The sequence below is a fragment of the Acinonyx jubatus genome, chromosome A2 (assembly GCF_027475565.1).
Source record: "Acinonyx jubatus isolate Ajub_Pintada_27869175 chromosome A2, VMU_Ajub_asm_v1.0, whole genome shotgun sequence".
Lineage (NCBI taxonomy): Eukaryota > Metazoa > Chordata > Mammalia > Carnivora > Felidae > Acinonyx > Acinonyx jubatus.
The window spans coordinates 147,737,375-148,018,500 of NC_069383.1; the positions used below are offsets into that span (position 1 = coordinate 147,737,375).

A 281,126-nucleotide genomic window follows, 5' to 3' on the forward strand; every position below is an offset into this window, starting at 1 on the left:
AGTAACTCAGACTACCTGAATGATCCCAGTTTGACCCAAGAATCTCCTGACCTTGAGGGACCAGGGACCCCACTGAGTGCCTACTGACCTCGAGTAACCCCCATGTGACTCCATGATATCCTCCAGTGATCTGTCCTTGAGAAACCAGAGATCACGTAAAACTCACAGAGGCCATCAAGTGCTTTTGACACTGATAGATCCTTTTCTGAGTGATCTAAAATTGAGTCACCTCTAATATCCCTAGCCCCTCAGGTTGATTACATGACCCTCAGGGTAACTGGAGACCACTACTTCAGAAAACTGGAGTAACCTCCTGAGACCCTGTAAGTCCATCAGATTGACTGCCCCCATGCTCAGACTCTCCTTGAGAAGCCTGGTGATGCCCGTGAAGAACCTGCAGCTTTCCCCCGCCCAGTTCCACAGCTCTGGGTACTCTCCACTTGGCCCCAGACAGAGTGGGCACAGTTGTGGCAGCTCAGAGCCACAGGGGCCTGGCCTTATAGACCTGCGGAGTCCACAAGGTCCGCCTGTGGTCCCAGGGGCCTGGGTGGGGCACTCGCCGGCAGCTCGCATTCCAAGCCCGGGCTCTGGCCTCCTGGCAGGCCAGAAAGTACGGAACGGATGAATAGCCATAAGATCTGGATTCACTCCCTGCCTCTGTTGTCAGCGGCCCAGCACCCATTTTCACACCGGGAAACTGAGACACCACTTCTTGTGCATACTTGCAGTAGTGACTAAGGGAGGTGGAGCCTCCTGGAACAGTGACTTGGGCAAGGGGATGGCTTTTCTCCATCTCTCGTCCTACCTCCATCTTGTCCTGTGGCTCTGGCCAGGCCAGCCTAAAGCTTCCCACATCCCTAAAGAGAGGAGCTTGATGCCTCCGTGTGTGCTCTCTCACTTACCTGCTGATGCTGGAACCCTGGAACTGAACAGCCTAGTTGATGGTGACTTCCACAGCACTCACAATGCTGGGGAGAAAGGCTGGGTTTTGTGGGCCGTTTGAAGTCTCAGAAGATCAGACTCCTTTTCTTTGCTCATGCCATGCCCCCTACTTGGTGCGCTCCCTAACTGTGGCGGCCTAAAACCAAACCCCCTGCCCCTTGGTCTGAACCAGACCAAGGGAGCACAATAAAGTTTTGCAGGTGAGCTGGACTATGTCTGGTTTCTAGAATGAGGATCATTACTGGAGAGGTGGGAGAGGAAATTCTGCACAGTGTTGCACTCCTGCCCAAGATCCGTTCCACGCTTTCTTTCTTGCCGTACTTCTCAACTTTGCTCAAAGTCGCAGGACTGTGCTAGTGGAGGGACTGCCGGAGGGAGGATTGAGTGGGGACTCAGCCAGGGACTTACGAGGGCAGGGTCTGCACAGGACCCCAAGGGAGGGGTAGGGTGGGCCTGGGCTACAGACCTCTCATCCCCCCTCATCTGGATTCCCCTCTTCTTCAGGATGGAGCGGGCCTCAGGGGTATCAGGGAGGGACCTGCGGGGACTGCCTGGGCCCTGGGAGCTTCGACTGGGCCTGCTGCTGAGTGGTGAGAGGGCCTAGTGAAGGCCTGGGGTTTGTGGGATGAGATGGTGGGTCCGGGGGGGAGCTAGCCCTGGGGCTGCGGGGTGGGAGCGCAGCAGAACTGGCTGACCCACTGTTCCCAGCGCTGGCCACCGCCCTGGCCCAGGCCCTGGCCCCAGATGTGCCAGGCTGTTCGAGGGGAAGCTGCTACCCCGCCACAGGTGACCTGCTAGTGGGCCGTGCTGACAGACTGACTGCCTCATCCACCTGTGGCTTGCATGGCCCCCAGCCCTACTGCATCGTTAGTCACCTTCAGGTGAGGCTGGGGGTGGCTAGGCCAGGAGAGGGGATGCTGGCACTGGCTGAAGCACTGACCCTGACCTTGACTCTGACCCAACCCAGGATGAGAAGAAGTGCTTCCTGTGTGATTCCCGGCGCCCCTTCTCTGCTAGAGACAACCCAAACAGTCATCGCATCCAGAATGTAGTTACCAGCTTTGCACCACAGCGCCGGACAGCCTGGTGGCAGTCAGAGAATGGTGAGGCCGTGGGTAGGGCATGGGGTGAGTGGGGTTGCCCACCAGTAGTCTCAAGTCCCTGACTTCCGACTCCTGCCTCAGGTGTCCCCGTGGTCACCATCCAGCTGGACTTGGAGGCTGAGTTTCATTTCACACACCTCATTATGACCTTCAAGGTGCCCGCATGTCTGGGAGCCTGCTTGAATCACCCTGCTTGGCTCCCCATTACCCCTGAACAGATTCCCAGCAACTTAGCCCAGCCTCCCTGAGGTCACATGCTGTACTCTGGCTGCATGGGAGGCTCCTTCATGGCCCACACCTTCTGTTGCCTTCTGCCTCCAGGCCTTTGCACGTGCTGCCTCCCTGGGCCCCATGACCCCTGAGCCTCCCCATTAGAAGGGGCTACCCTCCCTGACTATTGCTTGGCTTCCAGCAGTCACCCCCCACCTGTCCATGAACTGCTTGAGGGCAAGCCCCAGCTGGGCAGGGCTCTTGATAGGCCTGGGCCTGAGGCCCACTGATCAGCCATGCCCCCCACCCAGACATTTCGTCCTGCTGCCATGCTGGTGGAGCGCTCAGCAGACTTTGGACGCACCTGGCATGTGTACCGATATTTTTCCTATGACTGTGGGGCTGACTTTCCAGGAGTCCCACTGGCCCCCCCACGGCACTGGGATGACGTAGTCTGTGAGTCCCGCTACTCAGAGATTGAGCCATCCACTGAAGGCGAGGTGAGGGGTGGGATCTGACTTGGGGCAGGAAGAGGGGAGATGATGGGCCTGAGGCAGGGTCCAGTGCCTCTAATGACCCAATGTTCCTCCAGGTCATCTATCGTGTGCTGGATCCTGCCATCCCTATCCCAGACCCCTACAGCCCACGGATCCAGAGTGAGTGTTCTTCCCTTTGAGCCTGGCACAGTCTCAGCGTCCGGCCGGTGACTATTTGGGGCCTCAGTAGCTATTTTGGGTGCTTCTTAGGGCAGGTGCCAAGTCCAGTTTAGCTCACATAGCAATAGACAGGAGGTCTCCCAAGGTGACCTTAGCAGCTGCAGCCCCTGAGTGGGCATGGAGTAGCAAGAGCCTGCCTGGCCAGCTGGCTCCCAATTCTTTCACCCAACTTAGACCTGCTGAAGATCACTAACCTACGGGTGAACCTGACACGGCTGCATACACTGGGGGACAACCTGCTTGACCCACGGCGGGAGATCCGTGAGAAATACTATTATGCCCTCTACGAGCTGGTTGTGCGTGGCAACTGCTTCTGTTACGGACACGCCTCACAGTGTGCACCCGCCCCAGGGGCACCAGTGCATGCTGAGGGCATGGTGAGGGGCTTTAACTGGTTGGAATAGGGCTGGGGGCAGGGGCGGGCATGGCTGGACAGTGCTGACCACCTGCTTGCCCACCTTCTAGGTTCATGGGGCCTGCATCTGCAAACATAACACTCGTGGCCTCAACTGTGAGCGGTGTCAAGATTTCTATCATGACCTGCCCTGGCGTCCGGCTGAAGATGGCCACAGTCATGCCTGCAGGAGTGAGTGAGATCCTGGCCCACATAGCCCCAGAACTCTGTTGTCTGGCTGTGCCATGAGTAAAACCTAGAGCTGGTTGGTCAAGCCCCTAACACCCAGACTGTATCCAAAGAGTATGCAGGCCTTCATGCCCTTAGGGATTCCTTTAACTCTCCTTCACAATCTGCTCTGGGCAGGGGGTCCTGAGACCTTAAAGTACCTGAGCCCACAGCCACAAATTCTGGCCTGTGGCAGGGACCTGCTGTGTCACTGGGACCCTTACACCCCTTATCTTCAGGACATCGGCCCTCAAGTGACCTTTGTCCTGCCTTCCCCTCCCCCAAGAGTGTGAGTGCCATGGGCATGCCCACAGCTGCCACTTCGACATGGCCATATATCTGGCATCTGGCAACGTAAGTGGAGGTGTGTGTGATGGATGTCAGCACAACACAGCTGGGCGCCACTGTGAGCTCTGCCGACCCTTCTTCTACCGTGACCCAACCAAGGACCTGCGGGACCCTGCTGTGTGCCGCTGTGAGGCTGGGATTGGGCATGGGAGAGGGAAGGCTGAGTCTGGGGTAGGAACTGGGAAGCCAGACTGCTGTCCAGGTTGCAGGGGTTTGGGGGTGGGTGGGAGGGGGCGTGGGGTGAAACCAGGCTGGGAATCCAGGGTAAAGAGGCTTGGGAGATAAGTGGTGCTGGGCTAGTTGGAATAGGGTGACCCTGCACCTCTTTTTGCCCTCAGCCTGTGATTGTGACCCCATGGGTTCTCAAGATGGTGGTCGCTGTGATCCCCATGATGATCCTGCTCTGGGGCTGGTCTCGGGCCAGTGTCGCTGCAAAGAACATGTGGTGGGCTCTCGCTGCCAGCAATGCCGTGATGGCTTCTTTGGGCTCAGTGCCAGCGACCCTGCAGGCTGTCGGCGTATGTGCTTCCTGCCCTACCTCCTGTGCTAACCTTAACCCTTGACTTCTTACTTTTTACCCAATGAACACCAGCACTACCATGTTCCCCAGAGTGCTGATGGGTTTCCTTCCCCACAGGATGTCAGTGTGATGCACGGGGCACAGTGCCTGGGATCACCTCTTGTGATCCCAACAGTGGAACCTGTTTCTGCAAGCGTCTAGTGACTGGACGTGGCTGCAACCGCTGCTTGGTGCGACTGCAGGGGGCTGGGGTTCTGGGGTCCTGCACTTATTCTCAGAGCACAGGGTGAGGGGGTGGTGTCTATACTCCACTGGGGAGAGCTTAGGGTCTATTCCTAGCTGGGAGGCCAAGGGTGGGAGCCATGGTCTAGGGACCATGTTTTCTCCAAGGGGTGGTAGAGGCTGAGAGCTGTCATTGGATTCCCTGATGGGTGGTGGGGGGGGGTCTGTTTCTGGCCCCCAGCAACTTCCTCTCCCCTAGCCTGGCCATTGGGGCCTGAGCCACGACCTGCTTGGCTGCCGTCCATGTGATTGCGACGTGGGTGGTGCCTTGGATCCCCAGTGAGTGCCGTATAAGGGGTCTGGGGTGGGGGGAGATCCTGGGCAGGGTAAGGGATCCTTCTTGAGTAAACATGGGCTTCCCAGGTGCAATGAGGCCACAGGTCAGTGCCGCTGTCGCCAGCACATGGTGGGGCGACGCTGTGAGCAGGTGCAGCCTGGCTACTTCCGGCCTTTCCTTGACCACCTAACTTGGGAGGCTGAGGACACCCGAGGACAGGTAGGGAGCAATGTTGGAGGGCAGGGCTTGTGCAGAGTTATGGGTGGTACTTTGTCTGGGGAGGGTGTCCAGCCTTGGACAGGGCCTCAGCTGAAGAGCTGGGGTTTGGGGACAGGTTGTGGTAGAAGAAATGGTGCCTTACCTAGGCACCCACCCTGAGCTGCATCCCTCACAGGTGCTGGATGTGGTGGAGCGCCTGGTGACCCCTGGTGGGACTGTATCCTGGACAGGCCGGGGCTTTGTTAGACTGCAGGAAGGTCAGGCACTGGAGTTCCTGGTGACATCTGTGCCAAGAGCCATGGATTATGATCTGCTGCTGCGCTTGGAGCCCCAGGTCAGACTCTGTGAAACCTGACCCAGAGCTGAACCTCCAGGTGTGGTAGCATTTCCTTCATCATCCCGTTCCACCAGGTCCCTGAGCAATGGGCAGAGATGGAAGTGGCCGTGCAGCGCCCAGGGCCTGTGTCTGCCCATGGCCCGTGTGGGCACATGCTGCCCAAGGATGACCACATTCCAGGGACTCTGCAACCAGAAACTAGGTGAGGGCACTAATGTAGCATCTATAACAGTGGAGGGGTGTAGGCCAGCCCTAATTCTCTGAAGGGCACTTGGAAGCCCACGCTGCTCATTCATCTGTCCCTTGCTTCAAGTGCCTCCTCCTGAGAGCTGTTTGCCAGGTGCTGTTAGGCGTGGCAGAGGTCAGAGGAAGGAAGTAGAATAGGCCTGCTCTCTTAGGGGTCTAAATTCCAGAGGTCTGTGGCAAGAATTAATGGGAACTCATTTAGTGTCTCTATAAGGAATGCCCACAGTGGGAAGGGATGGCATCAGAGCATTCTGAGCAGGGATGTGCCTGGTCTGATTATTGTTTTATTACATTCTGGGTAATATTTGTTTCATGTATCTGTTTTGTCACCTTCTTTTTTGATGCTTTTATTATGTAAATATTCAAACATACACAGAAGTAGAGAGAGCAGCATAAAAGGGGTCATACCCATTATAGACATTTTTACCGACTGCAACTTGTGTTTAACAAAGATCCCTCTACTTTCTGAGTGGAGAACAGACTGAAAGGGACCAAAGGGGAAGCTGGAAGATCTGCTGGAGACTATTGAGTTAGCTGAGTGACAGTGGTTTGGACAGAGGTTTAGCGGTTGATGTGGTGAGATGATGAAGGTTCCAGAGGGTTCTAGTGGCAGAGATGATGGGTTAGAAGTGTAGGAAAGGGAAAGTGGAAAGATGAGTCTAGAGTTTTGAGTTTGTTCACCTGGGTGGGTGTTGGGCTCTTTACTGAGATAGAGACATAGGGAGGAGCTGTTCTGAGTTGCTTAGACATGTGAGAGAAGGCCAGTGGATGGTTGGATTTCTATGTCTGCAATTACTGAGAGGCCTCAAGTTGGAAATATAAGTTTGGGACTTGTCACTAAAGAGATAGCTCTAGATGAAATCACCAGAGAAAGGAAGGAGGACCAGAAGAAAGCTCTGGGTGTTAGAGGCCAGTAGAGAAGGAAGAGTTGGCAGTGGGGGGAAATCAGGAGTGTGGACAGGGTTCCAGAAGTGGAGAGAAGAGTGTCTCAGGAAGGAGGGTGCACTGCTCTCATTGCATGCTGCTGAATGCTGGAGCAGACGGGAACAGAGAAGAGGCTGCTGGGTTTGGCTACATGGAGGTTTATGGTGAGCTTGATACAGGCCATCTTGATGGCACGTTGGCATAAAAACTCCATTGGAGTGCGAGGCTGGAGTAGAGGCAGTGACCACAGTTCAATTTATTGGGGAGGAGAGCAAAGATAAAGCAACAGCTACAGGAGACTCAGGGATTAAGAGAAGATGTTTTCAAGGGGGAATAAAAGATGTTTGTAGGCTAATGGGAATGACCTAGGAAAGGCAGAGCCAGGTTGGAGGGAATGACATAGTCTTGGTGAAGAGGAGCAGAGGTTGGAGGTCAAGGTTGGAGGAAATGTGAGGAGGCCATTGAAGAAAAATTGTCAAGTATTTGTGCCAGGGAAATGCCATGGGGTTGCAAGACTGTAGGGAGCATTTTCAGAGATTGGTCTGCACAGGTATAGGAGTCCAGTGAGGCATGCTTGTGGAAATCTGTATACCAGCCCTAGCATCTTTCTTGGCCAATGGTTGGGTTGCTGTGTGCGGGGTGAGGAGGCCTAGGACGGTGGGTACAGGGACCCTGGGTGAACCCCATACCTGTCCTTGTCTCCCCCCAGGTATATGGTATTTCCAAGACCTGTCTGCCTTGAGCCTGGCATCTCCTATAAGCTGCATCTGAAGCTGGTGCGGACAGGGGGGAGTGCCCAGCCTGAGGCCCCCTACTCTAGACCCAGCCTGCTCATTGACTCGGTGAATAGTCCTCTCTCCCCACACTGACTAGGAAGGCAAGGTCTATGGGATGGGACCTGTAGTGGTGGTGGCTGGATAGGCGGGGCCTATGACAGAAGAGGCAGGCCCATGGTGGTGCTAAGTGCTCTGGCAGTGTCAATATGGTCTTGGGTCTGGACCTCATTCTTCCTTGCTCATCTTTTCAGTTGGTGCTGCTTCCCCGTGTCCTCGTGCTGGAGATGTTTAGTGGGGGTGATGCTGCTGCCCTGGAGCGCCGTGCCACCTTTGAACACTACCGTTGTCACGAGGAGGGTCTGGTGCCCAGTAAGACCCTTCCCTCTGAGGCCTGTGTCCCCCTCCTCATCAGCCTGTCTGCCCTACTCTACAATGGTGCCTTGCGTAAGTGTCTGTGATGTGGGTTGGTGGGGCAGAGGTGTGGGGCCCCAGCCTGACTTGGCCCTATCCACCTGCCCCACAGCCTGTCAGTGTGACCCCCAGGGCTCACTGAGTTCTGAGTGTAATCCCCATGGCGGTCAGTGCCTGTGTAAACCTGCAGTGGTTGGGCGCCGCTGTGATCGCTGTGCCCCTGGTTTCTACGGCTTTGGCCCCACAGGTTGTCAAGGTACTTGCGCTCCTTTCTTTCCTCCTTTCCTTCTCTCTCCTCCCCACTACTATTCTCCCTCCTCCCTCCGACTCTGCTTCTTCCTTCCTCTAACTCTGCATTGGACCCCATGCTCTCAGCACCAGGACACTGGAAGTTCTCTTCCATTCCCTGACTTTCCCACCCTGACCCCACCTAGATTCCCTCAAATCCCCTCCCTGGCTCAGCCTCTGCCTTGCCCCCAGCCTGCCAGTGCAGTCCCGAGGGGGCACTCAGTGGCCTATGTGAAGGGACCAGTGGGCAATGCCCCTGCCGAACTGGTGCCTTTGGGCTTCGCTGCGATCGCTGCCAGCGTGGCCAGTGGGGATTCCCTAACTGCCAGCCATGTGTCTGCAATGGGCATGCAGATGAATGCGACACCCACACAGGCACTTGCCTGGGCTGCCGTGATCACACAGGGGGTGAGCACTGTGAAAGGTGAGCCTGGAGCAGCTGGGAGTGGGTTGGTGGGTGGGAATGCTGCTCAGGGATCACATATCTCTTCCTGACCCTCCCTGAAGGTGCATTGCTGGCTTCCACGGGGACCCACGGCTACCACATGGGGGCCAGTGCAGGCCCTGTCCCTGCCCTGAAGGCCCTGGGAGCCGGCGGCACTTTGCTACTTCTTGCCATCGGGATGGGTACTCCCAGCAGATCATGTGCCACTGTAAGGCAGGCTACACAGGTAAGTAAGGTGCAGGCATGGGATCAGGGTGGGGAAGCTGAACCGAACACTCATGCCTTTCCCAACCGTGGGCAGGGCTGCGGTGCGAAGCTTGTGCCCCTGGGCACTTTGGGGACCCATCAAGGCCAGGTGGCCAGTGCCAACCCTGTGAGTGCAGTGGGAACATTGACCCCACGGACCCTGATGCCTGTGACCCCCGCACGGGGCAATGCCTGCGCTGCTTATACCACACGGAGGGGCCACACTGTGCCCACTGCAAGCCTGGCTTCCATGGACAGGCCACCCGACAGAGCTGTCACCGTGAGTGTGGGATTGGGATGGCTGGGGCAGGGCTCTGCTGCTCAGGCTCTCCTTGATTAATGTGTTTGACTGGCACAGGCTGCACCTGCAACTTGCTGGGCACAGATCCCCAGCAGTGCCCGTCCACTGACCGGTGCCACTGTGACCCAAGCAGTGGGCAGTGCCCATGCCTCCCCAATGTCCAGGGCCCTAGCTGTGACCGCTGTGCCCCCAACTTCTGGAACCTTACCAGTGGCCATGGATGTCAGCCCTGTGCCTGCCACCCAAGCCGAGCCAGAGGCCCTACCTGCAATGAGGTATGGGATTCTCCTGTGGATCCCTGGGTGGATGGTGCCAGCTTTCTGTCTTAACTCTCAAGGGCTTAGCCTCTGATTGAGGCTCTGACCTCTGCCCTGTTCCCACTGTAGTTCACAGGGCAGTGCCACTGCCGTGCTGGCTTTGGTGGGCGAACCTGTTCTGAGTGCCAAGAGCTCCACTGGGGAGACCCTGGTTTGCAGTGCCGCGGTGAGAGCTGGCAGGGCTAGGGTAGATGGGGGACTTCTCAGGATGTCCCACTGCCACCCTAACTTCATGGTCTGCCCTTTTCTGCAGCCTGTGATTGTGACCCTCGTGGAATAGACACGCCTCAGTGTCACCGCTCCACGGGCCACTGTAGCTGCCGCCCAGGCGTGTCTGGTGTGCGCTGTGACCAGTGTGCCCGTGGCTTCTCAGGGGTCTTTCCTGCTTGCCACCCATGCCACACATGCTTCGGGGACTGGGACCGTGTGGTACAGGACTTGGCTGCCCGTACGCGGCGCCTGGAGCAGCGGGCACAGGAGCTGCAGCAGACGGGTGTGCTGGGTGCCTTTGAGAGCCGCTTCTGGCACATGCAGGAGAAGCTGGGGACTGTGCAGGGGATTGTGGGTACCCGCAACACCTCAGCTGCCTCCACTGCGCAACTTGTGGAGGCCACAGAGGAGCTACGGTGCGGATGGGCCTGAGGATATGTGGTGGGATGGGGCAGAGGCCCAGTGGCCTGAAGCTTCTCTAAACACCACTACCTACTGGCACAGGCGTGAAATTGGGGAGGCCACTGAGCACCTGACCCAGCTGGAGGCAGAACTGACTGATGTGCAGGATGAGAACTTCAATGCCAACCATGCACTGAGCAGTCTGGAGCGAGATGGGCTTGCACTTAATCTCACACTGCGGCAGCTGGACCAGCATTTGGACCTGCTAAAGCATTCAAACTTCCTGGGTGGGTTGTTGGCCAACTAGGCAGGTGGACCAGGGTTGAGTGATCTTTAGCTGACTGCCAGCCTTTGCCCAATATAGGTGCCTATGACAGCATCCGCCACGCCCACAGTCTGTCTGCAGAGGCGGAACGTCATGCCAACACATCAGCCCTGACAGTGCCCAGTCCTGTGAGCAACTCAGCAGATACCCGGCACAGGACAGAGGTGCTAATAGGTGCCAAGAAGGAGGACTTCAACCGCAAGCACATGGCCAACCAGCAGGCACTAGGCGAGCTCTCAGCCCGTACCCAGTCCCTGAGCCTGACAGGCATCAATGAACTGGTGAGGCACAAGTGTGGGGTGGGACATGTGGGTGTGGCTGTTCCTTCTACAGGTCCCTGACTTGTTCTGTGCCTGGCAGGTGTGTGGGCCCCCAGGGGATGCACCCTGTGCAACAAGCCCTTGCGGGGGTGCTGGCTGCCTGGACGAGGATGGGCAACCCCGCTGTGGGGGTCTCAGCTGCAATGGGGCAGTAGCCATGGCGGACCTGGCACTGGGTCGGGCCCGGCACACGCAGGCAGAGCTGCAGCGGGCACTGGCAGAAGGTGGCGGCATCCTCAGCCAGGTGGCTGAGACCCGTCGGCAGGCAGGAGAGGCACAGCAGCGGGCCCAGGCAGCCCTGGACAAGGCTAATGCTTCCAGGGGACAGGTGGAGAAGGCCAACCAAGAACTTCGGGAACTTATCCAGAGTGTGAAGGACTTCCTCAGCCGTGAGCCTCCCGTGTGGCCCAGGCCATGTGGTTCTGTCACCTGTGTCTATGTTCATACTTGTGTCCCTGGGTCCGTACTTGGGTCAGAGCCTGCACTGGACCTGTGCTTATGACCCCATGTCTAGCCCCTCAACCCTTGCCTATATGTGGTCCCCAAGTCCATGACCCCAAGTCTGTGCCCACTTACAGTTCCTGTCCTTGTAGTTAATCACTATGCCTAGTAGCAAACCCATATTCTGTGTGGGGTCCCTGAGTCCATACCCCAAAATTGTGTTCGATGCCAATACTGGAGAATCTGTGTCCCTAAGCCCTTGCCTGTGTCCCCATAGAGGAGGGGGCTGATCCTGATAGCATTGAGATGGTGGCCACACGAGTGCTAGAGCTCTCCATCCCAGCATCACCTGAGCAAATCCAGCACCTGGCAGGCGCAATTGCAGAGAGGGTCCAGAGCCTGGCGGATGTGGACACAATCCTGGCACGCACCGTGGGAGATGTACGTCGGGCAGAACAGCTATTGCAAGATGCACGGCGGGCAAGGTCTGACTGTGACCCTGGCCCCAATCCTTGACACCTGGTCCTGATACTTGCAGGCTCTGATTCCCTCTCTTCTTCAGGAGCCGGGCTGAGGGTGAGAAACAGAAGGCAGAAACAGTACAAGCAGCACTGGAGGAAGCCCAGAGGGCACAGGGAGCTGCTCAGGGTGCCATCCAAGGGGCGGTAGTTGACACACAGGACACTGAGCGGACACTGCATCAGGTGTGGTTTCTCTGGGACATCAGTGGGGCAAGATTATGGGCATGCACCATAGACCTGTTTAACCCTGGGTCCACCCACGACAGGTTCAGGAGAAGATGGCAGGTGCAGAGCAGACACTGAGCTCTGCAGGTGAGCGGGCTCAGCAATTGGATGGTCTTCTGGAGGCTCTGAAATTGAAACGAGCAGGGAATAGCCTGGCAGCCTCTAGTGCGGAAGAAACAGCGGGCAGTGCCCAGGGTCGTGCCCGAGAGGCTGAGCAGGTGGGTTGAGGCAGAGCCAGCTGGTGGGGGTTGAAGTAGAGTCTGGGCCTCCACTGAGACACCCAGCTGACTTTGCCTTCTATATCCCCAGCTGCTGCAGGGCCCACTAGGCGACCAGTACCAAACAGTGAAGGCCTTGGCTGAGCGCAAGGCCCAGGGTGTGTTGGCTGCACAGGCACGGGCAGAGCAACTTCGGGATGAAGCTCGAGGCTTGTTGCAGGCTGCTCAGGACAAGCTGCAACGGCTACAAGGTGATGATTGGGGTGGGTGGGCGCCAGAGGTGTGGGACTGTGGGAGTAGGACCCTTCAGCTGAGACCTTCCCCTCCTAGAGCTGGAGGGCACCTATGAAGAGAATGAGCGGGCACTGGAAGGCAAAGCAGCCCAGCTGGATGGGCTGGAGGCCAGGATGCGTAGCGTGCTTCAAGCCATCAACTTGCAGGTTCAGATCTACAACACCTGCCAGTGACCCCTGCGCGACGCCTACTCCAGTCCCCAACCCCGCCCGTTACTGCATCTGCTTGAAACAGTTCCCAGCCCGACCAGGCCCCCAATAAACCGCTGTGATTACCCACTGTGTAGTCTGGACTCTGATTTGGGGAGGGCGGGGTCTCTGGGCGGAACCTCAGGATGGCACCCGCAGGGCCAGGGCGAGGCCAAAGCACCGGAGCCCCGCCTCCTCCGTTCGGGCCCACCCCGGAGCTGCCCGTCGCCGCATGCCCACTCCCACCGGAAGTGCGTCACCAGCTAGGCTCTCAGCCACCCGCGGCCGTAACTAGAAGTCGAAACAAAACAAGCGGCTGAGGCGGCGGCGACGGGACGGGGGAGGGGCGCGCCGGAACCGGAACCGACCAGACGCCGGAACCGGAACCGAGAGCGGGTTGCCAGGGCCCTAAGAGGGCTGGCGGCGGCGGCCTCGCTCGGTGAGTGGGACGGGCCGCAACTCGCCTGTCTGGCAGGAGCCAGGGAGGCCGCGACGTGGGCCCCGGGCTGCCTGTTCAAGGTCATGTGCCGTGCCAGTCTCGACTCCTCGAACCCCGCGGCGTACCGGGCCCACCGATGCGGGCGGGGCCGTTACTCTACGCCCATGGTCGGCTTCCTGCCTCCAAGAGGGCTGGCGGCGAGCGAGGGTGGCTTCCTGGAGGAGGTGGTGGAGGGCGCAGGATTTGGAGGCTGGAGCTGAGTCGCAGCCCGGCCAGGGCGCTGGTCTGTAGTCTTTAACCCCGCGCAGCCGTGTAGGCCGACATGGTCTCTAGACAGACTCTTGTCTCGGTGTCGCCGCGAGAATGGGGAGGGACGGGACCTTAAGCTGGGGCCTGGTGCAAAGAGGTGGAGGGTGTCCACCCCTCGGCTCTGGATCTGTCGTCATTGAAGATCCAGCCCACCAGCCCCCCATAGAAGAACGTTCCTCTACCCCCGCCACACATACACGCTGGGGAACACAGAGTAGTCACTGTTTGCTCTGTTCCCGTCTCAGGCCAGGCTTGAAGCTGCCAGGGGTCCTGGATTCATTGTTCATCCCTACCCTTATCTCAATTTTGAGAACTTTATTTTGGATGGAAAAACCGCCCAGAATCTACTGGCGGGTTTGTGGGAAACTGGGTAGGAGGTCGCTAGCCCACTTCTCATGAGTGAGTGGATCTAGGAAGGAAGGGGATGCTGTCTGTTTCCGTCTCAAACTGGATACCCAGCCGGCTTTGGCTCTGGGGCAGGATTGCTGCTGAAAGGGTAGTGTGACAGCTGGATACCCTTTTCACCCCAGCTTTTGCAGTCCCCTCTCTGCTTGGGACAGCAGCTGGAGAGAAAAATCTCTTGGGATGTAGGAAGAAAACCCAAACAGCACATGGAAATAGTTTCAGAGGAAGGTGGGAGTTGGCAGGCAGCAGGTGGAGCCCCTTAACCCCAGGACCTTGCCTGTGCAGTGGTAGCACCTGAATTGGGCCTGTCGTTAGCCACAGAGCCTGGTCCCTTTGCTGCTTGGTTGTCTTCTTTCTGCCTTCCTCCTTCACCTCCTACTTCTCGGGTGGTGACTAAGCAGCCAGCGAGAGTGAGGAAAAGTGAGCACCCTGCTCAGAGTGCCAGCCCTGTGGGCTGGAGCCATGGCTCCTTTCCAGATTGGTGGAGGAGCCTGGTTCTAGGCCATGGCTGCCTTGACCTGGCACCTTCTCAGTGAGGCTCCCATCTTTGTGGGTCTGTATGGCAGTCAACTAGGAGTCTCTGCCAGAAGTTGTTGTTGCCACTTGTATTGTTTATTTCCTTTTCAGAATAGTTCAAGAGTGTCCAGGGCCACATTAGGTGGTGAGATATTGCTCTGTAGGGTTAGTTGTATCCTGGGTTGCTGAGCTCTGGTTGTAACCAAGGAGCAAATTGTTGGGCCTTGGTAGTGATCACTGCTTCCTTCTCATTAGGCTGTCAGTTCCTTGTTGGAGAATTTGGCCACAAAGAGTTGCCAAGATAGCTGGGCCAGGAAGAAAGCGCCGTAGCCCTGACCCAGACGCCGTTGCCGACCCCGGGGCACTCTGGCTGTCGACCAAGCGGCTCAAGATGTCTGGTGGGGCCAGCACCACGGGCCCAAGGAGAGGTCCCCCAGGACTGGAGGAGGCCACCAGTAAGAAGAAGCAGAAGGATCGAGCAAACCAGGAGAGCAAGGATGGAGATCCTAGGAGAGGTGAAAGTGGCATTCCCAGAATGTTTGTGGTCTCCTCCTCCTGCCTTTTGAGCATACAGATTGGGGGTTGGGAGATGACAGTTCTTTCTGTGTTGGTCTGATACCAAGAGAAGAACCCACAGCAGGCTGGGTAGAGCCTCAACTTTGAGGTCTGCATACTTGGCTGAGATACTGAAGATGGTGCTTGGTGGAGTGGTGGGGTCTTGGAGGCTGCCTCCCCATCATCATTTCCCTGTTCTTTTCTTTGTTGTCAGGGTCAGTGTCCTCTCGGGAGGAGCAGGCCAAAGAGGGTGAGTAATGAATTGGCCTTTTGGATGCTAGAGTGCTATGGGTGAGGAGGGCGCACTGGGGCTATAGCCTTCATCTGGAGCAGTCCTGTTAGGGCTGGGTCTGTGACACCTGCTTGTCCCCATTGGGAGTTTATGGAGACCCTCACAGTCTTGTTGGTACTCCTCCTACAGAGTTGTTGCTTGATTGGAGGCAGAGTGCAGATGAGGTGATTGTCAAGCTGCGTGTGGGAGCGGGTCCCCTGCGGCTGGAGGAGGTGGATGCTGCTTTCACAGACACAGACTGCGTGGTGCGGCTTCCAGGTGTGCCCATCTGCCCTGAGCCCAGCAGTGTATTTGAATCCTCTGATATTCCCCACCATAGTTCACTGCCCTTATTCTATTTCCAGGTGGTCGGCAGTGGGGTGGTGTTTTCTATGCTGAGATAGAAAGTTCTTGCACCAAAGTACAAGCCCGCAAGGGTGGCCTCCTGCAGCTGGCACTGCCCAAGAAGGTGCCTCTGCTCACATGGCCCTCTCTTCTGGTAAGTTCCACAGCAGAGTAGGGTAGGGATACCCAGTGTGGTTGACAGGGCCTGACTGCTGTATCTTTGGTAGAAGAAACCTCTAGGGACCCAGGAGGCGTTGCCAGGGCTGCGGTGTCAGGAGAATGGGCAGGAGCCATCTCCCATTGCCCTGGAGCCAGGCCCTGAGCCCCGGCGGGGTAAACAGGAGGCCCGGAACCAGAAGAGGGCCCAGGGCCGTGGTGAGGTAGGCGCAGGGGCTGGCCCCGGGGCCCAGGCAGGGCCCAGCGCCAAGAGGGCTGTGCATCTCCGCAGAGGGCCAGATGGGGAAGGGTCCAGAGATGGGCCTGGACCCCGGGGCGATGCCCCCCCCTTCTTGGCTGAGACAGCCACCCAGGTGAGAGTGGGGTACCTGTGGGAGATGGGAGGGTAGGGAGATGGACTGCAGTGGGGGGCCACCTGCCAGACCTAGGGCTGATCCTGCCCACAATCTTGCCACAAATAGGCTGAGGCTGAGGAACAGCTCCGGGTACCACCGCTGAACCCCCAGACCTGCCTTTTGGGTTCAGAGGAGAATCTAGCACTCTTGGCAGGAGAGAAGACCGTGTCCCCCAGGAATGATCCAGTCTCCCCAGCCATGGCTCGGAGCAGAGATCCTGAGAAAGGTGACCGTTCCAAAGAGGAGATGGCAGAGGCAGCAGATGCTCTAACCTTGGTGGATGGTAAAGGTGGGGCTGGGGGTGGTAAGCAGAGCCCTAGGTTGGGTTGCAAGGTTGGTGGATGGATAGGGAATAGAACAGCCACGGGCTGGAACCTGTCCTGGGTGGTGCTGAGCTGTGGTTTCAATGTAGAGCCGGAGTCCATGGTGAACCTGGCATTTGTCAAGAATGATTCATATGAGAAGGGCCCGGATTCAGTGGTGGTGCATGTGTACGTGAAAGAAATCTGCAGGGACACTTCTCGAGTGCTTTTCCGCGAGCAAGATTTCACGCTTATCTTCCAGACCAGGTGGGTGGGGTGGCAGGAGACGGGGCAGACAGTGCACTTCAGGCAGGACATTGTATCTCATGCTTTTCTTCCCACCCTTCCTCCTGCCCTGCCCCTGCTCTGCTTCTGCAGGGATGGAAACTTCCTGAGACTACACCCAGGCTGTGGGCCCCATACCATCTTCCGTTGGCAGGTGAAGCTCAGGTGGGTGGTTCCTGGCCCCAGCACTATGCCTGTCCCACCCTGGGCTCCGTCTCCCTGGCCCATTTAGCCCAATATCCACTCCACCTAAGTCCCTGAGCTCAGCCTTTCCCCACAGGAACCTGATTGAGCCTGAGCAGTGCACCTTTTGCTTCACGGCCTCTCGAATTGACATCTGCCTCCGAAAGCGGCAAAGTCAGCGCTGGGGGGGCCTGGAGGCCCCAGCTGCACGAGGTCTGCACACGAGCTCCCTTCATCGTCCAGCCCACATAACTCGGACCCTCATCCCCACCACATGCTGCTAACCACCAGCCCCCTCATTCCCCCTTTTTAAGGTGCAGTGGGTGGTGCAAAGGTTGCCGTGCCGACAGGTCCAACCCCTCTGGATTCAACCCCACCGGGAGGTGCCCCCCACCCTCTCACAGGCCAGGAGGAAGCTCGGGCTGTGGAGAAGGAAAAACCCAAGGCTCGATCTGAGGACACGGGGCTGGATGGTGTGGTGGCCCGCACCCCCATGGAGCATGTAGCCCCAAAGCCAGAGCCACACCTAGCCTCGGTGAGAATCCTGGGTGGAGAGGGCCAAGGTTAGAGGCTGGAGAACCTCAGGGCTGCTCACTCATGCCCCTCCTTGCTTCCACAGCCCAAGCCCACATGTATGGTGCCTCCAATGCCCCACAGCCCTGTGAGCGGAGATAGTGTGGAGGAAGAGGAGGAGGAAGAGAAGAAGGTGTGTTTGCCTGGCTTCACTGGCCTTGTCAACCTAGGCAACACCTGCTTCATGAACAGTGTCATTCAGTCTCTGTCCAATACTCGGGAGCTCCGGGACTTCTTCCACGGTGAGAGCAGGGCCTGGAGCCCAGGGCTGTGGCAGAGGGGAATCTTTTCCCTGCTCACACCTGTACTTGGCTGCTGTCCCTAGACCGCTCCTTTGAGGCCGAGATCAACTACAACAACCCACTGGGGACTGGTGGGCGTCTGGCCATTGGCTTTGCTGTGTTGCTCCGGGCACTGTGGAAGGGCACCCACCATGCCTTCCAGCCTTCCAAGTTGAAGGTGATCTGTGGCCATTCCTACCCCTGGCTAGAGTGGGTGGGGAAGGCTGACCAGCTGGGTACGGGGTGGGTGCTGGGTCTCCGTGTTCACACTTGGCCCCTGCATCCAGGCCATTGTGGCGAGCAAGGCCAGCCAGTTCACAGGCTATGCGCAGCATGATGCCCAGGAGTTCATGGCTTTCTTGCTGGATGGGCTGCATGAAGACTTGAATCGCATTCAGAACAAGCCCTACACAGAAACTGTGGATTCAGATGGGCGGCCCGATGAGGTCAGTCAGGGTTGGGGGCAGAGGTGGGCATATCTCATGCACATCCCAGTCCCCAGGGCTCCTTGATCCTCACCACTCTGCTCCTCAGGTGGTGGCTGAAGAAGCATGGCAGCGGCATAAGATGAGGAATGACTCTTTCATCGTAGACCTGTTTCAGGGCCAGTATAAGTCGAAGCTGGTGTGCCCTGTGTGTGCCAAGGTGTGAAGGGCTCCCCTGGAAAGAGGCTCCTAGCTTGGTCTAGCTAGCTTGGTCAAACTGGGGTTGGAGGCATGTGCATCTTTAGATGCTGTTTGGGCAAAGAAGCTGACGGAGGCCTTCGGCTGCTTTGTGGGCTGCAGAAATCAGGCTGGGTAGGTTTCCTGACTGAGGTTAAAGGGGTGTTTGGGCGCCAAGACAGCGATAAGGTGGGGCAGGGGTATGGGTAGTATTGGGAAGATGTGGGGCACAAGTGAAGGGCAAATTGATAAGTGGTGAGGCTGAGCAGGGCCTCGATTGCCAGAAAGACCCTTCTAGTCTGTCTGGTGTTCTCAAACCTGAGAGTTTGCTGGTTGGCTCTGAGGCCCTGAGAGCCATCCGAGTGCCTGGATTGGGCTCCCTGGGTGTGAGCATCCTGTTCCCGACTCCCGGTGCAGCCACCTAGTGCCACTTGTGCGTCCGCAGGTCTCCATCACTTTTGACCCATTCCTCTACCTGCCAGTACCTTTGCCACAGAAGCAGAAGGTTCTCCCCGTCTTCTATTTTGCCCGGGAGCCGCACAGCAAACCCATCAAGGTGAGAAGTAAGCTCCTATTTCTGGGCAATCCCGAAGACCCCGGTCCACCTCCCCCAGGGTCTCTACTCTTGTCACCACAGTTTCTGGTGAGCATCAGCAAGGAGAACTCCAGTGCAAGTGAAGTGTTGGAATCCCTCTCTCAGAGTGTCCACGTGAAGCCTGAGAACCTGCGTCTAGCTGAGGTATATCTGTCTTTCCTCAAGCTCTTACACACATGGATCTGTGTATGTACTTAGGGTATGCAGTCACATGTGGATGGTTGTTGGCATCCGTGTACATACACACAAATGTGCATGTGGCTGCACAGTGGTGCGCTAGGGGGTGAGGCTAGGGGGTGAGGCTTTTGGGCTGTGTAACAGAAGTCTGTAAGTTCCCAAGGTTCCCATCATCAGTGTTTACTCCCCCTTTGGGTGAGGGCCCTCAACTGCTTTTCTGTCTTCCAACAAGAAGCTGGAGCTGGAGGGCTACCTTTCCCCCCAGCTGTTGTTCTCCCTCCATCCTGCTACTCCCTCGTATTATCCAAGATTTGTGTGCTAGTCTTCCCCTAAGTTTCCTAGCTTCCAGCCTGGAAGTGCTCTTTTCTTTGGGGATAGAAGTGGGAAGGAGCCTCCTCAAATGTGACCCCTCCACTGTAACAGCCATGTTGCAGTCTCAGCAGGACCCCACTAATTGATAGCAGGGTAGAGGCCTTCAGTGTGGTGAAGTGCTGGTTTCACCAGAGTACTGGGTGGGTTGATACTTTCCCTAGTCCTGACTTTCAGGCTCTCTGAAGCACCCGACTGCTTATTTTCTTAGGCACTGAGGCTGGTATCAGCAGAGGCATATGCTGCTTTGGGGCCACAATCCCCACTCTGCTGCCTAGACCCAGGTTCAGGTCCAAGCTTTCTTGTGCCCTGGGGCAGGGCTATAGAAAGGGCTTGTCCTCATATAGGATCTGTGTGTCCTCTGTCCCCAGGTGATTAAGAATCGTTTCCACCGTGTATTCCTGCCCTCCCACTCATTGGACACTGTGACCCCATCTGACACGCTCCTCTGCTTTGAGCTGCTATCCCCAGAGTTGGCTAAGGAGCGAGTGGTGGTGCTAGAGGTGCAGCAGGTGAGTGAGGACCAACCTGATGGCACAAGGCCCTGTGGGAGGGGGCATTCTCAACCAGGCTGGCCTTGCTGAACCAGACAACCCACCCTAGCGCCCCCAGGTGCCCAGCATCCCCATCTCCAAGTGTGCAGCCTGCCAGCGGAAGCAGCAGTCAGAGGACGAGAAGCTGAAGCGCTGTACCCGGTGCTACCGCGTGGGCTACTGCAACCAGTGAGGACCCCCACGGTCCCCCCGCTTTCCCTCCTCTTCACATTTCATTTGCCACCCTATCTCCTCTCCTCTCATAGAGGCACATGTTTTAAGCCCTCCACCGATCACTCTACTCTGCCAGACTCTGGGGGAGGCGGGGCTGGCATACCCAGTTCCCAAGGCCAGAGGCTAGCCCCCGGTGGAGAGTTAAAAGAGGTGGGGCTAAGGCCCTATTCTTACTTCCTCCTTCTCTCCAGGCTCTGCCAGAAAACCCACTGGCCTGACCACAAGGGTCTCTGCCGCCCTGAGAACATTGGCTACCCATTTCTGGTCAGTGTACCTGCCTCACGTCTCACTTATGCTCGTCTTGCTCAGCTGCTAGAGGGCTATGCCCGGTAAGTGTCTAGTGGTTGGATGAGGGTGTGGTAGTTGGGGGAATAGAGACGCCAGGTAGGCTTGTCAGGATTCTTACTTGCCTTGCTGCCTGTTGCCAGGTATTCTGTGAGTGTATTCCAACCACCCTTCCAGCCTGGCCGCATGGCCTTGGAATCCCAGGGCACTGGCTGTACTACGTTGCTCTCTACTAGCTCCCTGGAGGCTGGGGACAGTGAGAGGGACCCGATTCAGCCGCCTGAGCTCCAGTTGGTGACCCCCGTGGCTGAGGGGGACACAGGGGTCCCTAGGACATGGGCGGCTCCTGATCGGGGCCCTGTGCCCAGCACCAGTGGAGTTTCTTCTGAGGTGCTGGCCAGTGGGCCTGTTGAAGTTGGCTCCTTGCCTGCTGGTGAGAGGATGTCTCGGCCCGAAGGTAAGAGTCTGGTGAAAGGCTCTGCAGCTGGGTAGGGGAGTTTAGTGGGAGCTTGTTTAGGTCCTGGTAGGTAGGGGAGCTCTGATTATATGTTTTTTCACAGCTGCTGTGCCTGGATATCAGCACCCAAGTGAAGCCATAAATGCCCACACCCCTCAGTTCTTCATCTATAAAATTGACACATCTAACCGAGAGCAGCGGCTGGAGGACAAAGGTGTCTGAGGCTATGGGTGGAAGCCATGGGTAGGCTGGGCTGGCCGTTCTCTACAGCTACATGACGCCTCTCCCTGCCCATCTCTAGGAGACACCCCCCTGGAGCTGGGTGAGGACTGCAGCCTGGCTCTAGTGTGGCGGAACAATGAGCGCCTGCAGGAATTTGTGTTGGTAGCCTCCAAAGAGCTGGAGTGTGCTGAGGATCCAGGCTCTGCTGGTGAGGCTGCCCGTGCTGGGCACTTTACTCTGGACCAGTGCCTGAACCTCTTCACTCGGCCTGAGGTGCTGGCGCCTGAGGAGGCTTGGTGAGGATGGGGTGGCAGGCAGGTGGTTGGGCAGGGTGGGGTGGAGATCTGCTGGTCTTAACCTCACCTGTGTCTGCTGTCAGGTACTGCCCACAGTGTAAACAACACAGAGAGGCCTCCAAGCAGCTGCTGCTGTGGCGCTTGCCCAACGTACTCATTGTGCAGCTCAAGCGCTTCTCCTTTCGGAGTTTCATTTGGCGTGACAAGATCAACGACCTGGTGGAGTTCCCTGTTCGGTAAGTGATGAGCCCTGGTGATGGTAGTCAGGTTATAGGGGGTACCATCCTGGGCACCTGTTGACTCTTTGACCTTTCTCTGGCTGGGACCACAGGAACCTGGACCTGAGCAAGTTTTGCATTGGTCAGAAAGAGGAACAGCTGCCTAGCTACGACCTATACGCTGTCATCAACCACTACGGAGGCATGATTGGCGGCCACTACACTGCCTGTGCCCGCCTGCCCAATGACCGCAGCAGCCAGCGCAGCGACGTGGGTGAGGGCACATGCAGCCAGCAGGATAGGTGGTAGGCGTGGGGGTGCAGGTTATGTTCACACTCTTCCCACTTCACTGTAGGGTGGCGCTTATTTGATGACAGCACGGTGACAACAGTAGACGAGAGCCAGGTCGTGACGCGTTATGCCTATGTACTCTTCTACCGCCGGCGGAACTCTCCTGTGGAGAGGCCCCCCAGGGCAGGTCACTCTGAGCACCACCCAGACCTAGGCCCTGCAGCCGAGGCTGCTGCCAGCCAGGTGAGACGCTGGGGAGGCTTCATAGGCTAGTGAGCCCGATTCATAGACGGGAGGGGGTGGGGCACAGCCTCCTCTCTTCCAGCCATAGGACCCTGGAGCTTTGGGATTTGTGATCTTCTTACAGCAGAGTCCTAGTTAGAGGAATCCCCATGCTGTAGTGACACTTGTAAAAGGTGCATGCACAGCAGCACGTTGCTGTTGGCATGCATACAGGCACCCTCTTGGCACAGGCCTACGTAGCTGCTCTGAACCTCACTGGGTAGGATGCCATAAACAGACTGTACCTGACACTCACCCAGCTTTCCTCTGCACCCTCCTCACATGCCAGCCAGCCCACAGACTCTCATTTGTCATCACTCCCTTGTTCTGATGTGCACTCAGGACAGGGCCTGTCCAGATTGGCCATGGGCTAGGGTGGCCGCCACCCTCTGAGGTGAGCGTCAGTTCCTGCTGAACCCTAGGGGTCTTCCGTCCCTTATTGACATGGGATGCCATAGGTCTGGTTGGTGGGCACTGCTGCATCTCTCTTTGGACTTGTTTCCTCCTTGCTGCCCTCTTCTCCCTTGAGCCCTCTCTGCTCAGATGCAGAGGAATCCCAGTAGAGGACAGTGGTCACAGTCTATCGGGACATGGGTGGGAGGGAGCCAGATTACTCAGGTTGACAGCTCTATCCTCCATGAGCTTCTCTGTGGGAACCCTGGGCTGAAAAACTGACTAGCTAACCATCCCCCTCCAATCTCCACGAGAAGCTGCATGTCAACTGGGAAGTTTTTTGAGGGAGCCAAAATGCTGTCAAGATTCGCCTGCCCTGGTGCTCTGTCTAGACAACTCTGCAAATGGCCCATTTGGCTCCCACCTGCCCACCTCCCTGCTGCTTGACTTGGGATGTGTAAGGAGTTAGTGCCAGTAGTCTTGGGTGGGAGCATCATGGCCAGGGGACACTGGGTCCCTCCCTACCCTCCTGCCCCAGGTGCTGATGGCCGTTTCCACACACTGTAGGCTTCCCGGATTTGGCAGGAGCTGGAGGCCGAGGAGGAACCGGTACCTGAGGGGCCTGTGCCCCTGGGTCCCTGGGGGCCCCAAGACTGGGTGGGCCCCCCACCACGTGGCCCTACCACACCAGATGAGGGCTGTCTCCGGTACTTTGTTCTGGGTACCGTGGCAGCTTTGGTGGCCCTCGTGCTCAACATGTTCTATCCTCTGGTATCCCAGAGTCGCTGGAGATGAGCTCGACTGCAGGCAGCAGCTGTGAGCTGGCCCACCTGCCTGCCCATCAGGCAATGCCTGCCTCTGTGGTGGGGACCAACTCTGGGCTTGGGCCTCAGTGTGTGCGTCTGGTGGGTGAGGGTGGGGATTGTGGCTCCTGCCGGGACAGAGCATCTAGGGTGGGTATCCGTCCAGCTGTTTGTCCATTCATCCTGCTGCTCTGACCTGTGGCATGGGGCTTAGTCCTGCCCAAGCAGCTTCCTGTATTTCAAGTGTTAATAAAGCGAGACTGTTCAGGCCCGATCTCGTCTCTCTGTCTCAACGCCGCTGCTGTCTGCGCCTGCCTTGGGGCCCTCCCTTGGGTGCCGGGGCTCTGAGCCAGCACCCCCGGGATGCCAGGCAGCATACTGGGCAGCCCCCAACCCCTGTCCTCATATTCTGTTGCAGGGACTAGGCCCTGGCCAGGCCCCCGAGGTGGCCCCCACGCGGACAGCCCCTGAACGCTTCGCCCCCCCTGTGGACCGCCCAGCCCCCACCTACAGCAACATGGAGGAGGTCGATTAGCAGGTCCCTGGCTGGTGGGGGAGGTGGGGACTGGGTTTGGGGAATCTCCCACAGAGGGCCAGCTCTTTGCCGCTTCTCCTTCGCTAACCCAGAGGACACTGGCTTCATCAGTGGGGGTTGGGGGTGTGATTGAGGTGGGAACCTCATAGGTTGGGCCCTTTTGTCAGTTTGACCCTCCCAACCAGTGGACCTTGGCTTCTCCAGCCACTCCCAGTGCCGCGTGATTTCTCAGTTGTACCTTCAATTCTTTCTGACTCGCACCATAAACGTTATATAATTTTATTCTAAAAATTGTAATTTTTTTTTTTTTTTGCATTTTGGAAGTGATTGCTGCTGTTTAAATATATTTTAAAAATAAATGATAAATAAGCAGACTTAGTGACTATGATGCACCAGGTGCTGTGGCCACCTCTCCCCATCGAGAGGGGAGGTGTGTGTGTGTGTGTGTGTGTGTGTGTGTGTGTGTGTGTACACACATGTATGTATATAGGTAGGTGTATTAAAGACCCTGAAAGTGCTCTGGTCTGAGTAGAGATGGTGGGGTCCCACTGTAGCCTCTGTGGGTCATGAAGCCCCGAGTGCCATCAGCTTTCTGGGGCCTACCTGCTGCCCTTTGATCCCACCAGTTCTGGGTCTCATATGGAGGCAGCTATAGTGGACATCACTGTCAATATCTTCTACCTAAAGGATGGGTGAATACCCCATGAGGCTCCAGAAGTTGAGGTAAAAGGTGCAGGCACTGGAGTAGCCTGGAGCTGACTGCCAGACACGTCAGGGAGGACTTGTTAGGGAACAGGAAGCACTGGGAGTATTGCCTTCCTCCTTTCCTAGTATCAGGTTTTTCTTTGCTGTAGCCTGAGCACCATCTGGATCTCTTAGTGGAGAACAGAGCAGGGGAAAAATGCTGTGGTGAGAGAGACGCTGCTCCACAAGGAGGATAGGCAGAGAGACCAGAGCTCATCTTGGCTGCTTTCATATGGAGGGAGGTTGCAGGGTCCTGGCGGGCCATTTCTTCCCTGGAGTCCCTGAGACCTTGGCTCCTGGCCATTGCCCCAGGCTGTTCACCCATAGTGGGTCTGCAGTCTTGTCCTAGTTTCAGAGCCCCTGTGACCTTGTGAGAAGCTTCCTTGACTCTCTTCATGGATAGTGTTGCTTCTTCCTCTGTCCAATTGCTTGGAGGTAAGGATGGGTGTCTCCAGCTGGAGGAGATGGGGACCAGAGGTACTCATGAGGCGAGTGTTAAGATAAAGCCAGAAAGAGTATAAGGCAGGCAGCGGTGGTACAGGATCCTGGCAGCCCTGTAAGTCCATCCCTGTCCCAAGCCTCTGGGGCCAGTCATACAAGAAGGTTAGCATGTGGGCCTTGCTACTACCCTTTAGCCTTGGCTGGAGTTAGGGGGGGCAGTGAGCAGAGGGAGCTCTTGGAGAAAGCTACCCCCGTGACCAGTGTTGGCTTTTCTCTATGGGAACAACAGCACAAGGGCCGTAGTGGGGTTGCTGGCTGGGGGGTGGGGCTGGGGTTGGGAGCCTGGAGAGCTGGGTGTGAGAACCTGCAGAAATGGTGGAATTGCAAGATGACTGCCATTGGCTGGCATACTGTGGGAGGGCCTGCTAGGTATGGGGTACAACAGGATTGTGCTGGGTCTTTACTGTGTGCAGCTCCAAGTGTCTAGCCACTGGGGGTCTGCCTGTACTGGATGCACTGATCAAGGGGCTCCGTCCATCCCTGACCTGCTGCTGTTGTGTCTGCCATATAACCTTTCTGTGGCATCTGCACTGTGGCTCTACTACCTGTGTGCTGTCAGTTTATGCCCTGGGACCCTGCTTCTTCCCATGCCACAGCTGGGCCTTGCAGACTGTTGTCTGGCTTTTCTCCTTGTCATCTTTTCCTTGATTTTCTTTGAAGTGGTGCCAAGGGCTCATGCAAACTAGCCAGCCCCTGGGCTGGGCCATAAAATTTCATGATTCTGTCCTAAGTCCTAGGGCTCCAGAGGACTGGCTAGCCTGCCACTGCCTCTGGTGGCATTCTCGGTAGCACTGGTGGGGCTACCACTTCATCCTGTGACATGGAGCCACAAGGTCCACAGCGTAGGCACCATGAGAGAACCAGAAAAGGGGTTAGTCCCTGACTCCATTGAGGGGGCCATCACCAGACCTGCAGGACTCAGTGATGGTGGTGATGGTGCTGTAATAAATCCTTTGGTGGCATCAGGTACAGAGGGGACAGTGGATGTGGCAGGCACTCTTCAGCATAGGCACCTTTGTAGTGGGCTAGGCACCTGTAGCTGTAGACTCAGCATAGGGCTGGTGTGGCTGAGGCTCCCCTTCTTGGTGCCTGTCTATGGCACCACTGTACTGCATCCCCTGCTCAATCCCCTACACCTAGTTGGCCTTGCCTGGGCTGAGCATCAAGCTGGTGTCATGGGGAGCCAAGACACAGGACGAGACTTAGATATTGATAGAGTGTGTGGCACTGGGAAGAACCTGGATGTGGTCATCATGTGGGACCCAGATGTAGGCCCAGAAATGAAACTTGTCATTAGTGGGATATAGCCACAAAGCAGGACACAGAATATGGATAGATTGCAGTCAGGATCCTGCCCAGTTCTTGAAGGTACACGAGTATTAGTGACACCAAAGCCTCAAAGAGCCTGAGTTCCAATTTGGGGATCTCTTCACCATGCTAGCAGCTCCAGTTCCACAAAGAAAACAGACTGTTCTGTTTTAGCCCCATTCTCAGCAGGTCCTAGAAGTCCAGTGAGAGACGGTGGCGAGACCCTCCCAAGCACAATAGGTATCCTCAAGACAGTATTTCATCTGCCCCACCCTATCCCAACTTCAGTAAAATGCCTTGTCAAACACTTGCAGATGGTTTTCAAGGTCTAACTTGCTGGTGGTTTTCGTGACATTTGCATGCTTTGATAGGGGAGGGTAATTGTGACAGAAGATTTTAAAACCAAATCATTACAGAACATCTACGAGGTGCTTCCTGGCCCAAACCCCTCTCTCTCCTGACCAGATGTTTCTAGGTGGGCGCCTGAAAAGTGCCAGACTTACAGAGCCCGCGCTTTATCTTGACTGGATTTCCCGGGCTTCATTTAGCTCAACTGTTTCCATGACAACTCCAAAGCTGTTAAGTCAGAAATGTGATAGGGACTCGCAATTGCTCCCAACAACGGAACTAGGATGGTCCCAAGGTTCCCAGGGCTGAAGGAAAAAAATGGAAAAGCAAAGGGCCATGTCTGCTTCTACCTCCTGCTTCTGTGCTGAGCACCTTCCCTCCAGGTCGGCGGCAAATCTCCCTTAAAGTCCTATCGCCCTCTACCCCTTAACCTCCGCAAGAGACCGCGAGCGCAAAGACGGAAGTGAAGCGCCCGGAAAGGCGGGTTTGGGCCGGCTCTGCCTTTTAAAGGGCGCTGAAGACCCTGGCGAGCCCGCCCCCTCCCTTCAGGAAGGCTACCATTGGCTTTCCTTGGCGGCTTCGCTCTCTTATTGGTCAGTGGGCTAATGCCAACGTGCAGATTGGCCCCAAAGTTTTCTTTCGGTTTCCGGTGTGCCAGCGATGGCGGCCCTGGACTCCCTGTCGCTCTTCACCGGCCTTGGCCTGAGCGAGCACAAGGCCCGGGAGACGCTCAAGAACACGGCTCTGAGCGCGCAGCTGCGCGAGGCGGCGACCCAGGTGCGAGTCCCTCTGTCCTTGGCCCGGGCTGCCGACTGTGCCCCAAAGCTGGGCTGGGTCCCGATCCCGATCCTGACCTACCAAACTTGTCTAACTCAGGCTTTTCTTACTGGGCGTGGGGCTTCTCTCCTGAATCTCCTCGGACTCCCAGGCGCAGCAGACTCTGGGCTCCACCATCGACAAAGCCACCGGGACCCTGCTCTATGGCTTGGCATCCCGACTCAGGGATCCCCGGCGTCTCTCTTTTCTTGTGAGCTATGTAGCCAATAAGAAGATCCACACCGAGCTCCAGCTGAGCGGTGAGACCCCTGCCTGTCCTCCCACTTCCACTTCCAACTCCTCCCTTTAGCCAAGACCGCTGTCTGCCCTTTCTATCATGTGCCCCAGCATTCTCTAGATGCTTCATACTGCACTCCTCTCTAAACCCAGGCCCTGGCACTGAAGGATGGAGAGGGCCACCCCTGGTGAGACTGACTGGGGAATAGTGTAGGTCTGAGGGAAAGCCTCTTAACTGTGGTCTCAGGGCTTCTCTAGGGTGGTGGTGCAAGGCTTAACCCCTGAGGAGGCAAAACTGTGATTGGGGTTTCATCGGGGTAGGTAAGGCCTTGTCTACCTACTTCTTGGAGCTGTGATGTCACTCACTGATTCTTCTTTCTCAGCTGCCCTTGAGTATGTGCGAAGTCATCCCCTGGACCCCATCAACACCCAGGACTTTGAGCAGGAATGCGGTGTGGGTGTCATGGTGACCCCAGAGCAGATTGAGGAGGCTGTGAGTCTTTCCTTAGGCATTGGGTACCTCCTTAGTGCTGATCCTGGAAAGGAGTGGCTCATCTTCTTCACCCAGGCAGACCCAGGGTGAGATTGTGGGTGCCTAGTGCATTTCTGAAGAACGCTTTTCTGAACCACATTGGTTTGGCTTTCTTGCAGGTGGAGGCCGCCATAAATCGCCACCGGCCCCAACTCTTGGAGGAACGTTATCGTTTCAACATGGGACTGCTGATGGGTGAGTAGGGCCTGTGTCAGGGGACTATATTGTTCTCTCTGGTCATGCCTTCTTTTCTGGGTGTAAGTGAGAGAGAAGAGGGAGGAATAGAGCATCTTAAAAGTGGTCTGGTTGGGGGGGTGGTGGTGTGCCTGGGTGGCTTAGTCAGTTGAGTGTCTGACTCTTGATTCCGGCTCTGGTCATGATGTCACAGTTTGTGAGCACAGAGCCTGCTTGGGATTCTCTCTCTCCTCTCTCTCTGCCCCTCTCCCCTCTCAAATAAACAAACATTAAAAACAAAACAAAAAACAGTGGTCTGGCTGGTCCCAGGCTCTGGTTCTTGAGGTCAACCAGGACCTTTTCAAGGAAGGAGGGTGGGAAGTGTCCTTCTTGGCCTTTCTGCAGCTCTTTGTGCCCATGTTTCTAGGAGAGGCTCGGGCTGTGCTCAAGTGGGCAGATGGCAAAATGATCAAGCACGAAGTAGACATGCAGGTGGGCAACTCCTTGAGCTGAAGCAGGCAAAGACCCTGCCATGGACAGTGCCTAAAGTCCACTGAGGGGTAATTGGGAGTGGGAGGGGAAGAGACCCTGTCCATATTTTGATGGTGGATAGTAGAGCCTGGTGTGGAGGGGCAGCATCTTGGTGGGCAGTGAGAGTCTTGGGCCTCTGGATTGTGCCTAATTTGGGGTGAGTTTCTTTTCTCTGGACTTAAGTTGCCTTATATTGTAAATAGGGGTGATAAATTGCCTTATATTGTAATGGGGTGCCTTCATCTCAGGATGATGACATAGAATCACAAGAGGCTGATGGCTGAGGTAGATTGTTATCTTGATGCTGAGCCCACAGTTACTCTCTGTAAATGGCAGTTTTTGTTACCTGTTTTGCTACCAGTTTTTGGACTCTCAGGGGGGACAGCATTTGAGGCCAGCAAAACCATGTGAGGAGCAGAAGTGGGATGGGCTAGGTAGGTTTTTCAAGGCAGTGCTTGTAGGCAGGCCAGGAAGCCCTTAGGTGTGTGGGCAGGTTCCATCAGGTGCTTCTTGAAAGAGAACACTCCTGTTTCAGCCCTGACTCTGGTTTTTGCTCAGGTCCTTCACCTTCTGGGGCCCAAGACGGAGAATGATCTAGAGAAGAAGCCCAAGGTGGGGCTGAGTATGGTCCTGGGTCCCTGGGGATGAGGTGGGGTGGGCTGAGACTTTAGGCTGGGGAAGGGAGTACGTGACTCCAGTGATCCCAAGACCAGGAGAGACCCTGACCCAATTTCTGGGCTTCTTTCAGGTGTCAAAAGCTCGGCCAGAAGAAAAAGACCGGAGGACAGCAAAGGATGTGGTAGAGAATGGTGAGAGGCTTGAGATTCCTGTCTGATTCAGCTCCCTGACTTCTGGGCTTTCACCTGATGGGTCCTTACAGCCCAGTCTCCTCAGGCCATTAGCATACTCATCACCCTGCCTTCTGCTGCCAGACTGGAATTCCTGGTGTTTCCTTTGTTCCCATTACCCAGAGACTAGTATGAGGAGAACTGAGAAGTCTGGCTCTGTATCTCTTATCTCTGTGGTTAGGGAAAGAGGGGCCCGCTTGGTTCTATTCTGGTTGCAGGATGTAGGTAGTACTGAGAGGCAACACCCTGAGCTGAATGGGATAGTTAGCTGTGTTTAGAGGATCAGAGGATTAAGTTTTCCTTGTTCTATTCTTCACAGGTGAGGCTGCTGGTCAGACCCTGTCTCTGATGGAGCAGCTCCGAGGGGAGGCACTTAAGTTCCACAAGCCTGGTGAGCAGGCAAATCAAAACCCTGGGGAGGATGAGCAACTCTTACATCCAGAGTATGGAGCATTGGGCTGCAGCCCAGTCCTCAGGCTTATTCTGGCCCTGGCAGGTGAGAACTACAAAACCCCAGGCTATGTGACCACTCCACATACCATGGATCTACTGAAGCAGCACCTGGAGATCACTGGAGGACAGGTGTGTGGAAGTACTGCAGGAAAGTTAGTGCCATCAACACTTGCCAGAGGGCCTGGGCTGCTTTCATGCTGCCCCATCCAACCTATCACCAGAGCCTCCCTGGCAAGGGGCATCTGTTGCTTTATAGTAGTCTTGAGTTCTGGTTTAATTTCTCTGTTCCCATTTTCTTTATCTCAGGTACGTACCCGGTTCCCACCAGAACCTAATGGAATCCTGCACATAGGACATGCCAAAGCCATCAATTTCAACTTTGGCTATGCCAAGGTGAGTGTGTGGGAATCTGGCAATCAGGGTGACCACTTGCTGCTCCCTTGATTGGATACCAGAAAAGTGTCCTTGCCTTTCCTTCTGCTCCTATAATGTTCCCAAAGCAGACAAAGGCCATGGAGGAGAATCACATATGTGATAGGTAGCTAGGAATCCATTGGGCTTATTGGGAAAAAGTTCTGGGTGAGACAGTGAGTTCAGCTTTGGGGAAATGCCCAGTGCAACCCCTCAGGCTTAGAAAGAGGCTGTTTGGAGTTGATGTAAGATTCCTTGTTTAAGGTATTTCGATACAGAGGATGAATGAAACTCCTGAAGGCATTTCAATTCTGACCTGGGAGAGCTCAGTTCAATGAGTTGGATTTTGGGAGCTGATGATGTGAGAATTCACATATTCTGTGACTCTCCTAGGCCAACAATGGGATCTGTTTTCTGCGCTTTGATGACACCAATCCTGAGAAGGAGGAAGCAAAGTTCTTCACTGCCATCTGCGACATGGTGGCCTGGCTGGGTATGGGCTGGGCAAGGCCTGGGAAGAAAGACCTGGTGGTCTTTCTTGGGCTATGGCTTGCCATTGGGTATCCCTGGTTGGATGTTCACATTGTGTCTTTTTCTGCCCCAGGTTATACACCTTACAAGGTGACATATGCCTCTGACTATTTTGACCAGCTGTATGCCTGGGCTGTGGAGCTCATCCATAGGTGAGGCCATGTCCATGATGTAGAGCCAGGCAGGCTGCCCAGGACATAGCTATCTTGGGTGCTTACACCTTTTCCCCATAGGGGCCAGGCATATGTGTGCCACCAGAGAGGAGAGGAGCTCAAAGGCCACAACTCCCTGCCCTCACCCTGGAGGGACCGTTCTATAGAGGAGTCACTGCTGCTCTTTGAGGTGGGATTTGGGGGGTGGGGGAAGCAGCTGGATCTTTGTGGGTCAGGATGCTGAGAAAGAGATGCCTCTGTGCTGAGAGGCAGCCTGAGGCCTTGCTCCTGTCAGGCAATGCGCAAGGGCAAGTTTGCAGAGGGTGAGGCCACACTGCGGATGAAGCTGGTGATGGAGGATGGCAAGATGGACCCTGTGGCCTATCGAGTCAAGTACACACCACACCATCGCACGGGGGATACCTGGTGGGTGTGAGCATGGGGTGGGGCTGTGGAGTTGTAGAGTGGGGTGGTGGGCCATGGGTAGGGCAGAGTGGGGTTGGATGGTGGGGCCCATTGCCTATGCCCTGCAGGTGCATCTATCCCACCTATGACTACACACACTGCCTCTGTGACTCCATCGAGCACATCACCCACTCACTCTGCACCAAGGAATTCCAGGCCCGGTGAGGGAGCTGGGCCCATGGGTGGGTAGGGCCAATGGGATTCTAGTAGCCCTTCCTGTGGTCTCTGTCTGGTCTGAGGTGGCCAGACCTGATTCTACCTTCCCACCCCAGACGCTCTTCCTACTTCTGGCTGTGCAATGCATTGGATGTGTATTGCCCTGTTCAGTGGGAGTATGGCCGTCTCAACCTTCACTATGCTATTGTGTCTAAGAGGAAGATTCTCCAGCTTGTGGCAGCTGGTGCTGTGCGGTAGGTGTAATCGTTTGCCTCATTATACGTTGGCGGTACTAGTGGCATGTACTGCCAAAGGGCTTTTCACCACCTCCTTGCCCACAGGGATTGGGACGACCCACGGCTCTTCACGCTCACAGCTTTACGTCGGCGGGGCTTCCCGCCTGAGGCCATCAACAACTTTTGTGCTCGGGTATAGCCCAGTGGGTTTGGTGGGCAGGTAGGGATCGAGGACAGCATTTGCGGTGTTGCTGACTGATGCTGATCTTTCCTGCTAGGTGGGGGTGACAGTGGCACAGACCACAATGGAACCCCATCTGCTAGAAGCCTGCGTGCGTGATGTGTTGAATGACACAGCCCCACGGGCCATGGCTGTGCTGGAACCATTACAGGTCATCATTACCAACTTTCCTGCTGCCAAGGTAGGTATGCCTCAATGTGTGCATGCGTGCGTGCGTGTGTGTGTGTATGTGTGTTGGGGGTGGTGCACCTGGGTCTGGGCATGGGGGGGTCTCAGTGCCTAGTGTGACTCAGACACCTATCTCCTGCTATAGTCCTTAGACATCCAGGTGCCCAACTTCCCGGCTGATGAGACCAAGGGCTTCCATCAGGTTCCCTTTGGACCCATAGTTTTCATTGAAAGGACTGACTTCAAGGAGGTAAGTGGGTGTGGAGGGTACTGTTTGCTGCTAAGCCCCGTCCTGAGGTCCCTTTATCCTCTTCTGTCAGCCCACCTACTTCTTACTTCGGATGAGTCAGTCCCTGCCAGACATAGAGATGGGGGAGAAGCCTCTTGTACCTATTTGACCCATTCAGTCTCTTGTGTCTGCATCACTTCCTACCTCTAGGAGCCAGAACCAGGCTATAAGCGCCTGGCGTGGGGCCAACCTGTGGGCCTGAGGCATACAGGCTACGTCATCGAGCTGCAGCATGTTGTCAAGGTGAGAGCTGGCTGCAGTCTTCCTACCTCAGTGCTTGCTGCAGGGAGGATCTGGGTACGTGCAGCTTCCAGTCCTTTTAGTGGTTCCCAGGTCTAATTGCAGGCCCCTTGACTTCCAGGGTCCCAGTGGCTGTGTAGAGAGCCTGGAGGTAACCTGTAGACGGGCAGATGCTGGAGAAAAGCCCAAGGCCTTTATTCACTGGGTGTCACAGCCTCTGACTTGTGAAATTCGCCTCTATGAGCGACTGTGAGTGAACAGAGCTGGGGTGCAGGCAGATACAAGATGGGCATTGCCTGCTGTGGCTACCCAGCTGGAGTCTGACCTTCATTCTGGCTGCAGATTTCAGCACAAGAACCCTGAAGATCCTGCTGAAGTGCCTGGTGGATTCTTAAGTGACCTGAACCCGGTAGGCTCCTGGGGTGTAAGGTGAGGGTGGTGGGTCTCCCTGGCTGGATGGCCACCTGAGTTCCCTGCCCACAGGCATCGCTACAAGTGGTGGAGGCAGCGTTAGTGGACTACTCTGTGGCCCTGGCAAAGCCCTTTGACAAGTTCCAGTTTGAGCGGCTTGGCTACTTCTCCGTGGATCCAGACAGCTGCCAGGGACAGGTGCTTTTTACCTGCTTGCCCTTTCTACAACAATGCACTTGTGGCAGCCATTTACTGTGGCATTTACTTTGCCAACATTCCCTTAGTTAACTGAGTTGGGGTTCATGTTTTACTGATGAGGAAATGGGTTCAGAGGTCCATGCACAAAATTTTGTATGGACCCTGGCTTTCTTACTCCTCAAGGTGTAGGGGTCAGCCATAGTGGTGGTTATAATCCTTATAAAATGGAGGCCCAGAGCCATCAGTCCCCTACTCACAATCATAAAGTTATTGAGAACCTGAGTGTTCTGACCCTCAGCTCCTCAGGGACGAGGTGAGGGTAGGGTCCAGTGAGGTCTGGGCCTTCTAGTCTGGTTCTGGCTTGGTTGTCATTCTTCCCCCTCTGCCATCCAGCTTGTCTTCAACCGGACTGTCACACTGAAGGAGGACCCAGGAAAGGTGTGAGCTGTAAGGAAGCCTCATGGACCTACCTCATCCTTCTGGAAGCTAGGGGTACCCAGACTCCATGTCAATAAAGAACAGCTAAATTCCCTGGAGTCTGTGTGTTATCTGTCTGCACTTCCAATCTCTGAGGACCTTAGAGATTTGCTGGGGGTAGGGAGGAGGTGCAATGCACACTGAGCAATATGGACAGCTCTGAAACCACTGTTGCATTTCTAGCGCTCAAGGACAGGCGCCTGGGCCTGCCTGATTTGAAATCCTCTGCATCTGGTCTGAGGCACTGGCAGGATCTGGGTGTTGTTCCACCGTTAGGAACCTTGTGCTAGAGGGATCTGGAAGGTTTGTGTCTGCCTGTGTGCCTAGGCAGATGAAAACAGACTTGCTTCTCCATCCAGTCATTCAGCAAATAATTATCGAGTACCTACTATGTGCCAGGCACAATGAGATGAGGAAGACTTCTGTGGTTTGCCTTCTAAGATGACCACCTAGTTGGGGAGACAGAGGGTGGCTAGGCACTGTGCAAGAGAGATCTCCCTGGGGACTGCAAGGCTGGAGGAAATTCCTGACCCAAGTCTGTGCCTCAGACTACTCTCAAGAAGTGACTCCTTAGGGAACCCCTAAGGACCAAGATGTTTGCCAGGGCAGGAGAAACAAGTGCAAGGGCCCTGAGGCCCTTTAAAGGAAGTCTACAGGAGAATGGTTGCCCTCTGGGGCAGTGTGGGCTACAAGTGAGGCCCACGTGTGCCTGCAGCTTTAACACCCTCCACATTTTCCCTGTATACAAACACAAGCCTACCCAAGGCCTGCTTTAAGGTGGACTGGGTTGCGGAAGGCTGGATTAGGATGACAGCAGATTGAAGAGGGGGTTCCCAAATGTTAAGGACTCCTGCTGGAGAGTGACTAAGGCCTTACCAGGTAGCATTATGGTATGGGGGCGCAGGACCTAGATCTGGGGCTATGGGCGCTACCTTAAGCAAGAGACCGGGCCCCGCCCCACGTGGGGCTGCGCAACTGAAGGAGGCCTGGGATGGCTGCTGAAGGTTGGTCCAGAGAGCAAGCTTCGAGCCCCAACCAGCCCAGGCTCCAACTCCAGGCCAATCTCCGGCCCTGGCTCCGCCCAGCACGGAGGGGCGTCCGAGGGCGGGGCGCTCCGCCCTACACTCCAGGCTCTTCTTGCGGTTTCTGGGGCCCGAGGCCAGGCCTCTAGCCTCGGCAGAAGCGTTCCCTTTAAGTTTGGCCAGGAGGCAGCCTCAACTCTCGCGGGATCCGACGCTTCGGTTATCGCGAGAGGGGCATTCGGCACCCATTGGCTGTGAGGGTTGAATGTAAGATGGCGCCCAGGGAGCTGTGAGGGGAAAATCCTGTCGATCTTGGAGCGGCGACGGCGGAACCGGGGCCCCCAGCGGTGCGGTGGGGCCGGCGGGTAGAGCGGCGGCGACGACGACGTCGCCGGGTGAGGGCTGCAGTGGGGGCAGGGATGCGGCGAACCTGCGGGCCTGAGACAGCGGGCCCACCCCACACAACGGCGGGCGGGGGCGGGCGGGGGCGGGCGGGCCGCTGCCTCTGGGCCCAAGAGACCTCGGGGCGGCTCCGGAGTGGAGAATGTCCCTGGGCTCGCGCGCCCCCGCCCCTTGTGGGGTGTAAGAGAGGCAGGTCGGGGACTCGGGTGGGCGCGGCGCGCGAACGCGCACTGGTGCTCGGGCGCGCTCGGCCCTGTTTATACACGGGCGCGCGCGCGCGCTGTGCGGCCCTCCCGGTGCGCGTGGCCGCCGACGTGCGCGTTCCCGGTCCGGATATCTCGGCTCCTGGAGCTGCGGCCCTTGGGCAAGAGCGGCTTTCTGTGGCGCGCGCCCGCCCGCGACCCCCGGCTTCGGGGCGCGCGCCCCGCTGTTGGGTGGCGGCTGCGCCGCCGCCGCGAGGACGCGCGGGACACCTCTGCTGCGTGGAGCGGCGGCGAGCTGGCGGGCGGCTCGCAGTGTGAGGAAGGTTGTGGGTTGGGCCCTTCCTGCTCTGGTGACGTCCCCGGACCGCCATGGCCTAGGCCTGGGGAGAAACCAACCGGCTTTGCAGTCTTGCGGTTCCGCTCCTCTAAGAGGCGGGCGAGATTGCTCGTTCTTCTGGAAGAATGCAGTGACTTGAGGCCAATGTGCGGGAAAGGTGCTGCCCTGTTTCTGAAACAGAGCCCTGTAGGTTTGTGAGGGCAGCGAGCCCCTTCGAGTTTCCTCACCTTGTTCTGGTGCTTTGTGCTGGAGAGGGAAGGTTAATCCTTTAAGGCCTTTCGGCGGTACTTGCTTTCTTGTCATTGGAAAGTAATTCTTCATAAGCGCAATTCCTACACGTCACCTCTGTGCGCTCCGGAAGGGGATCCTCTTCTGTGGACGTGAAACTACCCGAGCTCTAAATGCCACTTTAAATCCTTAAATGCAACCTTTTCTTCTGTGTAGGTGGGAGGGGCTTACTTGTACTCTGTTAGACTAAGGGAGGGCCCCGCATTCGCGCAGCCAAAAAGTTGCCCAGGACAAAATTGGAACGACCTGAGAATCTGCTTTGCCTTCTTTTGTTATTACACAGTTCCCCAACAGAAATTTCTAAAATCTGTTCATGTATTACTACAAAAGTCACTTTTGATGTAGAATTTCAGTCCTTTTCAGCTTTTTGTTTTGTTTTAGTTCCAGTGCTAGGGGAGTTCTAGGTTTGTTCTAGAGAAAAATGCACTTCTTTTTTCTAAAACAAGACATCAGTTTTACAGTCTTGCCTAATGAAGTTTAAGGAAAACGGAGCTAAGGGCAAGTAAAATTAGGAAAACTGATAATGATGGGGGTAGTTCTTTTTAATATACTGTATTTTAAGAACAAAGTTAAAATTTAAAAAGAGGCTGAGGATGGAAAGAACTTCTTTGTTCTATCTTCTTCAGAATGTTACAAGTCTTAAGAACTCAGGACAAGCAGCAGAAATAGATGCAACATGGTGACTGGTGAGTTAAAATCATTCATATGCTGAAAATATGTGTGCAGTCTTTTTCCTAGTAATATTGAAACATTACAAGTCCTGCCAATCATTCTGGGTGCTGTCTGACAGAAACTGCTAAGTGCTGGAAAATTGAAGATGGGGGAGAACTGCATCTTTGAATCCAGTAACAGTTTACTGCTTGAACAGTTTTCTTCTCTTGAAGTGTAAGCCAGCGCAACTTTCAGGTTTTAGCATGAGGACACACCAGCTTTTCTAAGGAACTTCAATGAAATAAAAGCAGTGAAGTTTAAGATGCACTTAAAATTTAAATATACCTTTTAGGCCTGCTTGTTCCGGAACATCTTTGTTTTTAACTATTAAATTTGAGATCTGTCTTTTAAGTTGGTATTTGTAGATAATATTTTTTTGTAAGCTCATTAACTTCAATTTGCCTATTAGGAGATGTCCTACTTCCAGCCTTCTGTGGTGACTAGTTTGTGTACCTCTCAGGAACCTTTTGCCTTTCCACCTCCCCTTTCCAATTTTATGTTGCCATTTCACAGAAAAGATCAAATAATGGTTCATGTTTTTTGTGGATTTGAATTGCTCCAAAAAGGTAACCAAATGTCAGGGGCTCTAGGTGTCTATCATGACAGCTTCAGAATCAAGGATCTCTTCCCTCAAGCTTGCATGGTTTTAATTTAATCAATTGTGTTTTGTCCTCCGTGTGCCATGCTTGCTTGTCTACTTTTTAAATGGCGACCCTTTATTGGCAGAGGTCTTTTATTTCTCAACCTTAGAATGAGATGTTACACAAACACCTGTTCTTTTGTGTTACTTTGTACTTAGTTGGCCTGATTTTGTTACAGATGTTTTAAGTCTTCTCCAGGCTTTGCTTAAATGCTTCATTTGTCACACTGGATTGTGATTTCTGATTGTGGCTGCATGAAGAAATGATAGATTAACTTCTTGCTTTGCTGAAAAGGGGAAAAGAATGAACATTTGATGTCACACTTGAGGCTAGAGCAAAATTGTAGGTAGAGCTTGTGGGCTGTATCAGAAAGCTTTTTTTGCTTTTTGAAATATCTATCAGTAAATTCAGATGATCTGTATAAAATTTAGTGAAAAGTTATAAGGTGAACCACTGTGTAACTATCACCTCTTCAAGAAATAGAACAGTGCCAGCCCCCTGCACCCTTCATGGGTCCCTTCCTGGTCATAGCTTCTCAACCACTAGAGATAATTACAATTCTGACTTCTGTGATAATCACATTCTTTATTTTTATTTACCACCTTCATAGCCCTCAATGTAGTTTTATTTGCTTTTGAATTTTTGTAAGTGGAATCATGCTGTATTTTATGGTTTCCTTCTTTTAGCATTGTGAAATTCATCCATGTTGTGTGCAGCTGTAGTTCGTTTATTCCTGTTTCTTTATAGTATTCAGCTGTGTGACTATACCATAATTTATCTATCGATTCTACTATTGATAGACATCTAGATTCCTTCCAGTTTGCAACTGTTATAAACAATGAACATTCTTGTATAAGTACCTTTGTATATGTGTGTATCATATACCTAGGGGTAGATTGCTGAGTTATGTGGAAAGGATATTGTCAGCTTTATTAGTTAATGCAAATGGTTGTGCCAGTTTACAGCCCATTGATCTTTGGTGGGAATGTAAATTTATGTTTCTGGTTGAAAGTGTGTTGTCCAAAAATAGAACCATGGCAAAAATGCCCCTAAGTCAGGGTCTCCTCTGGTAAAAGTATGGAACAGGTGAATGACCCAATGAGATAATAGCTATCACAAACCCTGTATTGGGTTAGTATCTTTAAGAATAGAGGTGTATCTCCCAATTTGCTTCTTTGAAATGACTCTTTATGCTAATTAGAACAAATGTGACTGTAATTCCTTAAAGTAGAAATGGATTTCTTTTTTAATGTGAATGTGTTCTTCAAACCAGATTTAAAAAGCTATGAGGAGCTATTGCTAGAGTAGATGCGAACGAACCATAAGAGGGGCCTGAGAACCTGACTGGGTAAACAGGAAGAGGCAGGGCTCTGAGGCAGCTCAGAGTTTCTTCTCTTAGTCCATCTCATATTCAAGACCCACTTTGTGGAGCTGCATGGGGAGCTGGGAAGAGGTATCAGAAATTTGAGGAGACCCAAGAAAGGATGATTCTGGTGAGTACTTAGGCCTTCCCTTAGAACATAAATTGAAAAAAATTCGCGAAGAGACCTATGAAAATGTAATAGATTGTTGCTTTGGAATAACCTTTGTTCATCATATCTTCTTGTGTTCTAGTGATAAAATAATAAAAGTAATGATCACTTTGATACATTGAGGGCCTAAATCTGTGTCAGGCACTGTACTAAGCTCCTACTAGAAGGTGGTGTAGGGGAACTACTAGTGATTAATGGGTGCATACAAGTGAAAATTTCCTAGGCCTGTTGGTATGGGATTTGCATATTGTTTTGCAAAGCAGCTATTCTTAAAAGTATTCAGAAGCAAATGCTTGTTTACAGACTCCCCTACACCAATGAGGTCCCAAGTGTTTTCCTCTCTTCCCTTTTCTAATGCCCAGAAATTGGGAGTACTCAACTCTCCCTCCAGCTTCGTGTTTTTCTGAAGTATTTTAATTATTCTGTTTATTTACTGCTCCCACCAAGCCTTTGACTTGGAGCTAATTAAGAATCTTGCTTCTTTGAAAGGAGTTTCATTAAGTTTATCCATTTCTGTATTACCAAGGCTCACCCTTGTGTTTCTTGTGAGCAGCATCTTGAAGAAGTTAACAATTTTCATTATTATGCAAACTTATGGTGCTTGATGATTTTGTTTTTTAAGAGTTTCAGATTTTGAGGGGAAAAGCACGCTATGATCAGCCAGAATTGTTGTGTGTGTTACTGTTATTGTGGTAAATCACTGTGTAAAAATATTACTTTTTAATTTTCTTTTGGTTTAATATAAATTGTGGAAAATACAGGAGAGTATTCAACAGGAAGAAATTTAAGTCCTCTGATTCTACCACCAAGGCATAACTACTGTTAGCATTTAGATGCAGTTTTTTTGTTTTTTTTTTCCTCTCATATGGGTAAATAATACTGGTATATGTAAATAAAATTGTGTTCCTTTTTCACACATAATGTGCTTCTGTGTTGTTAAATTTAAACAAGCAAACATGTTCAGGGGGCAAGGAATCTTCCAGGTATTAACATCCTTTTTTTTTTTTTTTTTTAAGCTACCATGTTAAAGAAAGATCTGTAGAATTACACTAAATCCTTAGGAGACTTTATATGAAATTTGGCATATAATAACAGTGGCATAGCAAGTCAGTGGGCAAAGGAATTTCAATAATTCAATAAATGATACAGGAGGGACAAGTTGTTTTTGGAAAAACTATAGTTAGACTTTTACCTATACAAAATAAATTTTAAATGGATCAAAGCATTTTATTAAAAAATTACACTGGAAATTAAAAAATTGTAGGTGAATAATGACCTGATTTTAATGGTAGGGAGGACTTTTTTGGAGCATAAAAAAAGAAACCATCACCACTATTGAAAATGTGTTTAATTTCTCTCTCTCTCTCTCTTTTTTTTTTTTTTTTTTTAACTCACTGATTAACCTAAAATATTTAAATATATTTCTGAAGCTTTCCCTCCACCGCGCCTTGTAAGCATCACTTTTGTGTCTGGTCAAATGCTGACTAAGTGTACTTTCATTATTGGGGTGTGTCAGTCTGGTGGATAGTGCCAAGTGAGCAGGTTAAAAGGACAAGAAATGAAGCCATGTGTGTTGTAGTCTGTATGAATGGGCAGATTGGAATGTTCAAATTGACCTTTTCTATTAAATTTTTAAGTTCTCCAGGGTGTTCCTGGATGGCTCAAGTCAGTAAATCGTGCAACTCTTGATCTCTGGGTTGTTTGTTGAGTTCAAGCCCCACATTGGGTGTAGAGATTACTGAAAATAAAATCTTAAAAAAATTTTTTTTAAGTTCTCCATTGAATCCGTTATTGGTTAATATTTTTTAGCTACCTCTGATTTCAGTGGCTCTCAAGTGATTATGTGGATTTGTACAGAGTTGGTGAAGAACCTTCTAGGGGCTTAGTGAAAGAAAAAAGCAATGGGAATTGGGAAGCAATGGCTGCTTCTGCTTGAAGCTCCACTGACAGGCTCTAAGCTTGGAACGCTGCAGAGTGTGTTATACTTTGTAGTTTAAACTGCTTAAGATACAGAAGGTGTTTTTATCATAAATTATTTCAAATATTTTCACAAGGATACAGAATAGAATGAATACCTGTTAATGAGCTTTTATCAACAGTTTCTAAGTTTTATAGAATTTTACCTACTTCAGGCTGTTGGTGTTCTGTGTGTGTGTGTGTGTGTGTGTGTGTTTAATGAAAGCTTAAAGAATGAACTTTGAGGCTTTATAGAAGATACATTTCCAAGCTTTTATTCCATTTCTGGGAGCTGACTATTCATCTATTCGTCTATCTTACTTGTCGTTACTGGAATAAATTTATAGCTGGATTAGATTTTCTTATAGTGACTTTTTTTTAAGGTAGTATTCTGGAAATACGGGATTTGTTTGGAGGAGAATGGTTTTATCATCTTTGGAACCTGGATTTTTTAAACAAATGTGTCCTGAGTTTAATTTGGTATGAAATGATGTGTTCTAAAAGATTGATTAATTACAAGCTGTATTCAACTTTGCTAAATGTTTGTCGAAAATAGAGGATGTGGTATGGGGGCGCCTGGGTGGCTCAGTCCGTTGAGCATTTGACTCTTGATTTTGGCTCAGGTTATGATCCCAGGGTTATGGAATCAAGCCCCGGGTCTGGCTGAGCATGAAACCTGCTTTGGAGTCTCTCTCCCTTGCCCCTCTCCCCCGCTCGTGCTTGCTCTCTCAAATAAAAAAATTTTTCTTTAATTAAAAAATAGAGGACATGGCACTTTAATTTCTTAATCTTAGTGGGAGGTCTAGAGATACTCTAAAATTAGTAAGTCTACATATAAATAAAGGTTTAAAGGTATGAAAGTGAACATTGGCAAAAATAACAATGAGATTGGCAGGGGTTGGTGAGAGGAGGGTGATTTAAAAGCCCTAAACTTACCTTTCCTGAAGGACAGGTCAGTGTTTCAAATTGGTAGATCAACAAAGCATACTTAGGTGTTTTGTTTTTGGTTTTTTTTGTCTATACTGTTTGATGAATATTTTTTTCCTTAGAAAATGGATGTGTTACTTTTACTGCCCGCTCCCCCCCCCAAAGAAACAAAAATAGAAAAACTAGTTGTAATTCTACCCTGAAAACTGAAGAAAATTTGTTTCTAGGAAAAGAGTTAGTGTAGTCCTCCTTTATATTTAATATTAGACTTCAGATAAAGCTTAAGCATCCTCATTAGTGAAACTTGAAAGAGTGAAGGAAAATAAGTCACTAGGAAGTTTCTAGGGACTGCCTTTACCAAGCAATATTTGTGTGAAGGTTTTCTGATTCTATTAACTTATTTTGCAATTTTTTTGGTTCTTAATTGTGTGTATTTCTTTTCTCCCAGATTTGAGACAAAAAAATGTTTTGCCCCATGGTTACCCATATTTTTTTAAAAAATTGCTTTGACACAGTAGCGATGATTCCAGTGCAGACAGTCTTCAGAATTCGGTGTATTTTATGGGAATGTAATTGTTGAAAATAAATTTGGGGAAGTGTAAATTTCAATTGACCTTTGCCATTCTTCTGTAATGGAGGTAGAAAATTGAAATATGTACCAGCATGGTACAGAATCAGTTAATTGGTATTCATATAGCTCTTCTTTGTCCCTTTTTGAGCAGAAGGGTAGATGTGATGAGGTATTTAGAGTCACATGTGAATTTTGTGATGTTATTGGGTCTATATTATGAGAGATGCCTTCTTCAGAAGGAAATTCTAGTCATGATGCTCTTATCAGAAGGGAGATTTGACACATTCTGTGCCAGTGTGGTGAGTGATTGTGGGTCACCTACAGTGGAATGGCCTGCTCTGAATAGGTAACAGAAGGATGGGGTGTTTGGCCTTGGTGATGTTCTTATTCACTTGTATCATGGCCATTGTTGAGAGCTTAATTTTGAAGTCTTACAGCAGACCTCCTAATTTTCAACTCCCCTGCAGCAGAGAGAAAGAAGGGAGAACTGAGCAAGGCAAGTGGTCAAGAAGAGAAGTGGGAAAGGGACAAACGAGTTGTATTTCAGGAGATTAGAGGTCTTCAACAAAGATTTTAACTTTGCAGTCACCTGGCCTGTGCTTGCTTTTCTTTGCACTCTATTGCGTTTGGGGTGTTCTGAGATGTAGAGGCTCTCCTCAGAGTAGTGGGTTAAGGTTTGATTTTAGGCCGGATAAGGTATATGTGCTGTTCTTTATTTATGGAGAAATACATTTGCAATGTATTATATGCATCGTTATAAAAGATTTACTGTTGTGTCAACTATGTAGGGAAAGCACCCAAATATAAGTTGTATACTATACTTAGAGTGTCCCACAGAAATGTTGCCAGTGTTAGTAACTTAATAGCAGTAAGGATCATATGTTTTCTCTGGTCTCACGCTTGTCTTGGATATATAGGCCGTTTTCCCAGGGTGTATACTGACCATTTACCAGGAGAAGGCTTAACATTTATAATTGTAACTTACAGATGTTACAGGAACAGCTTAACATTTATAATTGTAAGTTACAGATGTTACAGGAACAAAGAGCCATAATCCTTCTTGTTCTACATTGAATTACAAATGTAACATATACATATACACGTACATATACATATGAAGCACCTACCATGTGTCAGCCATCTGAGAGGATCAGGACACAGTCTTGTGTGCCAGGAGTTTAGAGCCAGGTGGAAGAGATAAGATGATTACCCATATACCTTATATCTGTAACATAAGGCAGAACATCTGGGCAGTGAAAGAGAGACTGCTATTTCTAGTGTTGATGCCTTTCTAGTCTTCTAGCCTTTCTTTGATGGTTCAGGGAAACAAATAACTTTTCCATTTGCGATTGATAAGAGTCCTTTCTGGCAAAAACGTTCACTTGGTTTGTGTGACACTCATATCCTGCTGCTGTTTTGTTCTGGAGGTGGTTCTGATTCAGAGGGGAGGGAATAATATGAAATCAGCAGTGGCAGGCAACTAATAGTCCGTAGATAGATTGCATGGTTGTCCCCCAGGTAGTTGAGAATTACTATCCACCCCTGCAGATTAATTCTTAGGGTAAATACCCTGATGAAAAATTTGCAGAATTGATTTCTGAGTTTTAGGAGTGACCTAGTTATTTAAAGCACTATTCAACTTTACCCACTAATTTTAATATTAGTTAGCACTTATATAGTACTGTCTGTGTCAGGTACTTTTCTCAGAGTTTTATATTTAATCTTCATGTCAACTCTGTAAGGTAAATACTATTTTATTTATCCCCATTTTATACACAAAACCAAGGTTAACTAACTTGTCTAGTGTTTCAAAGCTAAAGAGAGATTGAGCTGAGATTTGAACCCAGGCAAGCTAGCTCCAAAATCCATGCTTCTGACAAGTAAGCTATGCTACAAAACAATGTGAGCAATATATGGCAAACTGGGATTTTTGGTGTTTCTGGTGGGAGATGAAGTATATATCCCCTTTTTCTCAGGTCTTGCTATAGCTAAGTGGCATACATGTTTTTACTATAGGACATAGTTGGCGGTGGAAATTGAACATGTCACTAGGAATCCCTGCTCCTGGCTTCCTTGGTTGTCCTCTCTGTGATGATCACAATAGTTTTGCATGTGACTTTTATTGTCCAGTGCTTGGCTCTGCAGAGAAGATGGCATTGGCCTAGTGCTGGGTGGAGAGTGTGTTTTCAGCCTGTTTCATCCAGTACTGTGACGCATGCCTTTGTTTTTTGTTTTCAGTGTGATAGTTTAAGAAATGTTTATAGAAGCAATTTTTAAACATGGGTAACTTAAAAAAAATAATAAGGTGGTATAATACATTATTTTGGATTCCTGTATACAGCTGCCCTGAATATTCTACTCTGATGCAAAAGTGATTGATTGCTGTGTGCATTTCAAAATACGAAAACAATAGCATAATTTTGACTTCTGACCATTTATTTTTATTTCTAGGAACCCTAAGGACTCTGCAATATGAATAATTCTCTGGAGAACACCATTTCCTTTGAAGAATACATCCGAGTAAAGGCGCGGTCTGTTCCGCAGCACAGGATGAAGGAATTTCTGGACTCACTAGCCTCTAAGGGGCCAGAAGCCCTTCAGGAGTTCCAGCAGACAGCTACCACTACCATGGTGTACCAACAGGGTGGGAACTGCATTTATACAGACAGCACCGAAGTGGCTGGGTCTTTACTTGAACTTGCCTGTCCAGTCACCACCAGTGTTCAGCCACAAACTCAACAAGAACAGCAGATTCAGGTTCAACAGCCACAGCAGGTTCAGGTAAAAGGGAGATGTTGAGGTGCATCCTATTTAGTAGATTTTATTTGCCATCAGGGTTTTGGTTAGTAGGAACATCACATCTATATACAGATATCTGAGGTTATTTTCACTAAGGGAATATTCTGTGTTTTTTTGAAACATTTTGTTTAACACAATGGCTTTCATATATAGTACAGACTAAAAATATTTGCAGCTACCATAAACTGAAACGATCACAGATACTTGCCATTTGCTTTGGAGAATTAAACAGTACAGAAATTAGAGGTCTTCTGGGACTGGACTCGGATGTGACATAGCTGTGTGTAACTGAAGCTTCCCTTTTGTCTGTGTCACCCTGGGTAGATCAAGAACATAGGAGGGGCTTATCTTTTCTCATTACTTACAAGCATGACATTTGGAACTTATTTTAAAATGGGTGTGATCTGTTTTAGTGATCTTCCTTTAGTTGTATGGTTCCATGACTCAGGTCACTTGTAGATTTCCAGGTCTTCATTTACTGTTTATAATCCTCAGGAAATAATGCTAATTGATAATGAGCTTACAGAAAGAGGAGGAACTAATAAATTTGCCAAGATTTTAAAAGTGCCTCTTTAGGGGTTCCTCATATGAAACTAACAGTATGCTCCATTTACAAATGCTCCTTTCTTGCTATTGTCTCTTGTGGTTCTATTTCATTTTGCCCTCGATGCTTTTTCCACTAAGAATTGGAAAGGGAGTAGAATGTGACTGAGGGGCAAGAGGGTGGAGAGGTGTATCTGGTGAGATAGAAGGCGCCTTTACTCCTTAGGGATGCAGACAGGTATATTGGAAGAACATGGATCTGGAGTTGTATTCTTGGGTTTAGATCTGGCTTGACATGATGTAAGTTTTTTCAGCCCTAGGTTTTTCATCTGTTAAATAGGGATAATACTGTTTAGTGAGACTGAATGAGATAATAGACCAGAAAACATCTGGCACACAGAGGAATGCAGTCATTGTTTATTCCATTCTTTGTAAGGAAGGAGGGCAGGGTACAGGAAAGGTAGATAAGAGAAGGCTGGCTTTTTGGTTTAAGAAATTATTCTGCTGTTATTTACAGCTTGGACTTCTTTTTTCATAAGATGAAATGGTTTGGGATGGGGCATCTGGCAGGTTCAGTTGGTAGAGCATGCGGAGCATGTGACTCTTGATCTTGGGATCATGAGTTCAAGCTCCACATGGATGTAGAACTTACTTTAAAAAAAAAAAAAAAAAGGAAGGGGGTACCTGGATGGCTCAGTTGGTTTAGTGTCTAACTCGATTTCAGCTCAAGTCACAATCTCACAGTTTGTGGGATCGAGCCCCAAATCAGGCTCTGCACTGACATCATGGAGCCTGCTTGGGATTCTCCCTTGCCTTCACTTTCTCTGCCCCTCCCCTGCTCGCACTTACTCTTTCTCTCTCTCTCTCTCTCTCTCTCTCTCTCTGTCACTCACTCACTCTCAAAATAAGTAAACATTTAAATACATTTAAATAAAAAAAGGAGGGGGATAAAAATGGTTTGGGATTTGAGTTTAAAGTGTTTGAGACTTTGTTTTCAAGATGGCTGATTGAAGTCACCTGTTAACTTCATTGTCGTTCTCCAAAACCCCTGTAAATAAAAGAAGTGTAAATAATAATAAATCCATGAGATAGGTTCAATATGTTGGACTCATAAGAACACATATTTTCTTCATTCTAAGTAACTTAAAAAATACTTTCAAAAAAGTAGTGCTGGAAAAAACAAGTGCCATCAAAAAACCACTAAATCCGGGGTACCCGGGTGGCTCAGTTGGTTGAACATCCAGCTCTTTTTTTTTTTAATATGAAATTTATTGTCAAATTGATTTCCATACAACACCCAGTGCTCATCCCAACAGGTGCCCTCCTCCCATCCAAGTACTAACCAGGCCCGACCCTGCTTAGCTTCCGAGATCAGACGAGATCGGGCGCGTTCAGGGTGGTATGGCCGTAGACCCAACAGGTGCCCTCCTCAATGCCCATCACCCACTTTCCCCTCCCTCCCACCCCCCAGCGTCCGACTCTTGATTTCAGCTCATAATCCCAGGGTTGTGGGATCAAGCCCTGTGTCAGCATAGAGTCTGCTTAAGATTATCTCTCTCCTCCTCTGCCTGTCTCCCCCGCTCGCACAAGCGCTGGCTCTCTCTCAAAAAAAAAAAATCACTAAATCTGAGAAATTGCTAAGAGAGAAAGCAAACAGAATCAGGCAACAGAAGAATTAATGTAAAAGAGAACTTTTAGGGAAGGTGGAATAGTTCTCAGGGTGCTCTAAGCCAAGAAGTTAAGGATACAAAGCAAAATTCTCCCCTGGGGCAACCTCAGTCTTCCACCAGTTGGGACTTGACCAAGGGTGTAGAACACACATTTACATCTGTATGTCTGCATATATTATGCGTATAGTTGACCCTTGAACAACATAGGTTTGAACTACACAGATCCGCTTCTATACAAATTTTTTTGAGAAATACAGTACAGTACTGAAAATTATGATATTCTTAATGACATCTTTTTGTGTACTTTATTATAAGAATATATAATAGAAATAACATACAAAATATATGTTGACAGTTTTAGTTATCAGTAAGGTTTCTAATCAACAGGTTTTTAATAGTTAAGTTTCACAGGAGTCAAAAGTTTTATATGTTGATTTCTGATTGCAAAGGAGTTGGTGCCCCTAGCCCCTGCCATGTTCTTCAAGGGTCAGCTGTGATAGATACCAGGTATAGGATGAAGGTGGCTCTTCTAATAGGTGGGGAAAGGATATATTCCATTAGTGGAGTAAGGCAGTCTACTACTCTTCTTGGAAATAAAGTCAGATACCTCTCCTAATACAGACCAGATAGGTGAAAGGGTCAGATAAAAACAAAACAATAAGACCATTAAAAGACAGTATAGAAAGTCTTTGGAATTCTAGATTGTGGAAAGCCTTCCTAAGGAAGAAAGTAAACTCTGAGATAGCTTTACCCAATCTTTTTTACCCTGAAGGAGTACTTGAAATAATTTTCAGGTCTCAGGGAACCCCTGCATAAATATAACTGTATTTGTGGGCACCTGTGTGGCTGAGTCATTAAGCATCTGATTTTGGCTCAAGTCGTGAGCTTATTGGTGAGTTTGAGTCCCCCATGGAGTGAGCTCACCCCCCTTCTCTGTTTCTGTCTCCGCCCGCCCCCCCCGCCCCTCACTCACTCTCCTCAAAAAAAAATTGCTGTATTTATATATCTCACAGAATATTAGCTTGATCAGCAAGTTAGAGGCATAATAATTTTAATAATAACTATCAATGTTCTTTTGATAAATTTTTTTTGTGGATTTACATTTCGGCCAACTTATTAGGCTGTCTTTTCTTGGTGTGGTTCTCTTCCCCACATAGGTTATCAGATTTTTTTTATTATTATTATTATTATTTTAATTTTATTTTTTATTTTTTAAAATTTACATCCAAAATAGTTAGCATATAGTGAAACAATGATTTCAGGAGTAGATTCCTTAATGTCCCTTATCCATTTAGCCCATCCCCCCTCCCATTTAAAAAATTTTTTTTAATGTTTATTTATCTTTGAGAGAGAGACAGAGTGTGCGTGGGGTAGGGGCAGAGAGAGAGGGAGACACAGAATCTGAAACAGGCTGCAAGCTGTCAGCACAGAGCCCAACGTGGGGCTCAAACTCACAAACTGTGTGAGATCATGACTAAGCTGAAGTTGGACACCCAACCAACTGAGCCACTCAGGTGCCCCTAGGTTATCAGATTTAATTCAAGTTATTAGCGTGTATGTCTTTTTAAAAAAGTTTCCTCCTTGAACATTTTTTTGCCTTTTTCAAGTAGTCCATTTCTACCATCTAAGTTGCTGAGATAAGGATTGTGGTATATAGTATGTATGTGCAAGAGTAGTTTTTTTCCCCTCTTTAAAATTAAAAATGACCTTTGAGCCAAGCATTCTTGGACCAAAGGGTAGTTAATCCTAGCTTACCTTTCTTGAGACTGATCTTTCTTTCCTTTTCATAAGTTTTAAATTAAAAACTCTTAAGGCAGTGGCATCTGGGTGGCTCAGTCGGTTAAGCAACCGACTTAGGCTCAGGTCATAATCTCACGGTTTGAGTTCAGGCCCCACATAGGGCTCCATGCTGACAGCTCAGAGCCTGGAGCCTGCTTCAGATTCTGTGTCTCCCTCTCTCTGTCCCTCCCCCACCTCTCCAAAATAAATAAACGTGAAAAAAAATTGTTTAAAAATAATATATTTTCATTAATAACTGGTTTAAGCCAAATGGGGTTTAGTTTTTCTAAAAGTTGGCTTTGTAGATTAAATAAAATTAAATTGTATTACCTAATGTTACTTACATGAAAATTGACATGTTATTCTAAAGCTGCCAAAATCATAAGCCAGATAATATTAATAAAAATATGAATGGGGCGCCTGGGTGGCTCGGTTGGTTAAGCATCCGACTTCGGTTCAGGTCATGATCTCACGGTCCGTGAGTTCGAGCCCCGCGTCGGGCTCTGTGCTGACCGCTCAGAGCCTGGAGCCTGTTTCAGATTCTGTGTCTCCCTCTCTCTCTGCCCCTCCCCTGTTCATGCTCTGTCTCTCTCTGTCTCAAAAATAAATGTTAAAATTAAAAAAATATATATGACTGACAATACAACTTTATATAAAATTTTGTAAAAACATTTTTTTCTGAGTTATATCAGAATCAAATATACCTTGCAGTTACAAAATTATTATACACACGTTGGTTTTTTGATGTCTTATAGGTCTGTACTTAGTTTAAAAGCATAATTTTTGAAACTAAAAATAGCACATGAGGCATAAGGAGGTTAAGTCCTATTTCAGTAGCTAGTATTTGCACCCAAGCTGTTTTAACTTGAGACTGTGCTTCTTTCTAGTGTTTCTAACACACAAAGAACTCTTAGAAAGTAGAAAAAAATAATTAGTAAAAAAAATGAACAAAGGATATAAGACAATTCATAGAAGAAGAATACAAGTAGTGCTAATAAGCATATCAGAAGATGTTTCTTTAACGTTTATTTTTTTGAGAGAGAAGGAGTGTGAGCCAGGGAGGGGCAGAGAGAGGGAGACACAAAATCCAAAGCAGGCTTCGGGCTCTGAACTGTCAGCACAGAATCCGACGTGGGGCCTAAACTCCTGAACCGAGAGATCATGACCTAAGCTAAAGTCAGCCACTCAACCGACTGAGCCACCCAGGTGCTCCAGGAAGTACACATTTTAAAAGTGAAATACCAGGGGTGCCTGGGTGGCTCAGTCAGTTGAGTGTCCAACTCTTGATTTCGATGTAGGTCATGACCTCGTGGTTCATGAGATGGAGCCCTGCCTTGGGCTCTGCGCTGACAGTGCAGAGCCTGCTTGGGATTCTCTGCTCCTTCCCTGCTCATGGTCTCTCTCTCTCAAAATAAAGCAGTAAACATTTTAAATAAATAATAAATGTGAAATGCCATATTTCATTTATTAGGTAGGGTAACATTTATAAAGATTTCACCCAGGGTGGCAAGGGTATGAGAGGATAAATTAGTGTAATTTCCTTGAAAGTGATTTTGGCAATACTTATAAAATTTTTTTTTAAGTATGCATACCATTGGCTTTGCATTTGTGTTCACAGATACATGTGTATACAAGGATATTCACTGCTGCACTGCTTATAATAGTAGTAACACTAGAAACAAGTCACTAAATAAGGGAAATGGTGAATAATGGTACAATTGTAGTGTGTCCTGTGCAGTCAGAAGAATGAGGTAGATCTTTGCCTATTGACAGGGTAGGATGTATAACAGATTGCTGAGTGTCAAAACCGGTTTAGTATCACTGATTTTTAACATGTAGAATGTCATGGTCCTTGAATAATAGTAGTAAAGTTCAAAACAGTAACTGGGCTGGGGAGTGGGTTGCTAAGGAGGATAACTTGAATTTTTTATTTTTTGTTTTTATTTTTTAGTTTATTTTTGAGAGAGAGAATGTGCTCATGTGTGCAGCTGAGGGGCAGAGAGAGAGAGAGAGAATCCCAAGCCGCCCTGCACTGTCCGCACATAGCCCAATGTAGGGCTCGAACCTGCGAACTGTGAGATCATTACCTGGGCCGAAATCAAGAATCGGATGCTTAACTGACTAAGCCACCCAAATGCCCTGAGAGCTTGAATTTTTCATTAAACATGAACTGCTTTTCTAATGAAAGAAAGGTGTTGTTTGAGAATATTTTGCTTTGAACTTGTATGTACAGAGCAATAGTTCTTAACCTTTTCTTCCCTATCCCAAACATCTTAATGTCTTTTTATTTGTAAAGCCCTTTACTCTAGATGCTTGGGTACAGTAGTGAGCCGACAGAAAGCTCCCTGTATACAGGAGCATACATTATAGCTGGAAGGAGATAGATGGTACGTAAGATAAGAAAAATCTTGTTATATAGTGATAATGCAGAGGAGTGAAAAAAAAGCAGATGGAGGTAACCAGGGTAAGCCCCAAAGTGCTCTTGACATTTGAGTTAAGACCAAGGAGAGTTGGCAGATGAGCCACGTGATTATCTGAGGAAAGAGCATTCCAAATCCGAAAGCCCGAAGCCTGCTTATTTAAAAAATGGCAAAAAAGCTGGTGTAACTATAGTGCACTGAAAGAATGGATGAGGCTAGAGAGGTGACATGTGTATGTACTGAACAGACCTGCCTTTCTCAATTCACGGGTGAAAAGGCTCTTTGCCTCATAGTACAGTTGACTCATGAACAACATGGAGTTAGGCATGTTGATCCCTTGCACAGTTGAAAATCTTATAATTTTTGACTCCCTCAAAACTTAATTGTTTACTGTGGACCCAGAAGCCTTACCGATAACCTTAGTAGTCAATTAATATGTATTTTATATGGTGTATGTATTATATACTGTATTCTTAAAATAAGCTAGAGAAAGTGTTATAAAGAAAACCATAAGGAAGAAAAAAATACATTTTCAGTACTATAGTGCATTTATTGAAAAAAAATCTGCATATAAGTGGACCCATGCTGTTCAAACCCAAGTTGTTCAAGGGTCAACTATATTGTGTCTCAACCTAATCCTTTTGATAATAAAAAATTATGTCAGGTGCCTGGGTGGTTCAGTCAGTTAAGTATCCAACTCTTGATTTCAGCTCAGGTCATGATCTCACAGTTGTGAGATCGAGCCTCACCGAAAGGCTCCATGCTTGGCATTCTTACTTGAGATTCTCTCTCCCTCTCTGTCCCTGCTCCACTCTCTCAAAATAAACAGTAAGAAAAATTAAAAATTAAGTATATATTAATGATATTTAAAACAATTTACTGTCTTGAGAGCTCAGGCTGTTTTCTAGATTGCTTTTTTTTAAATTATGGCAAAATTAGATTGCCTTTTAAAAAACATCTGTCATCACCTCAGAGAGTTGCCTTTATCCTCTCTGACTTAATCTGTGCAACACATACCTTGTTGTATGTATACAAAGTAATTACATTCTTAAAACAGTTTTAGTGAATTGGTGGGAGACAGAGGTACATGTTAATTAGAAGAGTAGCTATCTGAATAAGTCTCACTGTGTTCCCTTACTACTAACACATTCACACTTCAGACTACCAAAAGTGTGGTTTTTCCCACATTTACCAATTCTCTGACACCAGCTGGCTGGCCTGTAATTCAGTCTGACGCTGTCTACTTGGAATTAGCATCAGGTCCCACAAGTTAAGGGATCAATTCCACAAGACTTCCCCCCAGCTCAGACACCAATCACATGTCCCAGGTTACTGTACTTCTGATTGATCATCTATCAGTTGGGGTTCTCCCTACCCCTCCTTAGGTTTCATAATTTGTTAAAACAACTGGCAGAACTCAGGGAAACATGTTTCCTGGAATATTATATAATAAATGATACAATAGAGGATACAAATGAACAGAATAAAGACATAGAGGGGCCTCTGTCCCTTTGGAGTTTGGGTGTATTCATTGACACACAGTTCCCTGAACCCCCCATACTTTTGGGATTTTTATGGAGCCTACAGCACATGGGTATGATCCATTAGTAAATCAATTTCTAGCCCCTCTTCTTTACAGAGTGGAGCATGGGCTGAAATACCAAGCTCTGTTTTTATTTATTTAAAAAAGTTTTTTGAGGGGGGGCACCTGGGTGGCTCAGGTCAAGATCTCACGGTCTGTGAGTTCGAGCCCTGCATCGGGCTCTGTGCTGACAAGCTCAGAGCCTGGAGCCTGTTTCAGATTCTGTGTCTCCCTCTCTCTCTGCCCCTCCTCCCTAGCTATTGCTCTGTCTCTCTCTCTCTGTCAAAAATAAACATAAAAATAATTTAAAAAAAATTTTTTTTCTTTAATGTTTTTATTTATTTTTGAGACAGAGGGAGACACAGAATCCAAAGCAGGCTCCAGGCTCTGAGCTGTCAGCACAGCTCTGAGCTGAAGTTGGACGCTTAACCGACTGAGCCACCCAGGCGCCCCAACCAAACTGGTTTTTTTTGTTGTTTTTTTTTTAAATTTTTTTTAACGTTTTATTTATTTTTGAGAGAGAGACAGACCATGAGTGGGCGAGAGGCAGAGAGAGGGAGACACAGAATCGAAAGTAGGCTCCAGGCTTTGAGCTGTCAGCACAGAGCCCAACATGGGGCTTGAACCATGAACCGCGGTATCATGACCTGAGCTGAAGTCCGCCACTTAACCAACTGAGCCACCCAGGCGCCCCTGAAGGTATCAAACTTTAATTATGGTTTGGTCTTCCCAGTGACCAGCCTCCATCCAGGAGCCCTCTAAGAGTTGAATGCATGAATACATCATTAGAATACATGATGCTCCTGGCACTTTTATTATCACTTAGGAAATTAACGAAGGTTTTAGGAGCTCCAGCCAGGAACCAGAGAGACCAAAATATGTATTTCTTATTACATAACAGTACCCTACATCTATTTAAGTTAAGGAAGTACTTTCTGAAGGCAAAAACAAGAGCTCCCATGTAAGAGCCTTGACAGTGTGTACAATACTAGAAAAGACCCCAATTTTCCTGTTCCTGGTAGGTTGCCCTGAGCTAGGTGACGGGGATTCATTTGGATCTTCCCTTTCAAGAGCCCTCTTGAGTTGGGTGCTTCCTAAAGCATCCACTTGAAGTTAAATGCATGTGCCAGAGAGAAGGCCTTCTGATGGTGAATCGCAGGTGTTGGGTTTCACTTAGCACCCATAGAATTGCTTGTTTCTTCTCTGCCCTTCTCAGTTCCTACAGGGCAGGAACTGAGGCTTAATACAAGTCTGGTTGGTCAAACTGGCCTCACAAGTGAAGGATACTCTGGGGAAGGAGACCTCTCATCACTTGCTTCTTCTGGTGCTAGAAGTCAGGATCTCAAGGCTTCAGTGGCTCAAAGTGCAACTCTTCCCCGTTTGTCATTTCAACTTTTGTCCCTCTTCCTCTTTTTCCTCTTGTTGCACATTTCCTCCATGCTGGATGGTCCCTAACCCCTCATCGTAGTGTGAGCTACTGAGAATGAGGAAAGTTAATTAAGAGCCAGACTTGACTCTGAGACAGAAGAATCTGGTCTGCCTCTGCTACTTTAGATGTGTGTCATCTTAGGCAAGTGATTTAACCACATAGAGTCCATTTCCTTATCTAGATCATGAAAATAAAAAGAATTCATATTGTAGTTACTTTGAGGATTACATAAAATACTAGGTTATAAGCACATAGGCACATAGTAATCCTTGATAAATAAATAATAGTTGCTTTTGTTTTCTTCTTCCACTTCTCATTAATGCCATTCCTACCTGTGGCCCCCGTTGCCTTTTAGAGTTTTGAAAAGTATCCAAACATTTATAAATAAGATTCCCACGCTGTTGGTAATATGTCATTTTTATCCCTTTTTTCTTTTAATACATAAACTGTTACAAATGCAGTTCAAATCTCTGATACCCTTCTAAACAACCCCCTTTCCCAAGGTAAAAATACTATTTTAAAGTTTTCAACTTGATGTGATATTTTCTGTATCCATCTGGGTATTGGTTTTTAGTTACAAATATCAAACAGCATTCCCCCTCATCCCCCTCATTTATTCAGAAAAAATTGATTAAAGGATAGCTGTTAACTCAGGGAATTTACGGGAGGGCCAGAGAATGGGTCTTGGAGGCTGTGCATCCAGGAATAGGACTCAGGTCACATTGCAGGCCTGTTCTGGCAGAGACCTTCTGCCATACCCCTGGGCCCAGCTCCTTGCCCTACCACAGTCTCTCATTGGGATCTATGCCATCCTGCTCCATTTCTGCCATATTCCTCCACTCTTACCAGAAAATGGAGGTTGTGGTTCCTGCTTCCTCATGTTGTTCCCCTCTGAGTCCAAATTTCATACAGTGTGTCTAATTTGGGAAGCTTTGGTCATATGCCTGCATTCTAGCTGCAGAAGAGGATGTTGGGACAGTGATTCTGGCTTCTGCCTTGAGAGGCAGTGCTCATAATATGATGTGTTCTCCAAACATGGTTTTGCAGCCAAAAACAAGACTACCGTCAGCTATTCTCTCACAGGCACTTTGTGGGCTGATTGGGATCCTGATTGGATTGGTGACCCATTTATTGCTGCCTTTTCTGCCCCTTCATATCCAGCCTTTTGCCCACAGTTAAATTTCTTCCCTACCATATTTCTAAGTTCATTTATATCATAGGAGTTTGGCAGGAGCACCTGGGTGGCCCAGTTGGTTAAGTGTCCGACTTCGGCTCGGGTCCTGATCTCACAGTTTGTGAGTTCAAGCCCTGCCTCGGATTCTGTGTCTCCCTCTCTCTGCCCCTCCCTTGCTCATACTCTGTCTGTCTCTGTCTCTCTCTCCCTCTCTCTCAAAAATAAACATTAAAAACTTTAAAACATTAAAAAACATTAAAAAAAACAGAGTTTAGCAAATGTTTAATACTTGGGTAAAGACTACTAGTTTTCAGAAGAGTGTTATTTGAACAGTGAAATTCTATCAAGGTCCCTAAAGTTTTGCTAGACTAGTTGTTAAAAGGTTTGGTCCTAGGTGTACGATTCCTCACCTAGTCTGGTCGTCTGCCAGCACACTGAGCACTGTCCTTAACCATCCCTCCTCAGTAAGACTCAGAACATGAAATGGAATGTGAGCCACATGCGTTGTTGTAAGTTTTCTAGTAGCCTCTCTCTTGTTTTTTTTTTTTTTTTTTAAGTAATCCCTACACCCAGTGTGGGGTTTGAACTCGTAACCCTGAGATCAAGAGTAGCATGGTCTTCTGACTGCCAGGCACCCCTAGTAGCCTCTTTTCTAAAGGGAATACAAGAGGTGAAATTGATTTTTTTAAATCACATTTTATTTAATCTAATATAGTTTTTCAACATGTGATCAGTATAATATTACTGATAAACTGTTTTGCCCTTCTTTGATACAAATCCTTGAAATCTGGTTATGTTTTGTACTTGTAGCACCTGATTTGTAGCACATCATAGTTTGAATATCTCAAGTGATTGGCAACTACATGTAACTAATGGGTATTGGACCAGTGAAGCTTCAGAGAAATGTAAGAGAAGAATTATTCTTTCTTGTGGAAATAAAATTGTTCATGAGGGGACACCTGGGGGGCTCAGTCAGTTAAGCGATGGGCTCTGTGCTGCCAATCTGCTGACAGTGCAGAGCCTCCTTGGGTTTGTCTTCCTCTCTCTGCCCCTTCCCTGCTTGCTCTCTCAAAAATAAGTAAACTTAAAAAAAAAAAGTTTAAAATCGTTTATAAGGTGGAATTTGGAAATTGACCTGACACACTCACTGAGTTTATTCTCCTTTAAATATTTTTTTAATGTTTATTTTTTAGAGAGCAAGAGCATGTGCATGTGAGTGGGGTAGGGGCAAAGGGGGGGGGTGGGGTTGGGCAGAGGACCTGAAGTGTGCTCTGTGCTGACAGCAGAGAGCCCCAGGTGGGGCTGGAACTCATGAACTGCAAGATCATGACCTGAGCTGAAGTTGGATGCTTAACTGACTGAGCTACACAGGTGCCCCAGTTTATTCTTCTTTTTTTTTCTTTTTTAAAGTATTTATTTTGAGAGAGCAAGCATGAGTGGGGGAGGAGCAGACAGAGAGGAAGAGAGAGAGAATCCTAAATATGTTCTGTGCTGTCAGCACAGAGCCTCATGCAGGGCTTGAACTCACAAACCTGAGATCATGACCTGACCTGAAACCAAGACATGGACACTCAACCAATTTAGCCACCCAGGACCCCGATTCTCCTTTAAATGAAATCTTGGTTTTACATTTTAGCTGTAAAGAAAACAAAAAAAATCAAGAAATGGTATTAGATGTTTGTTTGTTTAGTTTCAGTGATTGGAAGAAAAGATTCCTAATTGAGGTAATACATGCATTACTTCATGGTCTCTCATTGTTTCTTGGTTGGAATACTTAGTCTTAATGTTGGGTTGAGCTCTGGATTACTTAGGTTCTGAACACTGAGGAAAAGGAAGATTAACCATCTACAAACTAATAACATTGACAAATGAGGTCCAATAAAATTTCTAGACTAGTGGTTATCAAACTTCAGGGTGCATTAGAATCACCTGAAAAGTTTCTTAAAATGGAAATGGCTGTTTCCCCCACCCCTCCCAACCCCTGAATTCTGCTTGAGTGTAGGACTGGAGTCAGTTCTGAGAATTTGCACTTTCCCCCCAATTTTATTGAGATATATTTGACATACAGCACTATATAAGTTTAAGTCTACAGCTTAATGATTTGACTTAAGTATATCACGAAATAAGTTTAGTTAACATCCATCATCTGATATAGATGAAAAGATAAATTTTTTTCTTTGTGATGAGAACTCTTAGGATTTACTCTACTAACTTTCCTCTGTATCATACAGCATTGTTAGCTACAGTCATCCATCCAATTGTTTATTATATCCCTAGCATATCTTATAACTTGGAGTTTGTACCTTTTGACCACATTCATCCTGTTCTTCCTCCTTTCCCCACTCACTGCTTTTGGTAACCACAAATCTGATCTCTTTTTTTTCCCCCATGGGTTTGTTCCTTTTTTGTTTGGATTTTGAGATGGTGTAGTATTTGCCTTTCTCTGACTTATTTCACTTAGCATAAAGCCCTAGAAAGTCCATCTATGTTGTCACATGGCAGAATTTCCTCCTTTCTTATGGCTGAGTAAAATCCCATTTTTTATATATTCCATAACTTTTTCATCCATCTGTTCAGACACTTCATTTATTTTCATGTCTTTGTTTATTGTAAATAATGCTCTAAACATGGGAGTGCAGATATCTCTTTGGCATAATGTTTTCATTTCCAGAGAATTTTCATTTCTAACAAATTTCCAGGTTGATGTTGAATGTGCTGCTCTGCAGACCACATTTAGACATACTTTCTGAAGAACTTAATTGATAGTATACTCAATGAAATAAAGAATCTAAGAAAAGTCACGAAAATAAAAGAAATGGTAGAACCAACTCAGAATTGAGATCTGATTGCAGTGTGGTAGCCATACAGAAGAGCCAGAAAGCAGTCTGTCCAGGTTGAAATAGAAAGTCAGAATGCTCAAGAAGAAAGTAGTAGTGCGGTACATATTATGTGGTCAAGAGCTCAGAAGTATAGTTATTTTAAGTGTCTCTTCTGATCAACTGGAAAAAAAAAAGGCAATTAGAAACTCTGGAGAAGGTAGGGAGCCAAATGAGAAGGTTGAATAATTTTTAAAAAAATTTAGGTTTGTTTATTTTTGAGAGAGAGAGAAAGAGAGAAGGAACATGAGAGGGGGAGCACCAGAAAGAGGGGAGGCAGAGGATCTGAAGCAGGCTCCATACTGATACCAGAGAGCCCAATGTGGGGCTTGAACTCACACACCTTGAGTTCGTGACCTGAGCAGAGGATGGATGCTTAACCAACTGAGCCACCTAGGTGCCCCAATAAGGTTGAATAATTTAAATGTGAAGGGAACTAAAACATGGTGTGATTCATGAGGGATTGAGAGGTGAGAAACAGTGGTTTTTGAAACAATAAAACCAAATTCATGCCCCTAGTAATGTCCCCCTCTCCTATTTGATATGTAACTTTTCTAGGATATGCTAGGCTTAGAGATGATAGTTTTCCTTTTTGTACCTCTTGAGAATCATCTTAAATCTAGGCTTAAGTTTAAAAATGCCTTTTTATTATATATATATATTTTTTTCTGTAGTTATCTGTAATTTTTTCGAGATAATTGATCTAAATATAATCTTGAAAATTATAGGTAAACCTGTTAAGAAACATAGAGCAACTAGTGAATCACAATACCAACTTCTGAATGTCTTCCTTAGGTTTTTTTTCTTTTTCTCCTCCTCCTTCACGTCAGTTCTGTTAACTCTTCTTTGAGTAAAATTTCATTTTTTTTATTAAAAAAATAAAGTTATGTTTTTATATGAATAAAAATTGGAAGGGAGGTAATAAAAATAACATTTAATTCTTATTGACCTTTGATAGTTATGATTGAAGGTTATAAACAAAATGTATGGTTTCTTACTCAATATGTTGACATTGGTAAAGAAATGTCACAAAGTGCTATAACTCTTAGCTCTTACTCCTCTAATTTTAAATTCTAGCTACTTTGTATCTAAAATGGCATCAGATTACTTGCGCTGGTTTATTCTGGAGTGAGGAGTAGATCCTCCCCCCACCCCAGTTCTGATTCCATAGTATTTCCATAGTAATTGTGATAACTTGTTTCTGATTCTGTTGGAAGTTTGAATGTTGATAAATGGTTTCTTAAAAAAATCCATTAAAAGAGATACAGTAAAATTATGAAGCATATGAGCTATAATTTAGTGATAACCAGATTAAAAATTTTTCATTTTTAAGGAGGTAATAACAATTATAAAGTGTACTATGTAATTAACTCTATAGTAGTGGGGTGTTTTTTTTTGTTTGTTTTTGAGAGAGAGGGTGCAAGTGAGTGAGAGGCAGAGAGAATCAGAAGCAGGGCTCACCCACCAAAGTGGGCTCGAGCTCACCCGATGTGAGACTCGAACTCACAAACCATAGATCATGACTTGAGTGAAAGTCAAATGCTTAACATCTGAATCATGCAGGCACCCTTATAGTAGTTTTTTTTGTTTTTGTTTTTTAATGTTCATTTTTGAAAGAGCACTAGCAGGGAGGGGCGGTGGGGGGGTGTGGAGACACAGAATCTGAAGCAGGCTCCAGGCTCTGAGCTGTCCACACAGAGCCCAACAATAGGGCTCAAACCCACTAACTGTGAGATCATGACCTGAGCTGAAGTCAGACACTTAACCCACTGAGCCTCCCAGGCACCCCTGTAGTAGTGGTTCTTAAAGGGTGGTTCAAGATTGGTCATCCCCAGTACCCTTGCAGGACTTCTTAAAATCAAAGCTGTTTTTATTAGAATACTGAGATGTTACCTGCCTTTTTCATTCTCATTTTCTTATGAATGTACAGTGGAGTTTTTTAGATGCCACATGTGATGTATACACAACAGATGGAATGCAGAAGCAAATAGAATCCAGCTGTCTTCAATTAAGGCAGCCATTAAAGCAAGTTGCAAAAAATGTAAAAAATGCAACTCTTATAAAAAAATTTTTTGGCAAATACGTGCATACTTCAAAGATACTGCAAATTCAGTTCTAGGCTACTGCAATAGAGTGAATATCGCACTAAAGTGAGTCAAATGACTTGGTTTCTCAGTGCATATAGAAGTTGTTCAGACTAAACTGTAGTCTGTTAAGTATGTAACAGCATTATGTCTTAAAAAAAAGAGTATACATATCTTAATTTAAAAATACTTTATTGCTGGGGCACCTGAATGGCTCAGTCAGTTAAGCATCCAACTCTTGGTTTCGACTCAGCTCGTGATCTCATGGTCTGAGTTTGAGCCCTATGTCGGGCTCTGTGCTGACAGCTAGGAGCCTGGAGCCTGCTTTGGATTCTGTGTCTCCCTCTCTCTCTGCCCCTCCCCTGCTCCTGCTCTGTCTCTCTGTCTCTCTCTCTCTCTCTCTCTCTCTCTGTCAAAAATAATAAACATTTTTTTAAAAAAATTTAAGAACTATTGAATGACCACCTGCATTGTCAGTGAGCAGTAATATTTTGAAAAGAACCTTTTTTTTTGTGAGCAGTAGGTCTCAACACTGGGCTTAGAATTCTTCAGTAAGCCACGTTAAACAGATGTGCTATCATCCAGGCTTTGTTTTTCTATGTATAGAGTACAAACAAAGTAAACTTAGCATAAATCCTAAGGGCCTTAGCCCTAGGACCTTTGGAATAATAAGTGAACTTCAGTTTCACCATAAAGTTACCCAGCTGCATAAGCCCCTAACACAATGTCAGCCTATTCTTTGAGGCTTTGAAGCCAGGCATTGATTTCTCCTCTGCAGCTATGAAAGTCCTAGATGGCATCTTCAAATATAAGACTGTTTTATCTACATTGAAAATCTGTTGTTTCGTATAGCCACTTTCATTAATTACCTTAACTAGATCTTCTGTATAATTTGCTGTAGCTTCTACATCAGCACTTGCTGTTTCACCTTACACTTTTACATTATGGAGACAGCTTAAACCTCATGAGCCAACCTCCGCTAGCTTCAGACTTTTCTTCTGCAGGTTCCTCCCCTCTCTCTCAGCCTTTGTAGAATTGAAGAGAGTTGGGGTCTTGCTCTGAATTAGTCTTTGGCTGACTTAAACTTTCTCCTTTTAGCAATAAAGTTGGTGTTCTCATCATTCATGTGTTCACTGGAGTAACACTTAATTTCCTTCAAGAAGTTTTCCTTTGCATTCACAGCTTCACTAACTGTTTGGCACAAGAGGCCTAGCTTTTGGCCTGCCTTGGCTTTTGACATACCTTTCTCACTAAGTTTAGTCATTTCTAGCTTTTGGAAATGACTCTTATTTTCACTTAAACACTTAGAAGCTGTTGTTTTTAATTGGCCTAATTTCAATATTTTGTCTCTGGAAATAAGGAGGCCTGTTGGTGGAGCTGTTAGAACATGCACATTTATCAATTAAGTTTGCCGTGGTCTTATATGGGCAAGGTTCATTGGTCCCCAATTATAACAAGTAACTTAGTAACATCAAAGATCTCAACAGATCACTATAAAAAATATAATGATAAAAGGGGCACCTGGGTGGCTCAGTTGGTTAAGTATCCAACTCTTGATTTCAGTCTGGGTCATGATCTCATAGTTTGAGTTCAAACCCCAGGTCAGGGCTTCGATTCTTTCCCTCTCTCTCTGCCCCTTCCCTGCTGGTGCTCTCTCTGTCTCAAATAAATAAACATTAAAAAAATAAAAACCTATATTGTGTGGGGGGAGCACAATAAACCTAGGTATGCCTTTTCATAGGCATGTGTTATTTATGTTAACAAGATTGGTTTGTGTGATATCCTAGTTGTTTTTTTTTTTTTAGTTGTTTTTTTTAAATGAGGTTTGCCACATCAAGGGACTTTTTTTTTAAGGTTTACTTATTAATTTTTGAGAGAGAGAGTGAGCCAGAGAGAGACAGACAGAATTCCAGGCAGGCTCCGCACTGTCAGCACAGAGCCCGATGTGGCACTCAAACCCATGAACCACAAGATCATGACCTCAGCCAAAACCAAGAGCCAGATGCTTAAGCACCTAAGCCACCCAGGTGCCCTAGTTTTAATTTCTAATACAGTAGATATCAACATCTATATCCATGTAATCAAAAGCTAGTGGGGGTCCTCAATAATTTTTTGAGAGGATCCCAGGACCAAAAAAGCTTCTATAGTAATTGGTTTCATAGTTTCCTTTATGTCCTTGATGTAAAGCACTGGTTCTAAACATGGGCCTTCATCAGTCAACTGGAAAACTTGTTAAGATAGATTGCTAGGCTTGTTCCCCAGAGTTTCTGATTTAGTAGTTCTGAGGTGGGACCTGAGAATTTGTATTTCTAAAAGTGCCTGGGTACTGATGCTGTTGGCCTGGAAGCTATATTTTGAGACTCACTGGTGTAAAGAAATAATGCTTATCAGACTGTTGATTTCACGGTTGTGGGATCAAGCCCCACATTGGGCTCCATGCTGATAGCATGGAGCCTGCTTGGGATTCTAACTCTCCCTCTCCTCTGCTCACACCCTCTCTCTCGAAACAAAGTCTACAAAGAAGAAATAATGCTTATAAGGAAGGAAACCTCCTTTTTGAGCACCTGCTGTATATTGGTAAATATTATTTTATGCTCATTACAACTCTAGGGAGTTAGGTGTTCTCCCCCTTTATATTACATCTAAGGGGAATCACAGCTAGGAAAGTATACCAGCAATTCAAGTTCAAGTCTGACTTCAAGGTCTATTATGCCCTTTACATAACCTCCTTGCTTATCTTTTTAATTAGTAATGGCTTTACGGAGATCTAATTCTCATATAATTCACCTATTTAAAGTATATAATTCAGGGGCGTCTGGGTGGCTCAGTCAGTTGACCTTCCGACTTTGGCTCAGGTCATGATCTCACGGTTCGTGAGTTCGAGCCCCGCGTCAGGCTCTGTGCTGACAGCTCAGAGCCTGGGGCCTGCTTCAGATTGTGTGTCCCCCTCTGTCTCCGCCCCACCCCTGCTTGTGCTCTGTCTCTCTCTGTCTTTCAAAAATGAATAAACATAAAAATAATTAATTTAAAAAAATAAAGTATATAATTCAGCAGTTTTTAAATCTACCCACAGAGTTCTGCAACCAATTTTAGAACATTTTTATCAACCCAAAAAAGAAACCCTGTACCCATTACCCCTTTATATTTTCTGCAATCCTGTGCTCTTAGATAATCATTAGTCTTTGTGACTGACTTCCCTTAACATATTTTTTTTTAATGTTTATTTGAGAGAGAGCAGGGGAGGGGCAGAGAGAGAGGGGGGTTGGGGAATCCCAAGCAGGCTTCACACTGTCCGCACAGAGCCTTACTCAGGTCTTGATTTCATGAACCATGAGATCATGACCTGAGCCAAAATCAAGAGTCGAATGCCTAACTGAGCCACCCAGGTGCCGCTAGCATAGTGTTTTCACTAGGTTTATCTAAGTTGTACCAAAGTTTCATTCATTCCTTTTTGTTGCTAAATAATACCCTGTTCTATGGAAATACCAAATATATTTTTAATTGATCAATTTATGAACATTTGGGTTGTTTCTGCTTTTTAGCTATTAGGAATAAGGCTACTATAAACATTTGTATTTACATTTTTATGTGGACATAGTTTTCATTCCTCTTAGGTATATACCTAGGAGTGGAATTGCTGGGTCCTGTGGGTTTTTCATATCTTTGTCATAGGTATGTTTAACTTTTTGAGAAACTGCTAGACTGTTTTCCAAAGCAGCTGTACCAATTTTACACTCCTCCTGGCAGTATATGAGGATTCCAATTTTTTTACATCCCTGTCAACCCTTGTTATTGTCAGTCTTTTTTTTTTTAATCAAATATTTATTTATTGAGAATAAAAACTCTGTATTATTTTCTTTTTTTATTATTTTTTAACTTTATCTTTTATTTTTTAAAATTTACATCCAAATTAGCATATAGTGCAACAATGATTGCAGGAGTAGATTCCTTAGTGCCCCTTACCCATTTAGCCCATTCCCCCTCCCACAACCCTTCCCATAACCCTCAGTTCTCCATATTTATGAGTCTCTTCTGTTTTGTCCCCCTCCCTGTTTTTATATTATTTTTGTTTCCCTTCCCTTATGTTCATCTGTTTTGTCTCTTAAAGTCCTCATATGAGTGAAGTCATGATTTTTGTCTTTCTGTGACTAATTTCACTCAGCACAGTACCCTCCAGTTCCATCCACGTAGTTGCAAATGGCAAGATTTCATTCTTTTTGATTGCTGAGTAATACTCCATTGTATATATATACCACATCTTCTTTATCCATTCATCCATCGATGGCCATTTGGGCTCCATACTTTGGCTGTTGTTGATTGTGCTGCTATAAACATGAGGGTGCATGTGTCCCTTCAAAACAGCACACCTGTATCCCTTGGATAAAAACCTAGTAGTGCAATTGCTGGGTCGTAGGGTAGTTCTGTTTTTAGTTTTTTGAGGAACCTCCATACTGTTTTCCAGAGTGGCTGCGCCAGCTTGCATTCCCACCAACAATGCAAAAGAGATCCTCTTTCTCCGCATCCTCGCCAACATCTGTTGTTGCCTGAGCTGTTAATGTTAGCCATTCTGACAGGTGTAGGTGGTATCTCATTGTGGTTTTGATTTGTATTTCCCTGATGATAAATGATGTTGAGCATTTTTTCATGTGCCATTTCCATGGCCATCTGGATGTCTTCTTTGGAGAAGTGTCTATTCATGTTTTTTGCCCATTTCTTCACTGGATTATTTGTTTTTTGGGTGTTGAGTTTGAGAAGTTCTTTATAGATTTTAGATACTAACCCTTTATCTGATATGTCATTTGCAAATATCTTCTCTCATTCTGTCGGTTGCCTTTTAGTTTTGCTGATTGTTTCCTAAGCTGTGCAGAAGCTTTTTATTTTGATGAGGTCCCAGTAGTTCGGTCTTTTTTTAATTATAGCCATCTTAATGGCTTTCAAGTGGCATCTTATTGTGGTTCTGATTTGCATTTCCTTATAACTAATGATGTTGACCAACTTTTCATTGGCTTATTGTCCATTTGCATTTCTCTGGAGAAATGTTTGTTCAGATCCTTTTTAATTTTTTTGTGTATGAAATAATTAAGAGATGCAACTTCATTGTTTTCATATGGATAGCCAGTTGTCCTAGCACCATGCTTGATTATTTTTGTGATGTGTCTCCTTTAAAAAAATTTTTTTTTAACGTTTTATTTATTTTTGAGACAGGGAGGGATAGAGCATGAACAGGGGAGGGTCAGAGAGAGGGGGAGACACAGAATCTGAAACAGGCTCCAGGCTCTGAGCTGTCAGCACAGAGCCTGACGCGGGGCTTGAACTCACAAACCGCGAGATCATGACCTGAGCCGAAGTCTGCTGCTTAACCAACTGAGCCACCCAGGCACCCCGATGTGTCTCCTTCTTTTATTAGATAGATAAAATCTCTCATCTGCCTTCCTTTCTACCTTCCTACCAGTGTTTAAAGTTTAGATATGTGTGTCTGAAGGAAATATCTCTTTCTTTCTTTCTTTCTTTCTTTCTTTCTTTCTTTCTTTCTTTCTTTCTTTCTTTCTTTCTTTTTTAACTACAGGCTATACAAGGCATCTTTTCATGCTGCTTTGTATGCTGAGGTAACAGCAATAAGAAATGAACTGCATTATCATCAGAAATCAGAAGGAGGATATAGTAACCTTCCTTAGATTAAATTGTCAGGAATCTTGTGGGTTTGTTTAATGCTTCTTTTTTGAAGATACCTTACTTAACGGGTGCCTGGTTGGCTCAGCCGCTTAAGCGTCCAACTTAGGCTCAGGTCATGATCTCGCAGTTCGTGAGTTCAAACTCTGCATCAGGCTCTATGTGGACAGCTCAGAGCCTGGAGCCTACTTCGGATTCTGTGTCTCCCTCTCTCTCTGCCCCTTCACCACTTGCACTCTCTCACTCTCTCTCTCTTTCTCAGAAGTAAATAAACATTAAAAAAAAAAAGATATCTTAAGAAATTATTTATCAGTGCCTACATTTTAATAGCAATATTGGGAGATCTCTCCAAATTCAAGAGTTTTGTCTCTACTGTGTTTTCCACTAGTCTGTGGTGGGAGTAGTTTTGATCCTGGGTTGAGAATTGCATGCCTGTAAAATGAACTTGTCTTGCTGACCCTTTAGAACATTGGTCCCCACCAGACTGTTTTTTTAGTATATATTTTTTTGTTGTTTACTTATTTTTGAGAGAGTGCTAGTGAGGGAAGGGCAGAGAGAGAAGGAGACACAGAATCCGAAGCAGGCTCCAGGCTCTGAGCTGTCAGCAAAGACTCCAATGCAGGGCTTGAACCCATGAACCACGAGGTCATGATCTGAGCCAAAGCCCAATGCTTAACTGACTGAGCCACCCAGGTGCCCCTGTCCCCACACTTTTTATTACTCACCCCATGGATAAACTGTTTTTGATCATACACCAAAATATATTTTTATAAACTATCTACTTGTACTATACCAATCTGCAAAAACAAAGGGGTGGGGTCACACCTTAAAACAATAATTAAAACATAAGCAGAAGTTCTGATATTTTCTTCAGAGATCCGAGTTGATAGTCTTACTTGCTCTGGTAGCTAATTGTTGCTCTGAATGCTGTGTGATGCTGGAGAATTATGCACATAGTTTTGGGGGTTATGGTCTCCAAAGAAGCCTTGGGTCTTCCAAAGAAGCCCCTTCTCCTCACATTACCTAGGGCCTCTCCCTGAGATCTCTTCCTTTTGGGGCTGAATTCTTAATGTTGCCTGGTTCACTCACTGGTGAATCTTGTCGCTGCAGGTACAGGTGCAGGTACAGCAGTCTCCGCAGCAGGTCTCGGCTCAGCAGCTCTCCCCGCAGCTCACCGTTCACCAGCCTGCTGAGCAGCCCATCCAGGTCCAGGTGCAGATCCAAGGCCAAGCACCACAGCCGGCAGCCCCCTCCATCCAGACCCCGTCTCTGCAGAGCCCCAGCCCCTCGCAGCTGCAGGCAGCCCAGATCCAGGTGCAGCACGTGCAGGCGGCCCAGCAGATCCAGGCTGCAGAGATCCCAGAGGAGCACATCCCACATCAGCAGATCCAGGCTCAGCTGGTGGCCGGCCAGTCTCTTGCTGGGGGTCAGCAGATCCAAATCCAGACCGTGGGTGCCCTTTCCCCACCACCGTCTCAGCAGGGCTCACCCCGGGAAGGGGAGCGACGGGTTGGCACAGCCAGTGTCCTCCAGCCAGTGAAGAAACGCAAAGTGGACATGCCCATCACTGTGTCCTATGCCATCTCAGGGCAGCCGGTGGCTACTGTGCTGGCCATTCCACAGGGCCAGCAGCAGAGTTATGTGTCTTTGAGGCCAGACTTACTGACAGTAGACAGTGCCCACCTGTATAGTGCCACTGGGACCATTACTAGCCCTACAGGAGAAACCTGGACCATCCCTGTTTACTCTGCCCAGCCCCGTGGGGATCCTCAACAGCAGAGCATTACCCACATTGCCATTCCCCAGGAAGCCTACAATGCAGTTCACGTCAGTGGCTCACCCACGGCCCTGGCAGCTGTAAAGCTGGAGGATGACAAGGAGAAGATGGTGGGCACCACGTCTGTAGTGAAAAACTCACATGAAGAGGTAGTGCAGACCCTTGCAAACTCTCTCTTTCCAGCACAGTTCATGAATGGCAACATCCACATTCCAGTGGCTGTGCAGGCTGTGGCAGGCACATACCAGAATACAGCTCAGACTGTCCACATATGGGACCCCCAGCAGCAGCCACAACAACAAACCCCCCAGGAACAGACACCACCGCCACCACCGCAGCAGCAGCAGCAGCAGCTCCAGGTTACTTGTTCAGTAAGTGAGACTTCTCTGTAGGGCAGCCTGCTCCCCTGGGGCCCAGGGCAACAAAGAACTTTCCTGGTAACCTCCAGCACCTCTGGCTTATTTACTGCAACGATGTTGGTCTTGCAGTAATATATAATATTTATATTTTGGTTGAAGTTGGGGAGGGGGAATAGAAGCAGCAGGTGAAGCTATGCAATGAGCAGGAGTTCTGTCCTGGTAACTGGAGGTAGATGAAATGATCAATAACTGTTTTGTTGGGGGGGTAGATGCTTCAGGTGCTTCTTTATAATCTCTTAAGAGTAAAGTTCAAGGTAAAGACTAACGGGACACACTAAGTGTTAATCTGCATTTAATAAGCTACTTTCTGCATTACAAACGAATGGATCTAGACTTTCATCCACTAGATGAAAACTAGTTTTCACTAGACTGTATGCACTAGACTGTAAACTCATCACAGCAGAGAGGCTGTGAAATTACTCCTTTTTAGTTATCATCTGTGGACACAATGTAGGTGAATTAGATGATCAAAAACACTTTCTAGAGGGCCTGTTAAAAGTGATAACCTTTGGGAGTGTCAGATGAGCCACCACTGCAATGTGATTTCCCAAAGGTATTTAACAGTAGTCAAGCTTTGGTTAATTTTGTTATGGAAACTATATTGAAAAAAAATTTTAACTTTTATTTTGAAATAATTTTAGACTTACAGAAAAGTTACAATAATAGAACCCTGTTGAAATTTCTACTTTAAAATTGCTTGATTCTTTTATGTTTTCTAATTGTTAAATTTTTTTAAGGATACCACAGAGGTATGGATAAATTTATTCCTTAAGACTGTTAGTAAACTTTAGGGACTCTCGTCTCATGGGACTGCTGAAGGCAGTGTGTTTCAGAGACTCCTGGGAATGTATGCAAGGGAGCTGGAACAAACAGCACCCATACTCAGAAACTCAGGCCATATGTAATTGGTTAAGCAAAGGCTGACCAAGTAGTTTCATAGATAATATATTAACTTAGGTGACTTTGCTAAGGACCTATTAAATATCCAGCTGTCAGGCCTAGAAGTTGAGCAAGACAGAGTCATTGCTTCAGGTAGCTTCCAGTCCAGTTTTGGAGTAAGAATGTATGATTTCAATTTTTTGAATATAAGGCAGCATAATCAAGTGTGCTGTGTGCTCGACACACAAAAATAAACTTGGTATTCAGAAACTATCCTAGGTTAAAAAGTCAGCAGAGGCATCTTTGTGGAAAAAAGTGGTATTTGATCTCTAGTTTATAGGTTCAACTGACCAGAGTGAAGCAGCATGAATACAGAACCAGGGATGGACAGAAGGGACATGGCCTAGTGCAACATGAGAGGGGAACTATGGGAGAGGAGTTGGCATGGGAGGCAAAGGATTTATCTTCCCAAAGTGAAGAGTTGAGTTTGATCTGATCTTTGGTAGGAAATTTTTCCAGAATCCTAAAAGTTGTGATAACAAGAAGAGTCAAGTACAGATGTGTAGAATTAATTGCACGTAGAAGAGACCAGCCTGGAGTATGATGTAGCTCTGCACTCAGCTATTGCTCACCAGTATGGAGGACATCAGGGCTCTCAGCTTTCTTGGGCCTCATGGTCCAGTTCGCAAGCCAATCCTCTTTAATTTAAAAGTGCTCTTTTACTTTGTACTTCTGGACCCTGTATCAGAAGATCTTTTCTGGAGTTCATTTTAGTAGGCCTGTATTCTTCAGGGGCAATGTTTCCTTTGGGAAAGTCTTAACAGGAATGTATATCAGGTATTACCGGAAAAGGAAAAATTAAGAAGAATACCCATCATGCAGGAAAGATGAGTTCATCCATTTATACCGCAGACATCCCTCTGCCTTCCTTATTAGGCTTAGTGCTATGTGCTGGGGAACAAATATGAATAGAGAGTCTCTGCCCTTGGAGTACTCACAGCCTGTGGGGAAGATACTGTGATGTGAGTTGAACCCTAAGGAGAGCTGATGACAAAGTGTTGTGGTCCTTCACCTGCCATACCCTTTATGTAAGTTCTCTTATCACCCACTTTAAAACCAGATTTATGGTGAAACCGCCCTCCCTTGAGCTCATATGCACCTCCATCTATTGCCCTGTTTCTCCACTGTGCTTTATTCCCAGAGTTCTCAAAAGCATTATCTGCGCAAGCCGACTCTCCCTTCTAAAAGGTTTTCTCTTCAGTTTTTGAGTCTGCTCTTGTTAAGGTTGTTAGTGACCTCTTTTTGGCCAGATTTAAGAGGCATGTCTGTTTTTATCTCACAGCAACATATTAAACAACAGATCATACCTGTCTTCCTGGAATTCTCTTCTGGTGTGGTTTTTCCTCTTACCCCTACTGGTTCTTTTTCCTTCTCAGAAGAGTTTGCTGGTGACTCTGTCTAAACCTTACATGTAGATGTTCCTCAGAGCTCAGTACTGGCCTTCTTTTCTCCCTAAGGGATTTCTGTCCATGGCCATGGTTTTCAGCACCTTCTAGATGGCTGGTGCCATGAAGAGGATAGTCACTGACACTGTCTGCCAGGCACTATTTCAGTGTTACACATATTGACTCATTTAATTCTCACATCAACTTCATGAGGTGTGTACCACTATTTTACAGAGGACGAAACTGAGACACAGATTAAACCAGTAAGACCAGAGCCAGGATTAGTATTTAGCAGAGTTGGGCTTTAGCCCTGGAAAGACTGGCTCTGGAGCCCAGAGCCTGTGCTGCATTGACGCAGATCTTTATCTCTAGACCATGCTTTTCCCCTTAGAACCTTTCGCACACATCCAGCAGCCTATTTTTCATTTCCTTGGATTTACTGAGGATATCTCAGCTTTTCATTAGCATCACCTCTACCACTGTCAAAACTTCTCCTCTGGGCACCTGGCTGGCTCAGTCAGTAGGGCATGCAACTCTTGATCTTGGGGTTGAGTTTGAGCCCCACACTGGGTATAGAGTTTACTTAAAGATAGATAGATACATACATACATACATACGTACATACATACATACATACATATATACATGTACTGTTAAAAAAAAAAAAAACTTTCCCTCTCAGAAAGTGGTACCATCCTCCACCCATTTGTTTAAACCAGAAACCCAAGAATCATCCTTGAGTCTCCTTTCTCTTACTCTCACAGCCAGTTTCTCAAGAAGCCACTTTGGTTCTGCCGCCACACTTTTCAGAATTTCTTAAATTCTCTCCACTGTCACCATCCTAGTCCAGGCCACCAGTACCTTCGCTCTTCAATCCATTCTCCATAAATCAGCAAGAATAATTTTCTTAAAATGTAAGATTGTGTCACTTCTCAGCTTAAAACTCTCCAAGGACTCCATTATAAATAGGAAAACTCTACACCACAGTATATAAGGCCCCACTTACATCAGTAGTTTTCATCCTGGTTGGGATCACTACCACCCCTACCCACTGACATTTAGACAGATGTAGAAGTTTACTGTCAAGATGCTTGGGAATGTTACATTAGTGGGTGAAGGGCACCTGTCTAAAAACCAGAAGCAAAGTACTGCCCCACATGCCCTGGCACCCACCTACTTACCTATTCAGACTCTTACTAGATTTTGCAGCTTGGGTAGATGGTGTTGCCGTTGAACAAGGTAGGGAGGGAACTCTGAGGAGAATAGTTTTGGATGGGGAAGATGCTGAGTTCTCTCTGTAGATATTAGTTTGAGGTGGTTGGTTGTAAGATGTTCACTTGGAAACATGTACCCCCTGGGTATATTAAGGGGATGTTTAGCTTGGAGGTGCATAGTTAGCAATCATTTCCACAAACATGGAAATCCAAACTGGAAAAGTGGTTAAGACTCACCAAGGAAATTGGTAGTTGAACTGGGAAGCGTGTACAGTGGAGTTCCTGGGTTGACAAACATTTAAGAACCTTGCACTGATACTGTTTTATCTCCTTGTTTAATTGAGCAGAGATAGGAAGGAGAGTTTTTATTTTTATTCATTGACAAGCAGATTAATGTGTCGTATATAAATTATTTTGCCTTCAGTTTGAATAATTTGACATTGCTTAGCCCTTTGGGTAGGCCCTGGCATGATGAATGGCTCAAAGGAATTTGTTTAGAATATAGACAAGTGAGTGAGACTCAAGAATCTATGCTTGGTATCTATGATGCTATCTATCCTGCCCAAAATGAGGATTGTGATTGAGGCTCATGGACATTTCTCTGCTCCTTTGTGTGCATGGCTTGGCTGTTAGACCATTGAGGATGGGATGGGATGACTTCCTTTGGAGGCAGGAAGGTAGAGTAGTGCCTCTTGTCTTCAAAAATGTCCTTAGGAAATAGAGCAGTATCATTGAGAAGGAATATGGTGGGGAGAAAACCAACCTTATATATAGCTAGAGAAGCCATATAGATCCTTCAGTGTTAACCCTCTCATCTTACAGTTGCAGGGGAGAGAACATAACTTGTTTGTTGTACTTTCCTTTTTCTTTTAAAAAGGATGATTTTCACCCATGACTGGATATGAGAATCACCTGGGAGCTTTTAAAAGTACTGGTGGCAGACCCCCCCTCAGACCAATTAAATCATAATCTGCAAGGATAAGGCCCAGTCATGGGTATTTTCTAAAAGCAGCCCAGAAGTTTTTAAAGTGCACCCAAAAGTTTAATGGTCACTACTCTGGACACTTGGTATTCAAAGTGTGTTCTGCAAACCAGCTCCTTCACTTGGGAACTTGTTAGAAATGCAGAATCTCAGGTCCCACCTGAGACCTTTCAAATCAGAATCTGCACTTTAATAAAATCCTTAAGTGATTTGTTTGCACTTTATAGTTTGACAAGCTGTGCTTTGGGCCAGTAGTTCTGAGAAATGACTGAACTTTAGAATGGCCTTTTTATGTGAGAAGGTTTTTGAAAGACTAATCTGTTTAAAAAGATTCTGGGGCTTCAAGGCTTGTATGCCTTGTCAACTGGTGCAGACCTATGGAAAAGCAGTTCGAGTGCCTTTACATTGGATTGGCTTTGGCAACGCAGCACTTGTTGCTTCTGGTAGGATCATTGGCTGTGCAAAAGCAGGTAGTGTCCCGTCACTGGCTGCTGGTCTTCTTTTCAGTAGTTTTGCAGGCCTGGGTGCTTATCATCTGTCTCAGGATCCAGGGAACATTTGGGTTTTCCTAGCCACCTCTGGAACCTTAGCTGACATTATGGGAATAAGATTCTGCCACTCTGGAAGACGTCCGTGGGCTTAATTGCAGGTCATTTTGCTGATGGTTGCCAAACTTGGAATTAGTGTGTTGAATAGACCCCAGAAGTATCCCCAGAAGTAGTAGTCATGACCCAGCTTGGACTCATGAAGAACTTAAAAACTTCCACCATTTTTAGCGTATTAAGAGAAGCAAGTGCAACATTTTCACATATTGTGACATTTTACTTAAAAAACAAAACAAAACAAAACAAAAAATGACATTGAACTTTCCAGAAGAAGAAATCCTTCATTATCATGACAGCCTTAAAAAGGTGGGTGGTATGTAACCCAAGAGGTTCTTATTACAGTTTAATTCTTGTGTATTGATGTTCTCTTTTCTTTCTGTATCTATTGGTAAAATCTCAAGAGGTAAAATGTTAGGTATCAATCTACTCCTGAAATCATTGTTGCACTATTGCTAACTAACTTGGATATAAATTTAAAAAATAAATAAATTCTTTAAAAAAATAATAAAAAATTTTTAAATGTTAAGTATCAACATTGGGGACCCCAAAACCTCATGTCCTACTCAGAACAGTGTGAAAAAAATCTCTTAGGAGCTTTAGGGTTTCTGTTGTTTGGCTCATCTTACAGCACAGATCTTCTTTGAAATTATGTTAAATGAAATATCAATGAAAACAAAGGTTACTGTAAATTTAAAAAAAAAAAGATTCTGGGTGGAGCCCAGATACTGGTTTTTGTAATTCAGAGATTCAAAAGTCCAGCCAGAGCTGAGAGGCACTGCAGTAGCCTTAGCTGTCCCTGGGGTAAGGAGTAGAACTCCACAAAATTTTTTGGAAGTAGGACAAGTAGAAGAAAGTTGTTTTTTGGTTTTTTTGTTGTTGTTTTTAATAAAAAAAAAAAACCCACAGGTAACATTTTTCTAACAGTATTGTGGAAGGGCCTGATGGAAAACAATATTGACACATTTTGATGGTTTCTCTCTCATAGGCTCAGACTGTCCAGGTTGCTGAAGTTGAACCACAGTCACAGCCACAGCCTTCTCCAGAACTTCTGCTTCCAAATTCTCTGAAACCAGAAGAAGGGCTTGAAGTATGGAAAAACTGGGCCCAGACCAAGAATGCTGAGTTAGAGAAGGATGCTCAGAACAGACTGGCACCCATTGGGAGTGAGTGTTTGTGAAGGAGAGAGGAGGGTGGACTCTGTCTAAAATGCAGTGGTATGAAAGCAGCTGGAGGACAAAATAGCAGAAAAGTGGTGTCGCTTGGCTCTGGGGGTTAGGGATCACCATCTGAAATAGTATGCTAAATTCAAGACCAGCAACAAGCTGGTAATGAGCAGGATTTATGGTGTTTGCCCAAAACCAGACATTTTTGTACACATGGATTTCTGGAGTCAACCTAGCAGATCTGGGCAGAGTAAATTCTGGAAGGAGATAGGACCAGTGAGTATGCTCAAGGGCCTTCTTCCTTAGCAATATGTTCGTATTCTTCCTCTTAAAGTGTGGATTTTGGGGGGTTTTGTTTTTGCTTTCATGTCTTGGCCCTAATAACTTTGGGGGTATGTGTGGTGGGAAGGATTGTGGGAAGGAAAGCCTTGGTGTAAACAGGGCATACAGGATTACTATCTTAGTGGGCCAATTCTGACCTTAGATACAGGTGACCATTTCCGTCTTAGCACCCCGATGATCAGTGTCTTCTCTGAGCCCTCCTTCTGGGGATCTGAGCAACCTGTGAAGAGATTACTGTTATCAAGATCCCCTCCCATTCACCTTTGGGGGTTACCTTTGGCTTGTGTTGCAGGGCGCCAACTGCTTCGATTCCAGGAAGATCTCATCTCTTCTGCTGTGGCTGAGTTGAATTATGGGCTCTGTCTAATGACAAGAGAAGCTCGAAATGGAGAAGGTGAACCCTATGATCCAGATGTGCTCTACTATATTTTCCTGTGTATTCAAAAGGTAGGAAACAACTTCGTAGGAACATGTTTGAGCTGTTCCCATTGGGTATTTGCTGGTTACTCAAATTAGTAAAATGATAAGCAAGTGATTATAGGGAAGTTTTCTTTCAACTATATAATAAGTTTTTAAATGTGCATCTTTTAAAATTGCAAAAGACCTAACATGTTCACTTCAAAAAAATAAAATAGACAGCATATGTAATTCTGTCATCTAGAGAAATTTTTGTTAAAATGTTTGGTATATTAAAACTTTTTAATCACAAAGGATTTGTATATAACACTTTTCATTAAAAGTAAACACATGGTTTGCATAAAAGTAATTTATCCAAAATAAAATCTGGTGCTAACATTCAGCCCATTTTCTCATTGTTCCCTGCATTAACACAGAATAATTATTCGAGAGTCTAGCTAGAATATCCAGCTGTAGTTGGGCTTTCAGGACATCTAACATGAAACATAACAGGGAAACTTGTCTTAGAACTGGCAGTTTAAGAGAACAAAGGCGGATTTCTTAGTGTGTGAATGCTCTTGTGGAGAAACCCACGGTATGATGCAAGCACTTGCTGGTTGGGACCACCCTGTTGCCTGGGCCTGAGAAAAGTCTGCCCCCCAGTTTGTTCCTCTTTCTTCCCAGTCACCCAGGGCACTGAGTGGATTGCTTTACATGCTCTGTTTCATTCCATGCTCTCCCTAGTCCTAGAAGGCTGGCACAGTCCTTTCCATTTACAAAGAAACTGAGCCCCAATAGTTGAAATACTCAGATGAGTTATTTAACTTACACTATAGCTAATAAGAGGCTGGCCCCAGAACCTGTATTGTTTTTTTGCTACCACAAGACAGTGCCTTATCTGGGAGAAATAGTATTCACAAAATCTGCCCCTTTGACCCTACTCTCTAGAGTGTTGTGAGGGTCATTTCACATGATTTGAAGTGTGCTGTGGAAGCGTCACATGCTGGACATTTTTGACCTGTTGTGTTGGTTTGTTAAGGAAGCAGAAACAGGTATGGAGAGGTAGTGATACAGTGTTTATTTACCCTGAAAGTTTTATTCAGGAGACTACCAACAACTTTTACTGTTTTTCTTTTAGTATCTTTTTGAAAATGGAAGGGTTGATGACATTTTCTCCGATCTTTATTATGTTCGATTCACGGAGTGGCTACATGAAGTTCTGAAAGATGTTCAGCCCCGAGTCACTCCACTTGGTAAGAGTCTTCCTAGTCCTTGGATGTCTTTCCCACCTGGGTTTATAAAAGATCAGCTGTTTTTGTGGCTGGCTATGACAGCATGTGGGTGAGGAGGCTATAAATCCTTGGCACCAGCATGAACTTCTGTACTGCTTGGCCAGATACTGAAGGGGCACTGCACATCAGACAGAGAAACCCCTGGTCCCAGTGTGGCCAGGACATGGGGGCATGCAGAGCCTTGGGTTGTTACTCTTCTCTTTGTTTTAATTAAAATTTATTGGGGTGCCTGGGTGGCTCAGTCAGTTAAGTGTCTGATTTCGGCTCAGGTCATGATCTCATGGTTCATGAGTTCGAGCCCTGTGGTGGGCTCAGTGCTAACAGCTCAGCCTGGAGCCTGCTTTGGATTCTGTGTCTCCCTCTCTCTCTGCCCTTCCCCTTCTCACGCATGCACTCACTCTCTCAAAAATAAATAAAACATTTAAAAAATTTTTATTGATTAAAATTAGAATCATTGCAAAACTTAAGAATTACGAACTCTTTCATATAGGTTGCTCATGTTACATACTAGAGATTTTTTTCCCATATGTTTGAACATATGTTCTACATATATAGAGCATAATTTTTGCTTTACTCATAAAACTCCTGAAAGAACAAGAGTCTTAGAGTAGAATGTCTGAGGTATTTGGGGTTTTATTTTTTAATAAATTTTTATCTTTTTAGAGCACTTTTAGGTTTACAGAAAAAATTAGCAGGAGGTAGAGAATTCCCATATACTCCCTCACACACTCTTCCCTCTATTATTTAATATTTTGTATTCATATGATGTATTTGCTATAATTGATGAGCCATTATTGACACACTACAGAAGTCTGTAGTTTACATTAGGGTTCACTCCTCCTGTTCTACATTCTGTGGGTTTCAACAAATGTATAATGACATGTATCTACAGTTGCAGTATCATACAGAAGTTTCAGGGCCCTAAAATCCTCTGTGCTCCACCTATTTATCCCCTCCGTCCCCAGATCTCTGCAATCACTGATATTTTCACTGTCTCCATAGTTTTGCCTTTTCCAGAATGTCATATAGTTGGAATAATTCAGTATGTAGCTATTTCAGATTTATTTCTTTGACTTAGCAATATGCATTTAATGTTCCTGTGTGTCTTTTCATGGCTTGATAGCTCATTTATTTTTACTTCTGAATAATATACCATTGTATGGATGTACCACACAATTTGTTTATCCATTCACCTATTGAAGGACATCTTTGTTGTTTCCAGATTTTGGCAATTATGAATAAAGCTGCTGTAAACATTGTGTGCAGGTTTTTGGTGAAAGAATAGAGAGCCCAGAGGTAGAGTCTCAGAAATATAACCAACTGATCTTTAACAAAAAAGTAAAGGCAGTTCAGTGGACAAAGAATAGTCTTTTCAACAAGTGGTGCTGGAACAAAGGGACATCCACATACCAAAAAATGAATCTAGATGGAGACCTTACACCTTTCATAAAATTAACTGAAAATGGGTCATAGACCTAAATGTAAAACACAAAACTATAAAACTCCTAGAAGATAACATAGGAGAAAATCTAGGTAACCTTGGGTTTGGTAGTAACTTTTTGGATATACCACCAAAAAGTATAGTCCATGAAAGAAAATAATTGATAAGTTGGACTTCGTTAAAATTAAAGGTTTATGCTCTGTTAAAGACACTGTTAAGAGAATGAAAAGACAAGCCACAAACTGGGAGAAAATATTTGCAAAACTCATACCTGATAAAGAACTGGTATCCAAAATATACAAAGAACTCTTAACGCTCAACAATAAAAAACAACCTGAACCAAAAAAAAGGAAAAGATCTAAACAGATTCCTCACCAAAGAAGATAACACAGGTGGTAGATAAGTATATGAAGATGCTTATCATTAGATATCATCAGGAAACTGCAAATTAAAAATGAGATACCACTGTACACCCATTAGAATGGCTAAAATCACAAGCAGTGGCAGGCCCAATTGCTGGATAGGGAGGACAAGAATGCTCATTCGTTGCTGGTGGGAATGCAAAATGGTACAATCCCTTTATAAGCAGTTTGGCTTTTTTTTTTTTTAAGTAAACATTTCCTGGAGTGCCTAGGTGGCTCAGTTGGTTAAGTGTCCAACTTCAGCTCAGGTCATGATCTCACGGTTCATGGGTTCAAGCCCTGCATCAGGCTGTTATTGGGATGGAGCCTGCTTCAGATCCTCTGTCCCCCTCTTCTCTGCCCTTCCTTTGCTCTCTGTCTCTGTCTCTCTCAGAAATAAACATGAGGGGTGCCTGGGTGGCTCAGTGGGTTAAGCATCTGACCTCATCCCAGGTCACGATCTCTCTGCTCATGGCTTCAAGTCCCGCATCAGGCTCTGCTGACCGCTCAGAGCCTGGAACCTGCTTCGGATTCCCTGTCTCCCTCCCTTTCTGCCCCTCCCCTATACTTACTCTCTCTCTCTCAAAAGTAAAAAAAAGAAAAAAAAAATTAAAAAAATAAACATTAAAAATATTTAAAAAAACAAAAGTAAACATTTTCTTACCTTATGATCTAGTAGTTGTCCTCCTTATTAGTATTTACCCAGATGAGTTGAAAAGTTTATATTCACATGAATATCTGAGTTTTAATCCTGGCTTTGCCAATTGTTTTTTATTTATTTTTATTTATTTACTTTTTGCATTAATCTAACAGGAATTTTAAAATGAAAACAAAATTGAGATAATTGACATAAAGCATTATATTAGTTTTAGGTATACAACATAATGATATGTGTAGATCTTGCATAATGATCTAAATAGTTTAGTTAACATCCATCACCACACAGACGCTTAACCTTTAAAAAATAGGTATTTTATTTAGTTAACTTATTTATTTTATTTAGAGAGAGAGAAAGCGCATGAACTGGGTAGGGGCAGAGAGAGTGAAGAGAGAGAGAATCCCAATCAGGCTCCGCGCTGACAGAGCAGAGCCAGACACAGGGCTCAAACTCACAAATCATGAGATCATGACCTGAGCTGAAATTAAGTGCCATCTAGATGCTTAACTGACTGAGCCACCCAGACACCCCTAAAAGAAAAATTCCTTTTCAAGCAAATATTTTTTGCTTGCCTGTTATGTGCCAAGTAGCATTTCAGGTGTAGATGATATAATATTATAATGAATAAAATGGAACTTATAGTCTAATAGGGGGAAGACAGTGTATATGATTAAGTGACTTGAACCAAGCACAGGGGAATGGAAAGTTTTAAGGGCATTAGGAAAGAGTCCTTTCTGAGGGACTATCATTAGAACAGAAACCAAATAAGTGAATCACTCTACATGATGTGCAAATTTTCAAGCCAAGTGTGGCTGTGCAAACTTTGCTTTTTTTTTTTTTTTTTTAAACGTTTATTTATTTTTGAGACAGAGAGAGACAGAGCATGAATGGGGGAGGGGCAGAGAGAGAGGGAGACACAGAATCGGAAGCAGGCTCCAGGCTCTGAGCCATCAGCCCAGAGCCCGACGCGGGGCTCGAACTCACGGACCGCGAGATCGTGACCTGAGCTGAAGTCGGACGCGTAACCGACTGAGCCACCCAGGCGCCCCCAAACTTTGCTTTTTAAAAATTGCATTGTGGAAATTTTAAGCATATATAAAAGTAAACTTGAGATAAATGACACTCCCTTGTACCCATTGTCCATGGCAAATCTTGTGTCATAGGTACCCCATCTGTTTTTTTCCCTTCCCATATTATTTTGAAGTAACTCCTAGACACTTTATTCATAAATATTTTAGTATGTTTGACACATGATGCCTTTATTATACTGGGGGGGGGGGTATAATTCCATAATGTCATAAAAATCTACCCTTTGTTCAAATTTCTAATGTCTCAAAAATGTCTTGACTTTGTTTTGAGCCAAGGTGCAAATAAGATCCGCACATTGAAATTGCTGGTATGTCTTTTAATATTTAGCTTTAATCTTTAGTTTTCCCCTTGATTCCTTAATTCTTTTTTTTTTTTTTTTTTGCGATTTATTTATAGAAGAAAGTAGCCTTTTAAATTGTCAGTCTGATTACATCCCCATATTGTAGTTTAGTATAGTTTTCTGTTCCTTGTATTCACATAACTGTAAATGTTACAGATAGTTGCAGATAAAGACTTCATTGATGGGGTTTTGAATTTTGTGTTTCCTTTTTGGAAGGAGACATCATAGATGGGCTATATACTTCCATCTGATACCCATAATATCTAGATCCATTCATTCATTAGGAGTTGCAAACAGTGGTATTCTGATGTTACTACTTCTTCGTTATTAGCTGAAATACAGAGCACAACTTTCTCCTGATCACTCTTTCAATGCCTAGCAGTATAGATAATGGATTTTATAGTAGAGGCAGGATAAGGGCTTGTTTCTTCTCCTTTGTTTAGTAGTTTTTACAGTAATGAGTTGGTTCACTGGTTTCATCCAGTGATGACCAATTCACTTTTTAAAGAGTCCTTGTGAACTGATGGATTTAAACATATTTAATATGGTTTACTCCATTGCAGGTAATCTTTTTTGATGTGCAGATTGTTCTGTCTTTGGCCATTTGGAGCCTCTTTAAATTGGCTTTTAAGTTCTTTTGACATGGCCCTACTTCCTTGATTTCTGATTTTCCAGATATTCCATGCTCATCTTGGACATTTTCTGTTTTCTGCCTCAGTATAGAATTGGTCAGTTCAGCATAGAACCTGGTTCCTTTTAGTGGTAAATGGTATTTTAAGTAGCATAGGGGTGTTCATTGCTTCTGGGTTGGTCATTGTTTCTAGGCCTTTCAGGGGGGCAGAACTAAAAAAAAAAAAAAAATCATTTTGATACCTGCAGTTCAGATTCAGAACTACAAGGCTTTTTATATGCTGTCTGTGCATCTCCCTTCTCCCATGCCAGGAGTCCTGGTTTTTAGACACTAAAGTTCAGTTTAAGTTGTGTTAGGAAGTGGGTAAAGCTAGGGAAGAGACACTACTAGTTGGCAGAGTGAAGTGAACCCAAAGAAAATAGTGCATGCTAAGGTATGTGTGGGACCACTTTTAGCTCTGGCCTTCCCCAAACAGGGCTGTCTTGTGCCACTCATCTGCTTCATATATTTTGAGGGCAGGAAATCTTATCGTATTGCCAGTGGGCCACAAAATAGAAGAGTAGAGGTAGTGCTGCCAGAAAGAGATGGGAGTGCACTAATGGACTTAGAGGACCAGCTTTCGCAAGAGTAGAGAAGAGGAATGTGTTGGGCAGAATATTTCTTTCCCTGCTCCTAGGATGTGGCATCTTCACTGTCTGCTTGGAGAATTCCTGAAACTCCTGCAGGAGAATACTGTTTCACCAGGGCCTCAGTGCCTGGCACATAAACACTGGTACATTGACTGTTGAATGAAGACATGATGGGGGCTTGGTGATCAACCTAAGTGTCATCTTCTGTTCACATAGACCTGGCTGCACAGGCCTTTTGATCAAACATTGGCCTTTGCCCCTGCCCAGCCCTCAGTTTGCTTATGAACCAGCATCTTAAAGTTAGACCTTCCCTGTGGGGAGAACCCTGTAATAGTTCTGAATATCATTCTCCCCTTTATCCAGACAGGGAATGAGAATGAGCTTGCTTTTTAGAGGTGGAAAACACAAGAGGTTTAACAAGGACACACATACTGGTTCTTTGGGCCCTTGACACCTTTGAAAAAATATGATGAAAGCTCTATACCCTTTTTCTAGAGAAGTATGCATATATGCAGAGTTTGATTTATAGTTTTGGGTGTTACACTATGTTCTTTTGCCCAATTGTAATCTTGGATTAGAGGAAGAATTAACATCAGGTAAGAATCATATAGGGCACTGGTTCTCAGGAACTTGTTAGAAATGCACATTATCAGGTCCCATCCCAGAAGCTTGGGCTGAAACCCAGGCATCTGTGTTTCAAGCTTCCAGGTGATTCTGCCATTCCCTAGGGAGATTTTTCTGGTAAACTTGTACTCCTGTGTGGTCCTTGTGCCTCCCACTTCCCATCCTGCACCTCTGAGGGCCCTTCTCCCATCGTCTTGTTGTAGCAGTACTCTATTCCTCCTAGGCTATGTCCTGCCCAGCCACGTGACTGAGGAGATGCTGTGGGAGTGCAAGCAGCTCGGGGCTCACTCCCCTTCCACCCTGCTGACCACCCTCATGTTCTTTAACACCAAGTAAGTGTTCTAGAGCTCCATGCTTAGCCACTGCTGGCATCTGCCCAGTGAAGAGGGTGGAAACTATCCAGGTAGACTTAGGAATTCCTTTGACACATTTGAGAGCATCTGGGCTACTGAAAGCCTTCAGCCCCATTTGGCTACATTTGTGTGGTGACCAGTGAGGCAGACAGCCTTGCCAGACCCCTGCCATCAGTCTTGATGTGGTTCCTCCACTAGACAGTGTTTTTGGGTGTGGGCCTGCCCAGATCCTGGGAGTGTGTGCATCAGCTCCTCCGAGACACTGATGGCAGAGGCTGAGTCATGGTCTCCTCCTGGCACCCCTCCCTTTGCCTTGCTTTCACTTGTGGTGCAGATACTTCCTTTTGAAGACAGTGGACCAGCATATGAAGCTGGCCTTCTCCAAGGTTTTGCGACAGACAAAGAAGAACCCCTCTAATCCTAAGGATAAAAGCACGAGTATTCGGTACCTGAAGGCACTTGGGATACACCAGACTGGCCAGAAAGGTAGGGGCTACGGAAACAGGTGCAACTTGTCCTGCCCTGTCCTTGTGCCGGGGGACTAGTGATTAGTGTGAAGGTTGGGATTTGCTGGATAAGAATTCTCCATTCCCTTCTCCCTAGCCAGAAACTTCAAACTCTTCTAGAAGCAGAGATGCCCCAGAAATGATTGCTGCTTTTTCCTTTCATACTTTTCCTTCATGCCTCACACCATTTTTCCTCCCAATAAGTCTAGTTTGGGATGGCTAGAAGCCTAAGGTTCCTAATCTGGGCCTAAGCTAAAGCAGTCTGATGCCATGTCTCTGGTGTTGGGGGTGTGTTTTGTAGTTACAGATGACATGTATGCAGAGCAGACGGAAAATCCAGAGAATCCACTGAGATGTCCCATCAAGCTCTACGATTTCTACCTCTTTAAATGGTGAGGAAGCTTTATGGTGGCTGGGGGACTGTGTGTGTGTGCATGCATGCACTATACCTGTATACAAAGGCATTCTTTAGTCACGAACTGAGAGTAAATACACACTTCCCAAAAGCTAAATATAGAAGCAACCTTACTGGTTTCCCAAAAACATGTGGAATGACCAGCATGGTAATTTTATATGGTCCCCCGTCTTGGAGAATTAAGGTAGAGGGAGGAAAGTATAGAGAAGTGGCTTCCATCACATAGCATAGCCTAACATCTTCCTGTCCTTGACCTTTGTCACTAGCAACATCAATCTAGAGGGGATTCGTTTTCTTTGCTTTTGCTGTCTTGCCCTTTCCGTTTCACATGTCATCTCTACAGCAATGCCAAAATGATATTTCTGTGCTATAGTTCTTAACATGTTACTTAGACTAAAACCTTCGGCGGTTTTAGCTTATTATATAAAGAAGAGTAATCTTAATGTTGCCAACAAGGCCTTTCGTATACTTCCCTTGCTCATCTCATGTCCATGTAGCTCTTGGCTCTCTAGCCATGCTGGCTTCTCTCCACTCAAGGACCTCATGCTCTCCCTACCCGCAGGCCTCAGCATAGAAATTTTCCCTGTTGATGGGGCACCTGGGTGGCTCAGTTGGTAAAGTGTCCAACTTTGGCTCAGGTCATGATCTCGTGGTTTGTGAGTTCCAGCCCTGCGTCGGGCTCTGTACTGACAGCTCAGAGCCTGGAACCTGCTTCAAATTCTGTGTCTTCCCCTCTCTCTGCCCCTCCCATGCTCATGCTCTGTGTCAGTCTCTCAATAATAAATAAACATTAAAAACATTTTTCCCTGTTGGGCAGGCCTTCCCCACCCCCTACAGGCCCCCATATTTGGCTAGTTGGCTCCTATCAATCCTCTTCTCAGCTTTATTAGGGAAGCATTTCCAGATTCCCTACCTGTTCTTTTGGGCTCTTTCCTTTGTAGCATTTATCACTGATTGTCATTTTGTGTGTATTTATCTAATTGTTGGCTATCTCTCCTCTTACCTGTAAGCTCCATAAGGTGGGAAGTCTTGGATTTTGCTCATTTCTTGAACACCAGCTCCTAGTGCAGACCTGGCACACAGTGGCCCTTTGATAAATCTTGAGTGGATGGGTAAATGTAACTGTTTAGACAGTGACATGTGCTAATAAGTACAGCAAAACATTGAAGGGGTAGAGTGTGAGCCTAAGTAAGGGTCCCAGCATCTTAGCCAAGCTGGGAAGGCAGATAGAGTCCCTTAGGTAAAATTGAGAAATTGTCAGTGGATTGGGTAGAGGCAAACAACATGAGGAAAGACTTGGAGATGACCTTGTAAGTGGTGAAATTGGTTCCAGGTGGGATATAGTTGGACTCAAGAAGATGAACCCCACATCCTTAGGTGTCACTCAGAGATATTCACAGCTGGCAGCATGGAAGGGAGGAGTGGAAGGGAGGTAGCCTATTACTGACATTTGCAGTAGCCCCAAAGGAGGTCCTAGAGGTAATATGTGTTGGCTGCATGGAATTCAGTAGCTATGATACCATACCTCCAAGAGCTGCTGTCTTCCCAACTTTTGCAGACAGCATCTGTCCAGTAGATTCCAATGTGGGAGGGTTAAGACTATTGTGGTTTTACCCAGCTTTTACTGATATATTTTTCAGCCCCCAGAGTGTGAAAGGCCGGAATGACACCTTTTATCTGACGCCCGAGCCAGTGGTGGCCCCCAATAGCCCAATCTGGTACTCGGTCCAGCCTATCAGCAGAGAACAGATGGGACAGATGCTGACTCGGATCCTGGTGATACGAGAAATTCAGGAGGCCATTGCAGTGGCCAACGCAAGCACCATGCACTGAGATGCCTAAGCCATGGTGCAAGGGAGATGATCCAGGAAAAAAAATGGACAGACTTTCACACTAAAGAAGAGGCCTCCATTTTTTCTTTTTTTTATTGGTGTAGTTATGAAGCCTTTCAGACTGCTTCTGTTTAAAATGTAAAAGGAAACTTTGCCTCCTGTGCGTCTCCATAAATCTGCAGCAGATTCCTCAGCCCGTGGGGGTGCTGGGTTTCCTGAAAAGCCAGATGTCCTAGAAAGTGGCTGGCTGGCTTTTTCTTTTTTTGTCTGGGGCCTGGGAAAAGGGCTTGGACTGTTAGGAGAAATGTGGCCCGTTCCCTTACTCTAGAAAGATGGAATTAGTGATGGATGGACCCTCCAGGGAATCTCCCCAGCTGGCTTCCACTCTGACTGGCAGACGTCGCTGACCACAGGGGAGCCACCGTCTTTTTCTTTCTTCATGCTCAGACATAAACTTAGCATCTTAATGGAAGGAAAATGAGGGGAACTTCAATTATGATTTATTAAAGACAATTTCTATTACACCCTCCTTTATGACAAGTGACATTTTAGATGTTAAAGTAAAAACTTTACCATGCCTTTTTTTTTTTTTTTTTTTTTTTGGCCTAGCATTGAGGCCTTAAACCTGAGGCTCCTGTGCCTGATGGAATTCTTGTAACATACACTTGTGTATCATATAAAGATACCACTCTGTTTCTCTTATGTATTCTTAATCTAGTTGTTTATTAAGAATGACAAGCACGTCTTTTCAACATGCTAGTGAACATCGCCTCTTTATTTGGGAGGATCCTGGCGGGCCAGTGGAAGCAAAGCCTTGCCTGCTAATTGAACGGGTCAAGGTCTTGTGGGAGGGAGCAGACACGGTAACACCCAACTACAAGGCTGCAAGCCCTAGTGCATGTTGCGCGCATGCGCTCCTTCGGTAGTCCCGCCCCGAAGTCGCGTAGGCTCCGCCTGCTCGCCCTGCGTCCTGACGTCAGTGACGCGCAGGGCGCAATGACGATATCGGCGGGTTTATATTGGCGCGGCCCAGACGGCTGAGGCCTCTGCGGCGCGGTCTTCGGACACACGCGGCGCTGCCCGGTGCTGGCTATGGCCGACTACCTGATTAGCGGGGGCACGTCCTACGTGCCAGACGACGGGCTTACGGCACAGCAGCTGTTCAACTGCGGGGACGGCCTCACCTACAAGTGCGGGCCTAGCGGGCTCACCTGGGCGAGGAGAGGGGCGGCGCGCTGCGGTGGGAGGCCGGGTGGGGTTTTCCACTGAGCCCTCTGGGACTCGGGCGTGGGGACAGGTTGCGGAAAATCCCCCATCATCTCCGGCTCCATTTGGTAGATCTGAAGTGGGGCGGAATGGAGGAGGCATCTTGGCAGTGCTTGGGATTTCAGACTAGAAGCTCCATTCTGTCGGCACATGGAGTTGTCAGGATGCCAGGGTCGCTGTTGACAGCTAGGTGGCAGAAAAGGTCCCCTATCTACATCTCCACCTTGTGATTTGTCTTCCCTTAATGTGACACGGGCTAGGGCAGTGCCCTCTCGGCCCAAATGCCTTTTGATGTGATCAGTGGGGGTGGAATCTTAAGCCGCCCTAAACCTGAGCCTTACTCCCAATTCATTCCCCTTCCCCATAGTGACTTTCTCATTCTCCCTGGGTACATCGACTTCACTGCAGACCAGGTGGTGAGTATCGCCAGAAACTGGGTCCTGAACATCAGGTTAGGTAAGGTACTCCTTTGCCTTGTCCTCTCAGCTACCAAACCAAATTGGGCTTGGGGGTAGATTCTGTAGAATAGTCTGATTGGCATGCATGTCATGCAGGGCACCTGATTTGTGGGGATCTGGCACCACCCTGAGGCATATGAGGTGCTTTCCCACATTACTTGGCTGTATCTCCCCAGGACCTGACTTCTGCTCTGACCAAAAAGATTACTCTGAAGACCCCACTGGTTTCCTCACCCATGGACACAGTCACAGAGGCTGGCATGGCCATAGCAATGGCGGTGAGCATGACGGGATGTAGGGACAGAAGGAGGGGCCCCACATTGTTCCCCAAAGGCATATAGAGTCATGCTGCTCTTACTCTTTACTTTTTTCTTCTTTTTAAAGTTTATTTTTGAGAGAAAAAGAATGAGTGGGGAAGGGGCAGAGACAGGGGTCAGAGGATCCGAAGTGGGCTCCGTGCTGACAGCAGAGAGCCCTACGTGGTGCTCAAACCCATGAACCCGTGAGATCATGACTTGAGCTGAAGTCAAGATGCTTAACCAACTGAGCCACCCAGGAGCACCTCTTTGTCACTTTTTCACTATCTTCTGTTTATCGTGCAGCTTACAGGTGGTATTGGTTTCATCCACCACAACTGTACACCGGAGTTCCAAGCCAACGAAGTTCGGAAAGTGAAGGTCAGAAGGGCAAGGATAGTGGTCACGAGCTCCTGGGAACTGCATTGAGGTGGAGTGGGGGGTGGGAATGGGGGATATATTCTCCTGATCTTTTCCCCACTTTGGGGTTCAATTCTTGAGAAGACTATGAGACCCTGTGTCCTTAGTCAACAGAAGAGGACCAGGTGGACAGTACCTACAGCCCACCCGTGTTTCCTATTCCTGAGTTTGAGTTGTGATTTGGTCCTGTGGCACTGCCAGAGGGGGGAGTTGGCACAGACCCCGGGCTTCAAACTGGTAAAGGCTGTTCAGAAATATTCTTGCCATCCCTTCCAGAAATATGAGCAGGGATTCATCACAGACCCTGTGGTCCTCAGCCCCAAGGATCGAGTGCGGGATGTGTTTGAAGCCAAAGCCCGGCATGGTTTCTGTGGTATCCCGATCACTGACACAGGACGGATGGGAAGCCGCCTGGTTGGCATCATTTCCTCAAGGGACATTGATTTTCTCAAGGAGGAGGAGCACGACCGGTTTTTGGAAGAGGTAGGTGCTACTGACAACGCAAAGCCAAGCTCTAGCAGCCAAGGCTTAAGACAAGGTTTCTGTTGCCTGAATGGCATCTCTGGGGGCCTTTGCAGTCCAGAAAAGATGAGTGCCCAGCCAGGTTTCTGATCCCTTCATGAGGTTCGTGCATCTCTTCCCCACCAGAGGCTCTGAATGGGCCCGAATGTTTGCCACCCCCAAGGTGCAGGCAGTACTCAAGGATCAATTTCGACCTCCTCTTCCAATTCTCTTGTCATTGCTCTGGCATGGCATTTCTTTCTCCACTATGTAACAGGAGGCTCTGTGTACCATGTTGTCCTTTCTACTGAATTTTCACCCCAGCCACTATATTGCTGCACAGACTGTTGGGTTCACTTGAGGAGGGTGGTTTGGGTGCAGGCTGTGTGATCGTGGTGGTCTTTGGAACCTCCCTCCTGTATTAGGGCAGGGTCTGTTGGGAAGTCTGGTCTCTGGCCTTTTCTCATAGCTCCCCTCACTGCTAGATCATGACGAAGAGGGAAGACTTGGTGGTAGCTCCTGCAGGCATCACATTGAAAGAAGCAAATGAAATTTTGCAGCGCAGCAAGAAAGGTGAGTCCTAGAGGTGGAAGGGTTCTGGAACCAGAGACCAGGGTTCTGATTTATGTATTTGCCCTACCTCCAGGAAAGTTACCCATTGTAAATGAAGATGATGAACTGGTAGCCATCATTGCCCGGACAGACCTGAAGAAGAACCGGGATTACCCACTGGCCTCCAAAGATGCCAAGAAGCAGCTGCTCTGTGGAGCAGCCATTGGCACTCATGAAGATGACAAGTATCGGCTGGACTTGCTAGCCCAGGCTGGTGTGGATGTAGTGGTTTTGGTGAGTTGTCACATAGGCAGGGTAGGGTGGTAGGGGCAGCTGTAATACTAGTCTCACTGGGACTTTCTTTCTGTCCCAGGACTCTTCCCAGGGAAATTCAATCTTCCAGATCAACATGATCAAGTACATCAAAGAGAAATACCCCAGTCTCCAAGTTATTGGAGGCAATGGTGAGGCAAGACTGGGCACTGAAGGACGTGGGGCAAGAGGAGGGAAGCTAAGCTCCCACTTAGACCTTCACACAAGCTTTTCCCTGTTGTAGTGGTCACAGCTGCTCAGGCCAAGAATCTCATTGATGCTGGTGTAGATGCCCTGCGGGTGGGCATGGGCAGTGGCTCCATCTGCATCACCCAGGAAGGTAGGAAATGCTTCAGCAGGCCCTCAGAGACTCTGGCTTCAACAGGGCCCTTAGTCCCAGATGGCCTGAGCCAAGCGCTCTTGTGGGAACAATACGGAGTCCTCCAATAGGGGCAGCCCCAGGGCCAGATGGGCCCCTTGGATGGGTGACATGCTGGAAGACGAGCTCGTCATTCCTCACCTGCCACTCCCTCCCACCCCACCCCTCACCTAGCCTGGCCTCCTTGCTCCTGCTCTGCACCCTCTCTAAACTCTGGTCTGTTTGTTTTATTTAGTGGCTCCCAAGATCCCTCCAGACATAAAGTCCCACAGCCCCAAATGCCCTTCTACTGTCACGGGCTGCTATAGTAAGTCCAGCCCGGCCCACTGGCCCGGCCCAGCTGCCCACTGCCCGGCTGCTTGGTTGACTGTAGCTGTAGCTCCCGGGGTTTGTGGTGCTGATGGGTGGGCAGGGCAAACTGAATGACAGACCATGGTTTTGGGGGCTGCTGGAAAACACAGCTCCCTCCTCTTCCCGGGGTGCTCATAAGGCAGGATCTCCTTCCCAGGTAGGCCCTAGTCTGCCCACATTTCCTATAGTAGGCACAGCTCAAGAACCAACAAGCCACTCTTCCTTCTACACAACCACTCCCTGATCTTGCCCGAGCTGCCAACTAGGCAGGAAGGGGTGGGCCTCTGGGTTACTAACTGCACGGTGACCCCCTACGTCCACTTGATACCAGGTGGGTGGGGCTTTTCCCGGCTGCTGACTGCATGTGCCTGAGGCTGCCCTGGGCCATGCACACATGCACGCGCACATGCAGGATTGAGTGGAGGCCATCACAGCTATTTGTACTGTTCAAGGCAGATGGGGCAGCAGCCATCCCAGACTTGATTCTCTCGGCCAAGCTGCAGTCTTGGTGCATCTGTAGCTGAGAGCTCCTGGGCGCTGAGTTATGGCCACAGGGCCCCTTGCCTGTCCCCATTAATTCCATCCACCCATATATTCCTCTCTCAATAGTGCTGGCCTGCGGGCGGCCCCAAGCAACAGCAGTATACAAGGTGTCAGAATATGCACGACGCTTTGGTGTTCCTGTTATTGCTGATGGAGGAATCCAAAATGTGGGCCACATCGCTAAAGCCTTGGCCCTTGGGGCCTCCACAGGTGAGGCCCAGCATCCAGGGAGTTTGGTGGGATTCTTTCCCTAATGCCACTCAGAGTCTGCCCCCAGCACTCCCATCTGTCCATAGTTATGATGGGCTCCCTCCTGGCTGCTACTACTGAGGCCCCTGGCGAGTACTTCTTCTCTGATGGAATCCGGCTAAAGAAATATCGTGGTATGGGTTCTCTTGATGCCATGGACAAGCATCTCAGCAGCCAGAACCGATATTTCAGGTGGGACAGGAAAGTCAGTTATCCTGTGCTGACAGCCTTGTACTGGCAGCTTCATCTATGCTTTGACCTTGCTTGTGTTGTCCTGCCTCTCTCCACAGTGAAGCTGACAAAATCAAGGTGGCTCAGGGGGTGTCTGGGGCTGTGCAGGACAAAGGGTCCATCCACAAATTTGTCCCCTACCTGATCGCTGGCATCCAGCACTCCTGCCAAGACATTGGTGCCAAGAGTTTGACCCAAGTCCGGTAAGCCTGGGGAGTTGAACATGGGTAGAGGGGGTGGTTGAGGGCCAGCTACCCACATCCGACATCCGTCCCTCTTCAGAGCCATGATGTATTCTGGAGAACTCAAGTTTGAGAAGAGAACATCCTCAGCTCAGGTGGAAGGTGGTGTCCACAGCCTCCATTCGTAAGTGACCAGCCCTTTTGTACCCATCTACCTTCAGAGCAAAGGTTTTTGCTGTGCCTCCTTCCTCCTGCCGCACCTCACAGCTTGTTATTCTGCTTACAGGTATGAGAAGAGGCTTTTCTGAAAAGGGATACGGCACACCCCCTTGGTTTTTCAATAAAAGTTTGGGAAAAAAAAAACAGTGCCTGATCTTTGAGGTCAACAAGCAGGTGTGGCTGTGCAGCTGCCACTATCACAGATGCACACAAACACAACACCCTCATTTGTGGGGAAAGCCTCAGACACTGAGGTCAGGATACTCCTTGGATCTGGAAGGAGGAACTAGTTCTTGATTCAAAAAGTCCCTCCTGAGGCAGCTCACAAGATGAGTCTGGCCAGCTCTGACTCACAAGAGTGCAGTCTCACATTATGGCTACTTAGGACAGGTCATGGAACAGTCCATGGGGGCTTTGGACTGGCACTCACAGGTGTTTGGCCACATGGGACCAGGTTGAGATCCACATATGTATTCTCTAACTTGAATCTCCAAGGGACCTTGTGGAGAAAGCACTGAGGTCCCCTCAAATCTGCATGTGAGCAAGTAGTTACATTTGCAGTTTGAAACAGGTGCCTATGCTGCCCAGGTAAGTAGCCTAGATAAAAAGGTGATCCCTTGGTTTCTTTGCAACCCCCACCAAGAGCCCACTGAGCCAAGTAGCTCCTCACCAGCAGTAAACTAGAACAAAATGGAAGATGTGGATTAAATTATTAACTTGCTGGCAAGAAAGACAAGTGTTACAGTGCCAAAGGAGAGGGACTAGTGAAAGCGCTGGAAACCCGTGTGCACTGCAAAAGTGCCACGGCCGGCCCTCCTGGACAGGTTAGGTCAGTTCCTGGCGGTTCATTCTGCAGCTTGTGCCAAAGTTGTGAGCACAGTCCCTCCAGGTGGAGGGATAAGGGCAGCTCCTGTCACTCGGCCTTCATGACACAGGAAGTTGAAAGTGGCACAGGCATTGGGCTGCAAAGAGAAAGCCTGCATCAGCTTGGCTAGAGATAGGACTGGGCCCTGCTCAGCACTCCCAAGTGGCAGGACTTACCGTGTCCTGCACTTCCACCGCGATGCCCCGCTGCCTCATGGCTTGCAGCACCCCGGGCTGCAGTCGTTCAGTCCGGTCTCCGGTGCCCACCACAATGATCTCTAGGGAAAGATGGCCATGATTAGCTTATGGCGGGTCAGTGGGGAGGCTGGGGCGGGGTGGTTTGCTGGGGCTGGAAGCACCTCAGCCCTCCCCTTCTCCAGTACCTATTCGCGGCTCCAGCAACCAGAAGAGAGAGAAGCTTTCTTCAGTGATGTCCTGGTGAGTTCCTACCTGGGTTGGGAGGAGGCAAGTTTAAGTATAAGTTCGCGCAGCTTTCCCCACAGAGCCCTTACCTGTTCCACAAAGGGGTAACGGAAAAGCCAAGTTTGCCAGGGACAGAATCAGGGGACAGGCCTGGGGCTCTGGACCTCTACTTCCTCACTGCTCACGTTCCACTGCACGACCGAGTGCGGGAGCAACGCGCAGGGCCCAAGCACACGATTTCCGTTGACCATGAAGCCAAGGCTGCTGTAGCTGTCGATATACATGGATTGCGGGGACTCGCGTTGCAGCAGAGAGATGCGCGTCCGCTGATACAGCTCATCGTCCGCCGGCGTGAGCCGATGCCCTCGCCTTGGAACCCTGCGGGTGGGGTATGCTCAGGTTCTAGGGAGCCGTTGGGGGGGGGGGGGGGGAGTCGCCGGTCGTAGAAGGCGAGAGTCAGGGACGCTGGGTCTGGACTCACCACAGCAGCTCTGCGAGGTCACAGCGCAAGGCGGCTCGAGCTCGGCACAGGCCGCGAAGAGCGAACGAGGAAACCATGGCGGACCCGCGTGCAGGGAACCCGGCGCTAGGTCAGCGGAGTCGTGGCGAAGTTCTCCGCAGCGCGCTGACAGCGCCCTCTGCGTCCCGGAGGGCACCGCGCGAGTTGGCTGCCCCAGCGCGGGATTTCCCGGCCCGGGAAAACTGTCCCAGGAGGGCCCGTCCCCTACCGCGGCTCCGGTGTCTGCACCTGCCGCCCGCCCCGCCCCAGGCCCCCACAGACCGTCCTGGGGGAGCCGGACACCTGGTGGCGTGGCCGGCCTCAGAGCGCTGCCTGGGCCCCCGCCGCCGCTTGGTCCCCGGCCCTCAGCTATTAACGCAGGCTCCCGGAGCCTGGGGCGGGGCTGCCGCGCACCTGGTCGAGTCCCTCACACCTGGCCAGGGCGCGGGGCCAGCATCCAAGCCCCTAATCCCAGGCTTTCGGGCGTCGGGTTCCGAGGGCGGAGCGGCCAGCTCAGGTTTCCCCCGCACTTCTGAGAATCACGCCCCTCCTCAACCGTCACCAGCGCGACCGTTGGCGTCGTCGCCGCGCGTCTCCTGGGGCGTGGCCACGCGTGGATTGGCTTCTCAGGAGCGCGAGGGGGCGTGGCTGATTGGTTTCGCCTTAAAATGGCTCCAAATCTGCGGCCCCAGCAAGCGGAAGGGGACGCCGTGGTAGGGCGATTGTAGCTGTTCGGGTGGGAGCCACCGGGCCGAACGGAACCAGATATTGAACTAGACAGCTGCTGGAGCATCGCCCTGTCGTCGCTCACGCTGCTCGCGGCCCGAGAATTCCCCGACCCCCCGTCTTGAACCGAATCAGAGGGCCTACTGGCGCGAGAGTCGCTGGCGCCCGCGCGGGTTTCGGGCATCTTCGCGCCCCCACCGTGTCGTGGTCTCAAGGGAATGTTGACGCGTCTGCTATCCACGGGGCCGGGCGGGAGGGAGGTTCGGCATAGCGGAGGACGGTCGCAATGGCTTCCCGGGGGTCCTATCGCCGCCATTGGGTCCCCAGCGCTCCGGGCGCTGGCATAGTCACGGGACAAAGGGCCCGGGGTGCGGGGGTGTCCCTGAGGCGGGCGCGCGGCTTTACTTCCTCTCCGGCCCCACGGGTGAGCTTCCCTCTAGGCTGATCTCGAAGCCCTTCCCACCACCGTCTCCGCACTGGTGGCCTGGCTTCATGGGACCAACAGGAGTAATCTTACCCTGCGGATCTAATCCGGATCTGGACCGGTCCCAGGGGAGACCCCCACCAACCTTCCTATTGTTTGGGGGCCCAGGTGAGCGCCTCGTTCCCACTACACTCGGTTTTACCGCCCACTCGTAGGTCCGTCTCCTGGTACTGGGAATGGGGGTCCTGATCTGGCCCCAGGACAAGGGAACCACCCCCCCGCCCCGGGGTCATTCCCACCCGCCACGGCTGGACAGCGGGCAACGGAATCCCAAAAGCAGCTGTTGTCTCCAGAGCATTCCAGCTGCGCTTGGATTTCGTTCCCTGCTCTCCTGCCAGAGCAGCGTCCTGGCCTAGGTGGGGTGGGCCAGCCTCTGACCCCCATACATACTTATTGGGTCGCTCTGGTCTCCGACCCTGTCTCAAGTGCGCCCTCAGCCTGGAAGTGGTGGGCGTAGACGTCGGAGAGCCAGGTTTGTGGTCATCTCTGGAACCTGGAGTGGCATTGGCAAGGGAGGGCGTTTCCAGGGCCTCTGGACAGGGCTGCGATCGCGGTGAGTCCCACAGGGCCACCGCAGCTTGCTAAAGATAGCCCTTCACTTCCTGGGGAAAACCCACCCCAACCGTCTTCGTGTACCGAGAGTAGCTGTAGTCCCCAGCTCCGCCTCCAGCCCCCAACCCTGTTAGTAGCTGCCCCAGGGTCATGCGCCTGCGGAATGGAAAGCGCTTTGGAATGACACGATCACTCCCGTTGAGTGGGCACCCAAGAAGCCATCGGGAATGTCGTGTCCGCCCAGTGCTCTTTCTGCGATCCCAGCAGGGCCTTGGAGCCCTGGCCCAGAAAGGGGTCTTGCCAAGCTTTTGCTGCCCCTTTCTAGGGTTCTCTCCTTTCTGAGCCCTGGGCACTCTCACTGCTTCAGAGCAGAAATCATGGTTTTCCCAGCACTGTGTGCTGTGTCAGGTTCAATCTCCATTAAAAAAAAAATAGAAGAAAAGGGGATTTAAGTTACATTGAAGTGAAAACATTCAGGATCCCTGGTGGGACAGAGGAAAGAGCTTTGTCTCTCTAGTGGAATGGGATGCTCCAACTGGGAGCAGTCCTTTAGCTGGGGCTTCTCATGATCACATTGTTTATTTGGCTCAGAATGGCTCCTTGCCTAAACCAGGAAGCCGGAGGATCCCTGTTAAAGTACACAAGGTTAAAAGGAAAGCATTAAAGGCTGGTCATTTTGGGGGAGCCTGGGTGGCTCAGTCGGTTGGGCATCCGCCTTCGGCTCAGGTCATGAGATCTCTCTCGTCCTGAGTTCGAGCCCTGCACTGGGTTCTGTGCTGACAGCTCAGAGCCTGGAGCCTGCTTCGGATTCTGTATCTCCCTCTCTCTCTGCCCCTCCCCCACTCACTCTCTTGTCTCTGCTTCTCAAAAATGAATAAACGTTAAAAAAAAAAAGCTGGTAATTCTGGAAACTATCTTGATGGATCTAATTCCTCAAAAATCAAGAGAAGCAATTCTACGAGAGTAGGCATTTATCCGATGTAAAGACGACCCAAATCGCAAAGGAGGAAATACTTCTGAATAACCCGAAACCGCAGAACACGAATTCTTTTAAAAATGAGTTTTTAGGTGGTCGTGAAATGTTAGCTGGCTGTAATGTTAGCTGCCTTATCCCACTAAACTCATTTGGAGGGAGCTCCTGACGTTTGATCATGTGTCAAATGTGGGGAATGAAACGTTATCACAAATACACAGAAGTAAGACTTCGAGGGGAGAAACAGCGATCTGGGCCCCACCCAGTAGGGAGGATCCTTTCCCTGGTTGCTAATGCAGGTGGCGAAGACAGAACCCTAGGTCTAAGATGGACCCGGAGATTTCGGAACCTAGGCCAGGCAGGGCAGACCGGCCACGCAGAGGGAGAGCTGGGGCCGGAGGTCGAAAGCGGCTATCACGGTTCCCTCTGGCGCACCTGTCAGCTCAGAGGCCGCCACCGGATACGCGCCCTGGCCTGTCGGTCTTCCCGGAAGTTCGACCTCCCGGGGTTTTGCTTCCGGTTATGCTGGTTCCTTCCGGTCGCCATGGCGACGGGGCGCCTGGGGGTCGGAGAGACGCTAGGGGCCCTCAACACGGCCCTGGGGCCTGGCGACCCCGTGTGGTTCAAGGAGACGCGCGCCCGCCACCTGCGTGCCCGAGACTTTCTGGCGCCGCGGCCCGCATTACAAGCGCGCTTCGGGGACGGACAGGTGGGCGCGAGCGGCCGAGTGGGGACATGCGGCGGGGGGCAGCGCCGCAGCCCGCTCATCGCCCTTCCTCTCGCAGGTGCCCGAGCGTGTGGTCCGTGCAGTCGCCGGCCTGCAGGGCCCCGGCGTGGCCCCGGTGCTGCGCTGCGCGCCGACCCCCGCGGGTCTGGCGCTCCAGCTGCAGCGGCCCGCCGTCTTCGAGCGCGTGCTCGGCGCCGTGGCCGCCTATGTCGCGCCCGCCGCGCCCGCCGCGCCGGGCCCGCGCGTCCTCCTCCACTGTCCGGCGCTGCGCAGCGCCCCCGGCGCGCTCCGCCTGAGCCAGCTGCGCGCCGTGCTCGTGGCCGATCATTTGGCGCGAACTCTGCGCGCTCACGGGTGAGCGCGACGCGGGGCCAAAGAGGCGGGGGTAGGAAGCTGGGACGGAAGCAGCTGCGAGTGGGAAGTAGGGGAAGCTGCGCCGGGTGATAGGGCTGAGGCGGTCGCCCTCGCTTCGCAGGGAGAGTGTGCGCCTCGTCCCCGCCGTGCGAGACCCGCACATGCCGACCTTCCTGCAGCAACTGCGCGTGGACTGGCCCGCTGCTTCGGAGAGAGCCGCCACCGAAGCCCTGAGGAACCGCGCGCTTGCAGAGCTTAGCCCTGCCCAGGAGCGGGGCGCCCTGCCCCGCGGCGTCCTGGGCACAGTGTGCCTGAAGGAGCTGGTGCAAGAACGGGGACGCGCAGCTGGCTATGACCCCAACCTGGACAAGTGTCTGGGTAGGAGCTGGAGCCTCGCAGGGCTGGAGAGAAGGTGGGGACTCTGTGCTCCTGGCTAGCCTCAACGCCCTCGTGTTCTCTGCAGTGACTGAGGATCTGCTCTCGGTGCTAGCCGAGCTGCAGGAGGCTGCGCGCTGCTGGCCAGGGGACAGCCCTCCATCCCTGGTTAGTGACTGACCCGACTCCGTAGGCTGACACTGGCCAGCCGAGTGGCCTGTGTTCGCTCGGTGACCGTCTTCCTACACACCGTAGGCTGCGGTCCCAGATGCTAACGCAGACCGCTGCATGGTTGTGCACGTGGTGAGCTGTGAGGAGGAGTTCCAGCAACAAAAGGTGGACCTGCTTTGGCGGAAGCTGGATGACCAGGCTCCGCTCACACAGGTAGGTTTAGTGGCTTCCTCCCCGCCCCCACCAACCTGAGGGCCCTTGAAAACCCTCAAGCGTCCTGTTGGCCAGTGTGTCCATACGTGATACCTGATCCTGAGGGGGAGGTCAGGCTTGGTGAGTGGGTATTTGCCGCAGCTTGTGAGCATCCTGAGAGAAGGTGGGGTCCGGGGGCACATCCCAGAGAACACTGAAGAAACTGGACTGTGTCCTGGGGTGGGCTTGAAAGGCAGGGGGAGTCCAGGCACCAGATTTAGGCTTCTCGAAGGATTTGGTGTTGGAGGGTATCGCTGCCTAGCTGAGTGCCTGTTCTCTTCCCGACAGAAGCACCTGGTCTGTGGCCCGGTGAAAGTGGCTGGTGCACCCGGCACCCTCACTGCCCCTGAGTACTACGAGTGAGTGAGACTGGAAGGGAGGCCCCTGAGTCAGGGTAGTTGAGGTGGAGGGGAACTCCTCACCACCCCACCTGCCCCGCTCACTCTTCTCCTCATGCAGGCTCCGGCACGCCCAGGTGTGTAAGGCGTCAGCAGTGAAGCACGGCAGGGACCTGGCACAAGGTGAGTGCGCCCGGGAACCCCTAGCTGTGCTTTGCAGGAGGGGTGGCTTGTCTGCTTCCCTGCCTGTGGAGACTGACCGACTGCACTCCCTCAGACCCAGCCTGGACAGAGGTCTTCAGCGTTCTCTCCGTGGCAACCATCAAGTTTGAGATGCTCAGCACAGCCCCGCACGGTCAGGTGAGCCTGGGTGACCTACAGGATCAGGGCTTGGACAGCACGTGTGGTGGCTGCAGCTGTGCCCCCATTCCTCAGCTTCTCCTGGCCCTGGCCGACAGCATTTCCACAAAGGGCACCAAGAGCGGCACCTTCGTCATGTATAACTGTGCCCGTCTTGCCACACTGTTTGAAGGGTACAGGCACAGCATGGAACAAGGTCTGTACCCCACTTTTCCACCTGTGAGCAGTCTTGATTTCTCACTGCTACAGGATGAGGTGAGTGCCCTCCCCAGGTAGTTGGGCATCCACAGGAGGTTGGGACCTCATCTCCCAGCGCCCTTCTTCCTCCCAGGGTGAGTGGCTCCTGCTCTTCAATGGCATCCTCCCCTTCCCAGACCTGCTGAGCCAGACAGCAGCCCTGGCATGCACAGCCCCAGGGCTGCATACGACCGCACGCACAGAGACGGTGAGGCAGAGGAGACGGGGACAGACACTGCACACTCAATGCTTTATTCTGGGTTGGGCACAGGATCAGAGACCAGCCAGTGACTCAGTCTCTGTCTCTAGATGTGCAAGTTCCTGGTACAGCTCAGCATGGATTTCAGCTCCTACTATAACCGCATACACATCCTAGGAGTAAGTGCACAGCAAAACGGGGTGGGGGGTTGCGGGGGTGCAAGGGAAGCAAAGGACGAGACCAGCAGGCCCTTTCTCTCCAACAGGCACCTCGACCACACCTGTTTGGTCAAATGTTTGCCCGTCTCCAGCTTCTGCGGGCTGTGCGTGAAGTGCTTCACACCGGCCTAGCCACGCTGGGCCTCCCTCCGCTGGACCATATCTAAGGCCACAGAGACCCCAGTATCTAGGAATGTTTACAGAGTCATCACCTGAAAAGAAGATACACAGATTTTGTTAGGGACCTGAAACCAAAAATAAATTACTTCTATTATAAGGCCTGGTCCTATTATACGCAGTAGGGCATATTTTTGGTCTGCCCGGATGGCACCCTACTCACCTCCAGCTCCTGCTCTGACGTCAGGAACCCGCGGCTGCCGCCTCCTCCCCTCAAGGCACACTGGGCATGGGCACAGACAGTCACTCCTGTTCCACTCCGTCTGCGAGCAGGCCCCATACCCAGCATGCCGGCCACCGCGGGACACTTCAATCATACCAGTTGTAAACCTCAAGCCCCTGGCCCCCAAGAGCACAGCGGTGGCCAAACTCAGGGCTCACAGGCCAGCAGTCCATGTCAGCCACATCTGGGACATGGTACACGGTACTGTTCATGAAGGTGGGCTCACCATGCCCCAGACGCCAGAAGGTCAGCCGTTGGTCGATGGAGGCTGAGACCATAAGGCTTGGGCTTAGGATCTTGAGGCCTGTCACATGGGCAGCATGTGCACAGGGGACAGAGTATTCCTCTAGCACATGCAACTGGGGCACCAGCTCAGCACCCCCAGCGGCCTCTTCCAGCTCTGGTGCCTCCACAGCCAGCACAAAGACATGGAGGGAGCCATCCTCACTGCCACTGGCCACAAGGTGGCCCTCACGTGTGGGCAAGGTGTGCAGGCTGTTGACACCACAGCTATGAGCCTGGAGGGTCAGGCAGGGGGTGCCCAGTCCTGGAGGAAGAAGATGGTTATCAGGGCCTCGCTGCCACATGGGTGAAGGCAAAGTGTGAGGTGGGGAGGGACAGCCATGGTTGTACACTGGCTACTCACGGTAGGGAAGCCCGGGGTCCGTTGGAGGCTCCAGGGCAGTGGAACCATGGTCTAGCACAGTAGTGAGATCCCAGAAGGCCAAGCTGCCATCAGTAGCTGCACTGCACAGGAACAGCCTCCTGGGAGCCAGGGGAGGGCAGCTAGGTCAGTGGGGGGATGGAAAGCAACAGGAGCCCCCACCTGGCCCATGCAGGACCACCATGCAGCCTCTCTCACCGCCGCTGGTTGGGTGCCTCATGTGTAAAGGAATGGACCTTAAGGACACACCGCTTGTGGTGGAAGGTTTCAGCCAGGAGCTGCAACCGCCGCCCAGAGTCCTGCAAAAGAAAGAGCCTGGGGGGCGGAGAGTGGCCCAGCTCAGAACCCATTCTGGACAACCTTCCAGGCTTTGTCTCTTGGCCCTACCACCCCCCATGCCCATTCTCACCTCACTGCTCCATCACTGCAGGCTGCAGCCACAAGGGGGCCAAGGCCAGGCCTGTCGAGCTCACAGATAGCTAGGGACATATACCTGCCGAGACCAGACACAGGTCAGGGCAAACCTGGGAGCAGCTGTAAGGGGCTTGCCCTGTGTGACACCACCCTACACTCCCACCTAGCAATGCACATTACCTGGTCTCTGGATCCACCTTGATCATCCGGTGCCGATTGCGCTGCCGGTCCCAGTACTCGTCTAGCCGGTGGGACGAAAGGTGCATGACGTGGCAGGCGAGGCGGCTTGGGGTGCTGGGGTCTGGAGTGACCATGATGCTGAAGCAATGCATCTCAGCCCGGCCCCCCGCAGACACCACATGAGCAGTCAGGCCTGGCCGAGGATCCTGAGGGCCACCTGGGGTACCAATGCCCCACACAGCCAGCGCACGCACCGAGGAGATGTGATTACAGACAGCTGTAAGTGCATGGGCCGAGCCAGTAGCTGTGGGGAGCGCCAGGACACAGACAGTGGTGTCCTCGCTGCATGTGATCACAATGTCAGTCAGGCCAGGCCCCTCGCTGCCAGGCTCCAAGTAGTCAGGCTGCATGAAGCTGGGCATCTCAAATTCAGGTCCCAAAGTGATGGTGCCCACACGCTTTACACAAGTGATCTCACGGCCATGCAGGCTCTCCCGGAGGATCACGTGTGGCCTAGTACAGCCACCCAGAGCCCGGTACAGCATGACATCCCCATCCTTGAGGTAGGCAAAGGCCATAGCCGCCTCGGTATCAGAGAAGGCCCAGGAGCGGTGCCCTCCACCACAGTTAATGATGTGCAGCTTTTCATGGGATCGGGGACTCCACACCACAAACTCATTGGCATGGAAACCCAGGATGACCATACTCCCATCAGCCATCATACGGAGCCCAGCCACCCAGTTCATGCCTCGACAGGACTTCTGCCTTAGGACTGGCTGGAGTTGGCCACCTCGCACAAAGAGCTGGTAATAGGCGCCATCACGCCCTGTGGTATACACGTAGCCACCATGGCAGGTGACCGAGGTCACACCCTGCTTCCCGTGCAGAGAAGGGAGGGTGGACACAGGGCCCCACTCAGTTTCATCCCCACCACTGCCACTACCTGCTTCAAGTGCTCCAGTGACAGCTCCAGCCTTGCCCCCAATCCCAAGATCCTTGAGCAGAGCTGGTCTGGAGGGGAACAGCAACACAGAGCCCCGACGGTCCCCGCACACCAGGAAGTCACCAGGGGGTAAGAAGGCACTGCATGTGTGCCATCTCTGCTTGCTTGGAGGCAGTAGGTACCGGCAACGTTCCTTTACAAAGATGGCTTTGCCAGAGGGTGCGGCTGAGATTTCCAGGCAAGCCACCACACCACCAGGGCCCGATGCCAGCAACAGGAGCTCCTCATAGCCACGCAAGGCCCAGCTCAGACTATGCACCTTCCCACGGAACAGGGTCAGGTCCACAGCTGCTGTTGGAGTGTTGATGGGGACAACCTTGACACGACCCTCCCCATTGGCCATGGCACACAGTCCAAAGCCCTCAGGACCAGGGGCTGCCTCCAGGAGGCAGTAGGACTGGAAGCGTTTATCCTCCAGCAGCTGCTCCCAGCACTTGACCTCCAAGTCATAGAGGTACAGGATCCCTGTGTCAGTCACTGCCAGTAGTCGCCATGAGCCAGCCAGTGTCACAGCCTTGAGGGTACCTGGCCTGCTACGGGACTTGAAGCAGAGAGCTGAGACCCCCGAACCTGGGTACCCACGCCCTACCAAGTGCCACAGCCGGATGCCTGAGTCATCACCCCCAGTAACCACCCAGGCCTGCCTCTCATGGGCAGCTAAAGCCCTGATGCCACGACCCTGGTGGCCCCGAAAGGCCTGAAGGATCTCACCTTCGTGGCTCCATACCAAGCAGACACAGTCCTCTCCAGCACTGATAAGGTAATTCTCTAGTAGCTTGACCTGCCACACACGGGCACTGTGCCCAAAGCAGTGCCCAATATTCTGTACCCGACCCCCAGGCACCCGCAGGTCACCCACCTTCCAGATGCGGACACTTCGGTCTTCTGAAGCTGTGGCCAACAAGCCTTTACTTTCCAGGTACGACATGCTGAAGATGACACCCACATGCCCACTGACCCGTCGGTCAGGGGCCACAGGCTTATTATCTATTAAGGCAGCTGCTGGGTACCAGACAAGGAGCTGATTGGAAACAGCACCTGCCACTATGGTCAGCTCCTTCCAGGTGTCTCCGATCAGACAGGCTGAGGAGAGGGTGCACCTGTCTGTGCAGGGCACCTCCTGCAGCATGCACCCTACCACAGGGTCGTATAGCACTACTGAGTTATGGCCCAGGGCCAAGGCTATGTTCCCCTCAAGCCAACGTGCATCCCAGATCCAGTCAGACATGTTCCATAGGCCAGAGCGCCAGAGCTCCCGGAAGCGGCCCTGTCCCCAGCTAACTTTCACAACTCGGAGTCCCTTGCTCCCAAACACAGCCACCATAGCCTCCGAGTCAAGGTCTCCGTTTGGTTCTGGTCGCACCCGGAACCCATGGATAAGATAGTGGCCAAGCAGGTTCTGCACGCGCTTCATCATCCGCAGATGGCCACCAAAATCGAGGCTGTACACCAGGACATCTGGCCCCTCACCTAGACAGAGGCAGAGAGCCACATCAGAACCTCACCTCTGATAAGTCATGAAGAGACAAGGGCAGGGAAAACTCAGGTATGTAGCCTGCGAATGCATTAGAACACACGATCCTGCAGGCTTGAACCCTGGACAATCCCCGGCCTCAGCTTCAGCTGGACTTTCAATGCTGACATTCAGATACTCAGTTCAACCTGACTTCCTCAAACACAGGCTCTTCCTCGCCCCACCTACTTCTCATCCTTCCATTGGAAGCCTGTCAGCCTTTCTCCCAAATCCTCAGCCTCATCTGCCTCTACAGGCCCTCTTCCGCCCCCCCAACCCACCCCTCCCCCAGGGCAGAGGCTGTCCCTAAAGGTGATCCTCCCACCTTGGGGCCACAGTAGAACGCCTCTGGATTTCCAGAAGCTTCTTCCTTGAAGCTCAGATGTGAGCATGTTCAACAATGATGAGAAGAACCAGGAGAGGCAGCCCCTACTTTGACAGCCAAGGTTCCCATGACCCTAAGCCACCTCCTGCCTGCCCTGCAGGCACTTCCCACTCTACTAGTTCACCTTCAAGTTCTCTCAACCATTGCCACCCTCTACTCAGCCCCAGCCCCAAAGCAGGAAGCTCACCACTTACTCCTCTAAACTTCCCACATCTTCTCATGTTCCGAGTGCTCATTTTCTAAAGATTTTGCAAATCCTCCCCACCACAGTGACTTTGGCCCAGGATATCACCTTAACCTGAGATGACATTAACAGTTCCTCATGATATTCTTAGCTTGCAATCTCCATTTTTCGACATTCAATAGACATGCACTGAGCATCAATTATAAACCAGACAAGGAACTAACTACATGCTGGAGTAGTGAGTAAGACAAGCACAGACCCAGACACCTGCCCATCAGGCAGACAATGAACAGTATCACCCAAGTAAACTACATTGTTGTAACTCTGGTAAGTTCCAGGAAAGAACTATACAGGTTGCTTTAAGAATATAAAAGAGGGAAATCTATTCCAGAGGATTTTCCCTCCAGAAGACATCTGGCAATATCTGGAGACACACTGGTTGTCACAACTGGGAGCTATGCTAACTGGCAACTAGGAGTAGAAACCAGGGATGCTCCTAAATGTCCTGCAAAGCACAGACAGCACCCCCCCCCCCCCCAAACACACACACACAAAAAGGATCTGGGCCAAAATGTCAAAAGTGCTGATACTGAGAAACCCTGGTCTCGTCTAAACAGACTGGGTGAGGAGCACCTGGGTGGCTCAGTCGGTTGAGCATCTAACTTCGGCTCAGGTCATGATCACACAGTTGGTGAGTTTGAGTCCTGCATCAGGCTCTGTGCTGACAGCTCAGAGCATGGAGCCTGCTTCAGATCCTGTGTCTCCCTCTCTCTCTCTCTCTGCTCCTCCCCTGCGCTCTCTCTCAAAAATAAAATTAAAAAAATAATAATTAAAAAATAAACAGACTGGGTGTCAGGAGAGGCCACCTTGCGAACATAACATATAGACGGAGAGGAATCAATAAGCAGTGGTAACCAAAGGAAGAGCAAGCATGGGGGAGATGGGTGAACCTTTCTTGGCAGATAGAATAGCAAGTCTGATGACCCTGAGGTGAACACGGTCGTGTGGTCGGAATAAGAAACAAAGAGCTCAAGGATAGGCTGGGAGAATGCTCCTGAGGGGGTCTAGGAGACAAAGTTGCATGGCCTCAACTGACGGCAATATACAGACAGTGGCCACATGTATGAAGTCAAAATCAACCAGACTGGCTTGGGAGCTGAGGGAGATGCTCAGACTCAGGCACCTGACTGGCTGTTGTTCCCTCTGCTGAGCTGGAGCACCCAGTAGGAATATTTCAAATTGAAGGCACCTGTGCACTTGGGCCCGGAACTCATAAGCAAAGAGGGCTGGAAATTCAGATTATAGGTGCACGTGGACAGAATTTGAGAATTGCAGCAATACAAAAGTCACTCTGGAAGTCACTGGAGTAGAGGAATTCACTTGAAGAGCTTTCTAACCTGCATTTCCCAGGTCATTTTCTTGCCTAAAACCCTTCATGGGGCCTCTCTCCACCACCACTATGAAGTCAGATCTAGGCTTAAAACAGCCTGGCCTCTGCTCCTTTCTCCAGCACTTGTCCCACCCCACCCCTGCTCAGCCTCACAGGAATTCCCTCTTTCTCCCGAAGTAACAAATTCTCAGCCTCAAAGCCTTTGGCATGTTTACCCTCTGCCAGAAACTCACCGCTTCCCTTCTCCTAGCTCATTGTTGTGGTTCTTTGGGTTTCTGCCTACCTATCTCTTCCTGCAGAAGCCTTAGGACTCTAACCCATCGTAGGCACCTTGAACTCCCAGAGTCCCCACCCTTCACCAGATCACAACTGGGCCATCCCTCCCCCCACACACATACCCACCCCCTTAGGATAGTAAGCAGCTCACTCAAGACTTGACAGAGCCCTGCCTCAGGACCCTTAAAAAACTCAGCAGCACCACCATCAATCACTAGTGTCCTCCAGTCAGTCCTCAATGCTCCCCAAGGGTCTGCTGCCTCAGGTCTCAGGGCTTTGATGGCCTATGCTTCTTGACCTGACCTTCCCCCAAGAAGCATCAACATCGGAATTCCTGGACGCAACCATCTCGGAAGGGGCCTTAGCGTCTGCCTCCCCAAGCATTGGCTCACTCAAAAAGGTCTCATCTCTAGTTTCCCGCCACTCAATCTGGTCCTCCCCACCTTCCACGGAGAAGCCTCACACAGCCCTGAGGCCACACCCCCGCCACCGGGTCCCGCCCTCAGGACCGCCCACCTTGGGGTCGGCTCATCCCAACCCCCCCCCCTCCACTCCAGGAAGGGGCCACACACCGCTCGCCCTGCATGCTCCGCCTCCGAAATCACTGCGTTTCCCCGCACTTTCCCGCAGCCCCACCGCTCTTTCCAGGTCGGCTGCAGACTATGAAGGGACTCAGTAGCCACATCGTTTTTTGTTTTTTTTTTGTCTCCAGGGCTCCTCCGGCTGGGTCTCCTGCCCGCCATCTCCTGGGCTCCCGCACCCCTCGGTCGGGCTTCATCCCGCCGCCCGTCCTCCTCCTTGGGGGTATCCCTTTGTTCTCACGGTCCCGCCCCACGCGAGCGCACGGTTGCTTCTCCACTAGCATGCGCTTCAACCCAAACCTCACCCGCCAACAGCCGATCCCCCACGCACTCCAGACCCGTGACCGGGAGGAGTATGAGCTCGGAGGTTGCCCGCGGCCAAACGTAGTCCTCGTGAGCGTCCATGTCCGTCCTCCTGCTGCTGCGGCTGCCCTGGCCAAGAAGGGAGCTGAGCTCTCGCGAGACGAGCCTTCCTCGCACGCAGCAGAGCCGATCTACAGCGGCCTTAGCAACAGGTAGCGGAGCCCAGGGTCGCCCGCTGCCGATGTCCAATCACGACCCTTCGCCTCACGCAATCCAGCCCGTCATTGGCGAGGCCGCCCTCGCCCCTCCCCCTGGCGTGACGCTCTCCAAGCGCAGCGGCGGGCTCGTACTGGCCCAATCTACCTCCCCCTCCCCCAGTCCGACCCGCTGCTTCGGGGGCCCAGCGGCTCAAAGCCGTGTGGTTTTATTTTAGGGGGCAGCATGGGTCTGTACACAATAAATAACACGAATGTAGGAACTGTGCCCTAGTCGCGGCTGGAGGCAGGAATGGGGCAAGACATCAGCCAGGCCTTTGGCCTGCATCTGGACAGGGGAAAGGCGGGTCTCACCCCCAACCCCCCGTCTGGGGCGGCGGGCAGCCTGTGGCTGGGGGCTGGGGCCAACACTCCCCTCAGAGCTCCACACGCGCGTCGCGGTAGGCCCGATCCAGGGCCCACTCTGGCTGCGCATCAGTGCCACCTTCGCGGGCCAGGCGCGCCATCTCCTGCTGGAATAGCGCCTGCCGCGCCCTGCTGGGGTCCACATTGATCCAGTTGTTGGCGATCCACTTAGTGCCACGTGTGACCAGGCAGCCCCCATGCAGCGAGTAGTCGTCCACGTCGCCCACCCAACCTAGGAGAGGTGGATGGTGTGAGCAAGGGAGGCGACCCAAGGGACTCTAGGCTGAGCTAACCTGAGCTTGACCTTATACAGGCCAAGGGCATGACAAGGGTGGGCCCAGCTGTACACATCTTAGGTGGTAAAATCTGGCCCCAAGGTGTCCTTGGGGACTCAGCATCTCTTTCCAACTAATACCTTGACAATACTCTTTCTTGACAATACCACTGGTCTTCTGAAACCAGCTTTCTTACTGCCAGGCCTGTCCACAGCCTGGGTTGGTGACAGACCTGTGTCCCCAGCCCCAGTGAGCCGGAAGGCTGGAGCATCAGGGAATCAATCACAGGGTTCAAGATAACCTAGGAGGCTGCACAGGTGCAGGCCACTGAAGTCACTAAGGATGATCTTTGGGAGGCACTAGGGGCAGAAAACCATTTGTAGGGGTGCTAGAAACATCCCACCAAGGTGGCAGTCTGGGCTGGATAAAGGGAAGTTTCCTTCAAGGCATGCTTGGCCTGGCCACAGGCCCTCACCTTGCCCATCAGGCAGGTAGTTGTACCAGAAGACTGCTGTGCCCTGCCGGGGCTTGACCCGCAGGTTCCCCTTGTCACAGTGCCTCCGAGTGTCACGGAGATCAACGTCATCTTGAATCAGACTCTGTGGACAGCAGGATGGTAAGGTTTTCAAACTTGCCCCCACTGCCAAAAGCCAAGGCCAGGCAGCCGAAAGTGGCCAGAGGGAAACCAGTCAGATGTGCCCAGGGGTTCACTTGGGCCCCTCATCCCAGGTCTGGAAGGTTATATACTGTGATTGCCCAAGAACCTGCCATCCCACCAGAGTTAACAGCCTGGTTGGCCCTTACCATTTCATCGTAGGTTCTGTTGTCTGCTACAGGGAAGACAGTCTCGCCCCCACCGGTGACGTTGTTCAAATAAAACAGCACTGTCATGTAGCTGTAAGGCAGGGGGCCCGTTGAGCAGGTCCCCAGCTGTGGGCACTCCCAGGAGCTTACCTGTGGGCAGGATAAGCTGCCCAGGTTCCCAAGGGCCAGAGGGGCAGGCTGAGATCAGTGACAACACTGCAGGTCAGTGCCAAGACCCTAGCCTGTTACTCCTCCCACAAACCATCTCTTTCTGTGTGTCACAATGTTTTGTGTGGCCAAGATCACAGGTGCACTTAGCTAAATTACGTGGCTGGCTGGGAAAGGTAGGCTAGCAGAAGCAGCGTGACCATGCAGAAGGGCTGGTGGGGAGTACAAGGGGCTGACCCAGAGCAGCCACATGAAGAGAAGAGACCCGCCTCCCTGCCTTAGCAGAGGAGGGGGACAAAGCTTCAATGGGAGAAGCTGAGGCCTCCAGCAATGGAGGCAGAATCAAGACCCAGGGGATAGGGGTTAAAAAAAAAAAGCCAGAAATCCAGCCTTTCCCCTTACCTCAGAGTTCTGGGGAAATTTTTCAGTGTCTGTGCATACCTTAGTCTGGCCACTGAGACAAGATGGCCACCCCTTTCCTGCCACTTGGTAAACAAACTAGGGCAAGACATGGGGTATCCTCAACCAGGATGCTCCCATGTTCTCCTGGCCCTGGGGGCATGTCCATAGGGCAGAACTGTGTTTATGTCATGGGAGTGTCTGGTCTGGGAGTTGAAGGCCACCCCAGGTGGGAGGTACTTGCCGGCAGGAGGTCTCGAATGGTACAGACTCATTGGCTACCAACTTAGTATGGGAGCAGATGGTCTCTGGGTACACAGGTCCGCTGTCCACATGGGCATGGTAGTGGCCTCCCTCGCCATACCGTACAACCTGCAGCGGCTCGCTGAGCTCCACGATCTCAGGTGACAGGCGGGTGAGGCGTAGCACCCTGGTAGGCAGTAGGAATTCAGCTGGGTAATCTCATGCAAGGCAGCACCCTGAAGGAGCTGGACCCCCAGAATGCCACAAGCTCTGCCCCTGCCCACCTCCCCTGGAAGCCCCTTAGGCCACCCTAGACTGGCCCTGTAAGAGCAGGAAGGGGTTACCCATGAACCCTTCTCCCTGGATGCCAGAGACCTCGCTGGGTGAGAAAGATGAGATTTCCACTAAGTTGCGGGGCGGGGGTGTGTGTGTGGGGGGTCACTCCCTCCAGGAAGGAGGTTCCTTATCTAAAACCCCTGGCTGCTCAGGGGCAGGGGGTCCTGTAGACGGAGATAGGAAGTCATTTTTCTAATTAGCAAAAAACAAATATTCCAATCTATCTCTAATCCCAAATGTCTATTGTTTGCCCACAATTAGGGCTAATTTGCCTTTGTTAATTGCCTTTTTAATGGGTCCCAATCCTGGTCTAATGAATAGAACTTAATCCTGAGTTGGCTAATCAAGTCTGTCCTCTAGGCCCCAGCCAAGGACTTCTGTGAGGGCCCCACATGGCTTTTTCCTGCTCCAGGGCTCACCTCTGGCGGATGGAGCGCATGACGTGGTGGGCACCTTCACCCTGGTAGAGCCACGTGTGGTGGCTGTTCCGCACCAGCTCACTGGATGCTGCCTTGTGGCTCCTCATGTACTTGTGGAAGTCTCGAAGGTCCATGTCAGCGAACTCCTGCAGGCTCAGCACTCCTGCACAGGGCACCCACCATCATGCCCCCCAAGCCCATGTGAGGAAGCCACAGTGGCAGGCTTTACCATCCTACCTACCCCTGGCCTCAGGCACTGGGGGACCATGTGTACCTGTCCCCCAACCTGGACTCTTGGGTAAGATGAACCTTCTGTCACATCAGGCCCTATAGGAAGACCTAGGGAAATTCATTTCCTCAGTTTAAACCCTGATTTGGTCCCCCAAAGGACCTAACCCCTACTAGATTGGCCACAGCAGGGTGGTCAAAGGAAGCGTGAACCATATGGCCAGGACCTGAGGCCAAGCATTGCCCTTGGCTGGCCTCCAGCGTGGCTCTAAAGCACATGGTGGCTACCCTCTGGTCCTGTAGAGGGTGAAGAAAGACAGCAGTCAGTGCTGGGTTCTGTCCAGGGCCTTCCACGCTGTAGGGTTTAAGCTGGGGCTGGTCCCCAGGAGTTCCCTTATGACCTCAGGTCCCATCCTGAGTGGAAGATATCTATCTGGCCAGTCCTGTCTGCTGGGTTACCAGTCTACCTCAACAAAGAAAGCCAGGCCACTCTCCCAAGTAAGAACACTCTTTCGCTGTTCCTGTCCAACCCACAAAACAGGAAATCCACCCTTTGGGGGTTCTGGAAGAGTAGCTGATGTCTGCTCCATGTAATCCTGGCTAACCCAAGAAAGAAACCTTCTACTGTTTGACCCAGATATCTCTGAGGGTGAGGAACACTTAAGGCCTGTGGGCCTGTTACCGGCTCTGTACATAGGGATGGTAGCATCATGGTGCCCCTCCAGTCACAGGTCTTGGCCAGATCCTTCACTCTGGGTTCACCAGCCACAGGGCCATTCTTCCAAGTCCTGTTTCACTGTTGTATCTTCCCCATTCTGTCCAGAACTTGGGCATGTGAATGATGACTACACCTCAGAAATTTATCCTGAGGATTATTACCAAAGAGGGGGTGGCGCACTTGTATGACAGCTCCCCTACCCAAACCATCCACCCCCAGAAGTTAGCATGACTCTAGGCAGGCAAGAGGAAAGCAAGCAAGATCTCAGACCAGAGAGGGTGGCTTCTGGGGAAGACCTCATGCTTGGCTGAAAAGAGGAAGATGGAGCAGGGTGAACAGCCAAGCTCAAGCTGGTCTCACTGCCCTGTTCCTGCTGTGCCCACTCTGCCCTCTGCCAGCCAAGCAAGCCCCCTCCTGTACCCCAGTCTCTGCCTGTTGAGGTCAAAATGGCCTCCAAGAATGTCCCTCTAGACTGTCATCAAGAGGAGTGGGATGACCCAGCCCAGGAGTGAGGGCAAGGCTGGATCCTTGCTCATCATCTCTGGCTACTCTAGAAGGTGGGTATAGAGGCCACCTGGCTGTGGGGGCAGGAGGCTCACAGAGACAGAACTGTGGCGAGGTATGGGCTCACCATCACCATCAGGGTCAGCCTTGATCGCAGAGTACATCTCCTGAATGTTCTCTGGAGTCATCCACCGTCCATTTCCCAGGCGAGTCTGGGCCAGGACCTAAAGCACAAGATGGTCCCTCAGTGGAGTGGCCCCAATGATGGGGCCCCCAGAGCATAGACAGTCACCCAGTTCTTGCTGTAAAGGTTAAGGGTTCAGGTGATGGGGTATGGGTGAGGACACAGGACAGAGCCTGAGGTCCCTGAGCTGAAGGGATGGTAGGCAGAAAGGCCCACAGGCATCTGGGGAGGAGGCCAGGGAGATAGTTAAGAGGCCTGCAGGCCATAGGCATTCCTGGCCCTGTTGGGACTGTGGCCTCCATGGGGAGCACCGTCAGCTGGTTGGGTGCAGAGTGAAGGACAGCACTGTATCCCACTCAGATACCCAAGGTGAGGTGGGGAGGCCAAAGCCTGAGTGCAAACAGAGAACAGACACCAAGGGGAGGGCTGGCACAGCATGACCACTAAGCTCGTCAAAGAAGCCCAGGCTCAGTGAGGCATTCTCTGTATAGGCAAGGGACCACATACCCTGCCAAGACCTCTGTCAGAAGCCTGGTGTGAGTGAGGGGCATGTAAAAGAGAGATGCAGACTTCTGGCTACCTCAGAGCTGCCACCCCTCCACCATGGGTTTGTGGGGACCCCAGCCGTGGCAGCAAGGAATCCAGATCACAGATGGTGCACCACCCAGGAACTGTGGCATTAAATGTCATCACCCCCAGGGGGGTTCTCCTGCCATCCTCTGGGGTTCCCAGGGCAGCCAGGGGCTCTCCAGGGAAGGAGGGGGCCTCTGGAACTGAGCATGCCCAAGCCGATCTGAGGTGGCACCTGACTCTCAGGGCCAGGGCTGAGCAGGCCACCAGAAAGACAATTCAGGGCGCTCCCACCCTGTGTCTATTCCAGACCCCAGGATCCCAACCTCGCGGAGCTGCAGGCGACCGTCATGGTTCTGGTCCAACAGCCGGAAGAGGTCCAGCTGGCTGACCTGCATTGTGCCCATTGCCTCCTCGTATTCTTCAGTGGGCAGAATCTGGCTGCGCTGTAGCCCCTTCATCTGGGCCAGGTGGATGATGAGCCGACACTCTTCATCACTCAGGAAGCCAGGGATTTCTGCCAGGAGAGGAGGTGGGTGAAGCCGAGGGCTGAGCCCAGGCAGTGATGCAACCAGTACCTTCTCTGCAGAGTTTCTAGGGTACTCTCTGTCCCCTGGTGGTCACCATGTCAGGACCTCACACACCCCTTTACCTCTACTCTGGACTCCGACCCCAAGATTGAGTTGTCTTGCAAAGGTTGGCCAGCATTTGGAACGTGGGGCTTCTTTCTTTGATGCTGAGAGAACACACGTCCCAGAGGAGTCTTGGAAAGCTCGCCAGAGCTAAGCTGGATAGGGACTAACCCGTACCTTGCAGTGGGACTGAAGGCCAGAGGGTTGACCTCCACCTCTTATTTGGTATATATTTAAAAGTGGATGATGGTGGCTGGGTTTTGCTTTCAATTTTGCTTTTCAGAATTGTTCAAATAAAAACAAAGCGTAAAACATTCAGTGCTGTAGGCCAGTCCTTGCCCTCTATTCCGCACAAGTCTTCTGCCCAGGGCTGAGATGCCCAGTGCTGGCACATCAGTGGTGGTGGTGGGGGGCACTCAGGTCTTTGACAGATGCTCTGGGAAGACGTTCTGGGTGTCCTTTGCTTTGGGAACAAGTGTACACTGAATGTCATGCCTCTAAGCCCGAGTAAAAGCCAGTCAGGCCTGGCTGGATGCCACCACACCAGCCTCACAAGCAGCTTGGATGAGCTGGAAAGTGAGCCTCACACCTGGGGGTCCCACACCCCAATGTCCCCACGCACTTTTAGGAGCTACATTCCCTCATTCCTGGGAAAGAAGACTTCCTTAGATGGGGACCAAGAGGCCACCAAGAGGTGGAGGCAGGGCCACACCATCACAGTGACCCCTCAGGACTGCAGTGTGGTCTACCACTTCTTTGGGTTATACTCCCAGCATGAAGTTCCGGTCATTGCCAAGAGGAAGGAAAATGGCTGCTCAGAGCCAGGACTAAAATGATTTTTAGTGGTTATCACAGCAGATCACATTTAGGTGGTATAGACTCTGTACCCTGTCCTAATCACATCGTCAACTCCTTAATCCCTATACTCATCCTAGAAAAAAGGGCCCCATCAGTTTGCCTTCCTATTCATGACTCACGGCAAGTACAGAGACATCAGCAACTTGCTCAGGGCCACCCAGGCTGTTGCACTCCAAAGTCCATGCTCACAACCACATTCAGCTTCCATGGTAGGTTACCCAAATGTGATGACGCTAAAGGCAGGACAAAGGCCCCCCACTCTGGCCTGCTTGACCCCTCAACCCAGTAAACCCAGAAAGGGTATGAGCCATCCACTGGGGGAGGCAGGGGTAGCACTGGACAATGGATGACACCAAACTGCTAGTCAACAGTCACCTCCTAATAGTTTAAACAATAAACAAACAAGAAAAGTAAACCAGAAAAAGAAAACACAGGCCCAGGTTTCTTCAGTTTATTAAGTGCTGGTAATCCGTAGACCCAAACGAGATGCCACCAACCTCTACAGTCCCCTGCAGTGTGCTAATCAAATGCAAATGGCTTAGGCCAGCACACTGGGGCCTAAGCAGATGGGTCCCAGCACCTAGGAGGCTGCACAAACACTGCCTCCTGGGGTGTGCGTGCAGCCCTATAAAGCCCTCAACCTCAACTCATTGAGACCAAGGCAGACAGAGCAGGTGATGGATCAAAGGCCGTGGCTGTTTGTGGCACTGGTGGTGCTGTGGGTGACAGTGGGGTAGGGGCTCCCTGGGTCCCCACACGGTGCATGCCTATTCCCCAAGCCATGGCGCTGTGCCATGACATTGGCTACACAGAGATGCAGCCGCCCAACTTGCTGGATCATGACACGGCAACTGAGGCTGTCCAGCCATCAGTCAGCTGGTTGCCCCTGCTGGCCAGGGAGTGCCACCCTGATGCCCGCCTCTTCCTCTGCTCCCTTTTTGCCCCTGTGTGCCTTGACAGGTAGGGCAGGGGCTCCTAGGTGAGGGTGGGTGGGGGCCTTTCCTCTGCCAGGGTCTGTTCACTAACCACTGCTGTATACCTATCCATGCTAGGTGCTGGTAGGGGTGGGGAGGGAAATGAAGATGAAGGATTGTTTTGTCAGGGTGTTCCCGGCACAGGGGAGCAGGTGCCTATGGGACAGAGGAGACATAGGTAAGGGACCATCGATGGTGAGCACCTCTGGACCCATGAATCCTCAAGGGCTCTTGAACATCAACAAGGTATGACAAGTGGGTAGGCTGTTTTTGGCTGGGGGGCGGGGCAAAAGCCCCTCTCCAGTGGGCGTGGAAGCTCTGCCCAAGAGATCCCAGCAAGAGACGGAGGCACATCTCATCTGGGGGCCTTTTCTCCCAGAGTCCAGAGATGGCAAGGCTGATTCCTCTTCCCCAGCCTAACCTATCCCGTGAACGGCTCCCTCAGTTCCTTCTTTGCAGAGTGAGGGACCTTCCCAGAGCCTCAGGGTGACCACGCCAGTAGCAGCAAGAATGAGCTCTTTCAGAATCCAATGATCAGGCCTCCGCTCTTTGCCAACCCCAGCCTCGACCAGAAGCGGCAGTCTCCTGCAGGCCTTTCAGGACAAGAGGGAGGGCTCTGCTTTCTCCCTCCGAAATGGGGGAGTGAAGGCCCCGAGTGCAGGGTCCTTCGCATACAACCCTCTCCCCGGCAGTGGACTTCCGCCATGGCTGGGGGGAAGGGGTGCGCTGGAAAGCGGGATAGTGGCCCGAGCCACGCGAGCACCACGCGAGGACGGTGGGGGATGTAAGACCTAAACGCTGGCAAGAGGTTGCGGGGCTGAGGGCTGTTGCCAGGTGACCATGTGTCGTTGCCCAGCAACCGTGGAGTCACTGGCTGTACCTCTGCACTGGGACGGGACAGGAGCTCCAGCCCAGGGGCCAGGAAGTCCTGAGCGCCCGGCCACCCGATACTTCCCCTCCCCCCACCTCCGCAGGCTCATCTACCCATGCCGCAGCCTGTGTGAGGCCCTGCAGGCCAGCTGTGCGCCCATCATGGCCTGCTACGGCTACCCCTGGCCCGCCATCCTGCATTGCGGCCGCTTCCCCGCCGGGCACAGCCTCTGCGTCGCGGCTGTCTCCGTAGGCTCCCGCCTGGGCCGCCCACGTGAGTCCCCGCGCGGCCCCCAGGCCATGTCCACGGGCAGCGCCCCACCCTTCCAAGCCGCTCCCCGCAGGGCCAGGTACACGGGTCTCTCTGGTAGGGAAGACAGGGACTGGCCACAGCAGCAGGTCTCAGAAAGGGTGAAGATCGAGGGACCCATGGGAGGGCTCCCCCAGCCCGCGCTGACGGCCCTTCCCCCACTCTCGGCTGGCGGAGCCTCACTCGGCCCCTCCCCCCCTCCCCCCAGTGCCGCGCGCCAGCTGCAGGGACTGCGAGTTGCAGGACGCCCGCTCATCCAACGAGGTTCTGGAAGCGCTCTGTGCCAGCGACTTTGGTGAGCCCATCCCTAGCGTCCAGTACTCCTTACACCCACCTTACAAGTGCCTCCATCCCAGCTCCCAGCTTGGGTAAGACAGATGAAAAGAGGGGACACTTAAATGCTATACCTGGTTAAAGCTACAAAATAAATGCCTTTAATAAGCTTGGCATTGCTAAAACAACACACCAAACAAATCTGCTTAGGAGAGTGGCCGCCAGGACTTCAGCCCTTCCCTAGGATCCTGATTAAGGGTAGAGCATCACAAGAGGGTGTGGGTCACCAGGCGGTGGGGAGTGGGGGGTTATTCTTAGAAGCCCTGCACATCACCCCACTCCTCTGGTCCCATTCAGCAGTGAAGGTCAGGCTCTCCCGATGCAACGGCTCGTCCTTTGGCCTCTCAGACTGCAACCTGGACTCCGGGCTAGAGGTGCTGAAGGCAGGCCCACTGCCTGCTGTGGAACTGGCACCTATTCTGCGTCGCTGGCTGCAGCTGGATGCCACATGCATGCACAACCTCTTGCGAGGAAGGCATGCTGAGACCTACGTGCTAAGCGGGGAGGTGCAGGGCCATCGATTGCTGGTAACCACAGCCTACGCCTGGAGCCAAGGTCACAGAAATCTGCAGTTGGCGGTGCGCAGGCGGCACCATCACCAGTGCCCAGAATAGGAGTTAATGCAGGAAGAGCCTGGGACTTTGTAGCCACAGCCTCAGCAGCAGCCATACAAACCATGTCCCGCCCTGGCTGGACATACATAAAACCCTCTATCTGCTGCCCTTCATGGATACTTATAGACCAGCTCCAGGAACAGCCCAAGCAGGGCATAAACCCTTCTGTGATCAACGCTAAAGGGAACCTTCCTGAGCTATAGTGCTCTGCCCAGACATGAAGGAGGCTGGCTCCCTGGCAGCTGTGTGTGCTGGGTAGGTAAGACCACCTTTCTGTCCCAGGCCTGGGATGACAGCCTGGCTAATGCCCACAAGCCCCAGCAGCCCAATCTATTTCAGAGCAGGTGCAAAGCCTCAGGCTTTGCTCATTCTGGGCAGGATGCTACTTGTCAAGCCACACACAGACTGCCTCAAGCTGTAGGCCCATGCAAAAGCACAGGGGGTGGAGAGAGGTCCATGCAGAAAATTGTATTAAGCTGCTTACAAATCTGAACTTATATGCACACAAAAAGTTCTTCCCCTATTTCTGGGCCTCCAGTGTTTGTCAAGAACACAGTGGTCTTAAGTAACTGCCTAATTGTTTTCCTGAACTGACTTGGAAATCCTATGATAAAGCAGTCATGGTTTTAAGATAAATTGTTTTGTGTACTGGTGTTGTTACTCATTTACCTTAAATAGTAAGAAAATGGGCTAAAGCTCTTGCTGGCCTTCTGAAAGTGCCTCCTGCTGCTCTTGAAGGAAGTGCCGAATCAGGGGGCACCTGCCAGGGTGGTGGGAAGTCACTCCAAGCAAGCAGATAGGTGCTGGTCTGGCTGAGTGCCCAGTAAATCCCTCCAGCCAGCCAATAAGGACCAGCAATAGACACGACTCTGGCTCCTGGCTACACAGCCAGCACAAATCAGGCCTCCTCTGCATGCAGCTCATCTTTAGGGGCAGAGGCATGAAAATGACAAATAAATACAGAAAATAGTGTCCAATGATGCCAAGTGCTGAGAAGAAAACCAAGCAAGCTGATGTAAGAGCATCTCAAAACCTCTTAAGACCAGTTTGAGGTCAAGGGAGGTATCTGAGGAGGGGATGTATGTGTAGAGGCCCAATGGAGCTGAAGCCATCCTCTTTGTGGGAAGAGCTAGATGTGAGCCTTCTGGTAGTGAGCATAGCACAAAGACCCCAAGGCAGCATGAGCTTGGGGACAGCAGTGAGTGAGTGAGGGGGCAGCAGAAGATGAGGGTACTAAATGAAACTTAGAAGTGAAGTGGGAATCTTGGAGACTTTTAAGGAAGGGGGTGGTAAGATCGATCTGTTCAAACACAGAATGAGGGTGGGGTGGGATGGAAGGAGAAGTGAGCCACATGAAAGAAGGCAGTGTCCCCAGAGAGATGACAATGACTCAAAACTGGGACACCTCCCTTCTGAACAGAACAGGATGAAGTCCTCAGCTGACTTCCAGTGGTCCAAATCTTTGCAAAATGCCTACCACAGTCAAGTAGGTATTACGGCAAGAACTCAGGGTGGGGCCTTTGTGGCCAGGTCCTGCTTGCCCCATGTCTCTAGGGATAAAGGTGGGAAACAGGAAATGTCTCCCAAAGGGAGAGACTGGTGGTTGCATGGGGTCTTCCCCATGAAATGGTGGGGCTCCCTCCCATGCAGGTGGAGGCACCCTGGGACAGAACCCAACCCCCTTGCCCCAGCTTACATTATGAACACCCACCCCTTGAACCCTGGCATCTTGGGTCCCTGAGGTTGAAGGTCACAGGTCTGGAGCCAAGAGCAGCAGGGCAGAGGTGACAGAACCCACAGCAGGCCCATTCTCCTTAGGCCCTCCTGCCTTTTTAGGGTGACAGTAGATGACTAAACAGGCACAGAAGACAGACACTCCTCCTTGAGATGAGGCTTCATTCTTTGGGTTCATCCAACACCACAAATTCAGGAACTCCCCCTCCTCTCACACCCTTTCCCCTGTGCTTTTCCTGCCTCACAAGTGGACTTCCTGTAATCACTAATCTCTTCTTCATGTGGCTCACCTCGTTTCACCAAGGAGCAAGCCTCAGGGTAAAACCTGGGACACCGTCCACCAGCAGACTCAAAGGCAATGTAAGAGTTTGGGAGAAAATGGGGGCCACAGCCCTTTGTGATTTGCGGATACACAGACCCATCGGATGGCTTAACCAGACAGAACCAGTTGACCTTTTGTCACATCTCTCCTGCTTCCTGCAATTTATGGGGTTTGGGTTTCTCATTCTCAGCTTTGTAAGGCTTTGATGCAACAGCTGCATGTTAGGGGGTGAGGGGTACGGTTACGGCCTCATGGCTCATCTGAATTAAGTGTCTACATGTCCCAAGAAGGCTGACGGGAGACAGTACAACCCCTTCAGACGTGTCTGTTCATGGCAGTGTAGCAGTAAAAGGGTGAGTGTTGTTCCCTTTGCCCGGATCACCTTTTCCTGACAGCCACCTGCCTTGATCCCACAGCTCCTACAAGTCTGCAGGGAAGCCTACCTTGGCCTCCTTGGCCTCTATTAAGAGTTTCATTCAACCCCAGTTGAAATTCTGCCTTATTTGTCTGCAGTCGTGTATCACCATCTGACACGCCATATATACTTGCTTGTTTATTTACTGTCTTCTTTTTCAAATGTCAGCTTCAGATGTGTGTTGTTGTTGTTGTTTTCCTCCTATTTTGTTCAATGCTGTGTTCTCAGCCTTCAAATAGTGTTTGGCATAGACTTCATCGGTTATGCAGTAGTAATAATAACAGTAACAACCTTCTAGGGTCCTTCCCAGAATAGGACCAACATTACCTATTTCCCCTCACACAGCATGCATGTGAAATCATTCTCATAGGCCTAAGTATAATTCTCAACTAGGGCCCTCTGCCCCAGGGGTAATGGCATGTGCTCAGATGCTCTGCTTTGGTCCCCAGCCCCCTTCTTAAAGCCCCTTACCCACACCATCCCACAGCAGGCAGGAATGGCCCCAAGTCTGCAGTAAGTGTGTCACTGAGACTGAGTACCTAGGGTTGGGTGGGCAAACCTATCCTGGGCAAGGTCATGGTTCTGGGGAACCCCACCTTGTTGACACTGGTGGTCTTTGAAGGACTTCTGAATCTTCTCAGCCAGAATGTTGGCTTTAGAGTACAGGCCCTGGAGACAGGCTGCCTGGGTTCTAATCCTAGCTTCATCCCTGAACTAGCTGTATGAGCCTGACCAAGCAACCACAGCTCTCTGTGCTTCACTTTCTCACCCAGTAACCTGAGGGTGGGATCCACACTCATCTCACGGAGGGGGTGTAAGAATGAAATGAAACGGTCACATGAAGCCTAGCACATAATCAGAGCTCAGAAAATGTGAGCTTATGATGCTGCTTCCAAATGAGGCCACCCTGGAAGGTTTTGCCTACAACTCCATCCTAAGAACCCCAAGGTGCTGGTAGCTAAGGCTGGTGATCCAGGGGGGCAGGTTTGGGGGCACTGACATTCACATTGGACAGAGTGCTTTTCATCAGCCCACAGGGCCCACTTTGGGAGTGAGAGTCTTCCTCAGAGGCCCTGAGATCAGCTAGGACCTGGTTATTAGTCTCTCCCACGCTCCCCCATTCTAGAATATGACAGAATTAACGATGGCAGGGAGTGTCCAAAGACAGTTTCAATGAAATGTTTAGACAATGGCCTCAGGGTCACATTGCCCAGCCCTGTGATGGAAGGATCAGCTGTAGAGTAAGGGTCAGAGAGGGGAGTGTGGAAAGGTCACCCTGTACAACCCTATTATGGAGGTGGGGGCGGGTACTGCACTTTGGGAAACCTTTGGGTGGAAAAAGAGCTACTCTGAAGCAGCCATTTTCAAAACAGAAGTCACGTGGTCAAAACAAGCCTCCAGGCACCCCCAAACCGCAGCCCCTGGCCCTTCCCAGGAGCGCCCGGCGAACTTACCAAAGAGCAGCGGCTTGAGGCTGAGTGTTCGGATGAGGTGATCCCTGTCCGCGACCAGCTGGACTTTACGTTCGTGCCCCACCTAAGGGAAAGGGGCACTGCGGGCAGCTAGGGCCCCAGGCCGCAACGCCCGAGTAAAGTACAGGCGCCCGGGGCCCCGAGCGCGACGAGCGGGGTTCGCGCGGGGCAGACGCAGGGAGCAACGTGGAGGTCGTGGGCTGGGCGGCGGCTGTCACGGGCTCGGCCGTGCAGGGCCTGGAGCGTAGCGAGGCGGGGGTCCTCACCTTGATGCCCTCCAGCCGGGTGAGGGGACCCAGGGTTGGCGCGGGCCCGGGGCCCTGGGAGCGGCGCTGGGGCCCGGGGTCGCTGCTCTCGTCGCCGTTGCTGTAGTGCACGAAGAGCAGCAGCGCCAGCACGTTGCCCAGGTACAGGTGCACGAACACCATCAGCACCAGGAAGTAGGCGCGCGAGCAGATGCCGCGGGGCTTGCACAGCTGCCGGACCGGTGCGTCCTCGCAGTCGTCCAGCCCGGCCGCGGCCCCGGCCCGCTCGCATTCAGTCGGTGCCCACTTCGGACTCGCGGCCTCTGGCCTCGGGGCCGCCGCCGCCGCCATGGCGCCCAGGTCGCGCGCACGTCCAGAGGAGGGGCCGTGGGGATGCCCGCGCCGTGCAGCGCCGTCGCCCGGACAACCGCCGCGGAGCCCGCGCGCGCCGCGGTCTCTAGGAGACGGTGCCCTGGGATGCTGCACCAGCCATAACAGCCCCTGCCCGCCCCCGCGCCGCCCTATTTCTCCCTGAGCCGTGCTCGGTCTCCTTTGCGCCCTGGACCCGGCCCACCTGGGAGTTTCTCTTCCTGGGCTGGATTATCGTCAGGAGGAGATAATCAGTTCCCAGGGTAGAAGCCGATCGCCCCCCACTCCCAATGGAGATGCGGACAAGAGCAGCACTGTTAAAGGAAACCCCGTTAGAAGTTTCTCCGTCCCCTGGTTAAGATGCGCTTCCCTCTTTCTGGAAATGTATGGTCTGCGTTTTCTCATTCCGGGGAGTAGGGTGGCAGCGAGGAGACGGTGCCAAAAGATGACTCAATAATGCGGCGGTTTGGGGGCGCCAAGGAGGCCGATGACTGCGCATGTGATGGCGTAGGATCCACAGATTTAGGCACTGATGCTCGCCAGCGTAGGAGGCCAAGAACGCCTTGGAGGTCCACTCTGTCAGTCTGGACCTCACACAGAAACATAGCAGTAAGGGCTTAAGAAGCTGCCTGATCATGGGGTGCCTAGGTGGCTCAGTGGGTTAAGCGGCTGACTCCCGATTTCGGCTCAGGTCATGATCTCATGATTGGTGGGATTGCATGGAGCCCTGCATTGGGCTCTGCCCTGACAGGGAGCCTGCTTGGGATTCTCTCTGCCCCTCCCCCACGCGTGCACCCTCTTTCTGTAAATAAATTAACTTAAAAAAAAAAAAAAGCTGCTTGATGCCACATACACGCGTAGACTGGGGATTCTCTCTGCCCCTCCCCCACGCGTGCACCCTTTCTGTAAATAAATTAACTTAAAAAAAAAAAAAGCTGCTTGATGCCACATACACGCGTAGACTGTGGCATCTGGTCTGGAGTAGTCAGAGAGGGCTTCTGAAGAAGTCTTGACACCAGGAAGCTCAAACCCTGAACAGTAAGTAACGTGCAGCAATGCAAGCAGGTACTCAGGTGCACAGGAACATTCCTTGCCTCAAACCTGGCACAGGTGAAGAGGGAGAAAGGGACTTTTGTATAATTGAGACACCATCACCTCAGAGGAAGATTAAACTCAGATTATCACCAGGTATAGAGGTGGGAGGACATACCAGTGCCCAAGTGCCAAAGCCTAGGCATTTTCATGTTCCCTGCTCTTCTAGGACTGGGTTATTCTCAGGCAGAGATGCACATGCCCCAGAACAGAAGCCGACATGCAGACAAGAGCAACACCACTGAGGCAAGTCCCACTAGTGGCTTCTCTCTACTCTGTTAATACACCCCCTCTCCCTATTTCCTTCTAGAAAAGTGGAGTCTGCCTTTTCTGGTCTCTCCAGTAGAGCGGGCCGGGGGCTTGAGTGGCCACCTCTTTCTCTCAGAGATTTTACACACAACAGAAGGTTTCACCAGTGCTCAAGCACATGGGTGCATCTCGTCCAGCCACCCTCAGGGACCATTTTGTCAATCTCCTTAGGATACTACAGAGAAACACTGCTCAACCAAAGGAGACATTCTGGACATTTCTAAGAGGGGAAGAGGGCCAGGTGGTAATGGGAACTGTTACGGCTCAATGGCTCAGCCAAAGTTGGGATGCTGACCAAACACCACCACTGGTCAAGCATCCCGTTCCAGATGGAGTGGGAACTGACAGTTCTGTGGGTAACCAGGTAAGCCTGGACTCCCTGTGCATGGAGGTGAAGACAGAGGCAGTGAGGGCCTGGCCCTGCTCCCTGAAACGAATTATAAAAATAAGTAAATAAATACTAGAATGGTCACAAAAGAAATGTTTCTGATTCAAAAGGAAGAAAACTCTATTACCAACTTCAAAGTGTCCAGATTTCCTGCAGCTTGTCTTTACTCCAGTTAGGTCAGAAGTCTCTCAACTTCCACGTACACAGAACAATTGAAAACAAAATTTTCCAATTGTATTAATCTTCTAAATTCTTTAACGTGAAAAACAACAACCGAGTCACAGTTTTACCAAGGATGTCATTATTTTCTGGTACCCATGAATGAACGTTGAGACCATTTCCTCTTTAGCCTTTTAATATCTATAATTAGATCACCTCAAAATCTTCATACTGCTCATTTTTTCTGAACCATTCTCCTATATTCCTATCTCCTGTTTCCTGTATCCAAGTGAGTTATGCCCACTGCCATGCACAGCTCCTTCTTTAACTCATCACCAGACAACAGAAGGCAAGCAAGCCTGTTGGAGCTCAGTGGAAGGGGAAGGGGGATAGGAGAGGATGCTCATTGCTCATTTCTGCTCCACCTGCTGTTGGTTGTGGGAATTTCACAACCATGATATAAGCTAACTTCTTGGCCTTTTAAAACCCATGTTCCTTTTGGCACCTAAGGGCCATAAGGTCTCCCTCCCTCCCTTCCTTCCTCCTTTCTTTTTAATGTTATTTTCTGAGAGAGTGAGTGGGGGAGGGGCAGAGAGAGATGGAAACAGAATCCAAAGCAGGCTCCAGGCTCTGAGCTGCCAGCACTAAGCATGGTGTGGGGCTCAAACCCAAGAGCTGTGAGATCACGACCTGAGCCGAAGTTGGACGCTTAACAGACTGAACAACCCAGGTGCCCCTCTTTCTTTTTTTAAGTAGGTTGCAAACCCAACGTGAGGCCTGAACTCATGATCCTGAGATAAGCGTCGCATCCTCTACCGACTGAGCCAGCCGGGTGCCCCATTTTTAAATTTATTATTTTTAAAAGGACCATAAGGTTTCTCACTGCTCAGGCTGGCTCACCTTAAGAGGGTGGATGTCCTGGGGCGCCTAGGTGTCTCAGAGGACTAAATGGGCTATGTGCTCAGTAATCCTTAAGTGTGATTATCTTGTAGGGACAGAAACTGGCCTAACAAGCCAAAGCCAATAGCTGTGTCCTCAGTACCCAAAACAGGGCAGAGACAATGCTGATTGTTGCATGAACCCTGGAGACTTACGTGGAAAATCCCTCCTCTAGCCAGAATGTGTTATCTCTTGTTCTTTTAAGATCTCTAATGGTATAGTGATCAATTCCATCCGCGTCCCGCATGTTCTGGAGGCTCTGAGCGGGTAAAACCCATGGATCTTTTGCACACCACTGTATGCCCAGTGCCGTGCATGGGGCGTGGCGCATCCGAGGCCCAGGGATGAGCAGCTGTGGCGTTCAGATTGGCAGGGTCTAGGGCCTCTCTGGCCTTGCCTGCCCTCTGCATGCTGCCCACAGCTTTGGAGCCTTCACCCCTGAGCTATCACTGAAGTTGCTGCCACTCTTCCCACCACAAGCGTGGACCCACTCGATCAGAACCCAAACTCCATTTCCTGTCCTCAATCCTTGGGATTAAACTCTGTGCACTCAGGTTTCTGTCAAGGGTCCTCTCTTTGTAACACCAGAGCCCCTGTGAAGCCACAACACCCCTGCCATACTGTATAACCCTAGGCTTCCACATCTGCTTTGCAGGGACCCAGGGGGTCTTCTGGATGAGGGGCTCAGGGCCTCAGCAGCAGCTGTGGGGCATTCCCACTGGTAGTCTGCTACAATCCCAGGATCTGTGTGTGGTGGGGGGAATGGTATGACTTGCAACCCAGGGAGGGGGAGGAGAGCAAAAACTGCCAGGATATTCCACTTCCCTCTGGATACCCTCTCGCCAGCAAGCCAGAGAAGGCAGAACAGAGGCCAGTGGGTTCTTCCCAGCTCTTTAGAGGACGGAGCTGATTAGCAGGAAGACCCCCATTTGGTGCTCACTGGCCAGAATCCCCTGGGGTACCGGCTCAGGTTACTTACATCCTTGGAAGAAAGACCCTACACAGTTTTATAATCAGAAACTTTCAGTTTATTTTGAATAAACCACTCAACATTGAGCAGATGACATTGCCTCAATTTTTTCTTTGAAGAAAACAAAGATATATGGTAAATTCATGAAAACACTGTGCCTTTATCTTCCATCCTTTGTAGGGCAGAAAAATTCTGCCTGATCTTTCTCATCTTCCTGATGATGTTAGCAAAGGACAGCTACTGGGGACACAAAAGGAAGCTCTCCACAGGTCAAGGGCTGCAGGCTACTGTCTGGGCACAGAACCTCCTACAGCTCTAGTGGTTGGGGGCCACAGCTGGGTACAAGTGCACTACGTGGCAGCCGTGCAGTCCAAACAATGCCCAGGGATGCCCACGGTGTGACTTAAGGCGCAGAGCTGCAACACAGGTCCTGTGCCACGGTGGTGACACGGAAAGGACTTGGTAAGAGAGGTAAAGGCTCCAGACGCCAGGATCTTCCACATGTCAATGCAGCATTGACACCCACCCCGAGGTCCTGCAAGCAGGCATGTTCCTCCTTCAGTGAGCTCCCCACTGTTCCAATTCTGGGCTCATTTGCTGCCCTCCTAGCCTGTTTTCCCACTCCACCCCACAGTTCCTCCCTTGTAGGTGACAGAAAGAGACAGGACCTGACAGGAAGAGAGGGAGCCTGTAGCCAGCTGTGTACCCCATGATCCCAAGAGTCACAGCTGTCTTCTATCTTCAAGAGTGATTCAGTTTACAGCTAACATGATACCTGGGAAATTGCTGACCAAGGTGAAAATGTTTGAATATCAAAGAACTTCCAAAATAATATTCACAGATCTCCCAAGCAACTCTTCTAGGAGGTTAAGGAGGCCCTGTCGAGTATGGACAGCCTGAGGGGAGGCAGTGAACAAAGTCACAGAAACCCCAGGAATCACAAAAGTAACTTTTAAAAGGCCCATAGGACCAGGCTCAGGACAGGCAGGACACCACACAAACCACCTGTTCCTTTGTACTCTACTGTGCAAAAGCTGGCCTTCTCCCCTGACCAGCCCTTCTAGCATCATAGCTGAGACTACAAACCAAGGACTCTCCTGGCCTCAAGACTCCCAGACCCCAGAGATGGTGTCCTCCAACAGCTAAACCCAGGCAAGTGGGAGAGCACCCAACCCTCCAGAGCAGCCACAGAACACACTCCAGATAACATAAAAACCACGTGTGCAAACAAGGCCCCTGAGGCAGGAATACCAGTGCCCTTGGGAGGGCCATGCTGAACTCTGACCCTGAAGTTCACCAGAGAACAGTGTAGCAGGACAGTGTCAGGTTATGAATGGCCATCTGTGAACCTGGTTAGTTACACCACCAGAACACTGGCACAAAAGAAGGGACCAAGGTAAAACAAATTTGTTTGGGGGAATAATTCCCTTTAAAAGTAGATCTCTATCTTTAGGAGACAAAATGAAACAACTGTGCTGAACTCACATCCCCTGGTCTGGAGGGCCACAAGCTCACCTATGCTTTGCTGTGCGCTGGTCTCAGTAGCCAGACCCAGGTAAACCTGGAAGAAAGATGAGCTCACAGACACATAGTGCCATCAGACAATGACACCCTGTGACAAGGCCCTTTTCTGTATTATCTCCTCACTGCAAGGTGAGGCAGGTGCATCCAACCACTAAAAGGCCTCTAAGGACCAGGCAGAAGGCATGACGTGATTCTCTGCGCTCCGTGCCCATTACACAGGCCAACTCCATTCCCCACCATCTGCCACCCATGTTCTTCCCTTGGGACACCAGCTGTGGCCAGACACATGAGAATCCAAAAACAGAGACCCCTGGGGCCCTCTTACAGTAGACATTCTGAGGCAGTGGGGGCAGGCAGCAAATGTTATATTCTAAGTAAAATAGCTAGAGGGTAAAACACTCCATTGCCAATTTATTTTTAAAAAGGGTTCTGTGTAATTCTATGGTTTGCTTTTTTTTTTTTGTATAATTATACAACTTTTGAAAATTACATAAGTTGTAATGATCTAATACTATTAATAGTCATTCAGAAAAAAACTTTCCCTCCCTCCCAACAACCATCCAGGGGGAATTAAAAGTCCTGAAAAGAGGCCAATTCAACGTGGCCTCTACCCTGGTAAAAACAAAAAGCAAAAAGATGAGAAGAAAACAGAAGTGGACTAAGAGGTGTGTGGCCAGTGTCTCTCAGGAGTGGGGCCCTGGCTGTTGCCTGGGGTCGTGAAAGGCAGAGCCTGCAGCATGCAGTACGGCAGCCAGGAGGCCTCGCAGCCACATCTTCCTCACTCCAGCACGCCCATGTCCCACCTAGGTGTCATGGAAATCCTTCAGCAGGGTTCTCCTCCGCTGCTCTGCTATGTGCATCTGGTTCTCTAAGTCCTGCAGCAGGAAAGCAAGATGGTGCTCACACGGCCGTCCCACGCAGGGAGCAGCCAAAGCCATGTCCACCATGTCAGGGGCTATGAGGAGTCAAAGGTTCTGCCCTCCCCACCCTTCTCAGCAGCAGCTTCTGGGCCGCATGCTAACAACCCTGTCACTTTTAACACGGCAGTCCTCCCTGGCCTGCAACAGAAGGGCCAACAAGAGGGCAGCACTTACCCCTCTGTCATAGCTGTCTGCACGCTCCACTTTCCATGACAGGTTTTCGATCTCAGCCTCCAGCTGAGCCTGCTGGTATTCAAACTGTATGGGCAGAGCAGGAGGGTCAAAAGGAGAGGGGCTGCAGCCGGGGCGGGGCCTGCAGATGGAGGGGCAGACGCAGCACCTCAGGCTCGCAAGAGCTACTGACAACCCTGATACTGTCCTCAGCGAGCAGAGTTAGTTCCTGGAGCCAGAGCCAGAACCCAATCAAAAGGCTACCCGAGGAGCACAGCCAAGTGGCAAGGCTACACTCACCCTCTACCCCAAAAGACAGGGGGAAAATTTAAGCCATTGAAAAGAATGCTCCCAACATACAGGGAAACAAATGTTGCAGAAACAAATCACAATGGATCTTCACAGACATGGCGTTCACAGAATCTTTCAGTTTTTCAGCTCTTCAAGTCTTAAAAATACTCAAACCATCTGACTTAGTAATTGTATACCCATTGTACAATTATACACAAAATGTTCCTCAATGTCTTATTTGTAATAATGAAAGTCAGAAACAATAAATGCCCAAATGATGGTATGACCATATAACAAATCATTTATCCTATTATTAAAACCGGTATTCACCAGCCTGGTAAATAATGACAACTGCAACAATAAGCAGTTATAACAATTGAATGCGACACATATAATTAACATTAAATAGATAAAAATAATTCTAAAAGGCTGAAAAATGCTAACAGTGGCCATTTCCTTCTGGTGGGATTATGGATGATGCAAATGTTTTTCTATGTTTTCCAACATTTAAATAAATGTGAATTACTTTATAATTGGGGGAAATAACCCATATCTAAGATACAGAATTAAAGATGTAAAAGAGTCCACTATAATTCAGAGACATGCATGCTGGAGATCTCCCAGGCATGGGCGCTGGCCTTCCAAGTGACCACAGAACTTTTTAGCCAATTGCCCTATAAATATAGCTGTCCAGGGGCTTTGACATATCTACCTTACTATTACACAGAATGCCAGGGCATGCAGTCTATTTAAAGATGCCTAGAGGAGAAGTGAACTTCAAAAACTGACAGCTTTTAGGGGATGAATCACTGGAATCTACTCCTGAAATCATTATTGCACTATATGCTAACTAACTTGGATATAAATAAATAAAATGAAATAAAATGAAATAAAATAAAATAAAATAAAATAAAATGAAATAAAAAATATATATATTTAAAAAAACTGACAGTTTTGTTCTGCCCTCCCAATAGCTAGAGTCTGGTCCCCACTCTCCTGGAAAGTGCTAGTAGACAAGGGCACCTGTGAAGCTAAGAGGGCAGAGCAGAGGACTGCCTGGCCTTACCAATTTCTTCCTGGGTCCAGACTCCATGTAGTACGCGTATGGGTAAGTGTACTGCAGGGTGTATCGGCACTGCAATAGGAGAGAGAGAAGGCACCTGTGCCTGTGAACCTAACCCACATGCATCTCAGGCAGCTCTCACAATTCTTACCCTACCATGTGAGTTAGCCTGGCCCTGGCCCTGGCCCTGTAGGTGTGGGCCCAAAAGAAATGAGGCCGAGCTCAATCACAGATTAATTGGGATATAACATGGGAAAAGCTGAAACAAAAATGGTCACAGAAGAACCCACAGTTCCTTTTTTAAACTCTGATTTATTACCAGCAGCTGCCTCAAAGGCTCTTCCCTCGAGTCGGACATCAGAGTCCACACACACAATCTCTTAGCTCCCTCTGAGTGATGTGTGGATGAGACAAAAGAAGAAAAGAGTTTGAGTTCTCCCTAAGGAGAACTAGAAAAGGGCTTGCAGTTCCTTCCCTGGGGTAGAGGCAGTGGAATCCTCTTCTTGGAAGTGCCCCCCACTGCCTGCAGCAGGCTGGGTCCTCAGGAGACACAGCCCAAGGAAACATGGGCCCATAAGCAGAAGCGTGCAGAGCTGTACACAGCGCTGCGTTCCCTTGCCCCACACAATGTTTCCCATCCTTAGAGGTTTGGGCCTAACAGGGACAGGCGCTGGACCAGGGATCAGAAGAGTGAGGCAGTACACACCTTAGCCAAGAGCTTGGCAGCATTCTGTAGGTACTGCCAGTCGATCCATGTCCCCAGATTATTCATGACCCTCTCCTGAATCTTTTCATGAATCCGCTGGTACGTCTGTGCCTCCAGCTGCAAGCTCTTGTTGTGGTTTTCCCACTACAGGGTACAGAGAAAGGAGAAAAGAGCAGAAGTCCACACAGAAGTTCAGAATGGCTGACACCTTGGTTGGCACAGGATGGCCACAGCTTCATCTAACTTATGGGGACTGTGTGTCCTTGAGAGTGCAGGAGGAGGACTTCTTCAGTCCACACTAACCCTGTCTGCCTGCCAGATCACCCTACCCTCTAGGGCAATAGGGCTCCAACCCTGAAGACTAAACAAGGCTAGGTACCCATTGGTCTACTGTGCTTAGAAACCAAATGTGCCATGCTTGTGGGCTTCTGAAGAGTCTTCCTGGGAAGAACTGCCCTCTAAATCTGATTAAGATGATAGCGGATGGAAAAGACTGATGGTCCCCTCATTGTCCTTCAGCCATCATTCAAAGAGCTTGTTGGTCTTGGCTGCTCTCTGGAACCTGAAAGCTACATTTATGGAGGTATCACTCAGGTCCACTGAAGGAGCTCCATTCCCTGACTTCTGTGTGCACATACCAGTACACCAGTCACTGGGAATTCTACCTCAGAAGGCCAACTGGAAGAAGCCCAACCCTGAAGAGCAGCTGCAGAAGATGCCTACCCTCTCAAAGTAAAACAAGTACTTCTTGAGGGCCTCCCTGGCCTGGGCTTGCTGGCTCTGGTTGACAATGTCGGGGTTCTCCTTGTACCGACTGCACTCATAGTACTCGCTGCCATGGGTCTTCCAATCTCCTAGACACATCCAGCAGAAGTCTGTGAAGGATGGAGAAAGAGGCATTTACACCCACAAGATAAGATCACATTCCTCCAAAGGCACAGGCAAAGCAGTAGGACAGACAGATCCTGTGAGGGAAGTGGGTGGGGTTGTCACCTGACCAGAACTTCCCAAGGGTACCGTTTTCCAGATGGAATGTGCACATCTCCTCTCTGTCACATCCCACTGTCCCTGTGGCCTTTTCTTGTTGATATGAACAGTAGCCAGAGGAACCTCTCAGTTCCATGAGCACATAAGCTTGGTGCCTTTTTAACCCAACACAGGTAGATGCTGACTGTACAAGACCACTAGTAGGCTGTGTCAATGCCACTGAGAAGCAGAAACTTGTCCAATGAGGCCCATCTGTTCGTCCAGAACACATATTTCCCTCCTGACTACCTCCACCCTCGTAACACCCGTCCTAAGAACATTTTGTACGTGAAGCTGGGAATAAAGGCTTTCCCCTATTCTGTCATTATTTAAAAAAGAACATTTCTATAAAACCAACAGCTACCCAATAGTTCATATTTAGAATTATAAGTCTGCTTCTACACTAAGGAAGCAAAGAGGGAAAAATAAAGATCTACTATACATCCAACAATTACCATCTCATGGAGAGGAGCCAACCAGTCTGTCACATGGCCAAAACCTGATCTATAACCTATCTCTGCCAAAGACACCGACAGTGGGTAAACTCTGTTTTACCAGGATTCAAGTTGGCTCACTGACTTACCAAAAAGACCTCTTATAAAAACGTGGAGGAGCTAAAGCCAAACCCAGAGACCTAGAGGTTGTTCGCTTCCCTTCTCCTGGAAGCCCTCGCCAAATAGCAGCAAAACTGTGATCTCCTTAATCAGGTAGGTTGTGCTTGCTATGGTCGTAAATATTAGGGTTGCCCGTATAGGTGGTAGAACTATATAGCAAAGCAAAGGAGGTAGTAACTCTGGGTGGTAAGGGATGGGGAGACTATGGGAAGGGACACACAGGGAACTTCTTGAGTGTGAGGAATGTGATGGGGTGTTCACTTTGTCATTTCTCTTTAAACCGTATGCATGTCTTATGCACTGTTCTAAGTAGATGATACACGTCCCTCTCACTCAAATGCATAGGGTGGGATACCACTGAGGAAATATGCCACTACCAGTGGTCTATCTTCATTCTACACTTCAATCGCTATTTCCTTCTAATGCCTTGCCATGTTCACTCTGATTACAGTGGGCTCCTGGGAAAAATAGCATGAGATGAGACCCTTACAAAGAGAAACCCTCAGGGCCCCCTGGTCAGCATCAAAGCTGCTGTGTAGACTTGTCTGGACATACTTTCTACTTGGATTTTATTTCTTTATTTGATCTTGCAGGAAGGAAAGCAAAACCAACAGGTCCTTCTATGCAAGCTACTCCTGATGGATGAAGAAGATCTGAAAGGCCAAATCAAAAGACCCTGTGGAAACTTTATAAAACCTTGAAGGAAGACTATTATGTTACTCCTTCCAATAAAACAGCTGCTCTAAAAGATATCTGTAAAGTAGCACAGATAAGCCCCGAACTTACCTGCCTTGGCAAAAATAAAAAGAACACACTGAAATCTTCTTGGGTGACTGAGGATCATGAGGTTGTCAAAGAGTCATCCCAACCTTCACTTCTGACTATATGTGTGAGCGAGATGGCAGCAGGATTATAAGAGGCACCAGAAAGTAATAAGTCAAAAATCAAGAGCTGCTTTACGCTGGCGATTATAAGTGACCAAGGCTGCCCTTTGTTTTGTCACTTTACTACAAAAGCACTCACTAAACAAGCACTGGAGACCCATGCACAAGACTGTGCTGCTGGGCCTTGTGCACCACACCTAGGACTCACCGTGTTTACACTTGGAGCATTGCTGTCAGAGGGAAACAGAAGAGAACATGTTAAGGGCACGCTGACCAAAGGCTCCATGGCACATATGCAAAGGGTACAGGCTTCTGCTCACCATGTGATTGCAGCCTCCGTTCTTCTCAATGCAGATGTTACACTTTGGACACTGAGGAGACAGAAGGGCGCCATTAGGCTCACACACCACCAGGCTGGTTCTAAGACAAATTACACAAAGCTCTTGGCACCCGTGCCCAGCAGCTCATCGTGCGAGCCCTTCTGGGGAGGAGCATCTCACTTAAATGTGGCGGGTCGCTGAGGCTGGAACAGCAATTCAAGGAAATAAGGTCAGCACGTTTGGCTCTGAAACACTCCAAGCACTGGCTGAGCCCCACTAAGTCTTCCACCATCTGTCTCTGCCACGAGGCTGCTCAGATTAAGCACAAGCTGAGTCAGCACAATGTCTTCCTGCTTGGAAAGAATGCCAAGCAGCACAAGAGCTGCCACACCAGACCACGTCCTGGTCAGCTTGCCTGGACTTCTGCCTCAACGAGAGAGCAAGGAAACAACCTCTAAAGCTCACCTGCTCTCATTTGAGAGGTGCCACAACGTAGGCAGCAATGCAGAGACCAGTCTGATGCTCTGCTCTCCCATTGCCACGAAGTAGACTATGTTTAATGTCACAGTCACAGCTGTGTTGTGAGTGCAGCAACTCAGCACATGACTGGCATAGGGTAGGTGCCAAGTCACCCAGGGTTCAAGGGGCTGAGGGCCATGTTTTCCCATGGGAAGTTTCAGAATGAGAACTGGGCATGCCCAGGCTTGCATGAAAGCCTCGCTCTTTATTATGTGTTGCTATCAACCACCTCCTGCCCAGGGCTATTAAAGCCTGGGAGGCATTAAAACAAAATCTGGTTTTCTTCTAATTAGTTCTTCTACTGGTCAAACTTTTCCAGGTAGGTCAGCATTTTATTAAAATAAATGCATCCAACGCATACTATGATAATTCGCTGCCAACTCTGCCAAGTCTGGGAAAGGGTCTGCAGACTTCAGCAAGGGCCCTGGGGCCCTGGGTGTTCCGCACTCAAAAAGCCAGCCAGCCTCCCAGGCGAGGACCTAGGCAGCATTAAGGAGGGCAGATCCATGACAGGTAAGATACAGTCCTTACGTCTTTAGTGTGAGCACTAATGTAGTTGGCTGTTTCGGAGTCATCTGCACACTTCGTGAGCCATTTCCGGATTGTGGCGCAGTCTGTGGGGGCGTGATACATCTGACGACACTTGAAACTTAAAACCAGAAAAGAAAGACATTCAAATAATTGTTAGGCCAGGGTCCTATGTTTTCAATTTTCCTTCTGTCAAAGCCAAAAGATACTGAATTAGAGCTTTTCAAAGAAGTAAAGTTACCTCTCAAGGCCTTTGGGATCTTTACTTACCCAGAATTATACTTAAAATATTGTATGAATTTCTCTTCAATCTAAGCACTTCTAAGATATACTCTCAATACACCCAAATAAAACGTTTCTGTCTTAAATTATCTTGTGTGGTGTCAACCCTCTTTGAAAGGATGTCAAATTCAGAGTTTACTCAAAGTGCACGGTAAGGTGCTCTGAGACAGATAACTTAGCTCAGATCCCAGGCAAAACCGAGATCCACTTTCCGAGAGCTCTGACTTAGCTCCCAGCCAGATGCACACAGTATGCACATCTGTCAGAATGGGTGCTGCCTGCAGGACACATCTGACGATGCCTGAAACTTAAAATCAGAAGAGAAAAACACTCCAACACTCACTGGGCTACAGTTCCGTGTTTTTAATTTCCTTTTATCCAAGCCAATACTATGTTGGGTAGTGAAGGCTCTCAGGCAAACAGTCTAACAAATGCCCCAGGGGAACAAGTTCATAACAAGTGACACAAATGATGGAGAGCAACTACGCTACTGGTTCTTAACCTTTGGTAAGCCAGACTCCCTCAACAATGTCTTGAAAGGCAAGAACACACGCACACACACCCGCACACACACACTTTCCATGTAGTTTCTCTGAAGCGCTACCATGAATCTTCTAGGGAGGCATGATTAGGGACAGACATAGATATAGACCTAAATTATGGCTCTGCCATCACCTTGCACACCTCCATTTCTTCCCCAAGAACATAAGGGTAACGATATCAATTGTACAGAGCTGTGACAATGAAGTTGACGTGATGAGAATAGTGTCTTTCCCATGGTAAGCCTTCAGTACACGTTAGCTATTCCCATATCTATCGAATGGAATAAACTCCAAGTAGATGTAAACTACTTTTATGAATTACAGTGTTTTAAAATTAACCTACGCAGGCCAACATGGAGAAAGATTCAGATGCTGAAGACTGTTGCTTTCAAATACAGGGATTTGGGATATGGGATTATCTGTGTAGGCAAATACACCCCCACATAGACACAATCTCTGTGCCATGAGTCTTAGCAGCATAAACCACAGCATAGTCTCCAAGAATCTGTGCCACTTTTTTGTCTCTGAGCACTGTCAAACATCCCATGGGACGTGAGATGCTGGGTACATACTTGGAGCACTGCCCAAGTGGAGCCCACTTGGAGCAGAGCTGCTGTTTAGGCTCTAAGACCCTGTCTTTCCCAGTCCCACCCTCACCCACAGCAACAGCAGTGGTGCTTTGGAGGAGGACAAGGCAGGAGCCCAGGGATGCTCAGCACTCACACTCACTCTTACCAGAAGACCTCGTTGCACCGATTGCACTGTACTCGGCGAGCTCTAGGCTCCTGTACCCGAATAACCATGGGGCAGTCTGCACCAGGGCACAGCTGGAGCTGGTAATGACTCTGTGAACACACCAAGGGGAAACAATGAGGACATCCCCTAGTCACTGCTTCCAAATCAGACCTCCCTGAGAGCTCAAACACCTTCTGTTCTTCCAGCTGATGACTTCCATCAAAGGGCTATAGGAATTCAGAAAGGATGCCACAAGGAACAGCATTAGGTAGATACTGAAGACCTCTAACGTTTAGCTAAAACTAGATAGCAAATCACTGGAATGACTTAAGGCTAGATTACAAAATGGAATACAGAATTGTGTCTGTGAGATGAAAGTGCACAGGGACCAGGTCTGGAAAGGAACACAGCCCAATCAGCTGTGCATCTGAAGGTATTATATTAAGTGAAGTAAGACGAAGAAAGACAAATACCATATGATTTCACTTATAGGCAGAATCTAAAAAACAAAATGAACAAACACAAAACAAAAAGGAGAAGGGAGTTATGGGATGGGTAAAATGGGTGAAGGGGGTCAATTATATGGTGATGGATGGTTAACTAGACTTACCGTGGTGATCACTTTATAACATATACAAATACTGAATTATTACATCACACACCAATTTTCCCTAAAAACAAAAACTCTGAAAGGCTCGATGACCCTCACGCATGTACCAAAGGCAGCAAACAACACAAAGAACAAGGCACTGCTTATCCCACAGCACGTGCATAAGAAGACCGAGATGAGTCAATCCAGTAAGCTCAGGCACAAAAGACAAAGATGAAAACTGTGCTGCATGAAAGCAGCAAGTCTCAACTGGAAGCCCAATGGAGGGGATGGACTCCAAACACTGGAATTCTGGACAGGTTTTTAAACTGCACAAGAAGCAATACCCCTTCTCTGTGCTAAATCACACAGGGAACCAAATCCAAGAGCAACTCCTGAGATCTCCATGACTCATGTTCATCCCCTGACATACAACAGCTTGTTAAGCAGCTGGGTAGAAGGTGAGCACGCCTGACCATTCTATCAGAGAAAATCAAGGTTCAGAGAGGTAAAATAATGGGTCAAAGCCTACACAGTGAGGAAGTAAGAGACGTGGGATTCACGTTATTGTCAGTCTGACTCCAGGGCGTATGTTCTTTCACTACCACTCTAGTGGTTTCTAAACTTTTAAAAAGCTGTGCAGCTCTTTCTTCAAATTACAGCATGTAGGAACGCCTGGATGGCTCAGTCAGTTAAGCGTTCAACTTCGGCTCAGGTCATGATCTCTCATGGTTTGTGATTTTGAGCCCAGCGTCAGGCTCTGTGCTGACAACTCAGAGATGGAGCCTGCTACGGATTCTGTGTCTCCCTCTCTCTCTGCTCCGTCCCCCACTCATATTCTGTCTCTCTCTCAAAAATAAACGTTAAAAAAAAAAAAAATACAGCACCTAATGGCAGCTTAGTCTACAAAGTAACCGTGATGAGAATGGATGGGAAGTAGGTGAAGACAGAGGCACAACAGGGGCTGGGCATACCTCCACATAGTCCCTAAAGAGGTAGCGCCTGTATTTGTCTCTCAATTCTTCATTGGGCAGCAATGGAAACACGAAGTCCTCTGGTGTTCGCAGTGGGCAGTCCTGAGCCATGCAAGAGACTCCTGTTGAACAAAGGCAACACGATGGACAACTGCGTCGCAGAAGACACAACAAGAATATATTTCCCCACTGAGTTCAACCAACAAATTCAGATTCCATATAGGAAACCCTTGAAGCCACAGAATGTATTAAAAAAAAAAGAGAGAAAAATTAATATATTTACAACGATGCAACTAAGATTTCTCTCAAATTACATATAAATCACAAATAAATATGGGGCGCCTGGGTGGCGCAGTCAGTTAAGCGTCTGACTTCAGCCAGGTCACGATCTCGCGGTCCGTGGGTTCGAGCCCCGCGTCAGGCTCTGGGCTGATGGCTCAGAGCCTGGAGCCTGTTTCCGATTCTGTGTCTCCCTCTCTCTCTGCCCCTCCCCCGTTCATGCTCTGTCTCTCGCTGTCCCAAAAATAAACAAACGTTGAAAAAAAAAATTAAAAAAAAAAACCAAAAAACAAATAAATAGCACCACTAAAAAGGCAGTATCATTTAAAAAATCCTATACAGTACTTTGGGCACCTGGCTGGCTCAGTTGGTAGAGCATGCCACTCTTGACCTCGAGGACGTGAGTTAAAGCCCCGACTGGGCACAGAACTTAAAAAAAAAAAAAAAAAAAAATCCTAGGGGCACCTGGGTGGCTCAGTTGGTTAAGTGTCTAACTTCAGATCATGACCTCATGGTTTGGGAGTTTGAACCCACTTTGGATCCTCTGTTTCCTCTCTCTGCCCAACTCCTCCCCTGCCCCTCCACTCATGTGCAAGTGCACGCTCTCTCAAAAATAAACATTAAAAAAAAATCCGATATGGTTCTTGGCTAACAATTTCATTTTGTGATGTTTAATATTATGTGCAAGTGATTTCTACCCAACACAATGAGATTCTGCAGACACCATTACTGTGATGCTAAGTTAGATCCAATATCAAGTCATACTCTAACAAATACTCCTAGAACCAATCACCAAATCTGAATTATGTTACCTAAATAGCAGCAATCTCTGAGTGTTTCTGAGTTATGGTTGCCACTTGGGCTATCAAGATAGGGTAGGCAGCTTAAGGACAGTTCTCCCAAAAAGTAGCCTTGCACTCACACTAATGTTTACATATATGCCCAAACAATAGCCTTAATCATCTCATTTTGTTCAGGACTGAGAAAAACCTTGCGACTGTTCAACCTGTGTTTGGAAATGGAAACCAATGGTTCTGACAATAAAAACCTCAATCAGGCTCAGAAGAAAACACGCAGCTGACCTGAGTACCTAAAGGGGCAGAGTTGAAGATAAATACTTCATGCTAGCCTTTTACAAATTCTGTGGCAAACTCACCTACACCCACACCGTCCTTGACAAGTACTGAGCAGTGCTGCTCCCAGCAGCTACGGCAAAACTGGTGCTGACAGGCCAGAGAAAGTAGGTTTTCCTTCCGCACAAACTGCATACACACTGCGCAGTGGTGAGGAGGGTGGGCTGTGGGAACCTGGGGAGAGGCGGAACAGAATGAGTAAAGAGGAGCCTCTAGAGTCTGGGAGCCACAGGGGTGCCTCACACAGCTAGGTCTTTGGGAAGAGATTCTGACCCTGCAACAAGTGTTAGAGCTCAACAAATGTGTGGGCTCTACGGGTCCCAAGAGTTCTGAACAGAAAGCATAGATGAGGAAGACTTCCTAAAGGAGATGGTGCCTGAGTGTTCGCCCTGGACAATCTCTCGGATTCAGAGAGGCAGAGGAAGGCTGAATGGAAAACTTACAGTAGTTTGTGATGTCAGGCTGAAAAGCTCAGGATTTCCAAATTGCCAAGGTCCTTAGAGGTCATTCAGTTCAACTTCTGCTTTTAGAGGCTACTGGGTTCTTTTATAAACTGCCTCATTTGATGAACAGAGCTATCCCTCAACAAGTACTACAGAGGCTCTTAGAGGCTGAGCTGAGCGTGTAAAGCTTCTAATAGTCCCACTGCAGGTTTACTTGTCAAAGACAGTGCTTTCCCCATTATTAATGCCCAAAACACAAAATATTACAGCTTTTACTAAGTCACAACTCATCCTTAACATGCTGCAGAGATGTCAAGTACAATTAATTTAGAGGATGAGGAAGGCTCCTACTAGGAAAGAAACCTTCTAGGATGTGGGCAAATAACCGCAAAGCTTGAACTCCAGAATCCATGCCATGCTACACAAACTGACAGACAAAGACAATGTGGGGACCCCTGGCCCAAGCCACAAATTGATGTAAAAGTCCACTACAGGTTTACATTAGGTTCTTGGTTAGCTCACTGGGAATACAAAAAACAATTTGAAGAAAAAGACCGTATTCTCATGTTTATCTAGTATGCTCCTAGAAATGTTCTCCCAAGAACTACCGAAGTTAAGTGGCAATTTGAGCCCCAATTCTTCCTCCTAAAGAGTGTTTCCAACATGGCCTTATTTATTTGAAAATATTTGCTAACTCCTAAATACATAGGAAACTGCCATGCACACTGTAAGATATAGTTCCTATCCTTAAAGCACACACAGTGTGGTAGGGGAGCTGAAAGGATGAGTGAGTCGGTACATCACACACGCAAAGACTTCAAGGCATAACTAGAGGATTTTGGAGAGGAGAGATCGCGGGAGACAGGCTTTGTGAGAGAGAGCTCAATTTGGGTCTTTAACAAATGAGTTCCACTCCCACAGACAAAGATGGGGACAGGGTCTGAACATTCCAAGCTGGGGATAGCATGAGAAGAGTCAAAGAGGCGTGCAGTAAGCTTGGGAACACCAAAGAACCCAGCAGGAATGGAACGCAGGCTGTGTGTAAGTGTAAAGAGCAAGGTGAGGCTGGAGAGGGCCCCAGGACTGGCAATGATTTATTCTCCATCCATGAGGAAACTCTTCCAACTATAATGGAAATGGAAGATTTAGGCCCATGTTGGAACAAAAATCTCTGGCATGCTGCACCAGAAACAAAGCAAGATGGTTCTCAATAACACCTTAAGCCACAGCAAGAGCCATGTGTGTCAGGAGAAGCCTTGCTCAAGTGGGAGACACTCACATGTTTCGAGGGACTGGGCTGAACTCGAGCCTCAACAAGCAGCTGAGCAGAATTAGACTTGTATCTGCAAAATACAAGCAGAAATAAAGGGAATCAGAAATGAAGATAAGCATTTTAACCGGTGAACAAAATCAGAAGACACCAACAAGTGCTGCAGTTGCACTAAAGTGTCTTTGTCTCTAATTACTGTCTGACAGAACCAAGCTTCCTTTTCCTTTGTATAAATACTTTTTCCTCTTTCAACTTTTTAGTTCTCAATTCGTATGAGAATAATAACCCTGCTTCAAAGATACGAAACTATAAGAAAAATACTTATGAAATACCATATCTGTTTTCAATCCCTTTCATGAAATATAAGCAAACAGCTCTGTGTCTTCAGAACAGGGAATGATATCTTAAGACATAGAAAATGCAGAAGTGCCTGGCTGGCTCAGTCAGTAAAGTATGCAACTCTTGATCTTGTTGGTTGTGGGTTCGAGCCCTGCGCTGTGCGTAGAGATTACTTAGAAATAAAATCTTCAAAAAATAAAATAAAAAAAGGGCACATGGGTGTCTCAGTTGGTTTAGCAGCCAGCTTAGGTTTCCTAACACAGTTTGTAGGATCGAGCCCCAATTCAGGCTCTGCACTGACAGAGTGGAGCCTGCCTGGGATTCTCCCTCTCCTTCTCTTGGCCTCTCCCCTGCTCTTTCTTTCTCTTTCTAAAAAATAAACAAACATAAAAAAAAAAAAAACGGCACAGAAAAAAGTATACAGGGTTCCTGGCGGGCTCATCAGGGAGAAGCATGTGGCTCTTGATCTTGGGGCCATGAGTTCGAGCCCCACATTGGGTGTAGAGATTACTTAAATAAATAAAAACTTAATTAAAATTAAAAAAAAAAAGCATAAAGGAAAACTCTGAAATATTATGTTACATTTAAGAACGTCAGTTCAGGGTGCCTGGGGGGCTCAGTTGGTTAAGCATCTGACTTCGGCTCAGGTCATGATCTGGTGGTTCATGAGCTTGAGCTCCACAATGAGCTCTGAGCTGACAGTGCAGAGCCTGCTTGGGATTCTCAGCTCTCTGTCCCTGTCCCCACCCCTCTCTCTCAAAATAAATAAGTAAACTTAAAAAAAAAAAAAAAAAAAAGAGGATATCAGTTCATCAGAACACACCATAAAGTGAAAAACCCGGCTATATAAATAAATAGAAGGTAACTCAATACATACATAACAGGCAAAAGACTGATATTCAGAATAAATAAAAGCAAATTTCCTACAAATCCATTTGAAAAGACAAAATAACAATAAAAAACAAAGACAGAACAAGCATTTCATAGCAAAAAAAAGCACAAATGGCCATGAACAAGAAAAGATGCTCAACCTCCATAATAATCTGGGATACTGAAATTAAAAACAATTAGATGCCATTTATACCCACCCACCAGATTGTAAAACTTCAAGGGTGACAGTATCAGGAACATTCGTACCACTGGTGGGCATATAACATGGTACAATCACTTTGGAAACATTTTGTCATTTAGCAAAGCTAAAGAAACACACACCCTATTGCCCAGTAACTCACTTCCTACACTCAACCCTAGAAAAATTATATGACACTAGTGGTCATACACACGAGTTTTCAGAGCTGCATTATTTATAACAACAAAAAACTAAAATTCACAATCACAAATGTTGACAGGAATATGGATAGGATGTCTTAAGATGCAACCTTGTTAATTTAAAAAGTTTAAGAATACAGACAGCATGATTCCATGTCTGTAAAGTTCTAAAAACATCCAAAACTAAAGGATATATAATTTAAGAATAAATAAGAGGGGCGCCTGGGTGGCTCAGTCGGTTGAGCATCCGACTTCGGCTCAGGTCATGATCTCACAGTTTGTGAGTTCGAGCCCCGCGTCGGGCTCTGTGCTGACAGCTCAGAGCCTGGAGCCTGCTTTGGATTCTGTGTTTCCCTCTCTCTCTGACCCTCCCCCGTTCATGCTCTGTCTCAAAAATGAACATTAAAAATAAATAAATAAATAAATAAATAAATAAATAAATAAATAAATAAAAGAATAAATAAGAAAATGATCAATACTGAATTCAAGATACTGGTTGCTTCGGAGAAGGAAGGGGGTGTGGCTAAGCAGGAACTGCCACCAGAAGCTTCAGAATAAAATGTCCACTTCTTATTTGAATGGACACTTAAATGTGTTTGCTTAATCATTCTTTAAAACCTATACATTATCACATGTGCACATACATTTTTGAAAAATTAATATTTCATAATCAAAATTTAATTCTTTTCTGGAATGAGATATGAAATATATACATTTAAAAATAAAAACAGGGGCACCTGGGAGGCTCAGTCGGTCAAGCATTTGACTTTGGTCATGATCTCACCATTCCTGAGTTCGAGCCCCCGCATCAGGCTCTGTGCTGACAGCTCAGAGCCTGGAGTCTGCGTCAGATTCTGTGTCCCTCTCTCTACCCCTCCCCTGTTCATGCTCTCTCTCTCTCTCTCTCTCAAAAATAAACATAAAAAAATAAAAATACAAATAAATAAAAAATTTTTTAAAAAAGGGGCGCCTAGGTGGCTCAGTCAGTTAAGCATCAAACTTTGGCTTGGGTCGTGATCTCATGGCTCATGAGTTCGAGCCCTATACTGGGCTCTCTGCTGTCAAGGCAAAGCCCACTTTAGATCCTCTGTCTCCCTCTCTGTCTGACCCTCCCCAACTTGTTTTCACTCTCTCTAAAATAAATGTTAAAAAAATAAAAATAAAAACAGGTGCCTGGGTGGCTTAGTCAAGTGTCCGATTCTTGATTTTGGCTCAGGTCATGATCTCATGGTTGTGGGATCAAGCTCCGTGTTAGGTTCTGTGCTATCATCATAACATAAGAGAATCCCTGCTTGGAATTCTCTCTTTCCCTTTCTGCCCCTCCCTCACTCACACACACTCTCTCTCAAGATAAATAAATTTTAAAAAGTAAAAATAAAAACAATTATCCTGTGGCAATGAAAGTGCCACACAAAACCCAGGAAAATGCATTACCCAAAAATCAGGAATCTGAGCAGGGAACAATGTCTCATGTAAGTGTGACTTCCTTATTTCACTTAGAATGCTTCCCTTCCACTGCTTTTATTCTTACTTCTCACGCTAGTAATCTTAATATCTGCAGCCATCTTGTCCCTTCCCAAGTTAGACTACAGAGTCTGGGCAGTGAGAGGTACCCCACTGCTGGAACCTACATGGTTCCAGAATTGTGAGTAGTAGAAACAGCACTGCAGACAATGGAAGTTCACACAGAAGTCTATCTAAATGTATTCGGCTCTTAAGGATAGAGAGTGAGAGTGAGAATGCAGTGGGTGGGATCAGGAGCACACTTGCTCCTTCCTGAGTGAGCTAAGCTGCTCCAGTGGGTACAGCCATCCCAGTTATGTTTAGCCTGGAAAAGGAAAGGTATGACCTTCCTTCCTCTGAAGATACATGGATCACACCATTCAAAAAAAGACTCACTGTGGTGTGAAAGGGCAGGAGTGGCAACCAGTGATTCTCACCAGTGGCAGTTTTGTTCTCTAGGGGTTATTTGGCAGTATCTGCTGATCTTTTTGATTTCACGGACCGGGGGTGCTAATTTCAGTGTGCCAGATTATTATGAAGGTTGAGTATCTTTTCATGTTAATGGTCATTTGAGCTTTCTTTTCTGTGAAATGCTTGTTTGGTATTTTGCCCATTTTTTTAAAGTTTATTATTTTTGGGGGGGAGGGGGAGGGACAGAGAGAGAAAGAGGCGGGGGGGAGACAGAGAATCCCAAGCAGGCTCTGCACTGATAGGAGCAGTGGGGCTGAATGTGGGGCTCAGGTTCAAGCTCAAGAACTGTGAGATCCTGACCTAAGCCAAAACCAAGAGTTGGACACTTAACCAACTGAGCCACCTAGGCGCCCCTTGCACATTTTTTATTGTTATTTTGTCTTTTCAAGTGTATTCTGCCAAACCTCCTACAACTCACAGAACAGTGTCCCCATGACAAAGAGTTATCTATCCCAAAATGGCAGGAGTGCTGAGGATAAGAAACCCTAAGCTAGAAAGAAGCACATGCCTATGAAGGTGGGACACAGGGACTCGTCCCAGAGGGTGCAGGAGGAGGAGAAACCCCTCCTCCTGAGAACTTCCAGGATACCTCAAGACTTGAAGATCAGAGCCAAGAGTTCTGGTTCTGATGGTAAGCTGGCCTATCTTTTCTGAAGGTAATATTCAAAAGTATGTTGCATTCCTCATTTGATATATCCAAAAGAAACAAATGGAGATGTTGGCAAGTGTTATCTAGAAGGGCACTGATTACAAATTTAAAAAGGCATAAAAAAACTGAACTAACTTCACTGTCTACAACAGGAGTTAGGAAAAAGCATGGAACATCTATGTGATAAAATACTAAGCCAGCAATAAAACTGAGGTAGAAAAAAATATAATGCAAACATGGAAAAATATTCACCATATACAGAGAGGAAAAAAGGATATACAATATGATCCAGTGTTTTAAATATATAATATGCACATTGCAAGGATATACTCCAAAACATAATCACCACTGGGTGGGTGGGCAGAGAAAGAAGCTATGGGCAATGCCATGTCTCTTCCTCTAAACACCTTACCTGTCCAGTATCTCTGCAACTTGCCAGTGGAAATTAACTAATATAAGTTTAGCAACTGAATGAGATACCTAAAAAGAAGAAAGAAAAAAAAATCAAATTACAACTGTAGTTTCTTTCACAGAGCTCCACATTTTGAGAAGTGCATACACATTCATGTCTACAGCAGGCCCAGGCTTGACTTCCAAATTCTTCCTCTTGGTTCTCTGCTTCATCTTTTAAGTTCAGACTCTTATGATCTTAGTGATTTCCCAGATCTCTTTAACTTTTCTTTGTTTTCATTAATGACCCTTCCAAGAAATCAATCTGAATTGAATCTTAAGCAAAACCTCCCTGTCTACAGTTAACAATCCAGTGTTCAATTTAAGCAAAAAAGCTGTGTTCTCTAAAGTGGTCTATGTTCCCTCAAGCTGCTGTAGGAGGCCACACATGGGAAGTGCACCTCTAGTTAGGCCCATTACTTGCAGAAAATCTCTAGACTTGGACTTCTTGTATAATTCCAGCAAAACAACACACACCTGTATAAAATCTCCAAATTCCTGCCAACCAATGAGCCCTGATCGCAGGAAGATTTAAAAGCCTTGCGGCACCTGGGTGGCTCAGTCAGTCAAGTGTCTGGCTCTTGATTTCAGCTCAGGTCATGATCTCACTGTTCATGAGATTGAGCCCCACATCAAGCTCTGTGCTTACAAGTGCAGATTCTGCTTGGGATTCTCTCTCTCTACCTCTCTCTGCTCCTCCTGCATGTGCGCACGCGCGCTCTCTCTCTCTCTCTCTCACTCTCTCCAAATAATAAACTGGGGGAAAAAAAGTCTATGGGCAGTCTTTGTGGCCCCTACCTTTTAAAGCACACTTGTTATTTCCCAAAAATAAACAAACATTGAAAAAATAATAATTTAAAAAAAAAGGGTGCCTAGGTGGCTCAGTTGGTTAAGCGTCTGCCTTCGACTTAGGTCATGATCTCGCAGTTCATGAGTTTGAGCCCCACATCGGGCTCTGTGCTGACAGCTCAGAGCCTGGAGCCTTGTTTGGATTCTGTATCTCTCTCTCTGCCCCTCCCCGGCTCAGACTCTGTTTCTCCTTCAAAATAAACAAAAAAATTTTAAAAAAAATGTTTTTAAAGCACACTGGTTATGGCTGTCAAAGAGTCGCAGAAGGTGCTTTGAGCTAGCAATTCTACTTCTATAAATTTTTCTGAAGAGATCATAGAGGACAGGTGTACCACAGTGTTTTACAAGAGTAAAAAATTAAAAATAACCTAAATGTCTAATAAAAAGGAACTAGGTAAATAATATATGACATATCCATGCAATGAACTATGCAGTCATTGAAAAGGATGTTACAGAAATAAGTTTGACATAGGAAGATGTTCATATTTTAATATTAGGCTAAATAAGCCAGTAGTAAGATAGCATGTACATGTTATAGCCACAATATCCTGTTAATAGGGGAAGCAGACTAGTTACAAAAAGGAACAGCCTGAGGTTGTCAAGATAGGGTAGGGCCACAGAAGATGGGATTGTGTTTGGAGGTCTAGATGAGGCTTCCCAGAGAGAGCACTGCAGAGCAGGAGGGTGCCACTAAATCAAGGAGAAATGAGAAGCACACTTGAGGCCAGGGAGCTAAGAGAACACACAGAACCTTAGTACTCTGTTCACTGGACTGAGTCTTTAAACTGGAGCTACCAAGGAACCGTAAGGTAGTACATGCTTGGTCCACAGATAAGAACTGCAGAGAGGGGAGACACAGTGACCAACTTGCAACCCCTGCTCCTAGAGCTCAAGTTACTCCTAAAAGGAGACAGATGCAACTTACTAAGCAAGGGCATATCCCAGTGCATAATCAGTATCAAAGGTTGTGCACTGAGTGAATGCCTTTCTGTCTTGCAGCCCAGGAACATCTGGAGAAAACCCAGGTCTCAAGACAGCAGACTTCACTAAGGATGGGGGTCCCCACTTCTCTTCCATGCACGGGAAGAGGCATCAGACTCAGGCATGTTGCTGTAGTATTTTCTTGTTGAGGACCATGGAGACTTTAGGTCTAGGATTCCTGAATTATAACTGACATTTTTCCTCACTGTAGCCATAACAAAACTATTTATCCACAGCAAACCACTATCACAAAATGAAAACAGAGACAAAACATACAGTTTAAACTTAAATAATGGTTTTGAATGTAGCTCCTGGCTACAAACTTTCTTAAAAACCTGACTGTGATACTGTTTTTGATGACCTCCTCACTGCCTTTTCTATCATTTCTTACCTAATGGAGCCCAGTCAGACCTACACCATCGTCTGTCCTGACTTCTAAATGTCTTGCCATGCTGTGGTATGAAACCATCTGGGAAACCCAGAGAAGTCCCGGCCATGTCTAACAGCCACCTCCCCTTTCTCACCATTGATGGCTTAGATGAAGCCTTTAAGCTGAGACAGGGGTCAGGCTGCCTCTCATCCACAGAATCCTGAACTTTACTGGACACAGGGGGACCACTCAATGACACCAATTATTAAATGATATCATGTCTGTAATCTGTGGATTTTCAAGATGGAATCCTTCAACCTTCCTTAAGAAACAGAATGTTAACACTCTACCTCGTCTGATCCCTTGATTTGAATAGCACTAACAGCAACAACAAAAAACCTCAGAATTAGCACACCAGGTACAGCCCACCTATGGAAAATCTGGCCCTCTGTTGAAACAGAAATTTTATTAATGACTGCAAATCCACTAATGACCAACTCAGAATATCCCAGCAGATTTGAGTTTTGGTGAGAACAGATTATGTGAAGAGAAGATACATCTAGCACTTTATGGAACTGACGGTGGAGTGATAGGAATCTATTCTTTCAGCGCCAACAGCCAAGAATACGTCAATATATACAAGATAGTAGGCACACACGTCAGCTGTATGCACCCCCCACTAGCCTTCTGCAGGAAGTGCTACTGTGATCCCTAAGTCACAGATGGGGGTGTGAAAATGGCCCATATTGTGTCCACAGTGTATCATAGAAAATCAGGGATTCTTTCCCTCAATAATCCAATATAAACCTGAAGACACCCAGAGACAATTTAAGCAAAATGCAGTGTGACTGCACCTTGCCCTATAATGGACACCAGGGAATCTATAGGGAAGTCAGGTTCCAAAAGGCTCTCTGGCAAAAACAGCACAAGGGTAGAGGAAGAGGACCTAGAAGAATTTATGCTAAAAAAAGGAGTCTCAGCAGTGAGGCTACCTCATCCCTGATTTGGGGTCACAAGAGAGAACTGACTGCACACACACCCCAGCAGTATCTCAGAGGAAGCAACCACAGGTGATTTGGGGGCAGAAAAGGATGTGTGTTGGGGGCAGGGGCACTATTTAAGCCATTTTCCACAAAAGGGCCAGGACAAACTTTGGGGAGGATATTAAAACATTAAAGAGTACAAACAGCTAAACTCTCGCAGGAAAGAACTCCCTGAGTTTTCATGCCATTACTGTCTAATGATCAAAGAGTTATTCAGAATCTATCAGAGTCAATACTTCACAACTGGGGAGTCTTCCATTCGTCTCTATTATTTTCAATCGTGGAGAACAGAATCTTCCAGCAGAATCAAGATGAACCCTTGCTACACTGTTTTGATCAAGAAATTAGCAACCTATTAGTACTATTGTCTGGACCCCTCCACTCCATAACCTTTAGGATTACCTTCCTGAAACCCTGACTGAAAAGTATTAAGACAGCTCTTACAGAGCTGTTACATCTTGGCAAGATCAGTTCCCACACTGCTTAAAACCCATCACTGCTTTCCAGTACTGACAAGACAAACCTGAAGCCTTTAGTGGAAGTCATCAGAACCATTGTGCCCTGGAGTCCAGCAACAGACCAAGTGATTCTAGCATCCCCATGCACTTTGCTAACTGTTCTCTGCCAAGAATGCCCTTTTCTGTAGCAAATATTTGGAAATTAAAGAACATACTTCTGAGCAGAACTGGTGTGTCAAATAAGAAATCACAAGAGAGGGGCGCCTGGGTGGCTCAGTAGGTTGAGCATCGACTTCTGCTCAGGTCACGATCTCGTGATTGACGAGTTTGAGCCCCGCGTCGGGCTCTGTGCTGACAGCTCAGAGGCTGGAGCCAGCTTCGGATTCTGTGTCTCCCTCTCTCTCTGCCCCTCCCCTGCACATGCTCTGTCTCTCTCTGTCTCAAAAATAAATACATATTAAAAAAAAATTTTTTTTTAAGAAAGAAAAAAAATAAATCACAAGAGAAATTAGAAAATGTTTTGAGGGGTGCCTGGGTGGCTCAGTCAGTTAATGTCCAACTTCAGCTCAGGTCATGATCTTACAGTTTGTGGGTTGAAGCCCTGTGTCATGCTAGGCGCTGACAGCTCCCATCTTGGAGCCTGCTTCAGATTCTGTGTCTCCCTCTATCTCTGCCCCTCTCCCGCTGTGTGTGCTCCTCTCTCTCTCAAAAATAAACAAACACTAAAAAAAAAAAAAAAAAAAAAAAAGAAAGAAAGAAAGAAAGAAAATGAAAATGTCTTGAACTGAATAATGAAAATACCACAGAATTTGGTGAGATGCAGCTAACATGATGCCAGGGAGAAATTTACAACTGTAAATGTTTATACTAGGAAAAAAAATCCTTAAGTCCCCCTTGAGAAACTAGAAAAAGATGATAAAACTTAAAGCAAGTGAAAAGAAAAAAATAATAAAGAAAAAAAAAACAAGAAATAAATGAAATCCAAACCAAATAATATTGAAAATTAACAGGAGTGCCTGGGTGGCTCAGTCAGTTACGCGCCCGACTCTTGATTTCAGCTCAGGTCATGATCTCAGTTTTTGAGTTCAATCAAGCCCTGTGCCAAGCTCTGTGTTGCCAGCGTGGAGGCTGCTTGGGATTTCCTCTTTCTCTCTCCCTCTCTCTGCCCCTCCCTTGCTCTCACTCTCTCAAAATAAATATTAAAAAACTTAAAAAAAAAAAAAGAAAATTAACAAACCCCATTAGTTGATTCTTCAAAAAAATCAACAAGGGATGCCTGGGTGGCTCAATGAGTTAAACACCCAATTCTTGATTTCAGCTCAGGTCATGATCTCACAGTTCATGAGTCCAAGCCTCACTCTGACAGGGCAGAGCCTGCTTGGGATTCCTCCCCCCATCCCCCCTCACTTGCATACTCTTTCTCTCAAAATACATAAACTTAAAAAAATAGATCAATAAAATTGATAAAAACTTTAGCTAAATTAAGAAAAAGAGAATACAAATGACCAATAACGGGTGAAAAAGGGATAATAAATTTAAATCTTAGGTGAAATTGACAAGATTCTTGAAAAATACTTAGCAAAACTGACACAAAGTAGAGAAGATAAACAGAATAGCTCTTATATCTACTACAGACATTGACTTTATGATCAAAAATTTTCTCACAAAATTCCCATGCCGATAAGTTTTTACTGTTGAATTCTATCAACACCAATCTTACTTTTAGAAACTCAAGGAAGTTACACTTCTTCCTATTTATTTTATGAAGCTAACATAATAACCCTGATATAAAAATCTGACAAAAATATAACAGAAAGAAAATTACAGACCAGTACCCCTTATGAACATAAACACAAAAATCAATCCAAATATTTTAGCAAATTAAATCCAGCAATATAGAAAAAGGACAATATATGATAATGAAGTGAGGTTTATCCCAGGAATGGAAAGCTGATTTAACATGTGAAAACTATTGTAATTCATTGAATTAACAAAATAAAGGTGGAAAAAAATGATCATTTCAGACACAGAAAACCCATTTGACAAAATTCATTCAAGATATAAATTCGCAGCAAATCAGGACAAAAAGTGAATTACCTGAGAGGTGAGGGAGAAAAAGTGAACTGCCTGAATCTGATATAGGGCACCTATGAAAAACATTATACTGAATGCTAAGATCAAGAAAATGGCACAGATGACCATCCTGACCATTTAACATTATACTGGAGGCCCTAGCCAGGGCAATAAGGCAAACAGAAAAGAAAAAAAAGACATTAAATAAAAATTGGAAAAAGAAGCAAATCTGTCTCTATTCTTAGATAAAATTGATTGTTTACTCCGAATATCCTAATATGCAAAAACTACTACTAGAATAAATGAATTATGAGATAACAAAACACAAAGTCAATATACAAAAATCAAATGTATTTCTATACAGCAGCAAATGAAAACTAAAATTTTAAACAGGTGAAACGTATTTTAGTAATATATTTAGACCAATATATCTGAAATATTATTTCAACAGGTAATCCACAAAAAATTATTCAAGAACTATTTTATTTTACATCTTTTTTCTTTAAGTTTATTTATTTTGAGAGAGAGCTAGCATGTGAGCATGCACGTGGGGGGAGGGGGGCAGAGAAAGAGACAGAATCCCAATCAGGCTCCGTGTTGTCAGCACGGAGTCTAATATGGGGCTTGATCTCATGAACCATTAGATTAAGACTTGAGCTGAAATCAAGAGTCGGCCACCCAACCAACTGAGCCACCCAGGCGCCCCTTACATCCTTTTTTTCATATGAATCTTCAAAGTACACTTTTATTTTATTTTTAAATGTTTTATTTATTTATTCATTTTTTAGAAAGCATGAGCCGGGGAGGGGCAGAGAGAGAGAGGGGGACAGAGGATCTGAAGTGGACTCTGCACTGAGAGCGATGAACTCGATATGGGGTTCGAATTTACAAACGGCGAGATTATGACCTGAGCCGATGTCAGACGCTCAACCGAGCCACATAGGTGCCCGAAAAGTACACTTGTATTTTAGAATCATAGCATATACCAATTCAAAATGGCCACATTTCAAATCTCAATGGCTACATGTGTTCATAGCCACCATACTGAACAACATAGCTACAGACTGAAGACAATCAATCAAAATCAAAGCAGGGTTTTTTCAGGGGTGGGGGGCAAGAGGCACACATTAACAGTTGATCCTAAAATCCATGGACATGGAAATGACCCAGAATATCCAAAGCAATCTTGAAAGAGAAGAGCAAAGTTGGAGGACTTATGCCATCTGACTCTAACACTTACTATAAAGCTATAGTAATCAAGGCAGGAGGGTACATACAGGCTTAAAAACAGACATAAAGATCAATGCAACAGAATAAAATTCAGAAGTAAACTCAGACATTTATGGTTAATTTTAAACAAAGGTGCTAAGGAATTCAAGAGAGGAAACATTCAACAGATGGTTCTGGAATAACTGAACACCATTATGCAAAAACAAAACAGAACTTGGACACTTCATATCACACAAAAATTAACTCAAAATAGTTCACAGATTTAAATGTAAAACTAAAAACTAAAAAACTTCTACAAGAAAATCTTTGCAACCTTGGCTTAGGCAAAGATTTCTTACATAAGACAATGAAAGCACACTGATAAACTGAACTTCATCAGAATTAAACTTTTACTCTTCAAAGACATTAAGAAAATGGAAGAGATGAGCCACAGAGGGAAAATAATTACAAATCATGTATCTGATAAAGGATTTAATTCAGAATCTATAAAGAACACATGCAACTCAAGAAGACAACCTAATTTTTAAAAATGGATGAAAGATTTGAACACTTCACCCCAAAAATGTATGAACAGTAAATAAGCAAAAGAAAAGATCTTCAATATCATTAGTCATAAGGGAAATGCAAATTAAAACCACTTCACACTCACTAGAATGAATATAATCCAAATGACTGTCAATACCAAGAGCTAGCAAGAATGTGGAGAAACTGGAACCCCTACAGAATGCTGGCAGCAATGTAAGATAACAGTCACCTCAGAAAACAGTTTGGCAGTTTCTTAAAACGTTAAACACACATATTACAACCTAACAATCCCACTCCCAGATATCTATCCGAGAAAAATGAAAGCATATGTCCATTTAAAGCCCTGGACATGAATGGTCATGGCAGCATATTTCAGAATAGCTTCAAACTGGAAACAACCCAATGTCCACAACTGATGAATGAATGGATAAAAAAAATGTAATATATCCATACAACAGAAAATTCAGCAATAAAAAGGAAAGCACTACTGACATGTAATACGACATGGGTGAACCTCAAAAACATTATGCTCAGTGAAAGAAGCTGGACACAAAAGACTACATATTGTATAATTCCTTTGATATGAAATTTCTAAAAAAAAAAGGTAAAACCATACATACAGAAAGATGATCACTAGTTGCCTGGGGCTGTGAGCAGGGACTGACTACTAACCAACACATGGGAACTTTCCAGATGATGAAAATATTCTATAACTCAGATTGTGGTGATGGTTACATAGTTGTATAAATTTACTAAAATTCTTCTAATGGTACACTTTACAATGGGTGAATTTAATGGAATGTAAATAATCCTTCAATAAAGCTGTATAAAAATAAAATTGGTCAATGGCTAGATATATAACAAAGCAAACGTAGCAAAAGGTTAGCAACTGTATAATCTTGATCACAGGTATATGGATGTCCACTATATAATTCCTTAAACTTCTTTGTATGTTTTAATTTTTCATAATAGAAGTCAGGACGGAAAAGTTTGCCAAATTTAACATAATGGCAATAACTTGCATAAACAAATGTTACAATAAACAAAAGGCTGACCTTTAAGCTACTGCATTAGTCACTCTGACCTTTCGAAAAATCCTCCTTCAGAGTTTTAACATAGTTTTGACTAAAGGTTAACTGATCATACAATGTGAATTTCAGCATAAATAGATACAACTTCCATACAGGTCTATAATGCTAGTTAACTTTATAATGCTCTCTGGCTCTCTCTCGACCTCCCAGACCAAGCTTTCTTAGTGTTCCACTAGATGCTCTGCTCCTAGTCTTTTGGCTCCTTAAATGTTGCTGTTCCACAAAGCACAACTCTCAAGCCTGTCTTTGGGTTATCACAGTCATGTCTAAAAGCCTTGGTCAGTGTGAACATAAGCCCCAAAGATAAGAACTCTTATTTTTCCTGGGAGCTGGGGAAGGGATGTGACTGATCAAGGTGGGGAAGGGAGGGCAAGTAGTGGTATAAAGTTCATCAAAGACTGAAGGGTTCCCTCGAGTCTCTGGTGGCCCAGAGAAGGCTTTTACAGAGTTAAAGATAAGGTAAGAGCAGAAGCCAAGAGCAGCCTATCTTCCCTGCCCTTTTTCCCTCTTTCCCTGTATCCTCAAACCTGACCAGTTCCTAGGGTCAGGAGCCTCTAAGGAGCTTTCCTTCTAGATTGAAAAAAACTGTGGGATTGCCCTCTGTTGTCATTTACCCTAACCACTGCTCTGCACTGCCAATCCAATCTTGCTTGGTCTTGCACTCCATTTACAATCCTCAAACCCTCAAGTGGTTTCCATATCTTTATTCCAGAAAGCCCTTAGCTACATGCATGCCAGAAAGGACTTTACTGCTGGTCATCAATATATCCCAAAGGTTGCAGACAAAAACCTTCTGTCCTCTTCTATAATCTATGTTTGGGACAGACGCTTAAAAGATATTTCCCCGATACAGGTCCTCAAAACATGTCCAGTAGTTACCACTTGTGCATAGATATCTAAAGGAGTAGACAGCTGCTGGGAGTCAAGTTCTCCTTTCTGTTTCTTATAAACAATATAGTAAGTGTGCTACACAATTCTATCCCTACTTCATAAGGAGGACTTGGGGGGTAGGGAGTGGGAACCAGTGGGAAATCCAGAATTTGGGCAATGATGCTAAGATTTTCTCACAAAGATGTAATAAAGTGTACAAGAATGCTTTAGCCTTTGTTGCCATCAAGGAGGTCCTCACTGGTTAACAGTAGTACACAAGTCCACAACCTCTGCATTTCAGTAGATATCCTGGAGACACTTTCTTCCATGTTCTAAGGGCTTCAGAGACTAGAGAAATGAAATAGTGTAAACATCAAACTGTCAGTTAGAGTGGAGAACACCTTGATAAAACCTGAATCTCGTGGCCTCCAACCCACTCATTACAAGGAGACAGCAGCAGGATTTCAAGACCTTAGATAAGGCAACAGCAGCAGCAATTTGGTTATCGGCTTATACTTCAGCAATTCTGACTTGCTGCCCCACCCTGTATTTCAAATTTACTGCTGTACATTCTCTCCGTTAGGTCCCTACGCAGAAAGCTGACTGTGGCAAAATGATTTTTTATATCACAGGTCCCTGAGCCTACCTCTTCTTAATCTCCTGACCACAAAGAACTTAAAATACCAGAGCTACTGAAGGAAATGGTGAGTACATACAACATTCTAGACCCTTTCTAACACAGCCAACATCCATCTTTGGGGAAAATGTTTTAAGACTTTCAGGAAATTTAACAGTTACTACTTGACATCCCAGAGCACTTGGATCGTATATGTTTATTATTCAAAAATAATGCATAAGATATGTTAATTTTATATAAGGATCAAGGCACGTAGTGAATAGCCTCTGCTCTTGACAACAGTTCTCCAAGGAAACCCACGAACATGGTCAGTTGCTTCTTCCTCTTTTTAGTCTCCTACAGTTGATTCAAGCTGTCCAGCCCTCAGGGACGAGTTAATAACACAGCTCGCAAACAGATTTTTTTCCCCCAGAAAAAAGAAATCCAGCAGCCCACCAAAACTGTCACCATCCCTTCCCACACTTACCAGTGCCATAGGGAGGATGCAGCTGATGGCAGTGAGCATCAACGGCCTGAAAAAATACAGGTGGTAGTTTCAATTTTTATTTAGAATTCTTACTTGCCAACTGCCTGAAATTTTTTAAGGCTACACGAATGGGTCTCCATGCCTCAGCCTGTGTTAAGCCACTCCGTAGTCCAATCACATTTGTTAACAAACACTAGTGGTCATTCACTAAACAGCAGAGATGAAGGAAAGGAGTGAATTGTGGGTGAGCTTCTGGGCCAGGATAGAAAGGGACATGATAAAGGAAAGCTAGCCTAAGGAGATCAAGATGGATGAATTCAGGTCTTGGAGGGTGGGGGGTGAGGCAAGAAGGTACTAAAGGAGTAAGAGGAAGAAACAAGGTTAAAGCACAGAGACAAAGGAGTAGGTGAATATCGGCCTACTAGAATGGGACAAAATCAGCAGCAGTGGTGGTGGCAGTGGGGTCCCAGCTACCTTAGGCGAGGCTCACCCCTACAATCAAATTTAAGTGGGTGGGCCTTCATTCTCCCAGACTTCACATCTACATATTCTCAGCTTCTAGAAGGTCAGCTCTCTGGCACCTGATCATAACTTGGCTTCCTTTCACTTTTTCTTTACAGGTCTCCACGGAGGGAGGGCACACTTGTAACTGAGGTACCCACATTATTCATGCTTTAAAAATCTGATTAAATGTGAAGATTTCTCTCCAGTCTAATCTTAACTCAGTGCTGTCTCTGATCATTAAAATACCAAAAAACCCAACAACCTCCCCAAATAAAGTTATTTACACAAAACACAATAAAGCAAAAATATGAAAGTCATCATCCTTGACCATAAGGATACTTTTTTATTATGAAAAATTTCAAGTATCTACAAAGTGAAGAATATGATGAGACCCATGCATCCATCACCCAGCTCCAACATCAACTCCATCAACTCATGGCCAGGTCCACTCTATCTGTACCTCATCTATCCCCCACCAGCTACATTATCATGGAGTAAACCCAGCCAGACTATCTTTTAGGGTGTGCATTTTAATAGAAAACCTCTGGGAAGTACTTAGTACAAAAAGCTGGTTGAGCCCCTACTAGAATTCTGTGTTTTCCAGGGGGTTCCATATAAGCAGGATGATCACCGTTTTTACAAACCAAGGTCGTATCCAGTAACCAAAGCCAAAAAAAAAAAAAAAAAAAAAAAAAAAAAGGCAGATGGGAGCTGACATCCAACGAATTGCACATAGTAGGATTAAAATCCAAATCTTTTACCATGTTTCTGCAGCCAAAGCCCATCTTATCCAAAAATGATTTCAAATAATGCTCTTCCTCTTGTAGCTACTGCTACTGTGAGGAGGCAAGTAAGAGGTAATACCAAATACTATCTGGGCAGTACCATTCAGATCCCCCCTCTTCTCTACAGGATACCTCAGAGGCTAGCATATCTTACTGACAAAGCCACAAAGTCCAAGAGCATATTTCAAAGACAGAGCTACAGATTGCTGGCCTTAGCTATGCTCAAAACATATAATGCTATTTTTATAACCCTTCTGTTTATATAAAACTCCATCAAGGGGTGCCTGGGTGGCTCAGTCTGTTAAGTGTCTGACTCTTGAATTCGGCTCAGGTCATGATCCCAGGGTCGTGGGACCTGCCATGTCAGGCTCCATGCAGTGTGCGAAGCCTGCTTAAGATTCTCTCTCTGCTCCTCCCCCATGCTTGCAGCCATACATGCTCTCTCTAGAAAGAAAAAAAGGAAAGAAGAAAGGAAGAAAGAACAACTCTGCCAGAAAGGAAGCTCCTTGAGGGCAGAGATTTATAACAATTTCCTTCTCTGCCATACCCAAGCACCTGGAACAATAGCAGTGCCAGTACTAGGTCCTACATGCTAACGCTTCCTTCTGTCACCTCATACCCACATTCTCCTCAGGAGCCAGAGAGGCACCAAGAGCTTTCAAGCCTTCATGGGCTTGAAAGAGGCAGGGAAAGGCCAAATATAGCTCCTCTGAGGAAGGTTAAAAACAAACAAACAAACAAACAAACAAAATGTAAGAGGTCTTCTGAGAGTTGCAGAGGGTTCTGAAAGGCAGAGAGGCTCACAGGAGGTTTGAGGAGGCAAAAATCAAACATACGGGTTAGGGAGAGGGGCAACAGGAAGGAGTTCAGATTGGAGTCTGGAGAAGCTACTTTAAGTTTTTCAAAAGACCAAGATAATCAAAGTGGAACTTTTAGTGGATATACCAGAAAATATGAAACAAAAGTAGAAAAGGATTTATTTATATCTCCTCTCTCACCACTTTAAAAAAAGAGGTGGCAGAAACTAAAGGCAAAGAGATCTTAAAATTATTTTATGGTAGAGGTCAAACTATTTTTTCCCCATCTTTCAGCATCTGTCTAAAAGTTAAAACAACAGAAGACACTCAGAAAACACTTGTTTATTGGGAATCAACAAATTCTTAACCTACCCCAATCACCAATGAACAATGAACAAAATAAATCAAATGGTTCATAAAGAGCACTTTGATGAAAAGGATCAATACCCACCACCCCATCCCTCCCCAGCCTCCCAGTCTTCCAATACAGGAGAAATCTCTACCATTTCTTCTGGTTGTCACCAACCTCGCTAAGTGTGCCCACAATTCTCTAGCAGATTTAGTTTACTTATACCACTCCCTACCTTCCCCTTCCAAACCCCAACCTTTTTATATTTATATTACTATCAGTTCTATCAGTTACCTTTGTTAACTTTAAAATATTGTTTACAGGACCCGAATTGCATTTTCTTGTTTGTGCTTCCAATGTCACTGTCCTTGGGCCAAAGAAGGATATCCATACATTAGGCACAAATACATTATCTTTATTCAATCACCACCATTTACTTATACTTGTGCCATATATGTGTTTGCTTTATATTTGGCTTATAATTTTTTGCATGTAGTTTTTCTGCTTTGCATAGGGATTCTAGTTCCCTTGTCCCTTGTAAAGAGCCCTATGGTCTCTTTACCATATTCCAACTATCTTCCAGCTTTTTCATTTTATCTATTGCTTGAAATCTACCCATTCCTATTCTCGAATAAATTTTTCTTGGATCCCACCAAAACTGTTCAAATTTGGGCTGACTGCTTTCCAGGGTTGTTGTATAAGTAACATGAAAATTTTCATTGGACAACTAGGTTATTAGTTCAACCATTTCTTGAATTCTTTACTTTCCTCTTTTTGATTTTCATCTGCAAGTAACCGCTTCAGAAAAGGTACAAGGAAAGGAAATTTTGGGAGTCCTCGCACTTCTGAAAACAAGCTTATTTTGCAATGACAGAACGATTTTCAAAACGATTTTCCCTCAGGACTTGGAAGGAAGACTGCTGTTGCACTGTCTTCTGGTTGTCACTGTTGTTGATGACATATCTAATTCCCATTTTTTTCAGAAGACCCAGTGTATCTTCACGGAAACTTTCAGGTTTTCTATCTATTCTTTTCTGAAACTTCATAGTGACAATTGTAGCAGGTGGACCTTTATCCTTCTGGGCAAAGGGTAGACCCTTTCAATAGGCTCCTCTCTGTAGATTCTGGATATTTTCTTCTTATACTTTGAAATATCCCTTCTTTTAATTTTTTGTCCTCATTTCCCAGAAATTCTGGTAGATGATAGATCTCTGGATTGATCCTCCATGTCTCTTTTTTTCTGCATACAATTTTTGCCTGTATTTTGGCTTTATATTGACATTTTTCTCTTGATTTTATCTTCTGATCTACGGAATATATTTTAACTTGGCAAACCCATAATTCATCTCCACAAGCTTTTTTATTTCGACAGTTTCTTCCAGATGGCATCTCTGATTGTTTCATGGATGCCACATCTTCTTGAATATCCTGGAGAATACTAAATAGTGCACTTTTATAAACAAGCAAAATCATCTAGTGGTCTGCTTCACCTAAGGTCAATTTTCCTGTTTCTCTTCTATTTTGCATGTTTTCCTCAAATGTCTGGTGATCCTTGGTTAGCTATTCACGGTAAAAAATGAAAGGTTGCCAGAAAAAGGAATGAAGTCGTGATACATGCTACAACTTGGATGAACCTCTAAAACATCATGCTAAGTGAAAGCAACCAGACACAAAAGGTCACATATTGCATGATCCCATTTATATGACACATACAGAATAGGTCAATCCACAGAAACAAAAAGCAGATTAGTGGTTGCTGAGGGCTGGGGGAGCAGAAAATAACTACTTAATGGATACCAAGTTTCCTTCTGGGTAAGGAAAATGTTTCAGAAGTAGAGATTATGGTTGCACACTGTGAATGTACTAAAAGTCACTGAATTTGAATTTGAATGGTTAATTTTAGGGGTACCTGGGTGGTTCAGTTAAGCATCGGACTCTTGATTTCAGCTCAGATCACATCTGAGTTTGTGAGTTCAAGCCCCACTCTGTTAGTGCGGAACCTGCTTGGGATTCTCTCTCTCCCCCTCTCTGCCCCTCCCCCACTCATGTTTTCTTAAAATTAAAATAAAATAACATAAGATAAAATGAAATGAAATATAAAATGGTTAATTTTATATGAATATTAAATTTAAAAAGGGGGGTGGTCAGGAAAGCAAATCCTAATTCTGTGTACACAGACAGAATGTGTCAACTGACAGGCTTTTCTTTAAGGGTGCTTAATCAGAGGCAGCTAATACACAAGACTCAAGAACCTCCAAACTGACCAATAAGGTCATCCAACCTCACACTCTAAGGGCCCTATTTCTCCCCAGGTTATTCTATTTCTTAAAAATAGGCAGATTATTTTGTCCTGAAACCAAGTGGGGGCAGGGCTGACTGTCCTACACAGAAACTTTTAATTAATTAATCCCCTCATTCCCAGCTCACTTATCTCTTCCAGCCTTTGTCAGTCAAATGAGAGCCCACAGTCTCTTCAAAGATCTGCTGGACAAACTGGCTCCTGTGTGCAATGTCCCCACATACCACCCCTCAACCTGTTCTGAGTTTATAACTCATAACAAATGCCTTTGTTATGCATTTTGCATAACAAAATGCCTTTACTTTCATTTTCCTGATATTTCAAAAGAGAAAACCACCCCTAAATTTACATCATGCTCTTCATAATCCTTCTCCCTTCCCCCCCCAACTCTATAGGCAACCACTGATTTACTTTCCTTCACAACGAGTTTGCATTTTCTAAAACTTTATATGATCAGAATCATAAAATATTTACTCTTTTTACCCCCTGGGTTTCCCTCATGCAGCATACTTTTTTGGGATTTATCAATGATGAACCATTCACTCTTTTTATACCACAGAGAAGAAGTATGTTGTTCTATGGGAATGCCACTATTTGTTCATTCATCTGTGGATATTTGAGTTGTTTCCAGTTTTTGGCTACTGCACATAAAACTGCTACAGACATTTGAATACCAAACAAACAAAAACAAACGGAGGGGGTACAAAGGTATGTGAGGGCAGTGAGCCATCTTGCAGCAGAAGCCAATGTTAAAACACTGGCAAAAAAGATGACATAGTCTACGTCATAAAATTGAAAACTTTTAAAACATTCACATTGTGTTTATGATTGCAGATATTATTAGTCATTTTTGTAGCTACTCATTATCAACATGGAGATAAGAACACACTTTTATCTTGATAACTGATGGCATAAGAAGTACGTTTAGACATCAAAAATATTACAGGTAACCTATCCAACTTGCCAGTATAGTTGGGTGTCTTTACCCTACTCCCACTCTAGTTATGAAATCAGTACACTCTGAACACTGGACACATCCTTTCAGCAGCCAAAGAAAGGACACAACTCTTTCCTCATCACTTCAATAACCCGAATTGTTTCACAATTTTTTTGTACTTCCACATGAATTCTCCACATCAATATAATATGTAATACCTCACTTTGTGTCTGAAGATTCTGTTTTATTACACCTGCATGAAGTTCAGGCTTTTGAATCAGAATTGATAGAACTAATTCCGAGATGCACCCCAAGCTGGGAACCATACATCTATTAGGTATATATGATCTCTGCTTAGAATTCACCTGGCTTCATGGAAGTCCTCTAACAAGCATGCCTTCTATCTACCAATGGGAGCACACAGAAGTAGAGCTTTGGGGTTAAATCCTCAACTTTTGCCATTTATTGACCTGCTTAGACAGTCAGATCAACAACAAGCAACTCTCAAAGAATTTAAGCCCTGGCTTACAATTTCTAATCACCATAAGTACATAGCAAGAAACGTGCACACAGTGGTAGAGAGACAGGATATCCAACTCTGCCTGGGGATCAAGGAGGACTTCGTGGGAGAAGGGAGTCAAGGGTAAGTTCTCAGCTTCCAGCTTGGTGGATGGTGGTATCATCAATTAAGACAGAGAATCCAGGAAGCTAAGTTTGATGGCATTAAAGTTATTTCTTGTAAAAGAAGGCAAGGTTATCTACCAACTCTGGAAAATGATGGTGAGAGCCTAAAATAACGGATAAAAGAAATGAGAGTGAGTAGAGCGTGCACCAGGAAAGAAACTGCTAGTGAAAAAGAGCAACTTTCCCAGATAGAGACCACTCTTTGTTCATGATTATAAGAACAGCTCTGTTCTCTTAAAATCTCCAAACCAACTTTTGTTCGTCCTCCCTGTATTTTTCTCTATTTATGGTTGATAACTTGTGGTTTTCACAGTAAAACCATTTCATGTGTATACAGGTTTGTGACAGTTCAAAGAAAAGGGAACAAAACATAAGCTTCAAATCTGACAATTCATGTCAATTTGAGTAATCAAGCCACAGGGCAGACACATTTTATGAAGAGCAAGATGAAAAGCTTCCTGTATCTCACTCTGTACCTTTCTCAAATCTTTCCTACAGGTCTTCCCTCTTTTGGACAGAGAAATCTAATCATTCAAATTTTTCCTAGAGCAGTAAGGGCAAAGACAAAATTTTTAAAGCTGGCAGGGGGCTGGGGGTGGGACAAAGCACAAGTAAGGAGATACCCCAATAATAAGAACCCTAAATCAACTGAGCACTTCATTAAGTAGTGCTGTCAATGCAGACCCAAGACCAAACACTGCAGTCAAACAGAAAGGTAGGAATAACAGGCTATATTCCCCTACATTCTTTTCCTGGTCCCAATTCAAAATTCATTTTGTGTTATTTTTACTTTTCTTATCAGTGGGCTCCTGGAGAAGAGAACCAGAGGTTCTGGATGAAGGCAAAAGAATCCAAAGTACATGATCTAACTACCACACGCATACTCAGAGGCATCATCAGCAATATGTCACCCAGAACCTTCCTCAATGTGGCTTTTACCCTATGACTCAAAACACACAATCCTAAGAATATGTTCTGAGGAACCATAGCAAATATGTGAAAGTAACATTCCCATTTTTCTGCGCTTGCCCTGCCTCCACCATGACATCTGTTTGAACATTCATGTTCGAATATTCACGTGCCAGGCACTTTATGTGCATTATCTCATTTAATACTGTGAAGGAGGTATTATCATTATTTTACAGATGAGAAAACTGAAGCTTAAAGATATTGAGGAACTTACCCAAGGTCACATTATATTAAATGGCAGAAAAGGGAACAGAGCCCAACCATCTGACCACCAGCACAGGCTCTTGCCAAGGCCCAACAGACACAAAGGCCACATTCACAAAAATGTTCACAGCAGTATAACCAGTTCACAAGAACTGTCACACATATAAGTATTCACCTAAATGCCCATCAGGAAAAGTCTGAGCAAATTATGGCTCAATATGATGGTGTGATATTTACCCGTTAAAAGTAATTTATGAGGATGAAGTAAAAACAAGGGGAAATACTTAAAATACAGGCATACCTCATTTTATTGTCCTTCGCAGATACTGCATTTTTTACAAATTGAAGGTTTGTGGCAACCATGGGTCAGGCAAGTCTGTCGGCACCATTTTTCCAACAGTATTTGCTCACTTCGTGTCTCTGTGTCACTTTTTGGTAACTCTTGCAGTATTTTAAACTTTTTCATTATTATTATATTTGTTATGGTGATCTGTGATTACAACTTGCTGAAAACTCAGGTAATAGCATTTTTTAGCCATAAAATACTTAAGGTTTTTACATTGTTTTATAGACATAACACTATGGCACTTTATAGTGCAGTGTACACATAACTTTTATATGCGCTGGGAAACCACAAAACTCATTTGACTTGCTTTGTTGTGATGTTTGCTTTATTGCAGCAGTCTGGAACCAAACCTGCAATATCTGAGGCATGCCTGTATACAAGAAAAGAGCAGAAGAATATCATTCCAGTGCCTGGCAGATAGTAAGTGCTCAATAAATATTGGTTGAATGAATGAACTGAAAGCACAGTAATATTACACACGAATACGGACAAGGTCTGAAGGATACTAAGCACGGAAGAAAACTTTTATTATAGGTTAATGGAATTACGAAGGATATTTTTTCTTAAATACTGTAGTAACACCTCAACAATATAAGGTTAAATATAAGTAAATAAATAGTTCAGGATTAGAACACAAGTGTGGTGTTAAAATCACCCCTTGATTACACATGGTTCCTATGACAGTGTGAAAGCACAAGAAAAAGACTAGAATGAAAGCTGGCCTTGAATCTGATTAAAGGCTTCTCTTCTGGAAGACGGTGAACCTGCTGTATGTGGTGCCAGGTGCACAGTGAGGACACAAAGTCAATGACGACAATAACCTTTCTAAACTGGCAAGACAGGGACAATTGTAGCACTAGTTGTACTTAGGCAATTCTCAATGTCACTCTGGACATTTCTCATCACCCTTTTAAAATAAATTTATACATCAGTAAAACACACATCAGACTTCCACACTAAAGCATCATGAAGTATGTCAACACGCCCACTAATAACCAACTATTTGAAACACAGGAATTGAATCTAGATTCTATTGAGATGCAGGCATGCAAAGAAACCTGACATCAGGTCATAAAAATAGAAATCAGACGGCTGCTCAGCACACACTCAGTGTTACCAAGCCCAGCTTGAGGACACTTTCCCCTGAGAAGTAATAAAAAAACAATTACCATTAACTAATATGTAAATAAAAATAAAATGGTCCAAAATCCAGCTATATCAGGATATTAAAAAGTTGGTTAAGTAAAATGAAAGTCTTTTTTTAGATATACAAAAACTTGATGCCACTTAAGAGAAAGGTTAAATATAAGGTATTTTGTGTTAAGAACATCAACTGCTCACGTTACAAGTGAGAAATGTGTAGAAACCAGGTTGTTTTGAACACGAGACTATAAAGACTTCTGCACTTGGGAGTCAGAAGCCCTGAAAACCAATTATGATTCATCCACAAAAGGGAAAAATGATCCAGAAGAATCATAAGAGATTTTCCAGCCACATTTTGCTGAATATCTAACACTAGATTTTAAAACAAATTCAAGAGTGGCAGAATAAAGATTTCTACATAACATTTTCCCAGCTCCACTGCAGTTAATACAGCAATTCATAAAGCAAGAACTGTAGTAAAAACACTCACAACCAGCCTATTTCTCCAATCCTATCCGGGGAACGAACACCAGGCTTAAGAAGTAAATAGTGCAGTCCAGCACTGAAGAAGTTTAAAAATTCTGTTCCTTTCCTCCAAATAGTAAAGACACCTCAGGCTGCATTTATGATCCTCCATGTGTTATTCTCTTTTACCTATAGTTCTTAGTCTCCCACTCTAGCACAGAAGGTAACTTTTCCACTCAATTCATTGACCCATGGAGCTTGGACTTGTGTTACCTGCACTGCCCTTCTACTTCACTTTCAAGGTTCTCCAGTCACAAGTTCAGACAGCTCATTGTTGCTCCATAGACTAGATCTAGCCCAAAGTGACTATTTCTTCTCCCTTCTTATGCAATTGGGTGGGGCCTTGAACAACATAACAACACTTGTCTCCTGCCCACACCCCTAATGTGCTACTGAGAGAAGGAGCTCACCATGCAGGAGATTCCCCTGGCCCATCACCAATGAAAGCCAGCCTAGACTGTCTGGGGTTCTCCCATGGCTGAGCTCCTTCCTGAGCAGCCAACAGCAAATGCCTCAGGATTTTCACAGAACAGTACTAACAGGATTCACTGAATGACAAAATTCCTCTTGGCTAACTAGTGCACATTTTGCAATAAAAATGTCTGTTATTACTAGAAAAGACCTCTCTCATCTATAACAATAACAATCAAATAATCTTTGTGTGAGTTTCATATAAAAATAAATACAGTGTTTTAAAAAGTTAACTGTTTTCCTTAAAGACTCATACCTACGTAACTGACTACAAATATTTGTCAAAGATTTTTCCTCTCCTACAACATAGTACCTCGCCTGGCAATCATCTAATCTCTAATGACTACAGTTGGCACTTGAACATGGGCTTGAACTGGGCAAAACCACTTACATGCAAATTTTTTACACTACAGTACTATAAATGTCTTTTCCCTATGATTTTCTTAGTAACATTCTCTTTTCTCTAGCTTACTTTATTGTAAGAATACAGTACACAATACACATAACATACAAAACATGTGTTAATTGACTTTATGTCATTGGTAAGGCTTCCAGTCAACAGTAAACTATTAGTATTAAGATTGGGGGAGTCAAAGTTATATATATATCGATTTTTAGCAGTGTGGGGGTTGGCATCCCTAATCCCTGCATTGTTCAAGGGTCAACTGTATTCTATCTGTAAGATGACAGCTCATTCTAAAAACAATGCTTCTAGTTTTGCTATTATTTGAACACTAGTAGCTGCCCCCTCCCCCCCATAACAGATAAGCATTTTCTCTGTTGTCTATCCTTAGCCCTTAATCTGATTTCCTGGGAAGTTTCCTTTCTCAATTAATGATCGTACTCATGGATCTGTCTCACAACACATATAGGAAGTTACCCTGACACCAGGGGCCCTCATGACACCAAAAGCCCAGACTGGAATTTTAATATTTAAGAGAGGTCAAATCTCAAAAGGCAATAATAAAGTTACTTTTATGCTGAAGAATGGCTCATCCATTGGCAACTAACAATACACAACAAAGTAAAATAAACACAAGTATCAGTGAAAAAGTCAAGCCAGTCCTCAAACTTAGCTTTCATTCATAGACAACTGTTCATATGGCAGAGTTTTAAACCACATACGTGTCATATTTTCTACTAGTCAAACACCTAAATCAATAAAATAATTAAGTATCTCAATATGTCATGGAGTTGTGCAAACACCATGATCAATGGGGAACACCAGCAGTGATTTGGATGATCACCACTGAGCTCCACTCTCTGATACACATGCAACAGGGGAGCTAGAACAGCCAAAGCAGCAATAAACACCATTCTGTAAATGCAGCACTTAAATTATCCCCTCCTGCCTCATGATATATTATATAGAAAAATAAAATATCACAAAAATAAAAACATTAGTTTTTAGCCAGTCTGAAAAAGAAAGATTGTGTGTGATTTCCTCTTTACTCTTAATTTAGCTGTTTTTGCCTAGCCTCTTTGGTCAAATTCCCAAACTACTTAAAACACCACTAAGTCCCTTTATATGTAGCCAAACCATCAAAAGAACCCAGACCCTTGCTGCCCAGCCCCAGAAAGAAAATGGGTTATTAACATGCTCCTCAGTGAGGTCTAGGGAGGGAGGAAAAAAAATCTATCTTCTACCAAGATCTAAATTTTCATGGGCTATTTTCTTCTTTGCCCCATTTTCTCTTTAACCCTTTCCTTGTGTTTCAACATTCTTCCATCTTTTTTTACTCCTTCATCTCTACACCAAGTACTTTTTGCTTCTTCTTTTCATGATCTTTAACTTTGTTTTCCTTAAAGACTCATACCTACATAATCGACTACAAATATTTGTCAGAGATTTTTCCTCTCCTATAATACCTTACCTGGCAATCTAATCTCTAATGACTATAGTTGACACTTGAACAACATGGCCATAATGCCTTTTCATGACAACAGAGAAGGATGTACAGTAGAGGGACTAGGGAATCTAGCTCATACCAACAGCATCAGCTATTGTCATCAACAGTTGACAAAACCCACAGTAGCCAAGAAATCACAGTATCCAAGAAATTATTCAACACCTACTATGGATGAAACACTGAGACAGGAATGATGGGGAAGAAAAGGAATAAAGCAGTTTCTGCCCTCTAAGAAGTGACAATCTAGTTGGAGAGATCATGCAAAAATATGCAAAAAGGTTAAACAAGATAAAGCAGTCAGAAGACTGCAGTATGTGCTCTAATATACATGGGTTGTGATGTTTGGGCCCTGAGACCAAAGGAGAGTACAACCACTATGTTGTAGGGGTCTCAAGAAGGCTTGCTCAGGAAAAGTATAAGCTAGACTGAAGGACCTCTGAGGGTATAAAAAGTGAAGAAGGAAAGGGAGGGCTTTCTATGGGAGGAAGACTTTCCAGGGGGCTGACCCTGTATCAGCTTAATAAGAAGAAAGAATGTAAAATGGTAAATGTTACATGTATTTTACCACAATTTAAAAAAAAGGAGGACACGTGCCTGGGTCCCTCACCTCTCTCCAAAAGGGTAGGAAAATCAGCACAGATTGCTTGACAAACAGAATTCTTATACATAGATGGAACATCCTGATGAACTTAGTCAACTGATAATCTCCAGCACATAGCCACACACCTGATACCTTTTCTATTTAAATGCCAACACTGTGTATAACCTAACAATATGGTTAAAGAAACGAGTTTATCAGATAGAGAGAGGTGTGCATTGTGAGGAAGAGACCTGATGCTTCTTTTTCTACCAGGGAAATGTCCTCTGGAAACAGAGGTCCCAGCAGCTTTGCTAAAGTTATGGTGTAGAAATCCCAAATCCAGATGTTCCAATGGGTCTCCATTCTTCAGAGCTTTCTGCTGAGCACAAGAATTCTCCAATCCTTCCAAAAGTGAGTCACAAAAAAAGTTTTAGATTTCAACTTCCAAATAGCTGGTAATAAAGCCCTGACTATCTAAATCCAAGATATTAGTTAGCCTTTGCTGACTACCTGGAAAAAAAAAAAAATCCCTAAACTAGTAGATAAAGCAGCTTTTACAAAAATAACACAGCACATCTTAGTTACTTCCATTTAAATACCAACAAGACAATTATTTGGTTGAAATCATGCCAATGTGTCCTTGACCTTCAATTTGAGCAGAAAACAAGATCCATATAACAGTTTCTGAAGGAAGGTCAGCGAAAACAATGAAATAAGAGAAATGTCCCCACTTTCACATAATGGCCAACATTAGAGGAGAAAGAAAACATGCTGGGAAATTGTCTAAATGACATAAAGATATTCATAGCACACAGTGTTCTATGTGAGTATACTATGTACTAGTCTAATATTACATAGCACAAAATGTGCATGGTAAGAACAATAACTGGCCTGGGGCGCAAGATTGAAAAGCATGCTAGTTTAAGTGTTAAAAATAAGATTCTTGCTGGAATAACCAACTCTTTAAATTTTCCATATAAAACCCCAAAATCAGTGAAACACAAGCTAAAATTTCTTTCAACATTAGACATTAATTTATGATACAACGGGGCTCAATTAGCACAGAGGCACTGATTATTCAGGGCATACCCTGGGTACCTCTCAAGACATTTGCCAGTCATTCATACATGGTCATGTAGAGGATGACAATCCTGAGGCTAATCATATCTTACCTCATAAAGTTTCATAAAACTCACTTTCTGAAACCAGTGTTAATCTATGCAATTCCGCTTCAATGTACTTCCAGTCTATCCCGAATCTACCCCACCCTTCCTTTTTAATTCTTAGTAATTTGGGAATTTGAGGACCTTAGATACACATATATTAGAAAACAAATTGAAGCATCAAATGTGTCCAACTAATGCAGCATACACCTAAATTTGGTTTCACTACAGGGCCATTCATTTGATCAATACAGAGGAGACATCAGTTAGCAACAGCTCATATTTAGATTTAACTGGGGGCATTATACCTGGAATTGACAATACTGCTCACCTTTAGGACAGAGGCTAAGCTGGTCATGTGCTCATTGAGGGCACCCTCGGACTCCTTGTAGGTCAAGCAGGTGAACTGGTACTCCTCAGGATCAAAGGCATCGGCTCCCTGCTGCTCAACATCGCTGGCTACTCCCACGTAATAGTCCTCTATGTCCCCAGGGTCTTCATCCTCTTCTTCTTCCTCACAATTTGGGTCATAGTCCTCTTCATTGCTGTCAGACCCCTGGCTATTCATGTCCACAGACATCTTAGCATCCAGCCAAGTTGCAGATCAGGAAAGCAGTTTTTTTCCCCACCCCCCAAACTTTACCACTTTCTCAAATGCATTAGTGTTTTTTGTCTTCTAAGGAAGGAAAAGAAAAAAATAAGTGTTACTTTCACTATAAGTTATAACAGTAACCATTCAAAAATCAAAATGTCATAGGCTGGCCCTACCCCCCATTATGGCCTATTCCAACTCTGGTCTCATACAGGAAACTTCACCATCATCTCCCTGCCCAAGCTTATCGAAGGGAAACTCTTCCCTTGAAGGGCAGAAGCAGCTAATGATGGTAACTTCACAAGAAGGGCCTCACATGGAAAAGTAAATAAGGAAGGCCATCTGCTCCATGTCAAGGGGTCAAATTCCCATGGATTTATCCTTCTTGTGGGAGTCCTTAAGAAAGAGGCACTGGGCGCCTAGATGGCTCAGTCAGTTGGGCATCTGACTCTTGATTTCAGCTCAGATCATGATCTCATGGTTTGTGAGATCGAGCCCCACACTGAGCTCTGCGCTGACAGCAAGGAGCCTGCTTGGGATTCCCTCTCTCCCTCGCTCTCTCTCAAAATAAACAAACTTAAAAAAAAAAAAAAAAGGCACATCTCCACAGGTGAAGCAACCTAAAGGCTGAACTACCAAAGTTTAAAATCTCTTTGCTAATTACACCCCACTAAGCGGTGACACATAAAGTACACAAATGACATAGTTCCTTCCCTCTGTAATGTCTAGGAAAAAAATACCACTGTTCCACAGACATTGCTCTCAGATATCTGAAAAACAGGTGCATAGTTAGTTAAGAAAAAATAAAAGGCACAAAGCTCTTCAACATCCTCCTCTAGTCTGCAGAGTTAACTGATTTTTCACTTTTAAAGGATTCTACTGATCCTTTCTTTCTTTTTTTTTTTTTTTTAAGTAATCTCTACACCCAGTGTGGGGCATGAACTCACAACCCCGAGATCAAGAGTCGCATGCTCCACTGACTAAGCCAGCGAGGCACCCCTCTACTGATTCTTTTTTTTTTTTTTTTAATTTTTTTTTTTTAACGTTTATTTATTTTTGAGACAGAGAGAGACAGAGCATGAACAGGGAAGGATCAGAGAGAGAGGGAGACACAGAATCTGAAACAGGCTCCAGGCTCTGAGCGGTCAGCACAGAGCCCGACGCGGGGCTCGAACTCACGGACCGTGAGATCATGACCCGAGCCGAAGTCGGATACTTAACCGACTGGGCCACCCAGGCGCCCGTCTACTGATTCTTTAAAAGGGGTACTTTGAGGCAAAGAAATTGATCCAATAGTGAAGGAAAACTACAAATTGAAGGAAAACTACGCATATTCTGCCTTGACCGAATGAAGGGTAGGAAAAACCAAAATCTATTTAAGATGAAGAAAAAGAGTTCAAATGGAACAAGTTATTAAAAAAAAAAAACTCAGAGGTCAAAATGTTACTCAATTACAAATGAAAAGAGAATACTAGTTGAAAAAGCAAAACAATCACAAGTCCTAACTTCACCTCAGAGAAGATTTTGGTAAAAACCCATTAACTTTTCTGCATAAGTACCGTTCCAAGTGATCATCTGCAAGAAACAGTATTAAACAGTGATTTAAATCTAAAAACTAATAGGACTTTAAAATGCAAGAGCATCTGGATTGAATGGTATGTAAATAACTTCCATAACCAAATCTGGATTAAATGCAAAAGTATATATGAAGTCTATCTGACCATAAATAAGACAAAGATAAAAATTAAAACACATTAAAATGAACGTGTACTGACTCTGTAACCAGTCTAAAGGACTACAGAGCCACCTTTTAATGATATTATAAAAATAGCAGGGAATTGAAGTTTGACATGCTAACCATAAATGCCCAGTTTTTTTTTAAATCACATTAATAAAAGGGAATTTGCAGTTTGACTTCTAACAAACTGTTTGGTATAGAATGACCTAATTACAAATAAACTATGGTATTTTTCCTTTAGAAAAAAAAAAGTTAATCTTTAAATTAAAAATACCTGTAATTCTTGAAGATCTTTCAAGATGTCACCCCAAATATTCTATGTCATATAACTTCCATCTAAAATGAAAAGACAAAACTGTATTTAAATTTTTTAAGTTGGCACCCTGGTTTTGCAAATTTATTATTTTTTTTAAAAGCAAAGACATTTAAAAGGATATGCAGCAAGAGACCAGAGTAACTATGAAATTATTTTCTTGTAAGTCCCACAGAAACCTGTATGTCATTATACTGAAAAGAGTTACACGGCCTTCTAAAAAAGAAAGTATTCAAAGTAAACAGCTGATAATAATTTAACCTGGAGTACTGGTGATGTAAATAGATACCTAATCCCTCTCCTCAGTTTGGAAACCCACCACCTTGCTCCTATGGCTCAGATTTCCTAAATTACTAGCACAATTTCAATCCTAAAGGTTACACAGAAGTTAGCAAACTGCAACTGGCTTAAAATGAGACTTAGTATAAAGTCACTTCCATGGTGATAATCTAATACAGAATATCGTCAATATTTCAGACCTCCCTTTACTCATGAAAAAGTTATTGTGAAATAAAAAGTGTCCCCAATAGGATGTCAAGTAGGCTATATTAACATCCATTTGCTGCCTCTCTTCTGACATGCTCAAAGGCCATCCGACCTTCTCAGATACAGATCTCACTATCCAAAACTAAGTACTATTACGTGCTTACTCAATAAGAAATCTTATGTCTATTTCTTTATCCTTTAGGATTTCCTAGAAAACCAGAATTTATAACTTCAAAAAAATACTTCTAACACAGGTAAATATAAACTAAATGAAAATTAAAGTCCAATGATTATGTAAAATTATTTCTAAAATAGAAAACTGGGGCACCTGGGTGGCTCAGTCGGTTAAGTGCTGACTTGGGCTCAGATCATGGTCTCATGGTTCATGAGTTTGAGTCCGGTAAGGCTCTGTGCTGACAGCTCGGGGCTTGGAGCCTGTGTCAGGTTCTGTGTCTCCCTCTCTCTCTGCCCCCCCCCCCCACTTGTGCTCTGCCTGTCTCTCAAAAATTAATAAACATTAAAAAAAATTTTTTTTAATAGAGAACTGATTTTTTAAATATCTTTTAACCTGTATTTTTATGCAAGATACTGCTTCTTGGGCGAATAAACTCTATAAATTATTGTTCCCATCTACAAAATTTCACTACCAATATTAGTTCTCATTTAATGACAGCCAATTTCAGGTTTGACTCATTAAATCTTCACAATCCTACAAGGTGACTATCATCCACTTCTTACAAATGAGGAAGCTACAGTTCAAAAAAGTTAAGTAACTTGTCCAGATCACACTGCTGCAACCAGTATTACCCAGAGACAATACTTCCACAAGACTCATGACCTATGAGGATTCATAAATCTCCATCACCCTCCCAGAAAACCTAATACTATCTACCTGCAGAATCACAACAAAAGGCCATGCTTTCCACTTTCTCTGGATTTCTCCCCAGGATTGGAGCTTAGAGGTTTGCCCATAGGCTTCTCACCAACTAAATACTCAAGAAGCAGAGTAAACTTTCAGACTCCCCTTCAAAAAAGAGCCATTTCATACTTAGTAGGTGTTCTAGGTTTAGATTTAAACACTTAATCTTTTCAAAGTTAAATATCCCTAATTCTACTTAAAAGAGTGCTGACATTGCTCAAAGGGTCCAGAATGTTATTGTCTTATTAACAGAACTGATGACAACGCTTTAACTTCCTTTAGATGTTAGCTATTATCCCTACACCCTAGACAGAGGAGTAATAGAAATTACTTCTCCTCCAGAGCCAAAGTCACGTGTTCAAAAGACGTGACACCCTCCCTGGGCTAAAGGATCCAAACTGAAGACTTCTCTCTCAGTTTAAAGTTGACAAGAACAAAATACTTTTTGGCGAGTCCGACGATGTTTACTCCAGACATAATATTTGGCTCTGAATGGTCATTTACTAAGGTTACATCTCCAAAGAAAACTACTTAGCACTTTTAAAATATGAACCAGCAACTTAGTTTCAAAACTCCACACTACACCATCCTAAGATGGTTGGCACTAGCCCCATGTGGTTATTAAAATTTAACTTAAAAATTAAATAAAACCTAAAAGTTGGGTTTTCAGTAGCACTAGCCACAAGTCAAATGCTCAACAGCCACGTGTGGCTAGGGACTATCCTACTTAGCAGCAGAAGTATAGAATATGTCCATTGTGGCAGAAAGTTCTACGGGACAGAGCAACAATCAGTACAGAGGTGAAGTCATTCGAAAACACGGCTGCCTCTCCCGCGGCTAGCACAGCAGCGTCCGGCGAGACGGCTCTTGGGCCGAATGTCGGTACCGAGGCGCCGGGACAGCCTCGAGGACACGGAGCCCACGCGCCAGTGGACCCTTCGCAGGCGGGCGTTAACTAACCGTGCGAATGGCACTGCGAAGGCTCCGAAAGATGACTGGGAGTTGGAAGCCCCAGAGGCGGCGCGTTTCCCCGGCGCGCCCGGTAGGGAGGGCCCAGATGCGCCGGCGCCAGTCGGTCAGAGGCGCTGGCCTCCGACCTCTCCACCAGATGAGAAGACGGCGGGAGGAGAGAAAACTGAGAGACGCCAGGCGCCCGCCCGCCCCGGCCGTAGCCTTCAGCCGCCCCTCCGCGGGCGGCGCTGGGAGCTGAGACGGTGAACCGGCGGCCGGGCGGCACGGGGGCCTCGCGGACGGCGACGAAGGCGGAGCCCCGGCCGGGCCAGGGAGGCGCGCGGGGAGCCCACCCCCCCTCCCCGGCGCGCCGGGGTAAACAAGGCCGCGACCTGCGCCGCACACTTACCGGGAGCCGCAGCCCGCGGCCGCTGAGCCCGGGCAGGCCAGACCGGGTCTGGCCGGGCCAGACGGGTCGGACACTGTAGCAGAAGCGACAGCGGAGGCGACGGGCCGACGCCGGTCAAGGCCCGCGCTCCTTCCTCCCGCGGAGCCGTCTCCGCAGCTCCGGAAGTGCTCAGTACGGTTGCGTCACTTCCGGCCCGGGGTCGACCTGCGGTCGCTGAGGTCGCGACTGGCGCTGGGTATTAGCGTCCCTTGGCTGGCGCTTCGCTACACCCCAGCACTCAGATCCCGAGTGTGAGCGGGGTACGGCCGGCTCAGAAGGCTGAGGGAGGCCTCGGGGGAGAGGGGTCGGCTTATTGGAGAGTGGTCAAGGCATCTCTTCCGGCTTTCACCAGCGCCGCCCGCCAGGATATTTAACCAGCGTTTTTCTGATGGACTCCTCGCTTCACTGTTTGTATTCGAGTGTAGCGCACAGAAGACATAATGACGTCCGTGGAGTGGATAAAGGACTGTTGTTTCCCGGCCCCTACCTGGTGGAAAGAGAACTGGGCCTTCGGGTCAGCGCGCCGGGACGGCAATTTCTGCCTACACTCTCAGGCTGCCGCCTGGTGGCCCCCGAGCCGCAGAGACCATCCGGGCTCGGCTTTTCCTTTTTACTCTTCCGCCCAGTTCTCCAGCTTCCCATTCACCGTACAAGAGTGAATAGAAATTTTGTTTCTTAAATTCCACATTGCCTTGCTGCACGGTTTCTTCAAACAGTATAGGAAGTATGTGCTATCTTGTCTCCCCGTAACTTCTAGGACCTGTTGCCAAGTATTGTGGGTAGATAGAGCCACTGAGGCTCACTCAAGTTGCTGCTGGACAAGTGGAAATGCGGGTGTGAAGCGGGTGATGTTAGGGAACATCCTGGCTGTTGAAGTCCTCATAATCCAAACTATTTCCACCCATACACAAATCGTGTATGTACTGATATTCAAGATAACTATGCGTAACGAGTTCTTTAGTTCTTGATTTTTTTTTCCTTAGTTCTTCTTGCATGTATCCTTGTATCGCTTTTTTTTTTTTTTTTTTTTTTTTTGAGAGAGAGAGAGAGAGAGAGAGAGAGAGAGAGAGCTTGCGCAGGGAAGGGGGTAGAGGGAGAAAGAATGTCATGCAAGCTCCACACTCAAGGTGGAGCCCAACGCAGGTTCGGTTTCATGACCTTGGGATCATGATCCTGGCTGAAATCAAGAGTCGGCTGCTCAACCGACTCAGCCACCCAGGCGCCCCTCCTGTATTTCTTATACATGGTTTTCAGCTTCCAGTTTAACTCAGAGCATGTACTTAAATAAGGTGCAGCCAAGTTCTAGAAAGCCTCACACCCCTCCCCCCCCAAAAAGAAACAACTACTTGAAAGCCCAAATTAATTTGGAGTGAAAACTAGTAGCAATGAGTAACAATTGTAGGATTATGAATTTTATATGCATTAGCAACATAAAAGTCTACTAAAATCCAATGTACTTATTTCATTTGTTTTGACAAAACATGCCTTTAAATTAGCAAAGAACCTAAGATATATTTTGTGCAAATGAAATCTCAGTTTCATAGCTGGGTTCTCACTTTGGGTTACTGGTAGTAAATGCTCTCCAGCAATTAAAAGGAAACAGTCTTTCTGTAGCATTATTGGATTTACAAAATAGAATTTGTTCATGTGTCAAGTACATGGGTGCACATACAATATATTGGAATCCTATGTGTTATCCTTATTTGTTCACGTGTCTTTCCCCTGCTAAAAGTGAGTTTCTTAAGGGCACAGATCCAACCTTATTTTCAATATTACTTTATTAAGTAAACATTTATTGGGCTGATGATAATATTTTTAACTAGTGGAAATTTCTTTCCAGGAAATAGAGATTTAAGAATTAAGCCAAAACATAAAAACAGGGAGGGGGACAAAACCGAAAATACGGAGAACAAACAGGGTTACTGGAGGGGTAGTGGGAGGGGGGAATGGGATAAATGGGTAAGGGGCACTAAGGAATCTACTCCTGAAATCATTGTTCCACTATATGCTAACTAATCTGGATGTAAATTTTAAAAAAACAAAAAAACAAGTTAATAAAAATAAATAAATAAACATTTTAAAAAAAGAAGCCAAAACATTTAAGGATATGCATAAAAGTATGTGCACAGATATGTGCTTTGGAATGGTGATTCAAATAGAAAATGTTTGCAGGATCCAAAATGTCCCAAAGTAAGAGTTTGTTAAATTATGGTAAGATATATACAATAAAGAAAACCATTAACTATGATGCTGTACTAAGACATCTATTGACAAGGAAAGGTATTTTTGATATACTCTTAAGTGATAAGAATAAGAAATGAGATGTGTACAATATTAAATTTTCAAAATATATATGCATGTAAAATGTATAAAGTCTCATGATTTCTGTGGTACAGGAATCCAGACAGGCCAAGGTGAGAGTGGATTATCTCTCCTCCTCAATATCTAGGGCCTTAGCTGGAATGTTTGAAGGCTAGGAGCTGGAATCATAGGAAGAATTATTTACTCATACATCCAATGGTTTTTGGTGGCTGTCAACTGAGGGCTTAGCTGGGGCTGTTAGCCAGAACACATATACACATGACCTCTCCATGTGGTCTGGTTTCCCTGGTAACATGATAGCTAGGTTCCAAAGACAAGTGTCTTAAGAAAAATAGAGCCAGGTGGAAGCTATATTTCTTTTTATGACTTTGCCTTTGAAGTCACACAGCTTTCCTTCTACCACATATTATTGGTCTAAGCAGCTACAAATGTTCTCTGAGGTTCAAGGGAAGAAAATGAAGCCCCACCCTTGAGGGAGGAATACCAACATTGTATCACATTGTAAGAAAAGCATGTGGAATAGGATATATGTTGGTGTGGCCATCTTTGGAAAATATACTCTATCACATCACATATTACATATATATACCTTACACATGTAGCTTTCATCTTTGCCTTTATTTGAGTTCTGCAACTAATATATTGATACATTAAAGTTGTGTAAAATTAATACAAAAATGTTTATAGCAATGTGAATATTCCCATTAACTCTGTTCCATTCTCTTTACCCTATCTGGGTTATTACCACTGTCCGAATCCTTTTTATTCATCTACCTACATATCTATATTCACAGCTATACACACACATTTACTCCCCCGCCCCGCACCCCGTTGGTAACAGACTATTATAAAATTCTTCTTTTTTCACTTAGTGGAAGGTGCTATTATTATCCCCAATTCCACAAATGAGCAAACTAAGACACAGAAAGTTGTGGTAATTGCTCAAAATTATAAAGCTAGGAAGTCGCCAAGCTGAGATTCTAAACTGGGCCATGTGGCTCCAGAGCCTACCCTCTTTCCACAGTGCTGGACCCCTTCTCAGTATTTTCTAGTATAAATGTATTATCATCTGTTTGACCATGCCCCCTTTGCAGGGCATCAGTTTCCAATTTTTCACAATTACAAATAGTACTACATTGAACACCCTCGGATGTACTTTTTGCATAGATGTAAAAAGTTTGGAGTTGTATTTCTAGAAATGGAATTGGTGTATCAACTGGTATCTTCATCTCACATTGTGATAGATACTGCCAAATCACCTTTAAAAAATGCCTTTAAAGGGCACCTGGGTGGCTCAGTTGGTTAAGCATCTGACTTCAGCTCACGTCATGATCTCACAGTTTGTGAGTTTGAGCCCCACATCGGGCCCTGTGTTGACAGCTCAGAGCCTGGAGCCTGCTTTAGATTCTGTGTCTCCCTCTCTCTCTGCCCCTCTCACGCTCTGTCTCTGTCTCTCTGTCTCTCTCTGTCTCTCTCTCTCTCTCTCTCTTAAAAAAAAAAAACTTTTCTTTAATGCCTTTGATTCTTTGAGGCCAGCTGAAGGCCAGGCACCATGTTGTCAGATAAATGGTGACGAAAGGAGATCACAGTTGCTGTAGTTTAGGAGCTTTGGTCTAGTAAGAGATGCAGAAATTAGAGGAATAGTAAAATAAGTATGAAATTGCTGTGAAGAGTACTGCACAGGAGATTCACTACATCTTCATCCTCTGCTCCATCTACACTCATTCTCTAGCAATCTCATCTAACCTCTGCCCAAGGACCTTCAGTACACTGATAACTTACAGATTTTTCTTTCTAGCTCTACCCAATTCCCTAACCTCCACGTTCAATATATTCAAGTGTCCATTCAATATGCCCATTTGGAGGTCATATTGGCAATGTCCCAAACAAAACTCAATTTTATCCCCAAACTGGTTATTCCTCCAATGTGTCCCAGCTCAATAATGCCACTATTTCTCACTGTTTACTCAGGCCAAAAATTGACAAGTCTTCTATGACTCTTCTTTCCCTTTCAAATACTGTATTCAGTCTGTAAATGTTATATCTCCATAGTATGTCCTGATTTGGCATTTCTGCTGCTCTAGTACAAACCATCATGTGTCCCTAGATGTGAGCAATTAACTAGTCTCCATATTTCTACCCTTTTGCTATGATATCTGTTCTCTACATTATCTAAAAAGATCTTCTTAGGGGCGCTTGGGTGGCTCAGTGGGTTGACTAGATTTCGACTCAGGTCATGAAATCACAGTTTGTGAGTCCGAGCCTTACGTCCAGCTCCACAATGGAAGTGCAGAGTCTGCCTGGAATCCTTTCTCTCTCCCTCTCTCCCTGCCCCTCCTGCGCTCTTTGTCAAGATTAATAAATAAACTTAAAAAAATTAAAAGTTTGTTTTTGAGAGAGAGAGAGCAGGGGAGGGGCAAAGAGAGAAGGAGAGAGAGGGGATCCCAAGCAGGCTCCTCACTGACAGCACAGAGCCTGATGAGACAGATGCTTAACTGACTGAGCCACCCAGGAACCCTTTTTTTTCAAAAATTTCTTAGCCAAGGAGCACCTTGATGGCTCGGTCAGTTAAGCGCCCGACTCTTGGTTTCAGCTCAGGTCATGATCTCATGGTTTGTGAGTTCAAAACCCACATCAGGCTCTGAGCTGACAACAGGGAGCCTGTTTGGGATCCTCTCTCTTCCTCTCTCTCTGTCCCTCCCCTGATTACTCTGTCTCTCAAAAATAAATAAATAAATTTTTTAAAAAATGTTAAGCAGTAATCATGACCAAAAGCATGTTTACCTTTGTTCCTGTCATTAATAGGAAAGGTTCCAATATTTTACCTTTAAGTATTTTTAGTTACTAGGCTCCTGTTTTTAAATATCTTTTTTTTTTAAAGTAGACTCCCACACCCAACATGGGGCTTGAACTCAGAACCCTGATATCAAGATTGCATGCTCTACCAACTGAACCAGCCAGGTACCCCTCTTTTATTATTTTTTAAGGTAGTTACTTTTTTATCTATTGCAAGAGAATTTACTTAAGATTAAGTTTATAATCTTATGTGCTTTTCCTTTTTTTTTTAAGTTTATTTATTTATTTTTTAGGAATCTCTATCCCCACCATGGGGCTTGTACTCATGACCCCGAGATCAATAGTTGCACATTCCTCTGATTGAGCCAGCCAGGCACCCCACTTTTTATTTTGTTTTTGGTAAGGAATGATACTGAATACTACTATTGCTGGTCGGACTTTCTGGAAACAAATGCTGAGATGGAGTTGGGAGAGCAAGGTATTTATTAGGGACCAACATATGTAAAGGGAAGGGGCAGGAAGCAGAATTAGGCAGAGGCAAAAGTTAAACTGTGTTGCAGTCCCAGCGAAGCTGCCACCTATGTAGCAGAGATCACTGGAATGAACAGTGCCTATCAGAGTATCTCATACTAGGCCAGACTGGCCAGGCATTTATATGCTTTTACATACTTGGATTTATATGCTTGCTCAATCACTGCATATGACCTGTCTTGGGAAGTGTATGACCAGAGAGGAGGCAGTTATCTGAAGCTAAGGTATATCCTGAAGGACTGAGAGCTAGAGGCTATCTGCTACTGTATGTTCCACAGGTAGGCAGCCAGGCCTTCCTTGAAGAAGGTTCTAGGTGGTACAATTCCATGTCTACCACAAATATTACATGGTTCTTACCGTTTATTGAGATGATCATAGGATTACCATCCTTACTATGTTAGTGTTATGATCACATTATGAGGTTCACAGATGAAAAAAAAAATTAACTTTTTTTTTTTTAAAGCAGGCTCCATAGGGGCGCCTGGGTGGCTCAGTCGGTTAAGCGGCTGACTTCAGCTCAGGTCATGATCTCGCCGTCCGTGGGTTCGAGCCCTGCGTTGGGCTCTGTGCTGACAGCTCAGAGCCTGGAGCCTGCTTTCGATTCTGTGTCTCCCTCTCTCTCTGCCCCTCTCCCGTTCATGTTCTGTCTCTCTCTGTCTCAAAAATAAATAAACGTTAAAAAAAAAAAATTTAAAGCAGGCTCCATAGCCAACATGGGGCTTGAACCCATGGCCCTGAGATCAAGTGTTCATGCTCCACCCAATGAACCAGCCAGGTGCCCCATGATTCACTGATTTTAAACCATTTTTGGTCATAATACCTAATCCATTTAAAACCTTGTGGAATTGATTTGCTAATGTTTTACTTTTAATATTTTTGTTATTCATGCATTAAGCAATAGTAGTTTCTGGTTTCCTTTTTGTGTGTGAGTGCTATCTTTGTCTGATTTTGGCAACCGGGTTATGTTAGCCTCTAAAATATAGAAATAAGTATCCATGAGAGCAACCATATACAGAAACCTGTTGGATATGGCCCAGGTACCACCTCACATGTGAATCTGTGGAAAATCAAATAGCCATATTCTGGGTTAGGAGATTATAGGGAATGTATTGCAAAGCAGAACACTGTTTTTTTAGCCTTGCTGAAAACCGCAGGCTTGGCTTCAGTTATCTAGTTAATGTATATCTAGGGGGCACTCACTTAGCTTATCTAGTTAATGTATATCTAAGGGTTAGGTCCTGCCTATACTCATAAATTCCTTAGATTATGTTATCTCATGGAATATTTTATCCTGTCTTGTTTTTCTGCATGCTTTCTTTATGTTCTTACTGGCACATAGCCCACTGATATATTGCACAATGTTTCCCTAAATGTATGCTCAATAAATACGGGAGATTGCAAGCAGCTTGGGGAGACTTCTTTTAGCTTCCCTTTCACCTCTCTTGACTTGCATAGAGTCTTAAGTAATCCTTTCTGCCATCCTCGGCTTTGCTGGACAAAGCTGAAAGCCAAATGCACATGAATCTTCTGGCATTTTTGTATCAGATTTTTATTTTTAATTTAACATCAATGATTATTAAAATAACTATTAAGTTTTGCAAGTGTTTTTGCTTACCATGTTTTCTTTCTTCGATTTATTTGTCTGGCTGTCGTATTTTCTTGAGTAATTCTTTCAGAGAAGGCATGTGGGTAGGAAACTGTCCCAAGTTTTTCTTTTCTTCATTGAAAGCATGCTTGTTGCTTCCACTCACTTGAGTGTTAGTTTGGCTGGGTATAAGATTCTAGGTTCGGGGCGCCTGGGTGGCACAGTCGGTTAAGCATCCGACTTCAGCCAGGTCACGATCTCGTGGTCCGTGAGTTCAAGCCCCATGTCAGGCTCTGGGCTGATGGCTCAGAGCCTGGAGCCTGTTTCCGATTCTGTGTCTCCCTCTCTCTCTGCCCCTCCCCCGTTCATGCTCTGTCTCTCTCTGTCCCAAAAATAAATAAACGTTGAAAAAAAAATTAAAAAAAAAAAGATTCTAGGTTCAAAATTATTTTACCTCAGAAGTTGGAGCTTATTTTCTGCTGCTTGCAGTCAGCGTAGTGAATGAAGAACCTATGTTTTTATTCTTATTCCTTGCTTGATAGCCTCTTTTTCCCACTCTGAAAGCTTTTAAGATTCTTTTCCCTTTTGTTCTAAAATTTTATTATTCATCTTGCTTGGTATTCATTGGCCCTTTTCAGTGGAAAGATGTGAGTTTCCAACTGAGATATTTTCTTCTTTATTCTTTGGTTATATATTTCTCCCCTTACTCAGTCCTTTCCTATTGTAACTACTATTAGAGAGGTGGGAACTTCTTTTTTTTTATGTTTTTATTTATTTTTGAGAGAGAGAGAGAGAGAGAGAGAGAGCTCAAGCCAGGGAGGGGCAGAGAGAGGGAGACACAGAATCCAAAGCAGGATCCAGGCTCTGAGCTGTCAGCACAGAGCCTGATGTAGGGCTTGAACCCACAAACCACGGCAGCATGACCTGAGCTGAAATCAAGAGTTGGACGCTTAATCAACTGAGCCACCCAGGCTCTCTGTGAGGTGGGAACTTTGGAACTTGTCTTCTGTACCACAATTTCCCTTATTTTTCAGTTTGTCTTTTTTTCCACCTTGCTTTTTAAAGAGATTTATCAGTTTGATTATCCAACTAAGTGGCCACACTTTAATTCAACTCACCTGTGAAGTATTATTTTTAAGTTTTATTTATTTATTTTGAAAGAGAGAGAGAGCATGAACATGAGTGGGGGAGTGGCAGAGAGAGAGGGAAAGAGAGAGAATCTCAAGCAGGCCCCACGCTGCCAGCACAGAGCCTGACACTGGGCCCAAACTCACAAACCATGACATCATGACCTGAGCCAAAACCAAGAGTCAGACACTTAACCGATTGAGCCATCCAGGTGCCACTGTGAAGTATCTTTAAATTCAAGATTTCTTGTGGGTTCTTTTTTCCTAGATGCCATTTACCTTTTTTTTTTCAATTTTTTGTTAACGTTTATTTACTTTTGAGACAGAGAGAGACAGAGCATGAATGGGGGAGGGTCAAAGAGAGAGGGAGACACAGAATCTGAAACAGGCTCCAGGCTCTGAGCTGTCAGCACAGAGCCCGACGCGGGGCTCGAACTCACGGACCGTGAGATCATGACCTGAGCCGAAGTCGGACGCTTAGCCGACTGAGCCACCCAGGCGCCCCGATGCCATTTACCTTTAAGTGTATTCAGTTTGAGATCCCTGTGGGCAGTATGGTTGGAGCCCGTGATAAGAAGAGAGAAGGGAGAGATTTCAGCTCAGACTTAGAATCTGAGGCCAAGAAAAAAGAAAGAAAAGAAAAAGGGACCAAAGAAGGGACATTAGGAAAATTAGTCCATATTTGATTTCCACAGTCTAGGATAGGAAAGGGCTTCTCATCTGAGGTCCAAGGATGGCTTCAAGTTCTCATGAAATTGAAAGCAAACCTGGAGGTGCATATGTATATGTACATTTTTCTGGGGAGAGGGCACCAGAGATTCTCCACTGTGAAAATGGCTAAAAACCACTGGTTGGATACTGTCTTGCATATGGAAGCGACTTGGTATACATCTCTTGCATCTGCTTGTTATTGAGGAGGAAGGGGAAGGACACTATGTGCTGAAGGGGAAAGTGTGTGTAAAGGCCTGGAGCGAGGGTGGGAGGCAGTTAAATAACAGGTTTGTGTGGTAAACCAGGAGACACTCAGTTTGCTCAGAGGTGAAGATACAATCTAGAGAAAAACAAGGTTGGGGAAGTAAGCTACCATGAGATCATGAAAAGCTTTGAGTGCCCAGAGAATACTACTTGTATTCTATTTTATTTTTTCATGTTTATTTGTTTTGAGAGAGAGAGAGAGAGAGCATGAACGGAGGGGTTGGAGGGCAGAGAGAGAGGGAGAGAGAGGGGATCCCAAGCAGGCTTCACACCACCATGCAGAGCCCAATGCAGGGCTCAAACTCATGAACTGTGAGATCCCGACCTGAGCCGAAGTTGGACGCTCAACCTACTGGGCCACCCAGGGGCCCTTACTTGTATTTTATTCTGATGCATTGAGGATGGGGTGCCTGGGTGGCTCAGTGAGGAGCTCAGGATGATTTTTGGCCAGAAAATGACACATTAAATTTCATGTAAGTTTTCTAGTTGTGGGTAAGGCTGACCAGATGAGTAGGCAGGAAGACTATTTGTTTAGTGGATTATCAGTTACTCTTTGAGGATTTAATAGGACCTGGTGGGCTTGAGTAGTGTCCATTCTGAGGTCTGTCATGGAGGTGCTCAGGTTTACCAGGAGGGCTGTTCTATATCAAACACCATCTTTCCTAGAAGCTACTCTGAGTGCAGGTTAACTCTAATTTAGCTTCTCTTCTGTAGCCAGAATGATACAAACAGTAAATGAGAGAAACAAGGCCCCATTACTAAACACTGAATCTTGGACCTTCTGCTCAGTAAAACTCCTGAGGTCAACCTAGTGATTAGCACAGAGTTTTGCAAACCAGAGGGGCTCAGTAAACACGTGGCTTGGATCCTCTCCTGGTTAAAATTCCCTCACGATCTGTGGGAAACAAAGATAATGATGTTCACTGGTGAAGAAAGTCAGGAAGAAATCTCAGGTCTCAGGAGCTGACAACCTGCTTTTCACTCGAGCTCTCTCCTACCTGCCCTTTCTTGTTCTAATGTCTGAGAGTCTTCTCCTCAGCCATACTGAAGCCCTCTGAGGACATAGACCCACTTCTAACTTACTCAACAACATCATCCTTTTAGGTACCTACTGTATGTCAGGCATTATGCTACCTTACTTTACAATTGGCCTATAAGCTGTCTGCTTGCTTAGTTTTAAGTTTTCTTCTATCTCGAGGATTCTTTAAAATATTTTTAACATTTATTTATTTTTGAGAGACAGAGAGAGGCAGAGCATGAACGGGGAGGGGGAGAGAGAGAGATACAGAATCTGAAGCAGGTTCCAGGCTCTGAGCTGTTTGTTAGCACAGAGCCCGACGCGGGGCTTGAACTCACAAACTGCAAGACCATGACCTGAACTGAAGTTGGACACTCAATCGACAGAGCTACCCAGGTGCCCCTGTTTTAAAAAAAAAATTCTTTTTTAACACTATCTCGAAGATTCTTAACAATGGGTGCTTCTCCAACTCAGTCAAAAAGCTTTAAATATGTTTATGCCAGGACTTAATTCCAGACATTCAGAGTCGGAGCCCTGAAGATCCCAGGGATTTAGAAGAAGCTTGCTGGGTGATGCCACACACACCAGATAACCACACCTAGCACCTTAGGGACCATGTCTTATCAGCGGCACTTTCTTTCTCTTTTATTATTATTTTTTTAATGATGATCCATTTTTGAGAGAGAGAGAGAGACAGAGCATGAATGGGGGAGGGGCAGAGAGAGAGGGAGACAAGAATCCGAAGCAGGATCCAGGCTCTGAGCTGTCAGCACAGAGCCCAACGCGGGGCTCGAACCCACAAGATCATGACCTGAGCCAAAATCAGATGTTTAAACGACTGAGCCACCCAGGTGCCCCTCTTTCTCTTTCCTTGATATTTCCCTCAGCCTCAGTCCCATCTTAAACACTGAAATCTAAACCTTCCTTTAACCCTTTGTTCTTTTTGTTTCCCTGCCAAACTCCTTGAACCAGTAATTAACTGAGTCTTACTTAGTGCCTCTACCTTTTTGCTGCCTGTTCAGTAGTCAACCCGCCAGGTCGACACTCCTAGCAAGCTTCTTCTAAAGGTCACCAATGACTAATAGTTAAACCTAAGGAGCATTTAATATTCCTTAGTTTGACCCGGCATTTGATCCTTTCATCCCTTTTACTCAGAGGCGTGATTCTCTTTTGGGTTTCCTCTAAAACTATGGTAACACCTTCTGCTTTGGGGGCTCCTCCTAATATGCCATCCCATTTCCCCATGGTATAGTCTTCCAGGGGTTGCATATACATCTTTATGTTGAAACTTTTCTGGTTTCTGTTTCTGGCCTTCACCTTTCTCCTAGTTCTCAAGCTGTATACCTAATACTGACCAGATGTATTCACGGATGTGCCACGGGCACCGCAATTGCAGTGTGTCTAAAACCCGGAGTTGCTGCAGGTTTCTGGTAATATTAGCTTCTGGGTTCTAACTCCTTTCCCGTCCTTTTATGACTCCTGCCTCAGTTTATGCCTTCACTCCCTTTTGCCTGGGTTGCTGTATTCTCTCTTGTCTGGTCTCCCTGCTTCCAGTCTCTCTCAACACAAGTTTGTCCATCCAAAACAGACTTTCTAAAACAAATCTGATCATGTCACCACTGTGCTTAAAACTCTTTCATGGCTCCCCATCCCCTCTTAGAAAAAGGGTATGGTGCAGAGTAGACAGGCTTTGGGGCCTTGCCCTAGCATCCTTGCCCTCCACTCCCCTATAGGACTTCTGAACCAGCCAGGCTCAGAGCCTGTTACTCATCCTTCTGCCCCCAGCACATATGGCTCATCTTTCCCACTCAAGGCTTCCCTGTGGTCTGGCAATACCTACAAAGGGGGACTATTATCAGGTCAGCTTGGCAGTGAAGTACCTGCTACAGAGTAGGGGCGTGTCTATTGTTCACAACTTGTCTGTTTGTTTAAGTTTTATTTATTTAAGTAATCTCTATACCCAACAAAGGCTCGAACTCATGACACCAAGATCAAGAGTCACATGCTCTTCTGACTGAGCCAGCCAGGCACTCCTGTTCAAATTTTTAATCTGAAAATTTTCAAACATACAGAAATGATGAAAGAATAAGATAGTGAATACCTGGATACCACCCACCTAGAGTCAATAATGTAAAAACGTTAGCATTGTTCTTAACTCCTTTCTCACATACCTTATATTCTATTCATTAACAATTCCTTTAGGGTCTTCTTTCAGAATATATCCAAAATCCAAATACTTCTCACCACCACCTTTTCTGTGCACTGATCCAAACCAGCACCTCTGACCATGACCTTTAGCTTCCTCAAGCCTCCCTGCTTCCTCCTTGCTCCTTACAGTCTATTCCCAGCCAGCAGTCAGAGGGATCCTGTTAAGTCATTTGTCAGACTATGTCACTCCCTTGCTCAAAACCCCAGAATGTCTTTATTATTATTATTGTTTAATGTTTATTTATTTTTGAGAGAGAGACAGAGTGAGAGTGGGGGAGGGACAGAGAGGGAGACACAGAATCCAAGGTAGGCTTTAGGTTCTGAGCTGTCAGCACAGAGCCCAAAACGGGGCTCGAACCCACAAACCAGGAGATCATGACCTGAGCCCAAGTAGGACGTTTAACCGACTGAGCCACCTAGGCACCCCCAGAATGGCTTCTGTCTACCATCTCCTTCAGAGTAGAAGTTGACGTCCTCAGAGCGGCACACAAAGCCTGTTGAATGTGCCACCAATATCTCCACGTCTTCATCTGCTACTCCTCTTCCTCACTCTGCTGTAGCCACAAAGGCCTTTCGCTATGTGGTTCTCCAAAGAGGCCAGGCACAGCCCATCTCAGGGCTTTTGTATTTTCTTTTCCTTTGCTTGTTAGGTCCCTCACCCTCCATTCTCCCCACCCCCATGTCTTTGGGCAGGACTCACTTCCTCAGGTTCTCAGTGAAACCCTCCCGTACCTACTTAAAATTGCATATTACTCGCCCCCTCACTCCCATACTCTCTAACCCTCTTTCCGGGTTTTTCTCCATAGCAATTATCACCACTTGATACACTCTGCAGCTTTCACTTATTTATCTTCGTCATGGTCTATTAGCTCCACAAAGACAGGGATCCGTGTGCTGGGCTACCAGCTGCGCCTCCAGCACGTGGAAGGGCGCCTGGCACTAAGCCGAGCGCGGTCGGCTTCTGCGGAGTAATGCGACGCGTAGAGGCGAAAACATTGAAGTCTGGGAAGACTTTCGGGAGAGGTAAAGCTAACCGTCTGCACTTCCAACCTAGCCCTGAAGGGGTCAGGGCCAGCTCTGCTACCTCAAACCACGCCTACAGAGGGGCGGGACATCGGCCGGAAGCCGCCCCCCAGCGGAAGACGGACTGGGCAGCTTCGGCTGCCCCAGGCTCCTGCCCCGCCCACGCGAAAGTGGGTGAAAGGTCGGCGGTGCCAGCGCTGCGGCTGGTGCAGTGGAGCAGGGCAGGCCCGGAACAGACTGACACAGTGCCGGCCAGACGGACGGACCATGGCAGACGAGGCGAAGCCTATCAGCCCACTCAAGAACCTGCTGGCCGGCGGCTTTGGCGGCATGTGCCTGGTGTTTGTGGGGCACCCGCTGGACACCGTCAAGGTGCGAGGAGACTGGGGCGCGCGCGGGCTGGAGGGAGGAGGCCCCGGCCAGGCGCAGAAAGCAGCGTCTCCCACGAGGCGCAGCCCGGGGCAGAAGCGGGGCCTGTGGGAGCTTCCGTGAGAAGTCCAGGGAATCTCCCTTTCGTTCTTTTTGGGGGTCGCAGAGAAGCTGTTCTTCGCTCCTCAGAGTCATACAGCGCAGAGGGAGCAGACTCTAACCGTCCACCAAGGGCTCTGATTTAAAGTTCTCGGTCCGGCATTGCGCCACCTCTTTGGGGATAGGAAAGAAAAAGCACCTGCCCAAAGCTCTGATTGCAGCAAACCTTACAACATTACCAGCAGGATTGAAACAGGTCACCTGTTAAAGCCCTCCTCAGAAAGAGAGCTAGACAGAGGTACAATTATTCTAGAGATGTCTTTTGACACATTCCTATGGGGCCAAAGTGCCCCCATCATTTCCTTCTCACTTTCCCACCCCAGAGAGGAGGTTGGCCATCTTCAGCCTATCACCTCACATAAGCCTGATAGGCCTCCGGTGGGAAGTGATCATATCCTCAGGGATAAGCTCCTTCCAAGAAAAGCAGGTGACTGACTTCGCCCAGGGCCGCGTTGATCCTGACAACTCCCAGGTGAGGAAGCCATGGTCAAACTGAGGCTTTGGGAAGGAGGAAACTCATTAGGGCTTGTTTGCTGGTCTTCCTCACATCTTGCTTCAATTCTTTCCCCTGCAGCACATTCAGCAAGACCTGCCTGGAGACCAAAGTCCATGCCCTGTGACTTAGCATTCAGAACTTCATCCTAGTTTTCTACCCTTATTTCTGGACACACATTTGGAGGAAATTGACAGATCGTGTCCAGGGTGGGCCTGTGGGGAGCCAACATGAGTCTTACAGGGTGGGAAGTCTGTGTAGGGGACTTAAGACTAGTATGAGATAATTGTCTGGCCTCTCTTCCTACACTTGATCCATGTAGCCAGATATCTTGTAAGTTCGAGGCATTTGGGACCTCTCTTAAAACCCTCACTTGCTGCCTTATACAAGTATTGCTCTTACTTCTGTATCCTCTTGCCGTTCTTCCCCACAGATGTTACTCTCAGGAAGAGCTCAGTGATCTCTGTACTAAAGTGTAAATGACTGAAAATGTTCCCTGGCATTTTTAACAGCCAAAAAGCCGCTTTTTAGCTTAAAACCACAAATTGCTGATTGCAGTCCTTTTGACTTCAGAGAGGCACATGGGTTCCAGTCAGAGCCTGGCCTAGGGGCACCTTCAGAGGTCCAAGGTGACTAGCTGTTGCCTAAGAAGGCAAGAACTGCAGCACTTCAGAGTTGGAGCTTGGAAAGGCTGTGTGGTAGGTGGTAAAGGGCTGGCTGAGTTCTGACTGGAGAAGTGGAGAACCCAGACATTCTGGGCAGGGGAAGAGCAGAAGTGAAGGCAGATACTGGCTTGGCAGTGGGAATCAGGCTGTAAAATAAGATCAACCATGGAGTACTTTAATGTTCTTGCTGGCTTGGATGGTTGACGTCATGATGGAACAGGTGTGAAATCTATACAGAATCACAGAAAGGTATCACTCAGAAGTTTTGATCCATCTCTCCCTCCTTACTGAGCTAGGGAGGTTGTGCCTGATTATGGAGGATCTGAAAGCCAATAAAAGGGATTTCAGATGTCAAGCAGTTCTGTTTTACATTTCTACTGTTCTGTCCTATAAACTCCTCAGACTTGCATGGACTCTCCATTGCCTAGAAAGTGATTTCCTTATTGTGACATGTAAGGCCCTAACAAATATAAGAATAAGAGATTCTAAAGAAACAGAGGAAGAGCAGGGCGAAAATGGTGTTTTGAAAAGGTTAGTATGATAGCACCATGAGAAGGACTTGGAAGCAGAAGGACTCTGAGCAGGAAAAACAGCCAGGAAGTAGACTGCAGAAGTAACTGGATGTATCAGTTATCTATCGCATTATAACAACTTACCCTAAAATTTAGTGATACGAAACAATAACATTCATTAACTCTCATAGTCTTTCTGAGGCAGGGTTTTGGGAGCAGCTTAGGTGGATAGTCTGGCTTAGGGTTGTTTGTGAGGTTGCAGATGTTGGCTGGCATCCAGGATGAATAAAGAACTCTTGCAACTCAATAAAAAGACAAATAGCCCAATTGAAAAATGGGCAAAGGACTTAATATTGAATAAATATTAGACAAGCTTATAGAGACAGTAGATAAGTGATTGCAAGGGGCTTAGAGGAGCAAGGGATAGAGAGTAACTACTAATGGTGTGGAGTTTCTTTTTGTGGTGATGAAAATGTTCTAAGTTGATTGTAATGAAGGTTGCACAACTCAAAACACTAAAAACCATTGAACTGTGCACTTTAAAAGGGTGAATTTTATGGTATGGAAATTATATCTTAAAGAGCTGTTGAGAAAAAGTACTGAACCAGGGTGCCTGGCTGACTCCATCGCTAGAGCATATGACTCTTGATTTTTCGGTCTTGAGTTTGAACACCACGTTGGGTGTAGAGATTACTTAAATTACTTAAATTACCCAAAGACAGTGCCCTCCCTCCCCCCCCCCCCCAAAAAAAAAGATGTTGTAAGGGACTACACTCATCTTAAGGATTGGCTTCCACGTGGTTCATTCACATGCTGGCAAGTTGGTGCTGGCTCTTGTCAGGAGGCCTTCTTTCTTCCATACATGGCCTCTCTAAGCTACTTGAGTGTCCTTATAACATGGTGACTAACTTCCCCCAAAGCAGATAACCTGAGATAGAGCCAGGCAGAAGCTGGCCTTTTTGTCACCTAGCCTTGGAAGTCATATAGCATCAATACCACCATACTCTACTTGATAGAAGTAAGTTGGCTGAGTCTGGCCCACATTCAAGGGGAGTGAATTAGGACTTAAATTTGAAGGGGAAAGAGCATCAAGGAATTAGTGGACATAATTGAAAACCACTATACTGGGTAAGAATGGGTTAGGACTTGGCCTAGGAAAGGACTCAGACAGAGGAAGAAATTAGGATTCTGGAAGCATCTTGAAGGACCACTCCAATAGACTTGGTGCCCATGTCAGTAAGAGTAGGGAGAGCAATAGGAAGTAGTCAGAGGTGATGCTATGGTTTCAAATCCTGAGGTAGCTAGGTCGCTCTGGCACAAATGGAACATTCATCAGGAAGGTGAGATTCCAGAGGTGATTTGAGTAGGGAGATCTTTACTTGGAAGTTGGAAGTATAGCCCTAAAGATGGGAGAGAAGGTCTGGAGATGGCCAAGTGATAGTCATCACTGAGTAGCAGCTGAAGCCCTGCAATCTGAGTTTTCTGAATGGGATCATGGACCACATGGGTAGGGTGCTAAGCCTGAAGAATGCCCGGAGTAGAAAAGGAGACAAAGGAGGGAGTTCTAAGAAGGGAGGTTTCAAGAAGAGACATTTTGAAGCACTGTCAAAAGGTCAAGAAGGATGAGGATCAGCAGAAGTGGGATTAAATCCACCTTACTCCAGGGGTGCCTGGGTGGCTCAGTTGGTTAACTCTTGATTTCGGCTCAGGTCATGCTCTCATGGTTCATGAATTTGAGCCCCATGTCAGGCTCACACTGGCAGTGCAGATCCTGCTTAGGATTCTATCTCTCCTCTTTCTGCCCCTCCCCAGCTTGCACTCTCCTTCTCTCTCAAAATAAATTTACAAATTTTTAAATACATTTAAAAAATCCACCTTACTCCAGAATGCTTTTGTGGAGTGCCTTACCTAACCACCAGCATGCCACCACAAATAGGAAGCTGGTCATAACTATTGGCATATCACTTGAACTCTGTAAACCCAGCCTTCTTATCTGTAAACTGGGAATACCTATCCCATTGGGTCATTGTGGGATCCATTAGGTAAGAAATAAGTGGTGGAAGTGACTAGATGAGGGGGAAAAAAGGCATGCTACTAATGATATGTGAGTACAGAGTTTGAATAAATTGGAGGAAAGATAAGTCTGAATCTAGCAGGTTAAGCAAGTGCCAAAGACATGTACACAGGCACAACTATTCTCTGTTCAGAGTTTGGCAAGCAGTTCTGTTTCTGGGAGATGATTGTGTTTTAACTTCTGGTTTCAGGTCCGACTGCAGACACAGCCCCCAAGTTTGCCTGGACAGCCACCCATGTATTCTGGGACCTTTGACTGTTTCCGGAAGACACTTGTTAGAGAGGTATGGTATCTAGGTGTTGGGCATTCCTCTTATTCAGAGGACCACATTCACAGAGTTGGTTTGTTGCTTCCCTGGGGGGATAGGGTGTCTTTCTGTTGGAGGGCTAGCCCACAGCTGCGGCTCTCTCACTGTGCCATCCCATGCCCTCCTGTTGCTCTGGACTCTTTGATGGTTCCAGCTGCTGTTTTATATGGATGACTAAAGCTAACCAAATGGTTTTCTCATTTGAAAGGCAGAATTCAGGGTGCTTAGGTGTCACCCAGAGAAAGAAGGGAGACTGCTAAGTGATGGATTAAGCCTTGGGGGAGAAGTTGTTCCCAGGGTTCCCACAGGATCCATGCCCAAGATGGTGCTGCCTTTTTTTCTTTAAGGCATTCTTTCTTTCATCTGTGCTTCCCAGAGCTGAGTCTCATTGGTGTCCCATTGAGGCTTTAGGCTTTGGATCTGCCCCATATCCTCTGCGCTGGTGGAAGAAAGGCAGGGTTTACATGCCTCTTGGTCAAGGAACACTGAGCATCTGTTTAGTGGCTTGGCAGCGTGCTGGGTCACGGGGGCCTGGTGAGAATGGCTTGTACAAACCCAACTCCCTGCAGGGTTGAATAGGTTTCCTTTGTCCATATGCATGCACATCCTTGGTTTTTGCTGTGCCAAACTGACCTCTGCTTTCTGAAACTGCCAGAGGTCTTGGCTGTGCTGCGTGGAAGTGGGTGTGCCAGGATGGTGGAAGAAAGGCTAACCAGGAGGCAAGGGCTTAGTTAGGCCCTTAGGACTTGGACATGCTTTTCAGCCCCGGCAGGGAGCTGTAGGCTTTGGAATGACTTTGTCACATGCTGCTTTTGTAGATCCTCCTCAGAACCTTCTCTTCCCCCTTCACTCTTTACTGTTTTCTGCCTTTGCACTTTGTCCTCAGACAGTCTGCTTACAGCGTGTGACAATGTTAGACCTTTGCAGGACCCAGGAGTGATGACTGGTACAGTTTTGCCCCTTTAGTTCAGGAAAGAAGATTGGTTGTGAGTGCCCAGGATCTGCAGAGAGACAGGTTCTCCAGCCTGTGTCCGTGGACTCTCCAGGTGTGGAGCACCACCCTATTTCTCCTGCGGTTCTATCTTAAGCAGCAACTATAGGGGCACCTGGGTGGCACAGTTGGTTGAGCATCCGACTTCGGCTCAGGTCATGATCTCGCGGTTCATGAGTTTGAGCCCCACATTGGACTCTGTGCTGACAGCTTGGAGCCTGGAGCCTGCTTCGGTTTCTGTCTGTCTCCCTCTCTCTCTGCCCCTTCCCCACTTGTGCTTTGTCTTTCGCTGGCTCTCAAAAATGAATAAACGTTAAAAAAAAAATGTAAAAGTGGGAATGCAAGCTGGTGCAGCCACTCTGGAAAATAGTATGGAGGTTCCTCAAAAAACTAAAAATAGAATTACCCTATGACCCAGCAATTGCACTATTAGGCATTTATCCAAGGGATATAGGTGTGCTGTTTTGAAGGGACACCTGCACCCCCATGTTTATAGCAACACTATCAACAATAACCAAAGTATGGAAAGAGCCCAAATGTCCATCGATGGATGAACGGATAAAGAAGATGTGGTATATATATACAATGGAGTATTACTCGGCAATCAAGAAGAATGAAATCTTGCCATTTGCAACTACATGGATGGAACTGGAGGGTATTATGCTAAGTGAAGTTAGTCAGAGAAAGACAAAAATCATATGACTTCACTCATATGAGGACTTTAAGAGACAAAACAGATGAACATAAGGGAAGGGAAACAAAAATAATATAAAAACAGGGAGGGGGACAAAACAAGAGACTCATGGAGAACAAACAGGGTTACAGGAGGGGTTGTGGGGGGGGGGGATGGGGTAAATGGGTAAGGGGCACTAAAGAATCTACTCCTGAAATCATTGTTGTGCTATATGCTAATTTGGATATAAATTTTTAAAAATACAAAATTAAATTTAAAAAGTGTAAAACAAAATGAGCAACTATAACATTTGTTTTTAAAATTATTCCTTATTTTGTATTAAAGTGATACAAGCACTTGGGTTTGTTACTGAAAGGCTTGTAACAAAGTAGCAAAATGATTTATCCACCTCTTCTCCAGAGGTAATTTTTTTCAGCTTTTCCAGTTGTTTATGCTGTTTCTACCTAAAAAAATATACATTTACAACTATATTTAATACACTTTTTTTATGTGTTAGCTACCTATTTGTGGTAGATGATTTTAAGTCTTACATTTCTTTTTTAATGCTTTTTAAAAAATATTTATTAAACTTTTTTTTAATGTTTATTTATTTTTGAGAGAGAGAGCACAAGTGGAAGAGGGGCAGCAAGAGAGGGAAACACAGAATCTGAAGCAGGCTCCAGGCTCTGAGCTGTCAGCACAGAGCCCTATGCAGGGCCCAAACTCACAAACCGTGAGATCATGACCTGAGCTGAAGTCAGATGCTTGACAGACTAAGCCACCCAGGTGCCCCTATTTATCTATTTTGAGAGAGAGGAAAAAGCACACACATGCGCACACGCAGGGGAGTGGCTGAGAGAGAGAACCCCAAGCAGGCTCCGCGCTGTCAGCACAAAGCCCAATGTAGGGCTTGAACTCAAACCGTGAGATTGTGACCTGAGCCTAAACCAAGAGTCACACTTAACCAACTGAGCCACCCAAGTGCCCCTAGTCTTACATTTCTTTATGCCCTTTCTGCTCTGCCTGTATAGTTTTATCATATGTTGTGGTTTAATCCAATTTACTGTTTTCATGATTACAACTTTATATATTTTTTTCCTCTTAAGTAATATAGTATGATGCGCATTTTATTTCTTGTGTGACTTTTTGTTTTTCTTGAGGTTAGGTAAAATAATTGTGTCAGTTTCTTTTGCTTGTGTTTCTTTGAATTGCTGTCTTGGTTATCTTGTACCTAAGAAAGCTCTGTGGAGTACCTTTCTGTTTGGTTTTCCACACTGCCTAAACAGTTGTAATCTGTTCTTCCACTGTGAGTTGTTTTGCTTTGTTTTTTTTTGTTTTTTGTTTTTTTTGGGAAACTTCCCTTCTGGGGTCCTCTATCCTCATACTCTTGTGTGGACTGGCTTCTTTCCAGGCCCACAGTACCCAACGCCATCCCAGAAGCCTCCTTTACCTCTCTTGGGCTCAACCCTTGGTCTCCTGGGTCCCAAATCTTTTTCCCTGGTTACGAACCTCATTTGGTTGGGATATCTGTTTGTCTGTTTATTGGCTACTGGCATAGTTGATTTTATCACAAACTACATGAGTGAAAATTGATGTGCAGTCTTACTATTGTTTCTAATAATAAAAACCCTATATCTTAGTACTTGGAAAATACAAAAATTTCTTAATTACCTGTCATCTCACTCCAAGGAAGTCAGATCACATTATACATCTTATCTTCTAGCCTGCCTTTTTAGTGGTCTCTAAGTAGACTTAATAGCATCTTCTCATGTTACAATGTGATTTAATGGCCGTGTGATAGTCCATTTATGGAATTCCCATCATTTGTCTTGTTAATCTCCTATTTGGGAGTTTTTTGGATTATTCCAAAATTTTGGGAGCTTATAAATGCCTAATGTCATTCTCTTTTTACATCTCTGAGTATTTTCTTAGAATAAACTTCTAGACACAGAATTTCCTGATGAAAGGGCATGCTGCATATTGCCAGATTGCTTTCCAGAATAAAAGCTGTTTCTGGTTTCTTCAGCAGTGTATAAAAGGACAACTATTTCTGGGGGTTTCTTCCTTTTGTTTTTTTTTTTTAAGTTTATTTATTTTGAGAGAGAGAGAGAAAGAGATGCAGGAGGAGAGAGAGAGAATGCCAAGCAGGCTCTGCACCATCAGCACAGAACCCAAGGCAGGACTCAAACTCATGAACTGTGACATCATGACCTGAGCTGAAACCAAGAATTGGACACTTAATCGACTGAGCCACCCAGGCTCCCAGGGGTTTTTCTTCCTTTTGAAAGTTCTCTTCACTCGGAGAAGAGGTGAGGAAGGAAGGAAGGAAGGAAGGAAGCCACAGTTTAGAGGACACAGTACGTCGCTGTTTCAGCGGTATAAAGGGTACTTGCGTCTATAAACAGCTTCTGTTTCTGTGATTCCTTGCAGGGCATCACGGGGCTATATCGGGGCATGGCTGCCCCCATCATTGGGGTCACCCCCATGTTCGCTGTGTGCTTCTTTGGGTTTGGTTTGGGGAAGAAACTGCAACAGAAATGCCCAGAGGATGTGCTCAGGTGAGTACTTACAGGTCTGGAGCACTTGAAGCTGTTCCGCCTGGTGGTGTGACATGGGTCAAAGTGAAAAATCTTGGCAGATAGGGAGTGGCTGTCCCTCTGGACCCCTAACACTGGCTCCTGGTTGCTCCACATGAGGGAGGTACTTGAGCTTCTTTTGCCCTGTGAACCAAAGGGAAAAAGAAAACAACCCCAAATCCTCCCCCATCTTCCCTACCAGGTTGTCATAATATCTTCTATGAAGTAGTATCACTTACTGTGGATATTAGCAATATCAACCCCATAGCATTGAGAGGTCTGAATGTGAAAAAGTATGTAAAATGCCATGAACAGTCCCCAGTGCCACAGCAATGACAACAGCAGCCTTGTCTTCCATCCCCTGCTTGGGAAAAGGGAAGGACCCTTAACCAACTGAGTCACCCAGGTGTTTCTCAATTTTTTTTTTTTTTTTTTTTAGTGTTTATTTGTTTTTGACAGAGAGAGAGTGTGTGTGTATGAGCAGGGGAGGGGCAGAGAGAGAGGGAGACACAGAATCCAAAGCAGGCTCCAGGCTCTGAGCTGTTAGCACAGAGCCCGACGCAGGGCTTGAACTCATGAACCAGGAGATAATGACCTTAGCCGAAGTTGGGCACTTAACTGATTGAGCCACCCAGGTGCCTCTCAATTTTTTTTAATTAAACCTTTTTAAATTTTTAATTGAAGTATAGTTGACACATAATATTAGTTTCAAGTATATAATGTAGTGATTCAACAATTACATACATTATGAAATGCTTACATGGTAAGTGTAGTTCCCATCTGTCACCATACAAAGTTATTACATAGTGACTATATTCACTATGATGTACTTTTCATCAGACCAGCTTCTTGGCCTGCAGGGGGATTCAGAGTGGAAACATGGGATGATAAGATGTCCTCAGTCTGAGACTTGCAGGGTGACAACAACTCCTGGGAAGGGCTGCAGGCAGCACAGATCCCACAGAGGCTGGCCAGGCCTAGGTCCAAGAGTTTGAGGGAGGAAGCCCAGGGTGCTGTGTGGTTGTTTTCTGTCACTACTTCAGGCCACAGCATGCTGAGTAAGGGTCTAGGACGTAGATGAGATGCTTATAATGTGAAACTATTTCTGGAGTCCTTGTGACCCTCTGAATGTGACAAGCTTCTATAAATAGCCACAGGTGGCCACAAATGTGAATGTGTATGGGGTCCTTTTGAAGCTGTGTTTGGCTGTTGGTAGTCCAAATGTCCCAGGGACACATGTCTTCTCTGAGAAGCTGGTATTCTAGCTCATGTACCAGCTCATAGTTATAGTTATACTGGGGCCATGCACTAAAACCCCCAGTGGGGTCATTGTTAGTACTTAGACCTGTGGGTTGTATTCCCTGTACAATCACATCAGCATACAAAGAAATACCCTTCCTGCTTGAGCAAAGGTTGAGACACTGAGGACCCCACTCGTATAATCTTGCCATGTTTTAAATTCTGGACATCAGCCCTGCCATGTTTCCCCTCCCTGCAGTGGTATTTGAGGATAGTATGGAAATGAGCATTACCAGGATCTTGGAGTGGATCCCCAAGAAGGTTCAGACTCACAGATACCAGCCTAGGGTGGTCCCTGTACAATCACATCAGCATACAAAGAAATACCCTTCCTGCTTGAGCAAAGGTTGAGACACTGAGGACCCCACTCGTATAATCTTGCCATGTTTTAAATTCTGGACATCAGCCCTGCCATGTTTCCCCTCCCTGCAGTGGTATTTGAGGATAGTATGGAAATGAGCATTACCAGGATCTTGGAGTGGATCCCCAAGAAGGTTCAGACTCACAGATACCAGCCTAGGGTGGGGGTGGGGAGTGGCAGAATGGGCCAGGCAGCCATAGAGTGTCTAAAGAGTTCTCTGGGCACACACAGAGAACCCATTCAGAGAAAAGTCCTTATTCCCAAGAGATGGGGATGTGCCTGGCCTGGAGTATGGGCATCCTGCAAAGTACAGAGCATGTTGGTCTCCTGAGGAGAACTTCAGTTGCTGAGAGGGCTCCTCTTGGAGACAGCAGTGTGAACTGTGTCTGTGAAGGAGGCCGTGCATGAAAGCAAGTCTCTTGACTGTTCGACAGCCAACCTGTGTGCTAGGTCTGCATGCCTGAGGTATATGTGTGGGCCCTGCCTGGAGTGAGAATATAAAACAACAACAACAAAAACAGGGCTGTTGAAACTTATGCCCTACCTAGAGGGAAGGACTGCAGTAGATGTCTCTCTACCCCGTTTGACATCTGTTCTCCAGGTCTTGGGCTCTTGTTGAGTGGGACCTGGCTGAAGGCTCAACTGTCAGAGGTTGGGGTCAGGAGGGGCCTGAGGCTCTGGCAAGTAACTGAAGATTTTTAGTAACCTTTCTTAAATTGTGGAGGCTCTGTTGAGATGTTAATTATAGCTTTGTGCTCCATTGCCTCCTGGTGACCATTGTATTACTAATAGAAAAGGAGATGCCAGAGGTAGCACAGACAGCTGTGTGCTATAGATACCTGGAGCCTCACCTCCAAATACTTCATGTGGTTTATTCTGTAGGGGCCAGGGTGAGGATCCATCTCTCTGGCCGCTGAGGGATCATTCCCTGCCCAGAGGGCTACAGAACTCATATTGCCTCTCTGGGTACCATCCCTGTCTGGGCCTTTTTCAGCATCTTAACAGCACACTCTTTGCAATTGGCCTGGGTGCCCTTCATCCTGTGGAAATGGCCACAACTGTCCCCCCAGCCTTGATGCTGTCTCGCTTGAGTCTTGGCTTAAAATGTTCTCAGGCCCTTGCTGATCCAGAGGAAGTGAGATTGGAGGGAAACTGGGGTTGACTGAGACCCAAATCTTGAGTTGGAGGCTTTTTTCCACAACAACCCTGAGTTTTACAAATGGGGAGTCAAGGCTCAGTGAAGCCTAAAAACTAATCTGTAGTCATTGTGCATGACAGGCCCAGGCAGGGAACTATGTCTCACTATAAAGCTTCTGTGGGTGAGGCCAACCGAGTGTGCAGGTGGCCTTCTTGACCAAGCTCATATTACTCTTGGTACTGAGACCTCTGCCCTGGAAAATTTGACCTCAGAATACACCTAGAACTTTGCTTTTGTGCAAAATATGGTTTATTTCTGCTGGGCTTCTGCCTAGTCCAAGTGCTTATTTTTTCTTACAAAGTCATCCTTCGTGCTGGGATTGCTGCTGTCCTGGGTGGTTAGTCACAGGGGTTGCCTCTGGTTTTTGTTTTCAATACAGCTACCCCCAAATATTTGCAGCTGGGATGTTATCTGGTGTATTCACCACGGGAATTATGACCCCTGGAGAACGGATCAAGTGCTTGCTACAGGTAAGAGTATGAGCTGGTGTGGGGGAATGTGATCTGGGGGGAGGCAGCTAGCTTTTTCCATTCAGTATGCAATTTTGTGTGGATGTTTATGTCCTTTCACCCTTTATAAAGGCTTCAGGTCAGGTGTGCAAAACAGTTTCAAGGTTTTCAAGAGCATGGAAGCAATCGTAGTAGAATCGAGAACCAGGACAGTGTAACAAACCAACCAAAATGTCACACCTGTGATGTGTCATTCTAGACTTATCCACTCTTATTAACAGTACTTCAGGAACTCTGAAAGGTGAACCATGTTTCTTCAGAGGTGGAAGGGAGGCTACTTCTGCCTGTGTATCTTATGTCTCTACCAGTTGCCCAAAGACTCAGTGCCCTTTGAGTACCTGGCTCATTGACAGCCAAGGGTGTGAATTGGTCTCCTGCCTTACCACACAGGCTCCTTTTAAAACAAAAAAAGTTACTGCTGTTTTCTTCTAATAGCTGAAGTAATTTAACACATAATTCTTGCTAGAAAATTTTGATAATGCAGAGAAGCACAAAGAAAAAAATGTATTTATCACCCATGATACCACCTCACTGAGGTAACCACTGGTATGTTTTTGTGTGAATTCTTGTAGCCTTTTTGGTAAACATGTATGTTAGGAAATGTTAACTTTTGAAATAAAATTGAGGTCACATAATGCATTAGTTTTATAACCAGCTTTTTTCACTTGATGTATCCTAATTTTCTGTGGTTGTTTTTTCTCAAGCATCATGTTCTGTATCTTATTTCATTACATGGCTGTCATTTACCCAATAATTCCTTATCTGGGGGCATGACAAATTATATACAATAGCGAAGATCTTTATAAATAAGTTTTTGTGTGTATATCTGATTCTTTTCTTTTCTTTTCTTTTTTTTAATGTTTATTTATTTTTGAGAGAGAGAGAGCAGGGGAGGGGCAGAGTGAGAGGGAGACAGAGGATCTGAAGCAGGCCCTTGCTGTCAGCACAGAGCTCAATGTGGGGCTCCAACCCACTAACTGTGAGATCTTGACCTGAGCCAAAGTAGGAGGCTCAACTGACTGAGCCACCCAGGCACCCCATGTATACCTGATTATTTTCTTAGAATAAATGTCTAGACATGAAATTAGTATGTTTAAATGTGTGTACATTTATTTATTTATTTATCTATTTATTTATTTAAACTTTGTTTATTTTGAGGTGGGGGGACAGGGAGAGAGCTAGAGAGACAAAGAGAATCCCAAGCAGTCTCCATACTGTCAGCATAGAGCTCAATATGGGGCTTGATCCCATGAACCATGAAATCATGACCTGAGCCAAGATCAAGAGTTGGACGCTTAACCAACTCAGCCACCCAGGCACCCCCTAAAGGTGTATACTTTAAAAAGTTTTTAAAACATATTACCAAATGGCCCTCCTATAAAGGCCTATCCCTTTCTATTCTCAGTCAATAATACAGGAGCACCCACTGACCAGGAAACTCTGCAGCATCTAATTTACAATCTCTGCCAGTCTGATGGGTGAAAAATTTGCATTGTTTTAATTTTTTCACGTTTTTATTTTTTTAAATGGTTGTTTTTGAGAGAGCACAAGTGGGAAGGGGCAGAGAGAGAGGGACAGAGGATCTGAGGCGGGCTCTGCATTGACAGGCAGCCTGATGTGGGGCTCAGACTCACGAACCACAAGATCATGACCTGAACTGAAGTCGGTCACTCAACCAACTGAGCCACCAGGAACCCCAATTTTTCTTGCTTTTAAATGATAGTGAGGTTAATTACTCTGATGAATATTAGTTGTTTGTATTGTTTCTTTATGAAGTACCTATTTTTCTTTGCTCATTTGTTTGTTTTTTTGGCTTATAAAAGCTTTGGACGTGTTAAGGTTGTTAATTACTTACTGTATGTGGCAAGTCTTTTACATGGTTTGCATTTGTCATTTAATTTTGTGTATTTTTTTGAGCTTTTAACAGTGCAAGCTTTATTCCAATTTTGTGTATTTTTTAATTAAGCTTTTTATTTTGAGATAATTATAGATGTATGTGCACTTGTAAAAAATAATGTAAAGGGAAAAATAATAATACAGAGAGATCACTTGTACCCTTTATCCAGTTTTCCCATAAAGGTAACATCTTGTAAAACCCTAGAACAATATTACATCCAGAATATTGTATTGATATGGTAAAGATACAGAATATTTCCATCATTGCCATGGCCACATCCATTTTCCTTCTCCCACTCTAGTTCTTAACTGGCCCAGCAACCACGAGTCTATACTCCATTTCTATAATTTTAGAATTTCAAGAATGTTATATAAATGGAATCACACTATAGTAAAGTTCCCAAGTAAACTTTTTGGATTGGCTTTAACAAATTTTTTTTGTAATTATGAATTCTTTTTTGGGGGAGGGGGAGGGACACACCAGGGGTGGGGAGGGATGGGGCACAGACAGGATCTGAAGCAGGCTCTGCACTGACTGACAGCAACAAGTCCAACGTGGGACTTGAACTCACAAACTGAAATGATAACCTGGGCCAAAGTCGGATGCTTAATTGACTGAGCCACCCAGGTGCCCCTGGATTGGCATTTTTAACTCAACATAATTTTCTGGAGATTCACCAGATTGTTGCATGTATGAATTATTCATTTCTCTTTAATAGTCTGTGGTGTGTTTAACTTTTCATCCATTGAAGGACATCTGGGTTGTTTCCAGTTTGGGGCTATTATGAATAAAGATGGTATAAACATTTGTATTCAGAGGTTTTGCTGAGAAAATAAGTTTTCATTTCTCTGGGATAAATGCCCAGGAGTACAATTGTTGAGTCATATGGTAGTTGCATGTTTAGGGTTTTTTTTTTTTGTTTTTTTTTTAAAGAGAGAGAACAAACATGGGAGAGGGGCAAAGGAAGAGAGAGAGAGAGTAAAAGAGAGAGAGAGAGAGAGAGAGAGGGAGAATCTTAAGCAGGCTTCTCGCTCAGCACAGAGCCCAATGTGGGGCTCGATCACGCAATCCTGGGATCATGACCTGAGCCAAAATTAAGAGTCGGAAGCTCAACCACTGAACCGTCTAAGCCACCCAGATGCCCCTTTACTGTTGAGTTTTTAGAGTCCTTTATTCTAGATACTAGTGGTTTAAATAAGAGCAAATACTATGCTTGATCTTAGCCAAAATGCCGAGAAGTGATAGATAGATACTAGTGGTTTGACAGATACATGGTTTGCAAATATTTTCTCTCAGTTTATAGTTTGGCTTTTCATCCTCTTAACAGAGTATCTTGAGCAAACATTTTCTTTTTAATGTTTATTTTGTGCTCTCTCTCTGTGTGGGGAAGGGGCAGAGAGAGGGAGAGAGAGAGAGAATCCCAAGCAGGCTCAGAGCCCGATGCAAGGCTCGAACTCATGAACCATAAGATCATGACCTGAGTCAAAACCAAGAGTCAGATGCTCAACTGACTGAGCCATCCAGGAACCCCTTGAGCAAACATTTTTAATTTTAATAAAGTTGGGTTTGTTAATTTTTCTTTTAAGGATTGGACTTTAGGTATTTGAGGCATTGGGTCTCTTTACCTAGCCTGAGATCCCAGATTTTTTCTTCTGTGCTTTTTTCTAAGTATTCTATTTTTTTTTTTTTTTTTTAGAAACAAAAGAGAGACAAAGCAGGAGAAGGGCAGGGTCAGAGAGGGAAGCAGACACAGAATCCAAAGCAGGCTCCAGGCTCTGAGCTATAAGCACAGAGCCTGATGCGGGGCTCAAACTCATGAACTGAGATCATGACCTGAGCCGAAGTCAGATGCTTAACTGCCTGAGCTACCCAGGTGTCCCTAAGAATTCTATTTATAGTTTAACATTTTACATTTAAGTATGTGACCCCATTTTGAATGAATTTGTATATAAGGTACAAAAATTTGCCTATGGCTGTCCCATTGCATCAGTGCCACTTGTTGAAAAGACTTATCTTACTTCACTGAATTGTTTACATTATGTTAAAAATCAACTCAGCATAGCAGCACCTGGGTGGGCTCATGCAGTTAAGCGTCTGACTCTTGGTTTTGGCTCAGGTCATGATCTCACGGTTCACGAGTTTGAGCCCTACATCAGGCTCTGCGCTGACAGTGTGGAGCCTTCTTGGAATACTTTGTTTTCTCTCTCTCTGCCCTTCCCCTGCTCATGCTCTCCCTCTCTCTCTCTCAAATAAACAATAAACTTAAAAAAGAATCAACTGGGCATATTTGTGTGGATCTACTGCTTTGTTCTGTATTTCCTTCCATTGATCTATATGTCTATCCTTTTACTAATACTACACAGTCTTGATTAATATAGGCATGTACTAAGTCTTGAAATTGAGTAGACTGATCCCTCCCACTTTATTCTTAAGAAAAAAAAAAAACCCTTATTCTAGCTATTCTAATTGCTTTGTATTTCCATATAAACTTTAGGGTAATATAGAAAATTGAGAAAAATTTTGCTGAGATATATGTTAAATCTATAGGTCAATTTGGATGAAATTGATACTGTTTTGAGTCTTCCAATCCATGGACATGGTATGTCTCTCCATTTATTTAGAACTTTAATTTCTTTCATCAGTACTGTGTACTTTTAAGCATCTAAATCCTGTACATGTTTCTTTAAATTTATATTTAAGTCTTTTTTTATATTTACTCTTTTTTTGACTTTCAAAAATGGCATTGTAGGGGTGCCTGGCTGGCTCAGTTGGTAGAGCATGTGACTCTTGATCTCAGGGTTGTGAGTTCAAGCCCAAGTGTTAGGTACAGAGATTAAAAATAAAATCTTTTTAAAAATGGCATTGGGAATGGTGCTGTAAGTTTAATTTTGTTATCTACATGTTCTTAGCTAGCTCATAGAAACACAATTGATTTTTATATGTTAATCTTATGTCCTGTGACCTTCCTGAATCCCTTATTAGTTCTAGGATTATTTTTTTTATACAATCTGTGAGATTTTCTATGTAGAAAGTCATGCCATTTGCAAATAGAGACAGTTTTATTTCTTCATTTCTCATATGTTTAACTTTTATTTCCTTATTTCACTGGCTAGAACTTCCAGTACTATGTTGAATGACGAGAATGGACATTTTTGCCTTCTTCCCAATCTTACAGGGAAGTATTCACTGTTTCATTGTTAAATATGTTAGATATACTTTTTTTTTGTAGATGTTCTTTATGAAGTTAAGGAAGTTACCTTCTTTTACCCTTTTTTCTGAGAATTTTATCATGAATGGATATTGACTTTTGTCAAATACTTTTTTATTTCTGCATGGATTGATGTGATCATGTGAGTTTTCTTTAACTTGTTAATATGGTAGATTACATCAATTAATTTTCAAATATTGAACCAACTTTGCGTTGCTAGAATAAACCCACCAAGTTGACATGGTGTATAATTCTTTTTATATGTTGCTGAATTCTATTTGCTTATGTTTTGTTAAAGATTTTTGCATGTACAATCATGAAAGATATAGGTCTGTCATATTTTTTTTTCCTGTATTGTTTTATGCGGTTTTGATATTAGGATAATACTAATTTCATGAAATGAATTGGGAAGTGCTCCCTTTTCTGTTTTCTAAGAGAGATTGTAGAATTGGTGTTAATTCTTTAAACCTTTGTTAGGATTTTATAATAAATTATGGATTTGGGAGAGAAGAGTTTTAAAATTATGAATTCAATTTTCTTAATAGTTACAAGGCTATTCAAATTAATTATTTCATGTTGGGCAAATTGTGGTAGTTTATGTTTTTCTTTTCTCATCTATGTTGTTAAATTGTGTGTAGAGTTGTTTGTAGTATTCCCTTATTATCCTTTTGATGTCTACAGGGTCTGTGGTGGTATCTTCTGTTTTATTCCTGATATTAGTAATTTGTGACTTCTCTCTCTTTTTTGTCAGCCTCACTAGAGGTTTGTTAATTTTTTTGATCCTTTCAAGAAAATAGTTTTTTGTTGTACTGATTTCCTCTATTTTTCTGTTTTCAATTTCATTGGTTTCTGCTTGTATCTTTATTATTTACTTCCTTTTGCTTGTTGTAGGTTTAGTTTGCTTTTCTTTGTTTTTGTTTTACAAATGTTTATTTTTGAAAGAGAGAGCATGAGCAGGGGAGGGGCAGAGAAGGAGCAGGGGGACCGAGGATGTGAAGCAGGCTCTGCGCTGACAGTGGAGAGCCCAATGCGGGGCTTGAACTCACAAACTGTGAGATCATGACCTGAGCCACAGTTGGAACACTTAGCTGACTGAGCCATCCAGGTGCCCCTTAGGGAGGTTTTTGAGGTGAGAGCTTATTAGATTGTTGATTTGAGCCTTTTCCTCCTTTCTAATGTATGCAGTCAGTGCTATAGGGTTTCATTTCAGCAGCACTTAAGCTATGTCTTACAAACTTATTTATATATATAAGTTTATTTATTTAAGTAATCTCTATATCCAACATGGGACTCAAACCCACAACCCTGACTGAGATCAGCACTCACGTGCTTAGAATTCTGGCTGACGGGCATCCCAAAGTTAGATATATTTTAATTGCCAGTCAGTTCAGTGTGTTTTCTAATTTCCTTTGAGACTTCCTTTTTGAATTATTATTATTTCCTAATGTTTATTTATTTTTGAGAGAGACAGAGACAGAGTGTGAGCTGGGGAGGGGCAGAGAGAGAGGGAGACACAGAATCTGAAGCAGGCTCCAGGCTCCAAGCTGTCAGCACAGAGCCCGACACAGGGCTCAAACCCACAAACTTCGAGATCATGACCTGAGCTGAAGTCAGACGCTTAACCCACTGAGCCACCCAGGCACCCCCTTTTTGAATTGTTTAGAAGAGTGTTGTTTGGTTTACAGTGTTGGAGATTATTGATTTCTAGTTTTTAGTCCATTGTGATCAGAGAACGTATTCTGTATTATTTAAAACCTTTAGGGGTGCCTGTGTGGCTCAGTCGGTTAAGCATCTGACTCTTGATTTTGGCTCAGGTCATAATCTCACAGTTCGTGAATTTGCGTCCCATGTTGGGCTTTGCACTGACAGCATGGAGCCTGCTTGGGATTCTCTCTCTCTTTGCCTCTCTTTCTCTGTCAAAATAAATGAGTAAATAAACGCAAACAAAAATTTTAAATCTTTTAAATTTCTTGAGGTTTGTTTTATGCCCATGGTCTGTCTTGGCTTATGTCTATGGGCACTTGAAAGAATGTGTAATCTGTTGTCATTTGGTGGAGTGTTCTATAAATGTCGATTAGATCCTCTTGGTTGATAGTATTGAGTTCTTCTTTATCCTTGGTGATTTTCAGTCTTTTTGTTCTACCAATTTGTTGATAGAGGGAGTTGAAATCTCCAACTGTAATTGTGGGTTTGTTTGTTTCTCCTTTCAATTCTATCAGTTTTGCTATACATAGTTTGTAGTTTTTTTTTTTGTTTGGTACATACACATTTTGAATTGCTGTGTCTTCTTGGTAGATTGGCCTTTTTATCTCTATCCCATAATTTTGCTTACTGTGTTCTTCCTTCCTTCCCTGATGTTTCAGAGTTCCTTCTTTCATTGTTTCTTTTCTGTGTAGAGAACTTCCCATTCTTTTGGGGCAGCTATTCTTTTGGGGTAGGTCATCTTTTGTTGACATTCTCTCAGTTTTCCTTCATCTAAGAATGCCTGATTTCCCCTTTATTCCTGAAGGATATTTTTGCTAGACATTGGATTCTGGGTTGACAATTCTTTTCTTTCAGTACCTGAAAGATACTGTGCCATTTGTTTCTATCATCCTGGTTTCTGCTGTCATTCAAATTGTTTAGCTAAAGCGTCATTTTCCTCTGGCTGCCCTTAAGATTTTTTTTTCTCTGTCATTAGATTTCAGAAGTTAATTTGTGATGTGTCATTGCATGGATTTATTTGGGTTTATTCTGTTTAGTATTTGCTTAGCTTGTTGAATCTATATGTTTATGTTTTGCCACATTGGGAACATTTTGGGAACTTCTTAGTAGTTATTTCTTCGAGTACATTTTCAGTCCCATCCTATTTTCTCCTCTCCTTCTGGGACCCTGAGGCCACAAATATTAGATTGTTTTATTATAGTCACACAGATCCTTGAGTTCCGTTCAGTCTGTTTCAGTCTGTTTTATTTCTGTTGTTCAGATTGGGTTTTCCATTGTTTTATCTTCCAGTTCAATGATTTTTTTCTCTCTTCTGTTCTGCTCTGAAGTGAGCTATCCATTGAACTTTTTATTTCAGTTGTGTTTTTCTTTTCTTTTTCAGTTGTATTATTTATTTATTTATCTATTTATCTATTTATCTATCTATCTATTTATTTATTTATTTATTTATTTATTTTATTTTCTTATTATTATTTTTAAGGAGGCACCATGCCCAGCTTGGAGCCCAATGTGGGGCCTGAACTCACAACCCTGAGATTAAGACCTGAGCTGAGATCAACAGTTGGATTCCTGGAGTGCTTGGGTGGCTCAGTTGGTTGAGTGTGTGACTCTTGATTTTGGCTCAGGTTATGATCTCATGGTTTTGTGGGTTTGAGCCTCACATCAGGCTCTGCACTGACTATGCAGAGCCTGCTCAGGATTCTCCCTCTCCCTCTGCCCCTCCACCACTCGTGCTGTCTCTGTCTGTCTCAAAATAAATAAACTTAAAAAAAAAAAAAAAAGAGTTGGACTCCTAACCAACTGAGCCACCCAGGTACCCCTCCATTTTTCAATTATACAGTTTCCATTTAGTTCTTCTTTATATCTTCTATTTCTGTGCTGTGGCTTTCTGTATTTTCATCTGTTTCAAGCATATTTATAATTACTTACTGAAGGATTTTTTTTTCCCCATGGCTGCTTTAAAATCTTTGGCAGATAGGGGTGCCTGAGTGGCTCAGTGGGTTAAGCATCCAACTTCGGCTCAGGTCACCATCTCACAGTTTGTGAGTTTGAGCCCCACGTCAGGCTCTGGGCTGACAGCTCAGAGCCTGGAGCCTGCTTCAGATTCTATATCTCCCTCTCTCTCTGCCCCTCCCCTGCTCGCACTCTGTCTCTCACATTGTCTCAAAAATAAATAAACATCAGGGCGCCTGGGTGGCTCAGTCAGTTGGGCGTCTGACTTCGGCTCAGGTCATGATCTCGCGGTCCGTGAGTTTGAGCCCCGCATCGGGCTCTGGGCTGACAGCTCAGAGCCTGGAGCCTGTTTTGGATTCTGTGTCTCCCTCTCTCTCTGACCCTCCCCTGCTCATGCTCTGTCTCTCTCTGTCTCAAAAATAAATAAATGTTAAAAATAAATAAATAAATAAACAAACATTAAAAAATTAAAAAAAAATAAAATCTTTGGCAGATTAAAAAAAACAAAAACAAAGAAACAAAACAAATCTTTCTTTGTCAGATAATAATAATGGCTCTGTTACCTTGGTATTGTCATCTGTTGTTTGTCTTTTTCCTTTCAGTTTGAGATCTACCAGGTTTGGGGCATGATGAATGATTTTCAGTTGGGACCTGGATATTTATATATTACGTTGCAACTGTGGATCTTATTTAAACTTTATCTTTTAGCTGGCTTTCTCTGACTTTTTATCAGGAAAGGGAAAGATGCTGCTTTGTTACTACCAGGTGGGGGTAGAAGTCTAGGTTCCCCACTCAGCCTCTGTTGGCATCGCAGGGTGGGGCACTTGTTTTTACTGCTGGGTGGGTGTGGGAGTTCCAACATCTCCACTGACCCCGTAGAAGGGCGCTGTTACTGGTTGGAAGGGATGAAAGTCCTAGTTCCCTACTTGGCCTTCTCTGACTCCACCCTGACAGCATGTTGTTACAGCCCTACAAGGGTGGAAGTCTAAGCTCCCCACTTGGTCTTTGATGGTGTGGATGGGAGTGAGGCCCATATTTTGTTTTTTGTTTCCTATGGTGAATGGTTGGGAGTAAAGTGTTTATTGCCTAAAAAATTTTTGTCTTTCTAGGCTATCCCTTTCCTGGTCCTTTGTGTAGAGAACACAGGCTTTTCTTGAGGCTTTTTTTTTTTTTTTTTTTTTTGGTTTATGTTTGGGTTCCTGGATTGCCAGTTTCCTCAGCTTCAAGTCGGAGATAAATCAAAGAGAAAATCCAAAGAACTCACCACCATGTCATTACTCAAGTTCGAAGGTCCCTAGCCAGTCTTCCTTTTTCTTCAAACTTTCAGACTCTTCTCATGTTTGTTTTAAAAATAATGTCTAGGGGCGCCTGGGTGGCTCAGTTGGTTAAGCGTCCGACTTTGGCTCAGGTAATGATCTTGTGGTTCATGGGTTCGAGTCCCTCGTCAGGCTCTGTGCTGACAGCTTAGAGCCTGGAACCTGCTTTGTGGATTCTGTGTCTCCCTGTCACTCTGCCCGTCCCCTACTCGTACTCTGTCTCTCTCTCTTTCTCTCAAAAATAAATAAAAAACATGAAAAAAGATTTTTAAATAACGTCTAGGATTTTTGGCAGCTCTTTCTGCGCATGGGTTCTGTCCCCATGCTTTAATTAAACCACCTTTTCTGCACTGAAAAAATAAAATAAAAATAATGTCTAGGGTTTTTTGTTGTTGTTGCACTTTAGCAGGAAGAATAGGGAAAAGTACTTCCTAGAAACAAAGTCTGTATATTGATTTTAACTAAGGAAATGTTTATTTTCAGTAACCGTGTTCATCAGTCTTTTCCATCACGGCTTCTTCCTTTTCCAATGTGCCTGAAGTCCATTTCTGCTCCTAGATGAGACAATCTCTATCTGTATTCTTCTCTTGCACTCCTCTGCCTGCTGGGTGATTACTTTATACCTCTCCTCTCTTCTCAAATCTCCACTCTCTCAGCACATAACTTGGCTTTCTATTTCACTGAGAAAACTGAAACTACCAGAAGAAGACTTCACCAGATGCCCTCCACCACCTCCATCCACCTTTTGGCACCTGTTACTACATCCACGGCTGCTCAGCTTGTTTCCACTGATGGTGGCCCATGCCTTTGCTTGATCTTATCTCCTCTTACCCATCCATAGACCTCACTTCAACAGTTCTTCTTTCTTTTCCTTCAACATTAATTTTTGCACTCCACTAGATTGTTCTCATTAGTAGTAAAAGTATAAACATGCTTGTATTTTCACCTTGAAAATACAAGTTCTATTTCCCACATCAATTTCTGTGCTTCATGTCTTTGCTCCCCCTTATGTCAAAACTCTTTGAGAAGTTTTTGGGTTTTTTTGTTTGTATTTTTTACTCATTGTCTCTAGCTCCTTTTCCCTAATTGTTAAACCCACTTTAGTCTGGCTTTTACCTCACAACTCCAACAAAATAGTTTTGTCAAGGTCACCAGTGAGCTTTGCACTAAATCCAGTGTTCAGTTCTTGGCCCTCGTCTTTCTTGATCCATCATTAGAATTTGACTCAGCTGATTCCCTCCTCTTATTAAAGAGAGCTATCTTCACTTGGCTTCTCTTCCGATTTTCCTCTGACCTACTTGGCTGGTCTTCTTGGTCTCCTTTGTTGATTCATCATCATCTTGATCTTTTAATGTTCATGCTCCACAGAGCTTATTCTTATTACATACATTTCCTTGATGATTTCTTCTTTTCTCATGATTTTTCAACACCATATATATGCTGATGATTCTTTGGTTTGTATTTCCAACTCAGCCTTTTCCTCAACTCCAGACTAGTTTATCCAACATTTCCATTTGGACACTAATAGGCACCTTAGAGTCACTGTGTGCAAAAACGAACTCCTGGTCTTTCCCAGTAACTGCTTCACCTACAACTGCAACTCAGTTGTGGCAACACCATCCTTCTAGTTGTTCAGCTCTAAAGCCCAGGAGTCATGCTAGGTTCCTCTCCTTCTCACTGTATATATCCCATCTGTTGAATAGTTCAAGTTTGCTTTCAACAGATGCCAAGTCTATCCCTTCTCATCCCTCCATTTGCAGTCACATTGCCCCAGGTCACCTTCATCACTAAACAGAAGATTCTGACAGTAATATGTCAATTCCATACCGATCCTCTTTGGCCTCCCAGGTCACTGTGAGTCAGCTCCAGTGTCCTCTGGTCACATGGGTCTCCTTGCTATTCCTCAGACATTCCAGGCCTACATGTGCCCAGATCATTTGGGGAAGTTGTATTTTTAAAAGCCATTGATACTTGATTGACATTGTTTTAAATTTATTATTTTTAGAAAAATTGATCTTTCCAATAAACCAGAAATTATGACTTTTTGTTCATTTCTTCTTTTATGTCCCCCAGAGATATTTTAGAGATTTATTTATGCAAATCCTATTACTGCTTGATATGCATATATTTTATTGCTATTTTGTTATTTTTAGAAAAATTTTTAATGTTTATTTATTTTTGAGAGAGAGACACAACATAAGTGGGGCAGGGGCAGAGAGAGGGGGAGACACAGAATCCAAAGCAGGCTCCAGGCTCCGAGCTGTCAGCACAGAGCCTGACGCGGGGCTTGAACTCACGAGCCGTGAGATCATGACCTGAGCCAAAGTTGGACGCTCAACCGACTGAGCCACCCAGGTGCCCCTAAGGGAGGGAGAATCTTAAGCAGGTGTCACATTCAGCACAGAACCTGATGTGGGGCTTGATCCCATGACCCTGGGATCATGACCTGAGCCGAAATCAAGAGTTCAGCGCTCAAGTGACTGAGTCACCCTGGTGCCCCTTTATTGCTATTTTGAATGGAATTATTTTCCATTATTTTCAACTTGTTATTGCTGGTGTGTAAGAAAATTATTAGACTTGGGATATGTGTCGGTTGAGTGTCTGACTTTGGCACAGGTCTTGATCTCATGGTTCGTGAGTTCAAGCCCTGCATCAGGCTCAGGCTTGCTACTGTCAGTGTGGAGCCTGCTTTGGATCCTCTGTCCCCCTCTCTCTCTGCCCCTCCCCTGCTCGTGCACACTCATAGGCACACGTTCTCTCTCCCTCTCTTCCTCTCAAAAGTAAATAAACGTCCGACTTCGGCTCAGGTCATGATCTCACGGTCCGTGAGTTCGAGCCCCGCGTCAGGCTCTGTGCTGACAGCTCAGAGCCTGGAGCCTGTTTCAGATTCTGTGTCTCCCTCTCTCTGTGCCCCTCCCCTGTTCATGCTCTGTCTCTCTCTGTCTCAAAAATAAATAAACGTTAAAAAAAAATTTTTTTTTTAAAGTAAATAAACGTAAAAAAAGAAAAAGAAAGTTATTGGACTTCTATATTTATTTTGTAAGTGTTTCTCCTTGGGACTGTTAAAGCCGAACTCTCCAGCTTTAATTATTCTTTGGTTGATGCCTCTGTGTGTTGATTCCCTTTGACTCTGTACTTCCTATGGATCTTGCATGGGGATCTTTCTCTCGGATCTCTTCTGGGATTACCCCAGCCTGCCTTTATCATGCTTTTGACTCTTAGGCTCTGGATCCCTGAAGCTGGGATGGGGGCCTCTCCTTGGCCTTTCCCTGGCTCTGCATAGGACTTCTATCCCAGGACTTAGAACTCTGAATGCCATTTCCTGTCCACCTTTCCTTAACCAGGCTTCCTGATCAGTGAAGGCTTGGAATGGGTTTGGTATTCAGTGGATATTTGTTGAAGGAATAAGTGAATGACTGAAGTATTTGTCTCCTTTCTAGACCTTCCAACTAGCTTTATTGGGAATGCTCTTGGATTTGAGGGTTCCTCCACTTATTTTCCAATTCTTCTGTTGATTTTTTTTTTCTTGTCAGTATATGCATACTTTGTGATATTTTTATTTAGCTTTATTTCCTAGTGACTTCCACCAATATTTTATTTTCCAAATAACCGTCAGTTTGACAGTGAAGTGTTTCTTGGTCTAATGCCTAATGACCACATCCACACTCACCTTGTAATCTTCTGTAACATGCTGAGTCTATTGACTTCGATGTTGCTGCCGCTGACTTTGATGACTTTTCCCTCCCTTTCAGATTCAGGCTTCTTCAGGGGAAACCAAATACACTGGGGCTTTGGACTGTGCAAAGAAGCTGTATCAGGAGTCTGGGATCCGAGGCATTTACAAAGGGACAGTGCTCACCCTCATGCGAGGTAACCTTTTAGGTTCTCCACCTGAGGTCACCTTGGTTGGGGGCTCCTCTGAGGTGCATTTGCCACAGAGGGTCTTACCTGGGTCCCCAGATTAGCTTTGGCACCATGCAAACCACACTTATGGCTGAGAAGGCTGGCATGGTGTGCCCTGGTTTTAGGCAGTCTCACCCCAGCCAGCATGGACACAAATGAGGATGGGGGCAGGGGGAACCAACATCCTTCTGGCAGGCTGGCCCTCAAGGATGTATTAAGACAGTGGCAGTTACAGGGGACTGGAAAGTAGGTAGAAATCATGGCTGGAGGGATGAGTGGGAGGAAAGAATGACTTAAGGACACTGGGGCTCACCATGGTTTTGAGAGGCATGTTCTGCTGGGGTGGCAGTAGGAAAGGCAGACACAGCCTCATCCTTGTCCTAATGTGGTAGCTTGGAGGAAGGCCAGAGACTAGCAGTACTTGTAACTTGGAGTGGGCATGTCAGTGGGGACTACTCAGAAGGGGCTTTGAAGACGAAATGTTGTCATGCATGTTTGTGCTCACTCACACTAGTGCTTGCCCCAAAGTGGCATCTAATTACTGCACAGGAGTTAATGCAGGTAAGAAGTGCTGCTGAGGACCTTCCCAGGGAGCCTTGAAGGGGCCAGTGCCAAGCTTGACTCTTCTAAATTCAAGAAATCTGTGAGGATTTTATATCATTTAATTCACCTCTTTCTTGCTGCTAACAGATGTTCCAGCCAGTGGGATGTATTTCATGACATATGAGTGGCTGAAAAATATCTTCACTCCAGAGGGAAAGAGGTAAGGAGAATAGAAGAACTTAGAAGCCACTTTGCTCAGTCATGGGTTGGTTGCCCTTTACTGTAAATGGGTCTGATGGCAGAGTGGGGCTTGCTCCTGGTTCCATATCCACTTAACTCTCCTTGCTGCTGAGACCCATCTAATACCGCTAACTCTGTACCTCACCTACTGGAGCAAGTATATAAAACAAGTTCACGAAACTTCCTCCAAGGAGTGGCAGCTGCCATGTCACAGGAGCCCTGGCCTTGGACCTCCTCCCTCTGGCCAGTTTCTCCCTCTCTCTAACTGCCCCATCTGCCATAGGAGGGATGGTCTAGACGCCACTCTCACAGCCTTTGTCTGACTGCGGTTGGTATTCTGCGGTTGGTATTCTGCAGTGTCAGTGAGCTCAGCGTGCCTCGGATCCTGGTGGCTGGGGGCATCGCTGGGATCTTCAACTGGGCTGTGGCAATCCCCCCGGACGTGCTCAAGTCCCGCTTCCAGACTGGTTAGTGGAGGGTAGTGGGGTAGATGAGGGTGGAGTGGGTCCCAGCACTGGCTGCCCCTGGGGTGCAGAGCTCTTAGGGCCCTGAAGATACTCACTCTCCACAGCAGCACCCAGCATCTGTCTGATCAACATTTTCCCTTGTAGTCATTTGTGTTCTAGGAACTCTAGACTCACTTCCTGTTGGCCAAAACACAAAATAAGTGAGGTAAGCAGTCAAATCAACTCTTCTGCCTTCACATGAGCAGAGGATTATTTCATTCTTTATTCTTCTCCACTCCCTTAGCATCAGTAATCCAGACAGTGTGTCTGTTTCTCCCAAAGTGAACTGTGTTGTCTGTGGACTTGTCCCAGATGACCTGCAAGGTGTCTTCTTCCTGATGCTGTCACCCTGCAGGAAGACTTGACTACAAAATTGTCCCCATGTGGGTCATCATGGTTAGGTCAGGAAGCTTCCTAAAGCCTTAACAGTTGGATTTCACCCACAGCACCTCCTGGAAAATATCCTAACGGTTTCAGAGATGTGCTGAGAGAGCTGATCCGGGATGAAGGAGTCACATCTTTGTATAAGGGATTCAATGCAGTGATGATCCGAGCCTTTCCAGCCAACGCGGTGAGTGGCAGACAGGGGCTGTACTTTCCCTTTGGAGCTTAGAGCAGGGTCCAAAGTCTAGGTGGGTTGACTTTTGCTTGCTCCTAGGATTAGATTGGGAGCTCAGTTTTCCCCAAATCCTACCCTCAGCCAGAGCCTCCTTACTTGCTTCCTTTCCTGAAGCTTCAGGAGGGTTTGTCTTTGGGATTCTCTGAGGGGAGGGGCTTTGATTTCCGACTTGGCCATCAGAAGTGGGCAATTGTGAAACATGGATGTTCTTCCCCTCTGAGGAATTTTCGAGAAAGCACAGCTTGATTCCCTGACCTGGGGTAGGAATGAAGTTAGGGAGGGTCCTGATGAAGTTAGGGAGTAGTTCTGGTCCTGACAGGGTTAGCTGTGGTCTCTGTGATAATCACAACGCCTGCTGGTTTTTCTCTTCCTTCCAACCCCTTCTCAGGCCTGTTTCCTTGGCTTTGAAGTTGCCATGAAGTTCCTTAATTGGGCCACTCCCAACTTGTGAGGCTGAAGGCTGCTCGAGGCTTCTGGATGATGGAAGCTATCACCGAGGAAGAAGCAGTGGGCAGGACTAGTCAGTCCTGAAGGGCAAAAGGAGGGGAATGGTGGGATCAGAGCTGTGTGCATGGACTTGTTGAGACCATTGCCTTAATGACATCCTCTACCTGGTATAACTTGGTCTGCCACTTTGAGACTTGAATTTACTCTTGTCAGTTTAAGGGATCTCAAGAGGATTTGGAGGTGGAGTAAGTAGCTTTCAGACCAGATACGACCTGTGGTCAGAGAGCTGTCTACTGGTTGACTACAGGCCCTATTATACCCAAAATACTCCTCGAGAAAGAGGGAATCTCAGCGTCTCACTGGAGGCACTATGCATGTTTTCAAACAGCTGACCAGGAGCTGGGGTGTTCTTCAATCCCTACCAAGGAACACACACCAGGTTTCCAGGGTATCATATAATCCTGGCCTGCATGTGAGGATGTGGACTTGAGGCCCACATCTCTCTGTCCAAGTGGACTGAACAAATGTGCCTAGGGGCAGATAGCCTGTTAACAGTTTGATTTTTTTTTTTTTTTTATGCATTCAGGTAATCAAAACTTAAACTAAGTAGCCCAATTTCCCAGGAGTAGATGGAGAGCTTTCCCTCCTACAGAGTGAGGAGGGTTTGGAATCAACAGTCCGAGCCCTGCTGAGATAAGTGACAAAACCTAGGGTGTAGAAAAGGCCATTTTTGCACACTCTTTTCTCATGAGAGCGCCCTCTTTTAACAGGAAACAATAAATATTGTTTCTAATTTTTGCATTGTGTGAAATTTTCTTTTGATTTGGGTCATTTCAACAGGTAGCCTGTAGCCTTGACTGAGGCTGTCAGGGATCTGGTATCTGTCCTTGGTGGCTTCAGGCAGGGGCTTCAGCAGGAGAAAGAGGAAGAAGTTTTGGCTAGCCCAGCCTTCCCTGATGTCCCAACAGCAGCTGCTTGATGGGGAAGGGTGTGGGGGTACCAGGTGACTTGATTGCTAATTGTTCCCACAGTTCTCAGTACAAGCCTGCATTCTTTTCTTCTCTTCATTCTTTTATCTCTCTGCCCTCAGCCACATGGCTGTCTGAGCTAACAGAGAGTTGATTGTTCTAAAAGCCAAAATCAATCTTGACTCTTCATATGGTTATTGGGGTCACTGTGATCTGATGTCACCAAATGGGCCTTGCTAATTAGACAAATTGATGCCTAGGTGCATCCAGAGGAGGTGAAGGAGACAAATTAGTTTGTCCTTGTCTGGTGGATGGCAAGGCTACAGGAGCTGGGCTTCTCTGGCGTTGTCTCATCTGGCAGTTACAGTTCTGCTGGCACTTCCCACCTTACTGCAGCTGCACAGAGATCCTTGGACTTTGGCTTTAGAGCCATCACTCTGCATAAAGGGGTGAGGGGGTAGGGACCCACCCCCATCTGGGAGTGGATATGGCCAGTTGGGCAGGAAGCTGAAGATTTGGGGGTTTAAGGAAGGACACTTTCTTCCAGGGAACATATTTTGGATGACCAGATAGGAATTATGGTCAAGTAAAACAAAACAAAAAACATTTAGAGATGAAAATTGTGTGCCCTCTGCTTGGGAAGATTAATTCAGTGTTACACCTGCCCCCTCATTCTGCAGGATGTCTTTAACTTCTCACTGGTTTGGAGATGGCCACATATGTGTTTCCTGAAGCTCTTCTCGGGAGCACCCTGTCCTTGAGACAGTGCTGCAACCTCAGCCTTTGCCTGGAAGCCCATGTGAGTGCATTTACGTTCCAGCCAAATGACAGTCATTCCCATGGCTCAGGATCACTTTTACAGTCTGTGCTTCTGGATAATTTGCCCTTTGAAACAACTTCCATTTTAAAATGGAATGTTTTGGTTCCTTGATGTTAGTGGTGGTAGATTCTTTTACTCCTTTGGTTGTTCGGTAGGTGTTAAGTCAAATAGGGAAGCCCCAGGAGGCATATTTGTGAAGGGAGCAGAACAGATGGTGAGTAACTCCCTCCTGACTGGCACTTCCTTTTTATGATGCACTTTGAAATGCCACCTGTTCCTGATATATCTTTTCTCTCCCTGATGGGGATAGGTGGGGGAAGAGGTTGGGGCCCTTCTCAGCAATTTCTCTGACTGTCACAGTCTTAAGGTAGAAGTGAGACGCAAGTGTTAAAACAACCAACTGGTGATAACGGCCTCACCCAGGCACAAAGCAGAGTATAAGTGGGTCAAAGGTGAGAGGCAGATGGTGGGATGTTGCAACAAGCCTATTAGAAGGAACACTAGTGGGGCATCTGGGTGGCTCAGTCGGTTGAATGTCCAACTCTTGATCCCAGGGCTGTGGGATCGAGCACCGCATTGGGCTCTGCCCTGAGCATAGAGCCTGCTTAAGTTTCTCTCTCTCTGCCTCTCTCCCCCACTTGTGTGCTCTCTCTCTCTCTCTCTCTCTCTCTCAAAAAAAAAAAAAAAAAAAAAAAAAACCAACAGTAATGCCATTTCTGCTGTAAGGTCATATTATCTCAACACATAATTCTTTCCCTACAGTTCTTTTGAGTCTGGAACCCCCTATGCCCTTTCTAACCTTTTCATTGGTTTGGTCTTATTTCTTTATCCCCATGTAACTCAATGTTTAGTGGGCAAGAATTTTTACCCCCACTTTCAGATGTGGAAGCTATGGCTCAGACAGGATAAACTGATCTGTCAAGATCATTGGCAAATTGATAATAGAGGACAGGTAATAGAGTGAGGTCTGGGTATCCACAGGCCTGAAGAAAGGCTTGTGATGCTATCAGAGGCTGTCCTGGGGCTGCTTGACCCAAGCTCCAGGAGGCCTGTCTGTGCCACAGGGTCAAAGCCCAGGCATCTGACCTGTGAGTCAGGCCACAGATAGCACACAGTCCCTACAGGCACTGGGAAAGCCCCAGGGCCAGATGTTCCCTGTGGGCTCTCTTTTCTGCTTTCTCTGCTCTGGTGACCATGTAGGCCTGTGACTCTCCAGCCAGGCTCTCCCTTGCTTTCCAGGTTCAGTCCTTGCCCTGACGGGTCTCTGAGGCAGATCCAAGGTCCACTACAGAGACTGACACTTTCTGGGGACACAGTGTCCTGGGCGGGGGTGGCTCACAGGTACAGAAACACGTGCCTTGGGATTTAACTGCTTCCCGGGGCATGGATGCTTGTTAAAATAGACCAGACTTTCTGGACCAAAGGCAGTGGCCCCATGAGGGAGGCATTATAGAGGCTGAAGGACAGCTTGGGTGATGACAGAGAAAACATAACCTATTTCCCCAATTATTCCTGTCAACGAGGATCATAAACGCTTTTAAGGCAAAATAGAAACTGATGGTGGTAGATACTAAATGAGCTGGGATGACTGACTGGACCAGTGGGGCTGGTGTGCAGAGGTGATCAGGTGACCAATGGGTCCCTGGAGACAAGTAGGGGAATGGAGTGGCTTAGAGATCCCCTTTGGGCAGAGAAGAGGGAGGTGTTGTTGCTGGGGCTAAGTCTCCTCCCCCACCCCCAGCAGGCAGAAGGTATCAGAGGGCAGAGGAGTATAAGCTGGGAGGTCTGAGCCAAGAGCAGCCTTCCAGAGAAGTCTGGGAGAGTTTGGGTGTATCCCTTCTTCCTGGAAAGAGAAAAAAAAAAACAAACCAAAAAAACAAACTTTAAAATAATAAACCTATCAGGGCACCTGGGTGGCTCAGTTGGTTAAGCATCTGACTCTTGATCTCAGCTCGGGTCTTGATCACATGGTTGTGAGTTCAATCAAGATTACATGAAATCCACTGTTTCGTTGGACATAATAGTTGGTGCCCCACCCATGTTCATTTTCACCAGACCCACTACTATGGGGCTAACCATGTACCCCACCTGTATTACTGTGTATCCATAGTTGTAAAATCTCTGATAATTGGCCCCATTGTGTTCATGTCTGCCTGTGGTTGGTGGTGTGGCAGTCTGTGCAAGATTTGACTGCCTGCTGGGTAGTGACTCCTCGGACTGGCTTGGAGCTGAGTGCCTGTCATGTCAGTGCTCTGGGAACTCTTCTTCTCTACCACAGTCTCTGTATTTCTCTTGCTTTTGAGAGTCTCTGTTTTTGGCCTTTTCACCCACCATCACACTGTTGGCAGCTGTTTCCCGGTTACTGGTTGCCTGTGGGTCTGGTTGCCACAGTAACCTCCAATGGTGCAGCTGGACAGGCTTGAACAAAGGCAGTCCTAGGAGGGTAAGGGTAGAAGATGTGGGATTCAGGGCCCTAGTATTCTTTCTCTAGGGTACCCTTCTTTGGCCAGCTCAGCTAGGCATTCATGAAGGCCCTTGAGACTCCACTTACTACAGAAGGGCTTCTTGGAAGGTGTAGGGATGGATCCCTGCTCTTGGACCAGGTGTTAGGGGAGGGGAGCCAAGTAGGGCCTCGAGGCTGGCTGGCTGTCCTTCCTCTCTCTCAGGCTGGTTTGGAACAGCTATGGGTTTCCTGCTTTCTGTTGCTGTCGTTCCTTCCAGTTCCAAAGATGCCCTTTGAATGTCCCGTTTGCTGGATAGATGGTGAAGCTTTGGTGCATCTGAGAGCAAACCGACCTGCTCCTGGCAGAGGCTGATGGAAGTTCCTTGGTGTGACTGGGAGAGCCTACCCACACCCAGCTCTGTCATCAGCCCTGGAGTAGCCTTCCTCTATCTTATTTTGTAATTGAGGTCAGAGTCCTAACTGTACAGGCACCTGTCCCCCTTTAAAACATATAAAACCTGAAGAATGAGCAAACTAGGGAGTGGAGTTATGAATTCACCTTTCCAAAGGGTTGGTTGTAGGATTGTTTGAAGCAGGCAGATCCTCAGGCGTGGTGGTGCAGTGGGAGTCACACCCAGGTTTTCTGGGTATGTTCTGACTCCTGGAAAACTTGGAAGGGTCGGTTTACTCAAGAGCAGAGAAGAGTTGGGGAACCCTGCCCCTTTAGCTTCTTACTGCCTATCCTTAGTGCAGTGTTCATATGCTGAGATCAGAAACACAGCTTTGAAGAAAAGTATCCTAGTTCTGAGATGGGTCAGGAGAACAGTTTCACTGGCTTTGCTTGGTGTGTGGAAACCATTCATTCATTCATTCATTCATTCAGTAAATCTCTAAAGAGTGTGCAGTAAGGACCAGCAGGAAACAAGTTGGATACTATCCCTCCTCTCACAAAGTAGAGGGTCCAAGACTCTTTCTAGGGGTCCAGGAACATAACCAGGGAGACACTGCTATTTGGAATCACAGGCCTACCTGGCCTAGAGCGTGGGTGGCTTCTATACTAGTGGGGATCGGTTGCTCTTATTTCCAGAAGCTCAGTTCCCAGCAGCACTGAGCTCCTGGGTGTGTGCCAAGCCAATATGAGAGGTCTTAGTGCTGATTTTAATTAATACTAGGTAATTACCAGGTGGAGCTTAACCATCCTAAATGCCTTTGAGGTTCCCAAGCCTACAGCTAGTCACTTTCTGGCTGGGCCCAGCAACGAGAGGCAGGACTCTGTCCTATGCCTACCCAGCCTTTTGTCAGCATTGTGACCCAGGGCAGTCACCTTTTTCTAGTCCCTTCCAATCTGGTGTGGGTGAAGGGGGCAACTTGGGAAATAGCCTAGCCTCTCCAATTCACCTATGCCCCCTCCCTAGGGGCAAAGGATAACAGTGCCTTGTGGTCTGCTCAACACCATCAGCGTGAGTCCAGGGTGGAGTGTGGGAAGAGAAGAGGTGCGCAGGCCTAGTCCTGGGAATCTTGGTGGGAATGCTCAAGAGGAGGAACAGGCATAGAGGTTGTTCCTGCCCTGGGCCTTATTCCAGTTTCTCCAAGTTTGGCTTAGTGACTCTTCCAGGCTTATTTCTCTGCCTGTGGCTCCCAAATTACTGTATCACTGAAACTCCTACTATCTACAAGGCCTTCCCCGTTCGACATTTTGCAGATCTCTTGCCAGACTTCCGAGGGTCTTGTGGTCATGCCACCATTCCACCCAGTGACCAGGGTGGTCCTAACTTTTTACCAGGCCTCCGAGTCAGCTTGAATGTCACCTCCTAAAGTGGGCCCTCTTGCTCTCCACCACAACTGGAACCACACTGAGGTTTTAATGTATGTGCCTGCGTCTGGCTCTTTGGCTGTAGGCTGTGTCCGTGGAGCCTACCAGGTGTTGGCAAACAGGAGGCTCTTAGCGAGTGTTGAAACAATACATGAAAGGTCTTAGGGACTAGGTGAAAAGCACTGACGACTCCCTTTGGCGGGTAGACCACTCATTACCGCGACTCGATCTCGACCTCGGACGGCTCTGAGCCAGCGTGCTGCCCAGCGGCGCACGCGCACCGAGGGCCGGCGGGCGGCGGGGGCGCGCACGCCCGCGGCCGCGTGCGTCACAACCCGGGCTCCTGCCCCGCCCGTCCCGCCTGCCCGCCTGTCGGTCCCCGAGGCGGCGGCGGCTGCCCAGTGACAGCGGCGGCGGCGCCAGGCCAGTCGTAGTAGCGTAGGGTCGTGCGGCCTGGAGACGCACACCGGCAGAAGGGCGGCGCGAGGAAGGCCGGAGCCGGGTCGCGCGGGAGGAGACCTTGCGGGCACCAGGCGAGAGGCCGGCGTGAGGGAGCGCGGAGCTAGTGGCCGCCGGCGGCCCGGACCCGCCTGTCCTCGCGGCCGCCGCCGGCATGAGCCACATCCAGATCCCGCCGGGGCTCACGGAGCTGCTGCAGGGCTACACGGTGGAGGTGCTGCGGCAGCAGCCGCCCGACCTCGTCGACTTCGCGGTGGACTACTTCACCCGCCTGCGCGAGGCCCGCTTGCAAGCCGCCAGCCCGCCCGCTGCCCCTCCTTCCGGCTCCCAGGCTCTAGAGCCCGGCCCTGGCCTGGTCACCGACGCGAAGGCGGAGAGCGAGTCGGAGGACGACGAGGACTTGGATGGTAGGCGGCGGGCTGGGCCGACGTTCGCGGTGGGGGGACGGAGGGGGCGGTGCAGGGGTCTCCAGCGATCTAGAGGGGCCGCGGGGGCCGAGCACACTGGGCTGGGACCTTGGAGCTCTCCAGCAGAGTTTGCCCGGGTTTCCCGAGCCGCGGGCGTGAGCCCCGCGTGCTCCACTTCCCAGCTGCGCTCCACGGTCCTCTGAGTCCCGAGCGCACCGAGTGAGTTGTCAGATTCAGCCTGGGAGCAAATGTGCGCGCCTTCGGCCCGCGTGGTGGCGTGGAGCCCACGTCGGCCTCGCCTCTACTGGGGGACACTTCGCCCGGTTTCGTGCCGAAGACAAGGACGCTCACATCCACCGACTCGCTCGTGTTCAATAACCGGGATGGTAACTTTGGAAATCATTCGTTTTGTGAAAAGTTATGGTGAAAACTAAGCATAGACAAAAGTAGACAGATAAAGGGTGAAATGAACCCCTGTATGCCACTATCCATATTCAACAGTTTAAATATCTGTCACAAATGTTTCATTTCTACTTTTTTTTTTTTCTTTGCTGAAGTATTTTCAAGCAAATACCAGTCGGGTCATTTCGCCTCTGCATAACTGGACATGCATTTCTTAAAATATTCTTAGTATTTCTTAAAATTTCTGAAAATATTTATTAAAATATATGTAGTATATATTTAAACTTGAGTAAAACGATTGGATCACATTTGGTGAGGGTAAACGATAATTATCTTGTTTAGCATATAGGGTGTAGGAAAAAAGACAACTCTTTTCTATATCTGGTTTAAGCAAGGCTGTCAAAAAGCAATTCCATTTTCCGTGGTTGCTTTAACCTAAGCTTGGTCAGTTTAACAGTAGAATAATCCTAGTTTTGAACCGCCAAAATTTAACAAAACAATGAAAACAGAGACCAAGCTAGAGACTTTAGTGTTATTAGAGCATACTGGAAAAAAACAAAACAAAACAAAACTAGTTCTGAGTTGAATCCACATTCAGGTCACACTAACAAGGAGTTAATTATCGGTCATTGCTGTTGGAGGTCGTAAGCTTCAGTGTTGGACAACTTCCCATAGTTTATTCACCATTAAGAGTAGAAATGGTTCTTCTGTGTTTCTTTGACATTGCATATTAAATTATGAGGTTTTTGCCTAAAGTCTTGAAATCAAGTTGTTATTTTCCAAATCTCCTGCACAGATTTGCTTTGTGGTCTAAGAGAAGTGGTCAGACCTGTTTGATTTCAGATTCACTTTAAAATGGGGACAGTGACAATGATCTCCCAGGGATAAATGTGTCTTTAAAAGTTTTATTTCAGGAGTGTCTGCTATGTTTGTTTCATTGACACATATATAAATCACAAAGCTGTAACCTGCTTTGTGAAATTTTTATGTATACACGTTAGTATTTTAGAAATTAGTCCCAGATGAGTGAAACAGTTTACAAGTTTTGTGTTATCTTTGTCATCTTTGATATCTTTTTAAAAATTGAGTTGACTTAAATCTTTGTGACTCTGTGCTTTATTTTACTAACATGTAAATATTTGTTATTTATATTTCTAAAGTGGCTGTGCTATGTATAATTATAGAAATCAACACAAGGTGAACTTTTATTTACAGATAATAGACTAAAAATACATTGCACACAATGAGATACCACTTCACACCCATGAGGATGGGTATTATGAAAAAAAATAGCAAGTGTTGATGAGAATGTAGAGAAGTGGGAGCCCTTGTTCATTACTGGTGGGAATGTAAAATGGTCTGGCTGTTGTGGAAAACAGTTTGGTGGTTCCTCAAAAAGTTAAACATAGAATTACCGTATGATCGAGCAATTTCACTGCTCTGTATATATCCCAGGAAATTGAAAGCAGGGAGCCAAACATATGGTTACATGCCAGTGTTCACTGCAGCATTATTCACAATATCCAAAAGGTAGAAACAACCCCTGTCCTATTAGAAGATGAATGGATAAGTAAATTGTGGTATATACATACAATGAAATACTATTCATCCTTTAATAAGAATGAAATTCTGATACATGCTACAACATGGATGAACCTTGGAAACATTATGCTACTGTAATATGCCAGACACAAAAAGACAAATATTTTATGATTCCACTTATATGAGGTACCTAAAATAGGTAAATTCAGAGAGATATAAAGTAGAATACAGGTTAACTGGCAGCTGGAGGTTGCTGGTAATGGGGTGTTATTGTTTAATGGGTGTTGAGTTTCTGTTCGGGATGATAAAGTTCTGAAATTGGATAGGGGTGATGGTTGCACAACACTGTGAATGTACTTAATGCTGTGAGTTGTACACTTAAATGTGTAAAATGGTAAATTTTATGCTATGTATATTTTACCACAATTTTTTAAATGTTTATTTTGAGAGAGAGTGAGCTAGCAGGGGAGGGGCAGAGAGAGAGAGGGAGAGAGAGAGAATCCTGAGCAGGCTCTGCACTGTCAGTGCAGAGCCCTACTTGGGGCTCTGTCTCACCAACTGTGAGCTCATGACTTGAACCAAAATCAAGAGCCAGATGCTTAACCGACTGAGCCACCCAGGTGCCCCTACCACAATTTTTAAAAAGACAAGAAAAGAAATACATATCCAGTGATTAGGAACATTAGGGCAATAAGCCTATAATACTTAAAATAAGAAATAGGATATGTAGTGTTAGATATGTATATAACAAAGAGATTTTGTTTAGTATGGCTAACCACCAATTCAGTTTATAAAATTATATGCTATTTGAAACACTCTTTTAATAACAGTTTTGATATCAAATAGCACATTAAGTATGAAGTATTATAATGAATATTTAACTCTTGGGAAAACCTGAAGAGTTCGGATTTATTTTTAATTTTTTAAAAATTTATTTATTTATTTTGAGAGAGAGAGAGACAGAGCAAGCGCGTGCATGTGCGCGCCTGGGGGAGGGGCAGAGAAAGAAGGAGAGAGAATCCCCAGCAGGCTCCAGTGCTACCAGCGCAGAGCCTGATGTGGGGCCTGAACCCACAAAACTGTGAGATCATGACCTGAACAGAAACCAAGAGTTGGATGTTTAATCGACTGAGCCCGCCAGGTGCCCCAAGAGTTTAGATTTATTAATATGTTTCTGTAACTGCATCCTCATGAGGACAATAATTGGTATCCAGACTTGGTTCACTTCTATAATTATCATAAAACATACACCTGTGGGTCTCCCAGCATTTATATATATATATATATATATATATATATATATATATATATATGTGTGTGTGTGTGTGTGTGTATATATATATGTGTATATATATATATACACACACATATTAATATTATATTGTATTATATCATATATCATATATTAGTATATTTATGTGTTATATATATATTTGGTAACAGCTTTGTGGAATATAATTCACATACTATATAATTCACCCATTTAAAGTGTATAGTTCAGTGGTTTTATTATATTCAGAGATATGTGCAACCATCACCACAGTTAGTTTTAGAACAGTTTTTGTCTCCCCAAAAAGAACCCCATACACTTTAGCCATCAACTGCCAACACCTCCATTCCCCTCTCATCTGCTTTCTGTCTCTATAGATTTGCCTATCCTGGACATTTCATATTAATGGAATCATGCAGTATATGGTCTTTTGCCATTCATATGAAATGTCCAGGATAGGCAAATCTATAGAGACAGAAAGCAGATGAGAGGGGAATGGAGGTGTTGGCAGTTGATGGCTAAAGTGTATGGGGTTCTTTTTGGGGAGACAAAAACTGTTCTAAGACTTCTTTCACATGGCATAATGTTTTTAAAGTTCATCAGTGTTGTTGCATAAATTAATGTGTCACTCCTTTTTATTACTGAATGTTCTATTGTATGGATATACCACATTATTTTATCCATCAGTTGATGGGCATTTAGGTTGTTTTCACTTTTTAGCTTTTATGAATAATGTTGCTATGAATATTTCATGTGTACAAGTTTTCGTGTGGACGCATGTTTTTCTCTTTGAGATGTATACCTTGGAGTAGAATTGTTTGATCATACAGTAACTCTTTGTTTAACCTTTTGAGGAACTGCCAGATTGTTTTCCAAAGTGGCTGCACCATTTTACATTCTAACCAGCAGTGTATTAAGGGTTCTAATTCCTTCATGTCCTTGTTAACACTTATAGTCTTCGTTATAATTAAAAAAAATTTTTTGTGTGTTTATTTACTTTTCAGAGACAGAGTGTGAGCAGGGGAGGGTCAGAGAGAGAGGGAGACACAGAATCCAAAGCAGGCTTCAGGCTCTGAGCTGTCTGCACGGAGCCCGACATGGGGCTCGAACCCACGAACTGTGAGATCATGACCTGAGCCGAAGTCAGGCCTAACTGACTGAGCCACCCAGGTGCCCCTACAGTCTTCTTTATAACAGCCATCCACATGGATGGAAAGTAGTACCTCATTGTAGTTTTGCTTTGCAGTTCCTTAAGTGATGTTGAGCATCTTTTCAAATGGTTCTTGGTCATTTGTGTATCTTTTTTTTGAGAAATGTCTATTCAGGTCCTTTGTCCATTTTTTAATTGTTTTTTTTTTTTTAATTTTTGAGTTGTGAGAGGTCTTTATGTATTGTAAACAAGTTTATCAGATGTACGACTTAAAAATATTTTCTCTCATTTAGTGAGTTGTTTTTTCAATTTTTGATATTGTTTTGAAGCAGAAAAGTTTTTTATTTTGATGAAGTCTAATGTATCATTTTCTTTTTTGTTTGTGATTTAGGTGTCATATTTAAGAAACCATGACCAAAAGCAAGATCATGAAAATTAACCTCTGTTTTCTTTTAAGAGTTTTATAGTTTTAGCTCTTACATTTAGGTATTGGTACATTTTGAGTAATTTTTTGTGGGCAGTGTCAGGTACTTCATTCTTTTGCATGTGGTTATCCAGGTGTTCCAACACCATTCATTAAAAGATGGTTTTTCCCCATTTAATTGTCTTCATACTTTTGTTGAAAGTCAATTGACTGTAGTATGTCATTGTTTCTATCTCCATTCTGTTCTACTGATCTGTGTATCTGTCATATCCCACTACTACACTGATTGGTAAGATTTGTAGTAATTTTGGAATCAGCAAGTGTTAGTTCTCCAACTCTGCTCTTTTTCAAAATTGTTTTGGCTTTTGTAGTTCCTTGAATTTCTATATGAATTTTAGAATTAGCCTGTCAATTTCTGTAAGGAAAGCAACTGGGATTTTGATAGAGATTGCATTGAATTTGTAGATTAATTTGCAAAGTATTGCCATCTTAACATTATTAGGTCATCTAAATCTATGAATATGGGATGTCTTTCCATTTGTTTAGACCCTCTTTAATTTTTAAAGATAACAATGTTTTGTAGTTTTCAGAGTATAGGTTTTGCACTTTTGTTAAATTTATTCCTAAGTAATTCATTCCTTTTGATGTTATTGTAAATGGAATTGTTTTCTAAATTTCATTTTCACATTGCTCATTGCAAGTGTGTACAAATAGTTAATTTTTAAAAATAGTGACCTTGTTTCTTGCAACCTTGCTGGGCTTGTTTACTAGTTCTAGTAGTTTCTTTAGTGGATTTTTTAGGATTTTTTCCCCAGCATTTTTATTGTACAGCATAGACCACATAACATAGGAGTTGGTCCAAACAACATTAGCAGAACTTTTTTGGAATTGCTTAATAATAATATTCCCGCAGTTCACATATCTGGATCTCTCAGCAGGATTTTGACACTGTTGAACCACCCTCTCTTGAAATTCTCTTCCTCTTGGCAGCTGTGTCTTCATTCACCCGGCTCTCCATCCACCACTTGGCCTCTCTGCCCTCTAAATGATGGCTTATGATCTCCAGAATTTAGTTTGTTAACTTTTTTGCCTCAGTGAACAATTCTTTTCCTGAGCATTTTTACTGCCTTGAACCTGGATCTTCAAAATCAAAACTTTTCTGCTCATACACATACCTATTTATGCTTTTTTTTTTTGAGTGGGGGGGGTGGAGGGTGGAAGGTGGGGGGGGGGTGGGGACAGGGACAGAGAGAGGGGCAACATGGAATCCAAAGCACACTCCAGGCTCTGAACTGTAAGCACAGAGCCTGATGAGGGGCCCAAACTCACAAACCATGAGATCATGACCTGAGCCAAAGTAGGACACCTAACTGACTGAGCCACCTAGGCACCCCTTTCTTGTCTTATTCTTTATTTTTAATAGAAAAGGTTATAGGCGTTTAAAAATTTCTCTACTGTGTTGTCATAATGAATTTTTTCATTGTGATAGACTATACATAAAATTTATTATTTTACCATTTTAAAGTATAAAATTCAGGGGCATTGAATACATTCATTATTTTGTGCAACAACACCACTATTTTGTTCTTCTTTTTAAAGGTTGTTTTTGACGAGGCTTCTGGGTGGCTCAGTTGGTTAAGCTAAATCCGACTTTGGCTCATGTCATGATCTCATGGTCCGTGAGTTCAAGTCCCATGTTAGGCTCTGTGCTGACAGCTCAGAGCCTGGAGCCTGCTTCAGATTCTGTGTCTCCCTCGCTCTCTGACCCTCCCCCGCTCATGCTCTGTCTCCCTCTTTCTCTCAAAAAATAAATAAACATTAAAAAATAATAATAAGTAAAAGTGTTTTGGGGGAGCACCTGGGTGGCTCAGTTGGTGCCAACTCTTGATGTTAGCTCAGGTGTTGGTCTCCGAGTTGTGAGTTAAAGTCTCATGTTGGGCTCCATGGTGGGTGGGAACCTACTTAAAAGAAAAAAAAAAGAAAGATTATTTTAGGTTTTTGAGGCTCCTGGCAATTCAATATGAATTTTGTGATCAGTTTTTCCATTTCTGCCAAAAAGCCTGTTTTCTGGGGCACCTGGTGGCTAAGTTCAGTTAAGCATCTGGCTCTTGATTTTAGCTCAGGTTATGATTCCAAGGTCATGGGATTGAGCCCTGTGTTGGATTCCATGCTGAGCATGGAGCCTACTTGGGATTCTGTCTCCCTGTCTCTCTCTCTCTGGCCCTCCCCACCCCCTTTTGCAAAATAAATAAACGTTTTTTAAAAAGAGGCCTGTTTTTTTATTTAATCATCAGAATGTTGATTGTTGGTATATACAGCTACAGCTGTTTTTTTTGTGTGTTGTCTTGCACCCTGAAACCTGTGGATTTTTTAGAGTTTTCTGTATATAAGGTCATGGAATCTGTGAATAGTTTTGTTTGTTCCCTTTCATTTTGATTGCCTTTTATTTATTTTTCTTGCCTAATTGCTCTGGCTAGGACTTTCAGTACTATGCTGAATAGACGTGAATCGACAAGGCATCCTTGTCTTCTTCCTGATCTAGCGGGAAATTTTTCAGTCTTTTACCATTGAGTAAGATGTTAGTTGTGTTTTTTTGTTTGTTTGTTTTTGTTTTTAATAAATGCTGTTCACCATGTTGAGGAAATTCCCTTTAATTCCTGGTTGTTGAGTGATTTTATCATGAAAGGGTATTGAATTTTGTTAGATGTTTTTTGTGCTTCAGTTGAGATGATGTAGCTTTTTCCTTTCATCTTTTAATGTTGTATACTACACTGATTGATTTTTGTATGTTGAACCACCCTTGCATTTTTGGGATAAATCCCACTGGGTCACATTTTAAGGTATAATCCTTTTGATATACTGCTGGATGTAGTTTGCTGGTATTTTGTTGTCACAATGATTTCTTGCTGCATTTTGTAAATTAAGTGAATATATTATACTCTACTTAATTATTCTCCTTTTAGGTTGCCTCCAGATGTTTGCTTGCATGAACTTTTTTATGTATATGGGTTTTGATAATTTATTAAAGTAATTAATTTAAGCATTGGCATTGATGACTTCATCCTCAGTTCCTGGCTCAGATGGAAGTAATCTGTTTAACAATCTCAGAAGGACTGTGCAGGTCAGTGAGTTGCTTGTGGATCCTCATCTGAAAAAGATCCCAAGTCTTACTACCATCACCACAAGGAGTTTTCTAAGTAGTGCTTCTCAGAGTCTTGTTAGGCATCTGAACTGTTGCATCCATTTTGAGGTTCTTTTCTTTTGCTTCAAGTCAGCACATAACCTTCTCAGAGGTTTTACATTGTGGCTGGTTAGGGTAACTGTAGTTTGGTGAATCACTACCTCTGGTTCCCGGGGTGATTATTCTGTTACATTTAAGAGCCAGGGCTGCAGCTCAGCTTCCTGACAGAATTGTTCCTCTGGGAGAGCCAACAGCAGTGAGTCGAGAGCAGGAGCCAGCACCCCAAGCTCCACTGCAGCTGTGACCATGTCTTCCTCAAAGATTGCATAAGTCTTTTTAAAATTTTTGGCTTATTCCCCTAGAATAGATTGATAGAAATATAATTATTAGGTCAAAATGTACTTTTTTTGGTCATTTAATAAGTATAGTCATATGCTTTTCAGAAGGATTGTTCCAATCAGTATACACAGTCATCAGCAACATATGTGAATACCAAATTTGCTGTGCCATTGATAGCACAGGGTATTAAAATTCTTTAAAAAGTACTAATTTGGAGAAATTTTTTCTCAATGTTTTAATTTCAGTTTTACTCATTATAGGAAGGTTGAATGTTCATCTTCATCTAATGTTTGCTCATGTTTCATGTAGGGCTGTATACTTCAGATACTTACTTTAACTGAATTGGTAAGAATTACTCCTTGCTTTTGTTTTAGTTTTTTTTTAAGTAATCTCTACCCCCAGTGTGGAGCTCAAACTCAGGACCCCAAGATCAAGGGTCACACGCTCTACTGACTGAGCCAGCCAGGTGCCCTGACTCATAGCTTTTGGAAGGTGAGAGAGAGAGGAGAGTCAAGATTTACTCCTCCTCACACCATATCTGGGGTGAACCTGGTATTACTTTGGAATACCAGAGAGATGGTGCTGTTAATAAAGATACTAGATAAAGAAAAGCTGTTGTTTCTGTTCTTATAGCACTTCTGACACTACCTGGAGTTAGTGCAGACCTCACAAGTTAAAGGCTCAGTCCCACAAGATGGCCCCCATACTTCAGATGCTAATCACAAGTCCTGGCCTCCTATACTTCTAACAGACCATCTATAAATTTGGGGGTTTCCATGACCCCCTCCTGGAGTTTGATAATTTGCTAGAATGGCTCACACAACTTAGGAAAATGCTTTACTTAATTAACTGTTACCAGTTTATTATAAAGGATACAAGTCAGGAACAACCAAATGGAAGAGATACATAAGGCAAGGTATATGGGAAGGGGCACAGAGCTTCTGTGCCCTCTCTGAGCATACCACCCTTCCAGCACCTCAGTGTGTTCAACCTGGAAGCTCTGAACCCATTTATTTAGGTTTTCTGGAAGTTCTGTTATGTAGGCATGGTTGATTAAATCATTGGTCATTGGTGATGAGCTCAATTCAGAGCCCTTCTCCCCTCCCTCTTGGTCTAGGGACTGAAAGTTCCAATCACCTGGTTGGTTCCTCTAGTAACTAGTCATCTCATTAGCATAAGCTTAGGTGTGGTTGAAAGGGCCTTATTATGAATAACCAAAGACATTCCTCTCAATCACTTAGGAAATTCCAAGGGTTTTAGGGGCTCTGTGCAAGGAACCAGGGCCAAAGACCAAGTAAATATTATTATGTCACAGTATCACACTGGGAAATTTCAAAATTAATCTTTCTCCCTCCCCTCTTCTCTCTCCTCTCCTCTTCCTTCCTTTCCTCTCAAGGGGAAGACAGAGTTGGACCTACTGCATGAATTTGAAAGGCTTGCAGGATGGCCTGGTAGAAATAGCCAGCAGGCCTGAGTTCCTGGGTGGCTCAGTCAGTTGAGCATCGACTCTTGATCTTGGCTCAGATCATGATCTTCAGTTTGTGAGTTGGAGCGCCCATCAGGCTCTTCATTGACAGTGTGGAGCCTGCTTGGAATTCTCTCCCTCTCTCTCTGCCCCTACCCCACTCGTGCTCTCTCTTAAAATAAATGAATAAACTTAAAAAAAAAAAAAAAGAAAAGAAATAGCCAGCAGGATGGTAATCACAGGCCTGGAACTGGAAGACAGGTCAAGGCTAGATGAGAGGTGTGAGGAGCCATCAGTGTGATATGGGAGTGGATGAGGCTGTCCTATCCAGTTTGAAGAGAATAAGGCCGTGACAGTGATGAAGTTTTGGAGGTGATGATGGGGTTCATGGGGTCTGGAGCAGACTGCCAAGAAAGAATTTTTGAAGACGTCTTTGGTGCAAAAAGGTAATCTTATTAAAGCATGGGGACAGGACCATGGGCAGAAAGAGCTGCACTGTAAGTGGGGGGTGGTGGTGACTGTTTTATGGAGTCTGGGGAGATTAAGTCAAGAGGGAGTTTCCAAAGAGACTTTCACATGCTAAAAACTTACTGGAGGCTCAGCTATTGTCAAGTTAAGGTTGTTTTTCCCTCTAGGAAAGCATTAACATTAAGACAGTAGGGAGTTCCTGGACTTTAGGCTGTTGATGGGATTGCCTTTTTTGGGTAAACTGGTGGAGTCCCTTATCAGTTTAACCATTTGTTTTTTGTCCTTTCTTGTTTTGGGGTAGCGGGGAGTGTCCAAAGTATAGGACACCTGTCCCACTGGGAGGGGGGATGGTGCTAGCTTGTGTTTTGCCCTCAGCCTGCCTCATCAACATGCTTCCTCAGCCACACTGATCCTGGGACCTCTGACAGACATTCTGGTTTTTTGTTTGTTTTTTGAGAGAGAGGGCACAGGTGAGAGAGGGAGAGAAGGAGAATCCCACCAGGGGCAGAGAGGGAGAGAGAGAGAGAGAAGCAGGGCTCACCTGGGGCTCATGTTTTGTGCTCATCACCCGAAGTGGGGCTGTGCTCATCCAAAGTGGGGCTCATGTTCACCCGATGTGGGACTCGTGACCTAAGCCGAAGTTGATGCTTAGTGACTGAGCCACTCAGGCACCCCTAGCATTCTGTGTTTAAAAAGTATGGGTAAATGCCAAGATTTAAGACAAGATTTAGGGTGAGAATGAGACCCTCATGTGGATGTAGTTTCTCCACATCCTCTTGTCTTATTTTTTTATTTATTTGCTTGTTTATTTATTTGTTTATAAGTTTTTAAATGTTTATTTTTGAAAGAGAGAGAGAGAGAGAGAGAATGAGCACGAGCGGGGGAGGGGCAGAGAGAAAGGGAGACACAGAATCCACAGCAGGCTCCAGGTTCTGAGCTGTCAGCACGGGGCTGGATGCAGGGCTGGAACTCACAAACTGAGCCACCCAGGGGCCCCATTATTGTCTTTTTAAACAAATAATTTGAGGGGCTCCTGGGTGGCTCAGTGGGTTGAGTATCCGACTTTGGCTCAGGTCATGACCTCATGGTTCGTGAGTTCAAGCCTCGCGTGGGGCTCTGCCCTGACAACTCAAGGCCTGGAGCCTGCTTCTGATTCTGTGTCTCCCTCCCCTCAGCTCCTCCCCTGCTCGCACTCTGTTTCTCTCTCAAAATAAATAAAGATTAAAAAAATAATTAAAATAATTTGAGTGAAATTCATGTAACACAAAATTCATCATTTATTTTTTAAATATTTATTTAGTTTTGGGGGAGCGCAAACAGGGAGGGGCAGAGAGAGGGGGACAGAGGATCCAAAGTGGGCTCTGTGCTGACAGGCGAACAGCAGTGAGCCTGATATGGGGCTTGAACTCAGAACCACAAGATCGTGACCTGAGCCGAAGTCAAGACACTCAACTGACTGAGTCGTCCAGGTGGCCCCCTTATTTATTTATTTTTAAATGTTTATTTATTCTGAAAGAGAGAGAGAACGAGTAGGAGAGGGGCAGAGAAGGAGAGAGAGAGAGAATCCCAAGTAGGCTCTGAGCTGTCAGCACAGAGCCCAATGCGGGGCTCACTCTCACGAGCTAGGAGATTATGACCTGAGCTGAAATCAAGAGCCAGATGATTAACCACCTAAGCCACCCAAATGCCCCAAAGTTCATCAATTTACAGTGAACAATTCATTAGCATTTAGTACACTTAACTATATTGTATAATAACCACCTCTGTCTTGTTCTGAAACATTTCTATCACTCCCAAGTAAGTGATAATCCTCCGTTAAACAGTTTGTACCCATTTCCTCCTCCTGCCTCCTCCCACCCCTGACAGCCACCAGTCTGCATTCTGTTTCTGTAGGTTTGCCTGTTTTGGACATTTCATATAAATGGAGTCATACAATATGTGATCTTTTATGTCTGCCCCTTTCTCTTGGCATTGTGTTTTCAAGGTTCATCTGTATTGTAGCATGTATCAATCAATACTTCATTCTTTTTTATTGCTGAATAGTATTCCATTATGTGTATGTACTGTAATTCGTTTATCTGTTAATTGGTTGATGGACATTTGGGCATTTTCTACCATTTGGCTATTGTGAATAGTGCTGCTATTGCATACCTGTGCATTTCCTTGTTTGAGTACCTGTTTTTAGTTCTTTTGGGTATATACCCATGAGTAGAATTGTGGGCTCATATAACAATCCGTGTTTAGCTTTTGGAGGAGATGCCAAACTCTCTTCTACAGTGGCTTAACCATTTTACCTTCTTGCCAGTGTACTTGGATTTCAATTTCTCCATGTCATTGCCACACTTGTCTTTTTGATTATTGTCATCCTAGTGGGTGTGAAATGTATCTTATGGTTTTCATTTGCATTTCCCTAATGACTAAAAATGTTGAACATCTTTTATGTGCTTGTCCATTTGTATATTTTCTTTGGAAAAATGTCTATTCAGCTCCTTTGTCCGTTTTTAAATTGGGTTGTCTTTGTTGTTGAGATGTACGAGTTTTTTACATATTTCAGATACCAGTGTCTTACCCAATATGTAATTTGCAAATGTTTTTCCCTATTTTGTGAGTTGTCTTTTTACATTCTTGAAGAACACAAGTTTTAAATTCTGATAAAGTTCAATTTGTCTATTTTTTTTTCTTTTGTTGCTATGCTTTGAGTGTCATACCCAGTCTGCTTTTTATGGATCCCTACCCCAAAAGAGCACCTTGTCCTCTCTAGTCCATTTTCCAGCTAGTAGCCAGAGATACTTGTTTTAATGGAGATCAGATCATATCATTCTTCAGTTTAAATACCCTCATTGCAAATGGAATGAAATCTACATATCTTCCCTGGTCTACACAATCCTGCAGGATTTTGTCCCAGTCTTTCTCTCTACCTTTTCTCTCTAGCCCTACCCATCCTTGCTTGCTAAGCTTATTTCTACATTTGCCTCACTCTCCCAAATTACTGTATGATTGCTGTGGGCCCTTCCTGAATCTTTCTTTCCTGGCTCTGACAAGCTGGCTCCTCTTCTCTTAGGATTCAGCTTCAGAGAGGCTTTTCAAATTGTCCTGCTTAGAGTGGGTCCTTTTGTTGTTGAGATTAATAGCACCCCAGGTAGTTACATTAGAACTCTAGTAATGATCTGGAATTCTCCTTTGCTTTTTGTTGTTTCTCTATCGGTAGAACAGAAGCTCCTTGAGGATGGGAAGCTGTCTTGTTCTTTGTCTCCAGTGCTTAGCTTACACTTGGTCCATAATGGATACTTAATGAGTGAGTTTCTGACAGCTGATTTTGGAGACTGGCATCACAGAGTACACTGGGGGAGCACAGATACGGGAGCAGCAGAAGGGACTGGTCAGTCAGTGGTGTTGGAAGCAATGGAGAGGTCAGCAGAGGTAAGGCTGGTGTTGAAGTGGTTGCACTCAGCTGTAATTCTCAGGGTGTTACGTGCTGGTCACAGCCTGTGCTGTGGTTGGACTGGCCCTTGTGCTTATTATAATTGCAAGACACCCTTCAGCGATAACCATCAGGAAACTTTGAAGAAATAAAGGTTTATTATTTACAGGATGTGGAAATTACACAGCACACGTGGAGCCACACAGCGAGGACGTTGAGGGTGGTTAGCCGGGGAGGGGTGGGGGGAGAGTGCACATGCCTGGGAGTGAGAGCAGGAGCACACACAGGCCCAGGATTCTGCTTTTATTGGGAGTTGAGGGTAGGGGCCTAGGGTTTTCCGGCTCACTCTTTATTGGGGAATTTAAAACATAGAAGGAGAAAAAACAAGTGTTCCAAATCATTTATCAGAATCAAACAAGATCTCTAAAACAAAGGAGGCTCAGTGAGGGAAGGCAGCCTGGCTTTTTATCTAATTAAGTGGCTGGCAATGTGTTTATTCAAGATAGCCCTCTTGAAGTAGATGCCTCTTTGAAGTGAATGGCTAATCAGTGTTTAAGTCAGTCGCTTGCATTACAAAAAAGAACAAAAAAACTGCATACACTGCACAGGGATAGAGGCTCCAAGTGGAGTTGTGGTGGAAGAGGTCTGGTGGCAGCAACACTGGGAGTGTGTGTGACAGCAGATGGCTGCAGAAGATGCGCATAAGGAATGGGGAGTCCATTTTGAAGAAGTGAAGAAAGAACCAGTGATAGCTTGAAAGAGAGGTGGGTGTGAAGGAAGGTTTTTGTTATTGGTAAGACATAGTCCCCCCTAGCATGTTCCTGTCAGAGGAAAGGAGCCAGTGAAGGCAGCTGATGCAAGAAGGCCTTAAGGCTGGGTGGGTGAGAACAGAAACTGGGGACATCTATTCAGAGAGTGGAAAGGAATGTTATTTGCCTTTATTTAATTTAAAAGATAATTTAAGATTTTACTTAAAGGCCTTGTCTTTTACTAGTTGAATCTCATAGAGGTGAATGTTTAAGGGAAAATTATCTCTTGAAACGTGTTGTTATTGATTTTTCTAAGCTTATCTGTCTGTTGGCTATTTTTAATACCATGGATCCATGAAAGAGAAATAAATGCATTTAAAAAAAATGTTTATATATTTTGAGAGAGCTTGTTCCGCTCGTGCACGAGAGTGAGCAGGGGAGGGGCAGAGAGAAAGAGAGGTAGAAGGATCCCAAGCAGGTGCTGCACTTCCAGCACAGAGCCTGATGTGGGGCTCAAACTCACGAACCGTGGGATCATGACCTGAGCCAAAATCAAGAGCTGGACGCTTAACTGACCGAGGTCAGTTAACTACCCAGGTGCTTCTGCATTTTTTTTTTTAAAAGATTGCTATAATGCAGACTTTATTTGGGGGAAGGTTCTTTTTAAAAAATAACAACTTCTTCATACAAAATCTTTTAACTAGAAATTAATGAAAAGACAGCTTATTGGAACTTAGTTGTTTTTATTTTTTTAATAAAATTTAAAAAAAAATTAATGTTTATTTACTCTTTGAAAGAGAGACAGAGTGCCAGCAGGAGAGAGGCAGAGAGACATAGAATCCGAAGCAGGCTCCAGGCTCTGAGATGTCAGCACAGAGCCCAACGTGGGGCTCGAACTCACGAACCATGAGATCATGACCTGAGCCGAAGTCAGACACTTAACTGACTGAGCCACCCAGGTGCCCTTATAAATTAAAAAAAAAAATTTTTTTTTAATGTTTATTTATTTTGAGGGAGAGAGAGACAGAGTGCAAGCAGGGGAGGGGCAGAGAGAGAGGGAGAGAGGGAGAATATGAAGCAGGCTCCAGGTTCTGAGCTGTCAGCACAGAGCCCGATGCAGGACTTGAACTAGACAACCGCGAGATCATGACCTGAGCTGAAGTTGAACGCTCAACTGACTGAGCCACCCAGGAGCCCCATAAATTTTTTTTTTTTTAATGTTTATTTACTTTTAGACAGGGAGAGACAGAGCATGAGTGGAGAAGGGGCAAAGAAAGAGGGAGACACAGAATCCAAAGCAGGCTCCAGCCTCCGAGCCATCAGCGCAGAGCCTGTTGTATGGCTGGAACCCACAAGCCGTGAGATCATGACTTGAGTCGAAGTTGGACGCTTAACCAACTGAATCACCTAGGCGCCCTTTGAACTTCTTTCAAGTCTCACAACTTTTCACTATCTGATGAGAAATGATGAGCTATTGGGAATTTTCCATATGTTGCTCTTATAAACTTCTTACTGTGTTAAAAAAATGAAAGAAACTAAAAGGTCACTGTTATAATGAAAATACTTAGGAAGCAATTATGATAATGAGGAAATCACTAACTTTCACATTGTGGTTTCTGGAAATAGCCAGATATTTTAAATCCGCAGTGAGGTGATTGAATTATCTTTGGATTAGTTTTTTTTAATGGAGATACTTGAGAATACTGAATTTTAAGTGTTTTTTTTTTTAAGCCCTGCTTCTAATACTTACTGTTAAAATATTCTCAGTTTTAGAAAAAGAATGATGTCCCTCAGTGATCTGCTCACACACTGTTTTTATTATAGGAAAGAACAGAATAGTTTCCAGTTAGAGAAGTGAGCTACACAGTACTATGAATCACACACTGCTCCTCTGCCTAGTTTTCCTCTTTGAGAGATACGTTAAGTCCTGTTTTTATCACATGGTAATGAACATATCTGTGACTCTGGTGAGGCTCCTGTGGCCTGTGTTCCCTGTGAGGCAGGTGAGGGTGGGGCGTGGCACTCAGCAGCTTCCTGGGTGTGAGAATGTGGGGTTACTGCTCCTTAGGAACCCACTTCATTTGTCCGTCTAAAAGATGTGTGGCCTTCTTCCTTCTTCCAAGCTTTTAGTCAAACTGAGAACCCTACTGCTCTTTTTGAAAGCAGCTATGAGAATGAATTGTGTGGAAGAAATAATTTTCCAAATACCGTACAAGAGAAAAAGCAGCCTCTTTTTGCATGGCAGCCCTTACTAAGGAAATAGGATTATTAAAAAAATAATTAGAGGACACTTATTCACAGAACACAAAAGATTTATGCTAGCATTAATACAAAAAACTGAGCTTTAGTGGGCTCCTGGGTGGCTCAGTCGGTTAAGTGTCCGACTTCGGCTCAGGTCATGATCTCATGGTTCGTGAGTTCGAGCCCCATGTGGCACTCAGTGCTGACAGCTCGGAGCCTGTAGCCTGCTTCGGATTCTGTGTCTCCTCTCTCTCTGCCCTCACGCTCTCTCTCTCTCCCTCTCTCTCTCTCAAAAATAAATAAATAAACATTAAATAAAAAAAACCTCAGCTTTAAAGTATTTTTAGTAATCTACGGGCAGCTTTGAAATGTCCTCATTTGAAGAACCAAATGCATTTGAGGACACCAGTGTGTAATATGTAGGTAAGGACAGGTTGGGCATATGTGCCCATTCTGGAGACTGTGAGGAGCTTGTTTTCATCACCTGTAGCACAGAATAGCCTTAGTTTACAGTTCTGGTGAAGGATGAGATATTATTTCAAGATTAAATGTTTCCTCAGTAAAAATGGATCAAGGCTTCCCCTTCAAATAAAAAGCAACTTGAGGGAAATAATAGGGGAAACATTTTGCTCATTAAATCTTTTTGTAATAATTTTGGATGATGTGGCTCCAGACTAAAATAGGTGTTGGCACAGCTATTTTGTCTCTAGAAATATGTGGTCGGCTAGGACTGTTCTTGTATATCGTATCTTCAAAATGAGTTTTTCTCATGTCATTTTTCCTCTTAGGTGTAAAACTTAGTTTATGATTCTTTGGAGTTAAAAAAAAAGGGGGGGGGGGGAGTGTTCACAGCCCAGTAACTAAAACTTTTAGCTTCTATTATTTATTTTGCATTTAGGGTTCCACTTAAATGAATTAAAATAAAAAAAATAGATGCCTTGAGTTTTTCTCAGTCCAAGCCCTAATACCTGCCTGGGAGGTTGTTAGAAACAGTTTTAAGATGTGATACCCCCACAAGATACTATGTGTGAAGACAATGATTAATGATGTTCAAATTTGGACAAAAAGTTTTTGGCTAAACCAGTGGCTGGAGAATTACTGTTCAGTTTGCAATGTTACAATTAAAGCATTTCCATTTTTTGAGACATCCAGTATTTTTATTTTTATTAAAAAAATTTTTTAATGTTTATCTTTGAGAGAGAGAGAGAGAGAGCGTGCATGAGCACGAGCCGGGGAGGGGCAGAGAGAGAGGGAGACACAGACACAGAATCCCAAGCAGTCTCCAGGCTCTGAGCTGTCAGCACAGAGCCCGATGCGGGGCTCGAACTCAGGAACTGCACGATCATGATCTGAGCCGAAATCGGACGCTTAACCGACCAATCCACCCAGGTGCCCCAAGACATCCAGTATTTTTAAAGAAAAGTAAAATTATGATTAGAGGAAGATTTGTTTCATACCATAAATAGGCATACTTGTCACCTTTTGCCACAGTCTTGATGGCTCCTTTGGGAAAAATTATTGAGGCTCTTTTGTTTGGTAATTCCATTATTATTAACAAGGAGGTGATTTGTCTTGCCGTTACCAGGCCAACTCTCAACTACACAAAAGAGAAAGAGAAGCCCGATCTGGTTGGTGATGTTATAGAGTTTTGTTGCAATCACTAGATAACTCTTGGAATATAGTTAAATTTAACGTATAAAAAAAATTTTTTTAATCGTGTGTAGTCTACTAGATGAGTGGTATCTGAAAGGCTAATAAATGAGAATGGGATTTAATGCTCCTAAAATGAGTGAGCATCTGTGGTCTTAGATATCTTTACATTTGTCTTTATTTTTGTAAGTTGGCGAGAGAATTTTAGCAATTTGTTTTTGTTGTATAATAAAGAATGTGCTTGGCCTTTGTGCCTTCCAAAATTCTTAGACTTTCCCAAGGGATGGAGTGTCTTTCTTATTCATGAGTTCCTTGGATCACACCTGAGTTAATGTTAATGCGATAATTCAGAATGGGGCCTGGTTACCAGAAGGACCAGCCATATAGTTAGAGGATTGGGACTTTGAGCCAGTCGGACCTCTGGGGAAAAGTGGGGCTGGGGGTTGAGTTTAAAATCATGTGGCCCAGGATTCAATCATGAATATGGAATAAAACCCTGAAAAAAACCTTTGAACTCTAAAGCTTAGTGGAGCTTCCTTTTTGGTGAACACGTTTATATTCTAGGAGGGTGATGTGCCCTGATTCCAGAGGGCATGGAAAACTTTGTGTTCAGGACTCTTCCAGACCTTATCCTGTATATTTCTTCATTTGGCTAGCCCTGATTTGTATCCTTTATAATAAAATTGTAAGTATAGTGCTTTCTGGGGTCCTGTGAGTTGTTCTAACAAATCATACCTGAGTTGTGGGAACCTCTGAATTTGTAGCCAGTAGGTCAGAAATATGATTGTCCTGGCGACTCCCAAAGTGTAGTTGCATCTGAGGCAGGGGCAGTCTTGTTAGGGACCATGTTCTTTAACTGTGGATTTTGATGCTACTCTGGGTGGTTAACATCAGAATTGTATTGAAATCCACCAATTGGTGTCAGAATAGTTTTATATGCCTTCTACAAGTCTACTTAAATTGGTGGCCATATGTGAGTTGGTGTGAGGATATGTACATCAGAAAGGAGATTTGGCTTTTAGTCCTTTTCAGCCTGGATGATAGGAATAATTCATTCAGTCCATTTATATTTAGTGTCTATGTGTGCCAAGGTTGTGCTAGACAAAAGGTGGCAGGGAAGTCCTTGTCTCCACTCTTAGGAGATTTTAGTGTGATGTAGTAGACATATGGGGTTTTTGTGTGTTATGATAGAGAAGGAGTGCTCAGCCCTTGAAATGGAGCTGTCTTCTTTGAGTCCTGGACAATGGCATTGGGTTAAAGATGGATCTTTTTAGTCAGTGGGCACTTTAGGAGCAGAGAGATATCACATCTACTAGTACACATGAGGCAGGGGTTGTGTCTGGCAATGGTTATTTCAGAATAAGTGACTGTGTTTAGTGGCTGGATGTGTTAGGGCAGTGTTTTGTAAACTGTGTAAGTGAACCATCTGTATCAGAATCACCCTGCCCACAGAACTGCTGATTTTCTTTTTTGTTTTTTTTTATGACGGAAAATGTTAATAATTGACAATAGCAAGAAGAATAGTGTAATAAACCCATCTACTCATCACCCAACTTCATGGTACTGATACCATGGCAACCAGCTCTGATTTATAGTGCTTGCTAGTTTCCCTTGGGGAATATTTACCCATGTATTTACCGTGCCAATTTCAAGTTCCCAACACAATTTCATTGAACAAAGAGTTGGGGAAAGATTCTTTTTTTTTTTCTTTTTTTTTCTTTTTCAAATTTTTAAATGTTTATTTATTTTTGAGAGACAGAGAGAGACAGAGTGCAAGGAGGGGAGGGGCAGAGAGAGAGGGAGACACAGAATCCAAAGCAGGCTCCAGGCTCTGAGCTGTCAGCACAGAGCCCGATGCAGGGCTCAAACTCACGAACCATGAAATTATGACCTGAGCTGAAGCTGGACGCTTCACCAGCTGAGCCACCCAGGAGCCCCTAGCTGAGGAAAGATTCTTGGAAGCAGTTCTCCTGACCTGGTGTGAGCTTGCACCAGTTTTGAGTCATTCCTACTTAAGCCACCTTCCTCCCAGATAATTAAATAAAATTATAGGAATAATTTTATCCATAAATATTTAACCTTATATCTTTAAGGACTAGTTTTAAAAATATACCCATAAAATTTTTATTACCTCTAAAATAATGAACAATATTTCCTTAGTATCAAATAGTCAATCTGCATTCAAACTTCAGTCTCCAAATGAGGTCCATAGGTTACATTTGGCTGCATTATCTCTTAAGTCTCTTGTAAACTATAGGATCTCTCTTCCTCCACTCCCCCATTCTCACTCTCTTTTTTTTTTTCTTTAGAAGCTTATTTGTACAAGGAAGTTTATTTTGTAGATATTTTTCAGTCTGGTGTTTACTGATTGCATCCCCGTGATGTTTGCATCACAGTTCCTCTCTCGCATTTTTTTCTCTAAATTCATAATTAGTACTAGAGCAGTGGTTCTAAAAGTGAGGTTCTAGGATCAGCAACATCAGCTTCAACTGGGAAACTTGTTAGAAATACAGATTCTTGGTCTTAACTCTGTTGAATCAGAAACCCTGAGAATGGGGGCCTGCAATCTGTATTTTAACAAGATCTTCATAATGATTTTGATGTACCCTAAAGTTTGAGAGCCATTGTTGTGTAGGCTTGATCAGATTCAGGTTTGTTCCCCACCTGCTACCTCCCACCACCTCCACCAACTATTTCATAGCTTCTGATGTGTTTTCCATTAGAAGGCACATTGGGCAGGGTGCCTGGGTGGCTTAGTCAGGTAAGTTTCTTGACTTTTGTTTTTGGCTTGGGTCATGATCTTACAGTTTATGGGTTCCAGCCCTGCATCAGCCTCTGCACTGACAGTGCAGAGCCTGCTTGGGATTCTCTCTCTCTCTCTCTCTCTCTCTCTCTCTCTCCCCCCTCTCTCTCTACCCCTACTCTACTTAGTCTCTCTCAACATAAATAAATAAACTTAAAAAAAAATTAAAAAAAAAAAAAGGGACATAAGGCTAACTGGTCTCTCATTTATGATGCTGATGAGCATGTTGACCATTGCCTGGATTGTATCCATTAATTCACTCAAGTTTCAGATGGCATTAATTCTGTCATTCTTTCTTCACTGCATACTGGAATGTTTCTGTAAAGAAAAACTTCCTCTCATTAACTTTGGTCACTCTGCAAAATAGTTTGTTCAGGAAAGACCAGATAAATGCGGAGTCTTTTCTTCTATTTACCTGTTTTCAGAATAATAAATTGATTCTCTGGCATCCTCCAAAGATGACCAATGAAGTCTTTGGCAAAATACCATATAAACTCAATTATTTTAATTGTATTTGGTGTTTTAGTCCATTGCTATATGTTCTTATTTGATGCTCATCCCATTTTTTGTGTAGTGGAAACCTCTTTAAGTATATTTGTTTTGCGGGGGGGGGGGCACGTGTGCGCTAGCACACAAGCAGAGGAGGGGCAGAGAGAGAGGGAGAGAGAGAATCCCAAGCAGGGTCCAAGCTGCCAGTGCAGAGCCCAATGTGGGGCTCAAACTCACGAACTGCTAGATCATGACCTGAGCCAAAACCAGGAGTCGGGTGCTTAACCAACTGAGCCACCCAGGTGCCCCAATCTTAGCAGTTTTTTATAGCATCTGTGATTTCTGGTAGAAAATTTCCCAGTCTTGTTACATGTTTAGCTCCAGACCAGCAATCAGCAATTTCTTCAAGGAGCCTTGTTTCCTTTTAGGCAAAAATGGTGGAGACCATAATCTGGATGGTAGAGATACTCATTGCTGCTGGGTTTAGTTATATTTCCAATTCAAATTCAGGACTATACTGCTTTTACTTAACCTAATGTATATCCTTTCTCTAATGCCAGAAAATCCCCGTGTTCAGTAACATAATTACTCATTTTCTTAATCCCATAATGCACATGAAACAGTCTCAGAATCATAAGGCTGGAAGTAACGATGTTTGAAACAAACTGTTGAAGATTTTCCTGAGTTCTTATTATCTTTAGGATATATCCCACTAGGGTATCAAGTTCAAGTCTCTTGAAATAGTTATTTTTATGGTTTTTCTCTCAATTTAATACACAGTTAGTTTGCTTTATGTTTTGGGGATTGCTTTTTCAAATTCAAAGTTAAATCTGCAAAAAAAAAGGTATATTCAGAGAAGTCTGGCTTCTACCCTTAAAGCCTCCACTTGATTCCCTCCCTCCTCTGTAGTAATGGTTTTCAACCTTGGGAGGTTTGTTTGTTTGTTTGTTTTTGTTTTTGTTTTTTTGGTGTTTATTTATTTTGAGAGAGAGGGCAAATGTGCGAGCGGAGGGGGGGGGGGGAGGGCAGTGAGTTTGGAGTGAGAGAATCCCAAACAGGCTCTGTGCTGTCAGCCCAATATGGGGCTCAGTCTCACAAACCATGAGATCATGACCTGAGCTTAAATCAAGAGCTGGACACTTAACCTGAGCCATTCAGGGTGCCTCAAGCTTGGGTGCAATCAATTCATTATTTGGGGAGAGGAATTGAAGGAGAGTGAGACCAAGCATCAGTAATTTTTATATGATTCCAGGTGATTCTCATGGATAGCCAAAGTTAAGAGCTACTGACATTTAATTTTTTTAATGATATATTGTTCCATTAAAATGTGTGTGTGTGCATGCACACACATGTGCACATATGAAAATAGATCTATTTTGATTCCTTCTTTTTCTTTCTTTTTTTACTTTGAGTATAGTTGGCATACAGTGTTATATTAGTTTCAGGTATGCAACAGTGCTTCCACAAGGTTATGTATTATGCTGTGCTCACAAGTAAAGCTACCATCTGTCCCCATAAAATGCTATTACAGTATCATTGACTATATTTCTTATGCTATCTATGCCCTTTATTCCCATGACTTATTCATGCCATGTCTGGAAGCCTCTATCCCTTCACCCATTTTGCCCTTCCCTCCCCTCTGGCAACCATCAGTTTGTTCTCTATATTTATAGGTCTGGTTTTGCTTTTTGTTCGTTTATTCACTCGTATTTTTGGATTCCACATATGAGTGAAATCATATGGCATTTACCTTTATCAATCTGGTTTATTTCGCGGGACACCTGGGTGGCTCAGTTGATTAAGCGTCCGTCTCTTGGTTTTGGCTCAGGTCATGATCACATAGTTTCGTGAGTTTGAGCCCTGTGTTGGGTTCTGTGCTGGCAGTGTGGAGCCTGCTTGGGATTCTGTCTGTCTCTCTCTCTCTCTCTCTCTCTGACCCTCACCAGCTTGTGGTGTCTTTGTCTCTCTCAAAATAAATAAACTTTAAAAAATCTGACTTATTTTGCTTAGCATAATATTGTTTAGGTCCATCCATATTGCCACAAATGGCACAATCTCATCCTTTTTATGGCTGCATAATATTCCATTATATATATTTATACACACACCCCACATCTTCCTTATCCATTCATCTGTTAATGGACACTTAGGTTGCTTTTATATCTTAGCTATTGTATATAATTTTGCAGTAAACATAGCATTGCACAGATCTTTTTTGGGGGGGAGGGGGCAGTAGGTAGGCTTCACATCTAGCATAGAGCCCATCATGGAGCTGGAACTCATGACCTTGAGATCAAGACCTGAGCTGAGATTGAGTCAGATGCTTAACCGACTGAGCCTCCCATGTGCCCCACATATATCTTTTTGAATTAGTGTTTCCTTTTTTTTTTTGGTAAACACTCAGGAGTGGAATTATTGGATCATATGGTATTTTTATTTTGAATTTTTTGAGAAACTTCCGTACCTTTTTCCCTTCTTTCTGAAACACAGGGAAGTATACTGCTGTACTCTTCACTGAACAGCATGACCCAGAGGGAAGTTGTGACACACTGTGCAGTTTAACAAGCTCCTCGGTTATCTTGCCACCTGCTAAAGCTGGAGGGAGAATGCCAGCGTAATAGATGTTATAGGACTTAAAAAAAGAAAAGTGACAATTGAGTAATTTTTATTCTAAAATGTATTTTTAGGGGCGCCTGGGTGGCTCAGTCGGTTAAGCGGCCGACTTCGGCTCGGGTCACGATCTCATGATCCGTGAGTTCGAGCCCCATGTCGGGCTCTGTGCTGACAGCTCAGAGCCTGGAGCCCGTTTCAGATTCTGTGTCTCCCTCTCTCTCTGCCCCTCCCCTGTTCATGCTCTGTCTCTCTCTGTCTCAAAAATAAATAAACGTTAAAAAAAAAATTCAAAATGTATTTTTAAAGTACAAAACTAGAAATTCTAAACACATTTATATAATTATAAAAGTTAAGAATACTGGGACATCATGAACACATACATGTGTGACTTGGAATCTACAGCTTACATTACATGATTAAGATTTACTAACTAGCATGATATGTGATTTCCATTTAATTGCTAGTCTGTGACATTTGTTTTGTGTTCTTATAACTTGTGAAATTTTCTTTATAAGAAAATTAAAATGGCTTAACTTTTAATGTTTTTTAAATTGATTTATAATTTTTTTGAAGTAGACCTCATGCCTAATTGTAGGGCTTGAACTCATGACCCTGAGATCAAGAGTTGCGTGCCCTACCAACTGAGCCAGCCAGGGGCCCCAATTTGGTTTTTATTTGGCCATAAAGTTTGTTTGTTTGTTTTTTTAAATATTTTTGAGAGAGACACACACAGAGCACAAGCTAGGAGGGGCAGAGAGAGAGGGAGATGCAGAATCTGAAGCAGGACCCAGGCTCTGAGCTGTCGGCACAGAGCCTGATGTGGGGCTCGAACTCACAAACCGTGAGATCATGACCTGAGCCGAAGTTGAACGCTTAATCAACTGGTCCAACCAGGCACCCCATTCATTTATTTTTGCCTCAGTTACTGAGGCCATGTTTTCCTCTCTATTCCAGTCCAAGAACTCAGTAGATATTGTGAGTGCCAAGTGATGTTCTTTTAGTTTAAAACAGTCTTTGGCCACACAAGTTTGGAAAATGCTGCTGTGGTTTGGTGACCCATTAATAAAGCTTTATAGGGGCGCCTGGGTGGCTCAGTCAGTTAAGTGGCCAACTCGATTTCAGCTCAGGTTGTGATCTCAAGGTTTGTGAGTTCGAACCCCACATCGGGCTCTGTGCTGACAGTGCAGTGTCTGCTTGAGATTCTCTCTCTGCTCCTCCTCTGCACTCTCTCTCTCAAAAAATAAACTTAAAAAAAAAAAAAAGCTTTATAAATGGGAGAGACACCATCATGTTTGTACCCTAGGCAAGCAGTGTGAAGAGCTGGTTTGAAGCAGAGCCAGAGTGGATGCTGGGAGACTCCCTTATAATCCATTATAATGATACAAATGAATAGTGATTAGGGCCTGAACTGAGCCAAGTGGAAGAGTTAGTGTTACGGGTTAGCAGGAATGTTATAAAAAAAAAAAAAAAAAAAAAGGATGTTTTCCTTAGTTGAGTCACCACTTCTAAAATTTGTTATTCTGTTTTTCAGGTCCAGAAAATAGATGCTTTAAATATGCCCATATATGATCAGTCCCTTGATGACTGACTCATGTTAATTAAATTCACTGGAAACTGACTTACACTAAATCAGGCAGACCTTGCTTTATACCCTTGCTGTGTCACAGCACTGACCTTTAGTATTTTCATTCTTTTTTTTTTTCCTTAAGTTTATTTATTTTGAGAGAGAGGGAAAGTACAAGCTGGGGAGGGACAGAGAGAGACAGAGGGAGAGAATCCCAAGCAGGCTCCATGCCGTCAGTATGAAGCCCAACGTGGGGCTTGATTTCACAAACTGTGAGATCATGACCTGAGCCAAAATCAAAAGGCAGACGCTTAACCAACTGAGCCACCCAGGTGCTCCTTCAGTATTTTCATTCTTAAAAGGGGAATCCTTGACTATTCATCAATCGTGGTGAACATTAAAGATAATGTATACTATATACTTATCATAGTGACTGGTATGATAACTATAATTGGTTGGGCAATCTTTTCTGTTGATCTTAGAACTCATATCCTTGAAAACCAGGGAATGTGCACATATTAAAATCTTTGGTTGGACGATCAATGAGAACTTTTTATTTTTTTATTTTTTTATTATTATTTTTTTCAACATTTATTTATTTTTGGGACAGAGAGAGAGACAGAGCATGAACGGGGGAGGGGCAGAGAGAGAGGGAGACGCAGAATCGGAAACAGGCTCCAGGCTCTGAGCCATCAGCCCAGAGCCTGACGCGGGGCTCGAACTCACGGACCGCGAGATCGTGACCTGGCTGAAGTCAGACGCTTAACCGACTGCGCCACCCAGGTGCCCCAATAAGAACTTTTTAAAAAATATTTATTTATTTTTGAGAGGGGAGGAGGGGCAGAGAGAGAGAGAGACAGAGAATCCCAAGCAGGCTCTGCGTTGACAGTGGGGCTCGAGCTCAGGAACCATGCGATCATGACCTGAGCTGAAATCAAGAGTTGGATGCTTAACTGTCTGAGCCACCCAGATGCCCCACTACTAGCCTTTTATCAGCCAGTTCAAGGGTTTCCTTTTCTGCACACCACCAACCCTATAAGGTAGGTTCTATACTATCCTGATCTTTAAAAATGTTTTTTTTTAATGTTTATTTTTGAGACAGAGGGAGACAGAGCAAGAACGGGGGAGGGGCCGAGAGAGAGGGAGACACAGAATCGGAAGCAGGCTCCAGGCTCTGAGCCATGAGCCCAGAGCCTGACGCAGGGCTCAAACTCACGGACTGCGAGATCGTGACCTGAGCTGAAGTCGGACGCTTAACCGACTGAGCCACCCAGGCGCCCCTATCCTGATCTTTTAGATGAGGAAATTGAGGCACAAGGGTTAAGTAATTCATCCAAGGTCACGCTGCCAGTAAGTGACATAACACCGGGATTTGAACTCAAGTGGCAAGACTCAGACTCTATGCTCATAACCTCTTCATCTTACTGCTTTCTAGGAACTCAGTTAAGTACTTGCTATATGAATCAGGTGTTCACAATGCTCATCTGTACATGTGGGGTTCAAAGAAAACAGGTTTTTCCTTTTAGGACAATATTTCCAGCAAGGCAGAAAGCAATTTCAAAGTGTTAACTTTTCTCTATTCCTGTTACCATTGTCTTGGTTTCACCCTTCCTCTCTTGTCAGGACTATTATTGTAGGCCCATTGCTGGTCTTCCCACTGTGTGTCTTATTCCCTTGGTGTCTTGTTCCTTGGTTACTACTGGAATCATCTTTCTAAGATGCATATATGACCCTGTTACTCCCCTGCAGAAGACCCTCCTTTGGCTGTCCAGTGCCTATAATCAGTCAGAGAATGAGCAATTTAAAGAAGCATGAGCAGTTTTTCTGTCCTTGCTCTACTTGGCTTGGGACAGGTTCCCATTCTGGAACAAGTCATTGTGCTGGGGCAGTGGAAACACTATGATTTTCCCAGCTTGGATCATCTACCCTGTCCTGTGGCCTATTTGGAAATGAGAGTGGGGGGCAGGGTTGATGTGAAGCCCCACAAGGACTTGAAATATTGGCGAGGCCACTCCTAAGTGGTAAGTCCAGATACCTAGATAGAAAGAGGAAGGGGTACTAAGTGATGCCAGGGGATGAAGGTGGGCTTACAGTTAAACCCTGTTGCAGCCTTCAACTCCTCCTCTGCGTTCTGGCTTTAGTTGGGTACATGCTCATTTTGCTGGGCAATGGGCTACAGAAGAGAAGAGCATTCATGCCTGCAGGAGCTTATCATGGGATGGGGGTAGCAAACAGGCAACGTGATGGGATGATCCCTCTCCAGGAGAAAGCTGGGGAATTCTAATATACGGTATATTGCTGTGGTTCCATAATTAAACAATGGTGGATTTTTTCCCAAAAAAATATAAACAGGCATTGTATTTAATGACAGCTCTGCTTTTAGTGAGTTGTCTAATTTAGATAAGTTATATCCTGGCTTAACCACTTCCTAGCTGTGTGACTTTCTGTTTGAGGGCACTTCTCTTAGTCTCAGTCTCCTCAGCTACAAAATGGGATGGTAATACGGTTGTTGAGACAATTACATTCGCTGATGCATTTCAGATTCTTGGCACAGTACTTGCACATAGTGGAACTAAAAAAATTGTAACTAAAAAAAATGTATGAACAGGGTACACACGGTGAAATAGTAGCTGTGAAAAATGTGAAACTGAGTTCCAGTTTTTAAAAGATCTACAATTTTGAAAAAATACAAAACAAAACTATGATATCTCTAGCATTTTACCATCATAGCACCTTCATACATAGGGTCATTGAGTCCCTTCTCAGGTCATTTGTGGTGAGTAAATACTGTTCTCATTGAATTTGTGAGGATACCAAGGCCTCAGAGAGGTTAAGTTCTGAACTTTAGAATGCAGACCTGTTTTTGACTTCAAATCTTATTATGCCTCTTATATTTGTCTTGTTCTGCAAAGTCTTGTTAAATATTAAGAATAAATGACTGATATTGCAAAATGACAGATTAAAGGATAGTGGTACAGCTTTTGTCATGAAAATATGGCAGATATTCCTTGTGTAAAGAATTTGATAGGCTTAGATCTTTGGCTTTCACTTTTCTTAACAGGTTAGGCTGATATCTGTTGGAAAGGATGCCTGGGGTGTGGTAAAGGTGGAAATGAATGTTGGCATATGAAGGAAAATAAATAAAGAAGCCTGACTTGCATCTTTACACCTTTGCATTGGGGCTGAGGGTAGACGAGACAGAGTCTGTGTTCGGTGGTACCTCTTGGATGCAGTGTGTGTTAATGTTTATGGAATAATCAGTGCCTTTGGGAGTGGAAAATGACTTACTCCCCCTCTTCTAAACTGCAACATTTATGTACTTGGAGGATTAAGAATCTTCCAGTTTCAAGGTATCTGGGTGGCTTAGTTGGTTAAGCATCCACCTTCAGCTCAGGTCACGATCTTGTGGTTCGTGAGTTCGAGCCCCACATTGGGCTGTTTACTGTCAGCTCAGAGCCCACTTTGTCTCCCTCTCTCTCTGCTGCCCCCCCCAACAATAAGTAAACAGTAAAAAAAAAAAAAAAAAAAAGAATCTTCTAGTTTCTTAGTAGCATAGCATCTCTAAATGCCAGTGCTTTCAAAAGAAACAAAAATCTGAAATGGAATATATAATATTCAATCTTTCATGTAAATATGCCAACATTTCTGAATATCAAAAGGCTTTAGAACTGGAGAGTTGAAACCACCCATTTTATTCATATCCTAAAAGACATGTTGAAATTCATGATTAAATATTTACAAAACTCAAAGCTTGAAATTAGAAAATAAAAATGGACTAGCTGTTTGCTACTAGAGAGAGCTATGCTTTGAATTGCTGGAGAGCTACTCTGATTTAAGGGCTTCATAAGCTTTGAACTACTTTGATTCTATGATATGTTATCAATTTTTAGCAATGGTTCTCCACTTTGGTGCACATCAGATTTATCTCCTAGAACTTTATGGAAATACAAATAGAATAAGGCATTGAAGAATGTTTAAAATTAGCAGAAAGCTCAAACTTAGTTCAAAATTCAAAATACATCTTTTTTCTTAAAGGTCTTTGTGGGTGACGGACCTTCTGCTGTTTTTGTTTAAAATTTTTTTTTTTTTATTTTTGAAAGAGAGAGAGAGCATAAGCAGGGAGGGGCAGAGAGAGAGGGAGACACAGAATCCGAAGCAGGCTCCAGGCTCCGAGCTGTCAGCACAGAGCCCGATGTGGGGCTTGAACTTGTGAACCATGAGATCATGACCTGAGCCGAAGTCGGACACTTAACTGACTGAACCACCCAGGTGCCCCCTGAATTTTTTTTTTTTTTTAAGAGAGAGAAAGTATGCACACACAAGTAGAGGAGAGGCACAGGGAGAGGGAGAGAGAGAATCCCAACCAGGCGCAGGGCTTGATCCCAGGAATCTTGAGATTATGACCTGAGCCGAAATCAAGAGTCAGATGCTCAACTGACTGAGCCACCCAGGTGCCCCCAAAATACATCTTTCTTTTCTTTTCTTTCTTTTTTTTTTTTTTTTAAAGCTTATTTATTTATTTTGAGAGACAGAGACAGAGATAGTGTGTGTCGGGGAGGGGCAGAGAGGGAGAGAGAGAATCCGAAGCAGGCTCCACACTGACAGTGCATGACGGCTGATGTGGGGCTGGAACTGAAACTCAGGAACCGTGAGAGGATGACCTGGACTAAAGTCAGACGCTTAACCACTGAGCCACCCAGGTACCCTAAAATACATCTTTCTTAAGAGGAGCTGAAAACTACAAACTTGTTAACTTTTTAGGTGGATAGAAAGGGTTATAAAGCCCATTGAATATCCTATTCAGTGACCTTTCACTGTTAAAATTCTTGATAACTTCCCTCCTTTGCCTTATCTGGGTTTACTTAGAACATTTAACATGGCTCACAGCAGCTACCTAAGTCACATAAAACTTTCTGGAAATTGCAGTTTTGTCAATCCCAAGGAAGAACTAAGGCTCTGTTGCCAAATCTCTACTCAAGTGGACTCTGTCTTCTGTATCCAAACGCTGGAAGAGGTACTCCTATCCTCTCCAATGAGTATCACACCCCAGTCTTTGTCTCTTATCTTTAGTTCTTTGTGCTTTAATATGTACTGAGTGTTATGTCTAAGTTGATTACTGTGCTAACACAAGATTAGACTAGGTTTTTTCTGTCTGTAGAAATCAGTTGTGTTCACAAGTTCTCAGAATTTAAAAAATCTGAGCATATTTCAGAGCTAAATTTTCATTTTTTCATTTTTATTATTTTTAAATGTTTATTCATTTTTGAGAGAGAGAGCATGAGCGGGGGAGGGCAGAGAGAGAGCCAGAGACATAGAATTCAAAGCAGGCTCCCCGTTCTGAGCTGTCAGCACAGAGCCCCATGTTGGGCTCAAGCTCACAAACTGTGAGATCATGACCTGAGCCAAAGTGAGACACTTAACTGACTGAGCCACCCATGCTAAATTTTTAAAAGTTTAAACAGAGCACAAGTCTTCAAGTAAAATAGTAAAACCTTTTTCTGTTCATAGTTCCAGTAATGCCAAATGAGAAAAGGGTATGATAAATTATTTTTTTTCCTATTAATATACCTCAGAACCTACTGAGTCCGTGCCTTATTTATTGTATGACAGGATGTGTTTGTTTGTCACCACAGCTAGATTATAAACTCCACGAGGACAGGTGATTTGTTTGGCTCTCCACCCTAATCCCAGTGCCTAGTGTAAGTAGGACTCCATAAATATTTATTGAATGAAAAAGGATGATTTTTTTTTCCTGCTTTTCTCTGGACTCTTTCATTTCCTCCCCATGTTCCTTGTATTTAATATTAATATGATTCAATGTTTTTTTTAATGAGTTTTATTGATAACATGCTGTAAAAGTCATTCATTTTAAGCACACAATTCAACTATTTTTAGTCAATTCACAGAGTTGTACAGTCATTACCACAATTTTAGAACTTTTTATTATCCCCAAAGTCCCTTGTGCTCATTTGCAGTCACTTCCCTTTCCCACCCCAGTCCCAGGCAATCAGTAATGTACTTCTGTGCTTCTGGTTTTACCCTTTTTGGGCATTTCATATAAATAGAATCATACAGTATGTGGTCTTTTGAGCCTGGCTTCCTTTACTTAGCATACTTTTTAAAAATCAAGAAATTCACATAACATGTAGTTAACTATTTTAAAGTGTACACTTCAGTGGCATTTAGCATATAGTACATTCACGGTGTTAATGCAACCACCATTCCTCTGGTTTCAAAATTTTTCCGTTGCCCCAAAAGAACGCCCTGTACCTAGTAATCACTCCTCATGTTCCCCTTCTCCCATTCCCTGGCAACCATCAGTCTGCTTTTCTTCTCCATGGACATATGGATTTACCTTTTTTGAATAATTTGTATTCAGAATATGAATCATACAATATTGGAGCTTTTGTGTCTGTCTCCTTTCACTATGTTCTCAAGGTTCATCCAAGTTGTACCATGTGTCACTACTTTATTCCTTTTTACGGCTGATTAATATTCCACTGCATATTCTACTGCAATTTATCTGTTCATCTGTTGATGGACATTGGGCTATTTCTACCTTTTGGCTATTGTGAATAGTACTTCTGTGAACATTCATAAACAAATATCTGTTTGAGTACCTGTTTTCAATTCCTTTTGCGTATATACCTAAGAGTGGAAATGCTGGGTCATTTGATTATTCAAATACACCTTTTTGAGGAACCACCAGTTTGCCACAGTGACCACACCATTTTACATTCCCATCAGGGGTGTTCAAAGGTTTCTGTTTCTCTGCATCCTTGCCAACATTCATTTACCAGTTTTTGGATTAAAGCCATCTTGGTGGGTGTGAGGTGGTGTCTCATTGTGGTTTGATTGGCATTTCATTAATGACCAGTAATGTTGTTGAACATCTTTTCATGTGCTTGTTGCCTCTTTGTCTTTTTTTTTTTTTGTGAGAATCATCTATTCAAGTCCTTTGCCCATTAAAAAAAATTGTTGTTGCAGTATGTAGTTGACAGATGGAGGTTGTATATACACACACCACACACACACACACACATCTCTTCTGGGGTTAGGTGAGGGGGGGGGGGGGGGGGGGTTTAGTAGGGTATTAAAAATGATTGGGGACAGAGTTCCTAATAATGCATAAATAAGATAGGTGTTGCTAAGTGTAATATGGTTTAGAGGTTTTATGTTTGTCCAGTGCCAGTGGGGGTTAAGCACCACGAGATTGAATAGGGCACACCGGAAGGAGGATATATTTTTTGTTTAGAGTTTGTTGGGGGGTAGAATTGTTGTATGGGAATGGGGTGGTGTTTGGGGTTTGGTGTGGGGGGTTTTTTTAGGGATTTGTTTTAGTTGGGGTTGGGGGGTTAGTGTTTTTTTTGGGGGTGGGTGGGTGGTTGTGTGGGGGTTGGGGATTTTGTAGATTTTGGGTTTGTTGGGGGGGGTTGTTGTGGTTTTGTGTTTTGGTGTTTGTTGTTATGGTGGTTGTTTGTTTTTGTTGTGTGTGAATGGGTAGTGTTTTGGGTGTGGTGTTGGTATTTGGTTTTGTGGGGGGGTATTATAGGATGTGAGTGGGTGGGTTGTTTGGTTATGTTTGAGGGGGGGAGGAGAATTTATAGTTTTTATTGTATTGTGTGTGAATGGGGGGGGTTAGGATATTTTGTATTTGGGAGTGGTTTTATGGTTGATTGTGGGTGTTGGGTTTTTGTGGGTGTTTAGGTTGGGGTGTGGTAGATTTTTTTGTGTTAGGTGGGTGGGTTGGTTGTGTGGGTGGGGTTGGGTGGTGGGTGTGGGGGGTGTGGTGTGTGGGGTTGGGTGTGGGTGTTGTGGTGTGGGGGTGGGTGTTGGTGGGGTGGGGTTGGTGGTGGGGTGGGGGGTTGTGGGGTGGGGGGGGGGTGGTGGGGTGGTGGGGGTGTGTGGGTTGGGGGGGGTTGGGTGTTGGGGTGGTGGTGTGTGGGTGTGGTGGGTGGGTGGGTTGTGGGGGTGGGGTGTTGGGGTGGGGGTGGGGTGTGTGGGGGTGGGGTGGTGGTGGGTGTGGGGTGGGGTTGTGGGGGTGGTGGTTGGGGGGGGTGGGGTGGGGGGTGTGGGGGTGTGGGGGGTGTTGGTGGTTGGGGGTGGGTGTGGGTGTGGGGGGTGGTGTGGGGTGGGGGTGGTGGGTGGGGTGGTTGTGGTGGGTGGGGGGGGGTGGGGTGGTGGGTGGGGTGGTGGTGGGTGTTGGGGGGTGTGGTGGGGGTGTGGGTGGGGTGTGGTGGGGGTGGTGGGTTGTGTGGGGGGTGGGGGGGGGGGTGTGGGGGGTGGTGGTGTGGGGTGGGGGTGGTTTGGGGTTGGGGGTGGGGGTGGGGGTGTGGGGGGTTGGGGGGGGGGTGGGGGGGTTGGGTGGGGGGTGGGGGGGGGGGTGGTGGGTGGGGTGGGGGTGGTTTGGTGTGGGGTTTGGGGGGGTGGGGGGGGGGGGGGGGTGGGGTTGGGGTGTGGTGGGGTGGGGGGGGGGTTTTGGGGGGTGGGTTGGGTGGTTGGGGGGGTGGTGTGGGGTGGGGTTGTGTGGGGGGTTGGGTTGTGGTGGTGGGGGGGGGTTGTGGGTTGTGGGTGGGTGGTGGTGGGGTGGGGGTGGGGGGGGTTGGGTGGTGGGGGTGGGGGGGGGTGGGTGGGGTGGGTTGGGGTGGGGGGGGGGGGGGGGGGGGGGGGGGGGGGGGGGGTGGGGGGGGGGGGGGTGTGGGGGGGTTGATGGTGGGTTGATTTTATGTTGATTGTGATGTTCTTTTGTAGGTAGAAAGAAACAAAGGGGTTACATGGGTGGCTCAGTCAGTTGAGCATCCGACTCGGTTTCAGCTCAGGTCATGATCCCAGTGTTAGGGGATTGGGCCCTGTGTCAGACTCCATGCTGAGCATAGAGCCTGCTTAAGATTCGTTCCCTCTCTCTCTCTCTCTCTCTCTCTCCCTGCCCCTCTCCCCTGCTTGTGCTCACTCTCTCTAAAAAAGGAAAACATTTAATTAAAAAAAAAGAGAAAACCAAAGATAATTAAAAAGTTAAATCCAGTGTAGTTAGCATATAGTATTATATTAGTTTCAGGTATATTTCTTTCAGTGATGTTTTGTAGTTCTCAGTGTATACATCTTTCATTTCCTCTGTTACATTTATTCCTAGGTATTCTTTTTGGTGCTATTTATTTTTAAATGTTTATTTATTTTGAGAGGGAGGAGGGGAAGAGAGGGAGGGAGAGAGAATCCTAAGCAGGCTCCGTACTGTCAGCACAAAGCCCCACATAGGGCTCAGTCTCGCCACCGCAGGATCAAGAGTTGCATACTCTACTGATTGAGCCTGCCAGGTGCCCCAGAATTGTTTTCTTAATATCCTTTTTGGATTGTTCATTACTAATATATAGAAACACACTTGATTTTTGTTTGTCGATCTTATACCCTGTAACTTTGCTGAATTCATTTGTTAGTAGTTTTTAAATGGATTCTTTGGAATTTTTCTGTACATAGAATCACATTATCTACAATAGAGACATCGCTAAATAGCAGTGGTGGAAGTAGGCATCCTTGTCTTGATCTGGATCTTAGAAGAAGAGCTTTCAGTTTTGCACCATTGAGTATGATGGTAGCTGTGGATTTTTTTTATAAATACTCTTTCTCATGTTAATGAATTTCCATTCCTATTTTCTGACTTTTTTTTATCATGAACAACTGCTGAACTTAATTAAATGTGTTTTTTGCATCTATTAAGATGATCGTGCAGTTTTTTCCTTCATTCTATTAATGTGGCACATTACATTTATAGTCTTATGATGAACTACTCTTGCACTCCTTTTTTTTTTTTTTTTTTTTTTAACTCTTGCACTCCTGCAATAGATCCTACTTGGTCATGGTGTATAATCTTTTTAATATGTTGTTGGATTCAGTTGGATTTGCTAGTTTGGGGTTACTTTTTTTTTTTTTTTAGGATTTTTCATCTATATCCATAAGTGTTACTGATCTGAAGTTTTCTTTTCTTGTGGTATCTTTGTCTAGCTTTGGTATCAGGACATTGCTGGCATGATAATTTTGTATTAGGAAATGTTCCCTCCTCTGCAATTTTTGGGAGTTTCAGAAGAATCAGTCCATGTTCTAAGTGAATGAAAGTATGACAAATGACATTCAATTTTGTTTTTACTGTCATTATTGAGCTTGCATATGAGTTTTTAATTTTTCTGGCATTTATCACTAAGTTTTATTTTGAATTTTGTGGTTAAAAAAATTTTTTTTTGTTTACTTAAGTAATCTCTATATCCATTGTGGGGCCCGAACTCACGACCCCAAGATCAGGAGCTGCACGCTTTCTGACTGAGCTAGCCAGGCGCCCTGAATTTTGTGATCTTTTGTACTCTCTGCATAGACATTTACTTCATATTTCTTACCTGTTTAAATCGCTGCCCTGAACTTCCTTTGCATTTCTATAAACCTCGATTTTAGTAATCATTTTATGTAATTGATTTTTGATTACTGCTTAATAAGTTACTTTTTTTCTTGAGAAAGAGAGAGCACATGCACTCACTCTCCCACAAGCAGAAGAGGGGCAGAGAGAAAGGGAGAGAGAGAATCTTAAGCAGGCTCCATGCCCAGCACAGAGCCCCAGGCTCCATCTTATGACTCTGAGATCATGCCTGAGCTGAAATCAAGAGTTGGACTCTTGGAGCACCTGGGTGGCTCAGTCAGTTAGGTGTCTGACTCTTGATTTCAGCTCAGGTCATGATCTCGGTTGTGAGGTGGAGCCCCACATCAGGTTCCATGGTGGGGGTGGAGCCTGCTTAAGATTTTCTCTTTCCCACTGTCCCTCCCCCCCCAAATAAATCAATAAATAAAAAATTAAAAAAAAAAGTAATTGGATGCTTAACTGATTGAGCCACGCAGGCACCCCTCCGTTACATTTTTAATACTGATTCCTTACTAAATGTTTAGGCCATCTTTCAGTATGTTAACAAACACAAATATAAAGTTAGCAGTAAATGAGCTCATTGTATATTCTTTTGAGAGGGTCACATATCTCAGCTAGGAAAAAAAAAAGTATTTTTTTTAAGTTTATTTCTTTATTTTGGGGGGTAGGGTAGAGAAGGAGATCCCAAGCAGGCTCTGCATTGGCAGTACAGAGCCTGATGTGGGGCTTGAACTCACAAATCGTGAGATCATGACCTGAACAGAAACCAAGAGTTGTACACTTAACCAACTGAGCCACCCAGGTGCCCCTATGAAAATTTTTTAAGAGATACTATGCTAAGTTCTGATTCTCAATACTGTTTTCGGTGTTCACTAACAAAGAGCTCGTGGTTCATAGTTCTGTTTCGTTTCATACTTTACATTAAAAGAATCTATTTCTTCTAGCAGTATATATTGTTATTTTTAAACTTAGAAATCATATAAAAGCATAAACAAAATGTAGATTGTCCCTGATTCTACCACCCAAAGAAAGCCATCATTAATATTTTGGTGGTTTTATTTTTTATTTATGCATCGGTAAAAACGTGCATGTAAAAGCTGACATCATATAGCATATTCAGGCAGTTTTTACTGTTTTCCACCTATAATGAGCATTTTTTCCTTGTTATTAAATTGTCTCCAAAAGCATGATTTTTTAAAAAGTAATTTCTACACCTAACATGGGGTTTGAATTCACAACCCAAGATCAAGAGTCACATGCTCTACTGACTGAGCCAGCCAGGTACCCCTCCAAAAACATGATTTTTGAAAGCTCTGTAATCAGTCATGGATCTGCTTAACCATTCTTTTGCCAATAAACATATTTTCTAATATTCCAGATATCCACGTTTTCATTCAGAACTCATTTTTTAATTTCTTTTGAAATAATTTCAGAAAAGTTGCAAATAGAAGAGAGAATTCTCATATTCACATCCCCCAAATGTTAACATTTTACCACATTTGCTTTGTCATATTATTTCTGTTATGCACACACATTGTTTTATTGTTTTTGTTTTTTGAATTATAATAGTAGGGCTGGGACTAGCATGAGGAGAATGAGGCATTTACCTTGGGCACAAAATTTGAATGGGTGCCAAAAAACTCAGGAATCAAGATAGATTTTTTTTTTAATTTTTTTTAACGTTTTATTTATTTTTGAGTCAGGGAGAGACAGAGCATGAACAGGGGAGGGTCAGAGAGAGGGAGACACAGAATCCGAAACAGGCTTCAGGCTCCCAGCCGTCAGCACAGAGCCCGACGCGGGGCTCGAACTCACGGACTGCGAGATCATGACCTGAGCCGAAGTCGGCCGCTCAACCGACTGAGCCACCTAGGCGCCCCTCAAGATAGGTATTTTAATATAATATTGAAATAAACATTAAGAGGGGCGCCTGGGCAGCTCAGTAGGTTAAGCGTCTGACTTTGGCTCAGGTAATGATCTCATGGTTTGTGAGTTTGAGCCCCATGTCGGGCTCTGTGCTGACAGCTCAGAGCCTAGAGCCTCCTTCAGTTTCTGTGTCTCGCTCTCTCTCTCTGCCCCTCTCTTGCTCATGTTCTATCTCTCAGAAATAAACATTAAAAAAAAAAAAACTAAAATAAAAACGAAGAGGTGGTATTCTCTTACATAATCACAATACAGTGATCAAAATCTAGGAAATAACTTTGATATAATCCTAGTACCTAATATCTCATCTATAGATATTCAGTTTTTATCAGCTGTCCCCATAGTGTTCTCTATAACAAAAACAAAACAAAACAAAACAAAAAACTTTTTTCTGATTCAGGATCCTATTATCCAAAATCAAATGTTGTCATGTCTCCTTAATCTCCTTTGAACTAAACAGTCTTTATCTTTCATGACTTCTGAAGAGTGTTGGCCACATATTTTATAGAATATACTTTGATTTGGGTTTATCTGTCATTTCTTCTTGATTAAATTCAGGTTATACATTTTTAGTAAGAATACTACAGAGGTACTGCTGTGTCCTCAGTGCATTACATCAGGAGACACAAGGTGTCTGTTTTGTCCTATTACTGGTGTTGTCAGCCTTAATCACTTGGCTAAGGATGTATCTGGCCAGGTTACTCCATCATAAAGTTACCATTTTTTTCTAATTAGTTGATATCTTGTGGGGAGATGCTTTGAAACTATAAAGATCCTATTTCTCCTGGTACTTTTTACCAACTAGTTTTAGTATCCATTGATGATTCTTGCCTCAGTTATTTATTATGATGCTTGCCAAATGGTAATTAAAAAAATTTTCCATCACTCCTTTCTCATTTACTGGTCAGAATTTTACTCTAAGAAAGAATTTTCCCTTCTTACTTATGTATTTATTTATTGTATTATTAATATATATCAGTAAGGACTCATGGATTCTTCTATGAGTTATATTCCATTACTATCATTATTTATCTTATTAAATACAGGGTTTTGTTTTGTTCTCTTGCTCAGGTCATAGTCTACTGTACATTGGCAGGGCTGGGTCTCTGCTCCCCACACATTCAGAGACCCAGGCTCCTTAATCCTCTAGAATATCTGGGGAATTAATTAAGCCCTAATGCCCTAAGACATCTATTGCATGTCATGAGTTAATTTCTCTGTGATTCTGGAAATGGTACTAATGCTATGCCATCCTTGGGAGAACTGAGGAATTAGTCACTCAAATCATTGTATGAAGGGCTTAATTCTCTCAGGAAACTCTGGTTGGGAGGGGCTTCTCTGGAGATTGAGTCTTCTGCTGACTCCTCTGCAACTAGTTGAAATAGAAAGAAAGAGAATGTAGAGGTTCCCATGGGAGGATTTTGAGGGGTCAAGCTGGAGTTGGTGACATCAATCACCAGTGTTAACTTGGCCAGAACAGTTCAATATTGTCCCTAACTGCCAGAGAGGCCAAGAAACATAGTCTAGCTGTGTGTCCAGTAGGAAAAGAAGACAGGATTTGGTGAACCCAGAGTAATCTCTGATATGCTTCCTTTGACTCTGCTTCCCATTTCTATAGTTTATAGTAATCTGATGCCACATGTCTATTTCTTGTTTGTTTCTCCCATTAGAATGTAAATTCTATTGATTAAGGAATTTGTTTTATTTATATACCTCCTGATACAGTAGCTGGCACATAATAGGCAACATCTTGAATTAATTATCTCAAATACTACTGTATAATGTTCCAACATTAGAGTGTTCTTGCTATCTTTAGTCCAACAAAACAGAAGGAAAGGATATCTTGGGAAGGCTCATAATAGCAGCGGCAATGAGATATTTATTCCTGCTTTGTTGACGTGAGAAAAGTTGCAGTGCATTCTAGAGCAGTGATATTTAGCCTGTGGGTTGTAATTCATTACTGAGTTTTGAAATCAATTTAGAATGCAGTGACCATCATTGGGTGTTTTGTTTTTGTTTCTGTTTTTAATTTTTTTTAATGTTTATTTATTTTTGAGAGAGAGTGAGTGGGGAGGGGCAGAGAGTGAAGGAGACAGAATCTGAAGCAGGCTCCAGGCTCAGAGCCCGATGCGGGGCTTGAACCCAGGAACTGCAAGATCATGACCTGAGCTGAAGTCGTACGCTCAACCAACTGAGCCACCCAGGCGCCCCGGGTTTTTGTTTTGTGTTGTTTTTTGTTTTTAATGTTTATTTATTTATTTTGAGAGAGAGAGATCCTCATGTGTGCAAGAAGGGGAGAGGAAGAGAGAAAGAGGGAGAGAGAGAATCCCAAGCAGGCTCAACGCTGTCAGCACAGAGCCCAATGCCAGGTTCAGTCTCATGACCCAAAGAAATCATGATCTCAGCCAAAATCAAGAGTCAGACGCTTAACTGATTCAGTCATCCAGGCGCCCCACCAGCATTGTTTAAAAAAAAAAAAATCAAATAGAAAATATTAGAGTTTATGGCATGTAATAAAATTACATTTTTTTTTTTTTTTTTTTTTTTTTTTGAGAGAGAGAGCATGTGCAGGGAAGGGGCAGAGGGAGAGGGAGAGGGAGAGAGAATCTTAAGTAGGCTCCACACTGAGCATGGAGCCAATCACAGGACTTAGTCTCATGACCATGAGATCATGACCTGAGCCAAAAATCAAGAGTCAGATGCTTAACCGACTGAGCCACCCAGGGCACCCCTAAGGTTACCTATTTTCAGTTATTATTGTATGTATATATGAATACTGGGTTGCCATATTAAATGTGTTTTTTAATTGTGGTAAAAATACATAGAATGTATAATTTATTATTTTAAATATTTTAAAGCATACAGTTCAGTAGTGTTAAGTATATTCACATTGTTTTGAAACAGAGCTCCAGAACTTTTTCATGTTACAAATCTCAAACTCTGTACCCATTCCCTTTCCCACCTTCCCTGCTCTCCCAGTTCCAGGTAACCACCATTATCCTATCTGTTACCATATATTAGATGTGTTTTTTACTATCCAAAATATGTTTGAGAAATATTGGTCTAGGACATCAGCTACATAGTGTCTACTCCAGCTCAAACAGCTGTGTGTCTATTGTATGTCAGGCCACTGTGCTGAGTGCTGGAGATTCCAAGATGAGGTAGACATGGCCTCTGCTTTTGAGATGCTCCCATTCTACCTGGGGACAAAGACCAACAAAGCAAGCATTGTTTGCCAGGCAGAGAAGACAGTAATATTTTATAGGCCAAGTTAAAGGAGAAACAAAGCCACAGAAACCTCAGAATACAAAACCTGTAGCTTGGTGAGGCAGAAAGTGGCAGGCATTAAGATCAGGGAAGTGAAACAGGAGATTGTGAAAAGTCCTTGAAAGAAATATTTTGGATGATTTTCAAAGAGGCAAGTTATCAGAGATTTTATTTATTGAGGGAATGATGTGGTTAGTAGTCTGTATTTGGAAGATTGGAGCTGTATGGAAGTTCTCTGGGGTATTCTCTGGGGGTATTTTTTTTTTTAATTTTTAAATGTTTATTTTTAAGAGACAGTGCAAGCAGGGGAGGGAAGAAAGAGAGGGAGACAAAGAATCCAAAGCAAGCTCCAGGCTCTGAGCTGTTAGCATAGAGCCCAACGAAGGGCTGGAATTCATGAATGGTGAGATCATGGCCTAAGTCAAAGGCTTAACTGACTGAGCCGCCCAGGCACCCCTGGGGTATTTTTTTAAAGTTGAGGCTAGAGGAAGCAAGAAGAGTGGACACAAATTTCAGGAGCAGACTAAATCTTGAAGCCCAAGATTGAATGTGTGTGGGGTGGGGGAAGGGTGATGTGGTGAGGCAGAGGGAGGAGGTACAGATAGGCTTCAATGGTGATGGTGACCAGGAGACCTAGTACAGATTTGGCCTTGGTTATTCAAGTGCAAACCTCCAGAGTCAATGAGAAATAGGTCTGGAGCTCAGGAACAAAGCAGGAACATACAAATGGATTTGAGACGTGTATGAGGAGGGGGAGGAGGAGATCACCATTCTACTGAGATTGGTGATGTAGAATCAGATCTGATTCCGTTGGGCTTCAGGTTTATCAGGTGTGTTTTAAAAGTTGTCTTTGCCGTTTTGCTCTGGAGTTTTAAATAGCGTGCATAGTAATTTTAGCCATTGAGGAATGCAAAGAAACAGTAGCAGGACATAAACTATGAACTAATTGACAATTGAACAACTACTGGTTTTTATCATGGTGAGTTATGTTTACTTGTTAGGTGGTGGGTTTTGTCACATCTTCTCATCCTGCTGGATATGTAATAACATTTTTCAAGGCAAATTAATATGTCCAGGACAAGCCTTTGTGATGATGAATATGCCTATGCAGATGTCTTCACTCATAAACATAAATTTTAAGTTATTCTCTATGATTAAAGCCACTTTCTGCTTGTTGACAGATAATCTTTTGAAAAACAGAGACCTAAGACCAGCAAGAGAACAATGATTGTGAAGTCCAGATTGGCTTTTACTGATCATGGACTTGAGAATTGATTGTGACACCAGGTCACAGAGGAGCAGAGATTATTTTCTAAAGTTGTTAGTGAATGCAATCCTGTTAGCTCTTCAAAAATAAGGATTTTTAGCAGTAGTAAAACAGTTTACATCAGCCATTAAGAATCATATCAGAGCCATGATGAGATACTTTATACCCACTTGTTATTATAATAAAACATACATAATAACAAGTGTTGGCTAGGATGTGGAAAAATTGGAACCGTCATGCACTGCTAGTGGGAATGTAGAATGGTGCAGCAGCTTTGGAAATAGTCTAGCAGGTTCTCAAAGGTTAAACATAGAGTTACCATATGACCCAGCAATTCTACTCCTATGTATATACCCAAGAGAAATGAAAACATATACCCACATAAACATGTACACACGAACCATGAGATCACGACCTGAGCCAAAGTCAGATGCTTAACAGACTGAGCCACCCAGGCACCCTGACAAAGAGAACAGTTTTAAAAAGAACTGTTCATACTGATCTTAGAAAAGTACTCAATTTTTTCGACCTGGTTTGTCAATAAATTTCAATTAGTTTGAAAGTATTATTTTTTGATAAACTGAGGTATTCTCAGAAATTATTCAATTAGGTAAAAAAATTATTCAATTAGGACTCTAGATACACATTTTTTAAAATTAATTTATTTATTTTGAGAGAGAGAGAGAGATAGGGAGGGAGGAGCAGAGAGAGAGGGAGAGAAACAATTCCAAGCAGGCTCCACACTGTCTGCACAGAGCCCAGTGCAGGTCTCCATCCCATGAACTGTGAAATCACAGCCTGAGCCAAAATCAAGAGTCAAGACACTTAACTGACTGAGCCACCCAGGCGCTCCAGGACTCCAGATACACATTTCTGTTTTTTAATTAAAAAAAAAAATTAATGTTTATTTATTTTTGAGAGGGGGGAGAGAAAGAGAGCATGAGTTGAGGAGTGGCAGTGAGAGAGAAACACATAGAATCTGAAGCAGACTCCAGACTCTGAGCTGTCTGCACAGAGCCCGATGCAGGGCTAAAACTCCTGAACCATGAGATCATGACCTGAGCCAAAGTCGGACACTTAACTGACTGAGCCATCCAGGCATCCCTAGATACACATTTCTAATGGTGGCTTTTAACTTCATTTGAAAAGACATTTTAGGCATTTCAAGAAAGAAGGTACTTTGACAAAGTTTCATGGATGTGAGTGTTAGCCAGTTATCCTGCTAGCATCCTCTGGGTGATTCTTGATGTTAACCTTCTACAGTTACTTGTGTGGCAGGCTGAGAGCATGGGCTGTGAAGCTAAGACTGTCTGCCACCAAGCCTGGTTCCACCTTTGTTAGTAGAGTGAGTTATTTAGCCATTCTGGTCTTTGATTCTTTATCTTTTAAGCATGACCTTGTAAGGTTTGTGTGAGAATTAAGTGACTTCATACCTATAAAGCATTTAGGCCAGAGCCTGGCTCATATATGTTAGAAACTGTTACTCCATCTCCACAATTTCAGGCATTCTTTGTCATCTTGATGGGCCGAATTTGCTTTTGTTTCTGTATTTATTAGGAGGATTAGGTTTGTAAGTGGCAGAAAATCTGAACTAACAGCACTTAAAGAAAGCCTGAGGTGTAGCAGCCCAGGGCCAGTAGGACAGGAAGCTTTAAGAAGTTGCCAGGAATCCAGATCATCCTATCTTGCTACTCTGCGAGCCTATTCCTACTCTTCCAGAGTTAAAAGTCAAAAGATAATTAAAACTGAAATTGGATGAGCAAGGCAATTGTTATTTGGAAATTTAAAGTAAATCTCAGGAGAAATACCCAAAAAGTTGATGTGGTTGCCTCTGAGGAGCAGGAATTAGGAGTAGGGAGAGATGGAGTGGAGGATGGCTGTGTTTGCTGATGTTGTTTTCTTAGTTATAGCTTATAGTACTATTTGTCTTTTAGATTTGTGGTATGTAATAGTTTGAAGACAAAATTGTTAGAAAATTAGAATCCTATACTGTGCTTGTGCAGCTTTTTTTCAGGTAACAGTGTCTCTTGAAGGTCTCCCTGTCAGCTCATATAGGTCTCTTGCATCCATTTTAATGGCTACACAGAGGTGCATACTCTTGCTATACCAACATTTCATTTCCTTCATTTCTTTTTTTAGACCATTTCTTTCTTTCTTTCTTTTTTTCCTCCTGGCTGCTACATACAATACTAATTCCTAGAAGTGGAATTGTTGTTAACTCAAAGGCAGTTCGCATTTAAAATTTTGACAGAAACTGCCAAATCGCCTTCCAAAATTCTAAGATCACTCTGATAACTGTGTGGGGAATAGATTGAAGTGGAGCAGGATTGGCAGTGGGAAGATAAGTTCGGAGGCCTGTTGCAGGTGATCCAGGCAAGAAACAGTATACTTCAGGCTAAGGTAACAGTGGAGCTGCAGCAAAGTAGATTGATATAAGAAATAAAGTGAGAGGGAAAACAGATGGAGTTGTTAATGCGGTAGATGTGAGTAATGAAAGAAGGGAAAGAGTGATGATTCAGGTGGAGCAGTAACATCAGTTAGAGTCGCTATCAGTGTGAGATGAATCCTGTTTGTCACGGCCAGACCAGAGGACTTCATAGATACTGTACCACTCTGACATTTTATGATTGGGGGATCTTTGACAGCACCCTTATTTATGGATCGAATGATATCCATATTGAATGGAGAAATAGAGAAAAAGTGAAGGAAGAATAACAGCATTCTTCCCCTTCCCTGATCCACAGAGAAGGCAGAATTTGTGAGTGTGAAATCATGGTGGATTTTTTTCTGTCTTCTCTTTTCCTTCTTCCATGTATGTATGTAAGTAAATCATTTCTATACCCAAGGTGGGGCTCAAATTCACAACCCTAGGATTAAGAGTCACGTGCTCTTTCTGAGCCAGCCAGGCGCCCCTCCTTCTTTACCTTTAAAAAATATATATTGTTACTATTATGTTTTTTAGTGTGAGCCAACAATGAGCTCTCTAGTTTATTGACTGATTGGGTCTCAGAACCCTAAGCAGATTGCCCAGCACTTTCCTTGCCTTACTCCCCTGCTTCTCCCTCATCTGTGTTTCTAGTCACCCTGGGACAGTCACACTCCACTGAAAACTTTCTTGCCTTTGGAGCTTTCCTCAGGCTGTTTCATCTGCTTAGAGGTGCACTTTGATCCCCTGGCCTATGAGGGCCTGGCACAACTGCCACCCGTTGGTGGCAGTCCTTCCTGGCACTCCCCTTTTTGTGATTCACCACTCTTATTGGCCTGCTCTCACAGCTGCTTTGCATGCCACTTTTGAGTTTTACTCTGCTGTGCTGTTATACTGGTCCCCCAAACACAAGGCCCTCATTAATATCCTACTCTCATCGCCTACCTCTGTACACAGTTGGTGCTGCTAACATCCTGCCAGCCCAGCTTTTAAGTTCAGTGTACCTGCTGTTTGCCTTTCCAACAGTCGTAGAATGTTGTGTCCTTCTGAGTTTTGCCCTGCCTTAGTTGTGCTGATTATGTTCTCCAGGTTTTTATGCTCTTTCCTGCTACATTCATAGTGAAAAGTCTTTTATCTTGTTGAATCACGTTTGAATTTATTTTTTTAAATTATTTTAATGTTTTTTCTTTTTTTGAGAGAGAGAGAGAGAGAGAGAGAGAGAAAGCAAGCACGCAAGCAGGGGAGGGGCAGAGAGAGAGGGAGACACAGAATTTGAAGCAGGCTCCAGGCTCTGAGCTGTCAGCACAGAACCTGATGCAGGGCTAGAACCCACAAACCATTATATCATGACCTGAGCTGAAGTAGGTGGCTTAACTGACTGAGCCACCCAGGAAGCTCCACATGTTTGAATTTAAAACAGGAGAGACTTTTGGAAATGTTTTCAATTTCTCTAGCATGTTCTTAATGTTATTCTTCACATATAATAGTCTACCTGTTCCAGGAGAACCATGTTTTAATTTTCAAGGCATGTCAACATTTAGTAGTTCCTTTCATCAGGAATGATGAACTTTAACTTCCGCCAAGATAGCATTTTTAATGTTTTTGAGGCCATGTTTTCAGACCAGGTAATCTACATTTTAAGTCTTTTTATCCCCTATCAGTATGTGTTTTTAATGAAAACTGAAGAACATTTTAGGCAGTGTTTTCTGTTGGAGGATTTTCTTATACCTGCTATGCTAGTTGAATATTCATCTGATCCACATAAAGTCTGATGGGCTGTTTTGAGCTAAGTAGTGGTGAAATTAGAACAAGGTGGTCTCTTTGACTGCTATAGTTATTAACATTCTCTGGATGCCTTGGCAGTGTATCTTGCTCCAACAGCAGCTGTTTCTTCTGGTCCTATAAAACCTTGGAAGACATGTACTAATTTAAAAATAAATTGTACATCAGTTTATCAGGCAACATGTTCATCCACTCATTCATTCAATCTAAATGCCTTAAGACTCTTGTTTTTAATTACATTTTCCACTACAAGTCAACTTTTCCTTTTTTATACTTTTGTACTCTTTTGTAGCAACACAATGCTTCAGAAATTTAAAAAATCGTTTTGTCTTTTTTGCATGATTTATGAAAATAGTGATTTTAAGTCTGCATTTAAAACTTTTAGGGGTGCCTGGATGGCTGAGTCAGTTAAACGTCCAACTTTGACTCAGGTCACGATCTCACGGTTTGTGAGTTTGAGCCCCACATTGGGCTCTCTGCTGTCAGTGCAAAGCCTGCTTCAGGTCCTCTGTCCTCTTCTCTTTCTGCCTGTTCCCCGCTTGTTCTCTCTCTCGCTCTCTCTCCCAAAAATAAATTAACATTCAAAAAAAATTAAAATTTTAGTTCCATATATTATGAAACAATGAATTTCAGCACATTATTTAATTTACTTTAAAAAACTGTGCATGCCCTTTTGATTTTAGCCGTTCTGACAAGTATAAGGTGATATTTCATTGTGGCTTTTATTTGCATTTCCCTGACAGTGTTGTTGAGCATCTTTTCATGTGTCTTGGCTGTCTGTATGTCTTTGGAAAAACATTTATTCAAGTCCTCTGCTCATTTAAAATTTTTTATTTTAATTTTAGTTTTATTCAAATATAATTAACATAGTATTACATTAGTTTCAAGTTTACATTATAATGATACAACCATTCTATAAATTACTCAGTGTTCATCACAATAAGTGTACTTTTTTTTTTTTAATGTTATTTTTGAGGGAGGCACACACACAGCGTGAGCTGGAGACGGGCAGAGAGAAAGGGAGACACAGAGTCCAAAGCAGGCTCCAGGCTCTGAGCTGTCAGCACAGAGCCCAATGTGGGGCTCAAATTCATGAACCATGAGATTATGACCTGAGTCGAAGTCGGACACTTAACCGACTGAGCCCCCAGGCACCCCACAGTCAGTGTACTCTTAATCCACTTCACCTATTTTACTCATCCCCCTTCCTACTTCCCCTCTGGCCACCACCAATTTGTTCTCTGTATATGAGTGTTTTTTGGTCTGTTTTTTCCTTTGTTCATTTTTCTTATTTCCTAAATTCCACATATGAGTGAAATCATACAGTAATTGTCTCTCATTTTTTTTTTTTAAAGATTGTATTTTTAAGTAATCTCTACACCTCCCATGGGGCTCAAACCCACAACCCCGAGATCAAGAGTCACACTCTTCACCGACTGAGCCAGCCAGGTGTCCTGTCTTAATTTGGGTTTTTGGTTTTGTTTTTTTTGTTTTGTTTTGGGTTGGGTTGGGTTGGGTTTTTTTGGTGTTGAATTGTGTAAGTTCTTTATATTTTGAATATGTAAAAAAATTTTTTTGGGGGGCGCCTGGGTGGCTCAGTCGGTTAAGCGTCCGACTTCGGCTCAGGTCATGATCTCACGGTCCGTAAGTTCGAGCCCGGTGTCGGGCTCTGTGCTGACAGCTCAGAGCCTGGAGCCTGTTTCGGATTCTGTGTCTCCCTCTTTCTCTGCCCCTCCCCCGTTCATGCTCTGTCTCTCTCTGTCTCAAAAATAAATAAAACATTTAAAAAAAATTTTTTTTAAATAAAAAAAATTTTTTTTAAATAAAAAAAAATTTTTATAACATTTATTTATTATTGAGAGACAGAGACAGAGCATGAGCATGGGAGGGGCAGAGAGGAGGAGACACAGAATTTGAAGCAGGCTCCAGTCTCTGAGCTGTCAGCACAGAGCCCAGTGCGGGGCTCAAACTCACAAACCGTGAGATCATGGCCTGAGCCGAAGTCGGACGCTTAACCAACTGAGCCACCCAGGCTCCCCTATGTTTTGATATATTAGATATATCATTTGCAAATATCTTCTCCTATTCAGTAGGTTGCTGTTTTGTTTTGTTGATGGTTTCCTTTGCTGTGTAGGAGATTTTATTTTGATGTAGTCTCAATAATATATTTTTGCTTTTTTTCCCTTGTCTCAAGAGATATATCTAGAAAAATGTTGCCATGGCTGATGTCAGAAATTACTGCCTTTGTTCTCTTCGAAGATTTTTACAGTTTCACATCTCACATTTAGATCTTTAATCTATTTTGGCTTTATTTTTGTGTATGGTGTTAGAAAGTAGTCCAGCTTCACTCTTTTGCATGTAGCTGTCCAGTTTTCCCAGCACCATTTATTAAAGAGAAGCTGTCTTTTCCCCATTATGTATTATTGCCTTCTTTGTCATAGATGAATTGGCCATTTAAGCGAGGGTTTATTTCTGGGCTCTCTCTTCTGTTCAGTTGATCTATGTATCTCTTTTTGTGCCAATACCATACTGTTTTGATTGCTACAGCCTTGTAGTATATCTTGAGATCTGGTATTGTGATACTTCCAGCTTTGTTTTTCTTCCTCAAGATTGCTTTGGCTATTTGGGGCCATAAAAGATGAGATCTTGCCATTTGTGACTACATGGATGGACCTAGGGTATTATCTAAGTGAAAAAAGTCAGACTGAGAAAGACAGTACCATATGATTTCATTCATATGTGGAATCTAAAAAACAAATGAATAAACAAAAAGCAGAATTAGACCTATAAATCCAGAGACAGTTGCCAGAAGTGGGATGAGGAAATGGACAAGGTGGTGAAGCAGAGGGGGAGATACAGGCTTCCACTTATGGAATGAATAAGTCATGGTAATAAAAAGCACAGCATAGGGAATATACTCAATGATATTCTAATAGCATTGAATGGTGACAGATGGTAGGCTACACTTATGAGCATAGCATAATGTATAGAGAAGTTGAATTACTATGTTGTACACCTGAAACTAATGTAACAGGTCAACAATATTCAAATAAAAAAAATTAAATAAGGGGTGCCTGGGTGGCTTAGTTAAGCATCTGACTCTTGGTTTCGGTTTAGGTCATGATCTCATGGTTTATGAGATCAAGCCCCACATCAGGCTCCACACAGCACAGAACCTGGTTGGGATTCTCTCTCCCTCTCTCTCTCTGTCCCTCCCCCACTCATGCTCATGCTCTCTCAAAATAAACATTAGACAAAATAAAATAAGTACATGTACAGATAAACTGTAAACATAAGTTTTATATAAATTTAACATAAATATACATATACTTTAATAGAGATGATAGAAATTTAAAAATTCAAAAGAAAAAAAGACTATGCATGCATTTAATTTACTTTGAATTGGTTATACAGAAACATGATTTGACAACAGAATAAAAATGAAATGATAAAAAATGAAAGTCTATCATGTTTGATTTGAGGGGCTACATTGAGATTAATTTTTAAATATTTATTAGAAAAAATTGCAACCCTACTGAAAAATTGAAAGAGCAAGTGAACTCCTAGATTGACTGCTTGTTAATGTTTTGCCATGCTTTGCTTTCTCTTACTTCCTCTTTATATACACATGCACATGTGTACACACACATATACATTATAATGTCATTTTTTGCTTTACACGTATTTACATTTTTAAAAATTGTAGACAGATACACAGAACCTCAATTTACCTTTTTTTTTTTTTTTTTTTTTTTTAATTTGAGAGAGAAGGGCAAGTGCAAGCAGGGGAGAGGGACAGAAAAAGAGAGAATCTTAAGTAGGTTCCACACTCAGCACAGAGCCTGGCACGGGGCACAACCCTGGTACCACAACCCTGGTACCATAACCCAAGCCAAAATCCAGAGTCAGTCGCTCAAATGACTGAGCCACCCAGGTCCCCCCAAATTTACCTTTTTAAAGTAATTCACTGCCATTAAGTACATTCATAACAATCACCACCATCTATCTCTAGACATCTTTGGGTATTGCAAAACTGAAACTCTGTACCCATTAAATAATAACTCCTCCCTCTCCCCTCCCCCTTAGCAACTGCTATTCTCTCTATTTCTATGAATTTGACTATTCTAGGTACCTCATATAAGTGGAATCATACAAGATTTGTCTTTTTTGTAACTGACTTTATTTAGCATAATGTCTTCAAGATTCATTCGTAGAATCTTATAGCAAGTTTCAGAATTTCCTTCCTTTTAAAGGCTGAATAATATCCCATTGTATGTATACCACATTTTGTTTATCTTTTCATCCATTGATGGATACTTGGGTTGCTTCCACCTTTTGGCTATGTATGTGGGTGTACTATAATATCTCTTTGAGACCCTGCTTTCAGTTCTTTTGGATACATACCCAGAAGTAGAATTGCTGGATCGTATGGTAATTCATTTTTAATCTTTGAAGAGCAGCCATACTGTTTTACACAGCAGCTGCACCATTTCACATTGTGGCCAAGAATGCAAAAGGATTCCAATTTCTTCACATTCTTGCCGCCCTTATTATCTGTTCTTGTTTTGTTTTGTTTTGTTTTGTTTTTTAATGTTTATTTATTTTTGAGAGAGACAGAGCATGAGCAGGAAAGGGGCAGAGGGAGAGGGAGAACAGAATCCGAAGCAGGCTCCAGGCTCCAAGTTCTGAGTTGTGAGCACAGAGCCTGGGACACTGGCCTCAAACTCCCAAACCACGAGATCATGACCTGAGCGGAAGTCAGACTCTTAGCCGACTGAGCCACCCAGGCACCCCTGCTCTTGTTTCTTTTTGTTTGTTTGTTTGTTTGCTTTTTTTTTTTTTTTAAATAGTAGCCATCTTTAGGGGTGCCTGGGTTCCAGCCTTCCCCTCAGTCTCTGTGCTGACAGCTCAGACCCTGGAGCCTGCTTTGGATTCAGTGTCTCTCTCTCTCTCTCTCTCCCCCCACACCTTCCCCACTTTCTCTCTCTCTCTCTCTCTCTCTCAAAATTAAATAAGTATTTTTTAAAAAAGTGTTTAATAGTAGTCATCTTTAAAAGGTGTGAATTGGTATCTCATTGTGTTTTTCATTTGCATTTCTCTATTGATTAGTAGTATTGAGTATCTTTTCATGTGGTTATCTGTCATTTGTACATATTGGTTTTTGTTGTTTTTGTTGAGTGGTAGGAATTCTTTATTCTGGATGTAATAGATACATTATTTGAAACTACTTTCTCCCATTCCATGGGTTGCCATTTCACTTCATTGTGTCTTTTTTTTAAGTTTATTTATTTTGGGAGAGAGCATGCAAGCTCGAGAGCTGGGGTGGGGAGGGGCAGAGAGAGAAAATCCCAAGCAGGCTCTACACTTTGTCAGCACAGAGTCTGAAGCAGGGCTTGAACTCAAAAACCATGAAATGAGCTGAAATCAAGAGACGCTTAACTGACTGAACCACCCATGTACTCCTGTTGTATCTTTTGATACACAGAAGTTTTTCATTTTGAAGTAGTCCAGTTTATTAATTTCTTTTTTTGTACCTATGCTTTTGATGTTATATCCAAGAAAACATCGCTAAATCCAGTGTCATAAAGATTTTCCTGTGTTTTCATCTAAGAGTTTTATAATTTTAATTTTATGTCTTTGGTCCATTTTGAGTTCATTTTTATATATGGTGAAAAAGGTAAGAGTCCAGCTTCATTTTTTTTGCAGGTGGAGATCCAATTTTCCCAACACCATTTGTTGAAAAGACTATCCTTTCCCCCTTGGGTGATTTTGGCACTTTTATTGAAAATCAATTCACCACATATACGAAGGGTTTAGTTCTGGGTTCTGTATTCCATGGGTCTGGTCTATATTTCTATCCCTATGACAATACCATATTGTTTTGATTACTGTGGCTTTGTAGTAAGTTTTGAAATCAAGTATGAGTCCTCCAACTTTATCTTTTTCAAGAATAGTTGGGTACTTGGGATCCTTTGAGATTCTACATGTATTTTAGGATGGATTTTATCATTCCTATAAAAAAAAAAGCCACCATTGGAATTTTAATAGAGATTGCTTTGAATCTGTAGATTACTTTGGATAGTATTGTCATCTTAACAATATTATGTCTTTTAGTCCTTTAATATGGGATGGCTTTCCATTTATTTCTGTCTTTATTTCTCAGGCTTCATTTAGGTACAATTGACAAATATTTAAAGATACTTAGGGGCGCCTGGGTGGCTCAGTCAGTTAAGCGTCCGACTTCGGCTCAGGCCATGACCTCGCGGTCCATGGGTTCGAGCCCCGCGTCGGGCTCTGTGCTGACCGCTCAGAGCCTGGAGCCTGTTTTGGGTTCTGTGTCTCCCTCTGTCTCTGACCCTCCCCCGTTCATGCTCTGTCTCTCTCTGTCTCAAAAATAAATAAACGTTAAAAAAATTTTTTTTAAGATATTTAAAGTGTACAACATGATGATTTGATATATAATGCAAAAGGTTTATTTATGTCTCCTTTAATTTCTTTTAGTAATGTTTTGTAGTTTTCAGTGTACAAATCTCTCACCTCCTTGGTTAAATTCATTCCTAAATATTTTATTCTTTTTGATGCTGTTATGAATGGAGTTTTAAAAATATTTTCTTTTTGGATTGTTCATTGCAGTTGTATAGAAATACAATTTTGGGTGTTGATTTTTCTTAACATTTATTTTTGGGAGAGAGAAAAAAAGAGAGAGGGACAGAGCATGCACATGTGTGACCAGGGGAGGGATAGAGAGGGAGAGGGAGGATCTGAAGTGGGCTCTGTGTGGACAGCAGAGAGCCTGATGTGGGCCTTGAACTCACGAACTGTGAGATCATGACCTGAGCCAGTGGGAGGTTTAACCAACTGAGTCACCCAAGCACCTCTTGCATGTTGATTTTATATCCTGCAACTTTGCTGTATTCATTTATTAAGTCTAACTTTTTTTGTGTGTGTGGATTCTTCAAGGTTTTCTACATAGAAGATCATGTCATTCCACAAGCAGATAATTTTACTTTTTCCTTTCTAATTTGGATGCCTTTTATTTCTTTTTATTTCCTAATTGCTATGGCCAGAGCTTTCAGTAGTATGTTGAATAGAAATGGCAAAAGCAGGCATCCTGTCTTGTTCCTGATCTTAGGGAGAAACCTTCAGTCTTTTACCATTGAGTTGGTGTTAGCTGTGGGTTTTTCATATGTGCCTTTTTCATGTTGAGGAAATTCCCTTATATTCTCCTTTATTTTTTACATGAAAGAGTGTCATTTTGTCAAATGCTTGTTCTGCGTCATTGAGATGCTGATGTAGTTGCCCCTCCCCACCTCTTCATTCTATTAATGTGGTGTATTTTGCTTGACATTCTTTATTTTGAGCCACCCTTGCATTCCTGGGATAAATCCCACTTGGTCATGGTGTATAATCACTTTAATATGTTGCTAGGTACTATTTTTTTGAGGATTTTGAGGATTTTTTTATGTCTATATTCATAATGAATATTTTGTTTACTTGCAATGCCTTTGTCTGTCTTTAGTGTCAAGGTAATGCTGGCCTTACAAAATGAGTTAAGGGGGCACCTGGGTGGCTCAGTTGGTTGAGCATCTGACTTTTGATTTCAGCTCAGGTCATGATCTCAGGGTTGTGAGATTGAGCCCTTTGTCAGGCTCTGTGCTGAGCTTGGAGCCTGCTTAGGATTCTCTCTCTCTCTCTCTCTCTCTCTCTCTCTCTCTCTCTCTCCCTCTCTCCCTCCCTCCCTCCCTCCCCCTCTCCCCAACGTGTGTGTTCTTTCTCTATCTAAAATAAAATAAAAAATAAAATGAAAAGTTTTTTAAAAACTGAAAAAAATAAAATGAGTTAGGAAGTATTCCCTTATCTTTGATTTTTTTGGATGAGTATAACAGGGGTTGATGTTAATTCTTTAAATGTTTAGTAGAATGTACAATGAAGACATCTAGTCTTGGGCTTTTCTCTGTTCAGGGATTTTTTTTTTTTTTTTTTTTTTAGAGAAGGAGAACAAGTGAGCAGGGGAAGGAACAGAGGGAGAGGGAGGGAGGGGAGGAGGGAGAGACAGAGACAGAGAATCTTAAGTAGGTTCCACACTCCAAGCCCCATACAGGGCTTGAACTCATGAACTCATGACCTGAGCCAAACGAAATTAAGAGTCTGATCCTCAACCAACTGAATCATCCAGGCGCCCCTGTCAGGAGATTTTTGATTACCAGTTTCATCCCCCTATTTGTTACAGATTGTTGGGATTTTTCTATTCCTTTTGTGTAAGTTTTGGAAGTTTGTGTATTTCTAGAAATTTGTCTATTTCCTCTATTTCATCTAGGTTATTCAGTTTGTTGGCATACTATTTTCAGAGTATCATAATCCTTTTTATTTCTGTGTATTCCATTGTAATATCCCCACTTTAATTTTAGTAATTTAACTCTTCTTTTTTCTTAGTCTAATTCAATCAGCAGCTTATTGATTTTGTTGATCTTTTCAAAGAATCAACTTTCAGTTTCACTGATTTTTTTTTTCCTATGCTTTATTTTAGTTTCTCTCCACTCTGAATTTCCTTATTTCTGCTGCTTTAGGGTTCAGTTTGCCCTTTTTCCCCCTACTTCCTTAAGGTATACAATTAGCTTATTAATTTGAGATTTTTCTTCTTTTTCTTTCTTTTTTTCTTTTTAAAAATTTTTTTTAAAATGTTTATTTATTTTTGAGAGGGAGAGAGAGAGACAGAGTGCAAGCGGGGGAGGGCAGAGAGAGAGGGAGACACAGAATCTGAAGCAGGCTCCAGGCTCCGAGCTGTCAGCACAGAGCCCGACTCGGGGCTCGAACCCACAAACCACGGGATCATGACCTGAGCTGAAGTTGGACGCTTAACCGACTGAGCCACCCAGGCACTCCTCTTCTTTTTGAACATAAGCATTTATAGCTACAAATTTCCCTCTTCGCACTACTTTTAGTACACCCATAAGTTTTAGTATATTGTTTTTGTTTTCATTTATCTCCAGATATTTTCTGATTTTCCTTGCGATTTATATCTGTACATTTACATCAGTATTATTGTAGTAAGTTGTTGGTAGTGATGTTTTACAATTTCCAGCACTTTTAGATGTTATGTACCCAGAGAAGTTGCCTTGCATCATAGTTTTTAAAAATTTCAATGTGTTATTTTTTTTCCTAGAAATTCCAAAATTTTTTCAATCCTCCTTGCTTTGTTTTGGTTGTATCTTATTCCTTTATTTATGCTTTGATTCCCATTTTTGTCTTTGTTTTAAACATTCTGTTCTGATTTTATAGTAGTTCCATAATTTTAATATCTAATCCTTTTTTGAGATACTCCCTGATAGCACCCATGCCAAATTGTTTCATTGTATGTTTTATAATTTTAGGTTATATACTGATGTTTAGTGGGGTTTTAATTATGGAAGTCCCATGAGGCCTGGATTGAGAGTGTAAGCTCTTACACATTTCATCTAATCTATTTGAGTGACAGGAACGTGTGATTTAAGTGATTGAAGGAAACTCTCCCACACATCTCAAGCTAGAGTGCACGTTTCATGAAACCAGGAGTCTTTATTTTATCTACTACTGTCTCCCAAATTGTCTACTAACAGTGCTTGTCATGTACTAGGTACCCTACCTATATCTGTTGAACTGAATTTACCATCTTTCTTTGCTGGTGGGTGCATTAATTTTGACAAATCCACAGTTTCACTGAGGAAGTGGGAAAGGACTATCATAGGTACTTTCTATCAATAATGGCTCGGGTTTTCTTTTGAAATTTTACCTGTTTGTTCCAATAACATAACTTTTACCCCAAGCTATAAAAAAGATAATTCTTGTTCTGTTGTGGTGAATAAGCATTTGTCTCTTTCCTGAGTCTATTTTTGTTGAGGCCTCATATTAGTTGAGTTTGGCTCTCTGAGCCACCTTCAATTTATTTTTCACTAATCTTCAAATTTCTCCTTTTATGGAGGGTGAGAAAGGATATTTACATAATTTTTAAAATTAAGATAATCAGATTAAGCTCTGAAAGTT

General features: G+C 45.4%; 12 protein-coding genes, 1 long non-coding RNA gene and 2 pseudogenes across 45 annotated transcripts in view; 8 read left to right on the top strand and 7 right to left on the bottom strand.

Moving 5' to 3' along the window:
- The first annotated feature begins 1,247 nt into the window (after nt 1-1,247).
- LAMB2 (laminin subunit beta 2) lies at nt 1,248-12,764 on the top strand. The gene is made up of 33 exons (XM_015077060.3): nt 1,248-1,359; nt 1,447-1,532; nt 1,651-1,823; nt 1,910-2,045; nt 2,127-2,200; nt 2,567-2,755; nt 2,848-2,911; nt 3,146-3,348; nt 3,437-3,557; nt 3,880-4,068; nt 4,280-4,459; nt 4,579-4,691; nt 4,943-5,022; nt 5,107-5,239; nt 5,415-5,573; nt 5,651-5,778; nt 7,456-7,588; nt 7,774-7,966; nt 8,046-8,189; nt 8,414-8,645; nt 8,729-8,892; nt 8,968-9,192; nt 9,271-9,488; nt 9,600-9,696; nt 9,784-10,156; nt 10,245-10,429; nt 10,507-10,748; nt 10,828-11,176; nt 11,506-11,713; nt 11,791-11,932; nt 12,016-12,192; nt 12,284-12,443; nt 12,523-12,764. The coding sequence occupies exons 2-33, from the start codon at nt 1,448-1,450 to the stop codon at nt 12,657-12,659; spliced, it is 5,406 nt and encodes a 1,801-aa protein (XP_014932546.2). The 5' UTR covers nt 1,248-1,359; nt 1,447; the 3' UTR covers nt 12,660-12,764.
- Nucleotides 12,765-12,936: 172 nt separating this feature from the next.
- Nucleotides 12,937-24,436, top strand: USP19 (ubiquitin specific peptidase 19). Of its 16 annotated transcripts, none has more exons than XM_053219383.1 (27): nt 12,937-13,113; nt 14,599-14,858; nt 15,113-15,148; nt 15,320-15,448; nt 15,535-15,668; nt 15,745-16,044; nt 16,153-16,375; nt 16,499-16,655; nt 16,767-16,838; nt 16,954-17,069; nt 17,171-17,391; nt 17,476-17,671; nt 17,755-17,888; nt 17,998-18,156; nt 18,245-18,355; nt 18,818-18,928; nt 19,010-19,111; nt 19,885-20,025; nt 20,117-20,235; nt 20,472-20,609; nt 20,709-21,022; nt 21,126-21,236; nt 21,324-21,540; nt 21,624-21,776; nt 21,872-22,032; nt 22,114-22,292; nt 23,292-23,801. In XM_053219383.1, the coding sequence occupies exons 2-27, from the start codon at nt 14,735-14,737 to the stop codon at nt 23,517-23,519; spliced, it is 4,086 nt and encodes a 1,361-aa protein (XP_053075358.1). In that variant the 5' UTR covers nt 12,937-13,113; nt 14,599-14,734; the 3' UTR covers nt 23,520-23,801. The 16 variants fall into 16 exon arrangements, with proteins under 16 accessions (XP_053075358.1, XP_053075363.1, XP_053075356.1 ...); XM_053219388.1 differs by having other exon boundaries at nt 16,153-16,369; nt 17,177-17,391; XM_053219381.1 differs by having other exon boundaries at nt 12,938-13,113; nt 15,742-16,044.
- A 3,145-nt stretch (nt 24,437-27,581) lies between these two features.
- QARS1 (glutaminyl-tRNA synthetase 1) lies at nt 27,582-34,588 on the top strand. 2 transcript variants are annotated; one of them, XM_015077059.3, is made up of 24 exons: nt 27,582-27,740; nt 27,892-28,039; nt 28,400-28,509; nt 28,668-28,743; nt 29,150-29,214; nt 29,812-29,865; nt 30,002-30,062; nt 30,421-30,492; nt 30,598-30,683; nt 30,861-30,947; nt 31,359-31,458; nt 31,570-31,648; nt 31,730-31,838; nt 31,944-32,074; nt 32,182-32,274; nt 32,386-32,523; nt 32,611-32,698; nt 32,784-32,927; nt 33,060-33,164; nt 33,354-33,446; nt 33,565-33,692; nt 33,786-33,852; nt 33,927-34,052; nt 34,446-34,588. In XM_015077059.3, exons 1-24 carry the CDS (start codon nt 27,624-27,626, stop codon nt 34,494-34,496), a joined length of 2,328 nt encoding a protein of 775 aa, XP_014932545.2. In that variant the 5' UTR covers nt 27,582-27,623; the 3' UTR covers nt 34,497-34,588. The 2 variants fall into 2 exon arrangements, with proteins under 2 accessions (XP_014932545.2, XP_053075375.1); XM_053219400.1 differs by having other exon boundaries at nt 27,623-27,740; nt 27,840-28,039.
- A 1,214-nt stretch (nt 34,589-35,802) lies between these two features.
- QRICH1 (glutamine rich 1) lies at nt 35,803-87,330 on the top strand. 7 transcript variants are annotated; one of them, XM_027038690.2, is made up of 12 exons: nt 35,810-35,946; nt 37,408-37,467; nt 39,407-39,626; nt 45,571-45,900; nt 68,256-69,293; nt 75,452-75,629; nt 76,264-76,418; nt 77,506-77,620; nt 83,696-83,804; nt 84,160-84,311; nt 84,633-84,723; nt 86,387-87,330. In XM_027038690.2, exons 4-12 carry the CDS (start codon nt 45,592-45,594, stop codon nt 86,577-86,579), a joined length of 2,340 nt encoding a protein of 779 aa, XP_026894491.1. In that variant the 5' UTR covers nt 35,810-35,946; nt 37,408-37,467; nt 39,407-39,626; nt 45,571-45,591; the 3' UTR covers nt 86,580-87,330. The 7 variants fall into 7 exon arrangements, with proteins under 7 accessions (XP_026894493.1, XP_026894491.1, XP_026894494.1 ...); XM_015077042.3 differs by lacking the exon at nt 35,810-35,946 and adding an exon at nt 36,540-36,679; XM_027038691.2 differs by lacking the exon at nt 35,810-35,946 and adding an exon at nt 36,546-36,683.
- LOC113593607 (uncharacterized) lies at nt 47,747-47,874 on the bottom strand (annotated as a pseudogene).
- Nucleotides 87,331-87,481: 151 nt separating the features above from the next.
- On the top strand, nt 87,482-92,681 carry IMPDH2 (inosine monophosphate dehydrogenase 2). 2 transcript variants are annotated; one of them, XM_015077044.3, is made up of 15 exons: nt 87,482-87,768; nt 88,212-88,260; nt 88,479-88,580; nt 88,905-88,979; nt 89,295-89,501; nt 90,005-90,092; nt 90,166-90,365; nt 90,445-90,535; nt 90,628-90,723; nt 90,998-91,069; nt 91,723-91,866; nt 91,953-92,097; nt 92,196-92,339; nt 92,419-92,502; nt 92,605-92,681. In XM_015077044.3, exons 1-15 carry the CDS (start codon nt 87,671-87,673, stop codon nt 92,624-92,626), a joined length of 1,617 nt encoding a protein of 538 aa, XP_014932530.1. In that variant the 5' UTR covers nt 87,482-87,670; the 3' UTR covers nt 92,627-92,681. The 2 variants fall into 2 exon arrangements, with proteins under 2 accessions (XP_014932530.1, XP_014932531.1); XM_015077045.3 differs by lacking the exon at nt 90,998-91,069.
- A 549-nt stretch (nt 92,682-93,230) lies between these two features.
- On the bottom strand, nt 93,231-94,904 carry NDUFAF3 (NADH:ubiquinone oxidoreductase complex assembly factor 3). 2 transcript variants are annotated; one of them, XM_027038698.2, is made up of 5 exons: nt 94,306-94,904; nt 94,010-94,202; nt 93,785-93,851; nt 93,579-93,679; nt 93,231-93,499 (listed from the first exon to the last, which is right to left on the bottom strand). In XM_027038698.2, the coding sequence occupies exons 1-5, from the start codon at nt 94,380-94,382 to the stop codon at nt 93,383-93,385; spliced, it is 555 nt and encodes a 184-aa protein (XP_026894499.1). In that variant the 5' UTR covers nt 94,383-94,904; the 3' UTR covers nt 93,231-93,382. The 2 variants fall into 2 exon arrangements, with proteins under 2 accessions (XP_026894499.1, XP_026894497.1); XM_027038696.2 differs by having other exon boundaries at nt 93,989-94,202; nt 94,306-94,903.
- Nucleotides 94,905-95,859: 955 nt separating this feature from the next.
- Nucleotides 95,860-100,566, top strand: DALRD3 (DALR anticodon binding domain containing 3). Of its 6 annotated transcripts, none has more exons than XM_027038684.2 (12): nt 95,870-97,767; nt 97,844-98,139; nt 98,319-98,517; nt 98,603-98,682; nt 98,770-98,898; nt 99,226-99,296; nt 99,397-99,458; nt 99,553-99,635; nt 99,711-99,890; nt 99,967-100,080; nt 100,182-100,250; nt 100,337-100,566. In XM_027038684.2, the coding sequence occupies exons 1-12, from the start codon at nt 97,386-97,388 to the stop codon at nt 100,454-100,456; spliced, it is 1,785 nt and encodes a 594-aa protein (XP_026894485.1). In that variant the 5' UTR covers nt 95,870-97,385; the 3' UTR covers nt 100,457-100,566. The 6 variants fall into 6 exon arrangements, 5 of the variants coding, with proteins under 5 accessions (XP_053075379.1, XP_053075377.1, XP_026894485.1 ...); XM_027038682.2 differs by having other exon boundaries at nt 97,603-97,767; nt 98,261-98,517; XM_053219402.1 differs by having other exon boundaries at nt 95,868-97,767; nt 100,182-100,566.
- Nucleotides 100,104-107,836, bottom strand: WDR6 (WD repeat domain 6). The gene is made up of 7 exons (XM_053219397.1): nt 107,580-107,836; nt 101,948-104,415; nt 101,763-101,846; nt 101,552-101,668; nt 101,336-101,454; nt 100,630-101,236; nt 100,104-100,501 (listed from the first exon to the last, which is right to left on the bottom strand). The coding sequence occupies exons 1-6, from the start codon at nt 107,682-107,684 to the stop codon at nt 100,776-100,778; spliced, it is 3,354 nt and encodes a 1,117-aa protein (XP_053075372.1). The 5' UTR covers nt 107,685-107,836; the 3' UTR covers nt 100,104-100,501; nt 100,630-100,775.
- A 154-nt stretch (nt 107,837-107,990) lies between these two features.
- P4HTM (prolyl 4-hydroxylase, transmembrane) lies at nt 107,991-122,250 on the bottom strand. The gene is made up of 9 exons (XM_027038685.2): nt 121,851-122,250; nt 121,567-121,648; nt 113,377-113,567; nt 112,424-112,520; nt 110,847-111,009; nt 110,093-110,278; nt 109,282-109,372; nt 108,953-109,076; nt 107,991-108,434 (listed from the first exon to the last, which is right to left on the bottom strand). Exons 1-9 carry the CDS (start codon nt 122,178-122,180, stop codon nt 108,214-108,216), a joined length of 1,485 nt encoding a protein of 494 aa, XP_026894486.1. The 5' UTR covers nt 122,181-122,250; the 3' UTR covers nt 107,991-108,213.
- A 5,720-nt stretch (nt 122,251-127,970) lies between these two features.
- Nucleotides 127,971-175,390, bottom strand: ARIH2 (ariadne RBR E3 ubiquitin protein ligase 2). Of its 4 annotated transcripts, none has more exons than XM_027038686.2 (16): nt 175,217-175,389; nt 172,413-172,474; nt 170,140-170,484; nt 145,512-145,579; nt 140,878-140,941; nt 139,179-139,329; nt 137,744-137,865; nt 136,181-136,290; nt 134,625-134,742; nt 133,575-133,625; nt 133,463-133,484; nt 131,454-131,605; nt 130,731-130,874; nt 130,028-130,096; nt 128,674-128,757; nt 127,971-128,454 (listed from the first exon to the last, which is right to left on the bottom strand). In XM_027038686.2, the coding sequence occupies exons 3-16, from the start codon at nt 170,386-170,388 to the stop codon at nt 128,383-128,385; spliced, it is 1,476 nt and encodes a 491-aa protein (XP_026894487.1). In that variant the 5' UTR covers nt 170,389-170,484; nt 172,413-172,474; nt 175,217-175,389; the 3' UTR covers nt 127,971-128,382. The 4 variants fall into 4 exon arrangements, with proteins under 4 accessions (XP_026894487.1, XP_014932522.1, XP_014932523.1 ...); XM_015077036.3 differs by lacking the exon at nt 175,217-175,389 and adding an exon at nt 174,817-175,123; XM_015077037.3 differs by lacking the exons at nt 172,413-172,474; nt 175,217-175,389 and adding an exon at nt 156,143-156,188 and having other exon boundaries at nt 170,140-170,279.
- A 13,565-nt stretch (nt 175,391-188,955) lies between these two features.
- SLC25A20 (solute carrier family 25 member 20) lies at nt 188,956-218,159 on the top strand. The gene is made up of 9 exons (XM_027038681.2): nt 188,956-189,212; nt 193,303-193,395; nt 197,514-197,641; nt 200,897-200,987; nt 214,857-214,974; nt 215,698-215,770; nt 216,148-216,257; nt 216,743-216,867; nt 217,304-218,159. The coding sequence occupies exons 1-9, from the start codon at nt 189,108-189,110 to the stop codon at nt 217,364-217,366; spliced, it is 906 nt and encodes a 301-aa protein (XP_026894482.1). The 5' UTR covers nt 188,956-189,107; the 3' UTR covers nt 217,367-218,159.
- A 5,582-nt stretch (nt 218,160-223,741) lies between these two features.
- PRKAR2A (protein kinase cAMP-dependent type II regulatory subunit alpha) overlaps nt 223,742-281,126 on the top strand; it is a 108,492-nt gene continuing 51,107 nt past the window's right edge. Inside the window, exon 1 of the mRNA XM_027038680.2 lies at nt 223,742-224,272. Within this exon, the coding sequence (XP_026894481.1) occupies nt 224,020-224,272 (253 nt within the window). The 5' untranslated portion in view covers nt 223,742-224,019. The remainder of the gene's footprint in view (nt 224,273-281,126) is intronic.
- Nucleotides 231,261-232,417, bottom strand: LOC106979185 (40S ribosomal protein S20-like; annotated as a pseudogene).
- Nucleotides 279,025-281,126, bottom strand: part of LOC128314906 (uncharacterized) — a 10,870-nt gene continuing 8,768 nt past the window's right edge. The window contains exon 2 of the long non-coding RNA XR_008297153.1: nt 279,025-281,126. This exon is cut by the window's right edge and continues 120 nt beyond it. This is a non-coding gene — a long non-coding RNA (uncharacterized LOC128314906).

Bases quoted from the DNA above. Each gene is read 5' to 3' on its own strand.
- LAMB2 (XM_015077060.3), top strand. From the start codon at position 1,448: ATGGAGCGGGCCTCAGGGGTATCAGGGAGGGACCTGCGGGGACTGCCT. The intron at 2,912-3,145 runs GTGAGTGTTCTT...CACCCAACTTAG, and splicing joins CTACAGCCCACGGATCCAGA to ACCTGCTGAAGATCACTAAC. The intron at 5,779-7,455 runs GTGAGGGCACTA...GTCTCCCCCCAG, and splicing joins ACTCTGCAACCAGAAACTAG to GTATATGGTATTTCCAAGAC.
- USP19 (XM_053219381.1), top strand. From the start codon at position 14,735: ATGTCTGGTGGGGCCAGCACCACGGGCCCAAGGAGAGGTCCCCCAGGA. The intron at 15,149-15,319 runs GTGAGTAATGAA...CTCCTCCTACAG, and splicing joins GGAGGAGCAGGCCAAAGAGG to AGTTGTTGCTTGATTGGAGG. The intron at 18,157-18,244 runs GTCAGTCAGGGT...TCTGCTCCTCAG, and splicing joins CAGATGGGCGGCCCGATGAG to GTGGTGGCTGAAGAAGCATG.
- QARS1 (XM_015077059.3), top strand. From the start codon at position 27,624: ATGGCGGCCCTGGACTCCCTGTCGCTCTTCACCGGCCTTGGCCTGAGC. The intron at 30,684-30,860 runs GTGTGTGGAAGT...TCTTTATCTCAG, and splicing joins TGGAGATCACTGGAGGACAG to GTACGTACCCGGTTCCCACC. The intron at 31,649-31,729 runs GTGAGGCCATGT...TTTTCCCCATAG, and splicing joins GCTGTGGAGCTCATCCATAG to GGGCCAGGCATATGTGTGCC.
- QRICH1 (XM_027038692.2), top strand. From the start codon at position 45,592: ATGAATAATTCTCTGGAGAACACCATTTCCTTTGAAGAATACATCCGA. The intron at 77,621-83,695 runs GTAAGAGTCTTC...TATTCCTCCTAG, and splicing joins GCCCCGAGTCACTCCACTTG to GCTATGTCCTGCCCAGCCAC. The intron at 83,805-84,159 runs GTAAGTGTTCTA...CTTGTGGTGCAG, and splicing joins CTCATGTTCTTTAACACCAA to ATACTTCCTTTTGAAGACAG.
- IMPDH2 (XM_015077044.3), top strand. From the start codon at position 87,671: ATGGCCGACTACCTGATTAGCGGGGGCACGTCCTACGTGCCAGACGAC. The intron at 88,980-89,294 runs GTCAGAAGGGCA...CATCCCTTCCAG, and splicing joins ACGAAGTTCGGAAAGTGAAG to AAATATGAGCAGGGATTCAT. The intron at 90,724-90,997 runs GTAGGAAATGCT...TGTTTTATTTAG, and splicing joins CATCTGCATCACCCAGGAAG to TGGCTCCCAAGATCCCTCCA.
- NDUFAF3 (XM_027038696.2), bottom strand. From the start codon at position 94,382: ATGGTTTCCTCGTTCGCTCTTCGCGGCCTGTGCCGAGCTCGAGCCGCC. The intron at 94,203-94,305 runs GTGAGTCCAGAC...CCCCACCCGCAG, and splicing joins GACCTCGCAGAGCTGCTGTG to GGTTCCAAGGCGAGGGCATC. The intron at 93,500-93,578 runs GTAAGTCCTGCC...TTCTCTTTGCAG, and splicing joins CGGTGGAAGTGCAGGACACG to CCCAATGCCTGTGCCACTTT.
- DALRD3 (XM_053219402.1), top strand. From the start codon at position 97,386: ATGGACCCGGAGATTTCGGAACCTAGGCCAGGCAGGGCAGACCGGCCA. The intron at 97,768-97,843 runs GTGGGCGCGAGC...TTCCTCTCGCAG, and splicing joins CGCGCTTCGGGGACGGACAG to GTGCCCGAGCGTGTGGTCCG. The intron at 100,081-100,181 runs GTGAGGCAGAGG...CTCTGTCTCTAG, and splicing joins CGACCGCACGCACAGAGACG to ATGTGCAAGTTCCTGGTACA.
- WDR6 (XM_053219397.1), bottom strand. From the start codon at position 107,684: ATGGACGCTCACGAGGACTACGTTTGGCCGCGGGCAACCTCCGAGCTC. The intron at 104,416-107,579 runs GTTTGGGTTGAA...TGTCTAGGTGAG, and splicing joins ATCGGCTGTTGGCGGGTGAG to GGGCCAGATGTCCTGGTGTA. The intron at 101,847-101,947 runs GTAATGTGCATT...TGGTCTCGGCAG, and splicing joins AAGGTGGATCCAGAGACCAG to GTATATGTCCCTAGCTATCT.
- P4HTM (XM_027038685.2), bottom strand. From the start codon at position 122,180: ATGGCGGCGGCGGCGGCCCCGAGGCCAGAGGCCGCGAGTCCGAAGTGG. The intron at 109,373-110,092 runs GCAAGTACCTCC...CCTGCCTTACAG, and splicing joins CCATTCGAGACCTCCTGCCG to CTACATGACAGTGCTGTTTT. The intron at 109,077-109,281 runs GTAAGGGCCAAC...TGCTGTCCACAG, and splicing joins ACAGAACCTACGATGAAATG to AGTCTGATTCAAGATGACGT.
- ARIH2 (XM_027038686.2), bottom strand. From the start codon at position 170,388: ATGTCTGTGGACATGAATAGCCAGGGGTCTGACAGCAATGAAGAGGAC. The intron at 136,291-137,743 runs GTATGCCCAGCC...GTGTGTTCACAG, and splicing joins TCTTTAGGGACTATGTGGAG to AGTCATTACCAGCTCCAGCT. The intron at 128,758-130,027 runs GTAAGGCCAGGC...CTGCCCATACAG, and splicing joins CTGGACCCAGGAAGAAATTG to TTTGAATACCAGCAGGCTCA.
- SLC25A20 (XM_027038681.2), top strand. From the start codon at position 189,108: ATGGCAGACGAGGCGAAGCCTATCAGCCCACTCAAGAACCTGCTGGCC. The intron at 193,396-197,513 runs GTATGGTATCTA...GATTCCTTGCAG, and splicing joins GGAAGACACTTGTTAGAGAG to GGCATCACGGGGCTATATCG. The intron at 215,771-216,147 runs GTAAGGAGAATA...GGTATTCTGCAG, and splicing joins TTCACTCCAGAGGGAAAGAG to TGTCAGTGAGCTCAGCGTGC.